The sequence below is a fragment of the Pogoniulus pusillus genome, chromosome 21, assembly GCF_015220805.1.
Source record: "Pogoniulus pusillus isolate bPogPus1 chromosome 21, bPogPus1.pri, whole genome shotgun sequence".
NCBI classification, from domain to species: domain Eukaryota; kingdom Metazoa; phylum Chordata; class Aves; order Piciformes; family Lybiidae; genus Pogoniulus; species Pogoniulus pusillus.
Window position 1 is genome coordinate 6,072,408 of NC_087284.1, and position 288,358 is coordinate 6,360,765.

At 45.1% G+C, this 288,358-nt stretch overlaps 1 long non-coding RNA gene across 1 annotated transcript; it reads right to left on the reverse strand.

The window, feature by feature from the left end:
* Window positions 1-612: 612 nt before the first annotated feature.
* LOC135184766 (uncharacterized) lies at window positions 613-126,174 on the reverse strand. The gene is made up of 5 exons (XR_010306156.1): window positions 125,984-126,174; window positions 120,042-120,237; window positions 79,562-79,640; window positions 62,962-63,026; window positions 613-745 (listed from the first exon to the last, which is right to left on the reverse strand). It is a non-coding gene; the product is annotated as an uncharacterized LOC135184766 (long non-coding RNA).
* Window positions 126,175-288,358: the final 162,184 nt, after the last annotated feature.

The following is a 288,358-nucleotide window of genomic DNA, read 5'->3' on the forward strand; positions in this document are numbered from 1 at the left end:
AGTCAATCAGAATACAGTTAGCCAACCCTGACCATATTAGGTGAAGCCATAAGCTTGCTTCACCCAAGTTTGGGCAAAGCCTTGCACAAGGCAGGCACAAGCTAAGCCTGTGTACCTTGTTTACCACAGGAGCAAAACAAGTCTGGGCAAGACAGAGTCCTTAGACTCAGTGGCTCCAGGTTCTTTGTCCTCTTTCCCACAGTTTCTTCTCCCCAAAACAGAAAGAGGGAGAGCAGAAAAACATGCCTGGGCAAGCCAGGACATGTGTAAGCCTATGTTTGGCCTCTCAGGCCTACCATGACAGGCTGCTATTAGGTCTCCTCAGAGCCTCCTCCTCGTCTCCAAGGCTGAACAGCCCCACCTTCCTCAGCCTGTCCTAGAAGCAGAGACACTCCAACCCCCTGAGCATTTTCTTGGCCCTCCTCTGGACCTGCTGCATCAGGTCCATGTCCTTTCTGCTTTGAGGGCTCCAGAGCTGGGTGTAGTACTCCAGGTGAGGTCTCACCACAGCAAAGTGACAGAACCACCTCTCTGGCTCTGCTGGCAATGCTGTTTTGGATGCAGCCCAGGCTGCCATTGCCCTTCTGTGCTGCAAGCTCACACTACCTGCTCATGTCCAGTTTCTCATCCATCAGCACTCCAAGTTCTTTTCCACAGGGCTGCTTTCTCTAACCTCATCCTGCAGTCTGTATTAGTAGTGATGGTTGTTCTGGCCTGGTTTTGACTTGTACTTCACCTGTTTACACTGAAAAGAGAGAGAATCTTTCAGAAAATTACTTTTCTAAGGCAATAACTACTAAACAAAAATGATACATGGACTTCCAAGTGCACCAGGTAAGATTTTAGGATAGCTAGAGAAGCTACATTTTTTATTAGGACAGAAATCATTAGCATTCATACTTAATGAGTAACATAGTGAAGAAGATCCTAATGAGCTCTATTTTCAGCAGGTACAAATGAGGTGGTTGCCTTACCTTTAGTGGAGCTGAGTGAATAAATGCCAGCTGAGGATTTGGGCTCAGAACAGTAATTTATCAGATGTTTTACAAAGAGAACAAAAAGCAAGACCATGCTTCCTTTTTGCATGTAATCCATCTTGATGCCCAGTCCAGGTTTGTTGTGCCTGCATTAACTAGCAGAAACTGCAGCATGGCTTTAATTTGAGGGGTTGTGTTTCTTTTCTTTCTTGTTCCAGTTTGCATTTAGTGTATAAGGAGGTAATGATCTTCTAAAATTCTTCCTCATGTTGAGGTGTGTGCTAGTTTGAAGCTAGCTAGAATGTTATGGTGAGAAGGATTAGATCACAGGCTGTGAAAGAGAAACAAGGGTGATGTCTGCTTCACTCATAGGCTTACTGAGAGGTATAAGAACAAGAATGCAAACATAGATAAGGGAGTCGCTGCTTCTGCTTGGGGCATTGCCTGAGCTGCACTTCTCTCTAGCCTCTCTGGTTAATCCACTTTGCTTCCTAACCCCTCGGCCAAACCTCTGTTCTTCCTTGGGACTGGGGTAAGGTAGAGAGGGGTGGGAGAAGGTGGAAGGGCAGTTGGGAGCCCTTCCTGGGGACTCAAGTTCCTGCAGGGCTGCTGTGTTTCTGTATTAACTTTAACCTTGGATATCTCTGTCTATAACTGTATCTACTGTAAATATCTGCTTGTATATTGAGCTAAGCTGTAAATATAAGTTTCATTCAATTTCCAGAGCTGGCTGAGTCTAGTCTGGGTGATTCCCAAAGTGTGGGGGGGTGAGTAACACCCACACCATCATAAGGTGGAACTTCCTGTGCTGTAGTTTATACCCCTCACTGCTTGTCCAATCACAGGGCATAACTGAGAAGAATTTGTCCCCTCTCTCTTGCCCCCCAGCCTTCAGATATTTATAAACATTGATTAGATCCCCTCTAAGTCTTCTCTTCAGCATGTGAAAGGTGAAAGACAAGCTCAACTCAAGTATAATGGGAGTCTTACTTGGGTCAAGAGCAGGCAGCCAGGCACAAGAAAATGAAGAGCCTTATGTGAAGTCCTGGAATGATCTATAGGAAAGCCAAGGTTTCTACCTCATTACTTTACCATAGTTCTGAGGGAATATTCATGGTCACCATCTCCTAACCCATAGAGGCTTTTACATGGACTGCATGCAGTCTTTGGATGGGCTGAGAAGGATATAATTACAGGATCACAGGATGTGGGAATGCAAAGTGAAGAAGGCTAATAACAGGCCAGATGCTGACCTTGGTTCCCACCAGCTGCTGGCTACCTTATCTCAGAAAGGATAGATACTGGACACCTCACTAATGAGGAAAACACGGCATGGTTTATGCTGATGGAGGGGGTTGTCCTTGACTAATTATGCTAATGTGTAGGTGTGTGCTGAGGGTATATATTGAGAGCCAAAATGACCAGTAAAGGTCTCTGGCATAATTCACACTGAATCGTCTGGAGTCCATGTGGCATCGCCTTGATCACACTGATCTGTGGGGCAAGCTAAACAGGTTCCTGCAACAGCAGGATGTTAAGATTTGGAAGGGACCTCCACACATCATAGAGTCCAACCTCTCTACCATAGAACCTAGCTCAGGTTGCACAAGAACACAGTTGGATTCAATCATCTTAGAGGTCTTTCCCAACCAAAACAATTCTACAATGCTAGAAATGAGAAGCTTCTGACAAAACTCAACCATCAGAAGAGGGGATTGGTCTCTTCTCCCAGGCACCCAGTGACAGAACAAGGGCAGATTTAGGCTGGATGTTAGGAAGAAGTTCTTCATAGAGAGACTGATTGGCATTGGAAGGGGCTGCCCGGGGAGGTGGTGGAGGCACCATCCCTGGAAGTGTTTAAAAGGAGACTGGATGAGGCACTTAGTGCAAGGGTTTAGTTGATTAGATGGTGTTGAGAGAGAAGTTGGACTTGATGATCTTGAAGGGTTTTTACAACACGATTATTTCTGTGATTTTTGTATGATGATTGCTCTTTGCCTTCACTAACTTCCCAAACAAGAGCTGACCCCATTAACCAGCTACAGTTCTCTCACTTTTCCTTTTGCCCTTCCACTGAACCTTTAAAAATGCCCCTTCTTTGTCTTCACATGGTACAATATGCTTGATTGTTAGAGAAGTTACAGGGAAATGCCTGTGAGATGTGTTTTATTCTCACAAAGCCACTCTGCTACAGCTTTGCTAGGGAATGTTTGTCCAAAATAAACCACTTTCAGTGGTGAAGCTAAAGAACAAAGAACATGCATAGAAGAGATTTCTTAGCACAGAAACATTGGCAACATTGAGGCATGAGTTACTGCTTTGTTAGCACCTGGAGCACCTTACCTAAAGCAGCAGAGGCTTCTGCTTGTTCAACAGGGTTAAACCATAGAAGAAAGCTTTCTGTTGAGCTGTGCATTCTGCAAATAAGGGCTGTAAAACTACATTAGGAAAGAGAGCAAAACAGTAACTCAACCAAGATGATCTTCCAAGCACTTCACAAATAGGAAGTAAAGAAACAGATTAAAAAGACAAATTTATTGTCAGAGACAATAAACCAGCAAGACTCTTGCCATTTCTCACTGGATGATACATTTCAGTACTCTCACCTTTAATATGATTTGTTTAACATAAATAGTGGAGAAGCTACACAGTAAATGAAAGGAAGAAGAAAATATATTGTGGATTCTGCAGTTTGCAGGGGATTTAATCTCTGAACTGACCATGATATAAAAACACAATCAAATTCCACCACAAATAAAAGATGCTGTTTTTCTTGCACTTCTGCTGGTTTGTTTTGGAGCTCTCCCCCCCCCCCATCCATCTGCTTTACATAAAGCACTGTTTTTGTTAAAGATATTGATTTATCTCCTTGTTTTTCAACTAAGCACTTTTAATTAAAAGAGAAAACAGGTTTTGTGGCATCTTCTCCAGTAGATTTTACTTCCTTTTGATGTTTTCTCCTCGTATGCCTTGATGCTCAGGCTGTAACATATGCCTGTGAATCATTTTAGAGCTAATTTGAATGGCAAAATAGAAAACAGCTTCTAGCTTGGGGGTTAAATTATTGCAAGCAGTGTAACTTGGGTTGTGATTATATTCAACATGATTGTGTAGGGTTTGCATCTTGTCCAAGATTTGGTTACATTAGACAAGGAATAGTAGCCTGTTTGAAACAGAAGCTTCCCTGTTCAACATGTTAGAAAAAAAACCCACAGCATAAGGAGTACTAAAATCCTTTGTGTTGATGTTGGTTTTCTCCTATCAAGTGGTGTAAACACATTTCTACTTAACAGAGGATTGTGAAATAGGACAAAAGAGTATTCAGAGAATTCTCAGGGTTGGAAGGGACCTCAAGAATTTACCCAGTTCCAACCCCTCCTGCCATCACAGAGTCATGGATTCACAGAGTCACAGAAACATCCAGGTTGGAAAAGCCCCTCAGGATCCAACCATTAACCCTACTCTGCAAGAATCACCTTAAACCATATCCCCAAGCACCACATCCAAACAACCTTTAAACACAATCCAGGGTAGGCAACTCCAACACCTCCCTAGGCAGCTTATTCCAGTGCCTGACCACTCTCTCCACAAAGAACTTTTTTCTAATGTCCAATCTAAACCTCCCTAATCTCAGCTTGAGGCCATTCCCCCTTGTTCTGCCTCCAATTACCTGCAAGAAGAGACCAGCAGCATCTTCTTCACAATGTCCCTTCAGGTAGTTGTAGAGAGCAATGAGATCTCTCCTCAGCCTTCTCTCTTTCAAACTTTCCACCCTTTCTGTTATCTCAGAATCTGTCTTAGGTGCAGGGTGAGCTGGAAAGGTCAGCAGAGGGGTGTTAAGAGCAGAATTAGTTGGGAAATGTGCAGGTTCAGGCAGAAGAGTTAATAGGGCAATAATCAGGCAGAGAGTGTGTTATCTGTACTTGTGCCCTTGTTTTCATAGGTCCCAGCAGAACGAATGGGTAATGTGGGCCTCACCTTATTCTCTTTTCACAGTCAATAATCTGATTTCTCTCCTTAAAATATTCCACTTAGCCTCAAACCAGCACAAGAATCCATAACACAAATAAATCTTTTCCAAACGTCTCAGAAACAAAACCACTGAAGAGAGCTTAGGATCAACTTTTTCTCTTTTTGCTTTCCCTCCTTTTTAGCTTTCATTCTTTCAGTTCAGTTTTTACTATTGTATGCAAAATTGTGTCTAGAATCATAGAATCAACCAGGTTGGAAGAGACCTCCAAGATCATCCAGTCCAACCTAGCACCCAGCCCTATCCAGTCAACTAGACCATGGCACCAAGTGCCTCATCCAGGCTTTGCTTGAAGACCTCCAGGGACAGTGACTCCACCAGCTCCCTGGGCAGCCCATTCCAATGCCAATCACTCTCTCTGCCAACAACTTCCTCCTAACATCCAGCCTATACTTCTAGATATAAAGAACAAAACAACAAGAAGCAGCAGCAGCTAATAGCTAAAACAGTGGTGTGTTTAGCAAGGGGTGAATTTGGCAAGACAGATTTGGTAAGAGGTGAATCCCCTCACCTTCTAGCTGGTGCTCAGAGATTAGAGGGGCTAGGAGTGGTTGGGTTCCTCTCTTAACAGCTACCCCTTTTGTTGCCATGGCTATAGGCCTGAGACCAGATGCACTCACAGCCTGTCTGCTGAAGGTCTGGCCACATTCAAGAGCAGCAGCTGGGTGCACAAACAGTGTGATTTATTTATATGCAGCACATACAGATCCTTTAAGACTGGCAGTGATAAATGCACTAAACTACAGACTAGCTCTGTAGCTCTAAAATATGATTGCAACCACAAATTTGATCTCCTGGGGAAGTGCTTGGCATAGCCAAGGTGACAAATTTTACCAAAAGGTGTCCCTCCAAGGGGGAGGTGAGGAGGACAAACCCATCAATCTCTCCCTGCTGTTTGGCATCGGACTTGAATTCCCTTCCAAATGAGATAGGAAATTGGAGTACCTTGTTATCTACTGCTGTGCAGAGCGTGTGGGTGGGACTGTAGTCAGGTCATGGTTCCTGGTGGTCAAACTGTTGTTCCTTTATCAGTGGCACAAAACATTTCTATTTTTGATCTCACTCCTCTGCTCAGCAGCGTTGCAGGTGATAAGGGGAAGAATGGAACAGTGGGGAACAGCCTTGCCTCTCCCTTCTCCCTGGTACCATGGCAACACAGACCATCAAATCTACGCCCAGCTTCTGTGCCTGCTCTGGTCACTCTGTGTTTATCAGCTTTTTAATTTTCCACTGGCTTCCAAAAACACAGGGAGGCTCACTTCAGGCTTTATTGCAGGAACAGAGCTCCTCAGACCTGGAGTATACAGCTAGATAATTTTAAAGTACCCTGGGAAAAGAAAAGGGAGAGAAGCTGGTAGTGTGTTTGGAAGTTGCTCCTTTCACGTGGGAAGCTGTGAAACATTGCTTAGCTTGTTTATAAATCACATCAGTGTCTCTTTGATCCACTTATGTTTCATTAAGACAATGCTAGAAGCAAAGCATGACCTCTTACCGTGTTTACCAGTCCTGTAAATCACTGAATTGCCAATCATATGCTCAAGGTTAAGAGCACTGTATATAGAAAGGAAACAAAAGAGTTAGTCTCCTGCTCTTTGAATTACAGCAATTAGGAGTTCATCCAACACCTAGAACAAACCTGACCCATGGACTGAGATTGCAGGTGAGGTTTTTAAGAAGAGCCTAAGGGAAGGCAGGGCTCAAACCTGCTGCTGTTCAATGAAGAGTTGGAAGCTCTTTGCCATTCCTGTCCCAGAGTAAAATATTTTATTGCTACTTTTGAAGTGCCCAAATTAGAATTCAGTCTGAGGTAGTTCTGTTATTAGCTTGGAGCTACATTATTGCACAGCAACACAAAAAAAACCCCCAAACCATAAAAACCCAACCCTGGCATATACCTCAGGAAGCAGAGGAAGATTTAGGCTTTTAGAAACATTCTGCTCTCTCTGTGCTGTTTTTTAATCCTATTTAGTATATAAACTAAAGCAACCCAAAAAAAAAAGCAAAGGAGTGGAGCATGGAAAAATAATGATGATAATAAGAATAATTATAATAACTATGGTCATAATAATTATGATGATAATAATGATTATAGTTATTGATAATGATGATAATAAAGATAATGATGATGATGATAACAATAATAGTAATGTGTTCCACTTTACTGTCTACAAGTACCTGAAGGGGCATTGTAGCCAGGTGGGGGGTGGCCTCTTCTCCCAGGCAACCAGCAATAGAACAAGGGGACACAGTCTCAAGTTGTGCCAGGGTAGATATAGGCTGGATATTAGGAAGAAGTTCTTCACAGAGAGAGTGATTGGCATTGGAATGGGCTGCCCAGGGAGGTGGTGGAGGCACCATCCCTGGGGGTCTTCAAGAAAAGACTGGATGAGGCACTTAGTGCCATGGTCTAGTTGATTGGTTAGGGCTGGGTGCTAGGTTGGACTGGATGATCTTGGAGGTCTCTTCCAACCTGGTTGATTCTATGATTCTATGATTAAAGAAGTGACCCTTCTGGTTGCAGAGCTGTCATATATGTGTGTGTACCTTCTGTTGGACCTGCCCTTTGGCTTTACTGATTGCCACTTGCAGTGTTCATTAAGCTTCCTGCCATCATCTTTTCAAGCATCAGGTCCCTCTGATATTGTTGCTTTTACCTGCTTGTCACTGTGCTTTCAGCTTTCTGGGGAAGACAGGCGATGTATGCACACCAGTGCTGTACTAGAGGGCTGCTACCTTGCTATGTGAATGATAGGTTCTTGCCCTTTTGTGATGAGGGATACCTTGCAGTCATGAGTGTGGCAGCTTCTAAAAGCACATGAGAATCAGCTAGAAGTTCACTGATCTTGGCTGGAAATGACATTATCTGGCATAATTTCACATAGCATGCAGATACCTGCTTGGCTTTGCAGGGTGTCTGATCTAACAAGCAGTTATTCACATGGATAACTTCACAGATGTGCCCGCTTGCTTTCAGCAGCGCTGCCTAGCTGTGTAAAGGATTATTGCATGGCATTCTGGGCTGCAGCAGGAGACGTGTAGCCAGCAGGGCCAGGGAGGTGATTCTCCCTCCCTACTCTGCTCTGCTGAGACTCCACCTGCAGTATTGCATCCAGTTCTGGAGCCAACATTACAAGAAGGATGTGGAGATGCTGGAGCATGTCCAGAGAAGGGCCAGGAGGATGCTCAGAGGCTGCAGTAGCTCTGCTGTGAGCACAGACTGAAAGAGTTGAGACTGTGCAGTCTGGAGAAGAGGAGGCTCCCAGGTGACCTTCCTGTGGCCTTCCAGCATCTGAAGGGGGCTACAAAAAAGCTGGGGAGGGACTTTTTAGGATATCAGAGAGTGCCAGGACTGGGGGGAATGAAGCAAAGCTGGAGGTGGGGAGATTCAGAGTGGAGGTGAGGAGGAAGTTGTTGAGCATGAGAGTGGTGAGAGGCTGGAATGGAATGGGTTGCCCAGGGAGGTGGTTGAGGCCCCATGGCTGGATAAGGCTGTGGCCAACCTGATCTAGGGTAGAGTGTCCCTGGGCATGGCAGGGAGGTTGGAACTAGATGCTCCTTATGGTCCCTTCCAACCCTGACTGATTCTGAGATTCTATATGGAAGATAAAGATCTGCATTATGTAGAATCACAGGACCATGGGCCTTTTTTGGGTTGGAAAAGACCTGTAAGATTATTGAGTCCAAGAAACCAACATATAGATTGGACTTGGTGATCCTGAAGATCTTTTTCAACCTGGATGTTTCTGTGATAACACCACCATGGTCATTAAACCGTGTCCCAAAGTGCCACATGCACACACCTCCAGGGATGGTGATTCCACCACCTTCCTGGGCAGCCTGTTCCAATGCCTGACCACTCTCTCAGGGAAGAAATTGTTCCTAATATCCAAACTAAAGTTCCTCTGGCAGACCTCACACATATAAGTCCTTACAATTTCAGATCTTACATATATCAGTCTGATTTCAGAAGTATTTGTTGCATGTACTTAAGATTGATTAACTGCATAGAAAACACAGCATTGTTGTCTGTGCAGCACTGTGGCGCAGCCTCTTGTTTATGCTCTTCATCAGATCCTTCTGAGTGGAAAAAGCTGCATATTTTCTGAGAACTTTCAAGCAGAATTGATGCATTTAGGTCTCTTCATTTAATCAGTCTTTCCCTAACCATTCCCGTGCACTGAACAGGAATAACTCTGCATGCTGTGAATGGTGCTTAATAATACTCCTTAGAATTGAGAGTGACTTTAGCTCTCTAATATTTACTCTGTGGCATCTTCTGTAAATTAGAATCGTGGAATCACAGAATCAAGCAGATTGGAAGAGACCTCCAAGATCATCCAGTCCAACCTAGCACCCAGCCCTGGCCAATCAACCAGACCATGGCACTAAGTGCCTCATCCAGGCTTTGATTCAACACCTCCAGGGATGGTGACTCCACCACCTCCCTGGGCAGCCCATTCCAATGCCAATCACTCTCTCTGACAACAACTTCCTCCTAACATCCAGCCTAGACCTCCCCTGGCACAGCTTGAGACTGTGTCCCCTTCTTCTGTTGCTGGTTGCTTGGAAGAAGAGACTGACCCTCATCTGGCTGCAGCCTCCCTTTAGGTAGCTGTAGACAGCAATGAGGTCTGCCCTGAGCCTCCTCTTCTGCAGGCAGATTGCAATGGTTTGGAAGGGACTCCCAAAGGTCATTTTTTCTACCCCCCTGCAGTCCACAGGGACACCTTCAACTAGTAGAGCAGGCTGCCTGGGGCCACATTAAGTCTGATCTTGAATGTCTTCAAGAGCAGGGCTTCAACCACATCCCTGTGCAACCTGTTCCATCATTTTACCACTTTCATTGTAAACAACTTTCTCCTGATGTCCAACCTAAATGTACTCTGCTCTAGTTTCAAACCTTTGCCCTTTTGAACAGTCCTTTCCCACCCTCTTCCAGTTTAAACCCATAACCCCTTGTCCTGTCATTACAAGAACCTGTAAATAGTCCCTCCCCAGCCTTCCTGTAGGTTCCCTTCAGATATTGAAATGTAGCAATAAGGTCTCCCTGGAGCCTTCTCTTCTCCAGACTGAACATCTCTAATTCATTCAGCCTGTATTCCCAGGAGAGATGCTACTTGTTTGTGCTTCTTGGAGCAGGTTCTTCTAGTCAAGGTGACCATTTCACCCTCATAGCTCTTTTCTCTGGTCCAGAATAGTTTTTCAGCTGATGCCTATGCCCAAGCATGTCAGTTCCAGTAAGTGCTTTAAAAAATCAGACACACAGCACATAGTTGGATATAGAAATGGATCCTTTCGTTAGTGAAGTTCCCTTTTATGCAGTGGAGGACTTGTTCTGAGGCATTATGCTCAAAAAAGTAATGTGCTGCATAAAGATAATTGAGGATATATCATTGGTACCTTCAACATGCACCATTAAAGCATGCTTTTGCTGAAATGTAACAGGCTCTTCTCTTTAAAATATCAGCTGGCAGCAAAAGAACACCAAGTAAAATTGTTTGCCCTTTTCTCTCTTCTTTTTTAGGTCCTAAATGCTTCCTTATGTTAGAGCCCCTTTCAGAACTCAGGTTGTGAAGTGTGCAAATGTGTAGCTTCCTACTGGATTAAAAATATCAGCTGTTGTGAACGTCATATGTCAAGAATCTATAGTGTGGGCAGACTGCTCAGTTTTGCAACAGTAGATGGCTTTGGAAATGAGGTTTCCTGTGTTCACTTGGCAAAACAATTCTTGTCTTTGCCTTGATGAGGGTTGAGTTTTCAGCTGTGAGTTATCCTCTTGAAGTAACTTTATCTTTTAATATGAAGGCTGCATCAGGTGTACTCCTTTCACTGTTTCGCTGTTCTTTTGGAAAGAGTTTGAGTTAAATGAGGACTTCAGGCAAGAATGGACAGAATAACAGGATGTCCAGAGTTGGAAGGGGCCCAAAGAGATTGTTGAGTCAGAGAATCATACAATCATAGAATCAACCAGGTTGGAAGAGACCTCCAAGATCATCCAGCCCAACCTAGCACCCAGCCCTGTCCAATCAAACATATCATGGCACTAAGTGCCTCATCCAGGCTTTTCCTGAACACCTCCAGGGATGGTGACTTCACCACCTCCCTGGGCAGCCCATTCCAATGCCAATCACTCTCTGGCAACAACTTCCTCCTAGCATCCAGCCTAGACCTTCCTCAGCACAACTTGAGACTGTGTCCCCTTCTTCTATTGCTGGTTGCCTGGGAGAAGAGTCCAACCCCACCTGGCTACAACCTCCCTTCAGGTAGTTGTAGACATCTTCTGGCTGAAAGCCCTGGTTTTACCTAATATGGTCAAGCTTGGCCATTCTGATTGGCTAATCTATGTCCAAAGCCACATTGTCTCAGGCTGTGTTGATAAAAAGGATGAGCAGGTAGCACAGTGTGCTGCTGCTGCTTCATGGCATCCTGAAGCTGCCTGTAAACACCACTGCCTTGAGTTTACAGGCGGTGGAGTCGCTGTCCCTGGAGGTGTTCAAGCAAAGCCTGGATGAGGCACTTAGTGCCATGGTCTGGTTGAGTGGCTAGGGCTGGGTGCTAGGTTGGACTGGCTGAGCTTGGAGGTCTCTTCCAACCTGCTTAATTCTATGCTTCTATGATTTACTTCTGCACTCCAGCTAACAGAACATTGGATGAGGAGGTTAGGAGCACTCACTGATCAACTTTGTTACCTCTACTCTAAGTCAGATAAGACTAATTAAGACCTTCATTATGTGGCCTTTTCTGACTGCACTAAGAGTTAAAGCTTATATCCTTGACTCCATTTCATTTATAATGAATCAGTGGAGCAAAAGAGAGAGGATCCTCTTAGGCCAATGGCCTCCTGGGGCTGCATCAAAAGCAGTATTGCCAGCAGATCCAGAGAGGTGAGACACTTTGCTCTGCTCTGGTAAGACCTCACCTGGAGTGCTGCATCCAGCTCTGGAGTCCTCAACACAGGAAGGACATGAACCTGATGGAGCATGTCTAGAGGAGGGCCACAAAAATGATCAGGGGGTTGGAGCAGCTCTGCTATGAGGACAGGCTGAGGGAGCTGGGGGTGTTCAACATGGAGAAGAGAAGGCTCTGAGGACATCTAATAACAGCCCTCCAGGACCTGAAGGGGACCTACAAGAAGGACAGAGAGAGACTGTTTACAAAGGCCTGCAGTGACAGGACTAGGGGCAATGGTTTCAAAGTAGAGAAGAACAGATTTAGATTGAATATTAAGAATAGATTCTGCACCATGAGGGTGCTGGAACACTGGAACAGGTTCCCCAGGGGGGTGGTACACAGTGGCTGTAAGTTGCAGCAAAAGAGGTTCTGCCTCAACACAAGGGGGAACTTCTTTACTGTGAGGGTCACAGAGCACTGGCACAGGCTGCCCATAGAGGTTGTGGAGTCTCCTTCTCTGGAGACTTTCAAGGCCTGTCTGGATGTGTTCCTCTGTGATCTGTGTTAGATAGGATTGTCCTGCTCTGGCAGGGGGGTTGGACTCGATGATCTCCTTGGGTCCCTTCCAACCCCTAACATCCTGTGTGCCTTTGGTACCCAAGTTGAGGCCCCATCCCTGGAGATATTCAAGGTGAGGCTGGACAGGGCTCTGGGTAAACTGATCTGATTGAAGATGTCTCTGCTGACTGCAGAGAAGGTTAGACTGGATGCCCTTAGGAGATTCCTTCCAACCCACAGCATTTTGTGACTCTGTGATCTTTTATACATCTGAGGAGGTCAGGAGAACATGTGTAAATTCCAGGTAGTACCACAGGTTTCTGAGTGCTTTCTGTGAAGCTGCATTGCTACTTAAGGAAAATAACTGGTGCTTTGGTTTTGGTTTTCATGGGGTTTGATTTTCATTGATGTTGTGCAGTAACGATTTCAGTGGCTTCAATCTACTCTTTAGTCAAACAACATCAAGAAGATGAATATATCTGAAGGGCTTTTCCAGGAGGAACACACAAAACTACAGTTGTATTGTTGGCATTACAATTATTGCAGTTACAGATCCAGAGCAAACAGAAGTAAATCTGTGTGATGGCTGAAGCCAATCTTGCTGCCTTCTGTACACAGTGAAATCCATATGTCTGGTGAAAGGTAGTATGAAGCCTAAAGCAATCTCATGCAGAGGAATCTGCTTTCAAATCACTCTTAAGGTAATTTTAGGTTTATTTTGATCAGTCTCTCACTTCTTTATTATAAAATCTATTTTTTACAGTGTGATCATAGAATCACAGAATGCCAGGGGCTGGAAAGGACCTCAAAAGCTCACCCCTCTGCCAGAGCAGGTTCACTTATAACAGATCACACAGGAATGCATCCAGGCAGGTCTTGACTATCTCCAGAGAGGGAGGCTCCACAACTCCCATGACTGGGGGACTTGAGCATCTCCCCTATGAAGCGAGACTGAGAGCCCTGAGGCTGTTTAGACTGGAGAAGGTTGAGAGGAGATGTGAGCAATGTCTATGAACATCTGAAAGATGGGTGTCAAGTGGCTGGGGCCAATCTCTTTTCAATGATCAGCAGCAAGAAGCCAAGAAGTAATGGTTACAAACTGGAACAGAGAACATGAGGAGAAACTTCTTTACAGTGAGGGTGCTGGAGCCCTGGAACAGGCTACCCAGAGAGGTTGTGGAGTCTCCTTCTCTGGAGACTTTCCAAACCCACCTGGATGCATTTCTGTGTGAACTAAGCCTAGGAGATCCTGCCTTGGCAGGGAGGTTGGTCTGGATGATCTCTGGAGGTCCTTTCCAAGCTCTAAAGTTCTGTGATTCTGTGATTCTTATTTTAAAATTTAAGATTAATTTCAAGGTCAGTTTAATTCTTAGGTCATTTAGACCTACATAGAATCACAGAATCAGTCAGGGTTGGAAGGGACCACAAGGATCATCCAGTTCCAACCTCCCTGCCATGGGCAGGGACACCTCACACTAGATCAGGCTGCCCACAGCCTCATCCAGCCTGGCCTTAAACATCTCCAGGGATGGGGCTTCCACTACCTCCCTTCCAAGTTCTCACCACCCTCATTCTGAGGAACTTCTTCCTAACACCCAGTCTGAATCTACCCTCCTTTATCTTGGTTCCATTCCCCTGGACCAGGCTGCCCAGAGAGGCTGTGGAGTCTCCTTCTCTGGAGACTTTCAAGGCCTGTCTGGATGTGTTCCTCTGTGATCTATGTTAGGCAGTATTGCCCTGCTCTAGCAGGGGGGTTGGACTGGATGATCTTCTTGGGTCCCTTCCAACCCCTAACATCCTGTGAGCCTATGAATGGAAAGATGTAGTTTCACAGAAGTGTTAAAAGTGAAAGGTATTAGTGGCATTACAGTCACTCAGGCATAACAGCAGTTAAGACATCTAATCTAACAGCAAGATTGTCTAGCCCATAAATAGTGTCTCTGAGTAACGTGTTACAAGCACCATTATGTGTTACCAGCATCCTGCCTTGGCAGGGAGGTTGGACTGGATGATATCTGGAGGTCCCTTCCAACATCTAAGGTTGCATGATTCTGTGATTATCTCACTTTGACAAGGCAGATTCATCTATACCTAAACCAATAACTGTTTACCAGAGGCATCAGCTCTGTTCTTTGTACAGTAGTTTCTGAAAATCTTAAAGCTAAAGCAGCCTTAATGCTATTTATTTCCATCAGTTAATCAGTTAGGAAGAAGTTCCTTACAGTGAGGGTGGTGAGACACTGGCATAGGTTGCCCAGGGATGTTGTGACTGTTCCCTCCGTAGAGGTGTCCAAGGTTAGATTGGACAAGGCTTTGAGCAACCTGTTCTAGTGGGAGGTGTGCCTGCCTATGGCAGGAGGTTAGAGCTGGCTGAGCTTTGAGATCCCTTCCATCCTAAACCATTCTGTGATTCTATGATCTGTACTTAAAACAATAACTGTTTCCCCTGTCATTGGCATTGGAATGGGCTGCCCAGGGAGGTGGTGGAGTCACCATCCCTGGAGGTGTTGAAGCAAAGCCTGGATGAGGCACTTAGTGCCGTGGTCTGGTTGACTGGACAGGACTGGGTGCTAGGTTGGACTGGGTGATCCTGGAGGTCTCTTCCAACCTGCTTGATTCTATGATTCTTGTTACAGTAGTTTATGAAAATGTTAAAGCTTAAGCAGCCTGAATGTTATTTCTTTTAGTCAGTTAGAAATGGCAAAATGTCTTTAGATACTCTCCCTTCTACCATCTCTACAGCTAAAACAGTTTAGACTTACTTTGCTTGCATCTTTGGCCTTGTGTTCCATCTCTACTTTTAATTCTACTTCAGTAGTTTCTTGTCAGTTGTAATCAAATCTGCCCCAGGGAAGCATGACAGATATTAGCTTATCTTTAGTGGCATTCCTGGTGAGTTTGTGTTGACTTCAGCAGCTTGTTTGCAGTGAATTTAGTGTTTGCCTTCAGCACGTTGGTTGCATTTGTCCAGTGGTTTACAATGCATCTGATACAGGCTTCCAGATCTCATGAATATTATCTGCTAAATTATTGATCTGCTTTTCTGCATCACTGTTGCCAACTGCTCAGTTTTGTAACTGAGTAAGTGCTCACCAAGCACCATCATTCGACAGCCAATAAGATGCAAACTGTCACCTAAGATCTGCTTTGGTGAAAACTCATTTGGTGCTCTGTGTCCACCTCTGGAGCCCACAGCATGGGAAAGACATAGAATCATAGAATAATAGAATCAAGCAGGCTGGAAGAGACCTCCAAGCTCATTCAGTCCAACCTAGCACCCAGCCCTAGCCAATCAACCAGACCATGGCACTAAGTGCCTCAAGTCTTTGCTTGAACACCTCCAGGGATGGTGACTCCACCACCTCCCAGGGTAGCTCATTCCAATGCCAATCACTCTCTCTGCCAACAACTTCCTCTTAACATCCAGCCTAGACCTCCCCTGGCACAACTTGAGACTGTGTCCCCTTGCTCTGTTGCTGCTTGCCTGGGAGAAGAGAGCAACCCCACCTGGCTACAACCTCCCTTCAGGTAGCTGTAGACAGCAATGAGGACACAGAAACACCACCACAGATCTCAGAGCTGCTCTGTGGAATTCACATTCCTTCTTACATAATTTAAAGTGCTCAGCCTTGAGCAAGATCCTGTGAAAATTCACCCTTGTTTTCTAGAGGGAGGGAAGGTAAAGAAGAGAACAACTTGCTGAGAAAGAATTGTGAGGCAAAACATTTGATAATCACAGAAAGTTAGGGGTCAGAAGAGACCTCAAAAGCTCATCCAGTCCAACCCCTTTGCCAGAGCAGGATCACCTAGAGCAGGTCACACAGAAACACATCTAGGTGGGTTTTTAATGACTCCACAACCTCTCTGGGCAGCCTATTCCAGGGCTCTGTCACCCACACAGTGAAAAAGTTTTTCCTCATGTTCACATGGAACCTCCTCTGCTCCAGCTTTCACTCATTGCCCCTTATCCTGTCTTTGGGCATCACTGAGCAGAGCCTGGCTCCATCCTTCTGACATTGCTCTGCACAACTTTATCAACATGAACAAGGGCACCTCTCAGTCTCCTCTTCTTCAAGCTAAAGAAGCTAAAGAACCCCAGCTCCCTCAGCCTGTCCTCAAAAGGAAGATGCTCCACTTCCTTCATCATTTATGTGCCTCTGTGCTGGACTCTTTGAAGCAGGTCCCTGATGTCCTTCTTAAACTGAGGGGCCCAGAACTGGACACAGTATTCCAGAAATGACCTTACCAGGGCAGAGTAGAGAGGAAGGAGAACTTTCTTCACAGTATCACAGTATCACAGTATCACCAAGGTTGGAAGAGACCTCACAGATCATCAAGTCCAACCCTTTACCACAGTGCCCAAGGCTAGACCATGGCACCAAGTGCCACATCCAACCTTGCCTTGAACTGCCCCAGGGACGACGACTCCACCACCTCCCCAGGCAGCCCATTCCAGTGCCTAATGACTCTCTCAGTGAAGAACTTTCTCCTCACCTCGAGCCTAAATTTCCCCTGGCGCAGCCTGAGGCTGTGTCCTCTTGTTCTGGAGCTGGCCACCTGAGAGAAGAGAGCAACCTCCTCCTGGCCACAACCACCCCTCAGGTAGTTGTAGACAGCAATAAGGTTACCCCTGAGCCTCCTCTTCTCCAGGCTAAACAACCCCAGCTCCCTAAGCCTCTCCTCGTAGGGCTGTGCTCAAGGCCTCTCACCAGCCTCGTCGCCCTTCTCTGGACACGCTCAAGCATCTCAGTGTCCTTCCTAAACTGGGGGGCCCAGAACTGAACGCAGTACTCGAGGTGTGGTCTGACCAGTGCAGAGTACAGGGGCAGAATGACCTCCCTGCTCCTGCTGACCACACCACTCCTGATACAAGCCAGGATGCCACTGGCTCTCTTGGCCACCTGGGCACACTGCTGGCTCATGTTCAGGCGGGTATCAATCAGTACCCCCAGATCCCTCTCTGTCTGGCTGCTCTCCAGCCACTCCGACCCCAGCCTGTATCTCTGCATGGGGTTGTTGTGGCCAAAGTGCAGCACCCTGCACTTTGAGCTATTGAACCCCATCCCATTGGCCTCTGCCCATCTGTGCAGGTGGTCAAGGTCCCGCTGCAGAGCCCTTCTGCCCTCCAGCTCAGTCACATCTGCCCCCAGCTTAGTGTCATCTGCAAACTTGCTAATCATTCTCCTTCTAATATACCCAAGGATGCTATTGGCCTTCTTGGCCCCAAGGACACATTGCTGGCTCATGATCATCCTTCTATCCACCAAGGTGGAGGTACAGGTCCCTCTCCTCTGTGCTTCTCTCCAACAGGTCAGTCTGCAACCTATACTGGTCCATGGGGTTGCTCTTTTCCAGATAATGCTTTCTTCTTCTAGTGGACTTAAAGAAGAATCAATCAGTGCTCTGTAGTATGCAAGAACAATCATAAATTCATAGAATCACAGAGTGGTTAAGGTTGGAAGGGACCTCAGAGATCATCCAGATCCAACCCCCTGCCAGAGGCAGGGTCACCTCACACTAGATCAGGCTGTCTACAGCCTCATCCAGCCTGGCCTTAAACATCTCCAGGAATGAGGCTTCCACCACCTCCTCTCTGGGTAACCCACTCCAGGATCTCACCACCCTCGTGCTGAAGAACTTCTTGCTAACATTCAATCTGAATCTACCCATTTCTAGCTGTGTTATTCCCCCCTAGTCCTATCACTACCTGACATCCTAAAGAGTCCCTCCTCAGCCCCCTGGCTTGGAAGGGAGCTCTAAGCTCATCCAGTTCCAACCCCCTGCCATAGGCAGGGACACCTCCCACTAGAACAGGTTGCTCAAGGCCTCATCCAACCTGGCCTTGAACACCTCCAGGGAGGGAGCAGCCACAACCTCCCTGGGCATCCTGTGCCAGTGTCTCATCACCCTCACAGGAAAGAACTTCTTCCTGCCATCCAGTTTAAATCTCCCCTCAGCCAATTTAAACCCATTACTCCTCATCCTGTCATTACAAGACCTTCTCAGTAGGCCCTCCCCAGCCCTCCTGTAGCTCACTTCAGATACTGGAAGTCTCTCTAGATACTTCAATATGTAATTTTATTAGCTCCCTATGAACTGTATTTTAAGGTTATAAAGTCCAGGGGAGAACTTTTACCTGAAAACCATGAAGATAGCAGTGTTAGCTGTGCTCAGAGCTTTCTTTTTTGCTTCTTTCTTTTTGTCTTTTTCTTGCAGTTCACTTTTACTTCTTTGTTGAATAATTGAAGAGAGGCCTTTGGGGTTTCGAAGTGATTATATGCAAATCTGTAGCTTTAGTCCTCCTGTTTTGGGTTTGTTAGATTTCCTGCTTGTCACAAGGCAGCTTGATCATTATTTTATATTGCCTTAATATGTTGCCACTTTACAATGCTAATCACCCAGCACCACAACCAGAATAATAGGTCAGGAGAGTTCTGCTTCTAAATCAGGGAAGTGGAAAATAAAGCTGACCTAAATCCTAGCAAATGCTAGGAAAAGAAAAACCCAAACATAAATTGAGTGCAAAACAAAAAAACCCAAAAGGGAGCTCATATGACACCAACTGACTATATGTTAGGGGGACAAACTTATGAATAGGAAGAGAAATATTAAGACTGCATTAAAACAAGAAGCAAAACCTAGAATCATAGAATGGTTTAGGTTGGAAAGGACCACAAAGCTCTTGCAGTTCCAATCTCCTGCCATAGGCAGGGACACCTCCCACTAGAACAGGTTGCTCAAGGCTTCATCCAACCTGGCCTTGAACAGCTCCAGGGATGGAGCAGCCACAACCTCCCTGGGCAACCTGTGCCAGTGTCTCACCACCCTCACTGCAGAGAACTTCTTTCTAACATCCAGTTTAAATCTACCCTCTTCCAGTTTAAACCCACTACTCCCCATCTTGTCATTACAAGACTTTGTCAGTAGTCCCTCCCCAGCCTTCCCTTAGGTCCCCTTCAGATACTGGAAGGCCACTCCAAGGTCTCCTGGAAGCCTTCTCTTCTGCAGGCTGCAAAGCCACAACTCTCTCAGCCTGTCCTCAGAGCAGAGCTGCTGCAGCCCTCTGAGCATCTTTGTGGCCTCCTCTAGACTCACTCCACCACTTCCCTCTGTCAGTTTAAACTCATTCCTCCTCATTCTGTCATTACAAGACCTTGTCAATGGTCTCTCCCCAGACTGCCTGTAGCCCTCTTCAGATACTGGAAGGCCATTCCAAGGTCTCCTCAAAGCCTACTGTGATACTGTGAGAAGAGAAGGCTTTGAGGAGACCTTGGAATGGCCTTCCAGTATCTGAAGTGGGCTACAGGCAGTCTGGGGAGAGACTGGCTGCAGAGCCCCAACTCTCATAGCCTGTCCTCATAGTAGAGCTGTTGCAGCCCTTTGAGCATCTTTGTAGCCTCCTTTGGACTCACTCCACCAGTTCCATGTCCTTCTTGTGTTGGGGGCTCCAGAACAACACACAGATGAATAAAAACCCCCAAAGATGTTGCTGTCCAGGGAAGAGAAAGAGCACAAATCATTCATCAAATTGAAATAGTCTGTTCATCTTCATCTCTTTTTTTTTTCCCCTTCCCCCTAATCATCCTTGCTGGGTTTAATGAAGGAAAACACCTTAATTTTAACACAGTTGGATCCCATCCCTTGTGTTTCACTCTAATTACGTTCTGTGTAGAAGCCACTCAGGAGACTTTAACAGTCTCGGAGAGGTAGTAGTGGAAGCAGCCAGATGGTGACATCTGCTCCAAACTGATACAAGACTTTCAGCAGGGGAAGCTGTTTTTAAACAATGCATAGACTTCATTTTGCCTGCAAGCTATGTGCAGCTTTGTACAAAATCAAAACATTCCTATCATGCCAGCTAAGGTCTGGAGTTTGGGTGTTAGCACTAACTGGCATTCTGTGTGTAACTAGGACAGAACTAAGCCACTCCTGAGGATGTAGTTGCCAGGTAGTTGTTAGTAAGAGGTAATGCTCCACTTTGTGGAGTAAAGACATAAAATAATGAGGAAATATAAAGCCATTGTTTCAACAACAGATGTAATTGCCTTTCTAGCCCATTAATGCTACTCCAGAATGAAAAAGGGAGCCCTTTGGAAACATCTGCACTTAGATACTGAATCCAAACCCCAGGATGAGTAGTAGATCACAGAATCACAGAGTGTTAGGGGTTGGAAGGGACCTCAGTATATTACCCAGTCCAGCCCCACTGTCAGAGCAGGATGATTTAGAGTAGATCACATAGGAATGCTTCCAGGTAGGTTTTGAGTGTCTCCTGAAAGGGAGACTCCAGAGAAGGGCAATTAAGCTGGTAAGGGGCCTGGAGCAGAGCCCTGTGAGGAGAGGCTGAGGGAGCTGGGGGTGTGCAAACTGCAGAAGAGAAGGCTCAGGGCAGAGCTCATTGCTGTCTACAGCTACCTGAAGGGAGGCTGTAACCAGGTGGGGTTGGGCTCTGCTGCCAAGCAACCAGCAACAGAAGAAGGGGACACAGCCTCAAGTTGTGCAGGAGAAGGTCTAGGCTGGATGTTAGGAGGAAGTTCTACACAGAGAGAGTGATTGGAATTGGCATTGGAATTGGCATCTTCATGCCCTCCTCTGGACTCACTCCAACAGTTCAATGACCTTGCATGGGGGAACAAGAGATAGTGCAGAATGTCAGATGATCTCCAAGGTTGGTGTGGTAGGGTGGTGAGACACACTAGAAAGGGCTGTCCAGAGAAGCTGTGGGCAGTGCACGCCTGTAGGATCAGGCTGGATGAAGCTTTGAACAATTTGGTCTAGTGGGAGGTGTCCCTGCTCATGCCAGGGGGTTGGAACTGGATGATCTTTAAGGTCCTTTCCAACTCAAGTCATTCAATGATTCTATGAGAAGAATGCACTTGAAACTTGATTACCCAATGTTCAGAGTGTCAAATGAACTTGCTTTCCATATTTTATAGGTGTTTACTTTGATGATGACTTATTCCCTCATTCAGCCTCTATCTTGTTTAATTCTTATTTTTGTTTTCTTTTAAAATGTGGTTTTTTTTTTTAATATATATATTTTATCTTTTCCCCATTGGCAAACTAATACAATTGCTTAGAAACAGTCCTAAAATCATAGCTTGATGGATTACATGTAAGGTGTCCAGATGGTAATCACTTTATATACTCTTTCCAGCTCCTCTGGAAAATGTAAGAGTGATTCAGGATGAAAAATAGATATATTTATATTCTTTTTTTCTTCCAGAAGCAACAGCCAGGCCATTTGTTTCAGTGGCTCTGAAGTACAGCACAAAATGCATTATGCAGCGTTTTGAGGATGGAAGTGTGAGGTTTAAACCATAACATTTAGTATTGGCTGAGGTCTAGTTGGGGTTGTTCAGTCTGGAGAAGAGAAGGCACCAAAGAGACCTTGTTATGGCCTTCCAATATTCAAAAGGGGCCTGCAAAGAGCCTGGTGAGGAATATTTTAAGGTGTCAGGTAGTAATAGGACTTCACAGGATCAAAGGCTCACAGGCTTACAGGATGTTAGAGGTTGGAAGGGACCCAAGGAGATCATCCAGTGCAATCCCCTGCCAGAGCAGGACAATCCTATCTAACACAGATCACAGAGGAACACATCCAGACAGGCCTTGAAAGGCTCCAGAGAAGGAGACTCCACAACCTCCCTGGGCAACCTGTGCCAGTGCTCTGTAACCCTCACAGTAAAGAAGTTCCCCCTTGTGTTGAGGTGGAACCTCCTGTGCTGCAGCTTACACCCATTGCTCCTTGTCCTATCCCAGGGAGCAGTGAGCAGAGCCTGTCCCCGTGCTCCTGGCAGACTTCAGATACTTATAAACATTTATCAAATCCCCTCTCAGTCTTCTCTTCTCCAGACTAAGCAGCCACAGGTCCCTCAGCCTCTCCCCATCAGCCATGCCCTCCAGTCCCCTCATCATCCTCCTAGCCCTCTGCTGGACCCTCTCCAGCAGATCCCTGTCCCTCTTCAACTGGGGAGCTCCAAACTGAACACAGTATTCAAGATGAGGTCTCAGCAGGGCAGAGTAGAGAGAGAGGAGAACCTCCCTTGATCTGCTGGACACACTGCTCCTAATACACCCCAGGTTTCCACTGGCCTTCTTGGCCACAAGGGCACATTGCTGTGACTTGAGGGAGTGGAGCAAAACTGGAAGTGAGTAGATTCAGACTGGATGCTAGGAAGAAGTTCTTTACCATGAGAACAATGTGAGACTGGAACAGGTTGCCCAGGGTGGAAGCCTCATCCCTGGGAAGTTTTTAAGGGTGCTCTGGATGTGTCTCTGAGCTTCCTGATGTAGCATGAGGTGTTCCTGCCCATGTCAGGGGAGTTGGATCTGGATGATCTCTGAGGTCCCTTCCAGCCCTGACAATTCTGTGATTTCCATGACAAACAAATAATTCTGTTCTTCCTGAATTTTGTGCACAGAAGGAAGTCTTTCCTTATTCCTTCCTACTGCAAGTACTCCTTTGAGTACAGCAGCCAGCTGATAACACTCATAATCACAGGAGAAGGTCTTGCAGCTTTCACCTGTTCCTCTCATTTCAGTCATGCACTGGTTCTTCTAGTAAGTTAAAATCATATCATCATCATAGAATCACAGAATCACCCAGGTTGGAAGAGACCTCCAAGCTCATCCACTCCAACCTATCACAGTATTATCAGGATTGGAAGAGACCTCACAGATCATCAAGTCCAACCCTTTACCACAGAGCTCAAGGCTAGACCATGGCACCAAGTGCCACGTCCAATCCTGCCTTGAACAGCTCCAGGGACGGCGACTCCACCACCTCCTCGGGCAGCCCATTCCAGTGCCCAATGACTCTCTCAGTGAAGAACTTTCTCCTCACCTCCAGCCTAAATTTCCCCTGGTGCAGCCTGAGGCTGTGTCCTCTTGTTCTGGTGCTGGCCACCTGAGAGAATAGAGCAACCTCCTCCTCAACCTAGCACCCAGCCCTAGCCAGTCAACCAGACCATGTCACCAAGTGCCTCATCCAGTCTGTTCTTGAACACCTCCAGGCACGGTGACTCCACCACCTCCCTGGGCAGCCCATTCCAATGGCAATAATAATAATAGAAGTCCTCCTGGCTGTAAGCTCAGGAGGCAGCTTGGCTTTATCCTGAAAAGAAAGCCTTGCTCCTGCTGTATTTGCAAGTTTTTCCCAGTCAGCTTGAATAGGATTAAAAAAGAGAACAAAGTCAAAAGAATGCAGTGCCTTATTTAGAAGCTTTCTGCCCTACAGATGTCAAAACAACAGCTTCTCTAATTTCACCTTCATCGTGAAATGTCTTAAGGCTCTTGCTGTGCAGTACCTTTGCTGCTGCCTCCACCACAGCCTCTGCTTCTGTGCTGTGGGTGTCTTAAGGCTGTGGTGGTCTGTAAATAATAGATACAGTTGTTAAGTGGTAAGCTGAGAAGTATTTCTGGGTATTGACAGCAAAGAGAGGCTTAAACACATCAGTTACCTTGGTTTTAGTTTGGGGGTTTGAAGTCTCGTTTTACCCAGTCATTTTATAAATTGTTAATCCTGTTCAACATCTGAGCAGAGCCTGCTCAGCAGATTTGCTGTTGCTACCGAACTGAGAGGCTTGGCTGAGGCACCTGAAGGCTGTGAGACTTGGGCAGGCTGAGAGCTGGGCAGAGAGGAACCTAAAGAGGCTCAACAAGGATCAGTGCAGAGTCCTGCACCAGGGAAGGAACAATAAAGTGCACCAGTACAGGCTGGGAGGTGATCTGCTGGAGAGCAGCCCTGTGGAGAAGGAACTGGGAGTGCTGGTGGACAGCAAGTTCTGCATGGCACAGCAATGTGCCCTTGTGGCCAAGAAGGGCAATGGGGTCCTGGGCTGCATTAAGAGGAGTGTGACCAGCAGACGGAGGGAGGTTCTTCCCCTCTTTAACTCTGCCCTGGTGAGACCTCATCTGGAGTATTATGTTCAGTTCTGGTCTTCCCATTTCAGGAGAGACAAGGATCTACTGGAGAGAGTCCAAAGGAGAGCTACAAGGATGCTGAAGGGATTGGAGCACTGTCCTATGAGGAGAGGCTGGGGGACCTGGGGCTTTTCAGTCTGGTGAAGAGAAGACTTAAGAGGGGAATCTAATCAGTGTTTATATCTGAGGGCTGGAGGTCAAGGGAGAGGGGACAAACTCTTCTCAGTTGTGCCCTAAGATAGGACAAGGGCCATTCGATGTAAAGTACAGCACAGGAAGTTCCACCTCGACATGAGGAAGAACTTCTTCACTGTAAGGATCACAGAGCACTGGAACAGGCTCCCCAGAGAGATTGTGGAGTCTCCTTCTCTGGAGATCTTCAAGCCCTGTCTGGATGTGTTCTTGTGTGACCTGAGCTAGATTCTATGGTCCTCTTCTGGCAGGGGGGCTGAACTTGATGACCTATGGAGGTCCCTTCAAACCCCTAACATCCTTTGATCCTGTGAATCCATCATGTGTGATGTTTTTCAAAGCTTCACATGCTCCTTTCTCAGAAAGCAGATCTCAATTGCAAACCTAACTCAACTTTTCCCCCCCAAAAATCAACTTAGATCAGTACTGATCAGAAATGGAGTTTGGGTTCTTATCTGTCTATGAAGGCTGCTTGCAGTGGAAGGAGTAAATTGCAAAAGGAGGATAGTGAGGGAAGGCTGAGGGGAAGATTTGTGCCTGCAGGACTTGACCATGGGATGCTGGACCAGCAGGTGACTGAATGAAGTGAACAAGGTCTCTGCAAACAGCTCCCTGGCTGTGAGCACAAACGGCAGGTTACTGTGGTTTGAGGGGTTCCAGGTTATCTCAGGCTCCCTAAAAAACTACAGATCCATCCCAGGGGATGAACTGGAAGGCCCTGGATATTGTAACTATAATAGTCAATCTCACAATCAGACAGGTTGGAAGAGACCTCCAAGCTCATCCAGCCCAACCTAGCACCCATCCCTGGCCAATCAACCAGACCACGGCACTAAGTGCCTCAGCCAGGCTTTGCTTCAACACCTCCAGGGACAGAGACTCCACCACCTCCCTGGGCAGCCCATTCCAATGCCAATCACTCTCTCTGCCAACAACTTCCTCCTAACATCCAGTCTAGATGTCCCCTGGCACAACTTGAGGCTGTGTCCCCTTCTTCTGTTGCTGCTTGCCTGGCAGAAGAGACCAACCCCACCTGGCTACAGCCTCCCTTCAGGTAGTTGTAGACAGCAATGACATCCCCCCTGAGCCTCCTCTTCTGCAGGCTGCACACCCCCAGCTCCCTCAGCCTCTCCTCACAGGGTTTATGTTCCAGGCCCCTCACCAGCTTTGTTGCCCTTCTCAGGACACCTTCCAGCATCTCAACATCTCTCTTGAACTGAGGAGCCCAGAACTGGACACAGCACTCAAGGCGTGGCCTGAGCAGTGCTGAGCACAGGGGCAGAAGAACCTCCCTTGTCCTGCTGGCCACACTGCTCCTGAGCCAGCCCAGGATGCCATTGGCTTTCCTGCCCACCTGGGCACACTGCTGCCTCATCTTCAGCTACTCTCTACTAGCACCTCCAGGTCCCTTTCTTCCTGGCTGCTCTCAGCCACTCTGTCCCCAGCCTGTAGTGCTGCTTGGGGTTGTTGTGGCCAAAGTGCAGAACCCTGCCCTTGGCCTTGTTCAATCATCCTGCAAACACTTTAACAAGCAAGCAGCAAGGTCAAGTTGTGCTCTTTCCTCTCTTCCTTTTTAGCTCTCCAGATGCATCCTTAGCTGGGTAGCTATGTGAGCAGTACTCTGCTGGTCGTGGCCATCAAGGTGGCAGGCTGCAGTGAACCTGGCCAGCTCAGACCCTAAGGGGATACAACAGGGGAGGAAGGTTTTGGGGGAGTTCTCATGTGTCCTGTATCTGTGTTAGGTGTTAAGGGTTCATCTAGGCCATGTCCTTTCCTGCACATTTTTAAATACAACCTTACTGTATTCGCCTCCAGTTCAGGGAGAGCCTTATTATTTTACTGCCCCTCTTTTCCCTTAGAAAAAAAAAAAGTAAAGGAAGATAATCTCAGTCTGTTGTGCTCTTAACCACAAACACTACGACACAGGTATTCCCAGGCTGTCCAATTTCTCCTCTGCCCCCAGGCTCTGTCCTCAAAAACAAGCTAGGGAATGAGGCAACTAGTGTAGAAACTAAAGAAAGGCAGACAACATGAGCCAGAAATACAGCAACAGCAGGGAGAAGAGATAGAAACAAAAGCCAGAGAAGGGACACAAGGTTGCTCAGAGGATTGGAGCAGCTCTGCTGTGAGGACAGACTGAAAGAGTTGGGGCTGTGGAGTCTGGAAAAGAGGAGGCTCTTGTGGCCTTCCAGGATCTGAAGTGGGCTACAAAAAAGCTGGGGAGGGACTTTTCAGGATGTCAGGGAGTGACAGGGCTGGGGGGAATGGAGCAAAGCTGGAGGTGGGGAGAGTCAGAGTGGAGGTGAGGAGGAAGTTGTTGAGCATGAGAGTGGTGAGAGGCTGGAATGGGTTGCCCAGGGAGGTGGTTGAGGCTCCATGGCTGGAGGTGTTTCAGGCCAGGCTGGCTGAGGCTGTGTGCAGCCTGCTCTAGGGTAGGGTGTCCCTGGGCATGACAGGGGGGTTGGAACTGGCTGCTCCTTGTGGTCCCTTCCAACCCTGACTGATTCTATGATTTTATGACTCTATTTTCCATTTGGTCACAAGAAGCTGGGAGGAGACACAGCCAAGACAGGCAGCTCAAGCTGGCAGTGGAGGATTTGATACCACACTGACATCACAGGCTCACAGGATGTTAGGGGCTGGAAGGGACCCAAGGAGATCATTCAGTCCAACCCCCCAGCCAGAGCAGGACAATCCTATCTAACACAGATCACAGAGGAACACATCCAGACAGGCCTTGAAAAGCTCCAGGGAAGGAGACTCCACAACCTCCCTGGGGAGCCTGTTCCAGTGCTCTGTGACCCTCACAGTAAAGAAGTTCCCCCTTGTGTTGAGGCAGAACCTCTTTTGCTGCAACTTACACCCATTGCTCCTTGTCCTTTCATGGGGAGCAGTGAGCAGAGCCTGTCCCCCCTCTCCTGGCAGCCTTCAGATACTTAGAAACATTTAATAAATCCCCTCTCAGTCTTCTCTTCTCCAGACTAAGCAGCCTCAGGTCCCTCAGCCTCTCCTCATCAGCCATGCCCTCCAGTCCCCTCATCATCCTCCTATCCCTCTGCTGGACCCTCTCCAGCAGATCCCTGTCCCTCTTCAACTGGGGAGCCCAAAACTGAAGGCAGTATTGAAGATGAGGTCTCAGAAGGGCAGAGTAGAGGTGGAGGAGAACCTCTCTTGATCTGCTGGACACACTCCTAATACATGCCAGGATAAGGCTGTCATGTAAGGGGAGAGCTGTTTGGGGCAAAAGAGTGCTTTGAGCAGGCACAAGTGGCTGCAGTGGGGCAGGGTTAGATGGACAGAGCAGGCCATGGGGGTCAGTACTGTGTTCTGTATCACTCACTTTATACACTGTTCAATTTGTGTTAGTGTAACTCCTGATTGCTTTTTATCTCTTCAGGCTCTTCTATTAAACTTTCCTTGTCTCAGCCTGTGGGATTTTGCCTTTTTCTCTTGATTTTCTCTCCCATCCCACCAGGATGGGGCTTGGCTGCCATCTGAGTCTGAAGCATGATTGTCTCTTTCATTTGAAGTAGACTAAAATGGGTATTGACTGCATCGGGTTTGGATGTGTCAAGTTTGGGTAGTGGAGTAGGGCCAGGAGGAGCGGTTCCTGTAAGAAGCTTCTAGAGACTTTCCTGATTCCAAGACTGGCATCTGGCCAAGACAATGTCAATCAGTGCCTCAGTGATGACATATCTGAAAGAGGAAAAACCTACTGTGGTGGAGTTTTTTTGTGTGGATCAGAGGAGTGGGGTGTGGGAGAAACAACTCTGCAGGCACCAAGGTCAGGGAAGAAAGAGGCAGAGAAGGGCTCCATGTGCAGAGGTTCTCCTGTAGCTCATGGTGAAGGCCATGGTAAGCCAGGCTGTCCCCTGCAGCCCATGGAGGTTAACAGTGGAGCAGACATGCTGTGAGAGGCCTTGAGCACAAGCCCTATGAGGAGAGGCTGAGGGAGCTGGGATTGGTTAGCCTGGAGAGGAGGAGACTCAGGGCAGACCTCATTGCTGTCTACAACTACCTGAGGGGAGGTTGTGGCCAGGAGGAGGTTGCTCTCTTCTCTCAGGTGGCCAGCACCAGAACAAGAGGACACAGCCTCAGGCTGTGCCAGGGGAAATTTAGGCTGGAGGTGAGGAGAAAGTTCTTCCCTGAGAGAGTCATTGGACACTGGAATGGGCTGCCCGGGGAGGTGGTGGAGTCGCCGTCCCTGGGGCAGTTCAAGGCAAGGTTGGACATGGCACTTGGTGCCATGGTCTGGCCTTGAGCTCTGTGGTAAAGGGTTGGACTTGATGATCTGTGAGGTCTCTTCCAACCCTGATGATACTGTGATACCTGCAGGCCAGTGGTGGAGCAGGTGGATGTCATGGAGGCAGGGAATTAACGTGGCCAAGTCAGGAATTATAACAACAGAACTATTTTCCTTTGCTGAAGACCCCACACCCAAACTATACACAAAACTAGTTTAGATTTATTTACAGGTTCTGATTGGATTGGGAAAATCTCCACAGGATGCTGTGGGCAAATTCAGAGACTTAGGAAGTCAGGAAATGGAAAAGGTTAAGGTACACAAACAGCTTTACCTCACTATCAATCAGGGCAGAGCAAAGAATTAAGGGCACTGCAGGCTTTAGTCACAGAGGTGAGATAGGTATTTGATGATGATCCCCTGATGGATTTCTCTGCTGCTCAGTTGCCTTCTGATGCTGCAAACAACATCCAATAGTCTGGATCCATGTGGCAGAAGTCCAAGCCAGGTGGAAAAACCACCAAAGTCAGAAATATCTTGAGATACAGCTTCCACAAGGCAGGGATAGCAGCCAGGAAAACCAAGGAAAATCCCCTTGCACCACTGGTGGGGAAGAAGTAGAGAAATAGGGCACAGATGTGAAGGCAGAGAGAAGGGAGGGGTGGCAGGAAGGTGTTTGGAAGATGTGGTTCATCTCTCATTAACCTGCTATGATTTCATGGGTAAATTGGTGATGCTGTCATTTGATTCATTCTTTTTCCCCCAGACTGTGCCTGTCTTTTGCCTGTGGCCATAACTGGTGAGTGAACCTTCCCCAGCCTTGCTTCAACCAGTCAGCCTTTTGTTTGATTTTCTCCTCCCCATCTTACCTAGGATGCTTGGAAGTGAAGAATATGATTGTGTGCTGTTCAGTTGCCATCTAGCTGAACCTAAACCACACCACCAAATGGAATCATAAGGTGGTCTGGGTAGGAGGGGACCTCCAAAGCTCATTCAGTCCAACCTCCTCTGCAGTCAGCAGGGACATCTTCAACTGGATCAGGTTGCTCAGAGCCCTGTCAAGTCTCACTTTGAATATCTCCAGGGATGGGGCCTCAACCACTTCCCTGGGTAACCTCTTCCAGTCTTCCACTACCCTCATGGTACAGAACTTGTTCCTAACATCCACTCTAAATCTGCTCTTCTCTATTTTGAAGCCATTGCCCCTTGCCCTATCACTACAGACTCTTTCCACCCTTCTTGTAGACCCTCTTCAGGTAGTGGAATATCATTATTTGGTCTCCCCAGAGCCTTCAATAATCTATGCAACCTAAATGTGCTGCTTCTGGTTAAGGAAAGTGCCACAACACTTTAAGAAGTGGAGAAAGCATCTGTAGAAGTGTGAGAATTATTTGTTGTTTGATGTTTTTACTGCTCATTTCCAGTTTCATAAGATGCTGGGTATAACAAATAAATGTTAATGTCTTTTTATAGAATTAATATTTCTCACTAACATACAGCACAATAAATCTCCAAAAAGGTCTTTTATCTGATCTGTCAGATTTTCTTCTCTTAATGTATAACCTTGCCAGAGGAGGACAGATGAAATATAGCCCTTTAAAAAGGATGATGTTCATATTACTCATGTAAACCAGTGATGTTAATGGTGCTGGCACAGTCCTTAAATCAGAGTATCATTCTGTTCCTGAGACCATCTGAAATAGTCATTGCCAAGATGAGTAACAATTACTCCTGATGCACTGGGAGGAAATTGGTGGCTGAAATAGAGAATACAAAGAACTAACATATGAAATGGAGGCAGAGTCTTCTGTTAGTGATGAGCTTGGTGCATAGGGGTCTCCACAGAATCAATAAAACCATGAGGTGAGAGCCCAGGCAGGAGAGAATGTACAGGGTAGCCCTGTGTGCTGTGAGGAAGAGATTTAGTTTGGCAGGCTGTGATTTCCATGGTTACAGAAGCGATGCTGCAGTCTGTGGCTTTGCAGGTGTCCCCTGGCAGGTGTGTAAAGAGGCAGTGGCAGAGTCTCGAAGGAATTCTCTCTGCCTGATGGAGAGTTTTGTTTAATTTCTAAAGGTGGTCTACCTATTAGGCAAAAAAAAACCCTTTCCACCTGTCTCCCACCTGCTTCCTGGAGAGCACAAATGTGTCTCCTAGTAATAGGAGGGCGTAGTGAGGTGGAGGTCGCTCTATTTTATCTTCTGATGAGGAGAGGCTGAAGGACCTGGGGCTGTTTAGTCTGGAGAAGAGAAGACTGGGAGGGGATCTAATAAATGTTCATAAGAATCTGAGGGATGGGGAGAAGGAAGAGGGGACAGGCTCTGCTCACTTGCTCCCAAGGATAGGACAAGGAGCAGTGGGTGTAAGCTGCAGCCCAGGAGATTCCACCTCAACACAAGGGGGGACTTTTTAAAGGGTCACAGAGCACTGAAACTGGCTCTCCAGAGGAGTTGGGAGTCTTCTTCTCTGGAGCCTTTCAAGGCCTGTCTGGATGTGTTCCTCTGTGACTTGAGATAGTTTGTATGGTCCTGCTCTGGCAGGGGGGTTGCACTTGATGATCTTTTTGGATGCCTTCCAACACCTGACATTCTGTGAGCCTGTGATCCTGGAACTGTTTCAGTTGGTAAAGATCTTTAAGATCATCATCAGTTAAACAAACCATAGCACTTTGCATGGTAGAAATGAAGGGGAGAAGGAATTACAATGAAGGGGAGGACGAATTGCAGTAAAGGGAAGAGAGAATTGTGAAGCTTGGTAGTGTTTTTGAATTGTTTTGAGTAATCATTGTGCTGTGACATGGAAATGGTGAATACAGTTCCAACAGGCACATTGGTGATGTATTTCTGCAGGGAAAGGAGAGTTTTGCTGCTGATGTAAAAAGCACTGCGGAGACCTCTGGAAGAGTGTTTAAAACTTTGGCCACTTCCCTTCAGGAGAGATCAATTTCAAGCTAAAAATGATGAATGAAATATCCACTAGAAACAAAATAAATAGAAACTCCTGCCATGGAAAAACACTGAAGGATCTTAGGTCGTTGGTCACAGGAAAACAAAAGAACTAAATGTAGGCAGGATTTATTTTTGTGCACTGGGGAAGAGATAAATACTGGAAAATAAAGAGGTTTTGAAGCTTATAGGGCAGAACTGACATAAAAACAACTTAATACTTAACAGGCCATAAGTAAATTTACTCAGTAAAGACCCTCCAGAGGGTTGAAAGGGTGCAAATATGCCTGGAAAATCAGATCTGGGTAGAAATTACCACCAACTGCTCACCAACACAGTGGAGGGAGGAATCCAGCGTGATTTGAGTTAAGATTATATGATTTGGTTGCCTGCAATTGCACAGGAGTTGTAGTCAGTGACCCAAGGAGCCTTTTACTCCTTTGTTCCTTATTAGCCAGGTGATATAAACTAGTATGAAGCCCCTGGAGCTTTTCTGTGCTAATTAACTGTGCTCCAATGCTGCACATCTTTCAGCAAATCTGCACTGCATTTGGGGTAATTCAGTTCAGCAAATCTCACTGCAGCGAGTGCCAGCAGCTGGAGGGCTTTTCCTTCTGACATTCTTATCATAGAATCACAGAATCAAGCAGGTTGGAAGAGACCTCCAAGATCATCCAGTCCAACCTAGCACCCAGCCCTAGCCAGTCAACCAGACCATGGCACTAAGTGCCTTATCCAGGCTTTGCTTGAACACCTCCAGGGTGCACCACCTCCCTGGGCAGCCCATTCCAATGCCAATCACTCTCTCTGCCAACAACTTCCTCCTAACATCCAGCTAGTTGAAGACAGCAATGAGGTCTGGCCTGAGCCTCCTCTTCTGCAGGCTGCACACCCCCAGCTCCCTCAGCCTGTCCTCATAGGGTTTGTGTTCCAGGACCCTCACCAGCTTTGTCTCCCTTCTCTGGACATGTTCCAGTATCTCAACATCTCTCTTGAATTGAGGGGCCCAGAACTGGACGCAGCACTCAAGGTGTGGCCTGAGCAGTGCTGAGTACAGGGGCAGAAGAACCTCCCTTGTCCTTCTGGCCACACTGTTCCTGAGCCAGCCCAGGATGCCATTGGCTCTCTTGGCCACCTGGGCACACTGCTGCCTCATCTTCAGCTACTATCCACCAGTACCCCCAGGTGCCTTTGTTCCTGGCTGCTCTCAGCCACTCTGGCCCCAGCCTGTAGCACTGCTTGGGGTTGTTGTGGCCAAAGTGTAGAACCCTGCACTTGGCCTTGTTCAATCTCATCCCATTGGCCTCTGCCCACCCATCCAGCCTGGCTAGGTCCCTCTGCAGGGCTCTCCTACCTTCCAACAGATCCACACCTGCTCCTAGCTTGGTGTCATCCTTGCCTCTACAATTGTAAAGCACTTTCAAAGAGCCATCTTTCTTCTTCAGGTATTCCCTCATATTGAAGAAAACAAGCATGTTTTCAGAGTGGCTGGCCCCTGAGTGTGACACAGGGGGCTGGGCAACCTGATCTAGTTGAGGCTGTCCCTGTTGACTGCAGAAGGGCTTGGACTGGATGAGCTTTGGATGTTCCTTTAAACTCAGACCATTCTATGATTCTGTGATCCTGTGATAGAAGTAATTAGACAGCCTGTCCAGTTCTGCCCACACCCCAGTTCAAGAGTGACATAGACCTGTTTGAGAGACTCCAGTGCAGCAGGGAGGTGGTGGAGTCACCATTCCTGGAGGTGATCAAGCAAAGCCTGGATGAGGCACTTAGTGCCATGGTCTAGTTGACTGGATAGGGCTGGGTGCTAGGTTGGACTGGATGATCTTGCAGGTCTCTTCCAACCTATTTGATTCTCTGATTCTGTGTTTCTATGATCTCTATTATGAGGAGAGCCTGAGGGAGCTAGGGCTCTGCTGCTTGGAGAAGGGGAGACTGAGAGGTGACATCATCAATGGTTATAAATATGTAAAGGGTGAGAGCCAGGCTCTTCTGGGTGATGCCCAGTGACAGGACAAGGGGCACTTGGTGGAAGCTGAGGCATGGGAAGTTCCATGGAAACATAAGAAGGAGTTTTTTTCCCCATGAGGGTGACAGAAGACTGGAACAGGCTGCCCAGGGAGGTTGTGCATTCTCCCTGTGATGGTTTGGGTATTCCCTGTCCCCCCCTACTTTGGAAATCACCCAGACTAGACTCAGCCAGCTCTGGAAATTGAATGAAGCTTACATTTACAGCTAGCACAATAGGCAAGCAGATATTTACAGAATACACAGTTATAGACAGAGATAAACAAGGTAAAAGGTAATACAGAAACACAACAGCCCTCCCAGAAACCTGAGTCCCCAGGAGGGGACTTCCCCCTACTGCTTTCAACCTTACCCCAGTCCCAAGGAAGAATGGAGGTTCTGCCAGGGAGTTAGGAAGCAAAGTGGATTAGTCCAAAATGAAGGGTGAGGTTAGAGAGTAAGATGCAGCTCAGCCAGCAGCCCCAGCGAGAGTGGTGCTGAGTGTCTTATCTATGTTTTGATTTATGTTTTTATACATCTCAGCAAGCCTATGAGGGAAGTAGACATCACCCTTGTTTTCCTTTCACAGCCTGCAATCTAGTTCTTCTCACCAAAACATTCTAGCCTGCTTCAAACTAGCACACTCCCTCTCTGCAGATACTCAAGACCTGCCTGGATGCATTCCTGTGTGATGTGCTCTAGGTGATCCTGCTCTGGCAGGAGGGGTTGGACTGGATGAGCTTTCAAGGTCCCTTCCAGCCCCTGACATTCAGTGCTTGTGTGCTGCTTTAATATCAGAGTAGAGGGTAAATGCCAGAAGTACTGTTCTCAGAAGTTTCATTGTGTACAGGGTGTATAAAGCATTTGGTCCCGTATTGATTGCAGACTCCACAAGCCTCTCTTCATCCTGGTTTGCTACATTTGCTTCACAATGGTACTTCTAATTGTGTTACAGGGTTATTTTTATTGCAGCTGTACCTGCCAAGGAGAATGTTTTAAGCTAATGTCACTTTCTTATTGTCAGAAATGCCAAATTGCCTTTCGAGCAGGGAGAAGGTTGGGTGCAGTTATCAGAGAGTACCAAAGGGAGCTAACACTGAAGCCAACAAGGAGGAGTTTTAATTGTGCTTCTTTTGGAAGTCCTGCCATAAAGCATTGCATGCACCTGGTTATCCTAGAGAGGAGAAGACTCTGGGGGGACCTTAGAGCTGCTTTCCAGTCCCTGGAGGAAGGGTGGAGAGGAACTTTTCACAGAAGCACAGAATTATTGAGGCTGGGATAGACCTCTGAGATGATCGAGTCCAGCCTATGACCTAACACCACCACATCAACTAGAACATGGCACTAAGTGTTACATCCAATCCTCCCTTAAACCCCTCCAGGGATGGCAACTCCACCACCTCCTTTTCATAATGGTGTCTAGAGACACTGCCTAGGGGCATTGTTTTAAGCTGAGGGAGAGTACTTTTAGACTGGATCTTAGGAAGTAGTTCTTCAGTATGAGGGTGGTGGTGAGACTCTGGTTGACCAGGAAGGTTGTGGATGCCCCCTCCCTGGGGCTGTCCAAGGCCAGATTAGATGAAGCCTTGAGCAGCTGAATCTAGTTGAGAGTCATCCCTGCCCATGGCCTCATCCTGCCCAGAGCCTCATCCAGCCTGGCCTTAAACACATCCAGGGATGAGGCTTTCACCACTTCCCTGGGCAACCCATTCTAGGGTCCCATCACCCTCATAGTGAAGAACTCCTTCCTAACATGCAGTCTGAATCTACTAATTTCTGGCTTTGTTCCGTTCCCCCTAGTCCTATCACTACCTGACAGCCTAAAGAGTCCTTCTCCAGCTTTCTTGTAGCCCCTTTAAGATAGTGAAGGCTCCCTTAAGATACTGATATCTGCTTGTACATGTAGCAGTGTTGTAAATATAGCTTTATCTTGCTTCCAAGCTGTCTGAGGTGGTCTGGCAAATTTCAGTAGTTGGGGAGGCAAGTTCCTTAACCCACCACAGAAGTCTCTTCCAGTCTGAGAGTGATTTGCCATTGGAATGGGCTGCCCAGGGAAGTGGTGGAGTCACCATCCCTGGAGGTGTTCAAGCAAAGCCTGGATGAGGCACTTGGTGCCATGGTCTGGTTGACTGGCTAGGGCTGGGTGCTAGGTTGGACTGGATGATCTTGGAGGTCTCTTCCAACCTGGCTGATTCTATGATTCCATGATTCTATGATGCCTGTATATCACAAGATGAACTTGGTCAGAGTGTGCTGAAATTCTGCTGCTCAGAACAGGAGGACAAATATTGGCAGCTGGTGGAAATTTATGAGTCTGAGGTTTTGGAGCCCAGTGCTGCTGAAGTTGCTGTTTTATCTTGGCATTAGAAACTGGAAACCTAACAAATGATTGTTTCACACAGGCATGGTTTGGGTCTGTTTATTTCTGGTGTCAGACAGAAGCAAGGCTGTGTCTCTGGGTCCTGCAGTGGACAAGACATTCTGATCCAGGCGACACGCTAGGTAAACAGTGCTTCAGCCTATTATTTTTGTTCTCCTGCTTTGGAGCACTGACTGCTCTCTTCTATTTCAGGCCCACTCAGAACAGTTAGTTCTGCACTCTGCTGTGGAGTAATTGGTGAACACTAAATAAAAATCCCAAGTTGTGAGGGTACTTCAGTGCACAGCACGAGGAAGAGCGCAGCAGCAAGCGCGGTGAGCCTGCAAGAGCAGACACCAAATGGAAAGCACTGTGTGATTGCCCAGCATGCATGCCTGGCACTGATATGCTGGAGAGCTCTTGATGAAGTAGCCAGCTTGAACACATGGAAAAGTAAAATCAGGTTACAAAGAAATAACTCTGAGATGTGGGTTTGCTCAGGCAGGAGGAAAAGCCTGCTGGGCTTCTAGAATGCTCTGATTCAATTGTAAACAGTGAAAATGCAAACACGAACAAATATTAAGAACTGGATCAGCACAATCCCAAGCACAGCTCCAGGTTGGGTGGGGAATGGCTGAGAGCACTGCTGAGGAAAAGGACCATGGGGGTCTGGGGTTATGAAAAGCTCAACAGGAGCCTGCAGTGTGAGTGCAGCCCAGACAGCAACCCTGGGCTGGGCTGCAGCAAGAGCAGTGTGGGCGGCAGGGCAAGGGAGAGGATTCTGCCCCTTTGCTCTGCTCTCCTCAGACCCCACCTGCAGTCCTGTGTGCAGTTCTGGAGCTCCCAGCACAAGAAGGATGTGGAAATATTGGAGTAAGTCCAAAGGAGGCCACGAAGATGCTCAGAGGGCTTCAGCAGCTCTGCTCTGAGGACAGGCTGAGGGCTCTGCAGCCTGGAGAAGAGAAGGCTTCCAGGAGACCTTGGAATGGCCTTGCAATATTTGTAGGAGGCAATAGAAGGGCTAGGGAGGGACTATTGGCAAGGTCTTGTAATGAGAGGATGAGGAGGAATGGGTTTAAAGTGGCAGAGGGGAGATTGAAAGTGTATGATAAGAAGAAGTTCTTCACAGTGGGGATGGTGAGACACTGGCACAGGTTGCCCAGGGAGGTTGTGGCTGCTCCCTTCCTGGAGGTGCTCAGGCCAGGCAGGATGAGGCCTTGAGCGACCTGTTCTAGTGGGAGGTGTCCCTGCCTGTGGTGGAAGGCTGGAACTGGATGAGCTTTGAGGTGCCTTCCAACATAAACCATTCTATGGTTCCATTATGATTCCCTCAAAATGCTCATCTCAGTGGAAGCAGGGCCTGAGCAAAACAATGTGTCTGTGGTTATCAGACAAAAGCAACCTTCAGAAATAGGGCAGCTTGACACATGGCTAAGTTAAACCAGGTTAGAAAGATACAGCTCTGATAGTAGGTTTGCTCAGGCAGGAGGAAGAGCCTGCTGGATTTGTGGAGTACTCTGATTCAGCTCTAAACCAGTGCAAATGCAGGTGTTAAGAACATTGTGCTTCCCTCAAAGTGCTCCTCCCAGCAGAAGCAGAGCCTGAGCAAAACAATGTGACTGTGGTTCTCAAACAAAAGCAGCCCTTAAAAATGGGCCAAACTTCTTGGGAAAGGCACACTGACAGCTTGTGCTAGTTTGAAGGCAGCTAGAATGTTTTGGTGAGAAGAATTAGATCACAGGCTGTGAAAGAGAAACAAGGGTGATGTCTGCTTCACTCATAGGCTTGCTGAAAGGTATAAGAACAAGAATGTAAATATAGATAAGACATTTGGTCACTGCGTGGGCTTTGAGCTGCATTTCTCTCTCTAACCTTAACCTGCCATCTCTCTGATTAATCCACCTGCTTCCTAACCCCCCTGGCTGACCCTCCAATCTTCCTTGGGGTCATAAGGCAAGGTGAGAGGTAAGGTAGAGAGGGGTGGGAGAAGGTGGAAGGGCAGTTGGGAGCCCCTCCTGGGGACTCAGGTTTCTGGGAGGGCTGTTGTGTTTCTATATTACCTTCTACCTTGCCTATCTCTGTCTGTAACTGTATCTACTGTAAATCTCTGCTTGGATATTGAGCTAAGCTGTAAATATAAGCTTCATTCAATTTCCAGAGCTGGCTGAGTCTAGTCTGGGTGGTTTCCAAAGTGTGGGGGGGGCTATGAAACCAAACCATCACACAGCTGCAGAAAGCCAGAGCTTGTGGCTTCAGTGATGTTAGTAGTGCTATTAAAATCAGTGTGGCTGATTGTGTGTGTGCCAGGTCCTCCACCCAGCTCATCACAACCCCATGGGAAACTACAGACTTGGAGGTCTGTGATTGGAAATCTGTGATGCAGAGAGGCACCTGGGGATGCTGGTTGACAGTCAATTAAAGGTGGATCAGCAGTGTCCAGGTGGCCAAGAAAGCAAATGGCATTCTGGCTTCTGTCAGAAATAGGGTGGGCAGCAGGGACAGGGAGGTGATCATCCCCTGTGCTCAGCACTGCTGAGGCCACACCTCGAGTGTTGTATTCAGTTCTGGGTCCCCCACTGCAGGAAGGACATTGAGGTGCTGGAGTGTGTCCAGAGAAGGACAATGAAGCTGGTGAAGGGCCTGGAGCAGCTGGGCTACAAGGGGCATCTGGAGTGTTCAGGCTGGAGAAGAGGAGGTTGAAGGGAGACCCCATTGCTTTCTACAGCTCCCTGAAGGCAGGCTGGAGCAAGGAGGGGGCAGCTTCTGCTCCTTAGTGGCAAGTGACAGGACCAGAGGAAATGATTCCAAGCTGCACCAGGGGTGGTTCAGGTTGGATGCTAGGGAATATTTATTTCCAGAGAGGGTTCTCAAACATTGGAATGGTCTGCCCAGGGCAGTGCTGGAGTCGCCATCCCTGGAGGTGCATAAGCAGTGCATGGACCTGGTGCTTAAGGATGTGTTTTAGGATTGACCCTAAACTGGGTTGAGAGTTGAACTGGATGGTCTTTGAGGTCTCTTCCAACTGGGTGTGTTCCATGATTCTGTGATTCTAAGTAGGGCAATCAAGACTGATCCTCATACCCCTGCTTTGCAAACACCAGTAGCACTGAAATTGATGCAATACTGACTGGGCAATGACATGTCTTAACATGTCATGTCTTTGCCCTTAGCAAAATGTGATCCTTTAAAATGGGAAACAAATGGTTCAGATGAAATGAGAGGAATTGGAAGCAGAGAGAAGAATCAATAAACCAGCAAACTATAAATGTTGTAGAAAGAGCTTATTTATGTTTTCTTGCTTGTGTAATTTATAGTTAGCAAACACAACAGCTTTGTGTGAGGGAAGGAAAGTAAATCTAGAGGGGGTTGTGATAAGCTGTCCTCACAAGGAATTATTTCTTTTATGAAACATTAGGTTTTCTTTATATATATGTATATATATATATATATATGTACATAGAATCACAGAATCAGTCAGGGTTGGAAGGGACCACAAGGAGCAGCCAGTTCCAATCCCCCTGCCATGGGCAGGGACACCCTACCCTAGAGCAGGCTGCACACAGCCTCAGCCAGCCTGGCCTTAAACACCTTCAGCCATGGGGCCTCAACCACCTCCCTGGGCAACCCATTCCAGCTTCTCACCACCCTCATGCTCAACAACTTCCTCCTCACCTCCACTCTGAGCCTAGTCACCTCCAGCTTTGCTCCAGATGTCTCCTCTCATTCATTGTTTTTATTCATATATAAGAGAATTGCTGTGTCCATCCGAGAAAGAAGTGAAAAGGATGGAAAGAGTTTGGTGTCAGAAAGTAGTAGAGTTGGATGAAATTCAACAAGGCCAAGTGTAAGGTCCTGCATCTTGCTCAGCACAATCCCAAGCACAAATCCAGGTTGGGTGGGGAATGGCTGAGAGCAGCCCTGAGGGAAAGGACCTGGGGGTCTGGGGTGATGAAAAGCTCAACAGGAGCCTGCAGTGTGAGCGCAGCCCAGACAGCAACCCTGGGCTGGGCTGCAGCAAGAGCAGTGTGGGCAGCAGGGCAAGGGAAGGGATTCTGCCCCTTGGCTCTGCTCTCCTCACACCCCACCTGCAGTCCTGTGTACAATTCTGGAGCCCCCAACACAAGCAGGACATGGAAGTGCTGGAGCCAGTCCAGAGGAGGCCACCAAGATGCTGAGAGGGCTGCAGCAGCTCTGCTCTGAGGACAGGCTGAGAGAGTTGGGGCTCTGCAGCCTGCAGAAGAGAAGGCTTCCAGGAGACCTTGGAGAGTCCTTCCAGGATCTGAAGGGGGCTACAAGCAGTCTGGGGAGGGACTATTGATAAGGTCTTGTAATGACAGGACAAGGAGTAATGGGTTCAATGTGGCAGAGAGGAGATTTACACTGGATGTTAGGAAGAAGTGAGACACTGGCACAGGTTGCCCAGGGAGGTTGTGGCTGGTCTCTCCCTGGAGCTGTTCAAGGCCAGGTTGGATGAGGCCTTGAGCAACCTGCTCTAGTGGGAGGTGTCCCTGCCTATGGCGGGGAGTTGGAACTAGATGAGCTTTGAGGTCCCTTCCAACTTAAACCATTCTATGATTGCATGATGAAAAACAAACCCAGCATTGCTTCCTCATTTGAGAACTGAATTCCAATGGTCTGGATTTCTTCCAGCTTCCTTCCTCCAGACAGGAGGAAATGCCTGTTTGAGGACAGGTTCATAGGAAGTCTGTGGGAGCTGGCACACAAGAGCAGCACAAAACAATTAATATCTGCAGACTGATGCAGGAAAGTTACTGGGAAGAAGGCAAGTGGTGGTGCCAGACCTGCTTACTGACTTGTGATTAGCAGTGAGGATGCTGGAGAGTGAGGGCATGAGGATCTGTGTGTGGTACTAAAGCATGGTCAGTGGGGTTGTCACAGGGAGAACGTGCTCCGGGCTGGCAACAGCTCATCCTGTCGTGCTTCTTTCTAACCACACAGCAAAGTGCTTCAGCCACAGCTACAGCACAGATATTTGCAGTCTCCAGGTCTGTTTTGTGGGAACCCTCCACAGTAAGGCTCTGGTGAAGTCTTGAAGGAGTAAAGATCTTAAAGTTCTTTTCCAGGTGAGACAACTCCATGATTCTGTGATCATATTCTATGATCACATTCTATGATCTCAAGTTGTGCCGGGGGAGGTCTAGGCTGGATGTTAGGAGGAAGTTGCTGGCAGAGAGAGTGATTGGCATTGGAATGGGCTGCCCAGGGAGGTGGTGGAGTCACCATCCCTGGAGGTGTTCAAGCAAAGCCTGGATGAGGCACTTAGTGCCATGGTCTGGTTGACTGGCCAGGGCTGGGTGCTAGGTTGGACTGGATGAGCTTAGAGGTCTCTTCCAACCTGCTTGATTCTATGATTCTATGACCTGCCAAAGCAAGATTAAGCATTCAGTGAACCTGCAGTGGAGCTCTACATTTGTGTTCTGAACCTGTTAATGGAGAGTTAGGAATAAGGTAACTGAATGAAAAATGTAATTATGTCAAGATGGAATGTCAGAGTAAGCTAATTAACTCATCATGGCAGAGGCTTTACTCTTAACAGGAGCAGGTAGGGGATTTCTTTTAAGTCTAAAGAAGCTGCACAGCATCACAAGAAGGAACTTCTGCAGCAAATTCAGCTCACTTCACCAAACACAAAGCATCTGGCAGCAGATCAAAGTCTTCTCATATTTATTCAGTTTGATGGTTATTGATTTTTTTTTTTTTGTTTGTTTTCTCTGTGGTTTAATTCCTTAGGATGGATGTAAAGAATTGTTTAAGGACAGGCAGGAAGAGATACTCATCTGGTAAGCTGAATGGAATCAATGAAGCCATGTCTCTGGGTGCTGTGTGAGGGCTTGAAGTAGCAAAAGACATTGCTATAAATTCTGAGCTTGTCTCAGCCTGAAGTAAAATGCAGTTGCCTCTGATGTAAGCATCTACATTATATTGAAAACCTGTGTTTTTAAATCCTGCCTTTCAAATGATGAACAGACAACTTGGCTGTGTAGGCAGTGGTGAAGCTGAAATCAGACAGGGGATAAAAACATAAGGAAAGAGCACATATCTGCAAATAATGAGCATTACATCATTGCACTGCCTGGTCTTCCTGAGGAAGACGCAAGCAGAGGTTGAGAGAGGTTCTCCTTCCCTTCTGCTCTGACCTAGTGAGGCCATATCTCAAATATTGTGTCTAGTTCTGGGCACTTCAGCTCAAGAAGGGCCTGAGGGAACTGCTTGAAAGAGGTCAAGAAGGACCTCAGGGAACTGCTTGAAAGAGTCCAGCACAGAGACACAAAGATGATGAAGTGGAAATCTTCCTGGTGAGGAGAGCCTGAGGGAGCTGTGGCTGTGCTGCTTGGAGAGGAGGAGCCTGAGGGGTGACCTCAGTCATGTTGATAAAGATGTGCAGGGTGAGTGCCAAGAGGCTGAGCCAGGCTCTGTTCAGTGATGCCCAGTGACAGGACAAGGGGCAATGGGTGGAAGTTGAGGCATAGGAAGTTCCATGGAAATGTGAGGAGGAATTTTTTTCCCTGTGAGGGTGACAGAACCCTGGAACAGGCTGCCCAGGGGGGCTGTGGAATCTCCCTCTGTGGAGATATTCAAAACCTGCCTGGATATGTTCCTGTGTGATCTGGTCTAGGTGCTCCTGCTCTGGCAGTGGGGTTGGACTGGCTGAGCTTTGGAGGCCCCTTCCAGCCCCTGACATTCTGTGATTCTGTGATAACAGTTGTGAAAACAGAAGTTCCTTTTACACAGTATCAGCACCAGAAGTGTTTAGACTAGGAAAAAAAAAAAAGATGAGTGCTTGTACAAATAAAAAGCTTTGCTTTTGTAGATGTGTTAACCTGGAAAGTAAATGGAATCTATGGAGTACAGGCAACTAAGAACATTTTACAGCTGAAGTCCTGACCCTACAGAATGGGAATTTTGCCATAGTTTAATTGGGGCTGACATTTTATCCAGTGCTTCATCACTAACAACTCAGGATCTGATCCACAAGTGATTGCACCACTTGGAATTTGCCCACTGCTTCCACCAGCCTTTGGCTCAGAGCCATGCTGCAGAGGCATCACTCTTCTGTCCATCCGAGAGGCAATTTCACACGTAATTGCCAGAGCTACCAGGAGAGCCTTAGGCAAGGCTGGGAAAGAAGCTCTACTTCTGGACAGAGAACATGAGATATGAGCAGGAAGACCATTTTAAAGACCACCACTATGAGTTTTTCTTGGTCTTAAGATACATTTAAATGTACTCCTTTATTGCCAGCTCTGGGAGAAAAAGCAAAACCTTTCCCCGTGCATTTATCCAGCTCATGCAGCAGATGCATCCCACATAAATCCTATGAGGATTAAATGTGGGGAATTCCTGCTTCCATGCAGGGTGTAGCTGCTATCTATGTGCAGGCAACTGTTTCCTAACAGTCACTGAGTTAGGCTCAGCTATTCAGTTAAACATGATGAGCATTAAGTGTCAGAATATTCCCTTGCTCTCTGGGAGGCTTTTCACCTGTGAACAGTTGTGTGGAGCTCAGGCATTTGGTGGGAGTAAGGCACCAGACAGAGGCTGGATGCTCAATCTAAACAAATGATAGGATCATAGAATGGTCTGGGTTGGAAGGGATCCCCAAAAGTCATCTAGTTCAACCCCCTCTGCAGTCAGCAAGGACATCCTCAACTAGAGCAGGTTGCCCAAAGCCTTGCCCAGTCTCACCTTAAACAACTGGGGTTGTGCAGCCTGCAGAAGAGGAGGTTCAGGGGGGATCTCAATGCTGTCTACAATTACCTGAAGGGAGGTTGTAGCCAGGTGGGGTTGGTCTCTTCTGCCAGGCAACCAGCAACAGAACAAGGGGACACAGTCTCAAGTTGTGCTGGGGGAAGTCTAGGCTGGATGTTAGGAGGAAGTTGTTGGCAGAGAGAGTGATTGGCATTGGAATGGGCTGCCCAGGGAGGTGGTGGAGTCACCATCCCTGGAGACATTCAAGCAAAGCCTGGATGAGGCACTTAGTGCCATGGTCTGGTTGATTGGCTAGAGCTGGGTGCTAGGTTGGCCTGTATGATCTTGGAGGTCTCTTCCAACCTGCTTGATTCTGTGCTGATTCTATTATTTTTTTCTGCTGTGACTTCAAACAGATGAAAGCTCCCAAACCAAGCTGCTTGTGTTTACGCAGCAGAGTGACTTTTAAAATTCATTAACTTTTGTTCTTTCCAGCAGAGCTTTCAGTGCAGTCACCTTGCAGTATTTAGCATCAGAATCTAATCCTGCTAGTGTCCTCTAAACAGATTATTTCACACAGATGACATCCAAACGCATCTTTTCAGCTGCTGCTGAGGAAACAATTAATTTAGTTCACTTTCTGGTGCCTCCAAATACCCATCTCTCTGTAATTGTATAGCATTATCACTTCTCACTATTCTATCTGTACTTGCAAAGAGAATTGAAACATCATTTGAGTTCCCTCTGAGGGTGGATTAACAAGATCTGCTGTGACATGACTTGATTAATTAATGAGACTAGAGTATTCTTGGGTTCTTACGTGCTGTTCTTGAACTTCTTAGATTGGGAAAATTCTAACCTTCAATATTTTAGAAGCCAACTGGGTAAAGCAAAACTCCTGCATGACCTTCACTGACAATAAAACTGCAAATCCATTATAGAATGTACCTGAGTAGTTCTACATATTCAGGGAGATTTAATATATAGGGGTTTTTTTTCCCATAGTTGAAGAATGAAAGTGCAGATGATCACAGTACAGAGCACAGAAAGAAGCCATGCAAACTGCTTAAAATGTAATTAGACAGCTCTCTGCTTTTCTTTCAGCAGTCTTCTACAAAGAGAAAGAGCACTTCTGAGCACACAGAATCACAGATACATCCAGGTTGGAAAAGCCCCTCAGGATCACCAAGTCCAACCCAGAGCCCTTCCCAACAAGACTCACCTTAAACCATATCCCTAAGCACTGCATCTAAATAACCCTTTGTGCTAGTTTGAGCCTAGCTGGGATATTTGGGTGAGAAGAATTAGACTATAGGCTGTGAAAAGGAAATGATGGTGGTGACTGCTGCACTCATAGGCTTGCTGAGATGGATAAGAACAAGAACATAAATATCAATAACGGAGTTGCTCTCTGTCTCCGGGGCTGCATGAATCATAGAATCAAGCAGGTTGGAAAAGACCTCCAAGATCATCCAGGCCAACCTAGCACCCAGCCCTGTCCAATCAACTAGACCATGGTGCCTATACTTCCCCCAGCACAACTTGAGACTGTGTCCCCTTCTTCTGTTGCTGCTTGCCTGGCAGAAGAGACCAACCCCACCTGGCTATAACCTCCCTTCAGATAGTTGTAGACAGCCATGAGGTCACCCCTGAGCCTCCTCTTCTCCAGGCTGCACACCCCCAGCTCCCTCAGCCTCTCCTCATAGGGCTTGTGTTCCAGGCCCCTCCCCAGCCTTGTTGCCCTTCTCTGGACACCTTCCAGCACCTCAGCATCTCTCTTGAATTGAGGAGCCCAGAACTCGACACAGCACTCCAGGTGTGGCCTGACCAGTGTGAAGTACAGGGGAAGAACAACCTCCCTCATCCTACTGGCCACACTGTTCCTGAGCCAGGCCAGGATGGCCTGTATCAGACAGTCTGGAAGCAGTATGAGGGAGAACTCCTCACTTGCACTGCTGGACAAGACAGAGGCAACCAAGAGGCAGCAAGCTGCTATGAACTACCAACCACCTGCATAATTACACCATGATAGCTGTCTACAGCTACCTGAAAGGATGTAGTGGAGAGGCTGCTGCTGGTTTCTTCTCAAAGGTAGTTAGTGATAAAACAAGAGGGAATGGACCCAAGCTGCCACTGAGAAGGTTTATGCTGGACATTAGGAAATGTTTTTTTCCCAGCAAGAGTGGTCAGACATTGGAATGGGCTGCTCAGGGAGGTGGTGGAGGCACCGTCCCTGGAGGTGTTCAAGAAAAGCCTGGATGAGGCACTTAGTGCCATGGTCTGGTTGATTGAACAGGGCTGGGTGCTAGGTTGGACTGGATGAGCTTGGAGTTCTCTTCCAACCTGGTTGATTCTATGAGTTCTATGAGATTCCAGTTTTTGCATGCTAGTGCTAAGGGCTGCAGACAGTGTTTCACCTTCTCTTCCATCCTTGTTCCTATCCAAGAAATCCTTTGAGAGCCTAAACTTGTGGGCCTTACTTAACCATCTGTAATCGTCCTGATAAACTGATTCTCTTTCTGAGAATGTAACTGCTACAAGTTTCTGACACAGTGAAAAGCAGAGCTGAAAATTAGATTTGTTAGCTAATCAAACAGAGATCAAAATGATTGCTGCTATTGTATACCAAGAAAAAAAAAAAGGCAGTAACTGCATGAGTACATTTCCTCCTTGGAGAGCTTTTGGAAAATAAATAATTTACACTATTAACATTGTGGATGTCAGCTGCTTTTGCTTTTGCAGATGCCAGACAGCATTAGCAACAAAGAACCAGATGCAAGTTCTCTAGCTAGAACCATTAGGCTGCTTTCCTCCTACATGCCAGCAGGGAGATTTGTTTTTATGAAATTAGACTCAAAAAGAAATATAATTTAATCTTTCCCTGACTTTCCAAAAAAGATGGTGTTGTGGTGAGTTTATTCTACTGGGGGAGGCATCCACTCTAACCTGGGAGAGCTCTCAAGTTCCTCTCCTTGGGGCTGCTCTCCAGCCATTCACTGCCCAGCCTGGATTTGTGCTTGGCATTGCCTCTATCCAGATGCCTGCACTTGGTCTTGTTGAACCTCCTGAAGTTGGCTTGTGCCCACCTCTGCAGCCTGTTCAGGTCCCTCTGGATGGATCCCTGCCCTCCAGGCTGTCTGCTGCACCACACAGCTTGGTATGGTCAGCAGACTTGCTGAGGCTGCACTCAGTGCCCCTGTCCATGGAACCAACAAAGATGTTGAACAAGACTGGTCCCAGGACTGATCCCTGAGGGACTCCACTTGTCACTGGCTTCCACTTGGCCACTCTTTGGGTGCAGCCATAAAATCAGTTGTTTATCCATCTAGTGGTCCACCCATCAAACCCATGTGTCACCAGCTTGGAGACCAGGATGTGGTGTGGGACAGTTCCAAAGGCTTTGATTCGAGAGTTTTGTGATAGCATTGAAAACCTGACATTGCCTTTGTCCACTTTCATCAAGCAGATTGAGGTAAGAAGGCTGTGGGAGAGTAAATCTGGTGATCAGGAAATCACTTTTAGACTCAGAGGACTTTGCTTCTGGACATAAGCAACACAGAGGAGGCAGACAGACCCATCTGGCAGTAAACTAGATCAGCTGAGAGAAGGTCAAAGCAGATTGAGGTAAGAAAGCTGCTGTTGTGTTGGTCTCCTCTCCCAGGCAACCAGCAACAGAACAAGGGGATTCAGCCTCAAGTTGTTCTTTGTGCTGTTCTGTTAAAACTCCTCTTGTCTCAGCCGCCAGGGTTTTGCATTTCACTCCCAGTTTTCCTTCCCATCCCAGTGGGGAGTGGAAGTGCAGTGTGTAAGCAGCTGCATGGCAGCCTGCTGCTGGCTGGGTGGAAACCAGTTCAAAAGACTTCAGTAGTTATCAGTACGGGAGGTGGTGGAGGCTCCATCCCTGGAGGTGTTCAAGAAAAGCCTGGATGAGGCACCTAGTGCCATGGTCCAGTTGACTGAATAGGGCTGGGGGATAGGTTGGACTGGGTGATCTTGGAGGTCTATTCTAACCTGGTTGATTCTATGATTCAGTAGTGTAAAGGACATTTGCAGGATTGAGTTCTGAAGGTGAATGAAATTCACCTGCACTGAAGTGGACAGCACAAAAGCTATGCATTATTTAACCCCTGTTGGACCATCTTAGCTTAGGTATGTGTGTTCCAGGGGAAAACAGCCCTCCTCACACAATTAACACCAAATTAGGACTGAAGCAATTTAGTGATTCATTAACTAAATGTAATTAACTGGCTAGCAGTGAACTAAATTTAGCTGCAGTGTCAGTAACAGCAGGTAAGTGATACTAGCAAAACGTTAATAAAGACCTTCAGGCTTCTAAGCATCTTTCTGAACTTTGAGATTAATTATAAGTCATTTCAGAACATTCTTCTCACAATTAAAAATGTGTGTTCCCTGCCTGCCTCCAAGCAAGTGTGTTACCAGCACACCACCTTTTGGGGGAGATGGTCTTTCTCATACAGAATTGCAGCATCACAAATTCAGCCAGGGTTGGAAGGGACCACAAGGATCATTTAGTTCCAACCCACCTGCAGGGACACCTCATGCTGGCCAGAGCCTCATTCAGCCTGGCCTTAGACACCTCCAGGGATGAGGTTTCCACCACCTCCCTGGGAAGCCTGTTCCAGAGTCTCATCACCCTCATGATGAACAACTTCTTTGTAACATCCAGTCTGAATCTACCCATTTATAGCTCTGCTCCATTCCCCCCAGTCCTGTCACTACCTGAGAGCTTAAAGAGGCCCTCTCCAGCTTTCTTGTAGCTCCCTTCAGACACTGAAAGGCCACAATAAGGTCACCTCAGAGCCTTCTCCTGTCCAGACTGAACAGCCTCAACTCCCTCAGTCTCTTCTCCCAGCACAGCAGCTCCAGCCCTCTGAGCATCCTTGTGGCCCTTCTCTGGACACCTGCCAGCACATCCATATCCCTCCTGTCCTAGGGGCTCCAGAACTGGATGCAGTACTCCAGGTAGGGTCTCACCAGTGTGGAGTAGAGGGGCAGGATCACTTCCTTTACCATGCTGGCCACACTGCTCTTGCTGCAGCCCAGGCTCTGATTGCTCTCTGGGCTGCCAGAGCACACTGACAGCTCATATTGAGCTTCTCATCCACCAGCACCCCCAAGCTCCTTTCCTCAGGGCTGCTCTCGAGCCAGTCACTGCCCAGCCTATATTGGTGCTGTGTCTCCTCCAGTAGTGTTTGGCTAAGAGAATGTGACCACACTCTTTACTTTTGAAAGCTGAATTAAGAACTGATCTGCAGAATATGCTCAGGGAGGTGGTTGAGTCACCATCCCTGGAGGCGTTCAAGAAAAGCCTGGATGAGGCACCTAGTGCTGTGGTTTAGACTGGACAGGACTGGGTGCTAGGTTGGACTGGATGACCTTGGAGGTCTCTCCCAACATGGTTGATTCTGTGATTCTATGAATATGGGATATCATTTATTTTTATTCACAGGATAATAATGGGCATGTCTGCAATGTAGTACTGCAAATAATAGAGTGAAGTTCTGCTACCCTGTTTGAGAAGCTCCTGATGTTTCTATAAGGATCCATTGAAGGGCCATGGGGATGAGCAGAGGATTGGAACACTTCTCCTATGAGGACAGGTTGAAAGAGTTGGGGTTGTTTAGTCTGGAGAGGAGAAGGCTCCAGGAGACCTTATTATCTGAAGGGGACTGACTAGAAAGCTGGGAAGGGACTTTTTAGGCTCACAGGATGTTAGGGGTTGGAAGAGACCCAAAGAGATCATCAAGTCTAACCCCCCTGTCAGAGTAGGACCACACAATCTAGTACAGATCACAAAGGAACACATCCAGACAGACCTTGAAAGACTCCAGAGAAGAAGACAGAGGAGAAGGGTGTCAGGTGGTGATAGGACCAAGGGGAATGGAGCAAAACTAGAAGTGAGTAGATTCAGATTGGGTGCTATGAAGAAATTCCTCACCATAAGGATGGTGAGGCACTGGCACAGGTTGCTCAGGGAGGTGGTGGAAACCTCATCCCCAGAAGTTTTTAAGGCCAGACTGGATGTGACTCTGGGCAATCTGATCTAGTGTCAGGTGTTCCTGCCCATGGCAGGGGGATTTGAGCTTGATGATCCTTGAGTCCTTTCCAGCCCTGACAATTCTGTGATTCCAAGATTCAAATCGAGCAGATCTTTTGACTGCATCACCCTCCTGTGGGTTATTTAGATGCTCCACCTCTGTGCATACCCTTGCTGCTTCCTATCACTTGGTGATGGACTTGCTAGTGAGGGAGCACCTCATGAGTGCCCACCCACACACCTGAGGTGCTTGTTCCCTGCTTGCAGTGCCCTAAATTAATGGCCCAGCCCCAGGCATGGATTTCAATGCCTTGGAGGTGGCTGCCAGCACTGTGCAACCAGGGACTGACTCCTGTGCTTTCCAGTCTAATATATCTTCCCTGTGTTGTAATTCCCACACTGCTTTTTCATACCCATCTTTTCAGGCTGGATCTTGTTTCAGGAGTCTCTTTGTAATTCCCATGTTGCTGTGATCCATGTGGTGGTTGGGTTCCTCTTTGATGTGCTTGGGTTTAGGTAAATGCCTGCTCAGATTGACTTTGTGTTTGACTCACCCATTCCACGTACAGTCCTGTTTTAACAAGTGTTATCTAGGTCATTTGCCAAAGGAGGACTAGGTGAAAACTCCCCCACATGTTTCTGAATTTCAGATTTACTGATCACTAAATGCATGTTAGTAGTCTAAGGCTCATCTTCTAAATTTGGAAGAAGATGGTTTGGCTTTTTAATCTGATTTTCATTTCCTCCCCATGCCCAAAGAGTCCTTATTATCCAGACAAGAGATTTCAAATAACTTTCCCAGACACAGCAACTAGGAAAAGTGAAATGAAAATCACAGAATGATAGAGTGCTAAGGGTTGGGAGGGACCTCCAGAGATCATTGAGTCCAATCACAGAATGGTAGAATTCTAAGGGTTGGGAAGGACCTCCAGAGATCATTGAGTCCAATCACAGAATGATAGAATTCTAAGGGTTGGGAAGGACCTCCAGAGATCATTGAGTCCAATCACAGAATGACAGAATTCTAAGGGTTGGGAAGGACCTCCAGAGATCATTGAGTCCAATCACAGAATGACGAATGCTAAGGGTTGGGAAGGACCTCCAGAGATCATTGAGTCCAATCACAGAATGACAGAATGCTAAGGGTTGGGAAGGACCTCCAGAGATCATTGAGTCCAATCACAGAATGACGAATGCTAAGGGTTGGGAAGGACCTCCAGAGATCATTGAGTCCAATCACAGAATGACAGAATGCTAAGGGTTGGGAAGGACCTCCAGAGATCATTGAGTCCAATCACAGAATGACGAATTCTAAGGGTTGGGAAGGACCTCCAGAGATCATTGAGTCCAATCACAGAATGACGAATGCTAAGGGTTGGGAAGGACCTCCAGAGATCATTGAGTCCAATCACAGAATGACAGAATGCTAAGGGTTGGGAAGGACCTCCAGAGATCATTGAGTCCAATCACAGAATGACAGAATGCTAAGGGTTGGGAAGGACCTCCAGAGATCATTGAGTCCAATCACAGAATGACAGAATGCTAAGGGTTGGGAAGGACCTCCAGAGATCATTGAGTCCAATCACAGAATGACAGAATGTTAAGGGTTGGGAAGGACCTCCAGAGATCATTGAGTCCAATCACAGAATGGTAGAATGTTAAGGGTTGGGAAGGACCTCCAGAGATCATTGAGTCCAATCACAGAATGACAGAATGCTAAGGGTTGGGAAGGACCTCCAGAGATCATTGAGTCCAATCACAGAATGACAGAATGCTAAGGGTTGGGAAGGACCTCCAGAGATCATTGAGTCCAATCACAGAATGACAGAATGTTAAGGGTTGGGAAGGACCTCCAGAGATCATTGAGTCCAATCACAGAATGGTAGAATGTTAAGGGTTGGGAAGGACCTCCAGAGATCATTGAGTCCAATCACAGAATGACAGAATGCTAAGGGTTGGGAAGGACCTCCAGAGATCATTGAGTCCAATCACAGAATGACAGAATGCTAAGGGTTGGGAAGGACCTCCAGAGATCATTGAGTCCAATCACAGAATGACAGAATGCTAAGGATTGGGAGGGACCTCCAGAGATCATTGAGTCCAACACCCACCCCCCTTCAAAACAGGTCTTCAGGATTAAAATAGGTGAGAGAGGAAAATGTCCAGGTGGCTTTTGAAGATCTCTAGAGAAGGTTGCCAAAGATAAGAGAGTCATAGAAACATCCAGGATGGAAAAGCCCTTTAGGATCACCAAGTCCAAACTATAACCCTACTCTGCAAGATTCATCTTAAACCATATTCCTAAGCACTGCAGCCAAACGACCCTTAAACACATCCACGGTTGGGGACTCCACCACCTCCCTGGGCAGCTCATTCCAGTCCCTGACCACTCTCTTCATGAAAACCTTTTCTCTAATATCTAATTTAAACCTCCCCAGCCTCAGCTTGAGGGCATTCCTTCTTGTTCTGTCTCCAATTCCCTGTGAGAAGAGCCCAGCAGCCTGTCCACAATGTCCCTTCAGGTAGCTGCAGACAGCAATGAGGTCTCCCTTTAGCCTCCTCTGTTTCACACTAACCATCCACAGCTTTCTCAGTTGCTCCTCGTAAGATTTATTCTCCAGGCCCTTCCCCAGCTTTGTTGCCCTCCTCTGGACCAACTCCAGCACTTCCACATCTCTCCTGCATTGCAGTGCCCAAAACTGAACACAGTACTCAAGGTGTGGACTCATCAAAGATGAGTCCAAGGGGACAATCACCTCCCTGCTCCTGCTGGCCACAGCATTTGTAACTCAAGCCAGGATGCCATTGGCCACCTGGGCACACTCCTATTCAACTCCTATCTATTACAACCCTCAGATCCCTCTCTGCCAGGCAGCTCTCCAGCCACACTGCCCCAAGCCTGTAGCATTGCATGGGGTAAGAAATTATGGAAGAGAATAGTTTGTGGGAGTTTTAAATAAAAAAGGCAATATCTTGGCCAGATAATTTTAACTTCTTAATATATTCTGATATTGAAATGGGTACTTGGGTTGCTGACCACTGCATGATTGAATCAGACTGCAGAAAGGATGACCTTAAATAGAGGCTGAGGTGCAACACAGTACTGTTTGTTGAAGCAAATACCACATTCACAGCTTGTATCAGTACCAGTCACTGTTAAAGGATACTTGATTTATTTAGCTGCCAGATCTTTCTCTATTCAGCCTCAGAATAGGTATTATCATCAGTAGATATTTAGGCCAGCCTTGCTCAAAACTGATGATAATGAAACATGCAAAGCCATTTGAGCAGTTACCATTACCAAATCAGCAAGAAAAGAAGAAAAAAGAAGAGCCATAATCACTCTTTTTATCCTTTGTCAGCACCTGCAGGATCATCAAGTGTAGGTTGCTCATTGTGATTGAAAGTCTGACTGCTAGGGAGTGAACTTTTCTCGTGTACTGGAAGGTGACATTGCCCTGTGGGCTTAGAGAGGGCTAAAATGGTTTGGATTTGCAGTTAAATTATGGAGTTTGGTCTGTGACTGCAGTGTTGCCCCCGATCTGCATGCTCCTGTGTGAACATGCATCTACAGTTCAAGTGCAGTGCAACAGCAAAATCTGTAAGCCTTGAAAAAAAAAAAAGATCTGAAGAGTCCCCCCTGGGTTATGGCACTCAGTCCTGAGACAAATCTTTCCCTTCCTTCCTTCCTGAAAGAGCTCTTTGGAGTGTCTCGTCTCACATCTTCAGGTCAGGAAGGCTGAGGAGGAAGCTAAGTTACTCTGTCTTGAGGTACTGTGTTCATTTCTGAGCCACTCACTCCAAGGAGGACATTGAGGGGCTGGAATGTGTGCAGAGAAGAGCAATGAGACTTGTGAAGGGCCTGGACTATGTGGCCTATGAGGAGCACCTGAGGGAGCTGAGATTGTTCAGTCTGGAGAAGAGGAGGCTGAGGGCAGACCTCATTGCTTTCTACAGCTCCCTGAAGGAACGGAGGTTGGAGCGAGGAGGGGGTAGCCTCTGCTCCATGGTGGCAAGAGACAGGACCAGAGGAAATGATTCCAAGCTGCACCAGGGGAGGCTCAGGCTGGATGCTAGGGAATATTTCTTCCCAGAAAGGGTTCTCAAACACTGGAATGGTCTGCCCAGGGCAGTGCTGGAGTCACTATCTCTGGAGGTATTTAAGCAGCCTGTGGAGCTGGCACTTAGGGACATGGTTTAGAATTGACCCTAAACTGGGTCGAGAGTTGAACTGGGTGGTCTTTGAGGTCTCTTCCAACTGGATGTGTTCTGTGAAGTCTCTATGGGAATGAGGAGATTAAAGCCTAAAATGAATGTCTTTTGTTGGATCTCCTCAAAGGCTCTTTGTGCAAAGTACTACAAGGAGAGAGAAGCGTCTGGGCAGTTGGGCATCAATGGCTACACACAGCAAGGAGAACTGAAGCCAGTCTGAAGCTAGAGCAGAGCTGGATAATGAAATTGAGAGAGTTGAGTGCTGCATGCACAGATGCAGGGATTTGCATTCAGCTTGGGAGAGCAGGTTTGCAGAAATCTACCATTCATTCAGCAGCACATTTCACTGCTCCTTGCTCTTTGCCAAAGAGATTTAGTCAAATCATTTCCAGAGGAATATTTTCCTTTCAGAAGGATTCTCTGAAGGAGAAAGAAACTTTTTGTCCTCATTTTGGAATTAGCCTACAAAAATCACATTTACTTCAGTGAGTGAATTTCCTGACATGTAACTAAACAAATCCTAAGTACAAGCCTTATGCTCTGTGTGATCAATTGATTGCAGAATGTTAGGGGTTGGAAGGGACCTCAAAAGATCATCCAGTCCAACCCCACGACTACTAGAGCAGGATCACCTAGATCAGGTCACACACAATCATAGTCTCATAGAATCAACCAGGTTGGAAGACACCTCCAAGATCATCCAGGCCAACCTAGCACCCAGCCCTAGCCAATCAAACAGACCATGGCACTAAGTGCCTCATCCAGGCTTTGTCATAGAACTTGTCATAGAATCAAGCAGGTTGGAAGAGACCTCCAAGATCATCCAGTCCAACCTAGCACCCAGCCCTAGCCAGTCAACCAGACCATGGCACTAAGTGCCTAACCCAGGCTTGCCTTGAACACCTCCAGGGATGATGACTCCACCACCTCCCTGGGCAGCCCATTCCAATGCCAATCACTCTCTCTGCCAACAACTTCCTCCTAACATCCAACCTAGACCTCCTCTGGCACAACGTGAGACCATGTGCCCTTGTTCTCAACAATCCTAGAGGTCTTTTCCAACCTGGTTAATTCTGTGATCCCATGAAGGCACTGGAAGCCAACCTGCACAGTTAAGTGAAGAGCAGCTTTGCTTTTTCCTGTGCAGCTTTAAAACACAGCGAGGTCTGAGACAGAGCCCACTGATGGGAGCTGAGGTTCTGTCATTGTCCTCCATGGTCCCTATCTCACTCTCCTCAATATTTTGACAATATGAGCAATTGTAGCTTTAACAGGTTTTGTGTTACTTGCATGTAGAAACCCATCCCTTGAGCAGTTGTCTTTTATACTGTAGAATAAAGGTGACTGGTGGCACAGCCATGAGGTGACTACCAATCTGACTGTATTATCCTGCAAATAAATAATAGCTGCAAGCTTTAAGACAGAAAAAAATGGCAATTATTGCTCAGCCCTGTGGGGTTAGCATTCATTATGTACAGCACTTCGGAGCAGCTGAATTCTATGGCTGGCAAAGTAGGGAGGGTAAATTACTGCTCAGAAAATTGTTTTATTTAAATGTGTTATCACTTTCATTTAAAATGCTTTCTTACAAGCAGTCTGCTCTTGGTGAGGGAAATCTCATGCCAAAGATAAATAGCTGGGTAAATGTTATGCAAATGACAGCAAAGAACTGTATTCCAGCTGTGATTTTTTTTTGTGTGTGTGAGTAGCTCCCTACTGATAGTGGAGGAATAGTTAGTTTTAGGGTTTCTTTAGCTGGCTTTTGCAGAGGTGACATAAACTCTATACTCTTTAGTTTTGGTGCTACACTGCAGACATAGAATCATAGAATCAAGCAGGTTGGAAGAGACTTCCAAGATCACCCAGTCAACATAGCACCCAGCCCTGTCCAATCAACCAGACCATGGCACTAAGTGCCTCATCCAGGCTTTGCTTCAATACCTCCAGGGACAGTGACTCCACCACCTCCCTGGGCAGCCCATTCCAATGCCAATCACTCTCTCTGCCAAAAACTTCCTCCTAACATCCAGCCTAGACCTCCCCTGGCACAACTTGAGACTGTGTCCCCTTGTTCTGTTGCTGGTTGCCTGGGAGAAGAGACCAACCCCACCTGGCTACAGCCTCCCTTTAGGTAGCTGTAGACAGCAATGAGGTCTGCCCTGAGCCTCCTCTTCTCCAGGCTGCACACTCCCAGCTCCCTCAGCCTCTCCTCATAGGGTTTGTGCTCCAGGCCCCTCCCCAGCCTTGCTGCCCTTCTCTGGACACCTTCCAGCACCTCAACATCTCTCTTGAATTGAAGAGCTCAGAACTGGACACAGTACTCAAGGTGTGGCCTGACCAGCACTGAGTACAGGGGTAGAAGGAATGGGAATGTGAATGGGGAAGTGATCGAGTCCCCATCTCTGCAGGTGTTTGAGAGAAGGCTGCATGGGGCACTTACCATGGTTTAGTCAATTAGAAGGGTTAGGTGATAGGTTGGACTTGAGGTCTTTTCCAATCCAGTTAATTCTGTGATTCTGTGAATGCTCTTGCAGGAGACACAGCACATGAGAAAGCAGAGCAGTAACTGCACACTAAAAACACTGCTCAATAAGAAGGATGTTTCCAAGTGTGTTTAAATAATTATGGTTTTGTTGACTTGGTTTGGTTCAGTTTGGTTATTTGGGGGTTTTATTTAATCCATATAAGCAAGGATAAATTATAAAACTGATAAATTTATACCATCTTCCCAGGGATAAAAGGGAACTATGTAGATAGTGATACATCTTCTGATAATGCTGGCAAAGTCATTAGTGCACTGTGATATCCATTATCTAGGACATCACCGTAGATGAAAGCTATTAAATGTGAAAATGATCCTGAGTTCTGTGTCTGTAAAGGAACAATGATTTATTACTCAGGCTGATCTGAGTAAAATGAAGGGTAAGCTGTACTCATGAAGCATAGTGAGCAAGTTCTGAAGCATAAGCCAGAAGTCTGGCAGGTGCCTCAATGACAGAGTGACTCTACCATCTGAAAGGCAGTTTCAGGCTGGGCATACTTACTGACAAAGGTTTGTGATGAACATGATACAACTACAGGGAATGGAGGAAGGGAAGTGATGAGAAATGCAACTGCACAAACAGCATCAACAACTGTCTGGTAGTAAAGAGCCTTAAAAATTGTCACTGTAGTACAGGAATTCAATTGTCACTGTTGTAAAACCAGAAACTTAGAAAGTTAGTTCAGCTTGACAATATCTCCTCTAATTGAGACAGAGTTTTTTTCCTCATTATCCTACTCTCTGGACTCTGGAATGATCTCTAATAATGTCAAATAACTGCTGGAACCAGTCCAAAAGAGGCCACAGAGATGCTCAGAGGGCTGCAGCAGCTCTGCTATGAGGACAGGCTGAGACTTGGGGCTCTGCAGCCTGGAGAAGACTTTGAGGACACCTTGGAGTGGCCTTCCAGTATCTAAAGGGGCCTACAGGAGGGCTGTGGAGAGACTACTGACAAAGTCTTGTAATGATGGGATGAGGAAGAATGGGTTTAAACTGGCAAAGGGGAGATTGAAACTGGATGTTTGCAGTGAGGGTGGTGAGACACTGGCCCAGGTTGCCCAGGGAGGTTGTGGCTGCTCCCTCCCAGGAGGTGTTGAAGGTCAGGTGGATGAGGCCTTGAGCGACCTGTTCTAGTGGGAGGTGTCCCTGCCTATGGGATCCTTGGGGCACACCACTGGTGACAGCTGCCAAGTGGATGCAGCACCATTCACCATGACTCTCTGGGCTTGGCCATCTAGCCAGATCTTGACCCAGCACAGCCCTCCCAGCAGGTATTTCCTGCCAGAGTCCTTAGACTTAGTGGCTCCAGGTTCTTTCGTCTTCTTTTCCATGGTTGCTACTCCCCATAACAGAAGGAGGCAGAGCAGAAAAACATGCCTGGGCATAAACCTATCTTGGACCTATCAGGCCTACCACGACAGACCTGATAAGTCCTAATTTAGTTTGTTGGGGTTTTAAAAGTTCTTTTCTTTTCTCTTTGAATTTCTCATCTAATTTCTTCTCTCTTTTCTCTTTTCTTCCTCTTTCCACTGTCTTTTAACATTAAAATTGTCCTTTGTGTCACTTGCTTCTTGTGGTCTGATAAATCCCAATGTATTTTGTTGGGGTTTTAAAGTTTCTTTTCTTTTCTCTTTTAATTTCTTCTCTCTTTTCTCTTTTCTTACTCTTCCCACCATCTTTTAACATTAAAATTGTCCTTTGTGTCACTTGCTTCTTGTGATCTGATAAATCCCAATTTAATTTCTTGGGGGTTTAAAATTTCTTTTCTCTTTTAATTTCTTTTCTCTTTTCTTCCTCTTTCACTTCTGAATACCTCTGAATTGTCTGGAGACCTTGATACAGGTATGCAAAGATCACAGGATCACAGTATCACACAGTATCATCAGGGTTGGAAGAGACCTCACAGATCATCAAGTCCAACCCTTTACCACAGAGCTCAAGGCTAGACCATGGCACCAAGTGCCACGTCCAATCCTGCCTTGAACAGCTCCAGGGACGGCGACTCCACCACCTCCCCGGGCAGCCCATCCCAGTGTCCAATGACTCTCTCAGTGAGGAACTTTCTCCTCACCTCCAGCCTAAATCTCCCCTGGCACAGCCTGAGGCTGTGTCCTCTCGTTCTGGTGCTGGCCACCTGAGAGAAGAGAGCAACCTCCTCCTGGCCACAACCCCCCCTCAGGTAGTTGTAGACAGCAATAAGGTCACCCCTGAGCCTCCTCTTCTCCAGGCTAACCAATCCCAGCTCCCTCAGCCTCTCCTCATAGGGCTGTGCTCAAGGCCTCTCACCAGCCTCGTCGCCCTTCTCATCTCTATGTTGGGAGGCTGTGCCTTGCTTGCTGCATGTGGCATTCTTTTTGACTATTCAGTTGTTTTATTTTCACCTTGCAGTGCCATGAGCCACAGCAGAAGTGTAAAGTCATCGTCAGCACTTTAAAAAGAGCCATTGAGGTTTTCTAATGGCTCATTGTCAGAGTGCTTAGCCTTCCTCTTTAATTGTGGAATTATTCCATTCCAAATATTCACAGCCAGAAGCTCCTCTAATGTTTTCTCCTCTTTAGCTCTCAAGGGTGTAAGCGGCATGGGCTTCTAGCTGTGCTTCTGTACTCTGCTGAAGCATTCTCCTCTTCTTACTAAAGCCACATTTCTGCCTTGGTTAACAGTTCTCTCCACTCTGTCAAACGCCTTCTTGTGAGCTTTTGATCGTTTTCCCATGCTGTTTCAGTGTGCACACGTTGTTTCAAAGACTCAGAGACCCTGACAGGGTGGGAGCAAAGCTGTTCTTAAATATCCTTCAGCAGCCTGTACATTCTCTGGCCTGGCCTTGCTTTAGAGGGCTCAGTATTCACAAATGGATTGATGTATATGACAGGACTGCAACCATGCACATGCAAATGCTACATGCATGTGCATACAGACAGACCTGATTCCATGTGCAAGGTGCTGCACTTGGGTGGAGGCAATGCCAAGCACCAATCCAGGCTGGGCAGTGAGTGGCTGGAGAGCAGCCCTGAGGAGAGGGACTTGGGGGTGCTGCTGGAGGAGAAGCTCAACAGGAGCCAGCAGTGTGCACTTGCAGCCCAGAAAGCCAAGCAGAGCCTGGGCTGCAGCAGCAGAAGTGTGGCCAGCAGGGCCAGGGAGGTGATTCTCCCCCTCTACTCCACTCTGGTGAGACCCCACTTGGAGTACTGCATCCAGTTCTGGAGCCCCCATTGCAAGAAGGATGTGGACATTCTGAAGCATGTTAGGTGATAGGCTGAACTCGATAATCTTGAAGGTCTTTTCCAACCTCATTGAATCTGTGATTCTGTGCCCCAGCATGGAGTCTGTGTCAAACCATGCCTAGCAGGGCACATGGCTTGGGGAAAAGGCTCTTGTGAGCTCACTGACACCCCTAGGAGCAGGAGGAGAGAAGAATGGAGCAAAGCTAGAAAAGGGTAGATTCAGACTGGATGTTCAGAAGAAGTTCTTCATCATGAGGGTGGTGAGAACCTGGAATAGGCTGCCCAGAGAGGTGGTGGAAGCCTCATTCCTGGAGGTGTTCAAGGCCAGGCTGGATGAGGCTCTGGACAGCCTGATCTAAGTGTCCTTGCCCGTGACAGAGGGGTTGGAACTGGATGATCCTTGTGGTCCTTTCCAACCCTGACTGATTCTGTGATTCTATAATTCTACACTAATAGACTAATGAAACAAGGATGATAGCAGAATTGTTCTGAGTCTTATTGTCCCCAGATTCCACTCTGTATATTTGCACAATGAGTTACCTGTGTTCTTAAACACTTCTGCACCTTTCTTGTGATTCAAACCAAAGCACAAACATTTCTTAACTCTTTTGTAGTGTTTATACAAGCAAAAGGAGTTGTATTGTCAAGGAGATTACTAAAATGAATGGTTCATTTGAAACTGGACTTTAAGATAGATAGAACTGGTTGGTATTTTAAGGGCTAGATTCCTGAATAAACCACTGGAAGCTTTGCTTTTGACTTTTGGCAGTGAGGTTTTGACTGAGAAAGCAGAAATTCCCTTTTGGTGATAAGATTAAAATATAGCTCAGGCAAGAAACAGACAGACAAACCACTAAAAAAATAAAACCCCAAAACCAAAAAAACCCCTCTGAATAAATTAAAGCTTCTTGGTTAAAGGAACCCAGTTCAAGAGTTAAGTCAACACAGATGGAGGCAATGTTCCATTTTCATTTGAAAGAGAAAAATCCCACTCTAAATAGCTGGTTTTTCATTATAATAACTGTAATAAATCATAGCTATATACTTTGCAGTGCCAGCAAGCAGGCTTTTTTTTTTTTTCTCACCAGATTCCATGTTTCCATCCTCACCTCCAAAAGAAGTTAACTGATTTAGTGGGAGGTGTCCCTGTCTACGGCAGGGAATTGGAACTAGATGATCTTTGAGGTCCCTTCCAACCTAAGCCATTCTATGATTCTATGATTTCTGTTCTATTTTTAGGTGCTTTGTCAATATTTGTAGGTAGAGTAAGATCACAGAATTACAGAATCAAGCAGGTTGGAAGAGACCTCCAAGATCATCCAGTCCAACCTAGCACCCAGCTCTGTCCAATCAAGCAGACCATGGCACCAAGTGCCTCATCCCGGCTTTGCTTGACCACCTCCAGGAACGACGACTCCACCACCTCCCTTGGGCAGCCCATTCCAATGCCAATCACTCTCTCTGACAACAACTTTCTCCTAACATCCAGCCTACACCTCCTCTGGCACCACTTATCATAGTATCATAGATTAAACCAGATTGGAAGAGACCTCCAAGATCATCCAGTCCAACCTATCACTGAGCACTGCCCAATCAACTAGACCATAGCATTAAGTGCCTCATCCAGTCCTTCTTTGAACACCTTCAGGGTGTTCAACTTGAGACTGTGTCCCCTTGTTCTGTTGCTGCTTACCTAGCAGAAGATACCAAACTCATCTGGCTACAACCTTCCTTCAGGTAGCTGTAGTCAGCAACAAGGTCACCCCTGAACCTTAAAGGTAAAACTCTTAGAGTTTTTAACTTGAAGCACAGAAGCATTTGGGGTTCAATGTGTATTTCTATCACAAAGTAAGGGAAGACTGGATAGGGCTGGGTGCTAGGTTGGACTGGATGATCTTGGAGGTTTCTTCCAACCTGATTGATTCTATGATTCTATAATATTCCTCTGGTCCTTAAATAATCCATGTAGATTTCTTTTCAGGCTGGAGCCTTTTATTAGCTGAGTAGAACACCGTCATGGCTTCAGGCAACTTGTATTATATATTCAGTGAGTGTAGTTTAAGCTAAAACATCAAGATTAAGGTCTCCGAAACAGCCCAAGGGATTTAACCTCATTACAATCAGAATGAAGAATTCCACGGGGATCTGGACTCCTGACTCCCTCAGGTGTGTTTAAAGTGTTAACCAAAATTCCCTTTTTATGAAAATAATATTTCAATTAGTAATAAAATACTTAAATTAAAAAAAGAGGTACCTTAGTGGTCTAAGCTGATTAACCTCCCAGGGAGGGAGCGGAGTTGCCATCCCTGGAGGCGTTTCAAGAAAGATTGTATGTGGCACTTGGTGCCATGGTCTGGTCAATGTGTTGCTGTTAGGTCATAGGCTGCACTGGATCACCTCAGAGGTCTGTGCCAGCCTCAATGGTTCTGTGAATCTGGAATTCTGTAACTTGCATTATCTGCTTTTGCTTTAATGCCTTCAAGTGGCCTTTCTTGATACCACTAGGAAATTATGTGCAATCAGGCATCCAACAGGTGCATTTCAGATTGAGAGAATTTTCATATCTGGGTTTGTATTTTATAGAGGTGATTCAGTTTAAACAATATTTTACAAGGGCTTGTAGTGATAGGACTACCTCTACTCTGCCCTGGTGAGACCACACCTGTGATACTCTTTTGGGCTCCCCAGTTCAAGAGAGACAGGGACCTGCTTGACAGAGTCCAGCAGAGAGCCACAAGAATGACAGGGGCACTTGAGGATCTCCACTATGAAGAGTGTCTGAGAGCCCTGGGGCTGTTTAATCTGGAGAAGAGAAGACTGAGAGGGGATCTGAACAATGTCTATCAATATCTGAGGGATGGGTGTCAAGTGGAGGGGCCAAGCTCTTTTCAGTGGTCAGCAGTAATAAGCCCAGAAGCAATGGATACAAAGTGGAACAGAGAAGTTTTGACATGAGGAGAAGCTTCTTTACAGTGAGGGTGCTGGAGCCCTGGAGCAGGCAGCCCTGAGAGGTTGTGGAGTCTCCTTCTCTGGAGACTTTCCAAACTCACCTGGATGCATTCCTGTGAGAACTACCCTGGGTGACCCTACCTTTGCAGGGAAGTTGTACTGGATGATCTCTGGAGGTCCCTTCCAGCCTCTAATGTTCTGTGACTCTGTGACAAGAGGGAATAGATTTAAAATTGAGGTGGGGAGATTTAGACTGGATATTAGAAAGCAATTCTTTACAGTAAGGGTAGTGAGACACTGGAACATGTTGCTCAGGGAGGCTGTGGATGTCCCCTCAGAGCCAGATTGGATGAGCCCTTGATCAACCTGGGCTAGGGGACGGTGGAAGATTCACAGCAATGCCCCATGGCAGGGGCATTGGAACTAGATAATCTTTAAGATTCCTTCCAACCCAAACCATTTCAGGACTCTTTCATTTTTGATGCAACATAGATTGTGTGCCAAGAAATGTAACACCCCTAAAAATTTGCAAAGCAGAAGAAAACAACTTAAGTAAGCACTCAATGAAATCTTTCTCAGGTTAGAACATCCAAGTGATGGAAAATGTTGACATTATTGTGGGATGGAAGATAAGGTATTAGCTATTAGATGCAGTTTAGGAATAATCAGTTAGGGCACCTCTTGCTGGAAAGATAAAATTTGGGTCACCAGATGCTCTGTCATTATATCTGATTCCTTTATTTTTTTTTTCTCCCACTGCTGCAATCAGTCTTGAAGATGTTCATACATAAATAAGCAGAGAGGCTTGAACTTTCAGATCTACCAGGTAGTTCTCTCGTGATCTGACAGAATAAAACACATTCAAAGCAAATGTAATTTGTCATCAAAGGCTCAGGTACCAAAGCAGGGTGTGCTGATACTGAAAATTTCCCTGGCTTGTATCACTAAAGCTAATTGTCAGAGAATTACACTTCGTTTAGTCTGGCTACTGGGGAAAAAAAAAGAGCTGTAGGAGACTTTTCATTTCCCACTGTATCCTTTTAGCAACAAGAGAACTCAGCTAACCTAACATCTCCCAAATGCTAATAAGTTTTCCAATTTGTCTGAATGAAAAAAAAAAGGAAATGTGATTAAGTTGTAATAAATGCAATTAGATCTCTGACTTACAAGCCATGCAATATGTGCTGAGGTCTAATTTGAAGCTTTGCCTTCACTTCTCTTTCCCTTTTAAGTCAAGCAGTGCTGTTTATTCTAGCTATGGAACATTGGCATTTGTCTAGAATAAAAATGTAATCAAATAAAACTTAATCAGAAGCACAAAATGAGGTCCCCTAACCCTTTTATTCTGTTCCAAATTAGGGAGATTTGCCCGTGTTGCCACTGACATGTCACTTGATCCTGGATGATATTCAGTTTGGAGAGGAGAAGGCTCTGAGGTGACCTTATTGTGACCTTTCAATATCTTAAGGGGGTTACAAGAAAGCTGGGGAAGGACTATTTAGGATGTCAGGAAATTATAGGATTAAGGGATAGGAACAAAGCTAGAAATGGGTAAAATCAGACTGGATATTAGGAAGAAGTTGTTCAGCATGTGGGTGGTGAAACCCTGGAAGGGGTTGCCCAAGGAGATGATAGATGCCCCATGCCTTGAAGTGTTTAAGGCCAGTCTGGATGAGGCTCTAGACAGCCTGATCTAGTGTGAGGTGTCCCTGCCCATGGCAGGGGGCTTGGAACTAGATGATCCTTGGGGTCCCTTTCAATCATGACTGATTCTGTGATTCTATGACCCTTAAACACATCCAGAGTTGGTGACTCCACCACCTCCCTGAGCAGCAAATTCCTGATGTGAAAAAATTTTTCCTCAGAATGATTCTATGATTCCAATATTTCTCTGTATTTTCATATAGAGAAGAAATAATTGTGGTGTTCTAAATGTAGGAACAGTCTTTATCAGAAAAGTGATGAGGCCACAGCTTGTATCCTCATGAAAGGATGATCTTCAAACAGTAACATTTCTAGTTTAATATTTCATCACTCTTAACATTGAAAGGGGTTGGAATGTTCAATGCTTCAGTATGGCTTTCTTAAAGCTCGGTTACCCACATGTCTCTCTATTTCTCTTCCCCTGTACTCAGCACTGCTCAGGCCACACCTTGAGTGCTGTGTCCAGCTCTGGGTCCCGCAATTCAAGAGAGATGTTGAGATGCTGGAAGGTGTGCAGAGAAGGGCAGCAAAGCTGGGGAGGGGCCTGGAACACAAACCCTATGAGGAGAGGCTGAGGGAGCTGGGGGTGTGCAGCCTGCAGAAGAGGAGGCTCAGGGCAGACCTCATTGCTGTCTACAACTACCTGAAGGGAGGCTGTAGCCAGGTGGGGTTGAGCTCTGCTGCCAGGCAACCAGCAACAGAACAAGGGGACACAGTCTCAAGTTGTGGTGGGGGAGGTCTAGGCTGGATGTTAGGAGGAAGCTGTTGTCAGAGAGAGTGATTGGCATTGGAATGGGCTGCCCAGGGAGGTGGTGGAGTCACCGTCCAAGAGGTGTTCAAGGCAAGCCTGGATGAGGCACTTAGTGCCATGGTCTGGTTGATTGGATGGGGCTGGGTGCTAGGTTGGACTGGATGAGCTTGGAGGTCTCTTCCAACCTGGTTGCTTCTATGATTCTAGGAAGACATGCACTACATTGACTCTCCAGCTAATGATCATAGAATCGTAGCATCATGGAATTGTCAGGGCTGCAAGGGACCTCAAGGATCATCAAGCTCCAACCGCTTGCCGAGGGCAGGGACACCTCATGCTAGATTTGGTTGCCCAGAGCCACATCCAGCCTGGACTTAAACACCTCCAGGGATGAGGTGCTAGGTTGGACTGGATGATCTTGGAGATCTCTTCCAACCTAGTTGATTCTATGATTCTCTCTCACCTGATTTTACAGTCTAGATCAGCCAGCAAAGCACTTTTCCAAGCTGAAATGCTGAAACATGAGTCGCTTCTTCTATGGTCATCTGTATGGATGTTTTTGTTTTGCCTCCTGGGTAATGGTTTAGCTGAATTGTCAAATATTTATGGTTATGCAATAATATAAAGGCTGGGCACATTCCTGTTGAGTTTTTCAGCTTTGCATGAAATAATTAAATATTCATTGGATCAGAAAGAGAATAAGAATGATTTTATTGCCCACTGCTTAGGGAGGAATAATAAGAATTGCACTCTAGCTCTTTGCTTCAATAATACCTGCAGATGAAATTCTTTAATATGAAGCCCATAAGACCTCACTGGAAGAACAAAATAAAAAAGCACAGTAACTCAGGTCTCTGCTCTTAGGAGGCCAGAGTAATTCTCATTACATCAGTCTATTTCTGATCCAATAAATATTTAATTCTATAGGCATACTTAAATTTTCAACAAGGCAGAACTAGTAAACCCATGCCTCAGCTTCCAAACACTCTGTAGTTTGTAAAGTGAGCACACAGACATTAGAGATTCAGGTGACTTATGCAGAAAAAAAATATTTGAGTTGTTTTCTCCACCTTCTCAGCATTGAATTTCAGGACTAAAATATAGCTTAGCAGATTTTCCTGGCCAGGTTTTGGTTTCTTTTTCATTCTGATCCTATAGCTGCTCCAGTTTACATGCAAAGCAAAATATAGAATCACAGAATGGTTTAGGTTGAAAGGGACCTCAAGGATCATCCAGCTCCAACACCCTGCCATAGGCAGGGACACCTCCCACTAGAGCAGGTCACTCAAGGCCTCCTCCAACCTGGCCTTGAACACCTCCAGGGAGAGAAGATCCACAACTTCCCTGGGCAACCTGAGACAGTGTCTCATCACCCTTACTGGAAAAAGCTTCATCCTAAAGTCTAGTTTAAATCTCCCCTCTGTCAGTTTAAACTCATCACTCCTCATTCTGTGATTACAAGACCTTGTCAATAGTCCCTCCTCAGACTCCTTGTAGCCCCCTTCAGATACTGGAAGGCTACTCCAAGGTTTCCTCAAAGCTTTCTCTTCTCCAGGCTGAAGAGCCCCAACTCTCATAGCCTGTCTTCATAGCAGAGCTGCCCCAACTTTCATAGCCTGTCTTCATAGCAGAGCTGCCCCAACTCTCATAGCCTGTCTTCACAGCAGAGCTGTCCCATCTCTCATAGCCTGTCTTCATAGCAGAGCTGCCCCAACTCTCATAGCCTGTCTTCACAGCAGAGCTGTCCCATCTCTCATAGCCTGTCTTCACAGCAGAGCTGCCCCAACTCTCATAGCCTGTCTTCACAGCAGAGCTGTCCCATCTCTCATAGCCTGTCTTCATAGCAGAGCTGCCCCAACTCTCATAGCCTGTCTTCACAGCAGAGCTGTCCCATCTCTCATAGCCTGTCTTCATAGCAGAGCTGCCCCAACTCTCATAGCCTGTCTTCATAGCAGAGCTGCCCCAACTCTCATAGCCTGTCTTCACAGCAGAGCTGTCCCATCTCTCATAGCCTGTCTTCATAGCAGAGCTGCCCCAACTCTCATAGCCTGTCTTCATAGCAGAGCTGCCCCAACTCTCATAGCCTGTCTTCACAGCAGAGCTGTCCCATCTCTCATAGCCTGTCTTCATAGCAGAGCTGTCCCATCTCTCATAGCCTGTCTTCATAGCAGAGCTGCCCCAACTCTCATTGCCTGTCTTCACTGCAGAGCTGCCCCAACTCTCATAGCCTGTCTTCACAGCAGAGCTGCTCCAACTCTCATTGCCTGTCTTCACAGCAAAGCTGCCTCAACTCTCATTGCCTGTCTTCACAGCAGAGCTGCCCCAACTCTCATTGCCTGTCTTCACAGCAGAGCTGCCCCAACTCTCATAGCCTGTCTTCATAGCAGAGCTGCCCCAACTCTCATTGCCTGTCTTCATAGCAGAGCTGCCCCAACTCTCATAGCCTGTCTTCACTGCAGAGCTGCCCCAACTCTCATAGCCTGTCTTCACAGCAGAGCTGCCCCAACTCTCATAGCCTGTCTTCACAGCAGAGCTGCCCCAACTCTCATAGCCTGTCTTCATAGCAGAGCTGCCCCAACTCTCATAGCCTGTCTTCACTGCAGCTGCCCCAACTCTCATAGCCTGTCTTCATAGCACAGCTGCCCCAATTCTCATTGCCTGTCTTCACAGCAGAGCTGCCCCAACTCTCATAGCCTGTCTTCATAGCAGAGCTGCCCCAACTCTCATAGCCTGTCTTCACTGCAGAGCTGCCCCAACTCTCATAGCCTGTCTTCACAGCAGAGCTGCCCCAACTCTCATAGCCTGTCTTCACAGCAGAGCTGCCCCAATTCTCAAAGCCTATCTTCATTGCAGAGGTGCTGCAGCCCTCTGAGCATCTTAGTGACCTCCTCTGGACTCGCTCTAACAGTTCCATGTCCTGCTTGCTTTGGGGGCTCCAGAACTGCACACAGCACTCCAGGTAAACTGCCAAGATACACAATCAGAAGAGAAGAATGCAAATTCCTCTATGAAGTGAAGTGCATTTCAGTCTCTCAAGCAGTCATCTTTCCTAACAGCTACATGGTTTGCTCCATTATCTTTAACCAGGCTATGCTTCCACTTGAAGTCAGACAAGAAATTAGCTACTTGGCTGAATCAGGACCATAAAGTTCAAAAGAAATTTAAGATGATTGTGATTGGTTAGGCAGTTGACTGTCATCCAACGAGCAGTAACTGTATTTTTTATGCTGATGGTGATGCACTTTATGCAGATAATTAAAGAAGAGCTTCAATTTTCATTACACACTTAACTATCTTCTCAATCCAGATTAGATGTAATGGGGCTATTTGCATGCACATCTGATTGATTTGGAGGTTTGGCATGCAAACAAATCGACATTGTTAAAGTTATTGACTGCCTTAGCCTGTATTTCCTCATTTTATTGACCTATTGAAGTATTGTCAGCAGTAGAACAAGCCTTTGAGCTAAGTGCTAAACTCCAATCAATAGGTCCATTACTGTGCTACTCATAGAATGGCTAAACAATGCAGATCTTCAGGGGCTGCCTCTGAAATTATGACTTAGTAGCACAAGGTTTTAAATGACAGATCACCGTGTAGATGTCAAAGCAAACAATCTACTCTTATCTAAAGAGATGAGTAAGGACAAACCAAACAAAAAAAAAAAAAAAAGGAAGTTAAAAAAGAAGGCAGTTTGTATTTACCAAAGTAAATTTTCTCCCTGCAGTTTATGATTGTCTCAGAAACAATTAGGCAAAGCTCATAGGAGAGAGGTTTAATGAGCTTTTCATCCATGTGGCAAGGCGGTGGCACAAGAAGGAGCACAACTCAGCTGTACAACAAAGTTTTGGCACTGGATTTCTTCTGGTGTATCACAGAATCACAGAAACATCCAGGATGGAAAAGCCCCTCAGGATTACTAAGTCTAACCTAGAGCCCTACTCTACAAGATTCATCTTAAACCATATTCCTAAGCACTGCAGCCAAACGACCCTTAAACACATCCAGGGTTGGGGACTCCACCACCTCTCTGGGCAGCTCATTCCAGTCCCTGACCACTCTCTTCATGAAAAACTTTTTCCTTATGTTCATTCTAAATCTCCCCAGTCTCACCTTCAGGTCATTCCCCCTTGTCCTGTCTCCAATTACCTGTGAGAAGAGACCAGCAACAGCCTCTCCACAATGTCCCTTCAGGTAGCTGCAGACAGCAATGAGGTCTCCCCTCAGCCTCCTCCTCCTCACACTAACCATCTACAGCTCTCTCAGTCACTCCTCATAAGATTTATTCTCCAGGCCCTTCCCCAGCTTCCTTGCCCTCCTCTGGAACCACTCCAGCACCTCCACATCTCTCTTGTATTGTGGTGCCCAAAACTGAACTCAATACTCAGGGTGTGGCCTCACCAAAGACAAGTCCAAGGGGACAATCTCCTCCCTGCTTCTGCTGGCCACAGCATTTTTGACCCAAGCCAGGATGCCATTGGCCTTCTTGGCCACTGGGGCACACTGCTGGCTCATATTCAACTCCTGTCTATTACAGCCCCCAGATCCCTTTCTGCAAGCAACTCTCCAGCCACACTGCCCCAAGTTCTTCCCAGAGAGAGTGATTTGCCATTGGAATGGGCTGCCCAGGGAGGTGGTGGAGTTGCTGTCCCTGGAGGTGTTCAAGAAAAAACTGGATGGAGCACTTAGTGCCATGGTCTATTTGATTGGCTAGGGCTGGGTGCTAGGTTGGACTGGATGATCTTGGAGATCTCTTCCAACCTGGGTGTTTCTATGATTCTAAGCCTGTAGTGTTGTTTGGGGTTATTGTGACCCAAGTGCAGGACCTGGCATTTGGCCTTGTTGAAACTCATCTCATTAATGTTGGCTCATTGATCTAGCCTATCCAAGTCCCTCTGAAGAGCCTCTCTACTCTCATTCAAATCAGCACTGTCACCTAATTTGGTGTCATCTGAAAAATGTGCACTGTCTGCTAGTGGACAATTTGGACTCTTGGTTTTTGAGACTTGTTTTATTTCTGTTTTAACACAGTAAAATAGCAATGGTGGAAAGGGAAACTTGGATGAACCCTGGGCAGGGGAATTGGCAAGTTTATCAGGGGAACTGAAATATTCAGTGCCCACTGCTGTCTCTGATGGACACGACTAACATTGCTTTAAGGATCTTGCACTTGTTGGTATTTGGGGTAGATTATTGCTGAGTGGCAACAAGGTGACAAAAGTGAGGTGGTTCAGACTAAAGGAAGTGAAAATGAAGTAGTGAGGTGCATAGTGTACTAGAGATAGATCTCACAAAGGCAATTCTATTAACTTTCAAACCTGAGCTGTACAATTTACTGAGAGTGATCCTTTCAGTTACCATTCTATAAAAGCTGCATTTATTTCTGCTGGACAGCAGCACTGTGGAGAAGGAGCTGAGAGTGCTGGTGGACAAGAAGCTACCCATGGCATAGCAATGTGCCCTGGTAGCCAAGAAGGCCAACAGGATCCTGGGGTGCATTAACTGGAGTGTGGCCAGCAGATCCAGAGAGGTTAACCTCCCCTTCCTACTCTACCCTCCTGAGACCTCACCTCGAATTTTATATTCAGATTTGGGCTCCCCAGTTCAGGAGGCACAAGGATCTATTGAAGAGTGCCCAATGGAAGACTATGAACATGATGAAGTGGTTAGGGGTGGTGAGATCTCTGAACAGCAAATATAATAAACAATACTCATTTTGGATAATATCATCTCACATGAATAAATTTCCTCTCCCCAACACAAGCTCTCAGTTGTAGGTAGACATTTTAATCCCCAGCCAGTAAGTGGAGCATAAAACCAGTGTCACAGCCTGCATTTAAAATGCTCTACCTTAAATCAAAGGTTGAAGAATCAGGCAAAGAGTTTTGTCTATGTCCATAGACCTTTCAGAGTAAATGATAGAACAGGGGACAAAAATTTGCATTGGCCACTTAGTGGGGAAACAGCTGGTGCAAAACCATCACAGAAGAGTACCTGTAGGCTTCTTGTCATCAAACATCACAAAGGCAAGGTGCTTGGACGCTGGCAAAATGATGTCATAAAATATGCAAAGGACAAAAAGCAAAATAGCTTTGGACTTTATTTTGGCAATGAGCTAATGACTTTTAGGTTGCCACTTCCATGGTCAGACCTGTGTGTGGGGTTGTTTTTTTTTTCATTCCTTCTTTTCTCCTAGATGATGTCATGAAAATGACATTTCTCATTATCTTTGTGATTTTTTATTCATAAGAAGGGTCTTTGAGGTTAGCTCATCTTGGTGGAGAGGGGAATAGAAGCTAATATAAAGAGATAATAAACTGGCTGCACCAATCTGTTTCCCTGCATAATAATAAGGGTTTTTTTTTCCCCTCCTCCCCCCCTTTTTGTGATGTATAGAGTGATGTATTGCCCTCCTATTTTAAGCCCTGGAAATGTTTCTTGGCTTAAGTTATCTGCTGCAGAAAGTAAGAGAGGAAAGACTCAAAAACCAATATTTATATTGTCTGAGTCATCTGGAAATCTTAATTAAAGGAAATCCATCAAGGCTACTTCAGTCTTCCAAAAGTGATTAAATACACTTTCCACTCTGATGATTAGACCAGTCAGACTTTTTAACTGATTAAAGCCCTTTCAAATACAAATTAGAGACAGATTTTACTGTGCTTTGGAGAAATATGGATTGCACTATCCTTGTCCAGGGTTCAGGGGGAATGGGATCCACCAGGTGAGGGTTGGTCTCTTCTCCCAGGCAAGCAGCAATAGAACAAGGGGACACAGTCTCAAGTTGTGCCAGGGCAGGTCTAGGATGGATGTTAGGGGGAAGTTGTCGGCAGAGAGAGTGATTGACATTGGAATGGGCTGCCCAGGGAGGTGGTGGAGAAGCCATCCCTGGAGGTGTTCAAGAAAGGACTGGATGAGGCACTTAGTGCCATGGTCTAGTTGACTGGATAGGGCTGGGTGCTAGGTTGGACTGGCTGATCCTGAAGGTCTCTTCCAACCTGCTTGATTCTATGATTCTATGATTCTATTTCTCTTTAGACATAGTTTTAGGTCTAGTTTGCATCAGTGCATTGCCATTTACTTTTTAATGCCTTTCACCTTATGCTTACAAGTTCTTGTAGGCCTCAAGAAACAGGTCACAGGGAAGAAGATGGCATGGAGCCTGAAGGAGATTATAGATTTATTTCAGGCTCTAATTAAGTCAATGAAAAGCATCTTAGTGACCACAGCAGACTTCGAATCAGTCCCTGAAGTAATTATGATCTACTGTCCATGAAGCATAAATTTTTAAACTCAATGTTGAAAAAAAAATAAGGTATGGAACATTGACCATCAGGGGGGCTTAATGTCTGCAAAAAAACCCCAAGATGCATTGTGAAAAGTACCTTACAGTGATATGTTTGCTGGCTTGTTGCTTAAACAACCTGTAACAGCCTCTATTAAAGTCAATAAAGGAAGGAAACTGAGCTCCTGGTACAAAGGATGTAATGAGAATGAGGCTTTAAGAAGCAGACAATAAAGGTCTGATCCAATTCTCATCAAAATCAATACCAAATGTATCTGTTATCTTATCATTTCCTTTGGTGAATAATGAGGGCTGCAGAGCTACAACAATGGGGTGTTGCTAATGATGCTGCAGAGGGGACTGTCAGTTAATGGCTCTGAAGATAGGAGCCATAGTCCGGTGCCAACAGCTGAGGCATAGCTTCAGAAATCTCTAGACAGACTTCCAAGGATGGAAAAACAAGAGATGAAAGAGAGCATTTCTGCTTCACAGGAAGCTGCTCAACGAATTCCACACTTTGAATGCCAATTAGTCAGCACTTTTTGTGCTAATTAATCGTCTGTTTGCCGCGCATCAGCTCTGTGGACTGACAGAGAAAATGGTTGTGTTTTCCACTCAAATTTGATTTGGGTTCCAGTGATAGGAAGAGGGGGAATGGTTTTAAATTGGAAGAGGGCAGATTTAGTTGGGAGATTGACCCCCAGGGATGCACCATCTCCCGGGGCAATCTGTTCCAGTCTCTCACCACCCTCATGGTGAAGAACTTCTTCGTAACGTCCAATCTGAATCTCTCCTCCTCCACCTTAGATCCATTCCCCCCAGTCCTATCACTACCTGACACCTAAAAAGTCAATCTCCATCTTTCCTGTAGCCCCCTTCAGAGCCTGGCAGGCCACAATAAGGTCTCCTAGGAGATGATGCAGGGCTAGATCTTATTTTTATGAACCGTGTTCCTAAGTGTAAGGAATTTCAGTAATGTCTTGAACTCCTGTTCTGCAGACAGAGAGCTAAATCTTCTGGAGAAACAAACCAACAGCACAGCTACTTGCAATTAGTTTTGCTGCCTTGTGCCTGCTAAAGCATCTTGCACAGCAGTGTAGCTTGAAACTTCTGCATTTGTCTTTAAGCTGCTTAAAAACATCAGCTTTATTTCCTCTCCTCTTGCTGTCTTTTGCTGTAGTTTTTCCTCCAAATATCTTTGCAGTTCTCTCTGCTGTCTCAGTGCACACCAATGCAGCATCAATTTGATGTTATTATCAAAGTCCTGGAAATGAAAGCTTGCAGCAAGCTGTTCACAGGAGATTTGATCTCTGACAAATAAGATTGTGTCAGTGCATCTGAAAAAAAAAACCCAACACCTGAGTCCATAGCTCTGTTTTCTTCCCAGTAGGGACTTGGCAGGGTTGCAATTAAAAACAAAAAAACCCAAACAAACAAAAGACAAAAGGAAGAAAACTGAAATCAATCTGTGCTTTGCTGTCTGCTTTCTGAAGAATGGTGCTGAGCTGCCAGGGCATGAAGATGTGGTATGGTAAATACAGAGAAGCCCTCCTGAATGCCACTTCCCTTGCTCGTCTCTAATTGAGTCTGATTTAGTAAAGCATTAGGCTGAGAGGGAGGAAAAGCTGAGAGAAGGAGCAGTGGATTTTTGAGTTGTTGTTGTTGTTGGGGCTTTTTTTCTAGCTGACTTCTGAGAATTCAAAGCATGTTGTGAATTGTTTTAAAAGTACATCATATAAAAAACACTTCCACCCACCAGGGATCACTTATTCTCCTGGTTTTATTCTTCTGTTTTCTGAAGGGCTGAACATCCATCACTAGGTAGAAGGCTTTAAGAGGTGTAGACTCTGTGGCAATCAAGTTGTGTATTTTAGAATCATAGAATCAGTCAGGGTTGGAAGGGACCACAAGGATCAGCCAGTTCCATCCCTCCTGCCATGCCCAGAGACACCCTACCCTAGATCAGACTGCACACAACCTCATCCAGCCTGGCCTTAAACACCCCCAAGGATGGGGCCTCAACCACCTCCCTGGGCAACCCATTCCAAGCTTTCACCACCCTCATGCTGAACAACTTCTTCTAACACTCAGTCCAAATTTACCCATTTCTAGCTTTGTTCCATTTCCCACAGTCTTATCACTGCCTGACATCCTAAAAAGTCCCTCCCCAGCTTTCTTGTAGGACCCTTAAGATACTGAAAGGTCACAATAAGGTCTCCTTGGAGCCTTCTCCTCTCCACACTGAACAGCCCAACTCTCTCAGTCTCTCTTCACAGGAGCGATGCTCCAGCCCTTCAGGTAGCTGCAGACAACAATGCAGTCTCCCATCAGCCTCCTCCTCCTCAAACTAACCATCCACAGATCTCTCAGTCACTCCTCATAAGATTTATTCTCCAGGCCCTTCCCCAGCTTCCTTGCCCTCCTCTGGAACCACTCCAGCACCTCCACATCTCTCTTGTATTGTGGTGCCTAAAACTGAACTCAATACTCAGGGTGTGGCCTCACCAAAGATGAGTCCAAGAGGACAATCTCCTCCCTGTTCCTGCCTGCCACAGCATTTTTGACCCAAGCCAGGATGCCATTGGCCTTCTTGGCCACTGGGGCACACTGCTGGCTCATATTCAGCTCCTGTCTATTACAATCCCCAGATCCCTTTCTGCCACGCAGCCCTCCAGCCACATTGCCCCAAGCCTGTAGCATTGCATGGGGTTATTGTAACCCAGGTGCAGGACCTGGCATTTGGCCTTGTTGAAACTCATCCCATTAGTGTTGGCTCGTTGATCTAGCCTATCCAAGTCATCCAAATCCCACAAGACTTTGGAAATGCAACAGCTACTGACCCATAACTCAGTGTTGGGGCTGCTTCTGCTGCAGCTCCCTTTGCACCTCTGGGTGCAGAACGAGGACTTTGCAATCTGGGCCCAGTTTTAGAAGTGCAAAGGAATGGCAGCATTTTGCTTAGCATGCTTACTGCTTTTCAAGTGGGCAATCATTTTGCGGTGTTTAGTGTTGCAAGAATCCCAGACAAAGCACACAGCTATTGTCCATCTTGCTTCTTTTCAATCTTGTTTTCTTTAACTGCCTTTTTCTTGCCTTGCCTTGCCCTGCCCTGCCCTGCCCTGCCTTGCCTTGCCTTGCCCTGCCTTTCCTTGACTTCCCTTTCCCTTTCCCTTTCCCTTTCCCTTTCCCTTTCCCTTTCCCTTTCCCTTTCCCTTTCCCTTTCCCTTTCCTTTTCCTTTTCTTTTCTTTTTAAATGAGATTTGCATAGTTCTGCTGAAGTATTATTATGTTGGCACAGATTCTTTGGAGTGAAATAATCAGAAAGGCCTGAAATCATCCCTGAGTGCCAAAGCTTGCCAAGTGAGAAATGTCATATGTCCTCCCAACCTTGAGCAAGCTCGTGAGGTTCCCTTCTTCCTCCTCAAGCTTCCCAGCTGGCAGAGGAGGGCTCATATGGTGTTTATCCTGTAGACACGTTGTAAACACGCACACATGCTTGTCTCTTCTCTAACATGTCTCCAATGTCCCTCTAATTAAGCATTTCCACACTTCAGTTTCTTACCGCACAAAGCATTTACCGTAAAGGTAGCATGCTCCAGGATCCTCCTAAATTCAACAGAGGTTTAAGTTCAGCTTTACTTATTTTCATTTGCACAGTTTAGATGTGGTGCAGCAGCTGGGCTAAATTAAAGAGGCAATCAAACAAGTAGATGATGTTAGGGCAGAGTGGCTGAAGTGTCTCTTCTTCCCTCCACCGAAACCACGGCATCTTGCTGCAGTGTGTAAACTTGCCAGGCACTGCCACTCACATCTAAATGCTTATTGAATTGGACATCTGGATATTTACTGTTGACTTTCCAGATTAAATCTTCACTTCTGACATGTCTTCAGTGCCTTCAAGATTTTTATTTCTTTTAAAGGCATTGTGATTAGATATATTTAGACACACACATATATACACGCACACAGTTTATCATAGCATATAGAATGGACTGGGCTGGAAAGAGCCTCCAAAGGTCATCCAGTCCAACCACAGGCTGATTACCATGGGCAATAGGGTAAGAGATGGGGAGAAAGCTTGATGCAAGCACATTGCATTCCAAACACGGGTTTCATAGAATCATAGAATAGAAACATAGTAACAATCAGGTTGGAAGAGACCTCCAAGATCAGCCAGTCCAACCTAGCACCCAGCCCTATCCAGTCACCTAGACCATGGCACTAAGTGCCTCATCCAGTCTGTTCTTGAACACCTCCAGGGATGGTGACTCCACCACCTCCCTGGGCAGCCCATTCCAATGCCAATCACTCTCTCTGACAACAACTTCCTCCTAACATCCAGCCTAGACCTCCCCTACCACAACTTGAGACTGTGCCCCCTTCTTCTGTTGCTGGGTGCCTGGCAAAAGAGACCAACCCCACCTGGCTACAGCCTCCATTCAGGGAGCTGTAGACAGCAATGAGATCTGCTCTGAGCCTCCTCTTCTGCAGGCTGCACACCCCCAGCTCCCTCAGCCTCTCCTCACAGGGCTGTGCTCCAGGTCTCTCACCAGCTTCGTTGCCCTTCTCTGGACACCTTCCAGCACCTCAACATCTCTCTTGAATTGAGGAGCCCTGAACTGGACACAGCACTCAAGGTGTGGCCTGACCAGTGCTGAGCACAGGGACAGAATAACCTCTCTCATCCTGCTGGCCACACTGTTCCTGATCCAGGCCAGGATGCCACTGGCTCTCCTGGCCACTTGGGCACACTGCTGCCTCATCTTCAGTTACTCTCTACCGGTATCCCCTGGTCCCTTTCTTCCTGGCTGATCTCAGCCACTCTACCCCCAGCCTGTAGCGCTGCTTGGGGTTGTTGTGGCCAAAGTGTAGAACCCTGCACTTGGCCTTGTTCAATCTCATCCCATTGGTCTCTGCCCACCCATCCAGCCTGTTTAGGTCCCTCTGCAGGGCTCTCCTACCTTCCAACAGCTCCACACCTGCTCCTAGCTTGGTGTCGTCTGCCATCTTACTGATGCTGGACTCAATGCCCTCATCCAGACCATCAATACAGATGTTGAAGATGTTGATATGATGGTAAGTGCTGTGGCAATGCTGCTTCTACTGTTGTTTTTCATCCACTGCAGCATGAAGTAGAAATACACTTTGGTAGGTGTTTGAGCTCACATATTTGTGAGCTACAGACTGCTCTGAAGTGGGCAAAATGTAAGATGTCAGCAGGAGCTGAACAACAAGGAGTGAAGTGATTGCATTCGATGTTTGGCAGCAGTCAGTGTGAAGCAATGGCTCTTGGTGCCTTTCTATCTATGTTGAAAGACTGATCCAGTTTAATGGGCAGGTATCTCAGGGGAAAAATGCACAGCAAGGAGGTAAAAATAATAATAACAATAAAAAGGAGTTGAAGTGATGACACTGATGCACTTCAGACAGGAAACAAGGACACGGAGGACTAATGAATGCTTACAACTGAGCATTACTGTGGACAAAAGGACTGAAAAAAAAGAAGATGGGGGAAAAAAGATATGATTGCAGTAGAGACATTCAAGGAGCTGGCAATAAATTGAAATGCATGGATGGTTTTCTCCCAGAAGTTTCAGTAGATGGGACAAAGATTGCTTTGAGAGGCATCACAAAGAAGCCGCAGCTGGTATCAGTGGCCTAGAGCAAATTGAAGCTGGCAAGAAGGAATAAAGTGAGGTGGCATAACAGAAGGCATGGCCTTGCTCTAATGTGCTGTTGTTTGGAATGGAAGTATTCATTTCTCACAATTCCTCTCAGTGCATTTGCTTGAGCTGTCTTAGGAGCATAGAATGGTCTGGGTTGGAAGGGACTTCTGAAGGTCATCCAGTCCAATGCCCTCAGGGGGTCAGCAGGGACATCTTCAACTACATCAGGTTGCCCAGGATGAATATCTCCAGGGATGGGGCCACAACCACCTTCCTGGGAAATCTGTTCCAGTGTTCTACCGCCCTCAGGATACAGAACCTGTCCCTAACATCCAATCTAAATCTTCTCTCCTCTAGTTTGAAGCCTTTGCCTTTTGTCCTGTCACTGCAGGCCTTTGCAAACAGTCTCTCTGCAGCCTTCTTGTAGCCCACTTCAGGTACTAGAAGGTTGCTATTAGGACACCCCAGAGCCTCCTCTTCCCCAGGCTGAACACCCCCAGCTCCCTTAGCCTGTCCTTGAGCAGAGCTGCTCCAATCCCCTGATCATTTTCATGGCCTCCTCTGGATCTGCTCCATCAGTTCTGTATCCTTCCTATATTGAGGTTTCCAGAGCTGGACACAGTACTCCAGGTGAGGTCTCACCAGAGCAGAGACAGAATCCCCTCTCTGGCTCTGCTGGCCACACTGCTTTGGATGCAGCCCAGGCTGCCATCAGCCTTCTGTGCTGCAAGCTCACACTGTCTGCTCACGTCCAGCTTCTCATCCATCAGCACTCCCAAATCCTTTTCCGAAGGGCTGCTTTCTCTCACCTCCTCCCCATGCATAAGTGTTTAAAGGGGAAGGGAACACTGTTGTCACCCAGTCTGGGCTGTCTAGAGCATCAGAGAGAATTCTTCTTTCATGTAGGAGATGAGAACAAACGCTCCCTGTTTTTGTAAGAAAAATTGTGCAAGAGCACCTCCTGCTTTATTGGACAATATTAATGTAGCTGCTCCTTCCCTTGAGGGAGATTTCCTCACTAATGAAACAGTTCTGTGTTTGAGCTGAGCCTGTCTGCCAACACAAAGCAAGATGTATGGAGGTTTGGTGTAAGCATCACATTTCCTAATACCAAACAATAGCTTACATCAAAGTGCTAACACTTCTCCCCAATAAAAATGCTAAATACTCTGGATGCTCATCTGGGCTTATTTCTTTGGTTCCAGACAGAGAATAAAGAGTAATCACTGAAGGTTAAAAGGCAAACTAGGAAGAAAGGAGATTATCTTGCCTTTGGAAGTTCCTGAATTTTCAAACTGTTTTAAAGTTACAGAATCTAATTAGTATCATTCATACCGCATAGACTCCTTTGTAGCTCCTTCAAAAGCTGTCTCACTTGTTGGATTTCCATGCCTTTGACAAACTTCTGCCTGTTCTGGTGGAGAGAAAAAAAAAGACTTCTGTTTATACATGGAGAAAGGGAAAAAAAATAATATAAAACCCAGGGAAAGACTATCAGGAACCAGCTAAAAGTCCGATGGTGATGATGATAAAATGAAAAATGAAGTTGGAATAATAAAGTTAAATAGGAAGGCATTAGGAGAAGCAATCAAAAGCAAATGGGTAGCCAAGAGAGCCAATGGCATCCTGGCCTGGATCAGGAACAGTGTGACCAGTAGGATAAGGGAGGTTATTCTGTCCCTGTGCTCAGCACTGGTCAGGCCACACCTTGAGTGCTGTGTCCAGTTCTGGGCTCCTCAATTCAAGAGAGATGTTGAGGTGCTGGAAGGTGTCCAGAGAAGGGCAGCAAGGCTGGGGAGGGGCCTGGAGCACAAACCCTATGAGGAGAGGCTGAGGGAGCTGGGGGTGTGCAGCCTGCAGAAGAGGAGGCTCAGGGCAGAGCTCATTGCTGTCTACAACTACCTGAAGGGAGGCTGTAGCCAGGTGGGGGTTGGCCTCTTCTGTCAGGCAAGCAGCAACAGAACAAGGGGACACAGTCTGAAGTTGTGGCAGGGGAGATCTAGGCTGGATGTTAGGAGGAAGTTGTTGGCAGAGAGAGTGATTGGCATTGGCATGGGCTGCCCAGGGAGGTGGTGGAGTCACTGCCCCTGGAGGTGTTCAAGAACAGACTGGATGAGGCATTTAGTGCCATGGTCTAGGTGACTGGATAGGGCTGAGTGCTAGGTTGGACTGGATGATGTTGGAGGTCTCTTCCAACCTGGTTGATGCTATGATTCTATGATATTAGCTGTTTGTATCTCCATGTAGAGTGAATCTCTCAGAATAAGAGCTGTAATATGACCACTTAGGAAATTCTACATTAGATCTGTTATTTCCCAAAAGCCTTTTAGTTCTTTTTTTTCTAAATGGTTTAAAGGCACTGGTTTCAAACTTAGTCTCAACATGCTGGAGCCCCCATGACAAGAAGGATGTGGACGTTCTGGAGTGTGTCCAGAGAAGGGCCAGGAGGATGCTCTGAGGGCTACAGCAGCTCTGCTGTGAGGACAGACTGAAAGAGTTGGGGCTGTGCAGTTTGTCTCCTTTTTGCTGCTTTTCTGTGATTCTGCCTTGCATTGCTCTCTTCTTTCTCTCCTGACCTTCCACAGGTTTATCACATCTGTGAGGTGCTTAGAAGAGAAGGAAAAGGGGGAAGGGGGAGCTGTTCCCATGTCCAGAGGGGTGGGGGAACAATTTGAAGTTTGGGGTTTTGTGTGTGTCTTATTTCTGAATTCTAAATAATTTTAAGTACATTTTCTGTGTCAGCAGCTAGAGGGAGGTTCTCCTTCCCCTCTACTCTGCCCTGCTGAGACCTCACATGAAATACTACACCAAATTTTGGCCTCCCCAGTTCAGTAGATCCCTGTTACTCCTGGAGAGAGTCCAAGGGAGGGCTACAAAGAGGCTGAAGTGCTGCCCTGTAAGGAGAGGCTGAGGGACCTGAGGCTTTTTGGTCTGGTGAAGAGAAGACTGAGAGGGGATTTGATCAAAGTTTATAAATAGCTGGGGGCTGGGAGTCAAGAGGGGGAAGACAAACTCTTCTCAGTTGTGCCCTGTGATAAGACAAGGGGCAGTGAATGGAAACTGCAGCACAGGAAGTTCCACTTGAAAATGAGGAAGTACTATGTGTATGGTTTTGCACAAAGGAATGTTGTTTTTTATGGTGTCTCTGCTTCTGGGAAGAAGCATGACTGCAACAGCACAGAATTAACCAGGTTGGAAAAGACCTTAAAGATCATTGAGGCCAACTTATCACCTAACACCTTCTAATTAACTAAACCATGGCACTAAGTGCCTCATCCAGTCTCTTTTAAATACCTCCAGGGATGGTGACCCCACCACCCCTCTTTTTTGTGAAGAACTTCTTCCTAATGTCCAGCCTAAACCTGCCCTGGCACAGCTTGAGACTCTGTTCTCTTGTTCTGTCCCTGGGTGCCTGGCAGAAGAGACCAACCCCACCTGGCTACAACCTCCCTTCAAGTAGCTGTAGACAGCAATGAGCTCTGCCCTGAGCCTCCTCTTCTGCAGGCTGCACACCCCCAGCTCCCTCAGCCTCTCCTCACAGGGCTGTGCTCCAGGTCCCTCTCCAGCCTTGCTGCCCTTCTCTGGACACCTTCCAGCAACTCAACCTCTTTCTTAAATTGAGAGGCCCAGAACTGGACACAGCGCTTAAGATGTGGCCTGAGCAGTGCTGAACACAGGGGCAGGACTTCCCTACTCCTACTGGCCACACTGTTGTTGATCCAGGCCAGGATACCATTTGTCTTCTTGGCCACCTGGGCACCCTGCTGACCCATATTCAGTCAGCTGTCAACCAGCAGCCCCAGGTCTCTCTCTGCCTGGCTGCTCTCCAGCCACTCTGTCCCCAGCCTGTAGCACTGCATGAATGTCTCATGACTTCTACATGAATTATGGATGAATGTAAGAAGAATTCTCCACATGGAATGAAATAGTTTGCAATGTCCAAAATTTGTTTCCTAAAGCCTTGCAGCTTAAACATCCCTCTGCCTGTTGAAAACAGCATCTTAAGAGAGCTCAGAATTGCTCAAGGCTTCCCAGCCTGCACAAGGAGATCAGACTCTTCATAAAGAAATCTGTTAGATGATCTACACCATATTCAGCAGATAAATGGAAAGTGTTTGCTCTCACCATTGATCTTCCTGACTGGCAGGTGATGTGTAAACAGAATGATTCTAGCCTGATGGCTGCTTATATATTTACATGAGGATGATCAAGAAGAAAGTTCCCTTTAATTAGACAGTAGAACTCTGGGGGGTCTCCTATACACTTGATTTCCCCTAGAGCAAGCAATTTAAGTCCTACAAAACTTTGAAGCTCAATAAGCCTTTTGGGCTTTGACAAGTGCTTCAGTGTCTCACAGAGGCTAAAGCAAATGTAGGTTGAATGTAGTTTCCACACACCCCCCCCCCCCCCCCCAGAAGAATAGATACAAGTGCTGTGCAGCTTTGCATCTACATTTCTAACTGCATTTTGCTACATTTAAGGGCCTGTAGATAAGATGTGTAGAGTAAATAGCTAAACTGGTGTAAAAAACAGCACTTTGGTGGCAATTATAATAACTTCTTGATGTGGCTCTTTAACATTCATTCAAATAGCTGCATACAAAAGTCATTCAAGATCTCTGGGCCATGGTATTTTCTCAGTTGTATTTTGAACATCATTATGTCAGTCCTACCCATGGAAACTTTCTCAGGACTTACACAAATACATCATCTGCCCTAGTGACAGGATGAGGGCAATGGCTTCAAACTAGGGAAGACTTAGACTGGATGTTAGGAACAAGTTCTGCACCATGAGGGGAGTGGAACACTGGTGGAGGGTGCCCAGGGAAGTGGTTGATGCCCTGTCCCTGGAGATATTCAAGATGAGGCTCACAGGGCAATTTGATCCAGTTGTGACTGCAGAGGGGGTTGGACTGGATGACCTTTAGAGGTCCCTTCCAACTCAGACAATTCTGCGACTCTCATTCTCTGACGCTATTATTGTTAACATTAAAGGATACAACTTCCTTTCCTTTCCCCTTTCCTTTTCCCCTTTCCTTTCCTTTCCTTTCCTTTCCTTTCCTTTCCTTTCCTTTCCTTTCCTTTCCTTTCCTTTCCTTTCCTTTCCTTTCCTTTCCTTTCCTTTCCTTTCCTTTCCTTTCCTTTCCTTTCCTTTCCTTTCCTTTCCTTTCCTTTCCTTTCCTTTCCTTTCCTTTCCTTTCCTTTCCCTTTCCCTTTCCCTTTCCCTTTCCCTTTCCCTTTCCCTTTCCCTTTCCCTTTCCCTTTCCCCTTTCCCCTTTCCCCTTTCCCCTTCCCTCCCCCTTTCCCCTTTCCCCTTTCCCCTTTCCTTTTTTTCTTCCCAACAGACTACATTCAGTAAAACCAATAACTCAGCTCTAGGGATCTAATGATTGAAAGACAGGTACAGTAGGACTCTCCAGCACACACAGTGCTCACAGTGTTGATGGGAAGCTCAATATGAGCCTGCAGTGTGAGTGCAGCCCAGACAGCAACCCTGTGCTGGGCTGCAGCAGGAGCAGCATTGCCAGCAGGGCAAGGGAGGGGATTCTGCCCCTTGGCTCTGCTCTCCTCAGACCCCACCTGGAGTCCTGTGTGCAGTTCTGGAGCTCCCAACACAAGGAGGACATGAAAGTGTTAGAGTGAGTCCAGAGGAGGCCACCAAGATGCTCAGAGGGCTGCAGCATCTCTGCTGTGAGGACAGGCTGAGAGAGGTGTGGCTCTGCAGCCTGGAGAAGAGAAGGCTTCAAGGAGACCTTGAAGTGGCCTCCCAATATCTGAAGTGGGCTACAGAAAGGCTGGGGAGGGACTATTGACAAGGTCTTGTAACAACAGGATGAGGAGGAATGGCTTTAAAGTGGCAGAGGGAAGATTGAAACTGGATGTTAGGAAGAAGTTGTTTGCAGTGAGGGTGGTGAGACACTGGCACAGGCTGCCAAGGGAGGTTGTGGCTGCTCCCTCCCTGGAGCTGTTCAAGGCCAGGTTGGATGAAGCCTTGAGCAACCTGTTCTAGTGGGAGGTGTCCCTGCCTGTGGCAGGAGGTTGGAACTGGCTGAGCTTTGAGGTCCCTTCCACCCATTCTCCGATTCTGTGTGAATTTTCACATTGGAAAGGACTCCAGCAGTTACTCAGCAGAGGCAACAGAAAGGTGAACAGCAAGCTGCACAATCTCTGCTGCTGAAGATCTCCCAGAATAGATCAAGTAAATGCCTCTCAGGCTCAATACAGGTGAAGTTGGGGCAGGAAAATGAAGTAGATTGCCTCTTGATATTTTGTCTAACCTTATTACTGCATCCTATATGTGATTTAAGCATTGCATACTCATAGCATTTGAGTAGAGAGAATCCATTAAGAATTGTACATGGACAAAGACAGAGTCTCAGACTATTAGATCTGAGTACCTACGCCTGGAACAGCGCTGGGGCTATTAGTGCCATTCATCTTAAGGACACATCACCCCTCAAACACAGTCACAGTTCCCCTTAAATTACCACAGGACTGTCTGCCCAAGAGCTTAGTTATTAGCCCATAGCTCACTAAAATATCATCCCCTTAGAATCTCAGAGTGGCTTGGCTTGGATATAATCCCCAACAGCATGAGAGCTGGAAATGCCTGGAGGTGGTAATGACAGCGGAAAAGAATGAAATGGGGAATTAAAACTTGGAGAGTCTAAATCTCCTTATTTCAAAGATACTGCAACAAATAATCAATGAACACTTTAGGAAGCAGAGATGCAAATGAAGGCCAATTTCACGTGGATACATTTCTCTAAGTTGATTTGTTATGCAGAGTTTGCCAGCGTCAGTGGGGAGCAAACTCGCAGTGGAACCTTTGCATAGAAGGGAGCGCTTCTAGGTCTTCCTTCCCTGCCTGTTTGACTGTTTTCATTAGACTTGTAGGGATTTACTTATCCAGAAAACTCATCTGAATTCAGAGGGGATCTGTAAGATGTAAGAGGCAGGCACACACACATGCTGATCCTGCGGTTGCTTCCCAATGACTCAGGCATGAAAACAAAGTAGGAGTTCCAGGATGCGCGGCTGTGCTTTTAACCGAGACGCGCAGTGGGCATTTCCTGAGGTGAACTGGCACATAAGGGGAGACCTCAGAGCAGCCTTCCAGTACCTGAAGGGAAACTGTAACAAAGCTGTGGAGGGACTTTTTAAAAGGACTTGTGGTGATAAGATGAGGGGAAATGGATTTAAGATGGAAGAGGGAAGATTTAGACTGGGTATTAGGAAGAAATTCTTCACAGTGAGGGTGGTGAGACACTGGAGCAGGTTGCCTGGGGAGGTTGGGATTCTCCCCACCCTGGAAATGTTCAAGGCCAGGTTACACATGACCTTCAGCAACCTGGTCTAGTGGAAGGTGTCACTGCCTACAGCACAGGGTTTGGAACTAAATGATCCCCAGTTTAAGAGGGACAGGGATCTCTGTCCTGTGGAAGGCTATGAGGATGATTAGGGGACTGGAACACTGCTTGATAAAGAGAGGCTGAGGGACCTGGGGCTGCTTAGTCTGCAGAAGACTGAGAGAGGATGTAATAAATGTTTATAAATATCTGAGGGCTGGGGGTCAAGAGGGAGGGGACAAACTAGTCTCAGTTGTGCCTTTTTATAGGACAAGGGGTAATGGGTATAAACTACAGCACAGGAAGTTTCACCTCAACATGAAGAACTTTACTGTAAGAGACAAAGAGCACTGGCACAGGCTGCCCAGAGAAGTTGTGGAGCCTCCTTCTCTGGAGTCTTTCCAGCCCTGTCTGGATGTGTTCCTGTCTGACCTGTGCTGGATTCTCTGGTCCTGCTCTGGCAAGGAGGTTGGAGTTGATGATCTATGGAGGTCCCTTCCAACCCCTAATATCCTGTGATCCTGTGATGATTCAAAGCTTTAGGAAAAGGCCATCTTTCTCAGTGCTTTCTCAGCAAAGACACACATGATTTCACACTAGCAGCTGCCTAAAGGATGGCAAAGTAATCTTGACGCAGAGTTGATATTCGTTACCATCTGAAACAACACCTATTCTAGGGCTGACTTTTGATTGCAGATCACAGCTGTTCTCTGTTTGAACAATGCTGAGCTTTGCACTAGCCTAAATCATCTTCTCCCTTACCTTCCTCAAGCATCTGCACCAGCAGCCATGCCATGGATTTGCCAGTGTGCTTACTGTGCCTACACGTGAGGAGCATCTGCTCACCCAGACGTGTTGAACGGGGGTCAGATTTCTGCACGCTCCTGCTTGCTGAAACAGGCTTGGCAGGAGACTCTAGACCTGGCCTGGAGCTCTTCAGCCATCTGGTGCTGGCTGGCTTGGCAATCCCACATCACGCATAGCTTTAGAACAAAAGCATTGCTAGTGCAGATAAAACCAATTGACAGAAGTGGCTCTTCCTTTGCAGAGGAATGCAGAAATCAGAGAGCGCAGCTTCTTTCTGCTGACAGCTACCTCCAGTCCCATCTGGCTTTCTCTGTGCTCTAATTGAACCCACATACTCTTAGAGGCAGTGACACATGCTAACAGTTGCTGTGGCTTGTGGTCCAAGTGCAGCTAGCAAGATCTTTCCTGAATAGTTAACTTTCTTCTGCTTGAAGGTCTTCTATTTATCCGACTGGATCTGAAAGCTCCTTCCCCCTCTGTGCTTTGAATACTTTCCTTGTCTTTTTTTTTTCCTTAAGCAATTGCATGATGAGCTTAATTACAACAGGCAGTTAAGCAGCAGCTTCAGCAGGACTGCAATTTGTAGGCTTTTAAAGTGAGTTACTTTGGACACTGCTTCATCATAGAATCATAGAATGGTTTAGGTTGGAAGGGACCTCAGAGTTCATGCAGTTCCAATCTCCTGCCATAGGCAGGGACACCTCCCACTAGAACAGGTTGATCAAGGCCTCATCCAACCTGGCCTTGAATACCTCCAGGGAGGTTATAAATCACAGAATATGAGCAAAGATCACATTCTGTGATTCTGTGCTCCACAACCTCCCTGGGCAACCTGTGCCAGTGTCTCACCACCCTCACTGCAAACAACTTCTGCCTAACATCCAGTTTCAATCTCTCCTCTGCCAGTTGAAACCCATTAGTTTTCATCCTGTCATTACAAGGCCTTGTTAATAGTCCTTCCCCAGTCTTCTTGTACCTCCTTCAGATACTGGAAGGCCATTACAAGGACTCCTCAAAGCCTTGTATTGAACTCCTATCAGCCCCTCCCCAGCCTTCCTGTATCCCCCTTCAGATACTGGAAGGCTACTCCATAGTCTCCTCAAAGCCTTCTCTTCTCCAGGCTGCAGAACCCCAACTCATATGTCCTCATAGCAGAGCTGCTGCAGCTCTCTGAGCATCTTCATGGCCTCCTCTGGACTCATTCTAACAGTTCCATGTCCTTTTAGAGTTGGGGACTCCAGAACTTCACACAGCACTTCAGGTGGGGTTTGAGGAGAGCAGAGCCAAGGGGCAGAATCTCCTCCCTTGTCCTGCTGACCATGCTGCTCTTGCTGCAGCCCTGCACAGGGTTGCTGTCTGGGCTGCACTCACCCTGCAGGCTCCTGTTGAGCTTTTCATCACCTCAGACCCCCAGGGCCTTTTCCTCACGGCTGCTCTCAGCCATTTGCCACCTAGCCTGGATTGGTGCTTGGAATTGCACTGACCCAAGTGCAGGACCTTGCACTTGGCCTTGTTGAATGTCATGAAGTTGGTCTGTGTGCACCTCTGGATTGATCCCTGTCCTCCAGTAAGTTGACTGTGCCACACAGCATATTACAGATAGTTCTGTTTTCTTTTAACTGTGCAAGTGAAGTGATTGTCCTCGCCCAGCTCCTGTTTCCTTTAACTGTGCAAGCAAAGTGACTGTCCTCACCCAGCTCCTGTTTCCTTTAACTGTGCAAGCAAAGTGACTGTCCTCACCCAGCTCCTGTTTGTGCAAGCAAAGTGACTGTCCCCACCCAGCTCCTGTTTCCTTTAACCGTGCAAGCAAAGTGACTGTCCTCACCCAGCTCCTGTTTCCTTTAACTGTGCAAGCAAAGTGACTGTCCTCGCCCAGCTCCTGTTTCCTTTAACTGTGCAAGCAAAGTGACTGTCCTCGCCCAGCTCCTGTTTCCTTTAACTGTGCAAGCAAAGTGACTGTCCTCGCCCAGCTCCTGTTTCCTTTAACTGTGCAAGCAAAGTGACTGTCCCCACCCAGCTCCTGTTTCCTTTAACTGTGCAAGCAAAGTGACTGTCCTCGCCCAGCTCCTGTTTCCTTTAACTGTGCAAGCAAAGTGACTGTCCTCGCCCAGCTCCTGTTTCCTTTAACTGTGCAAGCAAAGTGACTGTCCCCACCCAGCTCCTGTTTCCTTTAACTGTGCAAGCAAAGTGACTGTCCTCGCCCAGCTCCTGTTTCCTTTAACTGTGCAAGCAAAGTGACTGTCCTCGCCCAGCTCCTGTTTCCTTTAACTGTGCAAGTGAAGTGACTGTCCTCGCCCAGCTCCTGTTTCCTTTAACTGTGCAAGTGAAGTGACTGTCCTCACCCAGCTCCTGTTTCCTTTAACTGTGCAAGCAAAGTGACTGTCCTCGCCCAGCTCCTGTTTCCTTTAACTGTGCAAGTGAAGTGACTGTCCTCACCCACCTCCTGTTTCCTTTAACTGTGCAAGCAAAGTGACTGTCCTCACCCAGCTCCTGTTTGTGCAAGCAAAGTGACTGTCCCCACCCAGCTCCTGTTTCCTTTAACTGTGCAAGCAAAGTGACTGTCCTCACCCAGCTCCTGTTTCCTTTAACTGTGCAAGCAAAGTGACTGTCCTCGCCCAGCTCCTGTTTCCTTTAACTGTGCAAGTGAAGTGACTGTCCTCACCCAGCTCCTGTTTCCTTTAACTGTGCAAGCAAAGTGACTGTCCTCACCCAGCTCCTGTTTGTGCAAGCAAAGTGACTGTCCTCACCCAGCTCCTGTTTCCTTTAACTGTGCAAGCAAAGTGACTGTCCTCGCCCAGCTCCTGTTTCCTTTAACTGTGCAAGCAAAGTGACTGTCCTCACCCAGCTCCTGTTTCCTTTAACTGTGCAAGCAAAGTGACTGTCCTCGCCCAGCTCCTGTTTCCTTTAACTGTGCAAGCAAAGTGACTGTCCTCGCCCAGCTCCTGTTTGTGCAAGCAAAGTGACTGTCCCCACCCAGCTCCTGTTTCCTTTAACTGTGCAAGCAAAGTGACTGTCCTCGCCCAGCTCCTGTTTTTAACTGTGCAAGTGAAGTGACTGTCCTCACCCAGCCCCTGTTTTCTTTATTCCCCTAACCATTTAGATTACAGTTGTACAGATGTTTGCCAAAAATACCAACATCTTCATGCAGACTTCCTGGTTGATTCTATGATTCAAATACGTGACCTGGGTAAGAGATCAGTTTCATTTCTGCAGTGTTTATTCCATCCTGGGGAGAAAGCCAGACGTAATACAAATTCTTTGCAGGATAATCTATTATCTTGCAAGCTTCCTGATAGTAGTAAAGAAGGATTTTTATATTGCTGCTTGTATTCTACTTCCTGATGAGACCTAGATACACTGAAGATCCTGATGTGTGACTCCTACTTAGTATTAGCCTATTTGCTTCAGATGAGAAAGGGATGAAATTGCCTGACCTATTTTTATTAACTTACTTTCTCACTTAACTGTAAGTAACTTTTCTCCTTTCCTTTTTTTGCCTTCCCCTTCCCATTCCTCCCTATACAGCTATCAATTTACCACTGCTGTAGGGCCACTGTTTCTCAGAGTGTATAACAATGGGTGGCATTTAATCACAAAGCAAATAATAAAGGGAACAAAGGCTTCAAAAATCAAGCCTTCATGATGAAAGCCAGGTGAAAAAATCCATCAAAGGTAGGCCTTCTACAGTGGGGAAGTTCAATCAACATTACACAACGTCTCTTGCAGAGAGGACAGCTTCTCCTGCAGAGGTGGTGCTAACCCCAGGATCTGGCAGACCTGCATTCACATGCCTGTTTTGAACTTCTCTTCCATGACTGCTGGGAAGTTAGTTGTCCATTCTATTCCCTTGCTCTCTAGGAGAGTTTTGCAGGTTTTGTGGTTGTTGTTTCAAATGGAGAAGGAGTAAGTTGGAAAATTATGCCTTGGTCTTGCAGCAACAGCTTTTGTTGTTGCTTTGCCCTGTGCTGAACACTTCTCTGGCCTCTGACATTCCATTTCATCGGCTACGATGGACTTGATGTTTACAAACCCTATTCTTTTCCAAAGCCTTTAAAAACTCAGACAATTTAGTCAAACCAAAATATTCTTTAGCCAGCTAAAGCAAGATATCAGAAAGAAAAAGGCTAAACCAAGAGATAGAACCATAGAATCATAGAATCAAGCAGGTTGGGAGAGACCTCCAAGGTCATCCAGTCCAACCTAGCACCCAGCCCTAGCCAATCAACCAGACCATGGCACTAAGTGCCTCATCCAGGCTTGGCTTCAACACCTCCAGGGATGGTGACTCCACCACCTCCCTGGGCAGCCCATTCCAATGCCAATCACTCTCTCTGGGAAGAGGCTCCTCCTAACATCCAGCCTAGACCTCCCCCACCACAACTTGACCCTGTGTTCTGTTTTTCTATTGCTAGTTGCCTGGCAGAAGAGCCCAACTCCACCTGGCAACAGCCTCCATTCAGGGAGTTGTAGACAGCAATGAGCTCTGCCCTGAGCCTCAGCTTTGTCAGGCTGCACACCCCCAGCTCCCTCAGCCTCTCCTCATAGGGTTTGTGTTCCAGGCCCCTCACCAGCTTCATTGCCCTTCTCTGGACACCTTCCAGTATCTCAACATCTCTCTTGAATTGAGGAGCCCAGAACTAGACACAGTACTCAAGGTGTGGCCTGAGCAGTGCTGAGCACAGGGGCAGAATAACCTCCCTTGTCCTGCTGGCCACATTGTTCCTGATCCAGGCCAGGATGCCACTGGCTCTCTTGATGAGTCTGTCCCATACTGCAGTCTTTTCTGTTAGTCTTCTATAATTGCACCTTTACTCAAATACCTGTGGTTTGAAGTTGGGAAAGAGTCTTCACACAGTTGCCTTAATGTGTGTCTATTGGAGCTTGAGAAAAGTAAGTTTTTGAAGCAAGTTTTGACAATTTAGAAGAATGAGCACAGTGAGGTGATTGTGTTGATATTCATTTGTAGGGTTTTTAAGTATATAATAGAATCATAGAATCATTCAGGTTGGAAAAGACCCCTGGGGTCATCAAGTCCAACCACTGACCCTGCTCTACAAGGTTCACCTGTAAACCATATCCCCAAGCACCACATTCCAATGACCTATAAACACATCCAGGGTTGGTGACTTAATCACCTCCCTGGGCAGCACGTTCCAATCCCTGACCACTCTTGCTGGGAAAAGAATTTCCTGCTGTCCAGTCAAAACCTACCCTGCTGCAGTTTGAGGCCATCCCCTCTTACTCTGTCACTAATTTCCTGTGAGAAGAGATAAGCACCAATTTCTCTACAACATCCCTTCAGGTAATTGTAAAGAGTGATGAGGTCTCTCCTCTTCTTCAAACTAAACAGTCTCAGACCCTTCAGCTACTCCAAGAGGGGAGATTTAAACTAGATATTAGGAAGAAGTCCTTTACTGTGAGGGTGGTGAAGCACTGCAACAGGGAACTTGTGGCTGCTCCCTCCCTGGAGGTGTCCAAGGCTAGGTTGGTTAAGGTTTTGAGTGACCTATTCAGTGGGAGGTGTCCCTGCCTCTGTTTGGGAGTTTGAGCTGGATGATCTTTGAGGTCACTTCCAACCTGAACCAATCTATGATTTATTCTCCAGTAGAAGAGAACCAGCTCAGCCTTTATTTCTGGAGGTGACCTCTCAGATGAATGTAATTACTTCAGTGGAGGGAGCACCTTCTTCTGCAGGTGAACTCTAAGTCCAACTAGCACCAGGACGATAGAGGTAAGTTGAGATGTTTTAAGGTATGCTATGTGACAGCACTATATAAAGTGAGGCTTCACATCTGTGTCTCCTGTAACCTGTACATTTGCATTTCTCTTCAGTGCATTTAATCATTGCTCAGAACTCATCACTCCCAATTTAAGGGTACAACTGCCCAGCACGGAAGGATGTTCGAGACAGACTGCTGACAGATTTGCTGCCAAACTTCCAACAGCTCTGAACACCAATTGGCAAAGTTCAAGTGCTAAGGGAAGTGTTAGTCTGATGTTCCCTGCTAATGCTCCAGGATACAGAGGATGAATCATCTTCCTCTGAAAGCACTATGGTGATAACATTATCCTGCAGTAAAGTAAGAGCATGTTTTAACTTCTTGTCAGTTAACTAAGCTGATATCATAAGCTTCCTCCTCTGCGTTTGTTAGAGGAAAGTGATTTGATTTTCTTTTTCTCCCACAGACAATTGCATGGAGAAATGTGTTTGTGGAATAGCTCACAGTGTCCTTCAGACACAATGAACAGTTTCATTCAGCTTTCAAAATGCATGCAATAATACTGGCTGTGAATGTGAAGAGGTGAAAATGTATAAACTGCATTGATTTCTGTCTTTGCCTTGTTAAAATGTGGCATCTGAGATCTATTGCCTATCTTTTCTATGTCTAGCATAGAAAGCAGGTTGCTACCACATCCCATATTTCTATAGTGAAGGACATCTTTTGTTTGCAAGTTACCCTTTCTGTTTGCTGTATTATTAGCAACACAGATTACAATTTCCTCCTCAGACATCTAGAAATGAGGGAGACTTTGGATGTAGAGAAATACCTTAGTGTGCCCCAAGAAGAAAAATAACTATTGTGGTATTTTCTACTGTACATATCTGTGAAGACCTGATAGTTAGAATCATAGAATTGCCAGGACTGAAAGGCACCTCAAGGATCATCTAGTTCCAACCCCCCTACCATGGCCAGGGGCACATCACACTAGACCAGGTTGCTCAGAGCCACATCCAGCCTGGCCTTAAAGACCTCCAGGGATGAGGTTTCTACCACCTCCCTGGTCAACCTGTTCCAGTGTCTCACCGTTCTCATGGTGAAGAATCTCTTCCTGACATCCAGTCTGAATCTATCCACTTCTGGTTTTGCTCTTCCAGTACTTAAAAACTTCAGTTGCCTTCCAGTACTTAAAAACAGCCTACAGGAAAGATGAGGAGAGAATCTATATCAGGGCATGTAATGATAGGATGAGAGGAAACTGTTTCAGACTGAAAGAGGGGAGACTTAAATTAGATTTAAGGAAGAAATCCTTTACTGTAAGGATGGTGAGAGCCTGGAAGAGGGTATTCACAGAAGTTGTGAATGCCTCCTCCTTGGAAATGTTCAAGGGCAGATTGGATGGGGCTTTGAGCAACTTGATCTTGGAGGTCTCTTCCAATCTGGTTGATTCTATGACACCTGAAGTGCAAGTATCATTTAATAAACAGAATTTCCAACAGATCATCCAGTCCAACCTAGCACCCATCCCTATCCAGTCATCTAGACCATGGCACTAAGTGTCTCATGCAGGCTTTGCTTGAATACCTCCAAGGACAGTGACTCCACCACCTCCCTGGAATTCCAAGCAATACACTTTGAACCAACAGTGACATCAAGGCCTTGAGCAACCTGTTCTAATAGGAGGTGTCCCTGCCTATGGCAGGGAGTTGGAACTGGATGAGCTTTGAGGTCCCTTCTGTCCTAAACCATTCTATGATTTGGAATCCAAGTGCTAGCAGCATTTCAAGTCTGTGAGCCAAATTCTCTGCTTTGGCTAAGATGCACTCAAGCAATCTCTAGCACAGACAGTGGAGAAGATAGAAAATGTCATCTTTGATTTGATCTTTGTGAAATGCTAAACTCTTTCAGACACAAGCAAAGGCATCATAAGACACATTTGAACTTGGATTTATTCCCTGATGGAGCACCAGCAGGTGCAGAAAACTGGATAGCACAGAATTACCGGAGGCACAAGTATATAATCCAAGAACACACTAAATCCTCCAGCACTCAGATTAGGTGGAATGAGAAGGGTGGCCCGAGGATACTTTCTTTGTTTTACTTTAGGAGGCTGACAATTGAGACATTTAAAGTGATTTAGATTAAAATGCAATCTATGTCAGATGTTTGTGCTTCATTACCCCACATAGCGGAATAGAGTCAAATGTGACTGCGTGTCTTTAGCAAGGTTATAAACAGTCTTATGTAAGACACCTAAAAGGCTCTGGATAGAGCCAAAGTGAAATTAAAACTTCATTCTTACAAGAAACAACCACAGAATGTCAGAGGACAGGAAGGACCTCAAAAGCTCATCCAGTCCAACCTCCCTGCCAGAGCAGGATCACCTAGAGCACATCACACAGGAATGCATCCAGGCAGGTCTTGAATATCTCCAGAGAAGGAGACTCCACAAGCCCCCTGGGCAGCCTGTTCCAGTGTTCTGTCACCCTCACAGTGAAGAAACTCCTCCTCATGTTTCCATGCAACTTCCCATGCCTCAACTTCCTTGTCCTGGCATTGAGCATCACTGAGCAGAGCTTGGCTCGGCCTCTTGGCACTCACCCTGCATATCTTTATAAATATAAATAAGGTCACTTCTCAGGCTCCTCCTCTCTAAGCTGCAGACCCTCAGCTTCTTCAGTTTCTCCTCATAGAAAGAAGTTCATACAGTCATAGAATCAATCAGATTGAAAGAGACCTCCAAGATCATCCAGTCCAACCTAGCACCCAGCCCTAGACAATCAATCAGACTAAGTGCCTCAGCCAGGCTTTGCTTCAACACCTCCAGTGACAGCAACTACACCACCTCTCTGGGCAGCCTATTCCAATGCCAATCACTCTCTCTGGGAAGAGCCTCCTCCTAACATCTACAGACCTCCCCTGGTACAACTTGAGACTGTGTTCTGGTTTTCTGTTGCTGGTTGCCTGGCAGAAGAGACTAACCCCAGCTGGCTACAGCCTCCCTTCAGGTAGTTGTAGACAGCAATGAGGTCTGCACTGAGCCTCCTCTTTGCCAGGCTGCACACCCCCAGCTCCCTCAGCCTCTCCTCACAGGGCTGTGTTCCAGACCCCTCACCAGCTTCATTGCCCTTCTCTGGACACATTCCAACACTCCAACATCTCTCTTGAATTGAGGAGCCCTGAACTGGACACAGCACTCAAGGTGTGGCCTGACCACTGGGGAGATCATTCAGGCATTAAATGTATCCCTTAGCATACGCCTGAGAGAAGAAAATCACACAGTAGGTAAAAGCTCAGTGAGCAAAGCCTGAGAGAGAGTTTCAATGCAATCTTTTTGATGTGCTTTTAAAGAAACAATTAGCTTTCCATAAGCATACAATTTAATTTAATATCATGCAGCCAGGCAGTGCTGTTATGACATTTCCAACAGAAAACTGCTACATAAGGGATTCTGGAAGCCAAAAGAGACCTTTAGCTAATCTAGTCTGACCTCCTTACTATCACAGGCCATGAAAATTGTTAGCATTTTATGTTAGGGCAGAAGTATGGCCAGTTCAAAAGACAATAAAAAGTTCTACAGTAATGAACGATGAAGAAGGTCAATGACTGAAGTGGAAGAGTGGCTGTAAATATTAAACATTTAAAAACTACTATGCAGTCTAAAAATAAGGAGACTGAACATAGGCTAAGTCAGCTTCTATTCCTAGTGGCATCTGTCCCAATTTTAAACTCTTTCAAAGACAGCAAATTTCAATTTCACTGACTTCTTCAGCTTCTTTTCTACATCCCACAAATGCATTCCAAAAAGACACAGATTTCTGCAACGTTGCCATGTCTTTTGTTGCTGCTGTTGTTGTTTAGTGATTCTGTTTCAGGCAACAACATTAATCTCAGGAGAACTGTACTGTTCAAACTAAGGACTGATGGTTTATGTCTATGAAATAAAAAGGTTTAGCCTTAAGGAGGATTTGTTGGAGAGGGTCCAGAGGAAGGGCATAAAGATGATCAGAGGGCTGCAGCACCTCTCCTACAATGGGCTGGCCCAGGGAGGTGATGGAGTTGCTGTCCCTGGAGGTGTTCAAGAAAAGACTGGATGAGGCACCTGAAGGAAGGGTGTAGCCAGATGGGGTTGGTATCTTCTGCCAGGCAACCAGCAACAGACCAAGGGGACATAGTCTCGAGTTGAACACCCTGGAGGTGGTCAAAGAAGGACTGGATGAGGCACTTAGTGCCATGGTCTAGTTGACTGGTTAGGTGCTAGGTTGGACTGGATGAGCTTGGAGGTCTCTTCTAGTCTGGTTGATTCTATGATTCTCCTCATCCTGTCATTACAAGGCCTCATAAATAGTCCCTCCCCAGCCTTCTTGTAGACCCCTTCAGATACTGGAAGGCCACTCCAAGGTCTCCTCAAGGCCTTCTCTTCTCCAGGCTGAAGAGCCCCAACTCTTGCAGCCTGTCCTCATAGCAGAGCTGCTGCAGCCCTCTGATGAATCATCTTTTTGCATTCACCAACACAAGTGTTGTTGCTTGCTGGTTACCACTGTCAGAGCTCTGCAGCAGCTGGGTTCAAAGTGCCTCTGCTGCAGCACTGAGATAGTGATTAACAGCAGCTATCAACCTGAGCTCTCAAGGTAACATAAAACTGATGGCAATCAGTGTTTATCTAACCACTGAGGCACCACACATCAAAAACTGGGGGAAGTGTCAATGCATGCTGAGCATCATAGCAGATTAGAACTTGGAAAAGCATTTGTGGTACGTTGCATTTTGTGATGGGTTAATTACAGTGCTCCAAGCTCCTTCAGCAAGTCAATGGAGTGTTTTACACCACCCCCCATCCCCCCATATAAATGTGTAGCATTTATTAGCTTCACCTGTTGAAAGGGCGAATGGGGAAAAAAAACCCCACAGTTATTGACCATGGGAAACACTGAGAACATCATCAAAAAACTTCTCTTTCTCCACTCCACCTTCGTCATTTACTCCATTTAGTTTCACTTTTCACTATTTCTTTAGTCCATTTCTTTTCACTTTTCACTCTTTACTCCATTTATTTTCACTTTTCCCTTATTTGTTTACTCCATTTATCTTCAAATTTCACTGTTTCTTTATTCAAAGTATTTTCACTTTTTGCTATTTATTTCCTCCATTTATTTTCACTTCTCACTCTTTCTTTATTTTCACATTTTGCTCTTTATTTCCTCCATTTATTTTCACTTTCCAATAACCATTTATTTCCATTTTTCACTATTTATTTCATTTATTTTCAATTTGCACTATTTAGCTATTAATTCCATTTATTGTCATTTTTCACTATTTATTCCCTCCATTTACTCCTTTTTTTTTTTTTGCTATTTATTTATTCCATTTGTTTTCAATTTTGCTATTTATTTCCTCTCTTTGTTTTCATGTTTTGCTAGTTATTCCCTCCATTTATTTTCACTTTTTGCTCTTTATTTCCTCCATTTATTTTCACTTTTTACTTTTCTTTATTTTCACTTTTTGCTATTTATTTGCTCCATTTATTTTCACTTTCCAGTATTCATTTATCTTCATTTTTCACTATTTATTCCATTTATGTTCACTTTTCACTATTTATTCCCTCTTTTTTTTTGCTATTTCTTTATTCCATTTATTTTCACTTTTGCTATTTATTTCCTCCATTTATTTTCACTTTTCACAATTTATTCCCTCCATTTATTCTCATTCTTTTTGCTATTTATTTATTCCATTTATTTCCACTTTTGCTATTTATTTCCTCTCTTCATTTTCATGTTTTGCTATTTATTTCCTCCATTTATTTTCACTTTTCACAATGTATTCCCTCCATTTATTCTCCCTTTTTCCTAGTTATTGATTCCATTTATTTTCACTTTTGCTATTTATTTCCTCTCTTCATTTTCATGTTTTGCTATTTATTTCCTCCATTTATTTTCACTTTTCACAATGTATTCCCTCCATTTATTCTCCCTTTTTCCTAGTTATTGATTCCATTTATTTTCATTTTTTGCTATTTATTTCCACTCTTCAATACTTATTTCTTTATTCATTTTATTTCCTATTTGCACTATTGATTTAATCTATTTCTTTTCACTTTTAAAAACTTATTTGTTCCATTTATTTTTGTTTTTCAGTATTCCATTTATTTTTTTGCTTTTCACTATTTTTTATTCCATTTATTTTTTGTTTTCACTATTTTTCTGTTTATGTTTGTTTTTCACTATTTATATCTATTTCCTGTCTTTATTTATTCCATTTATTTTCACATTTCACTATATCCTCCTTTTATTTTCACTTGTCCTATTTTTCCTTTTTTTTTCACTATTTATTCCTGCATACTTTTGCTTTTCTGAGTTTATTCCATTTCTTTTCACATTTCACTGTTTATTTATTCCATTTATTTTCACTTTTCACTATTTAGTTCCTTCATTTCTTTTCACTACTTATTTATTTTCACTTTTTGCTATATATTTGATCAATTTTCCAACCCTGATGATACTGTGATAATTTATTTTGACTTTTCACTATGTATTTATTTTCACTTTTTCCTATTGATTTGATCAATTTATTTTGACTTTTCACTATTTATTTATTTTCACTTTTTCCTATTGATTTGATCAATTTATTTTGACTTTTCACTATTTATTTATTTTCACATTTTGCTATTTATTTGATCAATTTCTTTTGACTTTTAACTATTTATTTTCACTTTTTGCTATTGATTTGATCAATTTATTTTGACTTTTCACTATTTATTTATTTTCACTTTTTCCTATTGATTTGATCAATTTATTTTGACTTTTCACTATTTATTTATTTTCACTTTTTGCTATTGATTTGATCAATTTATTTTGACTTTTCACTATTTTTTTATTTTCAGTTTTTCCTATTGATTTGATCAATTTATTTTGACTTTTTACTATTTATTTATTTATTTTCACTTTTTGCTATTGATTTGATCAATTTATTTTGACTTTTTACTATTTGTTTATTTTCACTTTTTCCTATTGATTTGATCAATTTATTTTGACTTTTCACTATTTATTTATTTTCACTTTTTCCTATTGATTTGATCAATTTATTTTGACTTTTAACTATTTATTTTCACTTTTTGCTATTGATTTGATCAATTTGACTTTTCACTATTTATTTATTTTCACTTCTTGCTATTGATTTGATCAATTTATTTTGACTTTTCACTATTTACTGTATTTATTTTCACTTTTTGCTATTTATTTATCATAGAATAAATCATAGTATCATAGAATCAACCAGGATTGGTTTCACTTTTCACTATTTACAGGCTCACAGGGTGTTAGGGGTTGGAAGGGACCCAAGGAGATCATCGAGTCCAACCCCCCTGCCAGAGCAGGACAATCCTATCTAACACAGATCACAAAGGAACACATCCAGACAGGCATTGAAAGGCTCCAGAGAAGGAGACTCCACAGCCTCTCTGGGCAGCCTGTGCCAGTGCTCTGGGACCCTCACAGTAAAGAAGTTCCCCCTTGTGTTGAGCTGGAACCTCCTGTGCTGCAGCTTCCATCCATTGCTCCTTGTCCTATCCCAGGGAGCAGTAAGCAGAGCCTGTCCCCCCCCTCCTGGCAGCCTTCAGATACTTATAAACATTGAGTAAATCTCTCAGTCTTTTCCTCTCCAGACCAAGCAGCCTCGGGTCCCTCAGCCTCTCCCCATCAGCCATGCCCTCCAGTCCCCTCATCATCCTCCTAGCCCTCTGCTGGACTATTTCCAGCAGATCCCAGTCCCTCCTCAACTGGGGAGTTCACTTTTCACTGTTCATTTCCTCCATTCATTTTCACTTCTCACTATTTATTTCCTCCACTTATTTTCACGTTTCATTATTGTGGTGAATGGTCCCAAAGGGCACAAAAAGGGCTTGAGCATGTCCTGTCTTATTGACCTGCCTGTCTGCACTGCAGCCAGAGGCGGGGAAGCAGGGCAGAGGAGCCCAGGCAGCCCAGTCCGGCTCAATCCGGTCGCCTGAGAGGGGTTCCACGAGGCCCACGGCCCTGTGGCGGGCAGGGCTCATGCACCCCCATTGTGGCAGGCAGCAGCCTGTGGGTTCTGCACTGTGGGTGAGTGCCAGAGGTGAGTGGTGACTGTGTGGCCACTGAGACCACTGGCCTCGGCCTCTGTCCTATAGAAGGGGTGAACAGGGGAACAAGCTGCTGCCTGCGAGTTCGCTCTCACTTACCTGCCGCTCGCCTGCCTGTCGCCTCAGCTGCCTCAGCTGCCCCCAGCCGCCCCAAGCCGCCTCAAGCCGCCTCAAGCCGCTTCAGCCACCTCAGCTTCCTCCAGCCGCCTCAGCCACCTCCAGCCACCTCAGCCGCCTCAGCCACCTCCAGCCACCTCAGCCGCCTCAGCCACCTCCAGCCACCTCAGCCGCCTCAGCTACCTCAGCCACCTCAGCCGCCTCAGCTGCCTCAAACCGCCTCAAGCTGCCTCAGCTGCCTCAAGCCACGGCAATCTGCCTCAGCTGCCTCAGCTGCCTCAAGCCGCCCCAGCCAGCAGCTGATTCCACTTGGCAGCCCAGGTGGAATTGGCCACAGGACTCCTGTTGGCTGTTTCCCTGCCTGTGCCTCGGGCCGCAGCCAGCAGCAGCAGTGAGTGCTCTGAGCTCTCTGCTCAGGTTGCTAAAGGAGTTTGGTTAACCTCACAAGCGCTGAAGGAAGCCTCCAGACTCTACCAAAGACCTTTCCAAAACCTTTCAAATTCCACTGTGCAGAGACATTGTGTGAAACAGTTCTGCTAACCACACCCAAGAACTTGTGTGCAGAGCTGTAAATGAGTTTGGGGGGAATGATTTTGTGTACATTAATGAGTTACTTAATAACTTTTGGATCAGCCTCATTGCATTTCACCCCAAACTCAGATTTCAACTGGCCCCCTTCATAACAGCTATTGATTTCCTCCATTTACTTTCACATCTCGCTGTTTATTTCCTCCATTTATTTTCACTTCTCACTATTTCCTCCACTAATTTTCACTTTGCACTATTTATTTTCACTTTGCACTATTTATTTTCACTTTGCACTATTTATTCCATTTATTTTCACGTCCCACTATTTATTTCCTCCACTTATTTTCACTTTTCACTGTTTATTCCCTCCATTTATTTTCACTTCTCACAATTTATTTCCTCCATTCACTTTCACCTTTCATTGCCTATTTCCTCCATTCACTTTCACCTTTCATTGCCTATTTCCTCCCCTCATTTTCTCTTCTCACTATTTATTTCCTCCATTCATTTTCACCTTTCATTGCCTATTTCCTCCACTCATTTTCACTTCTCACTATTTATTTCCTCCATTCATTTTCACCTTTCACTGCTTATTTCCTCCACTTATTTTCCCTTTTCGCTGTTTATTTCCTCCATTCATTTTCACTTTTCACTGCTTATTTCCTCCATTCATTTTCCCTTTTCCCTGTTTATTTCCTCCATTCATTTTCACTTTTCCCTGTTTATTTCCTCCACTCATTTTCACTTCTCACTATTTCCTCCATTCATTTTCACTTTTCACTATTTATTTCCTCCATTCATTTTCCCTTTTCCCTGTTTATTTCCTCCAATCATTTTCACCTTTCACTGTTTATTTCCTCCACTTATTTTCCCTTTTCCCTGTTTATTTCCTCCACTCATTTTCCCTTTTCCCTGTTTATTTCCTCCATTCATTTCACTTCTCACTATTTATTTCCTCCACACATTTTCACTTCTCACTGCTTATTTCCTCCATTCATTTTCCCTTTTCCCTGTTTATTTCCTCCTTTTTCACCTTTCACTGCTTATTTCCTCCACTTATTTTCCCTTTCCCTGTTTATTTCCTCCACTTATTTTCACTTCTCACTATTTATTTCCTCCGTTCATTTTCACTTATCACTATTCATTCCATGTATTCTCATTTTTCACTCTTTATTCCTGTTTATTTTCTTTCTTCTCTCTTTATTTCCTCCATTTATTTCCACTCTTTTTGGCTATTTATTTCCTCCATTTATTTTCACTGCTACTCAGGTGTCAAGACTCATTTCCCCTCATGCTTGCAGGCAAACCTACCTGATTTCAATCCTAATGAAAGATAAGAAGGAATTACAAACAAATTAGCTGGCTTAACACTCAAGGCAAAGGGACTTTTTTCCTCCCCCTATGGATTCATAAGCTTAATTGCAAGCTTTATAAAATAAAACAGAGCCCCACATAAATACAACCAAAAAAATATCATCTGTAACTGCTGGGTTTGATTCCTCCACAAAACCAGATAAAGAATTCTCTGCAAAGTCTATCATCATTCAACTAAACCCATCAGATGTGCTAAAGAGCAGATGTGCTCTCGCTCTTTGCTCTGCTGGACTAACAACATTTGCACTCATTTTCCTGGGAACAGAAATGCTGCAGGAGCTGCACAGCCAATAAAATGTGTCCGAGGGCCAGCAAAACATTGAACTCCTCATTCGAGATAGAAACAGAAGAGCAGCAAAAGCATCAGCTGAGCACAATTGATAGCCCAGGAAGCAGGCCAAGTGTCTCTGTCCTTGCTTACAATACAGTCATACAATGGTTTAGGTTGGAAGGGACCTCAAAGATCATCCAGTTCCAACCCCTTGCCATAGGCAGGGACACCTCTCACTAGAACAGGTTGCTCAAGGTCTCATCCAACCTGGCCTTGAACACCTTCGGCGGGGGAGCAGCCACAACTTCCCTGGGTAACCTCTGCCAGTGTCTCACCACCCTCACTGCAAACAACTTCTTCCTAGCATCTAGTTTCAGTCTCCTCTCTGACAGTTTAAACTCATTACTCCTTGTCCTGTCATTGCAAGACCTTATCAGTAGTCCCTCCCCAGCCTTCCTGTGTCCCCCTTTAGATACTGGAAGGCCACTCCAAGGTCTCCTCAAAGCCTTCTCTTCTCCAGGCTGCAGAACTCCAGCTCTTTCAGCCTGTCCTCATAGCAGAGCTGCTGCAACCACCTAAGCATTTGCATGGCCTCCTCTGGACTGGCTCCAACATTTCCATGTCCTTCTTGTGTTGGGGGCTCCAGAACTGCACACAGGGCTCCAGGTGGGGTCTGAGGAGAGCAGAGTAAAGGGACAGAATCCCCTCCTTTGCCCTACTGCCCACACTGCGCTTGCTGCAGTCCAACACAGAGTTGCTGTCTGGGCTGCACTCACACTGCAGGCTCCTGTTGAGCTTTTCATCACCCCAGACCCCCAGGGCCTTTACCTCAGGGCTGCTCTCAGCCATTCCCCACCCAGCGTGGAGCTGTGCAATCTCTTTGTGCTGCTGTGCAGCAATAAGCCAAGGAGCAATGGATACAAACTGGACCAGAGAAGGTTTCACCTCAACATGAGGAGAAACTTCTTTCCAGTGTTGGTGACAGAGCCCTGGAGTAAGCTGCCAGAGAGGTTGTGGAGTCTCCTTCTTGGGAATTCTGTGCAAGATACATGGAAAGATTAAAATTCCTCTAGATTCAGCTGCAGGACTCTGATCTGAGGGCAATTTTGCCAGGAAACAATTTCCAGAATAAATGGAGATTTCCATATCTGAGGGATCAGTCCTATTGCTGCCATGGAAACAAAAGGCATAAATCTCATGCAGCTTTTAAAGTGGATTTTGGTGACAGCCAGGAAGAAAAAGAAACTTAGAACAAAACAAAGTATCGAGTACAAAAGATTTGAGCTTTATATGCAAAACATCACTGAGCCTCCCCCCTGCTTTTCTCACTCTTTAACTTATTAAGGCTTAATTAGCAAACTATGAGAGCCTTGCTCAGTTTAAGCACAGCAACTGCAGTGCTTCAGCTGCTTTGCTTTGCAGGTTTGCTGTTTCACGAGAGCAGTGTTGAGTATGGGTTAGTTTTTCAGAGACACATAACATAACCTGAACAACAGTGGTAAGAGCTAACGCTGTGAGCCACACTCGTAACACTGTTAGCATAGTTATCTGCCTAACAGCTATGGACCCACAAACTCCTGCCCCTAAGCAGTTGAGTTTTCCCCTCTATTTTTCAGCAGAGCTGCCTGTGGAGCAGAGTGGTCTCATACTGTCAGCTGCAGCAGCTGGACCCAGGTTCAGGACCCCTTTAGAGATTTTCCCTGCTAGCAGCAGTCAGTCTCTTCCCATTTAAGAGCAGTGATTCCTCTTTTTTTCCCTGCACCAGCAAGCATCCTTTTTCTCTGTCACTCTCTTTCTCCCCTCTTTAAGTGTCAGGCCAAAAAGGAAGACTCCTCAAGTATTGTACCCATTATTAGCAGAGTTGGGCTGCTGAGAGTCCTTGACACCTGTTAGAAACGCAGCAGGTAGCTTTTAGACACACAGAGCCATATCGACTGCCTCCTAGCAGCATAATTGGATCAGAAAGGAGCAAAACCAAAGCATCCTCCCAGTGGAGAAGTCATCACTTCTGCAGCTGGTAGAACCAACTCCCTGGCTTCTGCAGAGAGACTGTTTCAGAAGCAGGGTATGTGAGAGGGATGGGGGAACTGCAGCTTGAATGGGCAGGTCTTAAGTTTCTGGTGTGCATTAGCACTTCAGTGCCTTGTTACCTTGTCCTGAGGCTGATATTAACTGATGAAACAGAACAGTGAGAGGAAACTCCCTGATAGGTAATCAGTGCTGCTTGTGTCAAGCAGATCACAGGTGTGGGAGAGAAAGCACTGCTCTGGTGCACTCCCAAGGCAACACATCATCAGCACAGTAAAGGAAGTGAGGGCACTTCAAATGCCTTGCTGGTTTTGAAGTCAGATTTTCTTCCCTGGCTGCTCTCTTGTTCACTGATGCAAGGAACTGGTGACTTCACATAGTGACAGAGAATTATGCCTTCCCCTGTAGCAAACTGAAGATTCAATCACAGCCTACAAGTCAGTGCAGGGTGGGATGTGTAGATGTTAGAAAAGCTCCAAAGGAGCATTTGCATCTTGAAAGGTATTGCAGCAGAGGTCCATCTAACTATTAATGCTGAGCAGCAGGATTTCCTTTGTGTGCAGGTATGTTGCATTATTCTGGGCAAGAATAACACAAATCACACCTGTCTGAGGTTCAAGTGCAGGGTTCTGCATCTGGGTTGGGGCAATCCAAGGCATCAACATAGACTGGGCAGTACCTTTCCCTGAGGAAAAAGCTTTGAGGGTGCTGATGAATGAGAAGTTTAATATGAGCCACCAGTGTACCCTTGCAGCCCAGAAAGCCAACTGAATCCTGGGCTGCATGAAGAGGAGTGTGGCCAGCAGGGTGAAGGAGGGGATTCTCTTCCTCTACGCTCTCATGAGACCCTACCTGGAGTACTGTGTCTAGTTCTGGTTCCCTTGTTACAGGAAAGGTCAGGACATACTGAAACATGACCAGAGAAGGGCCATCAAGATGATCTCTGAAGCTCTTCTGCTATAAGAATAGACTGAGAGAGTTGGGGCTGTTCAGTCTGGAGAGGAGAAGGCCCTGAGGAGACCTTACTGTGGCCTTCCAATATCTGAAGGGGGACTACAAGAAAGCTGAGGAGGGACCTTTTAGGGTGTCAGATAGGGATAGGACCGGGGGGGTGGAGCAAAACTAGAAGTGTATATATTCAGATTGGATATTAGGAAGAAGTTCCCCACCATAAGGGTGGTGAGAGACTGGCACGAGTTGCCCAGGGAGGCAGTGGAAGCCTCATCTCTGGAAGCTTCTAAAGCCAGGCCAGATATGGCTCTGGACAGCCTGCTTAAGTGTGAGGTGTCCCTGCCCACGGCAGGGGGGTTGGAATTAGATGATTCTTGAGGTCCTTTCTCACCCTGGCAATTCTGTGACTCTGGCTCCATAGTCCATTATGCATTTCCACAATCTGAACACAAATTCGATGCATATCTCTACATTTCTATTATTCCTTGCTTGGCTTTTCATTCAGCTAAGCTATGTGGACCCTATACATATACCCTATACACAAGCCCTGTGAGGAGAGGCTGAGGGAGCTGAGGGTCTGCACCCTGCAGAAGAGGAGGCTCAGGGCAGAGCTCATTGCTGTCTACAACTATCTGAAGGGAGGCTGTAGCCAAGTGGGGTTGGTCTCTTCTGCCAGGCAACCAGCAACAGAAGAAGGGGACACAGTCCCAAGTTGTGGCAGGGGAGGTCTAGGCTGGATGTTAGGAGGATTTATGTTCCCAGAGAGAGTGATTGGCATTGGAATGGGCTGCCCAGGGAGGTGGCAGAGTCACCATCCCTGGAGGTGTTCAAGGCAAGCCTGGATGAGGCACTTAGTGCCATGGTCTGGTTGCTTGGACAGGGCTGGGTGCTAGGTTGGACTGGATGATCTTGGAGGTCTCTTCCAACCTGGATGATCCTATGATTCAGTTCTCTGTTGAAGTCATCTACTTCCCTCCCAGCCTGGGATTCCCAAGTCTGGATGCAGAGCTGTCCACAGTGACCACTATCTCACAAAGCTGAGTAGTAAAGCAGAGAGATTGTTTTCTGCTTTCACAGGAAATAACTCCCATGTTAATAAGTAAATCCCATCATCAAATGCTACCTATTTTACCTGTAGTCCTGGCATTGCCTTCTTACTGCCTTGTTCAGCTTTATGTCATACAGCAAGCTTCTGGTTCCTCCTCAGCAGTGCAACCAATTGTATTTACATTTGTATTGTAGATTTATAATTGCACAAGTATGTCTTTATATGATTATTTCCACCTCCATTCTCTTAAAGATGTCTGCTTTTGGCTAAATTACTTTGATTTTATTCTTGTCTAAAGGTCTCTCTCCTGTCTGTCTTGCACCTCATCTTCACCTGCTTAACTACCTCCTGCTGCCTGACTGATGACAGCTATACCTAGATTGCTTTCTCTGCTTCTCATATCAAACTGATGAGCAACGAGAACTTGCTAGGAAGCATTTATCCTTTATTTTGTTTTTCAGCAGCTGCCTTCACAGATAAATCTCCTTTAACAAGTGGAGAATTACTCAGGCAGCTTTAAGCTTTTTGAATGGTTTGAGACTGCTTGTCAGGGAAATATGAGTTGTATGTTTTAGTATGCAGGCTGGAAACATCCCTGTCTAGTAAATCTGCTAAATAAAAGTAAGTCATTTGTCTCAATACAGAGGCCTGCTGCCCTGAGGGAAGCAATGCTTTAAATTAATTACTTAATATTTTGAATACATGCCATATTTTATAAAGCCCCAAGGTGCATGAAATGCATCTTATTCCATACTTCCCTAACACAAATGGCATGGTTCATTAAATAGTGTAACAATAGAGTGAGCAGAATAAATAAGGTGTTTATTTATCTTAAGGTTGGCTCTGTAGCTATAAATCCTGCAGCTTCTGCTTCTTAATTGAGACTGCTACCCTGTGCTGGCAATCACTTCTTCAGCTGATTCCTGTTTCAAGTTTTATAGTACACCCCCAGCATACTGCCAGCTGTGCTGATGTTTGCTTTCAGGTATTAGCCAGGCTTTCTCCACTTCTGACTTCCTCTGCATATCAGGCTTCGGAGTGAAACATCACATCCTTGGTATACAAAGCGCTAAGTTTGGTTTGTTTGCTTGTTTTATTAACACTAGCCTTCCCAAATAGCTCACAGCAGGTCTAGGGAGGTTCTTCTTCCCCTCTACTCTGCCCTGGTGAGACCATACCTGCACTACTGTGCCCAGTTTTGGGCTCCCCAGTTCAGGAGAGACAAAGAATTCAGCAGAGAGACACAAGGATGATTGGGGGACTTGAGCATCTCCCCTGTGAAGAGAGCCTTGGAGCCCTGGGGCTGTTTAGTCTGGAGAATAGAAGAGGATCTGATCAATGTCTATAAATACCTGAGGGGTGGGTATAAAGTGGAGGGGGCCAAGCTCTTTTCAGTGGTCAGCAGTAATAAGCCAAGGAGCAATGGCTACAAACTGGAACACAGAAGGTTTGACATGATACTCATTTAAAAACTCAATTACAATTTAATGCAACAAACCTTCCCAAAACCTGCCTGCATCTGTTCCTCTGAAATCTGATGTAGGCAAACCTGCTTTGATAGGGGGTGTTGGACTAAATGATCTATAATGATAGGTGTTTAAGGCCAGGCTGGATCTGGATGAGGCTCTGGCCAGCCTGATCTAGGGTAAAGTGTCCTTGCTCATGGCAAGGAGGTTGGAACTGAATAATCCTTGTGGTGTCTTCCAACCCTGACTGATTCTATGACCTCCAGAGATCCCTTCCAACCTTTACCGTTCTATTATCAAGTAATAGTATTTCATACCAAAAATTAGGTACTTTTCACCTTTACCATTCTGTTATCAAGTAATAGCATTTCAAACCAAAAATTAGGTAGTTTTCACCTATCATTACTAAAATCTTGTATTCTGCAAGACCTCTGGACCTCACAGATTCTATGATCTCCAGAGATCACTTCCAAGGGGACACAGTCTCAAGTTGTGCCGGGGGAGGTATAGGCTGGATGTTAGGAGGGAGTTGTTGTCAGAGAGAGTGATTGGCATTGGAATGGGCTGCCCAGGGAGGTGGTGGAGTCACTGTCCCTGGAGGTGTTGAGGAAAAGCCTGGCTGAGGCACTTAGTGCCATGGTCTGGTTGATTGGCTAAGGCTGGGTGCCAGGTTGGACTGGATGATCTTGGAGGTCTCTTCCAGCCTGCTTGAGTCTATGATTCTATGATTCTATGATTCTATGATTCTATGATTCTATGATTCTATTATCAAGAAACAGCATTTCCTACCAATAATTAGGTAGTTTTCACATATCATTACTAAAATCTTGTATTCTGCAAGACCTCTGGACATCACAGATTAAAGGTAACACTATTTAATCTCTCTCACATTGAAAACTTAGCTTAATAAAACAAATTAACCTAAAATGAATTGTTGCAAAACACCTCAGGTTAAATAAATAAATAAATAAATAAATAAATAAAAACAACTAAACAGACAAACCAAAAACAAAATCAAAAAGTAGGGTAAAACAAATGAGCAGAATCAAAATGGTTTGTTGTAAAATTAGTCTTGCTACATGTAATGCAATAAAAGTTAGTGTAATGGAAAGAAACTTAGAAGCAAAGCTGAAAGAGAATGACAGAAAGTGACTGCAAGGGATTTTGTTCTGTTCTGCTTTCCTTTTCCCCTTTTATAAAGATTAGTGGTTGAATTTTGGTATCAGGTAAAATTTCTCTTAAAGGTCAGCCTGTTATTTAATAGTGCTCCTCTCAAAGCCAATAATTAAATCCTGTAGATTTGAATGTTCATTTGTGAGTCTATCTACAAGTGGAATGTTTGGACCAATCTGAAAGTAGATTCGAAGTACCAAGTTTCAAAGCAGCAGCTGGTTATGGATTGTGAGCTTTCTAAATGAGGCTTGATGCTATCCAAGGGATTTACTTGATCAGTCTTTAAAGTAGTAGTAGTAGCAGTAAGTGAAATTCTTTTCAGTTTTATCTAAATGGAATTGTAACAGCATTACAGGATCACAGAGTGTGAGAGGTTGGAAGGGACCTCCAGAGATCATCCAGTCCAACTGCCCTCCCAAAAACAGGATCACCCAGGGTAGTCCACACAGGAATGCATCTGGGTGGGGTTTGAAAGTCTCCAGAGAAGGAGACTCCACAGCTTCTCTGGGCAGCATGTTCCAGTGCTCTGTCATCCTCACTGTAAAGAAGTTTCTTCCTGTGTTGAGGTGAAATCTTCTCTGTTCCAATGAGTATCCATTGCTGCTTGGCTTATTACTACGCACCAGCAAGAACAGCTTGGTTCCCTCCACTTAACTATTTGGGGTTGTTTAGCCTGCAGAAGAGGAGGCTCAGGGGTGACCTCACTGCTGTCTACAACTACCTGAAGGGAGGCTGTAGCCAGGTGGGGTTGGGCTCTTCTCCCAGACAACCAGCAACAGAACAAGGGGACACAGTCTCAAGTTGTGGCAGGGGAGGTCTAGGCTGGATGTTAGGAGGAATTATGTTCCCAGAGAGAGTGATTGGCATTGGAATGGGCTGCCCAGGGAGGTGGTGGAGTCACCATCCCTGGAGGTGTTCAAGAAAAGCCATGGTCTGGTTGACAGGATAGGGCTGGGTGCTCAGTTGGACTGGATGATCTTGGAGGTCTCTTCCAACCTGCTTGATTCTGTGATTCTATGACATCCACCTCTCAGATATTGATAGACATTGCTCAGATCCCCTCTCAGTCTTCTCTTCTCCAGACTAAAGAGGCCCAGGGCTCTCAGTCCCTTTCTGTAGGGGAGATGCTCAAATCCCCCAGTCACCCTTGTGGCTCTCCTGAACTGGGGAGCCCAAAACTGGACACAGTATTGCAGGTGTGGTCTCACCAGGGCAGGGTAGAGGAGGAGAACAAGAACAGAACCTGGTTCATTATGCTTTTAAATACATTCAGCCTATCTGCTTTTCATTCTGAATGAGGATTAATATCTAAACCTGGGCATTTTATAAACTTAAGGGTCTTTTCATCTAGTGTTTGTACACCACATAAATGTGTCCACATGAGTGCATACTCATACATATTCAAGACAGAAATATTTAATTTACATTTGTTCACTGGAATATATATATAGAAACTGTTGTCTTGTACATGAGACTTGTAGTGTATAAGTGAAATTAATCACATAATAAGCACTGCAAAAATTAGTTTTGTGGGGGTTTTTTTCTTTACTTACCATAATATCTGTTTAATTTAAAGACTTATGCTGAAGTTTAATATCATATGGTTACTGTGGTTAAGAAACCACCTTCAAGTTCATAGAACCATAGAATGTCAGGGGCTGGAAGGGAACTCAAAAGATCATCTGGTCCAGCCCCTCTGCCAGAGCAGGATCACCTAGAGCAGATTACACTGGAAGGCAGGTCATGAATATCTTCAGAGAGAGGGAGACTCCACAACCTTCCTGGGCAGCCTGTTCCAGTGTTCTGTCAGCCTCACCAGGAAAAAGTTCTTCCTCAACTTCCACCCACTGGGACTCTGGTTGCCTTCCCACCAACACCTATCAGTGGACACTCTTGTACAAAGTCCCTCTCCAGGCTTCCCATAAGTTCCCTTCAGGTTGGAAGCACTCTTGCTGAAACAGAATCAAAAGATTCTGTTTGATATCTCCTGGTGCTTCCACAACAGATTCTAGTTAACAAGCACAAAAGGTGTTTTATTTCCTCTGTTCTCTGTTCCTCCTCATCTCTTGTCTGTTTTCTTGCTAAATTTACTTCCCTTTCTTGTCTTCTTGGGACACTTTTTATATTATCATAGAATCATAGAATCAAGCAGGATGGAAGAGACCTCCAAGATCATCCAGTCCAACCTAGCACCCAGCCCTAGCCAGTCAAGGAGACCATGGCACTAAGTGCCTCATCCAGTGATACCCCTAGGGATGGTGACTCCACCACCTCCCTGGGCAGCCCATTCCAATGGCAAGTCATTCTCTCTGTGAAGAACTCCCTCCTAACATCCAGCCTATTTGTACTTTTGAGTACAAGATGTGAAATCTTCTTCTTTTTTTTTTTTTTAATGATATTCAGTGAATATTGAATCTGAAATGTAAGACTTTCAAATTTGAATCTCTTTTGAGGTGTATTTTTTGACTAATAGTGGCTGAAGCCATATAATTTTCAGGCATACATGTTTTTATTGCTTCGTGGTACACCCTGAGATATGTCTTAAGTCAGCTTTATTCCAAGTTAAAGCAACATAAATATTAATAGAAGCTCTATATTTCCCTGTGTTTAATTTTTATCTCCTGCATATTTCATCAGAGCAGTATCAAAAACTTTTGGAATCTTATGGCCATTCTTTATTTGTTCTAGACAGAACCTTGAAATGAACTTTGCAGAGTGAGATGGAGGAAAAAAAAGTTCTAAACATCAAACTGTGCAGGCTTCTAAATATTACCCTAAGATTGTTTTCCAGTCTCATGATCATAGAACCACAGAATCATAGAATTAACCAGGTTGGGAGAGACCTCCAAGCTCATCCAGTCCAACCTAGCACCCAGCCCTAGCCAATCAACCAGACCATGGCACTAAGTGCCTCATCCAGGCTTTGCTTGAACACCTCCAGGGATGGTGACTCCACCACCTCCCTGGGCAGCCCATTCCAATGGCAAATCATTCTCTCTGGCAAGAACTTCCTCCTAACATATGTTCTGTGAAGGTGGATGTGTGCATGGGGATCCAAAGGTACTAAAACCTTGCATGTAGCAGACTGGGTTAATGCAAAACAGAACATTTATGTTTGTGTGTACAAGAGGGCAACCTGCAGACCTCTTAACTGTTGCTTTAACAAATCCCATCTTTTAAACAGGTAGTTAAATCTCCAGGAAGAAGCAGTTAAAGTGAAATGTCCTTCCACCAGCTGACAGTGTTCAGCAAGGAGGTGAGGAGGAAGTTGTTCAGCATGAGTGTGGTGAGAGCCTGGAATGGGTTCCCCAGGGAGGCAGTTGAGGCCCTGTCCATGGAGATGTTTAAAGCCAGGCTGGATGAGGCTCTGGACAGCCCAATCTAGGGTAAGGTGTCCTTGCCCATGGCAGTGGGCTTGGAACTAGATGCTCCTTGTGGTTCCTTCCAACCCTGACTGATTCTATGATTCTAAGTCTAATCAGCTGATGTACTAATGTGCTAATAGACATAATTATTTTCTTCTCCATATCACAATAGCTGTGTCCTACTCCAGAAATGTCAAGGCAACTTCTGCACTCCATTCCAGGTCTCTCCAAACCCCTGTCTGTGCAGTCATATAATAAACCTTGCCATTTCTAGCCTCTAACCTTCTGAAAAGCTTACGTCCCATTTCCTTGGTTTTCAGCACACTTATCCCCCTTTTTTTTACACTCATTTAACCTTTAACTAGCTCCAAGATACTCTGCTTAATTATGATCATGGTAGCAGGTGACCTGAGGCTTTTCTGTGTATAACAGGACTGACCTTTACTTGATTTGCCTCCATCTCCCTGTTTTTGACTATTGAGCTCTGCAGGGGAAGTGAAACAGCTTGTTTTGTTAGAGCAAGGAGGGAAGAGATAATAGTAATGGTAATAGTTAAAATAATAAAAGACATCTGTTTGGCAAAATGATTTCTTGCTGCTTTCACAGCCTTTGTCAGCTGTATTCACCCTTAATTACTCCCTGCAGGTTCACTGACTGAACAGCAGTAGTGTGAGAAACAGGCCACAAAGTGGAGGAAGGTTGGCATTTGTTTACCAACTATCAGGTATGTTGTGGCTGGAGAGCTCTGACAAGGTGAAGCTGCTCAGCAGCACCCAAGCTGCTCCAAGTCTGGTGGGTATGTTGACAAGTAACATTTAAAAAGCCTAAAGAAAGAAGTGTAACAAAAGAAAAGGATAGAGCAAATGGAAGAGGAAAAAAAGGTTACAAGCAGAGCCTGGAGCACAGCCCTGTGAGGAGAGGCTGAGGCAGCTGGGAGTGTGCAGCCTGCAGGAGGCTCAGGGGTGACTTCATTGCTCTCTACAACTACCTCGAGGGAGGCTGCAGCCAGGTGGGGTTGGTCTCTTCTGCCAGGCAAGCAGCAACAGAACAAGGGGACAGAGTCTCAAGTTGTGCTGGGGGAGGTCTAGCCTGGATGTTAGGAGGAAGTTCTGTCTTATTTTAGAAAGCCTTATTGGAAGAGCAGTGGAATTAGCATCAAAGTGTTTACACAGCACAGGAAAGGGAGAGATCTTCGCAGACATATAATTGCAGGCATCTTCAGAAGCTTTGAAACAGGCTTTTTTTTCAAAGCTGAGAATGTTCTTTAGAAGGAAACAGGAAGGCTGAATGCCAAGGGATAGTGTTTTACAGTCTTTTTTTTTCCCTTTTCTACACCAGAACATAAGATGCAATGGAGATTTTAGAGTGGTAGAAATGTGATTACATGAATAAAACCATATCTCTGTGCTAATTGTAGGAGGAGGTTCGGGTTAGATAAATAACCTCTTGCATTTAATATATTCATGTGTGATAACACTTGAACAAGAAGCAGGAAGCAGATAAGGGGCAAAACATACGGTACAAAGATCCTCAAGGGAAGCTGAAGGAGAATTTTTGTCTCCTCTAGGCAATATCTCTGGAAATCTGACCCAGAGTGAGGAGCCTGTCAACAGCAGTGCCAAGGCACTGGCACAAAATTGAATGATATCTAATCTCCATTCATAAATAGTAACTGCAAGAGTTATCTTCTGTTGAAAGCTGCTCTCTGTGCTCGCAATAGTTCTGATTCAATTTTAGATTCATTTCTCTCTGCCTACCACAAATGCTGCTTAAGAGAACGGAATTAGTGTGTTAGCATCAATCACAGGTGATCTAAACAGCAAACCTGAAGAACTGAGCCTGGAAATGATTCAGAAGTCATGAGGTTCTCTAAAATAATTCCTTGGAGAGCTTTATGAGGAGAAATGTGGGGAGCTGGGGCTCTGCTGTTTGCAGAGGAGGAGCCTGAGGGGTGACCTCATCCATGTTTATAAAGATGTAAAGGGCCAGAGGCCGGAGCCAGGTTCTGCTTGGTGATGCCCGATGACAGGACAAGGGGCAACGGGTGGGAGTTGAGGCATAGGAAACATGAGGAGAATTGTTTTTCCCCATGAGGGTGAGAGAACACTGGAACAGGCTGCCCAGAGGGACTGTGGAGTAGTGTCCCTCTCTGGACCCATCTGCATATGTTCCTGTGTGATCTGCTCTAGGTGATCCTGCTCTGGCAAGAGGAGTTGGACTGGATGAGCTTTGGAGGTCCCTTCCAGCCCCTGGCATTCTGTGATTCTGTGTTTCTGTGATTTTGTGACATGGGAATAACTTCCCAAGGGAAGCAGCATTGGGAGCATCCCCTACACTGGGAAGTTTTAAGACTCATCTTGACAGAGTGCTGGGCCACCTCATTTAAAGTGTGCTGTTACCTAAAAAGTTTGGGCCAGATGATCATCCTTAGGATGAGCTCTCAAGGTCCCTTCCAGCAGCTAACATTCTGGGAGTCTGTGATATTTACTTTTCTATGAGTTTGGTGTTTGTTTTTTACTGCTTTTAACTATTAAAGTAAGCTTTTGGATAGGAAAACTTCCAAAACCTCTACCAGATCAAGTCCTGTCTTTTAAACATGCACATAAGGATAAGATCCTAATATTTCCTCTCAGAATTCCACCTGCAGTGATTACTACTCTTCACATTTTAGGCAATATCCCTTCCTTCCCTTCCTTTTCCACACTCACCTACAGCATCAGCAGCACTTCTCTTTAAACCTTAGAGATTTAGTGTCTAGTCTGTACTCTCCATGCTCCCCTACCCCAGGGGAAAAAACAAGAGCCATTTTGCATGGCATCACAAATGGTTTGAGCGTAACTGAAAACACAAGCAGGTAGAATCATAGAATTGTTTAGGTTAGAAGGGACCTCAAAGATCATCCAGTACCAACTCTCTACCACAGACAGGGACACCTCCACTCAAGGCCTCATCAAATCTAGCCTTGAACACAACCTCCCTGGGCAACCTGTGCCAGTGTCTCACCACCCTCACTCTAAAGAACTTCTTCTTAACATCTAGTTTAAATCTCCCCCCTGCCAGTTTAAACCCATTACTCCTTGTTCTGCCATTACAAGACCTTGTCAATAGTCCCTCCTTAGCCCTCCTGCAGTCCCCTTCAGATACTGGAAGGCCACTCCAAGGTCTCCTCCAAGCCTTCTCTTCTCCAGGCTGCAGAGCCCCAACTCTCTCAGCCTGTCCTCATAGCAGAGCTGCTGCAGCACTCCGAGCATCTTCGTGACCCTCCTCTGGACTGGCTCCAACAGTTCCATGTCCTGCTTCTGTTGTGTAGTAACATTTCTTTTTTAGTATTTAATGGGAGCCAGTAGCCATGATAACAGCATTTTCAAGAGCTTTGAATCACCCTTTCATAACTGATTGATGAACATGAGCCTGATGGCAAATTGAACATGAGCCAGCAGGGTACTCAGGTGGCCAGTAGCATCCTGGCTTGCATGAGAAGTCGTGTGGCCAACAGCTCTAAGGATGTGATTGTCTCCTACTCAGTGTTGGTGAGGCCACACCTTGAATATTACATTCATTTTAGGGCCCCCTCTACAAGAAAGACATTGAGGTACATGTCCAAAGAAGAGCAGCTCAACTGGCCTGCAGAACAAGTCCTCTGAGGAAATGCTGAGGGAACTGGGGGTGCTTTGTCTGCAGAAGAGGAGGCTGAGGTGTGATCTCATTGCCCTCTGCAGCTATCTCAGAGGAGGGACATGGGGGACAGTTTCCACACCTGCAACAAGTGACAGAACAAGAGGAAACAGCCTCAAGTTGTGGCAGGGAAGGTTCAGCTTGGGTACTAGGAAACATTTCTTCACAGAAAGGCTGCTCGGGCACTGGAACAGGCTGCCCAGGGAGGTGGTGGAGCTGCTATCCCTGGAGGGATTTAAAAGATGCATGGATATGGTGCTGAAGGATGTGGTTTAGTGCCAGTAGCTAAGCAGTAATGTGGGATTGTGAGCTCTGTGCAATTGGCTTGTCTTGATGATCTCAAAGATCTGTTCCAACCTCAACAGTTCTAGAATTCTATGATTCTATGAGAAGAGACAATGAAACACTCCATACTGATTAGGCACTGCAGAAGTATAGTCTCAGATAAATAGGGAGGGCAATTTGCCATTGGAATGGGCTGCCCAGGGAGGTGGTGCAGTCGCTGCTCCTGGAGGTCTTCAAAAAAAGCCTGGATGAGGCACTTAGTGCCATGGTCTGGTTGAATGGACAGGGCTGGGTGCTGGGTTGGACTTGGAGGTCTCTTCCAACCTGGTTGATTCTATGATTCTATGAATCACAGAATCTTAGAGGTTGGAAAGTACCTCCAGAGATCATCCAGACCAACCTCCGTGCCAAAGCAGGATCCCCTAGAGTATTTCACACAGGAATGTATCCATGTGAGATTTAGAAGCCTCCAAAGAAGACTCCACAGCAGCTCTGGACAGCCTGTTCCAGGGCTCTGTTACCCTCACTGCAAAGAAGTTTCTCCTCATGTCGAGGTGAAACCTTCTGTATTCCAGTTTGTATCCATTGTTCCTTGTCATATTGCTGCTGACCAGTGAAAAGAGATTGGCCTCCACTTGACACCCACCCCCCAGACATTTGTATACATAAGAAAAAAGAAGGAACCTAATACAAGTATTTTGGGTACAACAGTTGGAAAGGCAAAAAAAAAAAAAAATCAAGAAATTAAAATTAGAAAGAGGGGAAAGAAAAAGAAAAGCAAGTCAGAAGCTAGAAGAAAGGTCAGATGTTGGGTTGCAGCAACCCCCCTCCAACACTTCTGCCAGCATTACAATAAAGTTAAATGATCTTGTTTTCACTGGAGTCCTTGGGAAAATCAAAGCCTGTCCAAGTGCCCCAGGCAGAGGCAAGTTTTCTGGAACAGTCTAAGCAGAGGGCAGATTAGGGCCAGAGGGAAGAGGAGAACAAGATTTATTCATAGCTTAGCTATGAAGCTGTCAGGGCCTGAATTAACATTACTTATGCTTTAGCACATTTTGATTTGCAAATAATAAATTTGTTTTGTGCAGTCAGAGCTCCTAATACTTGGAGTGATTTGTGGCAGTCCTTAAACACATGGCTGCTCGGAAACAGAAGCCTCTAAATAATCCCTAATTTAATTTGATGGTATTGATCTGCATTTTTTAATTGATTTGAACATCATTACAGAAGCAGCATTCTGTATTTTGCCATTTGAATTACTGTCTTGTTACTGTGCTGAAGTCTAGACACTGTCTCAGTTTCCAAAGGGCAAGGTTGTCTCTGATGATGTCTTCCTGCAGAACAGCCCCGATCCAATCAGTGCAGGAGAGGATGTTTTTGTCTGTTCCTTGCTGCTTCTTGGTTGATTTCATCTGCACACTCACCAGTTAAAAGATATCTGCTTTGATATTCTCCTACATGTACTAATGTTTTCATGCTGCTCTATCCTTGGAGATGGTTCAGATGGCATGACAAAAACAGTCTACTAGTAGAAGTGGCTTTGGAGAGTGGTGCCACTCTGCTTGCTGGCCAGCCCTAACCCAGGGAAGCCTCTGTGCAGCCCTAGCAGGGTATCTGTCTGCCCAAGGAGCCTTAGTCCCATCCATTTGTCCTGGACTGTGTTACAACCCTGTAACTGGATCAAAAGCTGTCTCACCTGACCAGCCAGGATGATGACATTTTGGCCTTCAGTCCAGTTCTGCCCACAGCTAGCACCCAGGGAACACACATGTTGGAGGGGAACAAAAAGTGAGGGGAACAAAAAGAGAAGAGAACAAAAAGCCACACAAGTGCTGTTTTTACAGGGATATGTATATTGTGGAATCACTCTTGGAGGCCAAAGTGTAACAGACCTGCCAGTTCTGAGGTGATTCAATGCTGCCCATGGAGATATTCAAGGTCAGGCTCAACAAGGCTCTGAGCAACCTGATCAAGTGGAGCATGTCCCTAATGACTGCAGGGGGGTTAGAGTATAGACCTTTGGAAGTTCCTTCCAATTCAAGCCATTCTGTGATTTTATGACTCTGTGATCTTATGATTCTATGATTCTGTGACTGATTCTATGATTCCGTGACTCTACAATTCTGTGATTCTCTGGATCTGTGATTCTCTGATTTTGTGATTCTGTAATTCTATGATTCTGTAATTCTATGATTCTGTGGTTCTATCACTCTGTGGTTCTATCACTCTGTGACCCTGTGATTCTCTGACTCTATGATTCTGTGGTTCTATCACTCTGTGACCCTGTGATTCTCTGTCTCTATGATTCTGTGATCCTATGATTCTGTGGTTCTATCACTCTGTGATTCTGTGGTTCTATGATTCTGTGGTTCTATGATTCTCTGATTCTGTGATTCTCTGATTCTGTGATTCTATGACTATGATTCTGTGATTCTGTGACTCAGTCAAGAACTTGTTGGTATGAAACTAATGATTGGACTTGATGACCTTGAAGGTCTTTTCCAGTCTAAGAAATTCTGTAATTCTGTGATTCTGTACCAATTTAAAGTTACACAGGCAGGAATCCTTCCTGTGCCAATTTAAAGTTACCTAATCTGGTGTGTTGTTGGGTTTTTTTTTTAAGTACATCTAACAAAATAGGGCAGCATGGTTCTAGATGTGATTTTTGTCAGGTGTGCAGCCTGCAGAAGAGGAGGCTCAGGGGTGACCTCATTGCTATCTACAACTACCTGAAGGGAGACTGTAGCCAGGTGGGATTGGGCTCCTCTGCCAGGCAACCAGCAACAGAACAGAACAAGGGGACACAGTCTCAAGTTGTGCCAGGGAAGGTCTAGGCTGGATGTTAGGAGGAAGTTGTTGTCAGAGAGAGTGATTGGCATTGGAATGGGCTGCCCAGGGAGGTGGTGGAGTCACCATCCCTGGAGCTGTTCAAGCAAATCCTGGATGAGGCACTTAGTGCCCTGGTCTGGTTGACTGGCCAGGGCTGGGTACTAGGTTGGGCTGGATGATCTTGGAGGGCACTTCCAACCTGGTTGATTCAATGATTCTAAGATGCTATGATTCTATTTCTCCTTTTGCACTTTTTCCTGTCAGATTTCTCTTTTTACACATTTTTTTTTTTTTTTTTTGTTTTAATGACAATTGGAGAAAAAAAAGAAGATAAAAAGAAGAAATATTTCCAGTCTTAATATGAGGTCTTAATATGAGATCAGGAGCAATTTTCTAGTCAACCTGGTTATAAAAGTGACCAAATTCCCAAGATATGTTTGTGTTACTAAGCCTGAAATCATTATTGCTCAGCCTCCTGCAGTGGTATAGAATAAATCATGGAATAAGAAGTAAAGATTTTAGTAAAACCTTAGTAAAGTGTTCTGCTATTTGCAACTATTTTATTTTCCATTCTTTTAAGGAGTTTTATAATCCCCTGCTCAATGTTTGTTAATAGAATCCTCCTTTATTCCAGATGCTGCATTGCTTTTCCTTTTTCTTTTACTCTGGACCTCACCCAAAGTTCTTTGAAATGAATAGAAATATTGTCCTTACCTTCCATGAGCTTTGCAAGTGATCCAATATCTGAATCACTCATTATTGACCTTTCATTATCTTCCTGCCATTCCTCATTTTCATCTTCTTATACCTCTTTTGTTTTTTCCAAGTTTATGTCTTCTCCAATTCTTCTGAGTGAGGAGGATTTCACACTTGAGAACCATGAGTATTATGCATATTAGAAAGGGCACATCTGAAACACAAAACAAGGAGTCTCTGTACTTCAGGAAGCCATCCAAACCTTCAAACTGAAATGAGCCACACATTTAATAATACTCTTGTTGGGTTTCCAATGACCTCAGGAAGAAAAGTGAAAAGTAGTAATTAATAGCCAGGGAGGGTTTCAAATCTAAATACCCTCTGGCATGATTTAAGTAGTTCTTTTTGTATTGATTCATATTCATGCATTTGCTAGAATTGTTATCTTCACAATGAGAACTGAGATTCCTTGGATAAGGAATTCATTTTGGCTTGCCTTGATTCATCAATCTTATTGTTCCTGTTCCCTTGTCTATCCCTCTTCCTCCTTATCCCTCTTCCCTTCCTTCTCTTCCCTTTTACCTTCCTTCTTTTCTCCTTTTCTCTTATGTTTTCATAGACTCATAGCATTGTCTGGGTTGGGAGACACCTCCAAAGGTCATCTAGCCCAGTTAGCAGATGCATCTGTAACTAGATCAGTTTGCCCCAAGCCCTGCTGAGCCTTACCCTATTTATTCATTTAAATCACAACTTTCTGATAAGCCATTTGAGGAAAAAAACCTCTATGCATGCAAAGAAAGAAAACCAACTAAAAAGAATCTGAAGACAGCAAAAGAAGGCATGGTAGGAGTAGCATCTGCCATACATCATCAACATTGGTGATGATACAAAACTGGGAGAGGTGGCTGACAGCCCATCAGGCTATGCTGCCATTCAATGAGACCTCTACAGGCTGGAGAGCTGGGTGAAAGAAACTTTATGAAGTTCAGTAAGGACAGGTGCAAGGTCCTCCATCTAGGGAGGAATAACAACGGGCACTAGTGTAGGTTGGGGCTGTCCTGCTGGAAGGTGGCTTCGTAGAGAAAGAGCTTGGAGTGCTGGTGGACAGCAAGTTCTGCCTGGGGCAGCGGTGTGCCCTTGTGGGCAAGAGAGCAAATGGCAACCTGGGTTGCATCAGGAAAAGTGTGGCCAGTAGGGCTAGAGAGGTTCTTCTCCACCTCTATTCTGCCCTACTGAGACCTCACCTGGAATAATGTGTCCAGTTTGGGGCTCCCCAGTTCAAGAGAGACAGGGACCTGCTGGAGAGAGTCCAGCAGAAAGATACAAGGATGATTGGAGGACAGACTGTGAAGACAGACTGAGAGCCCTGGGGCTGCTTAGTCTGGAGAACAGAAGACTGAGAGGTTGGTGACTCTACCACCCACCTGGGCAGCTCATTCCAGTGCCTGACCACCCTCTCCATGAAAAAAACTTTTTCCTAATGTCCAATCTAAACCTAGAAGAAGAGTAGCTGGAGAGAGCCTTGGTGGCAGAGGACATGGAATGGATAGGGCTGGTTGATAGGTTGGACTGGATGATTTTGCAGATCTCTTCCAACCTGGTTGATTCTATGATTCTTGATGCACCCCAGGATACCAGTGGTCCTCTTGTCCACAAGGATAGATTGATGTTCCATGCATAACTTGCTGTCCACTACAACTCCAAGGTTATTCTCCATTCACTGTAACATCTTCCTGCTTCAATGTACCAATTATGCCATCACATTTAGCTTGACAAGCTCTTCTCATTGCCATCACCTCTGGGAAATGTATTTCTGGAATAGGTGTAGAAAATCCTATTGGTGTCATTCATGGCTGTGACAGTCAATGAAAGAGTTTTGCATTCAGCTGATATCATTGCTCAGAAATGGAGGCAGACTGAGAGAGTTTAGAATCATAGAATCATAGAATCACAGAATCAACCAGGTTGGAAGAGACCTCCAAGATCATCCAGTCCAACCTAGCACCCAGCCCTGTCCAGTCAACCAGACCATGGCACTAAGTGCCTCATCCAGTCTTTTCTTGAAGACCCCCAGGGACAGCGCCTCCACCACCTCCCTGGGCAGCCCATTCCAATGGGAAATCACTCTCTCTGTGAAGAACTTCTTCCTAACATCCAGCCTATACCTACCCCGGCACAACTTGAGACTGTGTCCCCTTGTTCTATTGCTGGTTGCCTGGGAGAAGAGGCCACCCCCCACCTGGCTACAATGCCCCTTCAGGTAGTTGTAGACAGTAATAAGATCACCCCTGAGCCTCCTCTTCTCCAGGATAAACAGGCCCAGCTCCCTCAACCTCTCCTCATAGGATTTGTGCTCCAGGCCCCCCACCAGCTTTGTTGCTGGGTTATGCAGTCTGGAATTTGGGTTATGCAGTCTGGAGAACAGACCTTATTGTGGCCTTCCAATACATGAAGGGGGCCTACAAGAAAGCTAGGAAGGGACTTTTTAGGATGTCAGGTAGTGATAGGACCAGGCTGAACAGAGCAAAACTAGAAGTGGATAGATTCAGATTGGATGTTAGGAAGAAGTTCTTCCCCATGAGGGTGGTGAGAGCACTGGCACAGGTTGCCCACGGGGGTGGTGGAAGGCTCATCCCTGGAGGTCTTTAGGGCCAGACTGGATGTAGCTCTGAGCAACCTGATCTAGTGTGAGGTGTTCCTGCCCATGGCAGGGCAGCTGAAACTGGACGGTCTTTGATGTCCCTTCCAACCCTGACAATCCTGTGAAATGGAGCAGCTCCTTTTTCAGTTTCAGAATATCTATTTGCCTTTTTTTTCATTTGCCTTTAAGGGAGGGAGGAAGGAACAGTTCAGAAATATGTTACTGTGCATCTTTGTATAAGCCTTAAATCTGCCTTCTGGATAACTTGTTCTGACAATGGTATTTATATGCCCTGTTTACACTTTTAACTTTGCCTCAGTCTGTATAAATTACAAGACAGACTGTAAATGACTGAGTGCAAAGTGTAGAATGTTTTTTTTTTCCCCAAAGCTGGGTTAGTCTTTGAGTATCTTATTTTTTCTTCTTTGTCTCAGGGTAGTAGTGCTTATTAGAATATTAGGTCAATCTTCTTATAAACTTGCCTTGCCATTTAAACCTTGCTTTTTTCTTTGCCTTGTTGGAAGTCCCACTATTAACTCTTAGGAAGCCCTCATGTTGTTTTCTGTAGAGTAATTATTGTAGATGCATTAGCAAAGCCCAGTCTTGGATATTGCATGTAATACTTTGCTCTGGTGAGACCACACCTCGAGTACTGTGTGGTCTCTTTGGGGCACCTCATTACAAGAGGGATGTGGAGGCGCTGCAGAGAGTGCAGAAGAGGGCAAGGAAGCTGTGGAAGGGCCTGGAGAATAAACCTTATAAGGAGCAACTGAAGCATCTGGGAATGATTATTGTGAAACAGAGGAGGCTGAGGGGAGACCTCATTGCTGTCTGCAGCTACCTGGAAGGACATTGTGGGGAGGTTGGTGCTGGCCTCTTCTCACAGGTAATTAGTGATAGAACAAGAGGGACTGAAGCTGCAACTGGCTAGGTTTAGACTGGATATTGGGAAACAATTTTTTTTCCCAGCAATTCTATAGCCTCATTTAATAGTTCTGATTTTGGTTTCTTTATTTCAGGGAGGTGGTGGAGTCACCATCCATGGAGGTGCTCAAGAAAAGCCTGGATGAGGCACTTAGTGCCATGGTCTAGATGACTGGATAGGGCTGGGTGCTAGGTTGCACTGGATGATCTTGGAGGTCTCTTCCAACCTGCTTGATTCTATGATTCTATGATTACTTGTTGCAGTGGAATCATATTTTTGTGGGATTGCTGCCTTCATCTTTAGATACTTTTGATCTGAGAATGAAAAATTATTCTGGTGGTCAGGCATTGGAATGTGGTGCTCAGGAAGGTGGTAGAGATTCACCAACTCTGGATGTGTTTAAAGGTCTTTTGGTTGTGGTGCTTAGGGATATGGTTTAAGGTGAAACTTGTAGAGTAGGGTTCTAGGTTGGATTTTGTGATCCCAAGGGTCTTTTCCAATCTGTTTCCATGAATATGTCTGGTCAATGTTCTCCTTCCCCCAACTCACCAAATATGGGAAACTGTCCCATATAAGTACTGTACTGGAGAATTAACAGAAAGTAATTTGTATAGTTTATAACACAGAATTGATTTGATAATCAATTTATGACTTTGTTAAGGTCATCACCTTTTAGGTGCTCATTTGATTCTACCGCAAGGAATTTCCCTTAGCAACCATCTCTCACTTTTTTCACATCATCTACTTTTCCACCTCGCCTCATTTTTTCCCTCCAAATACCATCTTATCTAGGACCACTTTCTTAGAACAATTACTTGCTAAGCCTTCTGACACAGATCAGAGAAATCCAGCCCTTTGTTCTTGCCCCTGCAATCTCCAGGCGCCGTGTGTGGCTGAGATTTCATTCTCAGTGATGGGCAGGTCTTTGTTTCTCTGGGCTTTTGCAGTGATCTTTCCTCTAAGAAGTGGAAACTCTTGATCTATCCCTTTAATCTGAAATGCCATCCAAAAAGACATCCCCAGACAGAAGCAGGCAGCTGCTCCAGCCCACTGCACAATGTGTCCACGCTTGGGTTTTTAATAGTTGTTTGTATATCTTAGACTCAAGCCTTGCCCCGGATTTTGTCATATTTCAATAAAAGGTTTCAATAGTGGCCACACTTATTTGTTACCTTGTGTGGCATAAGGCATTGTAATAACAGTAATAACAGAAAGGCACCAAGGCTGCTGAGGGGGCTGGAGCAAAGCCCTACAAGCAGAGGCTGAGGGAGCTGGGGGTGTTCAGCCTGGAGAAGAGGGAGGAGGCTCAGCGCAGACCTTATTGCTTTCTAGAACTACCTGAAGGGAGGTTGTAGCCAGGTGGGGTTGGTCTCTTCTCACAGGCAAACAGCAATAGAATGAGAGGACACAGCCTCAAGCTGTGCCAGGAGAGGCTTGGGCTGGGTGTTAGGAAGAAGTTCTTGACAGAAAGAGTGGTTGGCATTGGTATGGGCTGCCCAGGTTGTTGGTGGAATCACCACCCCTGGAGGTATTTAAGAGGAGGCTGCATGAGTACCATGGTTTAGTTTATAAGAAAGGTTAGATGACAGATTGGACTCAATGATCACAGAATCATAGAATCAACCAGGATGGAAGAGACCTCCAAGCTCATCCAGTCCAACTTAGCAAGGAGCCCTAGCCAGTCAACCAGACCGTGGCACTAAGTGCCTCATCCAGGCTTTGATTCAACACCTCCAGGGACAGTGACTCCACCACCTCCCTGGGCAGCCCATTCCAATGCAAATCACTCTCTCTGACAACAACTTCCTCCTAACATCCAGCCCAGACCACCCTGGCACAGCTTGAGACTGTGTCCCCTTGTTCTGTTGCTGGTTGCCTGGGATCTTGCCTGGTTAATTCTGTGATACTAAATAATCTAAATAATTAGATTATTTAGTATCACAGAATTTATTATCCATTCTATGACTGGAACATATGGTAGAAGAAAACATTTGAAGTTTTATGAGGAGAGTCTCTATTTATTTTCTGTAGCTGATGTTTAGGTTCTAAACATACTGACATGTTTGTTAAGTTCAGTTATTACCTCACTTGCACTGCTCATGGAGCTTGACTGCATATTGCTCTCTGTCAGAGGTGCATGTTCTCATTGACATATTCCACATGGAAATTCATCTGTGTTTGATGACTCAGTGCTGTCAAATCACTCTCACAGAATCACAAAACCTTAGAGGCTGGAAGGGACCTCCAGAGATCATCCAGTCCAACTCCCTTGCCAAAGCAGGATCACCCAGGGTAGATCATACAGGAATGCATCCATGTGGGTTTCAAAGTCTCCAGAGAAGGAGACTCCACAACCTCTCTGGGCAGCTTATTGCAGTGCTCTGTCACACTCACCATAAATAAGTTTCTCCTTGTGTTGAGGTGAAACCTTCTCTGTTCCAGTTTGTATCCATTGCTCCTTGGCTTATTGCTGCTGACCAGTAAGAAGAGATTTGCCACATCCACTTTACAGCCACTCCTCAGATATTTCCATACACTGATGAGATCTCCTCTCAGTCTTCAATAAAATCATTTTCTCTAAATGAAATGACTGAATAAGAGAAAATACAGAAGGGGACAATCAGAAAACTTCATCCTGAACAGATTATGATGTCTTGAAAGTGTGGAAAATGGTGCCACAGTATAACCCTCCCCCCCCAAAGTGAACAGATTTAAGATGCTTAATCAGGTGATGACAAATACATTGGTAATCCTTTTTAATAAACATGAAAATCTACCTGTGAAGGGAAGATTAAAGCAAGGCCTAAAAGTAAAATTAAAAAGAAGTCACCAGCAGGTTGTTTTTTTCTTGGTAAGGAATTCTAAGTTCTGATATTATTGTGTATTGGGGATTATTTATAAACCTTATAGCCTATAGGTTATTATATACAGCTTTCTAATTGAATTTGCCCATGCTGAGGTGGAACTTCCTGTGCTGCAGTTGACATCCATTGCCTCTTGTTCTGTCACAGGGCACAAGTGAGCAGAGGCTGTCCCTGTCCCTTCCTTCCTGACACCCACTCCTCAGATATTTGTAGACATTGAATAGGTCTCTTCTCTGACTCCTCCTCTCCAGAATAACCAGCCCCAGGGCTCTCAGTCTTTCCTCATAAGACAGTGATCCAGTCCTTTTACCATTCTTGTAGCCCTCTGTTGGACTCTCTCGAGTAGATCCCTCTCCCTCTTGAACTATGGACCCCAGAACTGGATGTAATATTCCAGGTGGGGCCTCACAGGGGTAGAGCAGGAGGAGAACCTCCCTCAATCTGTTGGACACCTTTTCTTTAAGCACCTTGGCATCTTATTGGCCTTCTTGGCCACCAGGACACATTGCTGCCCTGTGCAGAACTTGGTGTCCACCAACACTCCCAGGTCCTTCTCCACAGGGCTGCCCTCTAGCAGATCACTTCTCAACCTGTGATCCTGTGAAGTCAGTGGAACCTGATCTAGTGTGAGGTTTCCCTGGCCATGGCAGGGGGGATTGGAGCTAGATGATCCTCAGGGTCCCTTGCAGCCCTGACAATTCTGTGACTCTATATGATTGTACATCACGAATCCTGATCTAGGGTAGGGTGTCCCTGCCCATGGCAGATGGGTTGGAACTAGATGATCCTTGTTGTCCCTTCCAACCCTGACTGAGTCCATGAAAAACATACTTGCAGAGTTTAGCCCATATCCCACCTCCTGAGGTTGCCACCAAGTTAAACAACTTTCTGCCCATTTGCATTCTGTTAAAGAAATGACCCAAAAGCTAAAATTTTGAATGCACTCTTCAAGAAAAACCTCCTCTTTTCCCCCAGAATCTGGAGAAATCAGATAGCAAAAGTGCTGCAGCACTTGCTGCAGCTCTCATATGTATAGGTGAGATGTTGTCATGGATCGATAGAGAAGGAACACATTTCTTCCTGCAATTTCTTTTTCACTCAGTAATCACTTTATAGCCAAGTGAACAGAAAAATATCCATTTCATATGGAAAGTACACTGCCTCCAGTCCTTGTCTTCCTTCCCAACCGGCTATGAAACAAGAATCTGTAATAAACCTGCTCAGCATTCCTCGTCGGTGCCAGAGGAGTCATGGAAAATAGCACTACTATGTCATACTAACACTAAATCTGAGGGTTGTGGCTTTCTAATTTCCCCTTTGACCTTCCAGAGACTCCTGTGGTACAAACTTGTTATTTTGTTAAGGGTGAATATTCACAGTTCACCTACACTCCTGCCTCACTCACTCAAATTACAGGGGGTCGCTCTGCTGACTGGAAGTAATCACAAAATTAAAGAGGTAGGGATTTGATTTCCCTCGCCAGCAATGGACACCCAGATATCTCCTGCCAGGTTGTGCAAGCCACTGCAGTTATGGGATGGAGCATGAGAGCTACAGGCTTTCAGTAAAAAGGAGACTGCAGAACACCATCGTTTACATATATACACATACATATACACACACACATGTATATATATATACACATACATATATATATATGTGTGTATACACACACATACATATTTATACACACATACACATGTATATATGTGTATATATATATACACACACATATATATATACATACACATATACATGTATATATATACACACACATACACATGTATATATGTGTATATATATATACACACATATATATACACACATGCACATATACATGTATATATATATACACACATACACATGTATATATGTGTGTATATATATACACACATATATATACACACACACATATACATGTATATATATATATACACACATACACATGTATATATGTGTGTATATATATGTACACACACAAACACACATATATATACACATATACAGACACATATATATACACATACACATATATATGTGTATATATATGTACACACACATACATACATATATACTGACACATATATATACACACATATACAAACACATATATATAGATACATACACATATATATGTGTATATGTATGTACACACACATACACACATATATATACACACATACACAGACACATATATATACACATACACATATATATGTGTATATATATGTACACACACATACATACATATATACTGACACATATACATGCATATATATATACACACACATACACAGACACATATATATACACATACACATATATATGTGTATATATATGTACACACACATACATACATATATACTGACACATATACATGCATATATATATATACACACATATACAGACACATATATATAGATACATACACATATATATCTGTATATGTATGTACACACACGTACATACATATATACTGACACATATACATGCATATATATATACACACATATACAGACACATATATATAGATTCATACACATATATATCTGTATATGTATGTACACACACATACATACATATATACAGACACATATATATACACACACATACACATATATATGTGTATATATATGTACACACACAAACATACACATATACAGACACATATATATACATATATATACAGACACATATACACACGTACACACATATATGTGCATATATATGTGTACACACACATACATACATATATACAGACACATATACATGCATATATATATACACACATATACAGACACATATATATAGATCCATACACATTATATCTGTATATATATGTACACACACATACATACATATATAGAGACACATATATACATATATATACAAGCACATACACATATATATGTGTATGTATATGTACACACACATACATACATATATAGAGACACATATACATATATATATACACGCACATACACATATATATGCGTATGTATATGTACACACACATACATACATATATAGAGACACATATACATATATATATATACACACACATACACATATCACAGTATCACAGTATCACAGTAGTATCAGAGTATCACCAAGGCTGGAAGAGACCTCACAGATCATCAAGTCCAACCCTTTACCACAGAGCTCAAGGCCAGACCATGGCACCAAGTGCCACGTCCAATCTTGCCTTGAACAGCTCCAGGGACGGCGACTCCACCACCTCCCCGGGCAGCCCATTCCAGTGTCCAATGACTCTCTCAGTGAAGAACTTTCTCCTCACCTCCAGCCTAAATTTCCCCTGGCATAGCTTGAGGCTGTGTCCTCTCGTTATATGTACACATACATACATATATATACAGATACATACACACACACACACACATATACATATACACACACATATATATACAGACATACACATACACACATATATATGTGTGTGTGTATATATATACACAGAGGTACATATATATATATATATATAAAAAATCATAGAATCACAGATTGGTTTAGGTTGGAAGAGACCTCAAAGATCATCCAGTTCCAACCTCCTGCCATAGGCAGGGACACCTCCCACTAGAACAGGTTGCTCAAGGCCTCATCCAACCTGGCCTTGAACAATTCCAGGGAGGGAGCAGCCACAACCTCCCTGGGCAACCTGTGCCAGTGTCTCACCAGCCTCACTGTAGAGAACTAACATCTAGTTTAAATCTCCCCCCTGCCAGTTTAAACCAATTACTCCTTGTTCTGCCATTACAAGACCTTGTCAATAGTCCCTCCCTAGGCCTCCTGTGTCCCCCTTCAGATACTGGATGACCACTCCAAGGTCTCCTGGAAGCCTTCTCTTCTCCAGGCTGCAGAGCCCAAATTCTCTCAGCCTGTCCTCATAGCAGAGCTGCTGCAGTCCTCTGAGCATCTTTGTGTCCTCCTCTGGATTGGCTTCAGCAGTTCCATGTCCTTCTTGTGTTGAGGGCTCCAGAACTGTACACAGCACTCCAGGCGGGGTGGTGTATAAATATATATATATATATATATATATATATATATATGTGTGTGTGTGGAAGAATTGTGTCTATATACTTGTATGTATGTATCTGTGCAAAATGGTTCTTATTTCAATAGTTTCAAATTACAGAATCACAGAAATGTATCTCTTTCAAGCCTTGCCTGATCACTTCTACTTGGGAATTAAAAACTGCTGTGCTCTATAGAAAATTAAGATCTCCCACCTTAGTTTTCACAGAATCAAAGAAACATCCAGGTTGGAAAAGTCCCTCAGGATCACCAAGTCCAACCCAGAACCCTCCTCTACAAGGTTCACCTCTGAATCATATCCCCAAGCACCACACCCAAACAACTCTTAAACACATCCAGGGTTGGTGACTCCACCATCTCACTGGGCAGCTCATTGCAATGCCTGACCACTAGAATAATTTTTCATTCTCAACTTCAAAAGCATCCAAAGATGAAGGCAGCAATCTCACAAAAAAAAATACAATTCCACTGCAACAAGTAATTAAGAAACTAAAATCAGAACTATTAAATGAGGCTATATAGTTGCAGGTAGAGAAATAGGTCAAGTGAAATGTGCACACATCCAGTGAGATAAAAAGGTATATGCTGATTTATAACATCTGACATTCCTAGCCAGGAATCCTCTTAGCTTTTGTAGATCCCCTTTCTACATCAAAGAAATGCTTCTGAAGGAGACTAAATAAGGGACAGGAACCAAAGGGAAATAATTTTCATGAACCATTTGAACTGGGAATCACAGGAACAGTGTGAAAATAATGCATATCCATGAAGCATGCCAGCAGGGCTGCACAGGACCTATTGCAAGGTATGTTTCAGGTTGCCAGTGTTTTGGAAAGCAGGTTTATCTGAAACAAATGAGGAAAACTATATTCCCAAAGTGGTAAAGAATATGCTAACTACAAAAAAAACCCAGGAACTGTTTCAGAAACAGAAATCTTTTTACATGCCTTTTAGCACAGGAGGTTCTCCTTCCCCTCTACTCTGCTCTGCTGAGACCTCATCTTCAATACTGCCCTCAAGTTTTGGTCTCCCCACTTTAAGAGGGATAAGGATCTGCTGGAGAGGGTCCAGTGGAGGGCTACAAGGATGATTAGGAGACTGGAGCACTGCCTGATGAGGAGAGGCTGAGGGACCTGGGGCTGCTTAGTCTGGAGAAGAGAAGACTGAGAGGGGATTTGATAAACATCTTATATAAACATTTTATAAACACCTGAGGGATGGGGGTCAGGAGGGGGGGACAGGCTCTGCTCACTGCTCCCTGGGATAGGACAAGGAGCAATGGGTGTAAGCTGCAGCAAAAGAGGTTCTGCCTCAACACAAGGGGGAACTTCTTTAAGGGTCACAGAGCACTGGAACAGGCTCCCCAGAGAGGTTGTGAAGTCTCCTTCCCTGAAGACTTTTAAGGCCTGTCTGGATGACTTCCTCTGTGATCTGTGCTAGACTGTGTGGTCCTGCTCTGGCAGGTGGGTTGGACTTGTTGATCCCCTTGGGTGCCTTCCAACCCCTAATATCCTGTGGCCCTGTGATCCTGTGAAAGGTGGGAAAGGTAAAAGAGATTGCCATCCTGCATGGGTATCAATAGATTGATTTATACATTAGTGTTGGAGCTTTAAGAAACAGAAATATTTCAAGCCTAAGAACCATCCTCTTCATTCCTCTGTCATAAGCTTTCCCAACTTCAAAGAAGCTGAGCATTAAGCCACATGTGGCTGTATGTGCCCCTGTGGGAAGTGTGGGAATGCAAATGGCTTTTGCAATGTACACTCCTCTTGCATGAACCCTCGTTCTGCAACCAGCACTGACAGCAAATGACTCTGTCTCCTTGTGGTCTTTGCAGAAAGCTTGTTGACAGTAGATCTCACAACAGAGAAATGGGAAATGCCCATGACCTGCTGGAAAGAGTCCAGAGTCCAGCCACGAGGATGACTGAGGGACTTGAACATCTTCCCTATGAAGAGAGACTGAGAGCCCTGGGGCTGTTTAGTCTGGAGAGGAGAAAACTGAGAGGAGATCTGATCCATGCACACAAATGTGTTCCTCTGTGATCTGTGTTAGATAGTGTTGTCCTGATCTGGCAGGGGGTTGAACTCAGTGATCTCCTTGGGTCTCTTTCAACCCCTAACATCCTGTGATCCTGTGTAAATACCTGAGGGATGGCTCAGGCTCTGTTAAAGCAAATAAAATGGGCTGCCCGGGGAGGTGGTGGAGTCGCCGTCCCTGGGGCAGTTCAGGGCAAGGTTGGACATGGCACTTGGTGCCATGGTCTAGCCTTGAGCTCTGTGGTAAAGGGTTGGACTTGATGATCTGTGAGGTCTCTTCCAACCCTGATGATACTGTGATACTGTGATACTGTAAAAGAAGTAGGACTGTAACACCATCCTAGGAGAGCAAAACATCTATGAGACAACTATTATATACCTATCCTTTGCCCATAACACTACAGAAAAACGTCTGAACACTCAGAGAATAGAATCAGACAGGTTGGAAGAGACCTCCAAGCTCAGCCAGTCCAACCTAGCACCCAGCCCTGTCCAGTCAACTAGACCATGGCACCAAGTGCCTCAGCCAGGCTTGCCTTGAACACCTCCAGGGATGGCGACTCCACCACCTCCCTGGGCAGCCCATTCCAATGCCAATCACTTCTCTCTGCCAACAACTTCCTCCTAACATCCAGCCTAGACCTGCCCTGGCACAACTTGAGACTATGTCCCCTTGTTCTATTGCTGGTTCCCTGGGATCTTAGAGGTCATTTTAACCTGGTTAATTCTGTGATACTAAATAATCTCTAAATAATTAAAGTTAAGCCTCCTACATTCTATGGCTGGAACACCTGGCTACAGCCTCCCTTCAGGTAGTTGTAGACAGTGACTCAGTGACTGTTGAAAAGGGTTGGACAGAAAGAAAAGCATTTTATTTCCTGTAGATTTATGAATTTCAGCAAGTCACATCTGCTTACCAAAAACTCTAAACATATTATTCAGAAAAAGGGATTTTTACTTGGTTTGTTGTTTTTTGGTTTTTTTTTCCTTATTATTATTCTCTAAGGTTATAACCTGAAAATGTTTTCCAACCTGTCCTCAGGGTTCATCTGCACATTTTCAAGCTACATTTTCCCAGCAAACTCTGATTACTGATGCCTGTGGGGGATTATCATTAAGCAGACAACCTCAGTTCCTCCTAATGCTCCTGTTAGGAGGAAATCAGTGCTTATGACCTTGCCATTACAGTGTGTTGGCCAGCAAGGAAGCAGCCTGGACATTAATGCTTATAGCAAGCTCTTGTTTTTAGCAGGGTAATAGCTGAAGTGGTCTAAGCTTTCGAACTTCCCAGTGTCAGCTGGAGAATCAGAGAATGTATATGAGGCTTTAATTAACTGTAAAATCTGAAGTGAACTGCATTGCAGGATACCTGGGGATTTCAGTCAAGAACCTACAGATGTTCTCTCTGCTAATTGAAGATGAGCTGCATTTTAAGGGATTACATCCCCTGAGGTCACAGAGCCGGAGAGAGCAGAGGCTAGGAGAAGAATTTTAAAGGCCTAAAGTAAAGTTGCTGTTAATGGGCTGCCCTTTGCAAGCAAAGTCTATTAACAGCTTCTCCTGAAGCTGATTTACTGCATGTTGTGTAAGTTTTATATGGGAATGAGACTGTGTCACCAAAAAAATAAGGAAGTTTACATTTTTAATTCCTAGCCATAAGTTAAAAGGCTTCTTAATACTGTGGCAAACATTAAACATTCATAGGGTCATAGAACCATGGAATGGTTTGGCGTGGAAAGGATCTTAGTCCATCCACTTCCAAACTCTCTGCTATGGGCAGGGACACCTTCCCCTAGACCAGACTGTTCAAGGCCTCATCCAGCCTGACCTTGAATACTTCCATAGATGGGGACATCATCAGTTCAAGAGAGATGTTGAGATACTGGAATGTGTCCAGAGAAGGGAGACAAAGCTGGTGAGGGGCCTGGAGCACAGCCCTGTGAGGAGAGGCTGAGGGAGCTGGGGGTGTGCAGCCTGCAGCAGAGGAGGCTCAGGCCAGATCTCATTGCTGCCTACAACTACCTGAAGGGAGGTTGTAGCCAGGTGGGGTTGGTCTCTTCTGCCAGGCAAGCAGCAACAGAACAAGGGGACAAAATCTCAAGTTGTGCCAGGGAAGGTCTAGGCTGGATGTTAGGAGGAATTATGTTCCCAGAGAGAGTGATTGGCATTGGAATGGGCTGCCCAGGGAGGTGGTGGAGTCACCATCCATGGAGGTGTTGAAGCAAAGCCTGGATGAGGCACTTAGTGCCATGGTCTGGTTGATTGGCCAGGACTGGGTGCTCGGTTGGACTGGATGAGCTTGGAGGTCTCTTCCAACCTAGCTGATTCTATGATCTACAGCCTCACTGGGCAGCATATTTCACTGTCTTACCACACTTTCTTTTTCATTAAGTACTGAGAAATTTTATTTTGTCTGCTTTTAAGAGGTTATAGAAGTAGACTAAATGTACAAGAAAGTAGTTCTGGCTATAAATTCAGCTAAAATGTAGTGGAGAATTAAACCACTCTAGTGGCAGGGTGGTATAGAATCATCTCTTTCAAAGATGTTCAAGAGCTAGAATCCTGCATGAGAATTAGCCCTTGCACCAGGAGGAAAAATAGAATCATAGAATGGCTTGGGTTGGAAGGAATCTCAAAGATTATCCACTTCAAACCCCCTGCCATAGGAGGGGCACCTCCCACTAGAACAGGTTGCTCAAGGCCGCATCCAGCCTGGTCTTCAACATCTCCAAGGAAGGAGCAGCCACAACCTTCCTGGGCAACCTGTGCCAGTGCCTCACCACCCTCACTGCAAAGAACTTCTTCCTAACATTCAGTTTCAACCTCCCCTCTACAAGTTTAAACCCATTCCTCCTCATCCTGTCATTGCAAGACCTTGTCAATAGTCCCTCTCCAGCTTTCCGTTAGCCCCCCTTCAGATACTGGAAGGCTACTCCAAGGTCTTCTCCAAGCCTTCTCTTCTCCAGGCTGAAGAGCCCCAACTCTTGTAGACATTGTCCTAAAAAGGGTCTTAAAGCCTTCAATTTTTAGTCAGAGATTCCATCCCTCTCCTCCTTTCTCCTGCTCACTAATGCCCTGTGCTTAGCCATTGGCTTTCTGGCAACCAGTTGGAGTAGTTTTCGCTATTAGCCTTTTTGCCATACATTAGAAGGCATCCACAGAAGCAAGGAGAACGAGTCTTGTTCATGGATGAAGTAAGGCTTTGCAGCTGCCCCACTTGCTGCTGCCTCTCTAGAACGAGCAGGAGGAGTAAAGAAAGAGTAGAACAGCAGCTGCCTGTGATCCTTTCCGCAGGGTAAGACAGACAGTGAAATGGTTGAGCAATCTGGCATCCTTCAGACCACACTATACAGGGACTTAACATTAAAAACAGGGAAGCAGCTGAAACATTGCAAACAAATGCTTCATTTCATTAATTTTGGGGTTGATGTACTATTGTGCCACTGCCTGAAAAGTGCTGGCAGGTTGAGAGGGGAAGATGAAAAGGGCAGTGGAAATTGCTTTTAGGTGTAACAGAGGAAGCAGAAGTGTTCAGAGTATTTATCATGGTTGAATTCCACCGAGGGGCTGTCCTGGCTTCGGCTAGAGTAGAACTAATCCTGTTCAGTGATTCACTTTCCAGCTCAGTCTGCTCTAAGTAGCTGCACTTTCTGGAATGAATGGCCTGGGTTTGCAGCCAGAATCTGCTAAACCAGACCCTTGGAAATAACAGAAACAAATACTGCAGCACAATCTAGAATAGTCAAGTGATGGCAAGAAAAGCAAGGATGCTGTTAAGATACAGTCACTTCCTATCTTATCTGCTATGTCACACAAAGGAAAGAGAAGAGAGGAGAAGAGATTCAAGGAGAGGAGTGAAGAAGAGAGGAGATTCAATGACATGAGATGAGAGGAGAGGAGATTCAAGGGGAGGGAGAGGATGGGAGGGGAGAGGAATTGGGAAAAGGGAATAGGGAAGAGGGAAGAAGGGTCTATGTTAACACATGAAATACTACATACAGAAACTGCTTACTTCTCCTTTGTATGAAACATATAAGCTCTTGAGACCTTGAGCAACCTGGTCTAATGGAAGGTGTCCCTACTCATGGCAAGGAGGGTTGGAACTAGACAATCTTTAAGGTCCTTTCCAACCTAAGCCATTCCATTATCCTATTAACCTCTGAGAAGGTTAATGAGCTGACTTCTATGAGCTTCAGCAATGCTATGCAAACACAAGATCTGGTACCCAACTAATGACTCACAATTATTTTGACTTACCTGTATTACACCTTTAATTCCAAACAAGAAAGAGAGAAAGAATATGTTGTGGACATTCAAAGTGAACTACACCTTACTGATCTAATAAAGAATGAAGAGACTGTCTGCAAAGGCATGCAGTGACAGGATGAGGGCAATGGCTTCAAACTAGAGCAGAGCAGATTTAGATTGGATGTTAGGAACAAGTCCTTTACCATGAGGGTGGTGGAACACTGGAACAGGTTGCCCAGGGAGGCAATTGATGTCCCATCTCTGGAGATATTCTAGGTGAGGTTGGACAGGGCTCTGGACAGCCTGATCTAGTTGAGGACATCCCTGATGACTGCTGAGGGATTTGGAATGGATGACCTTTAGAGGTCACTTCCAATCCAGCCTATCCTCTTCCAAGACTTTGTTATGGACATTGGACTTTTGATGTCATTCCTCTTTGCTCAGAATTGTCCTTTGCTGCTTTCTTACTGCTATTGCTACTTACTTTTTCACAGGCTCACAGGATGTTAGGAGTCGGAAGGGACCCAAGGAGATCATTGCGTCCAACCCCCCTGCCTGAGCAGGATCACACAATCCAGCACAGATCACAGAGGAACACATCCACACAGGCCTTGAAAGTCTCCAGAGAAGGAGACTCCACAACCTCTCTGAGGAGCCTGTTCCAGTGCTCTGGGACCCTTAAAGAAGTTCCCCTTTGTGTTGAGGTGAAACTTCTTGTGCTGCAACTTACACCCATAACATCCATGTGCCTCTGTAATGGTGGTTTGGCAGACAAATCCTGTGACAAGTAAACCTAACTGTTAGAATTTGAGGCTTTTCTCTTTGTAATTTTTATTTCCCATACAAATGACATCTGCTGGCCCTGTGCTTATCTCTTCCATTTGAGTATTTCATCTGAGATAGGCTCAAGTTTTTTGGAGCATGCCCAAAGAAGAGCAACTGATGGAAAACCTTGAACCACAAGTCTTAGGAGGAATAGCTGAGGGAATTAGGGTTGCTGAGTCTTCAGAAGAGGAGGTCTGTCCTCACTGCCTTCTACAACTACTTCAAAGGAGGCTGGAGCAAGGTGAGGGTAGTTCTCATCTCTCACGCAACAAGCGACAGGGCAACAGGAGACATCCTCAAGTTACCCTAAGGCACACCCAGGATGGATATTAAGAACAATTTCTTTACAGAAAGGATTAACTCCAGCCCAGGGAGGTGCTGGAGTCACCATGCCTGAGGGTATTTAAAAGATGTGTGGATGTTTTGCTTAGGGACATGGTTTAGTGACACTGGAACAGGCTGCCCAGAGGGGTTATGGAATCTCTCTCTCTGGAGAAATTCAAAACCCACCTGGGTGCATTCCTGTGTGAACTACTCTGGGTGATCCTGCCTTGGCAGTGAGGTTGGACTTGATGATTTCTAGAGGAGACTGGATGAGTTTTTGGGGTCCCTTCCAGCCCCTGAAATTCTGTGATTCTGTGGCAGAGGAACAACTTCCTAAGGGAAGTAGCATTGGGAGCATCCCTACACAGGGCAGTTTTAAGACTCATCCTGACAGAGTGCTGGGCCCCCTCATCTAAAGTGTGCTATTACCCAAAAAGGTTGGGCCAGATGATCTTTGGGGTCCATTCCAAGGTGGCATTCCATGGTCCTGCCTTTGAACCACTCACAGGAACTTCTCTACCCTTCTTACTTATGGACTAAATGTCTGAAAGCTTTCCAGTGCTGTGACTTGGGTGTGCAGCTTGCAGGGCCAGGAAAAGTAGGCACTGTGGCACTAGATGTGGAAGCCTGGCAGTTGCTGAACTTGGAAGCACTTTCAGTCTTTGCATCTCATTTGGGTTAGGGAGGATATCCTTGAGCATCGATGACTCTCAGAAAGCAGAGGCTTATTTGCATATCATTTGCATGCTGTAAACTGTCGTGTTCTCCTCATGAATCTTGCATAAAAGCTGAGTATCATCTGGCTCAGTGTGCCAAATGGAAACAAAACAAAAAGTTTTGCTTCAATTTTATTAAAACTGAGAGTTGGAATTGAATCTTGGCAAGCTAAGTGCTGGGCTACAATCAAAAATAAATGTGTTGGTCACAGAATCACAAAACAGACCTCTGAGATCATCCAGTCCAGCCTACACCTAACACCACCACACTGACCAAACCATGGCTGCATCCAAGCTTTCCTTAAACACCTCCAGGGATGGTGAATTCACCACCTCCCTGGGCAGTCTATTCCAGTTTCTAATTCCCCTTCCCATCAGGAAGTGCTTCCTAACATCCAACCTAAACCTTCCCTGGCACAGCTTCAGTCCATGTCCTCTGCTCTTGGCACAAGTTGCCTAGGAGCAGAATTTAACCCCCATCTTAGTGCAACTTCCCTTCAGGTAGCTGTAGAGTGTGCTAAAGTCTCCCCTGAGTCTCCTCTTCTCCAGGCTGAACACCTCCAGCTCCCATCAGCCTTCCACTCCAGCCCCTTCTCTAGTCTTGTTGCTCTCCTCTGGACCCACTTAGAATCATAAAATCAAGCAGGTTGGAAGAGATCTCCGAGATCATCCAGGCCAACCTAGCATCCAGTCCTAGACAATCAACCAGACCATGGCACTAAGTGCCTCATCCAGGCTTTGCTTCAACATCTCCAGGGACAGCAACTCCACCACCTCCCTGGGCAGCCCATTCCAATGCCAATCACTCTCTCTGCCAACAACTTCCTAACAACATCCAGCCTAGACCTCCCTCGGCACAGCTTGAGACTGTGTCCCCTTGTTCTGTTGCTGGTTGCCTGGCAGAAGAGACCAACCTCACCTGGCTACGACCTCCTTTCAGGTAGTTGTAGCCAGCAATGAGGTCACCTCTGAGCCTCCTCTTCTCTAGGCTGCACACTCCCAGCTCCCTCAGCCTCTCCTCACCAGTTTTCTTCAGCCAGAAAGAAAAAGGAGGAGCTGAATGAAGAGACTGGAATGAAATGATCTCATGATACTTTAACTCTTCTTTGAAAGACTGTGATTTCACTCCCATCATTTTTGGAAAGCACAGAGTCATACACTGTAAGGGTTTGGGTTTTTTTAAGGCAAGCATCTGCATAAAATCACAGAGGAACATCTGTGATTCTCTGAGGAAAACTGAGAGGCAACTGATTTCCACACTAATACAGAGAATATTCTGCTGTCTTCTGCACTCATGTTGAAGTTATGGAGTGGTTATAGCAAACAAAGACAGTTGCTAAATGCTTTCTTTTTAATTATTCATAGATTCATAGAATGTATTTGGGTCAGAGGAGACCTTACAGATCATCAAATCCCCCCTCCAAGGGCAGGGACACTTTCCACTAGAACAGGTTGCTCAAGGTTTCATCCAACCGGACTTTGAACGCTTCCAGGGAGAGGGCATCCACAACCTCCCTGGGAACCTGTGCCAGTGTCTCACCACCCTCACTGTAAAGAACTTCTTAGTGTTCAATCTAAACCAGGCTATGAGAGTTGGTGCTCTGCAGCCTGAAGAGAAGGCCCCCAGGAGACCTTAGAGTAGCCTTCCAGTATCTGAAGGGAGCCTACAGGAAGGCTGGAAAGGGGTTATTTACAAGGTCTTGTAATGACAAAATGAGGATTAATGGGTTTAAACTGGCAGAAGGGAGACTGAAACTAGATGTTAGGGAGTTCTTTACAGTGAGGGTGGCAAGACACTGGCACAGGTTGCTCAGTGAGGTTGTGGCTGCTCCCTGCCTGGGGTGTTCAAGACCAGGTTGGATGAGACCTTGAGCAACCTGTTCTAGTTGGAGGTGTCCCTGCTTATGGTGGGGGTCTGGAACTGGATGATCTTTGATCTTCCAACCTAAACCATTCTATGATTCTATAAATCTCCCTTCTTCTGGCTTAAAGCTATTACCGCTTCTCTTATCACTACAAGCTGCTATAAAAAGTCCCTCCCCAGCTTTCTTTTAGCCTCCTTCAGGTAGTGAAAGGCCACTGAAAGATCTCCCCAGAGACTTCTCTATGATCATAGAATCATACAATCAAGCAGGTTGGAAGAGACCTCCAAGATCAGCCAGTCCAATCTAGCACCCAGCCCTGTCCAGTCAACCAGACCATGGCACTAAGTGCCTCAGCCAGGCTTTGCTTGAACACCTCCAGGGATGGTGCCTCCACCACCTCCCTGGGCAGCCCATTCCAATGCCAATCACTCTCTCTGCCAACAACTTCCTCCTAACATCCAGCCTAGACCTCCCCTGGCACAACTTGAGACTGTGTCCCCTTCTTCTGTTGCTGGTTGTCTGGGAGAAGAGACCAATCCCCACCTGGCTACAACCTCCCTTCAAGTAGTTGTAGCCAGCAATGAGCTCTGCCCTGAGCCTCCTCTTCTCCAGGCTAAACACCCCCAGCTCCCTCAGTCTTTTTTCATAGGGTTTGTGTTCCAGGCCCTTCACCAGCCTTGCTGCCCTTCTCTGGACACCCTCCAGCACCTCAACATCTCTCTTGAATTGAGGGGCCCAGAACTGGACACAGCACTCAAGGTGTGGCCTGAGCAGTGCTGAGTACAGGGGCAGAATAACCTCCCTTGTCCTACTGGCCACACTGTTCCTGATGCAGGCCAGGAAGCCATTGGCTCTCTTGGCCACCTGGGCACACTGCTGGCTCATCTTCAGCCTACTCTCTATCAGTACCCTCAGGTCCCTTTCCTCTTGGCTGCTTTCCAGCCACTCAGTCCCCAGCCTGTAGCACTGCTTGGGGTTGTTGTGGCCAAAGTGCAGAACCCTGATGAACAACCCCAACTCTCAGTCTATCCCAATAAGGGAGGTGCTCCAGCCCTCTGATCATCTTCATGACCTCCTCTGGACCCACTCCAACATTTTGGTGTCCTCCTTCTGCTGGGAGCAAGAGATCTGAGCACAGTACTGCAGGCAGGGTTTCACGAGAGCATTGTAGAGGGTGAGAATTGTTCTTCCTCAATAAGCAGCAGCAAACACAGGTAAAGTGTGCTTGTGTTAGAGCTTTGAAATCAACCTTAGGCAGCACCAGCACTGAGCTCTGCTGCTACTGCTTACACCAGTGACAGGATGCTAGGTTCTCACAAAGCTATTTGTGAGATTTGTCATCAGCTGCACTTCACACTCATGCCCAAACATGTCTTTGGAAAGCAAGGTGGGGTTTCTTCTGCTCAGCCTGGCTTTTTGTATTCCTGTGATTCTCTGTATTCTGCAAGTACTGACAGCACACTTTGTTTCCTCTGTTTGCTCAGCTCTTAAGAGCAATCCACTCTCCACTAAGTACACAAAGGAAGTTTTCGTGCTGTTGGGATTCTCTCACTGAAGAAAAAAGTTATTCATATAAATCTGACAGGGAGCAAAAGCTTCTTCATTGTCCCTACAAAGCAGCTGATATTTGCCAAAATATTACAGCGCATGCTGATGATGTGCTGTGCTTTCATTTCACAGAAGCACAGAATTAGCCAGCTTAGAAAACACCTTTGAGATCATCAAGTCCAACCTATCACTTAACACCTTCTAAATAATTAAACCATGGCACTACGTGCTGCATCCAGGGTCTTTTTAAGCACCTCCAAGGTCAGTGACTCCACCACGTCCCTGGGCAGCCAATTCCAATGCCAATCACTCTCTCTGTCAGGACCTTATTACTAACATCCAGCCCAAACCTGCCCTGGCACAGCTTGAAGCTGTATCCTCTTGTTCTGTCATTGGTTGCCTGGGAGAAGAGGTCAACCTCCATCTGGATACAGCCTCCTTTCAGGTAGGTGTAGGGAGCAATAACTTTTCCCCTGAGACTCCAAAACAAAGAAATAAACCCCCTAGTAGTATCTAATGAAATCAGCAATGTCTTAGAACTACCTGAAGGAAGGCTGTAGCCAGGTGGGATTGGTCTCTCCTGCCAGGAAACCAGCAACAGAACAAGGGGACACAGTCTCGAGTTGTGCCAGGGGAGGTCTAGGCTGGATGTTAGGAGGAAGTTGTTGTCAGAGAGAGTGACTGGCATTGGAATGGGCTGCCCAGGGAGGTGGTGGAGTCACTGTCCCTGAAGGTGTTGAAGCAAAGCCTGTATGAGGCACTTAGTACCATGGTCTGGTTGATTGGCTAGGGCTGGGTGCTAGGTTGGACTGGATGACCTTGGAGGTCTCTTCCAACCTGGTTGAATCTGATTCTGTGAAATGAAAATGTAGCACATCATCAACATGGACTTATAGTTAGTTAACCTGGTTAATTCTGTGATTCTGTGATTTCTTTCACTCCTATGAGACAGGTTAAAGAGCTCTGTCTCACTCCTTGGACCAAGACAAAAACATACCCCAGTATTTCAGAGTGAAGACAACTTCACAAGCCCACTTTTCCCTATTGATGGAATAAAAACCTATTAATAAAACCCTCATGGGGATTTTTTTTTTTTTTGTTGGGGATAGCTTCTGGAGCTGACATGCAATGACAGTAGATAAAAAACAAGGCTAGCTGAAGTGGTCATGCCATGAAAATAAGCGAGTTTGCACTTGCGACGCGTGGATGACGACGCGCACGTGGCTAAAGAGCTGATTAGACTTCATCAGGCAGATCAACAGCCAGGATTTAAACACACGATTATATAAAGCTAGAAGGGAACATCTCTGTGATGAGGTCGTTAAAATGGCATGTGTAGTTTTATTTGTAACAACCAAAGCGAGCCCACAGTGCCACTACTGCATTTTAAGAAGGTTCCTCTCCTTTGTCCTTGAGGACTGGCTATGGGCTCCTCCCTCTGTTCGCATCTTTCACGGGCAAGTGCTGACCTTTCTCTGTCTCTCATCTTCCTCTCTTGGCATCCTACATTCCCTACAAGCTCCTCTCCTTCAGTAGACCTGCTTGCTTCATATGAAAAACAAATTTCTCCAAACTAGAGGTTCTTCCATGACAGTCACATAGTCAATGATGAGGGTGGCATGGATTTCTGGAGACTGCCTAATGCCTCAGGCTGCTGGGGAGTGGCTTTAGCTGAATGTCTCTATGGGTGGAGATTCCATAACCTCTCTGGTCTTGCGTCTACAGAACTGTTTGAGAGAGGCCAGCATAGAGCAGCAAAGATATGGATTGGTGCACAGTAGTAAGACAAGGAACAATGGATGCAAAACTGGAACAGAGAAGGTTTCACCTCAACATGAGGAGAACCTTCTTTACGGTGAGGGTGACAGAGCACTGGAACAGGCTGCCCAGAGTGGTTATGGAGTCTCCTTCTCTGGAGACTTTCAAAACCCACCTGGATGCCTTACTGTGCAAACCAGCCTGGGTGATCCTGCCTTGGCAGTGAGGTTGCACTGGATGATCACCTGTGATTCTGTGAGTTCTTTGAATATGCACAGGCAATCTCAGCTGTGCACATGCAGTTGGAAGTCACTGGTTTTGCAAAAGCTAATATCGAGCAGAGACAGATAAGAACTTGTTGCATCAGCTTTGGAGGCCTTTATATCTTTTCTATATGTAATAGAAATGTGACTTTAAGATGGGTCCAGGTGCGGGGCTCTGTTTTCAGCCATGATCAGCTGATTGCTCATCATCGTCTGTTGCAAGCCAGCTGTCAGCTCACAGGGAGAGCATTGAAGTCAGTTTGGCTGAGCAAACAGAGCTATTTCTGAACTGAATGTCAATTGGTTTCTGAAGCACTGAAAGTAATAAAAGTGGTGATGTCAGTCCCAGCAATCAAGCTGCACAGAGAAGCATTATTTCACTGCCCTAAATCATATTAAACCATGGCTTTGATTAATGGTGAGACAATTGCTGCTCCACAGGTTCAGGCATCTACTTACATATTGGGACAAAACTCTATTATGGGTACATCAGAGAGAGAAGGGAACTGGATTTAAGAAAGTCTGTTTAATGACTTCATTTGTCTGCTTTTATTGAGAAGAGAAAAATACATTACTGGATTAAATTCAATGTTTCAAATGTCCCTGGCCTTGCCTTGCCTTGCCTTGCCTTGACTTTCCTTGCCTTTCTCTTGCCTTGCCTTTCCTTGCCTTTCCCTTGTCTTGCCTTTCCCTTGCCTTCCCTTGCCTTGCCTTTCCCTTGCCTTGCCTTGCCTTGCCCTAGTGGTCTTTACAGTGGAGGCAAGGAGAGAGCTAAAATCTCTTTGTTTGGGAATATCTCTAGCAGATAGAGATGTGCAGTGGTGCATATGTGCCCTAAATTCTGATTCACTTGGACACAAATGCTTGCAGATTCTACTCATGAACTTTAGCTCCAGTGCTTTGTAAGATGCTGACCATACTACAAATGTACAGAGCAGCTCTTAGGTTGTCTTTTAATAGATAATTACATGAATCAGATTTGTATTTGTCATTTCAAGGGAAGCTGGAGAGTTGCTGTGCATTTCTCAGCTGCACAGTTGGAAATGCCAGATACTGCTATAAAAGCTCTTAAAATCTGTCTGGACAAAGCAGTGTGTTGAGAAAACTTCAACAGCCCTTCCAGTCATCAGTAACCATAAGTAACAATGAAAGAATTGTAGAATTGTCAGGGTTGGAAGAGACTTCAAGGATCATCCAGTTCCACCCCCGCTGCCATGGGCAGGCACACCTCACACTAGAACAGGTTGCTCAGAGCCACATCCAGTCTGGCTTTGAAAACATCCAGGGATGAGATTTCCACCCCCTCCCTTGGCAATCTGTTCCAGTCTCTCACCACCTTCATGTTGAAGAACTTCTTCCTAACACCCAGCCTGATTCTACACCATCTCTAGTTTTGTTCCATTCCCCCCAGTCCTATCACTACCTGATATCCTAAAAAGTCCCTCCCCAGCTTTCCTATAGACCCCCTACAGGTACTGGAAGGCAACAATAAGGTCTCCTTGGAACCTTCTCTTCTCCAGACCGAAAAACCCCAACTCTCTCAACCTGTCCTCGTAGGAAAGGTGCTCCAGCTCTTTGACCATCCTTGTGGCCCTTTTTTGGACACATTCCAGCATCTCCATATCCTTCCTGTAACAACAGAGGCTCCAGAGCTGGATGCAGTACTCAAGGTGGGATAAAGCAGCAGGTTCACAAAGTCACGAGCAACTTAAGTTTGAATGAAAACCGTGCAGGAAACCTGGGACTGTCTAAGGATTGAATTTCAGATTGAAAGTCATACAAAACTAAAGTCTTCATGGAAAAAACCCAAACAACCCACCATAATAAAACCCACACAACTCCCACCCCAAATAAACAACCAAATAAAACCAATCAAGCAACGACAGAATCACAAATACATCCAGGTTGGAAAAGCCCCTCAGGATCACTAAGTCCAACCTAGAACCCTACTTGACAAGATTCACCTCAAACCATATCCCAAAGCACCACATCCAAACCAACCAACAACAAAATTACAGGAACATCCAGGTTGGAAAAGCCCCTCAGGATCACTAAGTCCAACCTAGAATTCCACTTGACAAGGTTCACCTGAAACCATATCCCTAAGCACCACATCCAAACAACCCTTAAACATCCTTGGTGACTCCACCACCTCCCTGAGCAGCTCATTCCAGTGCCTGACCATTCTCCCTGTGAAAAACCTTTTCCTAATATCTAATCTAAAGCTCCCCAGTCTCAGTTTGAGGCCATTCCCCTTTGATCTGTTTCAACTGCCTCTGAGAGCAAACCATCAGCAGCCTCTCCACAAAGTTCCCTCAGATAGCTGTAGACAGCAATGAGGTCTCCCCTCAGCCTCCTCTTCCTCAAACTAACCATCCCCAGCTCTGTCAGTCAGTCCTTGTAAGATTTATTCTCCAGGCCCTTCCCCAGCTTTGTTGCCCTCCTCTGGACCTGCTCCAGCACCTCCACATCTCTCTTGTGTTGCGATGCCCAAAACTGAACATGATACTCAAGGTGTGGCCTCACCAAAATGAAATGCAAAGGGACAATCACCTCCCTACTCCTGCTGGCCACAGCATTTTTAATACAAACTAGGATGCCATTGCCAACAACAACAACAAAATAACCAACAAGAAATCAACCCACCGAAGAAAAACACAACAAAAGCGACAACAAAACGAATCAGTGATAATAATTAAAAATAAAATCCAACAAACTCTAAAAAAACTCAAAGTTAACAAATATTTAGAAACAATTCTTAAGCCTCTTTATTTTAAGGTCAACTTCATGATGCTGCAGGCAGGCAGAGTAATGTTTTCTTTCAAGCTATGTCACTGGTAGTTCTACCACTCTTGTGTGAGTTATAAGCTTCTATGTCAATGGAAACAGAACTTTTCTCATTCCCACATGCTCCTGGAGATGAACTTTGCTCATTAATGCACCAATATACTAATTTTTCCTCAGGACTGTCACCTCCCACCATAATTTCTAGAGTCAAAACAGGAAAAAAAAGAAAAGCATTTTCATGTCAGGCAGAAGCTGTAGAGAAATGGGCTGTAGAGAATAGGCAGAAGCTATAGAGAAACAAATACTAACCCTCCTCTGGGCCAGCAAGAATCCATCAACACCACTTGGCTATCAGCCAGGCTTTGGAACAGCACAACACACAAAACAAGTCAGCACTGCATGCTTTAACCACCCTCCTAATGTTTTTTTCAGTCACATCAAATAACCATCTGCTTCTCTTCTGCATCGCTTGACCCAGTTGCAAGGTGGCCATTTAGCATATGTTTCAAAGTGATATCCAGGTAGATGAGGTTACCAAGGAAAACAGCTGTTTCGTATCACAGAGAATAAACAGCTAAAGCAGGGGTGTACCCCTTGGATTTTCTATACCAAACTAAATCAAGGTGTCATTTCACTGAAGTTTCATGCTTCTGAGGAAGTTTATTTGCTTTCTGGCTACCGTTCAATCATCCCTACAGGATCCCTACAAGCAACTTAGCTGAAGCAAGTATTTTTCACCTGTCTACTATCGTGGAGAAAAGAAGAACTAGATTGGATGTTAAGAACATGTCCTTTGTCATGTGGGTAGTGGAACACTTCAACAGGTTGCCCAAGGAGGTGGTTGAGGCCCCATCCCTGGAGATAATCAGGGCTCTGGGCAGCCTGATCTAGTTGAGGATGTCCCTGCTGACTGCAGAAGGGGTTGGATTGGATGACCTTTGAAGGTCCCCTTCCAACCCAGACCATTCTATGACTCTGTGATTACAGGACTGTCAGTCAGCTCAAGGTCTCACTACCCCTTCTCTAGCTGATGGCTTTTTGTTCTGTACTTTACTAAGCAGTTTTGAAACCAGAGCTCTTCCTTTTAATTAGTTGCAGCAATAAATACAAAGTAGAAAACAAAGAATTCTTTTGGAACAGTAAAAAGGAATCCTTCCAGCTTATCAACTGTCTTGCCAATGACAAAATATCATCTTTGTTTTCAGTTTCTCCACTGAGTTTGGAACATTTAACAGGCAAACCACATAACTCTGGGTACCATTGCCCAACATCAGGTTCCAATTGTGTAACTAGAACCAATTGTTTCCTGCAGGGTTTTGGGTTGATGCTTTTCTGGTAGTTGTTGTGGGGTTTGATTTGGTATTTCTTTGGTGTTTGTTTCCTTGGGTTTTTAGTGTGGGACTTTTTTTTCTTTGGGGGGGGTGTGGTTTTGTTTTTGTTTGGTTTTGGTTTCTTTTTTGTTGTTGTTGTTGGGTTTTTTTACCTCTGGATTTGTTTTGTTTTGTTTATTGGTTATTTAAACATGAAAATGGCCAAAGAGTGAGCGACTCATGTAAAACAGAGGTGCTCCTGAAGCTGCTGCTGGAGGCCAGAGAACTGTACCACAGATTCAGGAATTAAGATGCTTCCAAAACTAAAGGCACATCTCATAGGTTCTACCCTTCCTAATGTTAGTGTGCAAAGAAAAAGGGTTGAGTTTTTTTCTTCTTGTTGTTGAACACTGACTATTTTACAGCTTAGGTGGCAAGCATATTGCACAAAGAGAAAAAGAGAACCTTTTGGGTTTTCCTCATCCAGTGACAATGTAGGGGAGAAAATGAGAACCTTTTGGGTTTTTCCACATTCAGTGTCAATACAGGGGAGAAAAGGAGAACCTCTTTTTTTTTTGACACACTCAGTGTCAGTGTAGGGGAGAAAAAGAGAACCTTTTGGGTTTTCCTCATCCAGTGACAATGTAGGGGAGAAAAAGAGAACCTTTTGGGTTTTCCCCCATTCAGTGTCAATACAGGGGAGAAAAAGAGAACCTTTTGGGTTTTCCCCATTCAGTGTCAATACAGGGGAGAAAAAGAGAACCTTTTGGGTTTTCCCCCATTCAGTGTCAATACAGGGGAGAAAAAGAGAACCTTTTGGGTTTTCCCCCATTCAGTGTCAATACAGGGGAGAAAAAGAGAACCTTTTGGGGTTTCCCCATTCAGTGTCAATACAGGGGAGAAAAAGAGAATCTTTTGTTTTTTTCCCCACCCAGTGTTAATATAGGGGAGAAAAAGAGAACCTTTTGTTTTTTTCCCCACCCAGTGTTAATATAGGGGAGAAAAAGAGAACCTTTTGCTTTTTCCCCATCCAGTGTCAATACAGGGGAGAAAAAGAGAACCTTTTGTTTTTTTCCACACTCAGTGTCAATATAGGGCAGAAAAAGAGAACCTTTTGTTTTTTTCCACATTCAGTGTCAATATAGGGCAGAAAAAGAGAACCTTGTGGTGTTCCCCCATCCAGTGTCAATATAGGTATGCTAGTTTGGGATATTTCAGTGAGAAGAATTAGATGCTAGGCTGTGAAAAGGAAACAATGCTGATGTCTGCTGCACTCACAGGCTCGCTGAGATGTATAAAAACAAGAACATAAACATAGATAACAGAGTTTTGCTCTCTGGCTTTTAGGCTGCACTTCTCTCTCTAATCTAACTTTCTGTCTGACTAATCCTTCTGCCTCCTAACCTCCCTGGCTAATCCTCCAAACTCACCTTGAGCACAAGGCAATGTCTGGGATAAGGTAGAGGGGTGGGAAGGAGGTGGAAGGGTGGTTGGAAGCCCCTCCTGGGGACTCAGGTTTCTGGGAGGGCTGCTGTGTTTCTGTATTAATTTTTAACTTGTCTATTGCTGTCTATAGCTGTAGATGCTGTAAATACCTGCTTGTATATTGTGCTAAGCTGTAAAATATAAAGCTTCATTCTTTCATTTCCAGCTCAGCTGAGTCTAGTCTGGGTGATTTTCACAGTGTGGGGGGGTGGATAACATCCAAAGCATCACAACAAGTAACTTCTATGGAGAAGATATAATGTTTCTTAAGAAGATTCACAGTTCCATGCTATTCAGGATGAAAAATGTCTATGCTTCAGTCTTGAAATTCTTTACATTGCCAGGAAATAAACAAGAGTTTATCTACTGGGACTAAAGAGAAGATTCTGCCTTATCTAGGTTTCCACTTTGCCTATTTCAGACGTTGTATTATTTACAAGTGGTACTCACCACTTCTCTACAAGCTGGAAACAAAAAGGAATGATGGAATGTTAGAGGCTGGAAGGGACCTCAAAGCTCATTCAGTCCAACCCTCCTGCCACAGCAGGATCAGCCTGACCAGATCACACAGGAATGCATCCAGACAGATCTTGAATATCTCCAGAGAGGGAGACTCCACAACCCCCCTGGGCAGCCTGTTCCAGTGCTCTGTCACCCTCACAGGGAAAAAAAAATCTCCTCATGTTTCCATTGAACATCTTATGCCTCAACTTCCACCCATTGCCCCTTGTCCTGGCATTGGGCATCACCAAGCAGAGCCTAACTCCATCCTCTTGGCACTCACCCTTTATGCATTTATAAACTTGGCTGAGGTCACCCCTCAGGCTCTCCTCTCAAGGAAGATGTTCCACTCCCTTAATCATCTCTGTGGCTTTTTGCTGGACTCTCTCTGGCAGGTGACTCACTGGTGTTTGGGCAGTGTATCCCCCTGAGAGGGCAGGTATGAGCCTTCCCATTCTATACTGCACCTGTGAGATACCAGCCTGCTGCTGCCATGGTTACAGTGCTGTTCACTGGCTCCATTCTTCTCAGCATTCTGTGCCTGCCTTTTGTACCACTAAGAGGACTGTTACTGTTGTGGTGCACAGTCATTGTGCTGCTACGTAAAGAACACTTCAAGTGTGTCTACTGCTGAAAAGAAAACATCTTAGTCATTCAATGCATAGGAAGCTCCTCATTTTTTCTGTCTTTGGAGACATCCTGCTCAATAAAGTCTATATTTCTACTCACTCTCCAGAATAAAGAATGTAGGTCTCCATACATCCTCTGGAGCAAAACTCAACACAAGATTTAGGTAGATTGTGCTCTGAACATGAAAAAAACTCCACTTTGGTGAACTTGTATAATTTTTACTGATCCTGACTGTGTCTTGGTAGGCTTGACCTAGGCTCTACAAAATCAAACTACTTCTGTGGTTATCAACAGACTCTGGAGCAATGTCAAAAATCAGCTAACCAGGAGTTTCTTATTCTGATTTGAATGGAGAGAGTTTTCCAGCAGCACATGGCCTTGTTAGTGCAGCCAACATGCCTGAACTCATGGGAGAAACATGCACTGACTCTGCAGTCCTACATACCAACAGAAGTCCTGTATAAGATCACACAATCATAGAATCAGTCAGGGCTGGAAGGCACCACAAGAATCATCTAGTTTCAACCCCCCTGCCATGCCCAGGGACACCTCACACTGCATCAGGCTGTCTAGAGCCTCCTCCAGCCTGGTCATAAACACCTCCAGGCATGGGGCTTCAACCACCTCTCTGGGCAACCCTTTCCAGGGTCTCACTACACTCAGGGTGATGAACTTCTTCCTAATATCCAGTATAAATCTACCCATATGTCCTGATATGAATTCTCAGACTATGAACAAACAGCTTGGTAACCTCACATCTTAGACACAGCATAATGAAGGGCAAAGTCTTAACATGTTAGAGAGCACAAAACTAAAGAACAAAGCTCATGTACCACAAACTGTTTAATATCTCAATCTAAATCTATAACATCTCGACCCATATCTCTCTGTATCTCTATATCTCTGTCTTGTATCTGTATCTATATCATCAAGATTTGTATTTAAATAGCACTAACTGGAAATGTACAACTAAATGTACAACTGGAAATGTACACCTAAAAAGGTGTATTTGGTCTACAAGATGTACAAACTCACACTTTCTACTGTATCTAATTTAACTCAGGGCTATGAAGATGCTGAAGGGGCTGGAGCACTGCCCTGTGAGGAGAGGCTGAGGGACCTGGGCCTTTTTGGTCTGGTGAAGAGAAGACTGGACAATTATTAGACTAGGCTGGATGTGGCTCTGAGCAACCTGATACAGTGTGAGGTGTCCCTGCCCATGGCAGAGGGGGTTGGAACTAGATGATCCTGGTGGTCCCTTCCAACCCTGTCTGATTCTATGATTCTGTGATTTGGCCTCCAGCAGCTGAGTCTAGTTAAGAGGTGCCCCTGTCTGTGGCAGGGAGGTTGGAGTAAATCATCTGTAAGGTCCCTTCCAATCTAAGCCATTCAATGATTCTTCCATTAATTTTATTTTCATGATTACAACAAACTAAATTCTCATCTCTACTTCTTCCCCTGTACTCAGCACTGCTCAGGCCACACCTTGAGTACTGTGTCCAGTTCTGGGCTCCTCAATTTAAGAGAGATGTTGAAGTGTTGGAAGGTGTCCAGAGAAGGGCAACAAGGCTGGTGAGGGGCCTGGAACACAAAGCCTATGAGGAGAGGCTGAGAGAGCTGGGGGTGTGCAGCCTGCAGAAAAGGAGGCTCAGGGCTGTCTACAACTACCTGAAAGGAGGCTGTAGCCAGGTGGGGTTGGGCTCTTCTGCCAGGCAACCAGCAACAGAAGAAGGGGACACAGTCTCAGATTGTGCCAGTGGAAGTGTAGGCTGGATGTTGTTAGGAAGTTGTTGGCAGAGAGAGTGATTGGCTTTGGAATGGGCTGCCCAGGGAGGTGGTGGAGTCACCGTCCCTGGAGGTGTTCAAGCAAAGGATGAGGCACTTTGTGCCATGGTCTGGTTGATTGGCTAGGGCTGGGTGCTAGGTTGGACTGGATGTTCTTGGAAGTCTCTTCCAATCTGGTTGATTCTATGATTCTTCCTTTTGGGCTGAGCAAGGGACTCACTTCCTTTCAGAGGCTGACTAGTACATTTTAAAGCACACATTTCCTTCCCTGAGTGCTTTATGCAGAAAAGCTGAGCCCGCAGGATCGGAACCAGATGGAAAACAAACAAACAAACAAACAAACAAGCAAAAAAAAAAAAACAAAAAAAAAAACCAGAAGAAGTTTGGTAAGCTGCTGCTGCCTTAACATTCAGTAGACATTCAGACAATTTTCTGATGAATTTGCAGAGCTATAGAGAACAAGATACATTATGATGTAAATGCCATCAGCATGACATGCGCTTGAAGTTTTGTGTGTACGTAAATAAAACACGCTGCAAAGCCTGCTGCTTACCCCAGCTGCTGGTTTCTCAGTAAATACCAGAGAAAAAGGAACAAAACAACCCAAAAAGCAGCCAAAAACTCAACCTCTTTCCTTCACAGCATTTTCATAGAATCACAGAATCAGTCAGGGTTGGAAGGGACCACAAAGAGTATCCAGTTCCAATCCCCCTGCCATGGGCAGGGACACCCTGCCCTAGAGCAGGTTGGCCACAGCCTCAGCCAGCCTGGCCTGAAACACCTCCAGCCATGGGGCCTCAACCATGTCCCTGGGCAACCCATTCCAGCCTCTCACCACTCTCATGCTCAACAACTTCCTCCTCCCCTCCTGCCTGAATGTACCCATCTCCAGCTTTGCTTTACAGAGCAAACTGGTGATCATGGATCAAGGACTCCCTAGCTGCATTCAGGTCAGGCGCCATGAAGTAATTTCTGGATTTCTGCTGGAAAAAGATGCAGGATTTTTTTGCACCAAACTGATAGGAAATGACATCTTTTGCAGGATGATATCCTGACTGGAAGAAGAAACACTTTGCTAATCATAGAATCATAGAATGATTTAGGTTGGAAAAGACTTCAAAGATCATCCAGTTGGAACTCTCTGCCACAGAATCATGGTGATGGAGTCACCTTCCCTGGAGCTGTTCAAGCAAAGCCTGGATGAGGCACTTAGTGCCATGGTCTGGTTGACTGGACAGGGCTGGGTGCTAGGTTGGCCTGGCTGATCTTGGAGGTCTCTTCCAACCTGTTTGATTCTATGATTCTATGATTTCCATTAGAGAATAAGACTATTGCCACTTCCCTGTGGTAACTACATGTACTATTTATAGACACATAAATTCAAAGAAAACTTGAAACTATCTCATCATTTCTTCATAAAGGAAAATAAATTGGATTACTTTTGTGTTAGGATGGCAACAGAGAGACTAATTTGGAGGCTGACATTTCAATCTTTCTGCAAATAAAGGACAAAAGAGCATCATTCCTGTCTGGATTTCAATTAGGGTGGCTGCTACATGGCATTTTAATGTGGAGTCTAACACACAATCAGGGTTTAGAGCCAGTTTGCCATTCAGACGGATGAATCACAGAATGTTAGGGGTTGGAAGGGGTCTCAAAAGGTCATCCAGTCCAACCCCACCTGCCAGAGCAGGATCACAAACCCTTGTTCTGGCACAAGAGAGAAAGGAAGTGCAAGAGGGACAGATTGCCCCTTTGGGCAGCAGTGCAAATTCATGCAAGGTTAAGCTGGGGAGTAGTCACTGACCTGTTTTTAGGCTACTGCTGGTAGTTGCTATTGGTGTCTCAGAGCAGCTTGCATCATTTTCTCTCGAATGATGACTGAAAAGAGCTTAGTGCTCACAAAAGCAATCCAAAGAAGGCTGATGTCAGTCACACTCAGCTATCAAGAGACCTCTCCCTATTCCAAGTTTCTACCTCTTGGGTCTACACATGAGCTGTAGCAAAAGCAAAGCTGGTATGAATCACAGAGTCATGGAATCATACGATCATAGAATGGTTTAGGTTGGAAGGGACCTCAAAGTTCTAACCACCTGCCTTGGCAGGGACACCACCCACTAGAACAGGTTGCTTAAGGCCTCATCCAACCTGACCTTGAACAGCTTCAGGGAGGGAGCAGCCACACCTCCTTGGGCAACCTGTGCCAGTGTCTCAACACCCTCACTATCAAAAACATCTTCCTAGCATATAGCTTGAATCTCCTCTCTGCCAGTTAAAACCCATTACTCTTTATGTCATTATAAGACCTTGTCAGTAGTCTCTCCCCAGCCTTCCTGTATCCCCCTTCAGATACTGGAAGGCCACTCCAAGGTCTCCTGGAAGCCTTCTCTCCTCCAGGCTGCAGAGCTCCAACTCTCTCAGCCTGTCCTCATAGCCCTCTGAGCATCTTGGTGGCCTCCACTGGACTGGCTCTAACATTTCCACATCCTTTTTGTGATGGAGGCTCCAGAACTGCACACAGTGCTCCAGGTGGGGTCTGAGGAGAGCAGAGGGGCAGAATCCCCTCCCTTGCCCTGCTGCCCACACTGCTCTTGCTGCAGCCCAGCACAGGGTTGCTGTCTGGGCTTCACGTGCAGTGCTCCAGGTGGACACTGTATGGATTCATATTAGGTCATTACAACTCCAAACCCTTCCTCAATTGTTGATGTTATAGGTACCGACTTATTTCCATCTTAGTCTAGAAGGAGACTTTTAAAGCTCTAAAACCTATGGCAGAGGTGGAATCTGTCAGCACTTCTGGAAGAGTGAAAAGAAAGTGAGAGCTTTGATGTCTCTGACAAGACACATCAGGTTCTCCCAGCTACTTGTAAACATTTGTGTGTTTCTTGCTCCTGGTTTACAAGCAGCTGCCATGTATTTTGTGAGCAGAAAATGTCAGTTGGTGACAAGGGTTTAATTCTTTGCCCCAAAGTGAGAGCACAAATCCAGGCTGGGCAGCGAGTGGCTGGAGAGCAGCCCTGAGGAGAGGGATTGAGGGGTGCTGGTGGATGAGAAGCTCAACAGGAGCCAGCAGTGTGCACTTGCAGCCCAGAAAGCCAACCAGAGCCTGGGCCACAGCAGGAGAAGCGTGGCCAGCAGGGCCAGGGAGGTGATTCTCCTCCTCTACTTCGCTCTGGTGAGACCCCACCTGGAGTACTGCATCCAGTTCTGGAGCCCCTGGGACAAGAAGGATGTGGAGATGCTGGAGCATGTCCAGAGAAGGGCCAGGAGGATGCTGAGAGGACTGCAGCAGCTCTGCTATGAGGGCAGACTGAAAGAGCTGGGGCTGTGCAATCTGGAGAAGAGGAGGCTCTGAGGTGACTTTATTGTGGCCTTCCAGTATCTGAAGTGGGCTACAAAAAAACTGGGGAGGGACTTTTTAGAATATTAGGTAGTGCCAGGACTAGGGGGAATGGAGCAAACCTGGAGGTGGGGAGAGTCAGCCTGGACATAAAGAGGAAGTTGTTCAGCATGAGAGTGGTGAGAGGCTGGACTGGGTTGCCCAGGGAGGTGCTTGAGGCCCCATCCCTGGAGGTGTTTAAGGCCGGGCTGGATGAGGCTGTGTTCAGTATGATCTAGGGTAGGGTGTCCCTGGGCATGTCAGGGGAGTTGGAGCTGGATGATCTTTGTTGTCCCTTCCAACCCTGACTGATTCTTTGATTCTATATTTCTATGTTGGGAGCAACAGAAATCTCAAAGCAAGTATTGCAAGGAAGAATAGTAAAATGCAAGCCTTAGTTAGAGAAAAAATCAGCAATGCAGGATGTTTTCTCTTAGAAAGCTTTGACAAATGCCTTGTAACCATAGAAATGATTTTAGAGACAGCAGGAGTAGCTAAAATAGATTAAATTAATATGCTAGGCTCGCTTTCTGCCAGCATGTTTCACTGTAATTGATTACACTATAGCCAAACTTAAATTACTGATATAATTGCATATAGAAGAAAATGAATATTTAATAAAATCCCTTTGTGCAGTTGGAATAAATTTACCTATTTAAATAAGCTATAATTTGTGATAAGCAGTTAAATATATATATATATATATATATATATATATATATATAAAACCTGAAACACTTTGTTGTGGAACCTATGAGCATGAAGTGATAAATCAAAGCAATTAGGTAAGAGAGGGAAAAGTAGAGTATTATGCAAATCTCTACTCATTATTTACTTATAAGGATTCAGTTCTATATTTGATTTGAAAAAATAGATGTCACCTGAGTAATACTCTAAGCTTGGTCTTGCAGCCACACAGGCTCTTTAAATAGATTGGTTTTAGGGGAAACAAATGACCAATCCAATACTCATTTGGTTTCAATTGTAAAACGAGGGAGAATTAGTCAATAAAAGCCTTTAATTGTGATGAATACCTATAGTTGCCCAGAAATCTATGCTTTTAGGGACTAGAGAGGATTTGATTTGCAGATAGTTTTAATAGAATAAATCCATATGTGTTCCATGCTATAATTAGAGTTTGAATAATCTATAATAGAAGCAAATCTTACAAGCTAGATCCGATTGTCTCATCCTGAAAGGCTAATTGGAACACAGTAGAGGGAAACCTGACTAGCTGAAAAATGTAGCTTGTCAAAGTAATGTGTTTTGACAGAGCATTCCAGCAGCAGGGATATTACTAGGAATATGAGTGATTGGCATTGGAATGGGCTGCCCAGGGAGGTGGTGGAGTCACCATCCCTGGAGGTGTTCAAGAAGAGACTGGATGGGGCACTTGGTGCCATGGTCTAGTTGACTGGATAGGGCTGGGTGCTAGGTTGGACTGGATGAGCATGGAGGTCTCTTCCAACCTGGTTGATTCTATGATTCTATGGAAAAATAAAGGAGTCACAGAATGTTAGGGGTTGGAAGGGATCTCCAGAGGTCATCCTATCAACCCTGCTGCCAAAAGCAGGATCACCCAGGGTAGTCCACACTGAAATGCATCCAGGGGGATTTGACAGCCTCCAGAGAAGGAGACTCCAAAACCTCCCTGGTCAGCCTGTTCCAGGGCTCTGTCACCCTCACTGTAAAGAAGTTTCTCCTTATGTTGAGCTGAAACCTTTTGTGTTCCCATTTGCATCCCTTGCTCCTTGGCTTACTGCTGTGCACTACTGAAGGAAAGGTAGCAGCTTCGTACCACCAAGAATATAGGTTGTTTGTTTCACTTCTCAGAAGCCAATTTCCTTTCTTTTACTTTTCTTTACTTAAATTTGATGTGATTTCCCTGTCCTCAGCCTTTGAGGATGATAACAGATTTGAAGTACTGATGGAACAAGAACAGTGACATGTAGGTTTAAAGGTTTCCAGTGAGTCGAGCAGCAGTACTGTGCACAAAGGCTCCTGGTGTAGTCAGGTATTCTGTATTGATTTCAAAAGGCTTGTTGGGGTTTCTTTTTCTTTTAAAAAAATATTAATAATAAAAACATTTAAAAAATTAAAACCTTACAGGAAATGTTCAGAGTGGAGGTGAGGAGGAAGTTGTTGAGCATGAGAGTAGTGAGAGCCTGGAGTGGGTTGCCCAGGGAGGTGGTTGAGGCCCCATGGCTGGAGGTGTTTAAGGCCAGGGTGAATGAGGCTGTGTGCAGCCTGCTCTAGGGTAGGGTGTCTCTGGGCATGGAAAGGGAGCTGGAATTAGATGATCCTTGTGGTCCCTTCCAACCTTGACTAATTCTATGATTCTATGAAATAGAGTTGCATGCAGAGAAGAACCCCTGTTGTACAAATTTAATTGGCTCCCATTAGCCAAATAAGCTAGATAATTTAGAAATCTGTTATCTGTGTGAAATTGTGAAGGCAGCTGAATTTTAGGCAGCTTTAAACTGAGGAAAACAGAGATAATTTATTTATGTTGAGAAAATCAGATCATATTTAATTAAATAAACTCCAAAATAACAGGGAACAGAATTTTCTCTTTGTCTTCTGAGAAGTGCTGCTCTAACAGTTTGTGTTATCATAGAATCATAGAATCAACTAGGTTGGAAGAGACCTCCAAGATCATCCAGTCCAACCTAGCATCTAGCCCTATCCAATCAACTAGACCATGGCACTAAGTGCCTCATCCAGGCTTTGCTTGAACACCTCCAGGGACATCAACTCCACCACCTCCCTGGGCAGCCCATTCCAATGGCAAATCACTCTCTCTGGCAAGAACTTCTTTCTAACATCCAGCCTAAACAGTCCTCCAAGGTTGCTTCTCAAATAAGATGTTGAAAAGAAGAGGCGGGGGGGGGGGGGGAAATAGAGGAAAATTCTAGGTAACAAAATTAACTCATGTTGGGAATAGTAATATTAAATGTAGCGATTACAGGGGCAGCCACCCTGGAAGGGGGACTGCAATCTCAGGGTTCTGGAGAAGTATTTAAGCTATAAATGAGCCAAGATCCACTAATTTGAGTCTCAAGAGGTAGTTTAGCCTATCTGGCTTGAGAGCAGCCCTGAAGAAAAGGACTTGATGGTGCTGGTAGATGAGAAGCTCAACATGAACCAGCAGTGTGCACTTGCAGCCTGGAGAGCCAATTATACACTGGGCTGCATCAAGAGAAGTGTGGCCAGCAGGGTGAGGAGGGGATTCTGCCCCTCTACAGTGCTCTCAATGAGACTCCACCTGGAGCACTGTGTCTAGTTCTGGAGCTGCTAACACATGCTGGAGCATGTGCAGAGAAGGGCCATGAGGATGGTCAGAGGGCTGGAGCCCCTCTGAAATGAGCACATGCTGAGAGAATTGAGGCTGATCAGGCTGGAGATGGCTCCAAGGAGCCTTCTAGTGACCTTCCAGTATCTGAAGGGGGCTACAGGAAAGCTGGAGATGGACGTTCTAGGGTGTCAGGTAGTGATGGGGCCAGGGGGAATGGATCCAAGCTAGAGGAGGGGATATTTAGATCAGACATTAGGAAGTCCTTCAGCATGAGGGTGGTGAGATACTGGAACATGTTGCCCAGGGAGCTGGTGGAAGTCTCATAGAATCACAGAATGTGAGGGGCTGGAAGGGACCTCGAAAGCTCATCCTGTCCAACTCCCCTGCCAGAGCAGGAGCACCTAGTGCAGATCACACAGGAATGTGTCCAGCTGGGTTTGAAATATCTCCAGAGAGAGAGACTCCAGACCTCTCCAAGGCAGCCTGTTCTAGGGTTCTGTCACCCTCACAGGGAAAAAAATCCTTCTCATGATTAAATGAAGCTTCCTATGCCTCAGCTTCCACCCAATGCCCCTCGTCCTGGCATTGGGTATCACCCAGCAGAGCCTGGCTCCAGCCTCCTGGCATTCACCCTGCACATCTTTACAAACATTGATGCAGTCACCCCTCAATCTCATCTTTTCCAAGCTGAAGAGTCCCAACTCCCTAAGGCTCTCCTTTTAACAGAGATGTTCCACTCCCTTCATCATCTTTGTGGCTCTGTGCTGGACTCTCTCAAGCAGTTCTTTGTCCTTCTTGAACTAGGGGGGCCAGAACTGGACACAGTACTCTAGATGTGGCTTCAGCAGGGCAGAGTAGAGGAGCAGGAGAACCTCTCATAGCCTACCAGCCACATCCCTTTAAATACACCCCAGAGTGGCATTGCCCCTCCAGGCCACCAGAGCACATTGCTGTCTCATGTTCAACCTCCCATCAACTGAGACCCCCAGACCCTTTTTCCCCTTCCTCATCCCTGGAAGATTTTAAGACTAGGCTGGATGTGGCTCTGAGTAACCTGATATGGTGTGAGGTGTCCCTGCCCATGGCAGGGGTGAGTTGGAGCTAGATAGTCCCTGAAGTTCCTTCCAACCCTGACAACTCTGTGCTTTCCTTAGGCAGAATCAGCAATTTAGATCCAAACACCTCATCTTTTACTTACATAAAAGCAAAGTGATTTACATTTGCACCTTTAACCTCTCTTATATTAACAGAAAGAGCCAAAGAGCAACGTAATAAAGGCTGGGCTGGAAATTTGAGCAAGAGGAAATTGCCACTGTTCCTGTAACTGCTGGAACAGAGAAGAGTTCAGTGATTTCTCATTTCACATTCATTTGCAGGCATGGGGACAATCTCTTTTGTTTCTGTGGTGTTTCTGTCACCTGGCAATATTGAAGGTGTTAGAGTCTGTCTTGACTGGTGACCGCCAACAGGTTCTGACAGTGTTTGGATGTGTGATTGTGAAGGCAGGGCTCCTAACCTTATTCTGTCAGTCATTGACCTGAAGTTTCAAGAAGCATTAGGCAAACACAGTGCTCTGTTATTAGGTGGTGAGCACCTTATTGTTTCAGGCAACCCTTTGTAGCATCGAAGATGCCACAAAGCTGCCATGGTTCCTGCTGTTTAAAGATTTACAGTGTTAGTATTTGTTTCTGCACAGGGTGAAAACTGAGTAGTTCATAATAACTCTCTAAGGAAATTAAAGGGAAAAAAAGTGGTAGGAATTTCAGAAAATCAAAACCAAAGAGATGTTTTGTTTTTGCTAGTTGGCAGTATGCTTAATTTCACTTATGATCACTGAATCAGAGAATCTCAGGGGCTGGAAGGGACCTCCAAAGCTCATCCAGTCCAACCCCCCTGCTAGAGCAGGATCACCTAGAGCAGACCACACAGGAACACATCCAGGTAGTTTTGAAAGTCTTCAGAGAAGGAGACTCCACAATCCCCCAGGGCAGCCTGTTCCAGGGCTCTGTCACCATCACTGCAAAGAAGTTTCTGCTTATGTTGACAAGAAACCTTCTCTGTTCCAGTTTGTATCCATTGCTCCTTGGCTAATTGCTGCTGACCATTGAAAAGAGCTTGGCCTCATCCACTTGACACCCACCCCTCACATATTGATAGACATTGCTCAGATCCCCTCTCAGCCTTCTCTTCTCCAGACTAAACAGCCCCAGAGCTCTCAGTCTCTCTTCATAGGGGAGATACTCAAGTCCCCCACTCATCCTTGTGGCTCTCCATTGGACTCTCTCCAGCAGGTCCCTGTCTCTCTTGAACTGGGGAGCCCAAAACTGGACACAATACTCTAGGTGTGGTCTCACCAGGGCAGAGTAGAGGGGGAGAAGAACCTACTTAGCCCTCCTGGACACACTTTTCTCAATGCACCCCAGAATCCCATTGGCCTCTTGACCACAAGGGCTCACTGCTGTCCCATGGAGGACTTGCTGTCCACTCCAACATTATTTATTTTAGATTAAAAAAAGCCAATCAAAGCAAGGGATGCAGGTTTACTACAAACAAAACACTGATATATTTTCACAAAGATTAGATCCAGTTCCATCAGAGACAAATACCATAAACACCAAACTTCAGTTACTGGAAAACTGAAGCACAAATGTAGCTTGCAGAAATTTCTCCTTGCAAAGTGTCACTGAAATTCCAGCATTCTGGATAAAATTCTTGAAGACAATGGCAACAAAATAAAGTTTCTGTCTTCACCACTGGGGTGAGCACTTCACTTCTGAATTTCTGTGCTGCCATATTACAGACTCTCAGGATCACTGCAGTGGGAAGGGATCTCTAGAGATTGTTTAGTACAACACTACTGGATCATGCTCAAGCAGTGTCAGGTACAGCAGGATGCCCAGGATCTTTTCATAGAATCATAGAATCAACCAGGTTAGAAGAGACCTCCAAGATCATCCAGTCCAACCTAGCACCCAGCCCTATCCAGTCAACCAGACCATGGCACTAAGTGCCTCAGCCAGGCTTTGCTTGAACACCTTCAGGGATGGTGACTCCACCACCCCCCTGGGCAGCCCATTCCAATGCCACCTTGAAGAGCATCTTCTAGTACCAACTCACCTGACATTGGCAGGGACACCTTCCACTAGACCAAGTTCCTCAAGACCTCATTCAACCTGGCCTTTAACACCTCCAGAGAGGGGAAATCCACAACCTCTCTGGGCAACCTGTTCCAGCAACTTACCACCCTCACTATAGAGCTCCATTGTCCTGGTCACTGACTTGCAATTCAGAAGACAATCCCTCAGACAACCAAGGAGTAGAAAACAAAGCACAGCTGCCTAAGCTGAGTTGTTTATGTAAGATCTGTACTCCATCTGTAGTGAGATTCCTAAAGAATGAGGGACTTTTAGCAGCTCAAATGAGTTCCAGTTTGCCCTGACCTAAAAGGCCTTTGAGAAGGCTTTTGATCTGCCTTCTCTCCTTAATCCTGTGTAAATACTGAAGGCCCACTGGGCTGTGTGGATTTCATAATGCCTTTAAAAGACTCAAAACGCTTTTGGAGGATGAATATTTTTTCCAATATTCATCATGTGCTATTATCTCTGTGCCATTTAGCTCTGTGTAAACCTTCCATAATTCATAGTCAGCTGTAGTTTCACCTGGGCAGTTAAGTAGAGTGAGATGCTCTGGCTGTGTCAAGTTGAAAAGTCAGGGAGGTGGAGAGGAGGAGGAGGAAAGAAAAAAAAGAAAGAAAAACTGAGTGACACAATTCTGCCACTTTGCTCTGGTAAAAACTCAGCTGGAGTATTGTGTCCACTCTGGAGCCCTCTCAATACAGGAAGGAGATGGACCTGATGGAGCAGTGCCAGAGGAGGACCACAAAAATGATCAGAAATTTGAAACACCTCTGCTATGAGGTCAGCTGAGGAGCTGGGGGTGTTCAGCCTAGAGAAGAGGAGGCTCTGGGGAGACCTAATAGCAGCCTGCCAGTACCTGAAGGGGGCTACAAGCAGGATGGAGAGACACAAAGGCCTGCAGTGATAGAACGAGGACATTGGTTTCAAATTAAAGCAGAGCAGATTTAGATTGGATGTTAGGAACAGGTTTTTACTATGAAGGTGGTGGAACACTGGAACAGGATGCCCAGGGAGGTGGTTAAGGCCCCACAGAATCAAGCATGTTGGAAGAGACCTCCAAGATCATCCAGTTCAACCTAGCACCCAGCCCTATCCAGTCAACCAGACCATGGCACTAAGTGCCTCATCCAGGCTTTGCTTCAATACCTCCAGGGATGGTGACTCCACCACCTCCCTGGGCAGCCCATTCCAATGCCAATCACTCTCTCTGGTAACAACTTCCCCCTAACATCCAGCCTAGACCTCTCCCATCCCTGGAGATATTCAAGGCAAGGCTCAACAGGTCTGTGGGCAAACTGATCTAGTTGAGGATGTCTCTGCTGACTGCAAAGGGGGCTGCACTGGATGACCCTTGGAGGTCACTCCCAACCCAAACCATTCTGTGATGGGAGACTGTGAGGTCTCAGCTCACTATGGGATTGGAAGACAGCTGGAGAGTGCAACAGCTGGAATTAGAGCTCAGAATTATTCTTGTGTTGTTTTTTTTACTGATATTAATACGTGGTTTAATATCCTTTCAATATTTTGAGCACAGAACATTTGTAACAGATAGGCTGACTGCCATTATGGTTTTCAGATATGTTTTCCTGTGTGCTAGCAATGATCAAAGAAGTGACTGTCTTCAAAACTGATAGAAAACAGTGCAGGCTTATAATGGAAAATTACTTCCTCTTAAGCTCTGCAGTGAATATTATTCATCAAGGACAGTTTATATAAATAAAGCAGTACTTCTGTAGCTTGACACATCTGGGTGATGATCTGCAACTAAATTTGAGTGGAAGTACCCTATCACAAGAAAGGTCTGCACTTTGAAGAGTAGATCTGTGTTGTTTCTGATGAAGGAGAGATGACTAAAAACAAAAGACAAGTGGTGACTGGGGGAAGGTACAGGATGTTCTCTGTACACTCTGAGCAGGAACCAGAAAGCACACAGCAGAAATGCTGCCTTTGGTAGCCAGCTGTCATAGAATCATAGAACCAACCAGGTAGGAAGAGACCTTCAAGATCAGCCAGGCCAACCTAGCACCCAGCCCTAGACAATCAACCAGACCATGGCACTAAGTGCCTCAGCCAGGCTTTGCTTGAACACCTCCAGGGACAGTGACTCCACCAGCTCCCTGGGCAGCCCATTCCAATGCCAATCACTCTCTCCAGGCTCTCATGAAAGTAAGGTTACCTAAAGGAACATTAGAACTGCTTCAGAGAGTCCAGTACAGAGGTACAAAGATGACTAAGGGAATGGCACATCTCTCTTATGAGGAGAGCCTGAGGGAGCTGGGGCTCTGCTGCTTGGAGAGGAGGAGACTGAGGAGTGCCCTCATCAGAGGTTATAAGTATGTGCAGGGTGAGTGGCAGGAGGCTGGAGCCAGGCTCTGCTGGGTGATGCCCAAAGCCAGCACAAGGGACAATGGGTGGAAGCTGAGACATAGGAAGTTCCATGGAAATACGAGGAGGATTTTTTTCCCTGTGAGGGTGACAGAACACTGGAACAGGCTGCTCAGGGGGTTTGTGGAGTCTCCCTCTCTGGAGGTATTCAAACCCTGCCTGGATGCATTTCTGTGCAATTTGGTGTAGACACTGCTGCTCTGGCAGGGGAGTTGAACTGTATGAGCTTTCAAGGTCCCTGCCAGCCCCTGGCATTCTGTGATTCTGCAATTACAGTCTATATTTCCACAAAGACCTACCTCTCCATTGCAGTTTAGGGTCCTAATTGTAAACAAAGTTGTCTAGAGAATTCAGAGAAGGTCCAGGAGGGGTGGACTCTACTCTCCAAGGGGCTGAACAAAACATAAGAGATCTGTTTATCCCATTTCATTGGTCTAAACTCTATATGTTGGGAGTTCAGAGTGCTCCTGCTCTCTTCCTTGCTTGTTTTCCCCCATCTCTCCCTCTGACTTTGTTTGCTTCTCTGCACTGATGATTGTTTGGGTTATTGGTAATAAAACTGACTTGGAATAGGGAGAGAGAGTTTCATATTAGCTGATAAGAAGCCCCTGGGCTTTGTCCAGAGGGATAGCTGGACTATTGTCTACTTGTGTCTGGATATAAGTATTTGCATATGTTTATCACCTTTTATATTTAGCCTACTGTTGTAAATAATCATTTCATTTTACATCCAAACTCTGACTAGTGTGATAATTTACTCTTTGAGGAGGTAAATCCCAAATTCTAACCACCACAACAAATCTTATTTCAAAAGGATGCCTACAAAGAAGGAAATTCAAATGCATCCTTTCAAGGAGGAAAAAAAAAGATAGAATTTAAATTTTAAAGGCATTTATTTAATGTTAAAGAAGTTTAAAATTCCATGAATACTGCTCTCTCTTGGAAGAAATCATTTTTACTCCTCAGCTGCAAGATTTGAAGTGTGCAGGCTGGATTAATTTTGCTACCTAAAGCTTTTGATTATGTGTAAATGAAGCTTCCATCAAGTTCTTGTACGTCAGGGTTTCCACCTCCATGCAAAGTTGATGTATGAAAGAAATGACAGAACATCTCTATTTTTACCTGTATACGTTTCATCTTAGTTTAGTTTATATCAATGGGATTTGATTTCCAGTAAATTAGAATCATAGAATCAACCAGGTTGGAAGAGACCTCCAAGCTCAGCCAGTCTAACCTAGCACCCAGCCCTAGCCAGTCAACCAGACCATGGCACTAAGTGCCTCATCCAGTCCTCTCTGGAAAACCTCCAGGGACAGAGACTCCACCACCTCCCTGGGCAGCTCATTCCAAATGCCAATCACTCTCTCTGCCAACAACTTCCTAACAACATCCAGCCTATACTTCCCCCTGCACAACTTGAGACTCTGTCTTCTTGTTCTGTTGCTGCTTGCCTGGCAGAAGAGACCAACCCCCACCAGGCTACAATCTCTCTTCAGGGAGTTGTAGACAGCAATGAGGTCACCCCTGAGCCTCCTCTTCTCCAGGCTAAACCACCCCAGCTCCCTCAGCCTCTCTTCATAGGCTTTGTGCTCCAGGCCCCTCACCAGCTTTGTTGCCCTTCTCTGGACACCTTCCAGTACCTCAACATCTCTCTTGAATTGAGGGGCCCAGAACTGGACACAGCACTCAAGGTGTGGCCTGACCAGTGCTGAGCACAGGGGCAGAAGAACCTCCCTTGTCCTGCTGCCCACACTGCTCCTGAGCCAGGCCAGGATGCCATTGGCTCTCTTGGCCACCTGAGCACACTGCTGCCTCATCTTCAGCTACTATCTACCAGCACCCCCAGGTCCAATTCCTTCTACTAAGCACCAACTCTCAATACATTATCTATATCTAAATCTATATCTATGTCTATATCTATGTCTACATCTATATCTATGTCTACCTCTATATCTGTCTATATATAATGACAAATGGAGTCCCTCAGAGATCAGCCCTGGGACCAATCTTGTTTAACATCTTTGTTGGCAACATGAGCAGTGACATTCAGGAACCCTCAGCAAGTTCACACCAAGCTGTGTTGTATGGCTGAAGAGCTGGAGGAAAGGATCCATCCAGAGAGACCCTCACAGGCTGGAGAGCTGAGCCCAAGCCAACCTCATGAAGTTCAACAAGATCAAGTTCAAGGTCCTGCCTCTGTGTCAAGGCATCCCAAGCACCAATATAGACTGGGCAGTGACTGGCTGGAGAGCAGCCCTGAGGAGAGGGACTTGGGGGTGCTGGTGGATGAGAAGCTCAATATGAGCTGTCAGTGTGCTCTGGCAGCCCAGAGAGCAACCAGAGAAGCGTTGGCACTACGTTAAGGGAAGTGATTCTCCTCCTCTGCTCTGCACTGGTGAGACCCCATCTGAAGTACTGCATCCAGTCACTGTGCCACTATTACAAGAGAGCTATAGATGTGCTGGAATGTGTCCAGAGAAGGGCCATGAGGATGATCAGATGGCTGGAGCTGCTCTGCTGTGAGGAGAGACTGAAAGAGTTGGGGCTGTTCAGTCTGGAGAAGAGAATGCTCTGAGGTGACCTTATTGTGGCCTTTCAGCATCTCAAGGGGGCTACAAGAAAGCTGAGGCAAGACTTTTTAGGCTGTCAGGTAGTGATAGGAAAAGAATTCTGTGAGTCTATGAAAATCAGGACTTTTAGCAACATTTCAGTCTGCCCTCATTTACCATGAGATGCAAACAGAATCTACCAAGCTGTGTCTCACAAAAAGGTAGCACTTGTGAAGCTCTATGGCATGAACAAAATTTACATTTCTGTTAATTTTCTTTTCAAAGGAAGTTTTGCCTTTGGCTTCCTTCCTGATATTCCAAACCATCAGGCATTTTCTGAATTCTTAGCTCAGATCATCAGTCATTCTGTACATCTCAGGACTTTATTCTTGTACCAGAGACAGTCAAAACCTTACCATACAGAGAAGAATGACCCAAAAGTGCAGAATTAGCTTTGCAGGGAAAATTTTACAACTGGAAGGTTAATTCTGCTTCAAATTGGAGTGGAAAAGATGAAATGTTAAGGTGTCCTGTTAAAAATAGAACAGTGACAGGTTGTTCAGCCTGGAAAAAAGGGAGGCTCTGGAGAGACTGAAGAATGAACTTCCAGCACCTGAAGTGGGCTACAAGAAGGATGGAGTGAGGCTGTTTACACAGGCTTGCAGGGATAGGACAAGGGGCAATGGCTTCAAACCAGAGCAGAGCAGTTTTAGATTGGATATTAGGAACAAGTTCTTTACTATGAGGGTAGTGGAAAACTGCAACAGGTTGCCCAGAGAGGTGGAGTCGCCGTCCCTGGAGCTGTTCAAGGCAGGATTGGACGTGGCACTTGGTGCCATGGTCTAGCCTCGAGCTCTGTGGTAAAGGGTTGGACTTGATGATCTGTGAGGTCTCTTCCAATCCTAATTATACTGTGATACTGTGATACCGTGGTTTGGGCCCCATCCTTGGAGATACTCAAGGTGAGGCTGGACAGGGCTCTGGGCAACCTGATCTAGTTGAGGATGTCCCTGCTGACTGCAGAGGGATTTGGACTGGATGACCTTTGGAGGTACCTTCCAACCCAGACCACTCTGTGATTCTGTGAACATTAGAGGGTGATGGAACACTGGAACAGGCTGCCCAGGGAGGTGGTTTGGGCCCCATCCCTGGAGATATTCAATATTATGCTCAACAGGGCTCTGGGCAACCTGATCTAGTTGAGGATGTCCCTGTTAACTGCAGAGGGGTTTGGACTGAATGACCTTTGGAGGTCCCTTCCAGACCATTCTATGATTCTATGAGATTAAAATGATTTCTTTACATATAGAAAATATAGTTGCTTAAATAAAATATTAATAACAGTGCAATGATTTTATATTAATATAATTTTAAAGTTTTTTTTTAATGATAAGAAGTGTATTTGATACCAGAAATTAAATTATAGCACATTATTAAACACATTAAAAGAACAATGATAGGATTTAAGGGGGGGAAAAAAAGTCTTCTGAAGTAGAAAATATAACACAAATTGAGTGGAAAACTGTCTAAAATTGCTCTGGTTTTCAAATAGGAGATTGATGCATCCCTATGATAGGAGGGAGAGAGAAACAAGCTTAAAGAAGATGAAGCCTTCTTTCCTGGCTATGCTTTTGGCTTCTGACCCAGCATTTCCTCAGACTCCAGTCCCTATGAGTGCCCTGACCTTACCCTTAAGCAAGAGCTGACACTGCAGATTACCCCAGCAGGTTATGAGGAGTAACCTGTTCAGACTTGCTTCATTTCAGCAACCTACTGAAGGCTTTTTGTTTTGTCTGCCAGTGAGCAAAAGAGACATGAAGCATTTTGCCCCAGAGTGCTCCCTCTTGGAATCCCCAAGGCCCCAACTAGGTGACTTCTCTTCCCCCAAAACATGACAGCAGTTTATATCACTTTCACCTCTCCTTTGTAGGCATCCTAGGAGAAAAGAGAGCTTAGCAGCATACAGCACAAGAAGAAAGCTGATGGATCCTGCTTTCATTTCTAAACCAAAGGGGAACTGTTTTTGCAAGAAGAGAGTAAATATGTCTCTCAGCACTTTTCACACAGCCCACCTAAGACACTGTATCAGAATGAGAGGAGGGGCAAAATAAATCCTAGCAGGCATTCTCTTTGTGGGAAGATACAAGAAGCCTGCACTTTTATCTACATTAGGGGTATGCTTTGAAAGGGACATGCAGGGATTTAGCTGGAGAACTTCCATTAGCATCACTGGGAGCCGAGAACCTTTTCCTTTGTGCTCTGCTTTGAAAACAGAGCTCTTTGTGGCACAGGCAGAGCCATTGTTATATAAATCACCTCTCTATTTCTCACTCACTCTTTATGATAATAATCCTTGCTAAACAAACAGGCTTTTGATCATGATTGGCAAGGAAAATTGAGCCAGTCCCATCAGGCAGGGTGAAATAACATACGACATTAAGTAGAGCCAGAGTGCCCAGCTTTTATAACAGCAGCTTTAAGAAAGGTACTGTAGAGAATAGCTTGAATTGTATACACTGCAAAAAAATCACTGCCAAAGAAAAGATAGGAACTTTAAAATGTGACTGCAAATAGTAGAACATGGAATATTTTAAGCATCCTGTCTCACCAAGCAATTTTCACTTAAATAGTCTTTCACAGATGTCTCACTGAAAGACATGGCAGATATTTTATGTGCATTGTCACAAGCCTTTGCTGCTTAGAAGCCTCCATGCCCCCATGAGTAAAGTTGTCCCTCACAGATACCAACATATCTGAGGCAAGACTCCTTGCCTCTTTCCTCACCTCACCCTCTTCTCCCAAGGAAAGTGGAATTATCCATGTAGCAAACCACAATGCCATGAGGTTTACTTTTTTCCAGCATACCCAACCTCTTCTTTCTGAACCACAGAATCACAGAACTAACCAGGTTGGAAAAAGACCTCTGAGATCATCAAGTCCAACCTATCACCTAACACCTTAGAATCATAGAATCATAGAAGCTACCAGGTTGGAAGAGACCTCCAAGATCATCCAGTCCAAACCACAACACTAAGTGCTTTGTCCAGTCTCCTTTTTACCATCTCATCCTAAAGATCTCATTGCAGTCTACAACTACCTGAAGGGGCATTGTGGAGTGGCTGCTGCTGGTCTCTTCTCACAGGTGACTGGAGACAGAACAAGGGGAGAACAAGCTGAGACTGGGTAGATTTAGAATGGGCATTAGGAAAAGGTTTTTCATGGAGAGCGTGGTCAGGCACTGGAATTAACTGCCCAGGGAAGTGGTGGAATCACCAACACTGGATGTGTTTAAGGCTGGTTTAGATGTGGTGTTTAGAGATATGGTTTAAGGTGAATCTTGTAGAGTAGGGTTGTAGGTTAGACTTGGTGATCCTGAGGGGCTTTTCCAACCTGGGTGTTTCTGTGTGATTCTGTGATCTCCAGGGATGGTGACTCCACTACTTCCCCAGACAGCCCATTCCAATGCCAACCACTCTCTCCCTGAAGAACTTCTTCCTAATGTCCAGCCTAAACCCCCTGGACACAGCCTGAGACTGTGTCCTTTTACTCTGTCACTGCTTCCTCACGACCAAAATAGATTCATAGAACACCAAGTTGGAAGGGACCTCATAGCCACTAGCCAAACAAGTATCTAACAAGCACTCAAAAGACTAAACACTTCAAATGCTAGGGGCAAAAAGTACTTAAGTTGTCTCATTAAAGCTCCATCATTGACATGTGACAAGGGTAAGTCACCTTCTAGCACCAACCAAGGGTTTCATTGCAAAATGCATTTACAGCCATCCAGAGATGCACTTGTTAAGGCTGAAACTTTTAGCCATATGCTTCAGCTGGGATTGTTTTTTGCAGCATGCAGGGACTGGTTTCAATTAACATTCAGTCCAGACTCTGAAACCTAGGAGGCTTTCAAAGCTCTTTAAAACAAACAAAGCCTTGTCAGCAGTTTTCAGATTTAGAACTTGCATGAATTTTATTCATTTGAAGTTGTGTGTGGGGAATGGTTCATAACATTTTCTGATTAGAATATCAGAACACTCTTACTTACTCTTTCCCACTCTTCCTAACTAATACATTCTCACCACTTAAGACTTTAAGGACTTAGGCTTCACTTCAAAGAAGAGACAGTGAATGTGCCCTTGAAAATGTTAAACCAAATTCAGTTGAAAGAGGGAGTGAAAAAGGCAAGTTCACAAGAAGGAGGAACTCAGAAAAATTGGGGAGCTTTTGGTAGTGCTCAGAGGAAGCACTAAGGTTTTCAATCACACAAATCAAACAAAGCATCCAGAATAAACAGCCTTTGCATATTAGCTTTTCCTCCAGAAGGCTTAACAGATTTGCTTCTGTTTAGCTCAAAACTCTGCTTGAGCTCCCAGCGTTTTCGTTCTGAATGGGGAAACCAGTCCCTAATGCAAGCCCTCCCTAAATGAGGCATCCATTTCTGGATGCAGCATATGAATGCAAATCTTAAGTTTTAAAAATATTAGCTCCTGCCTCACCAGCTCTTTGCTCCTATCATTTACTTAAGGCTCAAAAATCCTCTAGGTAGTAGCTTCTGCTGGAAAAATCATCTGGTGCCTGGGCGAATCAAGCCTGCTGCAGCATTTCCACAAACATGCAGTCTGCTGAGTGTGACACCCCAAGGGCTTACAGAGAGGAGAGGCTTCTGTTACAGGTATCTAAGGCTTCCTAAGCCTTCCTATTTCATAGAATCATAGAACTGACCAGGTTGGAAGAGACCTCCAAGATCATCTAGTCCAACCTGGCACCCAGCCCTATCCAGTCACATAGACCATGGCACTAAGTGCCTCATCCAGGCTTTTCTTCAACACCTCCAGGGACAGTGACTCCACCACCTCCCTGGGCAGCCCATTCCAATGCCAATCACTCTCTCTGCCAACAGCTTCCTCCTAACATCAAGCCTGTATTTCCTCTGGCACAACCTGAGGCTGTGTCCCCTTCTTCTGTTGCTGGTTGCCTGACAGAAGAGACCAACCCCACCTGGCTACAACCTCCCTTCAGGTAGTTGTAGACAGCAATGAGGTCACTCCTGAGCCTTCTCTTCTGCAGGCTGCACACCCCCAGCTCCCTCAGCCTCTCCTCACAGGGCTGTGCTCCAGGCCTTTCACCATTTAGACAAGGTCACCCAGGCCCCATCAAGCCTTACAGAATCACAGAATGTCTTAGATTGGAAAACCATTGGTTTCACACTGACAAGTCCTTGACTAAACCAGATCCCTCAGCACAACATCTCATCACTAGGAATTGCTATGCTTGGAAAGGACCACCAGGATCAGCCAGTCCAACCTTCATCCCAGCAGCCTTCATCACAAGACCATAGCCTCAAGTGCCACAGCCACTCTCCTTTTAAACACCTTCAAGGACGGCGACTCCACCACCTCCCTGGGCAGCCTGTTCCAGTGCCTGACCACCTGCTCAGGAAAGAACTTCCTCCCAACATCCAACCTAAACCTCCCCTGATGCAACTTGAGACCATTTCCTCTTGTTCTATCATTGTCCTTACTTTGAATGTCTCCAGGGAAGGGGCCTCAACCACCTCCCTGGGCAGCTTATTCCAATGCTCCACCTCCCTCATAGCAAAGAACATAGCAAAGAACATAGTAAAGAACCATCCCTGGAGGTGTTCAAGAAATGTGTGGACTGTGCACTTTGGGACACAGTTTAATGACCACAGTGGTGTTAGGTTGAAGGTTGGAACTGATGATCTTAGAGGTCTCTCCCAGTTGAATTAATTCTATGATTAGGTTGGAACTGATGATCTTAGAGGTCTCTCCCAGTTGAATTAATTCTATGATTAGGTTGGAACTGATGATCTTAGAGGTCTCTCCCAATTGAATGAATTCTATGATTAGGTTGGAACTGATGATCTTAGAGGTCTCTCTCAGCTGAATTAATTCTATGATTAGGTTGTAATTGATGATCTTAGAGGTCTCTTCCAATTGAATGAATTCTATGATTAGGCTGGAATTGATGATCTTAGAGGTCTCTCCCAATTGAATGAATTCTATGATTAGGCTGGAATTGATGATCTTAGAGATCTCTTCCAATTGAATGAATTCTATGATTCTGTGAAAAGAAAGTATCAGCTGCTGGGATAGCTGTAAGCTGTAGTGGAACAGCAGCCCAACTACATGTGTGCATTTTTGGTCTATAAAAACCTGGAGACCTCAACAACTCTCAGGGGAAGCAACAAGCCAGAGTGAAATGACTGCAGACTCTTGAGGAAATTTAATTTGTCCATGAAACAGAAGGTCCTACAAGAGCAGAGCATACACTAACCTGTCACAGAAATGTACTCAAGTTAGTGCAGGGACTTAGGAGAGGCAGCTCTTAGCTAGTAATTTACACAGTGCCACAGCCTGAGAAGTCTGGTTCACACCACTTTGTACAGCTCCAGGGTGAGGGACCCAAAGGAAAACCCATAAATACTTCAGTGTCTCTTGCTCTTCGGTCTGCTTCCATCACAGATTTGTTAGCTTGCATGCCAGTGAAAGATTTACAGATGGAAGCTTCAATTGCATAAAAAGTGCTTTATCCTGGTAGGAAAACTATTGATTAGGATGGAGATGTATGCAGGAGGAGTATTTACATCATCTTTAACAATATGTGTGACAGGCAACTGCAGCAGATCAATGGGGGACTCACTGCAGATGGCTAAAGGTCAGCATCTCTGGTTAGATTGTCCCTTAGGTACAGAACTTAGAATGTCATATTTATACTCTAATAACCGTATCAGACAGGGAGGCAGCTGTAAGGAGTGAATCTCCATTTGTTCCTTAATGGGTATTTTCACCTCTTTTTCTCACAAAAAGAAGGAAGTATTACTGAAATATTTAGCAAATAAAGGGGGAAAAGAGACAAAAAAAACCACAAACCAAAGAACACTGGGACTAGAAAACATAGAAACATAGAATCACAGAATCAACCAGGTTGGAAGAGACCTCCAAGCTCATCCAGTCCAACCTAGCACCCAGCCCTAACCAATCAACTAGACCATGGCACTAAGTGCCTCATCCAGGCTTTTCTTGAACACCTCCAGGGACGGTGCCTCCACCACCTCCCTGGGCAGCCCATTCCAATGCCAATCACTCTCTCTGTGAAGAACTTCCTCATATGTCCAGGAAAAGCTCTGGCTTGGTTTGTGCTGCAGAACTTTTCATTGGTTGATGAGGATTTTATTTTAGTAGATTTATTATTCACAGAATTACAGAATGTTAGGGGTTGGGAGGGGGATCCTGAGATCATCCAGTCCAGCCTCACCACCACAGCAGGATCACCTACACCAGATCACACAGGAATGCATCCAGGTAGGTCTTGAGTATCTCCAGAGAGGGAGACTCCACAACTCACCTGGGCAGCCTCTTCCAGTGTTCTGTCACCCTCACGGGGAAAACATTTTTTCTCATGTTTCCATGGAACTTTCTGTGCCTCAGCTTCCACCCATTGTCCCTTGTCCTGTCACTGGGCATCACCCAGCAGAGCCTGGCTCCAGCCTCTTCGCACTCACCCTGCACATCTTTATCAACATGACTGAGGTCAGCCCTCAGGCCCCTCCTCTTCGAGCAGCACAGCCCCAGCTCCCTCAGGCTCTCCTAATAAGGAAGATGTTCCACTGCCATTATCTTCTTTGTGGCTTTGCACAGGACTCTCTCAAGTAGTTCCCTGAGGTCCTTCATGAACTGAGTGGCCCAGAACTGGACACAATACTTGAGATGCTGCCTCACCAGGGTAGAGTAGAGAAGGAGGAGAAACTCTCTCAACCTACTAACCACAGCCCTTCTAATCCCCCCCAGAATGGCCTTCTTGGCCACAAGAGCACATTATTAACAGCAACTAAACTGTTTACCTAAAAGAGGAAGGCAGCAAACCCTGAACAAATAAAGCACCATAAACTGTTGTTTCAAACCAACAGCCAGAGCAGAAAAGTTTCCTGTATAACTTTAAATTGCTTTCTCCTTCACTTTTTTTTTGCAGCTGCTATGTGTTAGTATTCTGCAGGTTGGTAACTTTAACATCACACAATACATCCAGCTAATGAGACTGCAGGAACATTGTGCTCCTCCATCATTTTCTTATCAGTGACAGTCAGTCAGTTAAAAGCTGTAACCCTGAGAATTGAACTCCAGTCTCAAGCTTCTGCATTCTGGAAATGGTCTTCTCTAGACTGTTAATAGATAAGATGGATGCAACATTTTGTGACAGTTCAAGACACTCGGCCTCCAAGAGCTGTTCTGAAGCCAACACCACACCTATTAGCTCCTTATACAAAAGTCTGAAGCTAAATGCATTGTATGCTGCTGTTGCTGGAAGCTCCAGGCCTATCTTCCAGCGTTGAATCTATCCTCATGGATAGATCTTTGTCTTCTAAGCTCAAATGAGTTGCTTCAAAGCAAATTCAAATATTTTGGAGATTATTTTCTTCCTTTCTTGTTCTTTTTTCCCCTCCAGCCATCCAATAATTTACATAGAAACGTAGAATGGTTTAGGTTGAAAGGGACCTCAAAGATCATCCAATTCCAACTCCCCCACCATAGGCAGGGACATCTCCCACTAGAACAGGTCACTCAAGGCCTCATCCAACCTGGCCTTGAACACCTCCAGGGAGGGAGCAGCCACAACCTCCCTGGGTAACCTGTGCCAGTGTCTCACCACTCTCACTGCAAACAACTTCTTCCTGACATCCAGTTTCAATCTCCCCTCTGCCAGTTTAAACCCATTACTCTTCATCCTTCTCAATAGTCCCTCCTCAGCCTTCTAGTGTGCCCCCTTCTGATACTGAAAGGCTACTCCAAGCTTTCTCTTCTCCAGCTGCAGGGCCCCAACTCTTGTACCCTATCCTCACAGCAGAGCTGCTGCAGCCCTCTGAGCATCTTGGTGGCCTCTTCTGGACTCGCTCCAACAGTTCCATGTCCTGCTTGTGTTGGAGGCTCCAGAACTGTACACGGTAGCTCCAGTAGCTCGAGGTACCAAATGAGATCTTCATTCATAAACCCAGTGAAAGAACAAGGTCATATTTAATGCTGAAGGTTGTTGTACTGTCTTCACTAGAATAGAAACCCAGCAGGTAATTAGAATGTGGACCATATTCTGCTCTCTGTAAGCTTACTGTGTGTAATACTCTGGATTTGCATAACTGCATAGAAGCAGAATGTTACAACAAAGTCTCAAGCCAAGATCTGCTATTGATAATAAACACAGCCTATGAATACCGTTGGACCTGAGAACATATCTATATTGTGGAGATGAACAAGACAAAAAATTACTCTCTTCTGTGGTGAGTTGGTCTCTTCTCCTGAATTACTAATGACAGAACAAGAGGAAATGGCCTCAAGTTGCATCAGGGCAGGTTTAGGTTGGATGTTGGGAGGAGGTTCTTTACTGAGTGGTTGGTCAGGCACTGGAACAGGCTGCCCAGGGAAGTGGTGGAGTCACCATCCCTGGAGGTGTTTAAAAAGAGAGTGGCTGTGGTGCTTGAGGCTGTGGTCTTGTGACGAAGGCTGCTGGGATGAAGGTTGGACTGGCTGATCCTGGTGGTCCTTTCCAAGCATAGTGATTTCTAGTGATGAGATGTTGTGCTGAGGGATTTGGTTTAGTCAAGGACTTGTCAGTGTGAAACTAATGATTGTACTTGATGAGCTTGAAGGGTTTTTCCAATCTAAGACATTCTGTGAGTCTGTGAGTTGAGAAATCACCTCCCAGATAAAACTGAAACCACCAAACTAACTCAGAAGGTTTGGAAGTAAGATAAAGCTCTCTTTTACAGTAAGCTACACTTAGAAGCATATATACAAAATACATTGACACACCCCTGACATTCCATGATCCTGTGGTCTGATGAGTTTGCTTATGTTTCTTTAGACACATTTTTAATAACTCAGGAGAAAAGGGGACCACAGATACACATGGGTTTGGGTGTGTTTGGCACGAGAAGTACTGCATTAGAAATCCTTGGATTTAACCAATGGGTATAAATGATAAGATTAATGAATTATCATAGAATCATAGAATCAGTCAGGGTTGGAAGGGACCTCAAGGATCACCTAGTTCCAACTCCCCTGTCAATGGGCAGGGACACCTCACACTAGATCAAGCTGTCCAGATCCTCATCCAGTCTGGCTTTAAATACCTTCAGGGATGGGGCTTCTGCCACCTCCCTGAACAACCTGTTCCAGGGTCTCATCACCCTCATGTGAAAGAACTTCTTCCTAAAATCCATCCTGAATCTACCCATTTCCAGCTTTGTTCCCAGAATGTGATTGACATGACCACTGGGAAGGGAAATCAATTGGGAGCCTGGCTTGTCTGAGGTGTTATCAGTAAATACAAATACTGCCATTCCTCCAAGTCAAATTATTCCTCAACCAAGGAGTATGACCAGCTGTTGATTTGAAACAAAGCTTCTGCTTTGATATTCTGAAGGACCAGGTCTCCTTGTATATACTACCTCTATAGGAAAAGTAGAATCATAGAACTAACCAGGTTGGAAGAGACCTCCAAGATCATCCAGTCCAACCTAGCACCCAGCCCTAAAGTATCTTTGCTTACAATTAGTTTGGTAGAGTTTACCTATTTAAAAGTGAATATATTAGTGATGAATGCAATGAAAAGGCATCTTAAATATAGGTGCTGCATGATTTACACAGCAATCCATTAAAATCCAAGCCAAAAAGAAGTGTCACAAGTTATCATTAGATGCACCTGGAATTGACTGTCAGAGGGATATCAGTTAGAGTTTAAAAAACCAGACCAAAACAGTGGGAAGGAAGCTCCAGTGTATAGAATGAAAAGTAATGTATCGAGGGAAGAGAATCTTAAGTCATCTCTAAATAAAGCTGAAGTCAGAGCTGGCAACTGCAATTTAGGAAAGAGATCTTGGAGCTGTCATTAGCAATATTCTGAAGACTTTAGTGTGCTGTGGCAGGCAGGGAAGAAAAAAAGCTAGATAAAATCAGAAATGGTATTCAGAACAAAACTGAAAGTTTGAGGATGGGTTTTTTTTTGCTTCTGAATAAAACTGCTTTGCTCATCTCTTGAGTAGTGTGCAGAGCTCTGCTCCAAGAAGGATGTAGAGCAGTTTGAGATGTTTCAGGGAAAAATAATGGTATCCTGGGCTGTGTTAAGAACAGTGTGTCCAGCAGATCAAGAGAGGTGCTCCTCCCCCTCTACTCTGCCCCTGTGAGACCCCACCTGGAATATTGCATCCAGTTCTGGACACACCAGTTCAAAGAGGACTTGAGAGAGTCCACAGGAGGGCACAAGGATGATGACGGGGCTGGGGCACTGCCTGATGAGGAAAGGCTGAAAGACCTGGAGAGGAGGATGAGAGGAGATCTAATAAATGTCTATAAATATCTGAGGGCTGGGGTCCAGGAAGGAAGGGACAGGGACAGTCTCTGCTCTACTTGTGTCCTGGCAAAGGACAAGGGGCAAGGGATGGAAACTGCAGCACAGGAAGTTCCATATCAACAGGAGGAAGAACTTCTTTACTGTAAGGGTCACAGAGCACTGTCACAGACTGCCCAGAGAGGTTGTGGAGTCTCCATCTCTGAAACCTTTCCATCCCTGTCTGGATGTGTTCCTGTGTGACCTACACTAGATTCCATGGTCTTTCTCTGGCAGAGGGTTGAACTGGAAGATCTCCAGAGGTCCCATTCAACCCCTAACATCCTGTGATCCTGTGAACAACTGGAATGATCAAGGACATGAAGCAATTGCTTTACAAAGAGTGACTAAAAGGCTAAGAGAGTTTGGAAAGGAGAATGTTGAGGGGGATAGAATTAAGGTTTAAAAAAATACAAAGTGATTACCAGATAGAAAATTCAACAGTAAAACTGGGAGTCAATGGAGACTAATAGGAGATGGGTTTAAAGCACAAAAGTAAATATTCTCTGTAACAAAAAGTGGTCTTCTGCAACTTGTTTCACCAGTGAATTTTGGAGGTAGGCAGCATCAGCAGGTTCAGCGAGCATTTAATCAACTTTACTGAACAACAGAGCCATAGACAGGTTTTAAGAGGACAAGGCCTGTACCCTCTAATATTTATCATCCAACAACTGAGGATGATGTTTGATGGCAACAGGCTGCACAGAACCTCCAAGCTTGTATGCTCTCCTTGGTGACATGATTTGCCACTGGAATGGTCTGCCCAGGGAGGTGGTGGAGTCGCTGTCCCTGGAGGTGTTGAAGCAAAGCCTGGATGAGGCACTTAGTGTCGTGGTCTGGTTGATTGCCTAGGGCTGGGTGCTAGGTTGGACTGCCTGGTCTTTGAGGTCTCTTCCAACCTGGTTGATTCTATGATTCTATGATCTTTTTTGCCATCGTTAGAGACTGGATATTGACCTAAATGAAGCCCTTGTTTCAACCCAGTGAGGCTCAGTCAGAGGGCCAGAGCCAATTGCATGAAATTCAACAACTGTAAATACATGGTCTGTGTAGCTTCTGATGTAAGCATAAATCACAGAATCATAGAATCAGTCAGGGTTGGGAAGGACCACAAGGATCACCTAGTCCCAACCCCCCCCACCATGGGCAGGAACACCTCATACTAGATCAGGCTGTCCAGAGCCTCATCCAGCCTGGCCTTAAACACCTCCAGGGATGAAGCTTTTACCATCTTCCTAGGCAACCCATTCCAAGGTCTCACCACCCTCATGCTGAAGAACCTCTTCTTAACATCCAGTCTGAATCTACCCATTTCTAGCAATGTTCCATTCCCCCTAGTCCTATCACTACCTGACACCCTGAAAAGTCCCTCCCCAGCTTTCTTTTAGCCTCCTTAAGACATTGAAAGGTCGCAATAAGGTCACCTCAGAGCTTTCTCCTCTCCATACTGAACAGCCCCAACTCCCTCAGTCTCTCCTCATACGAGAGATGCTCACTGCCATTACTTTCTGGTTCTTAGATATATCTACAAATAATTCTTAATGCTGTAAATTAATCATTTCAACCTCACAAGAATATAAAGTAGCTCTGCACAGACAACTTCTTCACTGAAAGAGTTCTCCAACAATGGAATAGATTGCCCCAGGAGGTGGTTGAATCACCATCCACAGAGGTGTTTAAAAGATGGAGAGGTATGATGCTAAAGGACAGGGTTAGCAGCAGACATAGTAGAGTTAGATAACAGCTGGAATTGCTGATCTCAAAGGTCTTTCCAATCAAACTTAGGGGGAATGGAGCAAAGCTGGAGGTGAGTAGGTTCAAACTGGATGTGAGGAGGAAGTTCTTCAGCATGAAAGTGGTGAGAGCCTGGAATGGGTTGCCCAAGGAGGTGATTGCAGCCCCATCCTTGGAGGTGTTTAAGGCCAGGCTGACTGAGGCTGTGTGCAGCCTGCTCTAGGGTAGGGTGTCCCTGGGCATGGCAGGGAGGTTGGAACTGGCTGATCCTTGTGGTCCCTTCCAACCCTGACTGATTCTATTCTATGATTCCAAAATGATTTTATAAGTGGTCAAGATTCTCTGTATCTTCACCTAAGTTATCCTAAAGGAAAGTAGGAGAATAAGCTGCTTTCTGCCTTCCTATGGTGCTTTGTTTCATGCTACCCTCAGATGAACGCATTCGTTAGCACAAAAGAGTATCTCTCTGGGTCTCTTGAAGAACATAATAAAGGAAACACACACTTCTTATTCAAAGACTTCCCTTTAGCTGCCCACAAGAACAGAACACAGCCACAAACAAAACATTTCATTTAGAGCAGGCTTTGCCATGTGCTTCTGGAGGCAGTATATCAGGTCCTAGGATTATCACCTAGTGGGAGTAAGCACCTGAGGAAAAAAGATAATAAAGGTGGACTTAAAGAGAAAAAAGCTAGAAGCAGAAAGTTCTGGGAAAGCTTAAGGTAGGATTTATGTGTTGTGTTGTTTTTTTTCTTCCTCAAGATAAGGAAGCACAGTTTAAAAGCCATTGTGGCACGAGTAACGCAGTGCATGTGTTCTACGTTGATAATGTGGTGTCACCCACTTCAGGGGGTCCTGCTGAGATTTAGGTTTCTTCAGTGAGGAGCTATGAAACCAAGAAATAAACTCTGAACATTCCTCTACTGTCTTGCTCCTTTCACACTGTGGTGAGCACACATATATGTGGGCAGTATCAACATAGCTAAGGAGCTGCTCAGGCCGAGCACTGTGTGAAGTCTGCATGGAGCAATTAACTGGTGGTGGGTGGGACATGGCTCATTTTGACACAGCTTCCTTTTTGGTAGGATTGCATCAGACACAGGAGTTTTCATGGACTCCCTTGATATTATTAGGCCATAAATCTGAACTCATCAGAGAAGTCTAAGAGATCTAATCAATGTTTACAAATATATGAGGACTGGAGGTCAAGAGGGTGGGGACAAACTCTTCTCAGTTGTGACCTGGGACAGGACAAGGGGTAATGGGTATAAACTAAAGCACAGGGAGTTCCACCTCAACATGAGGAGAAATTTCTTGAGTGTAAGGGTCACAGAGCCCTGGCACAGGCTCCCCAGAGAAGTTATGGAGTTTCCTTCTCTGGAGACTTTCCAGCCCTATCTGGATGTGTTCCTGTGTGACCTGAGCTGGATCCTATGTTCTCTTCCAATCTGGTTGATTCTATTATTCCATGATTCTATGTTGAGATGAAATTTTCTCTGTTTCAGTTTGTAGCTGTTGATCTTTATCTTGTTGCTGTGGACCACCAAAAAGAGATTGGCCTCATCCATTTCACACCCACAAACAGACAGATTTGATATTGAGTGCATCTCTTACCTTGTTTTCCTCCCTACAACCATATCTTGCTTCAGAAATATTTTAAATGCAACAAAGTTTGCCAGCCTACAACTCAACAAGAATTTTATAACCATTGGCAATGTTAGGGTAATTAGCTAATTAATATGGTAATAATATTAGCAAAAAACATCAGATGGGGATTAATTAGTCACACTAAATATCTCATATTTCATGAGTTACTTTATGGCTCGAGAGAAAAGGAAAATTAAATGAAAGCTTAAAAGCCTGGTTAGTAAGTAGCTTTATTCCTTTCTTTTAAAGCTACCCATTAAGTCAGGATCCTCCTCTACAAAGAGCAGGGGGAAAGAAAGCTTTATAAACACACATTTGTTATTATTTATGGATGCATGCTAATAGAATAAAGCTACACATGGAAACAAACCTCTTTTGCAGTAAAATAACTGAGCCTGGTCATCCATCCTAGCACAAAAAGGAGTGACAATAACTGGCAACAAAGATGAGTATGTATCACTGATGAAAACATTTGTAGAGGGGGGAAAAAAGATTATCATGTCACTTCTGACACTGAAAGGTGTTTAAAGAGAATCAGTATTGTTGGGTGAGCACATGCTACAGAGCTTTCTGAAGTGCCTTTGGAAATCAAGAAAGATGTTGTGGTGCTTAAGCGTGTCCAGAGAAGGGCAGCGAGCCCGAAGAGGGGGCAGGAACACAGCCCCGTGAGGAGAGGCTGAGGGAGATGGGGGTGTGCAGCCTGCAGAAGAGGAGGATCAGGGCAGACCTTATTGCTGTCTACAATTACCTGAATGGAGGTTGTAGCCAGGTGGGGTTGGTCTCTTCTCCCAGGCACGCAGTGATAGAACAACACACACAGCCCCAAGCTGTGCCAGGGCAGGTTTAGACTGGATGTTAGGAAGAAGTCCTTCACAACAAGAGTGATTGGCATTGAAATGGGTTGTCCAGGGATGTGGTGGAGTCTTCGTCCCTGCAAGAGTTTAAAAGGAGACTGGATGAGGCACTTAGTGCCATGGTTTAGTTAATTAGAATGTGTTGGGTGATAGCTTGGACTTGATGATCTCCAAGGTCTTTTCCAATTGGCTTAATTCTGTGATTCTGTAATTAAAATCTAAATGGAACATCAGAGCTCTTTTATTTATCTCTGTGCTGGTTTGAGGCTAGATGGGATATTTTAATGAAAGAAATTAGATTATAGGCTGTGAAAAGGAAACAATGGTGATGTCTGTTTCACTCATAGGTTTACTGAGATGTATAAAAACAAGGACACAAACATAGATAGAACAGGGCATCTCTGTCTGTTGGACTATGTGTTTCTCTTCTGCTTGGATCTGTGTAACCCAACTAATCATTCTCCTTCTAATCCCCCTTGCCGATCCTCCAAACTCAACTTTGCACCTAAGGCAGCCTCTGGGATATGGTAGAGGGGCAGAAAGAAGGTGGAAGGGGGGTTAGGAGCCCACCCTGGGCACTCTGGTTTCTGGGAGAGATGGTGTGTTTCTGTATTACTTTTTACTTGTATGCTTCTGAATACAGCTGTATATATTTGTAATATATTGTAAATATCTGTTATATATATTGTGCTAAGATGTGAATATAAAGCTTCATTCCTTAACTTCCAGACAGCTGAGTGAACATAAAGCTTCATTCCTTAACTTCCAGCTGGCTGAGTGAATATAAAGCTTCATTCCTTAACTTCCAGACAGCTGAGTGAATATAAAGCTTCATTCCTTAACTTCTAGCTGGTTGAGTGAATATAAAGCTTCATTCCTTAAATTCCAGATAGCTAAGTGAATATAAAGCTTCATTCCTTAACTTCTAGCTGGCTGAGTGAATATAAAGCTTCATTCCTTAAATTCCAGATAGCTAAGTGAATATAAAGCTTCATTCCTTAACTTCTAGCTGGCTGAGTGAATATAAAGCTTCATTCCCTAACTTCTAGCTGGTTGAGTGAATGTAGACCTTCATTCCTTAACTTCCATCCAACTGAGTGAATATAAAGCTTCATTCCTTAACATCCAGACAGCTGAGTGAATATAAAGCTTCATTCCTTAACATCCAGACCGCTGAGTCTAGTCTGGATGACTTTGTAAGAGTATAGGGGGTGGGGGTGGGTAACTCCCAAACCATCACAATCTCAGTGTGTTTCGTGGTAAGGAAATATGTAAGGCCAAGCTCTGGCTCTCTGGCTGCTGCAGTTTCCTAGTGAGTCAATAGGGATAGCACAAGCAATGACACTTTCCTCTGAGTGCCTTACCTAGGATAACTACTTGCACAAACTACAGAGAGGGAAGGTGGTGCAAAATGGATTGTATGAAGATGCTAACCCTTCACATTTTAGCTTTTATTTGATGCAGTGATCTCACTCTTTTTGAATGGCAATATTTTACCAATTTCATGTAAGTCTAATAGAAGCATCTGTGGTGCTTTATTGTTTTGCCTGAGCTGAAATGCAAATCTTCCAGGGACAAGCTCAACCAATCATTTCAGCGTTAAATACCAGTTAACAGGATATAAACACATGAATTAGCTCTTTGGTGCATGCCCACCACTGCCCCTGATCTGTTTAGTTTTCACTTTGTGACAATTCTTGATCCCTGACTCGCAATGATCTCTGTCATCACCGAGATCATTGCAAGATCACAGCACAGAACTGCCAACCCTGCACCAGGATATTTGGGTTGTTGGCTTTGTTACATATCATCCAAAAATAATACTTAAGTTTCTCACAGCCTCAAAAATTGGTTTCACAAAGAGTAACACAGGAAGAAGAAGGAAAAAAAAAATGCTAGTTTTATATTTAATTCATGGAAGTTTGTGTGGATTGGAGTAGGGGAGGAATATCAGTTTCTTAAATCAGAACTCCAGTCTCTCTACCGAAATGCCAGAGGGAAGCACTCCAGGAATTTAGATTAAGATTTTTATCAGCCCTAAATGTCACACTGCTAATTTAAAGCCTATCCAATCAGTCCTTTAAGACCAGAAAGGTAAAGGACTATAGTCCAAGTCCTCAGGCAAAGCTGCGAGGAACAGTGATCACAAAGCCTAAAAGCAGGATTCCTGGGTAATGCTCTCTTCCCAGGCAGGCAAAGGCGTTATGCAAACTGGCAGCAAGTGAGAATGTGTGCGACTGGCAGCATCTGCATTGCAGAGTCCAGAATGTGAGCCAGCAGAGTGCTGAGGTAACCAAGGATGCTGTGTGTCAGGAGCAGTGTGACAAGTAGGACCAGAGAAGTGACTGTCCCCCTACACTCAGAACTGGGGAGGGCACACATTGAGGTTATTGAGGTTGTTGAGGACTGTGTTCCCTTTCAGGCCCTCACTACAAGAAGAATATTGAGGTACTGGAGAGCATCTGGAGAAGAGCAAAGCAGCTGGGGAAGGGTCTGGAGAACAGATCTTGTGAAGTGCAGCTTGAGGGACCTGGGGTTGTTTATTCCAGAGAAAAGGAGACTGAGGGAAGACCTCATGGCTCTCTGTACAATTGCACCAATGAAATTTATAGTGAGGTGCACATCAGTCTCTTCTTCCTCGTGAGAAGTGACAGGACAAGAGGAAATGGCCTCAAGTTGAATCATGAAAGGTTTAGGTTGGATACTAGAAGAAACTTCTTCACTGAAAGGGTTATCTAATACATTCCCCAGGAGTAAGTTCAGCATGGTTGAATCTCCATGCCTGCAGGTGTTTAGAAGATGCAGAGATGTGGTGCTGAGGGCCATGGCTTTGCACCAGACTGCGTGCAATTAAAGATTAGACTCAATGATCTTAAAGGTCCTTCCCAACTGACATCATTCTGTGGTTCTCTGATTCCAGGTCTTTGCCTCTAACAAAATATGTAAAAAACTTATTTTGCCATACAGCTTCCTACAAATTGAATCACAGAAGGTTAGGTACTGGAAGGGACCACAAAGATCATCCAGTCTAACCATGCTGAAGAGCAGGTTAGTATCCAGGGAAGATCTTTAATATTTCCAGAGAGGGAGACTCCATAACTCCCCTGGGCAGCCTGTTCCAGAGTTCTGTCACCCTCATAGCAATTTTTTTTCCCTCATGTTTCCATGGAACTTTCTATTCCTCAGCTTCCACTCATTGCCCCTTGTCCTGGCACTGGGCATTACCAAGCAGAGCCTGGCTCCAGCCTCTTGGCACTCACCCTTTATGTGTTTAAAGACATGAATGATGTAGAATTAGTTTTATTATTTCACATATAACATGATACAGCTGTAACCTCTAAATATGCTTCCTAGCAGAGAGTGGATTATCAGAAGTAGTCTGATATAAAATTCCATAGTCAATACTTAACTTTCAGTCAAAGGAAAGGGTGGCTTCACACAATGAGGAGCAAGAAAGGCATGTTCCTCTAGATACCCAGCAGCAGTATCTTGCTGACCTTCTAAAGGGAAGCAACAATTCTTTCCACTTTGCTCTGTTTAAAGCTTCTCCACTTGCTGTGATGGTTTGGGTGTTACCTACACCCACACACTTTGGAAAATCACCCAGACTACACTCAGTCAGCTCCGGAAATTGAATGAAGCTTATATCCACAGCTTAGCACAATATACAAACAGATATTTACAATCTATGCAGCTACATACAGAAATAGACAAGTTAAAAGGTAATACAGAAACACAGCAGCCCTCCCAGAAACCTGGGTCCCCAGGAGGGGCTCCCAACCACCCTTCCATCTTTCCTCCCACCCCTCAACCTTACCCAAGATCTTGCCTTATGTTTAAGGTAGTTTGGAGGGTCAGACACGGGGGTTAGGAAGCAGATGGATTAGCCACACAGATGGCAGGTTAGGTTAGAGAGAGAAGTTCAGCCCCAGAAAGAAAGAGAGGGACTCTGTTATCTGTGCTTGTGTTCTTGTTCTGATACATCTCAGCAAGCCTATGAGTGCAGTAGACATCACCATTGTTTCCTTTTCACAGCCTGTAATCTAATTCTTCTCACCAAAACATTCCAGCTAGGCTCAAACTAGCACACTTGTAAGGCAAGTATCAGTCGTGCTGGGGTGGAACAAGGTGCCTTCTAGCTGCCTGCTGCTGTGCTTAGCTTTCTTGCTGAGCAGGGCTGCCTCTTATCCTCTGCTGTTAATAAAATCATAAGAAAATAAAGGAACTCTGTACTCCTTAGGGGGAAAAAACCCTGCAGTGCTAACAAAATTACGTCACAAGACAGCAGTCTCTAAAGAAGTAAGCTGGGAGCAAAATTATTCTTCCTACCCTAGAGATCTCTTGCCCACATCAAAAAGTCCTTTGAGTGAAAAGTTTGTTTGGAGATCTCCAAAGCAAATTAATTCCACTAATAAGAGAGGGACTCTGGCAAGGCAAATGTTAACCTTTTTTCACAGCACATATGTACACATTATATGATTCTTAAAATTCACTTCAGACTCCAGCAGTATCTCTGGAGAGTTTATTACACTTGATTATTCCACTTAAGTATTCATAAATATTTATGCCCCAATTGATGTTCTCGATGTAATCTTTCAGTGGCTGGTACAAATATGTCAGTAAAAAAGAACAGTTGAGGGAATCTGCAATCAGCAATTAGTGATCCAAACCTATCCTGTGAAAAGTTGAACGTCTCCCTCGTATAAAATAAGCTGCTGCACTAAACAGATGGATTAGGTTAGTGTCCAAATGCAAGTCACCACCAAAGAGCTCAGCCTGTTCTCTGAAGACTGAGTTATGAAACTACCAGAACATAGAAAGGAATAAATGTTCAACTGAATTAGCTTACAAAAGCTTTGCTTACCCAAATAATATGCAAATTCTCCTTGACTGTTTCAGTCCTTATCTTTTTTTCTTTTGGTTCTGTCATTCTTTCTTCAGACACATTTAAGCTTCTCTTCATCAGTATAACACCAGCAGCCTTCTAGAGTATCCTTCTAGCTGCCTGCTGCTGTGCTTAGCTTGCTTTCTTGAATGTGTCCAGAGAAGGACACCAAGGCTGGGGAGGGAGCTGGAGCACAGCCCTGTGAGGAAAGGCTAGGGGAGCTGGAGTTGTTCAGCGTGGGGAAGAGGAGGCTCAGGGCAGACCTTATTGCTCTCTACAACTACCTGAAGGGAGGTTGTAAGCCAGGTGGGGGTTGCTACAACTACCTGAAGGGAGGTTGTAAGCCAGGTGGGATTGGTCTCTTCTCCCAGGCACCCAGAGACAGAAGAGGACACAGCCTCAAGCTGTGCCAGGGCAAGTTTAGGCTGGATGTTAGAAAGAAGTTATTCCCAGAGACAGTGATTGGCATTGGAATGGGCTGCCCAGGGAGGTGGTGGAGTCACCATCCCTGAAGGTGTTCAAGCAAAGCCTGGATGAGGCACTTAGTGCCATGGTCTGGTTGACTGGACAGGGCTGGGTGCTAGGTTGGACTGGATGATCTTAGAGGTCTCTTCCAACCTGGTTGATTCTCTGATTCTATGATTCTATTACCTTACACAAACTGTCCCAGTTTTGAGCCATGAGCTGCCCAGGGCAAAAGGACAGAAATGTACTTCACTCCCAAGGAGGGGAAATAAAGGCACTCCCATGCAATTGGAAATTAAATGGAAAAGATTATTTGACAAAAGTAACCCAAAATGTAAAAGATATAAAAGCATAAAATAAATATATAGGCAAATCAATCTGCCTCAGCCCAGTTCTTCACCAGGGCCTACCAGGCCAAAACCTTCCAGCCCCTTCCAAACTGGCACAGGCTGTCCAGAGAGGTTGTGGAGTCTCCTTCTCGGGAGACTGTCAAGACCTCTCTGGACATGTTCCCCCCAAACCTACCACTCCCCACAGGCCCAGTGGCGTAGCTATAAATGGTTCTGCTAGTTTGAGCCTAGCTGGAATAGTTTGGAGAGAAGAATTAGATGCTAGGCTGTGAAAAGGAAACAATGCTGATGTCTGCTGCACTCACAGGCTTGCTGAGATGGATAAAAACAAGAACACAAACATAGATAACAGAGTTGCTCTCTGGCTCTGGCTGCCTCCCTTCTCTCCCTAACTTGCTGTCTGTGAAACTAATCCTTCTGCTTCCTAACGCCCCGTCTGACCCTCCAAACTCACCTTGAGCGCAAGGCAAAGTCTGGGATAAGGTAGAAGGGTGGAAAGGAGGTGGAAGGGTGTGTGGGAGCCCCTCCTGGGGACTCTGGTTTCTGGGAGGGCTGTTCTGTTTCTGTATTGCTTTTTAACTTGTCTATTGCTGTCTATAGCTGTAGATACTGTAAATACCTGCTTGTATATTGTGCTAAGCTGTAAAATATAAAGCTTCATTCTTTAATTTCCAGCTCAGCTGACTCTAGTCTGGGTGATATCTTACGAGTGGAGGGGTGGGGAACACCCAAACCATCACAATTAAGTTGCCAGCCAAGGGGTGGAGAAGGCTTCTGTGCCCCACAAGCCAAGAGATAACATGAGAAGGGAGAAGAGAAAATTGGCTGTCAAGTTCCTTATATAGGGACACACAGGGAAATAGACTAGAATAACAGATTAAAACATCCTGGGCCCTCCTCTGGGACAGGCTGCCTTTTCCCCCGGACCACTCTGGTCCCTGAAGGACTTTCTTGATGGTTATACCTATTGACTCTTAATTTTCCTTAGCCTACAGCACATTCACCTGCCAACACAGTCTGCTTGCTTGATGTCAGATTTTATTGGAGCTTGTACATTTTGCCACAGAGGCAGTAATCAGACATCACCAAGGAGACCTTATTGTGGCCTTCCAGTATCTTCAGGGAGCCTACAAGAAAGCTGGGGAGGGACTTCTTAAGTTGTCAGGTAGTGATAGGATTAGGGGGAATGGAGCAAAACTGTGAGTGTGTAGATTCAAATTGGATGTTAGGAGATTTTTTTACCCCTCCCTAAAAAATAATTCACAGTATTTAATGTTCCTTTCACTTCAGTGGAAGCTTTGAGTTAACTACAAAACACAGTTCACACCTGTAGAATCATAGGATTGTTTTAGCTGAAAGAGACCTCTAAGATCAGCAAGTCCACCCAGCAACCCAACACCACCACGGCCATTAAACCACTTCCCCAGGAGCCATGTCCACACATTTCTTGAACACTTTGAGGGGCAGCAACTACACCATCACCCTGAGCAGCCTGCACCAGTGCTTGACCACACCCTTAGTAAAGAGAAATTTCCCAATATCCAGTCTAAACTTTCCCTGTCACAATTTCAGGTCATTTCCTCTTGTCCTATTTCCTGATATTAGGGAGAAGAGACGAACTCCTTTGTCACTCCAACTTCCTTTCAGGGAGGTGTAGAGAGCAATGAAATCCCCCCTCAGCCTCCTCTCCTCCAGGCTAAGCAAGATTTGCATGTGGAATTTCTTCCTCTCTTCAGCTAGACTTCACAAAACTGACCTATGTGACAGCTCTTTGCTGTCACATCCTGACATGCACAAAGGAACTGCTTATTTCATGGTTGATATTGTTACCCCTGGCAGCTGCCCATGACCTCTTTTAAATTGGAAGCTGAGCCACGAGAAGGTTGCCAAGAAAAAAAACCTCTCTCTGTGACTTAGTTTAGTGAGGTTCATCACCCTGCATATGCACTTAATTTACACACTTCATGTCCCAACTGTGACTTGTCCTTGACTAAACCCTAACCAAGTGGACCTGCCTTGCTACTATACCGTCCCAAATACACAGATCCACTTTAATGCCAGCTTTAGACACAGGCAAAAGATGTAGTAATTGATTCGAGCAAGCTGGATGTCACACACTGCAAAACAGGAGTTGCAAAAATGCTAATGCAAAAACTCTGGGAGTACCAAAACAAAAAAGTTGTTCTGTTACTGCTGTGGCTCCTGCTCCTCAGGGAAGTGCTGTGTGTCAGCCACTGTCTGCAGAGAGGCTTGATGCTCTGGCAGCTCTCACTGTGGGCTTGCTTTTCTCACCTACAGCAGCTGGCTGTCACCAGCACCACGTTGCTCACTCCCTGACTTTCAGAGTGAAGAAATGCAAAGAAACAGGCAATAGGGCAAACATACTCTGACCATTTATATTTAATTTTGTTTCATTTTGAGCCAAACACACCCCTCCCTCTCAGATATTACCACTAAAAGTGGTTTCTGGAGGCTTTAGGAAAAGCCTGGCTTCATCTAATAAACCTGTCTTTTGTTCAGGCAATTACACTCACACCAAGCTGCATCTTTAAACTAGAGAAGAGTAGATTCAGACTGGATGTTAGGAACAGGTTCTTTACCATGAAGGTGGTAGAACAATATAACAAATTGCTCAGGGAGGTGGGTGGGACCTGGAGATATTCAAGGTGAGGCTGGATGGGGCTCTGGGCAACCTGATCTAGTTGAGGATGTCCCTGCTGAGTGCAGAGGGGGTTGTACTGGATGACCTTTGGAGATCCCTTCCAACCCAGATCATGCTATGATTCTTCCTCTCTACTATATAAACAACTTCTGCCTCCAATCTACATTTTTTTTTTTACTGCAAAGAAAAACTATGTCTTTACAATGTTTGGAAGGTGGAAACCAATTCTTTAGGACATAGAAAACACATATTTTGTTGTGAAATGAAGATTGCCCAGGGAGGTGGCTGAGGCCCCATCCCTGGAGATGTTTAAGGCCAGGCTGGATGAGGCTGTGGATAGTCTGTTCCAGTGCTCTGTGACCCTCACAGTAAAGAAATTCTTCCTCCTGTTGAGGTGGAACTTCCTGTGCAGTAGTTTTTGCTTAGCATGATCATGACTCAGGAGGAAAGTTGAGTAGCTTATGCTCAGTTTGGGTCATCAGCATATCAAGGGCTGTTAACTTTAATGATATAAATCACAGTGAATTGGGTAAAGGCCTTCACTTGGGCACTCTGGCCTCCAAAATCTGCTTTGAAGTTGGCTATTTATGTTGCTGGAGCCCTGCTTCATCAGTTTTAGCCAAAGGCAACCAGTGACTAAGCATCCCCAGCTCCCTCAGTCGCTCCTCATAAGATCTATTTTCCAGGCCCTTCACCAGCTTTGTTGCCTTCCTCTACACTCCCTCTCCTCATTGTACAGGTAACAAACAAAAGAGAAAGCAGCCTTACTTGACCTTGTGTCCTTCCCACAACGAAACCCTACTTCAATGCTCAGAGAAACACTTTCCCCAGCTCTTTTTATACTTCCTTAGACACTGAGAAATAAATAGAATTTGAAAATCTCATCGGAGGAATTGTTCAGGAGGAGGGTTATTACTTCTGTTAATATGTTTTTGGATTGGATGTGTTAGCACATTTTCATTACGGTTGCATCACTGCTAGCTCCCCAACTCGCTCAGAGCTACAGGCAATGAAGCGATCGCAGCGACGACCGTTCGAGGCGGCAAACTCTGAGTCACAGAGGATTATTTGTATCTGCTAACTGAGTTCTTATTTTATGGGAACCAAAGTCTGATGTCACAACACGAGAGTGGGCCTTTTATATATGGCTGCTGTCTCTCATTTGCATGATGTGAGGCATAAGCAATGCAATATTTTACTGTGGATTTGAAGCGTAAGTGCCTCATCTATGAAATTAGACAAGTGAAGAGAGATCCTATATGCATCTTGCATCTAGGGCATAAGTAATTGACAGAGCTTCAGAAGACTCATATGTCAGTTGAATGTCATTTGGGGACATCAAGTTATGGCATCCTCTTTTGAGACTCACAGTCCCATTTCGGGTTTGGCATCCACATTAACCAACTTTTGCAAACCCTTCTGTCATCAGTGCAAGTACAAAATGACACTGCCTGGGAGAAAGGCAGTGAGCAAGGCTGGAAGTGATTTAACATGAGGTATAGTGCTGTTTAGCAGACAACTGACAGGTCAGTGAATGATAAAACTACCCAAGAATATACACCATAAACTGGAAGGAAAATCACCAGCATGCCACACATTTGGCTCTGGCCAACCTGATCTAGGGTAGGGTGTCCCTGCCCATGGTAGGAGGGATGGAACTAGCTGCTCGTTGTGGTCCCTTCCAACCCTGACTGATTCTATGATTTTATGATTCTGATTCTATGATTCTCTGCTTGAAAAGAAGGAAAAAAAGAAAAAAGAAGTAAAGAAAAAAAATTATTACCAAGAAAGATTTCTTAAAGTGCTAAAGATAAAATAGAGATTATCCAACTCAAAAATAGCAGACCTGCAAGCAGTTCTAAGTAAAGCAAGTTTATAGCTGAAAGGTGGCATTTAAATGTGAAGCCAGGATGAGTCATGGACTCCTTCCTTCTGAAAATTGAATCAAGAAGAAAAATAAGTGCTGCAGCTAGATGCTTTGGTTTGTTTTTTAAAGCATTGTCATAAGGGCAGAGGATATGCCCAGTTTATCAATCTAGGGAAAGCAAGCATTAGTGTTTTTGCACCCAGGATTGTGTAGCTGTCATAGAATGAAAAATATTTGGGTTTGAATGTGCAAAATGTGAACTTTGAAGAAGACCCTGGACATGGACACTCTGAAGGTACATGCACTTGGAACACTGTCAGTGTATTACAGAAATAGATATGGCACTTCAGTGTTTCATAGAATCACAGAATCAACTAGGTTGGGAGACACCTCCAAGATCATCCAGGCCAACCTAGCACCCAGCCCTATCCAATCAACCAGATCATGGCACCAAATGGCTCATCCAGGCTTTGTTTGAACACCTCCAGGGACAGTGACTCCACCACCTCCCTGGGCAGCCCATTCCAATGCCAATCACTCTCTCTGCCAACAACTTCCTCCTAGCATCCAGACTAGACCTTCCCCAGCACAACTTGAGACTGTGTCTACTTCTTCTGTTGCTGGTTGTCTGGCAGAAGAGACCAACCCCACCTGGCTACAGCCTCCCTTCAGGGAGTTGTAGACAGTAATGAGCTCTGCCCTGAGCCTCCTCTTCTGCAGGCTAAACAACCTCAGCTCCCTCAGCCTCTCCTCATAGGCTTTGTGTTCCAGGCCCCTCCCCAGCTTTGTCACCCTTCTCTGGACATGTTCCAGCATCTCAACATCTTTCTTGAATTGAAGGGCCAAACGTTCAACCTTTCCCACACAGAAACAAATTCAGCTTGAGGAAAGGATGCTATCTTATTAGGGTCGCAAAAATGATCAGGGGGTTGGAGCAGATCTGCTACAAGAACAAGCTGAGACTGTTGGGGGTGTTCAGCCTGGAGAAGAGGAGGCTCCAGGGAGACCTAAGAGCAGCCTGCCAGTACCTGAAGGGGGCTACACAAAGGCTGTAGAGAGACTGTTTGCAAAGGTCTGCAGTGACAGGATGGAGGCAATGACTTCAAATTAGAGCAGAGCAGATTTAGTTTGGATATTAGGAACAAGTTCTGCACCATCGGGGTGGTGGAACACTGGAACAGGTTTCCCAGGGATGTAGGCAACCTGATCTAGTTGAGGATGTTCCTGCTGACTGCAGAGGGGGTGAGGAGGATGTGGACATGGACAAGGAGCCATTGACAGCCACTCTTTGGATGAGGCCATCAAGCCAGTTCTTTGTCCATCTCATGGTCCACCCAGCAAACCCACGTGTTACCACCTTGGAGACCAGGATGTGGTGTGGGACAGCATCAAAGGCCCTGCTCAGATCCAGGCATATGACATCAGTTGCTTGCCCTTCATCTATTGGTGTTGGGACCTGTTCATAGAGGGTCACCAGATTTGTCAGGCAGGATTTTCCCTTGGTGAAGCCATGCTGATTATACCAAATCAGCTCTTCTCTAGTCTCCTGTCTCAGTAGTGCCTGCAGGAGGATCTGCTCCATGATCTTGCCAGGCACAGAGGTGAGACTGTCTGGCCTGGAGTTCCCCAGCTCTTCTTTCCTACGCTGTTTGAAAATGGGAGTTCTGTTTCCCCTTTCCCAGTCAGTGGGGACTGCACCAGACTGCCATGACTCTTAGAATAGAACAGAGAGGGGTTTAGCAACCTTATCTGCCAGTTCTCTCAGTATCTGTGGGTGTAACCCATCGGGTCCCACAGACTTGAACACTTTCAGGTTCTTCAGGGTTGGACTAGATGACCTTTGGAGGTCCCTTCCAGATGACCTTTGGAGGTCCCTTCCAGCCCAGCCCTTTCTATGATTCTATGTAAGGAAGGTGCTTTTCTGTCTCCTTTCACTAGATCAGGATCCAGAAAGATGCTACCTGACAGCACACAAAGTAAGTACAGAATAATCAATGCAATGATTTTTTTCCTGCCCTATTAACACGCTCAGTAAGGATTCAAACTTCTGGCTTTGCAGTACAAGGATAGAGCACTCTCAGCATAATGCACAGAGCAATGAAAAACTGATTGACAAGCTGATTTCCTGCATCTCTTTACCTGCTTCCATACCAAAGTAATCCCAGACTTGGTTTATGAGCTAATCCCACTGCTCCTTTGTGGTGCTGCCTTAGTGAGGTTTGATAACAAATCCTATCTGCCTCACTATTCCTTCCCCTAAGATAAACCTGCCCTTCATCAGCTATTATGAATCAGTTATTAGAGAACATGCAAGTTGCTGAAGTCACTTCAAAACCCACTCCTTACATTAACATGGAGTCATTTTTTTCTCTCCCTGCCTAAAAGAAAATTATGTTGCTGGTGTTGCCCACTTGGAAGATGCACTTAAATGTATCAGCAGTGCTTGAGATAACATCTGCTAAGTGCTTTCTGATTAAGTCTTATAATTACTCATTTTCACAAAGTGTGTGTCTGTTTGAAGGGCACCTCAGTTACTGAAGAGACTAATGGAAGCCTTTCACACTTCTGGATTTCTTACACTGATAGACATCTTGCTTAGATTGATGATAAGTGAGTGAGAAAAAGGTGTGGATGCTCCATGTGAATCCCACCCATGCCAAGATCCTCTGCATTTTAATACATAATCTAAACTGTGTCTCTGCATCTCAGCAGAAGTGATGGATGGATGCTAACTACTCAGCCTGGAAGCTCGTTGTGAGAGCTGCTGTACGTCAGGAAAGAGAAGAGACAGCACAAAACCCCCACTTTAAATTGAAATTTTTAAAGGGTATTGTGGTGGGTTTGAGAAATTAACCCCCAAGTCTGGTATAGGATCTTGCTCTGGCAGGGGCCCTGGACCAGATGATCTTTCAAGGTCACTTCCAGCTCCTGTCATTCTGTGATTCTGTGAGTCTATGAAACAAAATTTGCCAGACCAGCTCAGGTGGCTTGGAAGCAAGCATTAGGATCACACGATGATAGAGGTTGGAAAGCACTGCTGGAGATTACCAAGTCCAACCCTCTGCCACAGCAGAACCATAATCTAGAGTAGAAGATCACAAGGTCTGGCCTGTATCAGGAACAGTGTGGCCAGTAGGACAAGGGAGGTCCTTCCTCTGTACTCAGCACTGGTCAGGCCACACCTTGAGTGCTGTGTCCAGTTCTGGGCTCCTCAATTCAAGAGAGATGTTGAGGTGCTGGAAGGTGTCCAGAGAAGGGCAACGAAGCTGGTGAGGGGCCTGGAGCACAGCCCTGTGGGGAGAGGCTGAGGGAGTTGGTGGTGTGCAGCCTGGAGAAGAGGAGGCTTGGGGGTGACCTCATTGCTGTCTACAACTACCTGAAGGGAGGCTGTAGCCAGCTGGGGTTGGTCTGTTCTGCCAGACAACCAGCAACAGAACAAGGGGACAGAGGCTCAAGCTATGCCAGGGGAGGTCCTGGCTGGATGTTAGGAGGAAGTTGTTGGCAGAGAGAGTGATTGGCATTGGAATGGGCTGCCCAGGGAGGTGGTGGAGTCACCGTCCCTGGAGGTGTTCAAGAAAAGCCTGGATGAGGCACTTAGTGCCATGGTCTGGTTGATTGGCTAGGGCTGGGTGCTAGGTTGGACTGGATGGGCTTGGAGGTCTCTTCTAACCTGCTTGATTCTATAATTCTGTGATTCTAAAGCTCTGTTTCACAGCAAGCTAAATTTACAAGCATATGTACAATACATATTTGCATATGCTTACAACTACATACAGCTATTTACAATCTAGAAATAACACAGGTATCAAATCCTCCTCCCTGCACAAAGAAAACCCTGAAGGGGCCAATGCCAGCTTCTTCTCTCCTCTCAGATAGAAAACCAGCAAGGCCTCAGGTGTTACCTGTTCAGTCAAGGTTAGTATCCAGCCATGCACAGAGAGGAGTAGTGGAGGGGGTGGAAGGCAGGAGGCAAAGGGAGCAAAGGGTGAGAATTTATTTATATATATTATACCAATTAGCAAACCAATTAATGATGGAGACTTTTGCACTATTATTCTTTTACAACCAACACCCTGCTCATCCACTCTATATTCAGAAGAATGTCCAGAAAGTTCCTCTCTCATTTCTAATTTAGAACCAAAATAGAGCCTTAGCTCTTAAACTGTTACAGGTACTGCTTAATCCCTGAGCAGTGAAGCACTTTTAGGTGACTGCTGAGAGATCTGACGTCACTGGATAACACCTGAATCATTTCTGCAAACCTCCAGGAGTCTGGCATTTGAAAATACCAAGGATGCTTTCAAATCCTGCATGAAGTGTTTGAGGAAAGTGAATAATGCAGTGAGTAATACCAGCCAACTCTTGCCAGTCCATCAACTGGTCAGCTAATCCCACCAGATGTTGTTGATAATGAAGCTGCATGCCATGATTTTAAGAAGAGCCAGGCCAAGTGTGAGAGGATTCTCATCCTCCTTACAGAAAGGGAAGGAAGAGGAAAGAAGAAATTATATCTGGCACAGTCAGTCTTCAGAAAAAGCCTTTTACTGTGTTTGCTGTCCTTGTTGATGGTCCATTTCAGCAAATAACATCTATTGGGTTACTTTAAAAGCAATAAATATGTAAAGTCTGTCATAATAGAAAAACATAAATAGAAAAACAAAATAGAAAACAAGTGGGGGGGTAAGGAAATAATATTTGCTGCTAAGCAACAACTGAATCAGAGATATTACTTTAAGTAGAGTCTGTTGGCAGATGTCTGTAGAACGTCATCAATTACCATCTCAGGTAGTGAAATTTCTGTTCTCAAATCATTGATTTATCTTTACAAAACACCTTGCTGCCACTATGTACTCCAGGTGTTTATTGTAAGACACTGGAGCAAAGCTGGAGATGGGTAGGGTCAGGCTGGACATGAGGAGGAAGTTGTTGAGCATGAGAGTGGTGAGAGCCTGCAATGGGTTGCCCAGGAGGTGTTTGAGGCCCCATGGCTGGAAGTGTTTAAAGCCAGGCTGGATGGGGCTCTGGCCAGTCTGATCTAAGGCAAGGTGTCCCTGCCCATGGCAGGGGGGTTGGAACTGGATGATCCTTGTGGTCCCCTCCAACCCTGACTGACTCTATGATTCTATGACACCTTCCCTGATTGCTGTGTCTACACACAAATCTAGGCAGGAAAATCTGATGAGGATGTTCCTTAATCATAGAATGGTATGGCTGGGGCTCGAAGGGACCTCCAAAGATCATCTATTTCGATCCTCTCTGCAGTCAGAAGGGACATTCTCAACTAGAACAGGTTGCCCTGTCGAGACTCATCTTGAATCTCTCTAGGGCCTCATCTACCTCTCTGGGCAAGGTGTTCCAGTGTTCCACCACTTTCATAGTAAATAACTTGTTCCTAACATCCAATCTAAATCTGCTCTCTAATTTTAAACCATTGCCCCTAAGTCATATCACTGCAGGCCTTAGCAGTCTCCCTACTGTCTTCTTGTAGGTCTCCTTCATGTACTGGAAGGCTGCTATTAGGTCTCCCCTCAACCTTCACTTCTCCAGATGAACTAATACTAATTTAGGATCAAGTTCTTAACTGTGAGAGTAGTGGATCACTGGAACAGCTTTCCCAATCAGCTGGCTGAGGCCCTACCCCTGAAGATAGCTTTGGTAAGGCTTGGGGCAACCTGATCTACCTCAGGGCGCTTCTGCTTACTGCAGAGGGAGTTGGACTGGATGACCTTAAGAGGTCCCTTCCAACCCAAACCATTCTGTGACTCTAGGAATCATTTAATGTTATTTGTAAGGTTTGCAAGATATTAAAGTAACTCATATACTTAGTAGGTTTCCCATTAGGAAAATGAACTCTTTCCTCTGATTTCTGACTTTTTATTCAAGCCTTCCTATAGAAGCTGTTGCCTTTTATACCATCCTATGGTATAAAAACTGCTCTGCCCTGTTATCAGTGACACTCAAAGACAGATGATGGGCACTGAACCTGGCCACGTGCCAGATTTTGTTAATGAAACCTTGATGAACAATATCAAATGAATTGCAGCTGCTTGTGGCAGCTGCCATTTATTGTAAGGCACTGAAAAGAGTTTACCAGAAGCCATCCATTAGAGAGATATGTACTTTAGAAGCATCTAATGACAAGCTGGTTGGAATTTTTTGGCTTCAGATGAAGGAAAGAAGGGAGGAAAGAACAACTCCCAAAGAAAGAAATCTTGCCTTGACTTAGAGGAGCACAAGGCTATTCTTTTAGCATACATGTGGCTCAGGATTGTTAATTTTAATGACTTTTCTACTACATTTTCCTGGATCACAGGATGTTAGAGGTTGGAAGGGACCTCTGGAGATCATTGAGTCCAACTCCCCTGCCAGAGCAGGACCATAATCTAGAGCAGAAGATCACAAGGTCTGGCCTGTATCAGGAACAATGTGGCCAGCAGGACAAGAGAGGTTATTCTTCCCCTGTACTCAGCACTGGTCAGGCCACACCTTGAGTGCTGTGTCCAGTTCTGGGCTCCTCAATTCAAGAGAGATGTTGAGATACTGGAAGGTGTCCAGAGAAGGGCAACGAAGCTGGTGAGGGGCCTGGAGCACAGCCCTGTGAGGAGAGGCTGAGGGAGCTGGGGGTGTGCAGCCTGCAGAAGAGGAGGCTCAGGGCAGACCTCATTGCTCTCTACAACTACCTGAAGGGAGGCTGTAGCCAGGTGAGGTTGGTCTGTTCTGCCAGGCAACCAGCAACAGAATAAGGGAACACAGTCTCAAGCTGTGCCAGGGGAGGTCTAGGCTGGATGCTAGGAGGAAGTTGTTGGCAGAGAGAGTGATTGGCATTGGAATGGGCTGCCCAGGGAGGTGGTGGAGTCACCATCCCTGGAGGTGTTCAAACAAAGCCTGGATGAAGCACTTAGTGCCATGGTCTAGTTGATTGGCTAGGGCTGGGTGCTAGGTTGGACTGGATGATCTTGTAGGTCTCTTCCAACCTGCTTGATTTAATGATAAGATCACAGGATGCTAGGGGTTGAAAGGGCCCTCTGGAGATCTTTCAGTCCAATCCCCCTGCTAAAGAGCAATTTAACATTGCCCTGTACACACATGGCCTTGTATACCTTCCATGCCACAGAATTCTGCCAGCTCTGTATTGTCATGTGAAATTCTCTGACCTATTTACTTTAGCTGCACAGAATATTCCACTTGGCATAATTTGGTAAACCATTCTTGGGGCCCAAATCCTGAATTTCTTGGATGCCCATGACTTTCTGCAACTAATGTGTATCACAAGAGGTCAGCTTCCTGCTCGCTTTCACTCTAGTATCTTATATAAGTAGGGGCTCTCTCATACACTGCAAACCTGCAGCAAGGTGGGGAAGTGTGATTCATTTGAGCTGTGATTACAGAGGAATTAAGTACCTGCTGAGAGTGGGCCTTACAAAATCTTCATTGATTACCTGCCAGTTTTGTCCCTGAGCAGTGATAATAAACTCTTTTGCAGGAATGATTGCCTTAAGACAAAAATAATGTGGCATATGCCATGATGATGTGCACATTATCTCCCTGTCTGAATGGCTATACTTGACATTTCTTTGAGGATACTTCCCAAGAATCCATGGAATATTGAAAGTTTCTCTCAGCATCTAAAAGCATCTCCTCACAAAATATCTATCTCCTCAGGAAGCAGTGAATGCAAATGACACTGCTGCTTTTGGGGGAATAAATTTGCTGCAGGGTTTTTATTTCCAAGTAAAATGCTGTCCTTTCTAGAAGATATGCCTTCAGAAAGCTTGAATATTTTTAGTGAGGGGACAAAAAAAGTATAATCATCTGTGCAGGTATCCATGGAAAGAGCCCCAGATTATGGTCCAATTGCTCAGCACATAATGCTGATGCATGAAATCCTTGGCACCCAACTCTAAGGCATCTGTTTTCATCTAGCACCATTCTATCCCAAGTGTGTCCAAGCTCCCTACTGAGATGTAATATTTCCATATGAAGATATCTTAGTCTCCAGCAGATCCCCATTTCAGTGACTGTCTGCAGTCACACAGGTCATTGCTAAGTCTGCATGACTGGTTTGCACAATATCCACGCTGAGGGCAGTGGTCTGAATCTGACATGAGCCTCATGTACACCAGATCCTTCCTCTTGGTCTCTGCTGAGTGCTGAAACAAGGTGTAATAGGATATGTAGTAAAGACTTGAGTAAAAAGCCTGCTGGATTGGGCTATTTCCTAGTTAGATGTAGATGGATGATTACTTTAATGAAAGCTGTTATTTGTATAGAAATATTCTTATTTTGAAATCTGATATCATCATTGATAGATATCACAATATATAAAATCATAATATACAGAATCATAATATATAGAATCATAGAATCAAAGAATCAGTCAGGGTTGGAAAGGATCACGAGGATCATCCAGTTCCAACCCCCCCTGCCATGCCCAGAGACACCCTACCCTAGATCAGCTTGGCCACAGCCTCATCCAGCCTGGCCTGAAACACCTCCAGCCATGGGGCCTCAACCACCTCCCTGGGCAACCCATTCCAGGCTCTCACCACTCTCATGCTGAACAACTTCCTCCTCACCTCCACTCTGAATCTCCCCATCTCCAGCTGTGCTCCATTCCCCCTAGTCCTGTCACTCCCTGATATCCTGAAAAGTCCCTCCCCAACTCTTTTGTAAGCCCCCTTCAGATACTGGAGGCCACAAGAAGGTCACCTTCAAGTCCCTCTCTTCAGGGCTGCTCTCCAGCCAAGTCACTGCCCAGACAGGATTTGTGCTTGGGATTGCAAGCACATGATGATCTCTAACTGATCATTTTATCTTTACCTGTAGGAATTGGGAGTGTATCCTGGTTGCTGGGACCTGCTTTGGGGTGGGAGGAGTTCTTTATTGCTGCCTGGCTCAGTACCTGCCCTGGTTAAGGAAGGGACCAGGAGGATGCGGAGCATACTGTAGAGCAATCCCTGCCCTCAGATCAGCCATATCCATTATGAATTAGAGGAAGAGAAGGCAGTGGCACATAGCTAGCCACAGGCAGCACACAAAACCTTTGCTGGAGTCCTGGTGGCACCTGTATGCCCAACCTCCAGCCACCTCACAATGTTCTTCAGTTGTGAGCAGCCTATTTCAGTACAGGCATCTACACTTTCCGTTTTCTTTTCAACGTCTTTGCTCAGGATTTGGGTGAAAAAGGTGAAGTTAGTTATTAATTTCTTAATTTCACAGTTTCAGAAATGATTTTTTTTTCTGAACAAAGTGAACACTCATTCATTATTCAAAGCACTCAAAGTGCTTTCCCTCTCTGGTTGGTGGAAGTGGAAACGGTTGTACGCTGTTTAAGTATTTATCTGACTCCTGGGGCCCTGCCAACAGATGAGTCACCTGGTAAATTATCACCCAAAATGCAATGCAGGGAAAAAAAACCCAACACCAAATGAGAAATGCAAGACTGTTCAGCTGAAGAAATGTTACAAAAGCAATTCACTCTTGTTCTTATAGTAATCATAGTGCAAAGTATTAACCATCCTGGAGATGGTCTGAACCTGACTCCAGGCGCTTCTGACTCCTCCCTGGAGGTGGTCTGGACCTGACTCCAGGTGTAGTGGTTAGCCCACTCCACACTTCCTGTCTAGACACCCAGAATCATAGAATCATAGAATCAACCAGGTTGGAAGAGACCTCCAAGATCAGCCAGTCCACCCTAGCACCCAGCCCTAGCCAATCAACCAGACCATGGCACTAAGTGCCTCATCCAGGCTTTTCTTGAACACCTCCAGGGACAGTGACTCCACCACCTCCCTGGGCAGCCCATTCCAATGCCAACCACTCTCTCTGCCAACAACTTCCTCCTAACATCCAGCCTAGATGCAGCCATTTCAACTGTAAACTAAAAAGAGATTTAAAAAAAAAAGCACTGACTTCTAGAAAAAGGAGCAAGATTCTGCAGCAAAATAATATCAATCAAAAGTGTTTCTCCAGACGTTCTCTGGGCATTGTCAAATTTAGCAGCAATTGCAAGGGTGCACATTTCAAGGGCATACATCTGAATTTTAAAATACCTTTGAATATGTACAGATGTGTAAAAATACTAAACTGCACATTCACAGAACGATAGCTAATCCATCCCTCACAAGCTGCATCTTTGGGAGACTTTCATTTTTCACTTCTGAAAGTCACAGAACAGCAACTCTCACGGCTTACTGAAAGCTACAATTAAAGATCTTTCCTGAGTGCTCATAGGGTGGTGGGTTGGGTTTTTTTTTTTTTGCATCTGTTTTTATGGGCTATGTGGAATAATCATGAAGTTCACCAGTGCAGTGAGCAAGTTCTGTGCTATTACTGACATCCTGTGATTGACCCTTTGTACTCAGCTCTGGTGAGGCCACACCTCGAGTATTGTGTTCAGTTTTGGGCACCTCATTACAAGAGGGATGTGGGGGTGCAGAGGAGGGCAAGGAAGCTGGGGAAGGGCCTGGAGAATAAATCTTATGAGGAGAGACTGAAGGAGCTGGGGCTGGTTAGTATGAAAAGAGGAGTCTGAGAGGAGACCTCGTTGCTGTTGACAGCTACCTTAAAGGAGGTTGTGGAGCAGTTGGTGGTGGAGAGGTTGGTGTTGGTCTCTTCTCACAGGTAAACAGTGATAGAACAAGAGGGAATGGCCTCAAGCTGCAGTAGGGTAGGTTTAGACTGGACATTAGGAAACATTTTTCTCAGCTCAGGCATTGGAATGTGTTGCCCTTGGAGGTGGGGGAGTCACCAACCCTAGATATGTTTAAAAGTCATTTGTGGATGCAGTGCATGGGGATATGGTTTAGGGTGCACCTTGCAGAGTAGGGTTAATGGTTGGACTTGGTAATCCTAAGAGTCTTTTCCAACTTGTATGTTTCTGTGATTCTGTGAAGTACAGGAAATAGGAAGAGACTTGTGCAAGTCTCTCATTATTATAACCTCATGAAGTTCAATAAGGACAAGTGTAGCATCCTGCACCTGCAGAGAAATAACAACAGGCACCAGTACAGATTAGGAGTTATTCTGCTGGAAAGCAACTCCATAGAGAAAGACCTTGGAGTCCTGGTGGACAGTAAGTTCTCCATGGGACAGCAATGTGCCCCAGTGGTCATGAAGGTCAATGGTATCCTGGGATGCATTAGTAAAATCATGTCCAGAAGTTCTAGGGAGGTTGTCCTTCACCTCTACTCTGCCCTGTCCTTCCCCTCTACTCTGCCCTAGTGAGACCACACCTGAAATGCTGTGTCCAGTTTTGGGCTCCCCAGTTCAAGAGAGACAAAGATCTACTGGAGAGGGTCCAGAGAAGAGCTACAAGGATGATTAAGAGACTTAAACATCTCTCTTATGAAGAAAGATTGAGATAACTGGGACTGCTTAGTCCAGAGAAGAGAAGGCTGAGAAGGGATCTTACTGCCATCTATAAATATCTGAGGGGTGGGTGTGAAGAGGAAGGGGCCAGGCTCTTTCCAGTAGCACCTGGTAAAAGGACAAGGAATAATGGATATAAGCTAGAACACAGAATGTTCCACCTCAACATGAAGAGAAACTTCTTTACTGAGAGGGTGACAGATCACTGGAACAGGCTACCCAGAATGGTTGTGGAGTCTCCTTCTCTGGAGACTTTTAAAGCCAGCCTGGATGCGTTCACATATATCCTGCCTTAGGTGATCCTGCTTTGGAATGGGAGTGGACCTGAAGATCTCTGGAAGTCCTTTCCAACCTCTAATATTCTGTGATTCTATATGCAGCTTATTGAAAATCCAAAGAAATCGGAGGGAAAAGGTCACAGAAAGTGAAATTAGATGTGAATTTTTTTTCAGCAGTGGTGCCTGTCACGAAGAGAGACTCCAGTGGTTAAAAGAATTCATAGCAAAGGAACTGTTGCCATCTCTGCACACAGGCTCATCCCTAACACAGCAAACTGGCCCCCACAGCATATGCTGCTTGTTCTGCCCCAGTAGTGATGGCAGTATCCCCAGGAGCTGAAACATTCCCCATGGCCCCAGTGAAGCCATCCATCTCCTTCTGGGCACAGCGAATGCAAAACCAAAACTGCCTGAGCTCTGTCTCCTTGCTCTGGCTGTGATAAGAGCAGGGAGATTGAAAAGATTGCTTCCAGAACACTCAGGAAAGCTAAGTGGTCTGCACCACCCAGTTCAGAAGATATTCAAAGAAAACAGGTAGCCCCTGGGCACTTCTGAACCACGGAGGAGATCTTCTCCTGTTCACTGGAAGGCAGCCATTGGAATACTGATCATTCCCCATGCTAAACATGGTTGCTACGACAACCTATTGAATCTCCTCACATCTTTCATGCTTCATTTTGGCACTCTGGCCAGGGATGGAATTCACTTTTGTGAAGTTCGTTCAGTGTGAGAGTCACGTTTCAAAACAGGAGTGAGCTCTCCAGACTTTTAATGATCAGCCCTTTAAAATATCAGGCATGCTGCAGATATCATTCTCGAGTGCTGCTCTTTTTCTTCGCTGCAAGAGGTACTCCTATACATGTGTCCTCAAGATTTAACATTCAGGACACACTCCTTCTAAAGTAACTTAGTATTTCTGTGAGATGATAAATGGGTCAAAGTAGCCCATCTCGACAGAGAAAGATATCATCTTAATAATCTGATATTTTATGTTCTTTGTTATAATTACTTTTGCCTCAGATTAATGAGTTCCATTTACAGTAGCAAGCGAGCAAATGAAAACCGTTCAGCACGAGGATGAAACACAATGGAAAGATGAGATCGTCTGCTATGCAAGGCATACACTGAAGTATCGAAGAGTCACTCTTTACAACCACAAAAAAATTATCTTAAAGATATTTTCTTCGTAGTCTAAAGTTTATTAAAAAGAAAGCTCTCTCCCTCAGAAGAAATTAAAGACATTTACATCCCCCAAAACAATTACCAAAGCCGCGCAACTGACAAACGAAGCTTGAGGTTTCCTTCTCAAAACCACTCTCTTTGTTCCCACTTATTTTTCTGCATTGTGTTTTGTCCTTCCTATCTCTCTTTGTTCCATCTGAATTGCAATCTTTAAAAGGAAAAGAAAAAACCCCAAACATCCCACAGTGTTTTTAAAGCAAACTTCTGCTTCTGTAGGAATCCTTACACGTTTAGAAATGCATGGCCTCGTCTCCTGAGGAACGCACGTCCCTCTCAAACGCAGTCCCCTTGCAACAGCTGTTCTGCAGCCTCAAGCGGCTGAGTGCTGCTTAATAAAGCCATTACACTAACAAGTGAAATGGAATGGATCCATAAGCCAGAAAGGAGCAGTACCAAGCAGCCAGTGTGCAGGGCTCTGGGTGGCAATGCTGAAAGCAAAGGCATCAGCGGGAGGATCAAATGGCACAGGTGTAAGTGGCCAGGGAAGCCAGACATCTCTAGACTGACAGGCACTAAGTAACTGCAGCAATCAGAGCCTGGGACAGACAGGTTTCCAGCCAAGAGAAACCAGATAGCACCCTGACTGGGATTCAGCAGGCTCCAAAGCGGAGTAGCAAATGATAAAGGGAAATGGCCCTACTGCAGCAATTATCTTCAGTCTGGGAGTTTTACAGCTTCACAGACTGCAGCAGGTTGGAAGGGACCCTCAAAGGTCATCTCATCCAACCCCCCCGCAGTCAACAGGGACACCTCTAACTAGATCAGACTGTCCAGGGCTACATCAAATCACAGAATCAGAGAATCAACCTGGTTGGAAGAGACTTCCAAGCTCATCCAGTCCAACCTAGCACCCAGCCCTAGCCAATCAACCAGACCATGGCACTAAGTGCCTCATCCAGGCTTTGCTTCAACACCTCCAGGGATGGCAACTCCACCACCTCCCTGGGCAGCCCATTCCAATGCCAATCACTCTCCCTGGCAAGAACTTCCTCCTAATATAAGCCTATACCTCCCCCAGCACAACTTGAGGCTGTATCCTCTCTGATCTTAAACATCACCAGAGATGGGGCCTCAACCATATCCCTGGACAACCTGCTCCAGTATTTTACCACTCTCATTTTAAAGAGCTTCCTCCTGAAGTATCACAGAATCACAACACGTTATGGGCTGGAAGGGACCTCAAAAGCTCATCCAGTCCAGCCTTCCCTGCCAGAGCAGTATCATCTAGACCAGATCATACAGGGATGTGTCCAGGCAGGTTTTGAATACTTCCAGAGAAGGACACTCCACAACCACCCTGGGAAGTCTGTTCCAATCTTCTGAATATAACCTCAATCTACCTTTCTCCAGTTTCAAACTACTACCAAAACAAATTAGTTTCTCAAGAACCAATCAACAATGGTCAGACTGGCCAAAACATGGCTTATATGTAAAATCAAAGTCCTGAAATATCCTTCCAGACAGCAGTATCAGATTTGAAACTACATGAGAAGTATCTTAGTAGTACCTGGAGCCCTGATTTATATGATACTCTAGAGGCTGGGCCCCCAAAAGCTCCCCAAAACCCAACACCACCCCTCCTCACCATCTCCTAAAGAATCCAAACCATTGCAGGGAAAGACTACAGAAAATACCTTTATAATATTTCTTTACTGAAAAGGTGCTCAGGCATTGGAATTGGTTGCCCAGGGAGGTGGTGGAGTCTCTGTTCCTGGAGGTGCTCAAGCACCGTGTGGACATGGTACTTTGGAACATGGTTTAATGGCCGTGTTGGTGAAGGCAATGAAGGGGAAAAGGATCTGGGGGGTTCTAGTTGATGGGAAGTTGAACATGAGCCAGCAATGTTCTCTTGTGGCCAGGAGGTGCAATGCCACTCTGGGGTGTATTTAAAGGGATGTGGCTGGTAGGCTACGAGAGGTTCTTCTGCCCCTCTACTCTGCTCTGGTGAGGCCACATCTGGGGTATTGTGTCCAGTTCTGAGTCCCCCAGTTCAAGAAGGACATAGAACTGCCTGAGAGAGTCCAGCACAGAGCCACAAAGATGATGAAGGGAATGGAACATCTCTGTTACAAGGAGAAATTGAGGGAGCTGGGGCTGTGCTGCTTGGAAAAGAGCAGATTGAGGGGTGACTGCATCAATGTTTACAAAGATGTGCAGGGTGAGTGGCAGGAGGCTGGAGCCAGGCTCTGCTGGGTGATGCCCAATGCCAGGACAGGGGGCAATGGGTGGAAGTTGAGGGACAGGAAGTTCCATAGAAATATAAGGAAGATTTTTTTCCCTTTGAGGGTGACAGAGCACTGGAACAGGCTGCCCAGGGGGGTTGTGGAGTCTCCTTCTTGGGAGATATTCCAAACCTGCCTGGATAGGAATTTATGTGATCTGCTCTAGGCAATCCTGCTGTGGCAGGTGGGTTGGACTGGATGAGCTTTTGAGGTCACTTCCATCCCCTGACATTCTGTGATTCTGTGTTAGGCTGATGGTTGGACTCAGTGAACAACTGAAACAGTTCTATAATTGTATGGATATGTGATTGTATGAGTGGTTCTATGGTTGCATGAATTGTATGAGGCAGAGTGACAAAGACCAAAGGACAAACTGTCATGTATGTACATGTCAAAACTTCTATAGATACCAAGAACTCATGCTGGCATAGAATTTTACTGTAGCAACTGACATAAAACCTGTCAGGCTGTAAAAGGATCCAAATCAGACAATATACACACAGCAAATAATGACAGGGAACAGTGTGGAGTTACCCTGGGGCCATTAGAAAGCTCTGTTTTCCCAGAAATGTGTGCTCTCAGAACTACAAAATAATACATACTCTGATCCAAATAGCTGAATATGAAGAAGAAAACAGAATGTTCAGCATGGCAAAGCGAGAAAAGGAGCTCTGTGTCCCAGAGCTTAGCACGCACAGGTGAAAGAGAGCTCTCCAACATGCAGGACATCTTTTGTGTTTAATCCCCAACTGCTCCGTGTGCAATGATCCTGGGAGCTGTAACCAGAATTATAAGCACCAAGCCTGTCTCTGCTTCTCTGATATTTGCACTGCTGAAAGCTGTGATGTATAGGAGGTAAACCAGGGATGTGCACTCTTCATTTCCCCCTTTTCTTTAATGCATCTCAGCTTGCCATCTGGGAGTGTCTCCATTATTTCTGGGATACTGCAAACATTGTTTCTGCAAGCCTCTCTCGTTTTTTGTTTTTTTTTTTGGTGGGTCTTTTTTTGCTGTGAAGCAGAGGTACAAAGAAGGGAAGATTTCATTCCAGCATGCTGATGCTTTCTCTCCCTGTACAACTCGAACAGACCTTCCTACTTCCTTCGCATACCTGATTTTCTGAAGCATCTTTTCCATCCGTGGAAAACCAAAGGGGGGGAAAGCATATAATGGAAAAAAAAAAACTCAAACCAAACTCCAGACTTTAATAACCAGATGCTTAATTCACTGTTGCCTCCTCTGCATAGACGTTTGATAACATTTCATGCAACCTGACATCTGACACTTGCTTCTTTACAGCAGAAAATGCTGCCAGATTTATGTGCTACTGTAAAGTGCTATTTTGCTGGCATTTAAAGGAGAAGATTTAGCATATGGGAAACCTGTGAAAAGAGTAATTAACTGAATTGGCTTTGCGTGGCAATGTTTTGCTAGCAGGGGGGGCTACAGTACTGGCTTCTGTGGGGAGCTGCTAGTCTGGAAAAGCCAGCGCCAGGCAGCTCCAAGCCAGACCCAGCAGTGGCCAAGGCTGAGGCAACCAGCAGTGATGGCAGTGCCTCTGGGATAAGATATTTAAGAAGGGGGTGAGTGGGTGGGAAAGACACAACTGCAGCCATATATATGTGAAAGAAACAGCTCTGCAGACAGCAAGGTCAGAGAAGAAGGTGGAGGAAGAGGCATTGCAGGTGTCAGAGTAGAGACTACCCTGCAGCCCCTGGGGGAGCAGGCAGGACCCTACAACAGGAGGTGGAGGGACAGTGGCCAAAGTGGTTTATATGGATTCGTGCCTGCAGCCCATGGAGGTTGGTGGTGGTAGCAGATACCCACCTGCACCCCATGGAGGAACCTGCACTGGAGCAGGTGGATTCTCAAAGGAGGATGTGACCCCATGGGAAGGCTGTGCTGGAGCAGGCTTCTGGCAGCACCTGCAGAAGAACCCATCCTAGAGCAGTCTGCCCCTGAAGGACTATGCAGCATGGAAGAAACCCACACTGGAGTAGTTCACAAAGAACTGCAGCCTGTGGGAAGGACTCAGATTGGAGAAATTAATGGAGAACTGCCTCACACGGGAAAGGCTCTTTGCTGGAATAAGCAAACAGTGTGAGAAGACCTGAGGAGGAAAGAGCACTGTAAAAGCCATGTGATGAACTGATCACAACTCCCACTCCTCAGCTCTGCGCTGCCTCAAGGGAGGAGGGAGAAAAACTGGGAGTAAAGTTAAGCCTGGGAAAAGGTGGGGAGAAAGTGTTTAAAGATTTGGGTTTATTTCTCATTATCCTCCTCTGATCTGATTGATAATAAATCAAACTAATTCCCCCTCCCTCAGTCTGTTTCTCTCGTAACATTAATCAGTGAGCGATCTCCTCTTGTTCTTATCTCAACCCAGGAGACTTTGGTTCTATTTTCTCTCTCTTTTGCAGCTAAGGAAGTGACAGAGTGGCTTTGGTGGGCACCTGGCATTGAGCCAGAGTCAACTCACCACATTAACCAGGCATGATTTGAAAATCCTAGCAGATCACAGGTGATTTGGAGAGGGGCATGGTGAGTTGTGGTCATACTCCAACACAGTGGCTAAAGAGCAATCAGCCCTGTTCTTTAAAGTTCTAATATGCAAATTTCATCAGCAGTAACATAAGAAGTTGGACTACACAGAGGACAGAGGACTCTTTTTTTTTTTTTTTTTAATAAGATGTTCTTCAGGGCATATCTTTACTCCCAGCTTGCTTGGAAAGGAAAGGAGGAAAAGTGTTTTGGTGAGAAGAATTAGATTACAGGCTGTGAAAAGGAAATAATGGTGACATTTACTTCACTCATAGGCTTGCTGAGATGTATAAGAACAAGATTATAGACAAGAGAGTCACTCTCTGGGCTCTGTGGGCTGCACTTCTCTCTACCCTGACCTGCCATCTGTGTGACTAATCCATCTGCTTCCAAACCCCCCTGGCTAAGCCTCTAATCTTCCTTGGATGTAAGGCAACATCTTGGGTAAGGTGGAGGGGTGGGAGAAAGGTGGAAGGGTGGTGGAGAGCCCCTCCTGGGGACTCACGTTTCTGGGAGGGCTGTTGTATAAATAAGGATGTGATGGTTTGGATGTTCCCCACACTAAGAAAATCACCCAGACCAGATTAAGTGGCTCTGGAAATTGAATGAAGTTTTGTATTTACAGCTTAGCACAATAAAGAAGCAGATATTTACAGTATACACAGTTATAGACAGAAATAGACAAGTTAAAAAGTAATGCAGAAGCACAGCAGCCCTCCCAGAAACCTGAGTCCTCAGGAGGGGCTCTCAACCACCCTTCCACCCTCCTCCCACCTCTCTACCTTACCTAAGATGTTGCCTTACACCCAAGGAAGAATGGAAGGTCAGCCGGGGGGTTAGGAAGCAGGTGGATTAGTCACACAGACAGCAGGTTAGGTTAGAGAGAGAAGTGCAGCCCACAAAGCCCAGAGAGTGACTCTTATCATCTATATTTCTGTTCTTGCTCTTATACATCTCAGCAAGCCTATGAGTGCAGCAGACATCACCATTGTTTCCTTTTCACAGCCTGTTATCTAATTCTTCTCATCAAAACATTACAGCTAGCTTTAAACTAGCACAGAAAGCATTGGCGGCAGGAGACTGCAGCTCTTCAGGTTGTGACTTTTGTTTGTCACATTTCCTTTGGTAGGACTGTCAGAGGTTTATTGATTGAGCTTTCTCAAGATTACTAAATGTGTTTGTCAAGGGCACTGTAGCTTGGTATGGGCTCCTTTTTATGCAGCATTTATAAACCCAATGCTATTAACTTAGAGAATTTTGCAAGTCTCTGTTTCATCATCATCTAGTGACATGATCCAGTCAGTCTGGTGGTATTAGGTCATAGGCTGGACTTAGAACCAGGGAATCAGTCAGGGCTGGAAGGGACCTCAGGAATCATCTAGTTCCAATGCCCCTGCCATGGGCAGGGACACCTCCCACTAGAGCAGGCTGTCCAGAGCTACATCCAGCCTGGCTCTAACACCTCCAGGGATGGGGCTTCCACCACCTCTCTGGGCAACCCATTCCAGGGTCTCACCACTCTCATGCTGAAGAACTTCTTCCTAACGTCCAATCTGAATCTACTCATTCCTAGCTTTGCTCCATTCTCCCCAGTCCTATCAAAACCTGACATCCTAAAAAGTCTCGCCCCAGCTTTCTTGTAGGCACCCTTAAGACACTGACAGGCTACAATAAGGCCAGCCAGGAGCCTTCTCCCCTCCAGACTGAACAACCCCAATTTCCTCAGTCTCTCCTCATAGCAGAGCAGCTTCAACCCTCTGACCATCCTCGTGGCCCTTCTCTAGACACCTTCCAGCACCTCCACATGCCTCTTGTAATAGTGGCTCCTGTTGAAGATCTCAGAGGTCCATTCCAGCCTCAGTAACTCTGTGGTTCTGTCTAGTGATATGGCCTATCCAGTGTGGTGGTGTTAGGTTCTAGGGTGGCCTTTTGGATCTCAGAGGTGTATTCCAGCCTCAGTAACTCTGTGGTTCTGTTTAGTGATATGGCCTATCCAATGTGCTGGTGTTAGGTCATAGGGTGGCCTTTTGGATCTCAGAGTTCCATTCCAGCCCCAGTAGCTCTGTGATTCTGTGTAAATCCTGGGCTCTGTGTCACTACATGAGGCTCTCAGGATTCATTTTAAAAGCAGCATGAGTTTTGATCCTTGTAGGCCATGGAGAAAAGCACATTGTCTCTCTTGTGAAAAATAAACCCCACATTCTAATTACTTTTTTAAGATCATGTCTCCTAAGGAAAAGCTCCTCTGTTACGGCTGTCAAGATTGGACTGAATTTCTAGTCTAAAACTGCACTTAAACTATGTACCTATGCAAGTATCAGCTATTATAGTTTTGGTATGAACATACATTTCTGCTGTTGGCATTCAGTTAACAAGACTGATCAAAAGGAAAGGAGTTTGCATAATGTATTAGTGAAAAATCACTGCCACAGGAACTCACCGAGGCAAACACTGCAGTTACCATCTAAAGAAGAGTGGATAACTAATAGCATTGCTAAGAATCCATGCCTATGCAAGCTCAGATGATAATAAGGTAATCAGATTTCATGCTTGAGGGTGTCAGCTAACTGCCTGCAGAGGTTTGGCACTGCACCATTGGCTGAGTGCATCTTGTTTACTTTTATGCTTGCTCTGAGACATCAGTTATTCACTGCCACTGTCAACCGCTTACTGGACGAGATGAGCTAAATGGTTTGTTCCAGCATGATGAACTCTATGTCCTGTAATAAATGTTGCCATAAATAAAGCAGGACATCCATTTTTAAGGCATCAATAAAATGTACACAGTGGGTATGAGGATTGCTGCCCTCTGTTGACTTAGAACCACAGGCCAGTGAAGTGAGACTGAACTTTTGTGCTTTGGACTCCAGAGAAAAACTAAAGATGTTGCCTTTGTCATACAGGTGCTGGCTCGAGGCTGCTGGGCTTTAGCATGCATCAAGAGAAGAGCAGGAAAAGCTTTTAGATTCCCAAAGAGAAAAGGTTAATAAAGAAAAAAAAAAAATCACACCAGATCATAGAATCATAGAATCAACCTGTTTGGAAGAGACCTCCAAGATCATCCAGTCCTATTCAGTCAAATAGACCATGGCACTAAATGCCTTGGTCTTTTCTTGAGCATCTCCAGGGATGGTGACTCCTGGGCAGCCCATTCCAATGCCAATCACTCTCTCTGACAACAACTTCCTAACAAGATCCAGCCTAGACCTCCCCCAGCACAACTTGAGACTGTGTCCCCTGGCAGCAGAGCCCAACCCCACCTGGCTACAACCTACCTTCAGGTAGTTGTAGACAGCAATGAGGTCACCCCTGAGCCTCCTCTTCTCCAGGCTAAACAACCCCAGCTCCATCAGCCTCTCCTCACAGGGCTGTGTTCCAGGCCCCTCACCAGCTTTGTTGCCCTTCTCTGGACACATTCCACCACGTCACCATCTCTCTTGAATTGAGGGGCCCAGAACTGGACACAATACTCAAGGTGTGGCCTGAGCAGTGCTGAGTACAGGGGAAGAAGAACCTCCCTTGTCCTGCTGGCCACGCTCTTCCTGATACAGGCCAGGATGCCATTGACTTTCCATGGTTTAGGTATAAAGATGGAAATACTCCTTTATGACCATCTCATCACCTAGTCTTAAAAGCTGGTGGGAAAACTCCTGCTTTCTTGTCAACCATTTCCTCTAAATGCCAGAGAAATTGGACCCCTGCTGAATGGCACAGAGGGAGATGAGTTGTTCTTGCTCTTTGAAGCAGTCATATCTCCAAAGCTGAAAATCAAGATTACGGTGAAGGGGAAAATAGAAATGTGAAAGAGAAAAGAGAAATATGAAGGGCTTAAGAATGAAAGTTATTCAATTAAATGGCCATCATTTAAATAAATAAACCAATACATAATTGCACAAATAAAAAGGCTTCATTAAAAAAAATACACAACACTTTAATGACAGACAGGAAAAAATTCAAGCTATAAATAACTCTCTGTAAATGATGAGTGAAGAAAACCAGAAAATGCCCTGATTACTCAGTCTGCAGATTTCTAGTCTGTCCTGATGTGATGGTGCTCTTGTCATACCCAGGAGATGACCTACTGGAACAACATATTTCCCTTCTTGTTCTTGCACTTGCTCTAGCTCATGTCTGAGAATACAGTCTTAGAGCCCAAGGTAGCATAAAAAAGGAGCCCACCACCAATAATGCTTGTCCCATAGATAGCAACCCATCACTGATAGTGTTTGTTCCACAGATAACAGCCAGCAGCAACTACACCAGCCTAGAGATTCATATATTGTAAGGTCAAGACTGTTAGGTCCTTTCTAGACTAATAACACCTAACCAAATTTAGCAGCCTCATGTAACCATAGGCTGAGGGAACTGATGTTGTTCAGCCTAGAGAAGTGAAGGCTCTGGTGGCACCTTACAGCTGCCTTCCAACACAGAATCACAGTCAAGTCGTCAAGTCTTAAAAACATCCAGGGATGAAGCTTCTTCCACCACCTCCCTGCGCAACCTGTTACAGTTGTTTCATCACCTTTATGGTGAAGAAGATCTTCTAATTTCAATCTACCCTCCTCTAGTTTGGATCCTCCAGAAATCTTGGAGAGAGGTTTTTCATAAAGGTATCTAGCAGTAGGACCAGGGGGAAAGGTGTTAAGATGAGAGCGAGTAGGTTTAGACTGGATATCAACAAAAGGTTATTCAGTACAAGGGTGATGAGACTCCAAAATAGGCTGCCCAGGGAAGCTGCAGATACCTCCTCCTCGGGGTGTTCCAGTCCAGGTTGGAGGAAGCCTTGAGCAGACAATTGAAGTTGAAAAGCATCCTTGCCCATGGCAGGGAGAATCATAGAATCATAGAATGGTTTAGATTGGAGGGCGCCTCAAAGCTCATCCAATTCTAACCCCCCTCCCACTAGAACAGGTGACTCAAGGCTTCATCCAACCTAGCCTTGAATACCTCCAGGAAGGGAGCATCCACAACCCCCCTGGGCAACTTATTCCAGGGAGGATGGAGTAGATGATCTCTGAGGTCCATCCCAACCTAGGCCATTCTCTGATTCTGTGACTCTCATAGTCAGATTTGTACCTGATCAGCCATTGTGCATGAAAACTGGGCTTTGACTTCATCTCTTTAGATGTATTTATTGATCCATTTCCTTTTGTATGTATTTTTAATGTTATAAATTGGCATATGGTTTGCCTTGCCTTTTGTGCTGCTAACAGCTAGGTCACACAAACTAAACCTGCTCTCAGGCACAGAAATGGCACAAACAAAACTAAATGGTGGTGGGTTTTGTTATAGTCTTTGACACTTCACTTTTAACTCCGGTTATACTTCACTAGGTGGAAGGTGCTTTACTCCTCTAACAATGTCCATAAATATTTTAGTGATTTAATTGTATTCCAAGTCATTAAACAAAATGGCCCTCAATTACCATTAGGTAATAAGCAAAACACTATGCAACCAGGAACCCAGCTGGCTACAGACACTGGAGTGGTTTGTTTAACCTGCTGTGTGTTATTCATCAATTCTCACACAAAGTAAAAATGATATTATTGATTGAATAACATGACTGATTGGAAAGCCAGGGAGACCAAACAAGCTCCTGGAGTGCTGTGCATTCACAACCATTTTATTCTGTGGCCTCTGTGGAGGCCAATAGGATGAGATTTAACAAGGTCAAGTGCAGGGTTCTGCACTTTGGCCACAATAACCCCAGGCAGCGCTACAGGCTGGGGACAAAGTGGCTGAGAGCAGCCAGGAAGAAAGTCACATGGGGGTGCTGGTAGAGAGTAGCTGAAGATGAGGCAGCAGTGTGCCCAGGTGGCCAAGAGAGCCAATGGCTAGGGCTGGGTGCTAGGTTGGACTGGATGAGCTTGGAGGTCTCTTCCAACCTAGTTGATTCTATGGTTCTATGTTTCTATGGACAGCTGCAGAAAAGCTTCTTCACATTGGGCTTCTCTCATGTGGCAGAATATTAATTTTTAATTCAATCTACACCTAGTGCATTTAGATATTTTGCTTTGCCTGCTACTGATATTTTCCTGTCATTTAGGTGAGTTACAAAGCCCTTCATTATGTTATGCTGTCAGGTAAACTGTAGGAAAGAATATTAGCTGGTACCTACCATCTTGCCACCTGTTTGATCACACAACACTGTTGTCTTAAGTTCTATTTAAAGCACAGGTAATTCAGTTAGTCACGCCCCCAGAGCAGACCTGTGTTGTGCAAAGAGTCATAATGTAGGTGTAATTTGCCTCTTCTAAGACATATCTGAAGAATGCTCAAGTTGTTAAATTTCATTTCCACTGACACAAGAATGTGCAGTAAAAATGAAACCTGTGATTTCTATGCCCAAGTTTGCAAATTGTTGCCCTGCATTGTGTTAATGTTCACCATACTGTGTGCAGTTCTGGAGCCCCCACACAAGAAGGATACAAGTTGGACTGAGTCCAGAGGAGAGCCATGAAGATGCTCAGAGGGCTGCAGCAGCTCTGCTAAGAGAAAAGGCTACCAGAGTTGTGGCTCTGTAGCCTGGAGAAGAGAATGCTTCAAGGAGGCCTTGGAGTGGCCTTCCAGTATCTGAAGAGGGCTACAGGAAGGCTGGGGAAGGGACTATTGACAAGGTCTTGTAATGACAGTATGAGGAGCAATGGGTTTAAAGTGGCAGAGGGAAGATTCAGACTGGATGTTAGGAAGAAGTTCTTTGCAGTGAGGGTGGTGAGACACTGGCACAGGTTGCCCAGGGAGTTTGTGGCTGCTCCCTCCCTGAAGGTGTTCAAGGCCAGGTTGGGTGGGGACTTGAGCCATCTGTTCTAGTGGGAGATGTCATTGCCAAGGCAGGGGGCTGGAACTGGATGATCTTTGTGGTCCCTTCCAATCTAAACCACTCTACAATTTTATAATTTTATTACTAGTCTTCTATCCTGTGAAGTTGTGTTTACACCCAGTTACAGAAAGATGATCACTTTTAATGCTGGACTCTATAAATAAACATCTAAGGTATGACAAGCATGACAAAGTACTCATTTTTTGATATTAAGGCATGGCAAAGTACTCATTTTTGGATATTAGAGTAAATCATATTTTCAGTTGGAGTCAGAAGAAGAAGAGGCTTCAGTGATCCATCAGTTCAGGACTTCAGGTATACCTCAGGAACACAGCACATTCTTCCTTACAATAATAATAGAATCACAGAATCATAGAATCAACCAGGTTGGAAGAGACCTTCAAGGTCATCCAGTCCAACCTAGCACCCAGCCCTAGCCAATCAACCAGACCATGGCACTAAGTGCCTCATCCAGGCTTTGTTTGAACATCTCCAGGGACAGTGTCTTCACCACCTCCCTGGGCAGCCCATTCCAATGCCAATCACTCTCTCTGCCAACAACTTCCTCCTAACATCCAGCCTGGACTTCCTCTGGCACAGCTTGAGACTGTGTCCCCTTGTTCTGTTGCTGGTTGCCTGGCAGAAGAGACCAGCCCCACCTGACTACAGCCTCTCTTTCCATTGATGCCCAGCTAATTTGCATGTCTTTGCACACAGACTGTGTAGATGCAAGTGTATATATGCACATATTTAGCAAGAAGAAACTTCTTGTCCACCTTGCTGGGCAGACACAGCCTGTCTCACAGCTGGAGTAGCCTACTCACCACCAGCTGCTGCATGGAAAATGGATAATTTAACAACACAAAGCAGCTGCTTTTGACTGCTCTTCTGCTGCCACTTCTGATTGAAATTAGTGGAAGATGAAAGTCCCTGTGTGGCCAGGTTTGTCCCTTTGGGAATCCTACAGTGATGTAGCTACAGCACTGCAGACTCATTTGGGCCTCCCTGTGGGACAAAGCATTAGGACCAATGGACCAAAGTAGTCACACACATCTGCAAAGGCTTTTAATTCTGTTGTACTGGGCTATCAGCTAAGAAAAAGCAACAAAGTAAACGCCTGCACAAGGTTTGCTGTAAGATCTCTTTTCACAGGTAACTGGAGAGAGAACAAGAGGGAATGGCCTCAAGTGGAGATTGGGTAGGTTTACATTGGTCAGGCACTGGAATGAGGTGCCCAGGGAGGTGGTGAGTCACCCACCCTGGATGTGTTTAAGGGTCGTTTGGATGTTGTGCTGAGTAATAGAGTTTAAGGTGAATCTTGTAGCATAGGGTTCTAGGTTGGACTTGGTGATCCTGAGGGGCCTTTCCAATCTGGATGTTTCTGTGTTTCTGTGATATGAAGCTCCACCAGAGAGACAGCAGAAAGGTCTGATCCACTGCTCACATTCAGCTGGCTTCATCTGAGAGTGGTGTTGAAAGCACAAGAGGACTTGTGTCAACAGTGATAGCCACAAGTATCCAGAAAAGGTTCTCACTAACTGAACCTATCACCACTGTTTTGTTGTGCATTTGTTGCAGCTGTCTTAAGGCTGTAGTGCTTCTGAATGCAGTTAAGATTTAACAGTGATCTGTTAGTGATAATGTCTCTGAATTCCTCAGCTTGGACTGAGAAGCCTCAGCCAGACTGCTCTGCTGTAAGCTGTTCTCACTCTTTGCATGTTTCCAGGTGTATACTACTCCATTCCAAACCAGGCACCTCTTAGCACTGAGTCACAGAATCACAGGAACATTCAGGTTGGAAAAGACTCCCAGGATCATCAAGTCCAAACCACATCTCTACTCTACAAGGCTCACCCTAAACCACACCCAAATGACTTTTAAATACATCCAGGGTTGGTGACTCCACCACCTCCCTGGGCAGCTCATTCCAATACCTGACAACTCTTGCTGGGAGAAAAATGTCCCCTAACGTCCAGCCTAAACCAACTCAGTTGCAGATCGAGGTCATTCCCTCTTGTTCTATCAATATTTACCTGTGAGAAGAGACCAACAGCAACCTCTCCATAACATACATTCACGTAGCTGTAGAGAGCAATGAGGTCTCCTTTCAGCACCCCCTCTTCAAACTAAACAGCCCCATCTCCTCCTGCCACTTTGAATTCGTGGGGTTGAATTTTGCTCCTTATGTTAGAACCAAAATCGTAGAATCATCATAGAATCATAGAATCAATCAGGTTGGAAGAGACCTCCAAGATCATCCAGTCCAATCTAGCACCCAGCCCTATCCAGTCAACCAGACCATGTCACTAAGTGCCTCATCCAGGCTTTGCTTGAACACCTCCAGGGACAGTGACTCCGCCACCTCCCTGCCATTCCAATGCCAATCACTCTCTCTGCCAACAACTTCCTCCTAACATCCATCCTAGAACTCCCTTGGCACAACTTGAGACTGTTGCTGGTTGCCTGGGAGAAGAGACCAATCCCCACCTGGATACAGCCTCCCTTCAGGGAGTTGGAGACAGCAATGAGCTCTGCCCTGAGCCTCCTCTTCTCCAGGCTATACAACCCCAGCTCCCTCAGCCTCTTCTCATAGGGTTTGTGTTTCATGCCCTTCACCAGCCTTGTTGCCCTTCTCTGGACACATTCCAGCACCTCAACATCTCTCTTGAATTGAGGAGCCCAGAACTGGACACAGCACTCAAGGTGTGGCCTGAGCAGTGCTGAGCACAGGGGCAGAATAACCTCCCTTGTCCTGCTGGCCACACTGCTCCTGATGCAGGCCAGGATGCCATTGGCTCTGCTGCCCACCTGGGCACACTGCTGGTTTTTTTTCCAGAACTACTCTTCGGCTATAGTCTTCCAAAACATTTTAATTCCAACTCTTGCCAACCCGTCCTGCACAGACAGACATCTGCACCACAGCAGCCATCTTTCTTTCCTTGAAAGCTTCAGAACTCCATCTCTTTCACCTTAAAATATTCACTTTTTTTCAATCAAAGCCTGAAAGGATAATGATGGACCAGGCAGACAGACTTCACAAGATAAGGAGGCAGCCCAATAAAGCTGGGATATAGCTTTGCATACTTCACCCCTTACACACTTCACAAAAAAAAACTTACTCAGATTCGGGTCCAAATTCTCCAGCTTAATGCTTTTTTTCCCCTCCCCTGTTCCTTGACTTCAGAAGCCTCTTTTTTTAAACTTAAGAAACTTCTGCCGTGATAACAATGCTCCACCTAGTGGAAATAAAACTGCTCAAGCTATCTTAAGACTAGAAGAAACTTGGAGAACTCATCTCAAAGTGCCCAGGTAGCTTTTTCTGGAGGTAAGAAAAGGATGCCAGTGTGACTGTGACAGCACAGTGCCGATTTAAAACCACAGAACACTCTCATTTAAAACATAATAGTGAATAAATAAGAACAAATCTCACAAGGATCTGACATAATTAGGAATCTCTCACTGATTTGCTTCTGATAACTCCTTGATATAGATCATAGAATCATAGAATGTCAGGGGCTGGAAGAGACCTTGAAAGATCATCTGGTCCAGCTCCCCTGGACACAGCAGGATCACCCAGAGCAGATCACACTGGAATGCATCCAGAAGATCTTGAATATCTCTAGATATTCCTCCTGGGCAGCCTGTTCCACTGCTCTGTCACCCTCACAGGGAAAAAAATTCTTCTTCAGGTTCACATGGAACCTCCTATGCCTCAACGTCCACCCATTGCCCCTTGTCCTGTCACTGGCAGAGCCTGGCTCCAGCCTCCTGGCACTCACCCCTTACATATTTATAAGCATGAATGAGGTCACCCCTTAGCCTCCTCCTCTCCAAGCAGCAGAGCCCCAGCACCCCCAAGCTCTCCTCACAAGAAAGATGTTCAACTTCCTTCAGCATTTTCATGTCTCTGTGCTGGACCTCTCTCAAGCAGCTCCCTGTCCTTCTTGAACTGGAGGGCCCAAAACTGGACATAATACTCCAGATGAGGCCTTAGCAGGGCAGAGTACAGGGGCAAGAGAACCTCTCTCAATCTACTAACCACAGCCCTCCTAATACACCCCAGACAGGCACTGGCCCTCCTGGCCACAAGAGCACACTGCTGGCTCATGGACATCCTTCCATCCACAGGGACTGCCAAGTCCTTCTCCCCTTCACTGCTCTCCAGCAGGTCAGTCCACAACCTATACTGATCCATGGGATTGTTCTTTCCCAGGTGCACCACTCTACACTTGTCTCTGTTGAACTTCATCCAATTTCCCTCTGCCCAACTCTCTAGCCTAAGTCTCTCAGAATGGCAGCACAACTCTCCAGTGTGGCAGCCACTCCACCCAGGCAGTCTTAGAAGAGTTACCTTTAAAAAAGCATTTCTTACCCACTGATTTTTAAAGAGTAAGTAGAGAAGGTCTGTCAGGTCCTGGTGTCTAAAACTAATACAGTGCAGGGCAGTAAATTTCACCTTCTTGTCTCAGTAACTTTTGTTTTATTAAATCACCTTTGGTTCTGTTGTAGTGCCTGGAGACTTCAGCAGGAGATTGACATCCTGCTGTTCTTTTATGTTGGGAGCAAACTTAATGAAGAACTCATCTTCCCTTCCAAACGTTCGTAATGCGGTGGGCTTTGTTTCTCCTCACACACTGCATTCAGCAAACAGCAGAGTGAGGGTTTTTTCTCATTCCATAGGGAATTTCAGGTGAAGACAAGTATGGAATAGCCAGTCCTTAGGAGCCTGGGCTAGTTTGAGCCTAGCTGGGATATTTTAGTGAGAGGAATTAGATGCTAGGCTGTGAAAAGGAAACAATGCTGATGGCTACTAATGAGATGGATAAAAACAAGAACATTAAAACAGAGATAACAGAGTTTTGCTCTCTGGCTTTGGGCTGCACTTCTCTCTCTCTCTAACCTGCTGTCTGTGTGATTAATCCCTCTGCTTCTTAATCACCTTGGCTGATCCTCCAAACTCACTTTGAATGCAAGGCAAAGCCTGGGGTAAGGTAGAGGAGTGGGAAGATGGTAGAAGGGTGGTTGGGAGCCCCTCCTGGGGACTCTGGTTCCTGGGGGGCTCTATTACCTTTTTAACTTGGATATTATTTAATATCCAAGTTAAAATATTATTACCTCTTTAACTTGGATGCATATACAGTTCTATATAGAGCTGTATATATAGTGTAAATACCTCAGTAACTCCCCACTCGATTCAGATAAAGTCCAAGGGCAGCCTCAGCTCACCAAGAGCCTGATTTCTGAAGTTAATTCAGTGTCATAGAATCATAGAATCGACCATGTTGGAAGAGACCTCCAAGATCATCCAGTCCAACCTGGTTGGATATTGTGCTAAGCTGTAAATATAAAGCTTCATTCTTTAATTTCCAGCTTGGCTGAGTCTAGTCTGGGTGATTTTCTTACGTGCGTGTGTGGGGCAGGTAACACCTAAACCACCACAGAGCCTCTGAGGGTAGTGTGTGAGACAAGTCAGTGAAGAATCATTCATTGTGTTGCTCGTGGGCAAAAATCTGTAGCACATAAAGGCCTTGTTCCCTCTGAGAACTTGCACATACTCTAAAGGATCAATCTTACAGATCTTTTGATGAATTAAAACAGACAACCACAAAACCTTCCTTATTGCATTACTGCAGTGTCATGGAATTATAAAGGCTCATCAGTGTCAGGAGTTCTTATCAAGGTGTACAAATATCTGAGGGGTGAGTGTCAAGTGAAGGGGGGCAAGCTCTTTTCAATGGTCAGTAGCAATAAGCCAAGCAGCAATGGATACAAATTGGAACAGAGAAGGTTTTACCTCAATATGAGGAGAAGCTTCTTGGCAGTGACGATGACAGAGCCCTGGAACACGCTGCCCAGAGAGGTTGTGGAGTCTCCTTCTCTGCAGACTTTGAAAACTGCCTGGATGCATTCCTGTGTGAATCCTGCTGTGGCAGGGGAGCTTGGAGTTGGTGATCTCTGGAGGTGCCTTCCAACCTCTAAGGTTCTGTGAATCTGTGAAACAGGCAGCATGGGAAGCACACTGAATAGATTGCACAGCTCTATACATTGCAAAAGACTTTTAGTTATGGGGAAGGGTAAGACAGATCCCACTGGATCTAAGTGAGAACTGGTGGTGCTTTTCTCCTCTGAAAATCCTTCCTTTCCACATGTTCCTAGATTCTTACTGATACACAAAGAAAAGTGAGACCCATCAAAAACAAAAGCCAAGCCAAGCATCTGTAGATCATTACACATATGTTTATGTGCATCTACACATACATCAACACACCCCACAGTGCAAATCTTGGACAGATTGCTGTCTGGAGTTCGTTCTCATGCACTGACTTGTTTCCAAACAGCACTTACACAACCAGGAAATTCTGTGAATTCAAGAGGAATGAGATACAGAAACTGAAGCCTGCAGGGATATTCAAAACCTGTCCAAAATAACATGTTCATAGATCTTGATTGATTAAAAGCTCAACATGAGCCAGCACTGTGTGTGTGCAGCCCAGACAGCAACCGAGTGCTGGGCTGCAGCAAGAGCAGTGTGGGCAGCAGGGCAAGGGAGGGGATTCTGCCCCTTGGCTCTGCTCTCCTCAGACCCTACCTGGAGTACTGTGTGCAAGTCTGGAGCCTCCAACACAAGAAGCAAGTCCAGTGGAGGTCCACAAAGATGCTCAGAGGGCTGCAGCAGCTCTGCTCTGAGGACAGGCTACAAGAGTTGGGGGTCTCCAGCCTGGAGAAGAGAAGGCTTTGAGAAGACTTTCAAAGTAGCCTTCCAGTATCCGAAGGGGGCTACAGAAAGGCTGGAGAGGAACTATTTACAAGGCATTGTAATGAGAGGACAAGGAGTAATGGGTTTAAACTGGCAGAGGGGAGATTGAAACTTGATGTTAGGAAGAAATTCTTTGCAGTGAGGGTGGTGAGACACTGGCACAGGTTGCCCAGGGAGGCTGTGGCTGCTCCCTCCCTGGAGATGTTTAAGGCCAGGTTGGATGAGGCCTTAAGCAACCTGTTCTAGTGGGAGGTGTCCCTGCCTATGGCAAGGAGTTGGAACTGGTTGGAGCTTTGAGGTCTCTTCCAACCTAAACCATTCTAGGATTCTATGATTTTAATTAATTTAGGATCTGTTTTCTCCTTTCCCTTTCATGCTCCAATGCCTGTCCTCCATCTCCTCCAATATCATCTTCTTCAAGACCTTAAATCATTGCAGTTCACAGGTTGAGTGGAGGCAATATTTACAGAAAAAATATGACAAATGTTTTTGAGGCTACAGTTTCATTCTTATTAATGATATTTCTAGCCTAAGGTTCAGATTACATCTATCTCCTTCCATCAAGGTAACCTTCTTTAGTATCAGTCATTTAACTTACATTGAAGCTGACACAAGCCTGCTATGGAGCAGCATAGCAAGGAGGTAAGATTTGACTTTGCATACAAAAATAGGCAGGAAAAATTACCATGCAGAAAGGTAGGGTTGGAATTTAAAGAGCTCTGCTTTCTCTGCACTAAGTCTTCATGCATCTATGCTTAATCTAAAGGAAGGGTGAGGTAGCCCAAGACTTTCTGAACTGTCCCCACTGAGTCACACAAAGGCTCTTGAACAGTATGTCAGCTGAACATGAGACAGAAGTGTGCCCAGGTGGCCAGGAGAGCCAAAGGCATCCTGGCCTGGATCAAGAACAGTGAGGCCAGTAGGACACAGGAGGTTATTCTTCCTCTGTACTCAGCACTGGTCAGGCCACACCTTGAGTGCTGTGTCCAGTTCTGGGCACCTCAATTCAAGAGAGATGATGAGGTACTGGAATGTGTCCACAGGAGAGCAACAATGCTGGTGAGGGGCCTGGAGCACAAACCCTATGAGGAGAGGCTGAGGGAGCTGGGAGTGTGCAGCCTGGAGAAGAGGAGGCTCAGGGCAGACCTCATTGCTGTCTACAACTACCTGAAGGGAGGCTGTAGCCAAGTGGGGTTGGGCTCTTCTGCCAGGCAACCAGCAACAGAACAAGGGGACACAGTCTCAAGTTGTGCAGGGGGAGGTCTAGGCTGGATGTTAGGAGAAGGTTGTTGCCAGGGAGAGTAATTGGCATTGGAATGGGCTGCCCAGGGAGGTGGTGGAGTCACCATCCCCGGAGGTGTTCAAGCAAAGCCTGGCTGAGGCACTTAGTGCCATGGTCTGGTTGACTGGACAGGGCTGGGTGCTAGGTTGGACTGGATTATCTTGGAGGTCTCTTCCAACCTGAATGATTCTATGATTCTATGATATGATTCTGTGTGGTTAACAGTTCCTTTTGCTCTCAGCCTCATGGTGTGGAGTTCTATTTGTTCCAAAGAGAAATCTTGGTTACAAATCTACCCTGTCTCAATGCAAAGACTGTAAGAATGTTTTGATTTTCCCTCCCACAAAGTAGAGAATAAAGTTCAAGGGGAAAAAAAAATATTAATTTAATTTTTAATTGCATAGAATTTCACAGAGTCACAGAACTAACCAGGTTGGAAAAGACCTCTGACATCATCGAGTTCAACCTACCACTTAACCCTTCTAATTAAGCAAACCATAGCACTAAGCCCATGTCTCTTTGCAACACCTCCCTGGGCAGCCCATTCCAAAGCCAATCACTCTTTCTGTGAGGGACTTCTTCCTAACATCCAATCTAAACTTGCCCTGGCACAGCTTGAGGCTGTGTCCTCTTGTTCTGTCACTGGATGCCTAGAAAAAGAGAGCAACCTCCATCTGGCTACAACCTCCCTTCAGGTAGTTGCAGACAGCAATGAGGTCTGCCCTGATTCTTCTGTTCTCTGGATTGGATCTTCAGTAAGATTCAGAAATTAAGACAAAACTTGAACAAGCCACTTTGAGCATTTTATCCTGATAGAAATATGGTAAACATAGAAACAACCAGGTTGGAAGAGACCTCAAAGATCAACCAGTCCAACTTAGCACTCAGCCCTGAACTTGTTAATTCCCATGACAGTGTAATTTACCTTGTCTTGTCTCACAGAGTCTGAAGATTTAAAGGTTATATGCTTAACCTTCAGGAACAGATGCACAACAGAGATGAGATTTTGCCTTGTCAGAAACTGATCTTAAAGAAAGAAATTCTTGCCTCTTCTCTCAGTACTGGTGATTTCCACTGCACTGACCACTCTGTAGAATGAAACCATTTTATCACCTTTTATCCTCTCAGAAAAACTCTTCTTCTCTGAGAATCTAGGGACCTAAATTATTAAGCAGTCTACTTGGTGCAGTAGCACTTCCTAAAGCAAAAACACTGGTGTGAGAGTTGCAATTTTAATCCATCCTCTCAGCAAATGAAAGGCAATTCTTAAGGTAATTCCTCAGAATCCTTAAGTGTCTGGTTGAATGGACAGGGCTGGGTGCTAAGTTGGACTTGATGAGCTTGGAGGTCTCTTTCAGCCTGATTGATTCTATGATCCTACAGTCTACATTGACTCCTGTCAAGCAGTAGTTATTTAGCATCTTCATCAAAGAGCTTTTAAAACTTGCAGCTTCATTTTTCTTTAATATTGGTTTATTTTGTAGGGCTTTAATTGTCCTTTTTTTGTTGTTGTTGGTGGTGGTGGTGTTGCTGTTTATTTATTTTGGGTTTATTTAGGGTTGGACTTGGTGATCCTGAGGGTCTTTTCCAACCTGATTGTTTCTGTGAATCTGTGATTATTTCTACCCCTTTTTGTTTAACTCTAGCAGAACTGCACATTGTCTTCAAAAACATTCGGATGAAGACCAAGCAGAGAAAGTTAAAGTGGACATGAGGAGGAAGTTGTTGAGCATGAGAGTGGTGAGAGGCTGGAATGGGTTGCCCAGGGAGGTGCTTGAGGCCCCATCCCTTGAGGTGTTGAAGGCAAGGCTGGATGAGGCTGTGTGCAGCCTGCTCTAGGGCAGGGTGTCCCTGGGCATGGCAGGGGGCTTGGAACTGGCTGCTCCTTGTGGTCCCTTCCAACCCTGACTGATTCTATGATTCTATGCTTGCAAAGCTAGAAACAGAGAACAAGAGACACTTGAGAATCAGTCAACAACCAGAGAACACTACAGATAAGAAAAGTGAAGGAACAAGGCACAGATGGCAGTCTTGCAGGGTGATCGCTTGGGCACTCTGGCTATTTCAAAATCACTTGCTCTGAACATGCATCTCTGGGATGAAGTAAGTGCCATTTTGCCCCTGATTAATTTTAAGGGCTGAAAGGAAGTAACTGATTACAGTTACAACATTGATTTGTCTGCTGATATGGGTAATCATTTTAATTGTGCCTCTTTATGCTAAATACTTTTGACTAATTGGGCATCAAGTCTATAGGATCTGCAAAGTGCTTCGTTTGCTGCTGTTTTTCAGCTGAATGTTTTAGCTTCCTCTTCTTAAAGATTTAAGTGAATAAAAGCAAGACATTTAGTAAATAGAAAACTTCAAGAGGCTGAAGAAAATGGAAGCAATTTAAGAAGAGCAACTATCTGAAGTGGACATATACAATGATTTGAAAGCCAAAGGAAAGATAAATCCAGACCTCTAATTAAATCAGGAGAGGGGGAACGTGAAATAAAGACACTAAGAGTAAAAAACCAAAGCGGCAAGAGATTGGAGATAGCAGCAGTGATGATCAGTTTTGCTTCCTGTACTTGCTGCGTTGTCCTCTCACAGGACCACAGGATGCTATGGGTTGCACGTAAGACGAAGATACCACTGCCTTTTACCTGCCTAAATGGTGTTAGATCACCCATATTTCTCACAGAAAACTCAAACTTACAATCTTACTCATCAGAAAACACAGAAAATAGACCTCAAAGCTCATCCAGTCCAATCTTTGATCCACTTTAGGGTCAATCCTAAATCACGTCTCTAAACACTAGCTCCACAGGCTGCTGAAACACCTCTGGGGATGGTCACTCCACCGCTGCCTTGGGCGACCTGTTCTAATGTCTAAGAATCCTCTCTGGGAATAAATATTCCCTAGCATCCAGTTTGAACCTCCCCTGGTGCAGCTTGGAACCATTTCCTCTGATCCTGTCACTTGCCACCAATAAGCAGAGGCTGCCCCCTCCTCACTCCAACTTCCCTTCAGGTAGTTATGGAGAGCAATAAGGTCTCCCTTTAGCCTCCTCTTCTCCAGACTGAACACCTCCAGCTCCCTCAGCTGCTCCTCACAGGCCATGTTCTCCAATACCTTCATGAGCCCTTCTCTAGACATGTTCCAGCACCTCAATGTCCTTCTTAGAATCATAGAATCATAAAATCATAGAATCAACCAGGTCGGAAGAGACCTCCAAGGTCATCCAGTCCAACCTAGCACCCAGCCCTAGACAGTCAACCAGACCATGGCACCAAGTGCCTCAGCCAGGCTTTGCTTGAACACCTCCAGGGGAGGCATCTCCACCACCTCCCTGGGCAGCCCATTCCAATGCCAATCACTCTCTCTGCCAACAGCTTCCTCCTAACATCCAGCCTAGACCTCCCCTGGCACAACTTGAGACTGTGTCCTCTTCTTCTGTTGCTGGTTGCCTGGCAGAAGAGACCAACCCCACCTGGCTACAGCCTCCCTTCAGGGAGTTGTAGACAGCAATGAGGTCTGCCCTGAGCCTCCTCTTCTCCAGGCTGCACACCCCCAGCTCCCACAGCCTCTCCTCATAGGGTTTGTGTTCCAGGCCCCTCACCAGCATTGTTGCTCTCCTGTGGACACATTCCAGTACCTCAACATCTCTCTTGAATTGAGGTGCCCAGAACTGGACACAGCACTCAAGGTGTGGCCTGACCAGTGCTGAGTACAGGGGAAGAATAACCTCCCGTGTCCTGCTGGCCACACTGCTCCTGATTCAGAATTTACAGCCAAACTCCTTTACCAAAGACAGCAAAATGCTATGAATTTTCACCCTAGCAGAAAATAACTTTGCAACTGTGGGCATTGTTTTTGTTACTGATTGTAATTATTATCCTGCATTATTTATTTTCTTGTTACTGTTATTAACTTTGAGTAGCTATCTGCCACTATTCGCTCCATTTTATTAGGCCATCATATCCTTTATTACTTTACTGCTCTTTATTGCTACTGCCGTCACGCAAACGCCTTGCATGGCAAATGTCTTCATTACCAGTGCAAACTGCCAGGGAACAGAGAGCATTTTGGTCACTGTTTCCTGAAAAACCAAATAAAAATAAATCACAAACTGACCTTGATAGCTCTCTCTGTGATGAACTAAAAATTACCCAGAGCAAACAGCAAACTTTCAGCAAGATTAATCCTGCTACCTGCAGATACTCCATCTACAATGTCAAGCGGAGAATTAATAGTAAGCTGATTCCATCCCTTGAGACTGTGGTCTAATAAAAGAAAGTAATCACCCATCAAACTGTTATGCATTGCATATCTTTATTATATCCCTTTCTGCTCTTCTTTGGATCATTATAGCAATATATAGGCTATAATACAGGCTCAGGAGAAATCTCATCAACGTGTATAAATGCCTCACAGGGAGAGTGGAAGGCAGCACTGCTCTCTTCCCAGGGGTGCCCAGCGATAGAATAAGAAGGAATGGGCACAAATTGAAATGGAAGAAATTCCACTCAACCCAAGAAGCACTCATTTCTGCCTCTCCCTATTGAATCATACAATCTTAGAATCAACCAGGTTGGAGGAGACCTCCAAGATCAGCCAGTCCAACCTAGCACCCAGCCCTAGCCAATCAACCAGACCATGGCACTAAGTGCCTCAGCCAGGCTTTGCTTCAACACCTCCAGGGATGGTGACTCCACCACCTCCCTGGGCAGCCCATTCCAATGCCAATCACTCTTTCTATCAAGAACTTCTTTCTAACAACCAGCCTGAACTTGCTCTGACCCAGCTTGAGGCCATGTCTTCTTATTCTGTCACTGCATGCCTGGCAGAAGAGACCAACCTTCACCTGGCTACAACTTCCCTTCAAGTAGTTGTAGACAGCAATGAGATCTGCCCAGCGCCTCCTTTTCTCCAGGCTGCACACTCCCAGCTCCCTCAGCCTCTACTCATAGGGCTGTGCTCCATCCCCCTTCCCAGCCTTGCTGCCCTTCTCTGGACTTGTTCAAGCACCTCAAGATCTTTCTTAAATTGAGGGGCCCAGAACTGGACACAGTACTCAAGGTGTGGCCTAACCAGCACTGAGTACAGGGTCAGAAGGACTTCCCTGCTCCTGTTGGCCACACTGTTCCTGATCCAGACCAGGATGCAATTGGTCTTCTTGGCCACCTGAGCACACTGCTGGCTCATGTTCAGTTAGCTGTCGACCAGCACCCCTAGGTCCCTCTCTGCCTGGCTGCTTTAGCCCCAGCTGGTAGCGCTGCTAGGGGTTGTTGTGGCCAGAATAAAGAATCTGGCACTTGGACTTGTTAAAACTCATGGTGTTGAACCATGGAATTTCAGGGGATGGAAGGGACCTTGAAAGGTCATCCAGTCCAATCCCCCTGCAGGGCAGGATCACCTAGACCAGATCACACAGGAACATGTCCAGGCAGGTTTTGAATATCCCCAGAGAGAGAGACTCCACAACCCCCCTGAGCAGCCTGTTCCTGTGGTCTTTCACCCTCACAATGAAGAAATTCCTCCTTACATTTCCATGAAAATTTCCATGAAAATTACCATGCCTCATCTTCACCCTGCAGCTTTTTGTTATCACTTTATTATCTTTAAAATGTGCAGTGGCTTTAGAGTTAACCCTCAAGTTTCATCTGAAACTTTAAACAAAGGATTGTACTGGGCACAGAACAACACTGGATAAGTCTATATCGTTTTATTCATCTGCTGGACTTGTATATCATTTGTTGCAGCCTGTCCAACAATCATATGGTTTGCCCTGGAGGTATTCAAGGCCAGGTTGAATGAGGCCTTGAGCAATCTGGCCTAGAGGAAAATATCCCTGCCCAGAGCAGGGGGCATTGGAACTAGATGACCTTCAAGGTCCCTTCCAACCCCAAACTATGCTACAAATCTGTGAAAAGAGATCCCATGTTGAACACAAAGCACACAGTAAGTTAAGTCATGGATTTGTCTAAATTCAATTGATTTTTAGTATTTTAAGTCTCTAACAGGTTTTTTTTTTAATTCACAGTATCACAGTAGTATCACAGTATCACCAAGGTTGGAAGAGACCTCACAGATCATCAAGTCCAACCCTTTACCACAGAGCTCAAGGCTAGACCATGGCACCAAGTGCCACGTCCAGTCCTGCCTTGAACAGCTCCAGGGACGGCGACTCCACCACCTCCCCGGGCAGCCCATTCCAGTGCCCAATGACTCTCTCAGGGAAGAACTTTCTCCTCACCTCAAGCCTGTATTTCCCCTGGCACAGCCTGAGGCTGTGTCCTCTCGTTCTGGTGCTGGCCACCTGAGAGAAGAGAGCAACCTCCTCCTGGCCACAACCACCCCTCAGGTAGTTGTAGACAACAATAAGGTCTCCCCTGAGCCTCCTCTTCTCCAGGCTAACCAATCCCAGCTCCCTCAGCCTCTCCTCGTAGGGCTGTGCTCAAGGCCTCTCCCCAGCCTCGTCGCCCTTCTCTGGACATGCTCAAGCATCTCAATGTCCCTCCTAAACTGGGGGGCCCAGAACTGAACACAGGACTCAAGGTGTGGTCTAACCAGTGCAGAGCACAGGGGCAGAATGACCTCCCTGCTGACCACACCATTCCTGATGCAGGCCAGGATGCCACTGGCTCTCTTGGCCATCTGGGCACACTGCTGGCTTTATGAATTCCTTAAATCTTAGCTTGCTTAACATCTACAAATGATCAGGGGTTTGGAACCAACAGGTAAATCTTACATGAAACATCCCTGTCCAAAACATATTTTGAAGGGCTTCTTTGTTATCTCCTTTCTACTTATGCAGCTCAAAAGACAAAAAAAAAAAAAAAAAAAAAAAAGGCTGGGAAAAAGATATTAATTTCTTCCATGCTATTGCTTCTCTGGAGCAGTCCAAGTATTTGATGTCATATTTAAAACTTTTGAACAGAAAAAGCATGGAATTTGTACCACATAAAGCAATTTCAAACGAAGGAAGAGTGTTCTTTATCTTATCTAGGCGAGAGCTAATGGCCTTACACAATGAAGTAGGTATATCTCTTCTGGTTGAACACCTCTTTTACATTCCCCTAGCTAAATGCCTTCCTTCTTACTTCAAAGACCATTCTAGTGTGAAAATTTGAGTGATTTTTTTGTTGTTTTTAAAGACAGTAGACACAAAAAATGACCTCCTTTTGTTTTTTAAAGCCAAATCATAGAATTGTTAGGGTTGGAAGAGACCTTAAGGATCATCTAACCTCCCTGCCATGGGCAGGGACACCTCACACTACACCAAGTTGTTCAGAGCCACATCCAGTCTGGCCTTAAAAATATCCAGGGATGAGGCTTCCACCACCCTACCTGGGCAACTTGTTCCAGTCTCTCACCACCCTCATGCTGAAGAACTTCCTCCTAACATCCAATCTGAATCCACTCACTTCTAGTTTTGCTCCATTCCCCCTGCTCCTATCACTACCCAACACCCTAAAAAGTCCCTCCCTTGCTTTCTTATAGCCCACTTCAGAAACTGGAAGGCCACAATAAGGTCTCCTCAGAGCCTTCTCTTCTCCAGACTGCATAATCCCAACTCTCTCAGCCTTTCTCCATAGCAGAGCAGCCCCAACCCTCTGAGCATCCTTGTGGCCCTTCTCCAGGCACATTCCAGCATGTCCATATCCATCTTGTCACAAAAAGAAGACTAATCCTAAGAGAATGCATAACACTTCTCTGTGTTAGAGTGTTTAGTTCACCCACTTTGACAACGATGGAATTCACTTGTGGCATTTCATTTTGCAATGAGTATCATTATCTCAAAATGAATGTTAATGAAAATTTTATACCCTCCTACCACCTCTCCATCCATCCATCCTGACTAAACATTACTCACTATGCATCCCACTAAATGGATTAGTCTAGTAAATCATATAGGGAATACAGTACTCAGTACTGTAAGATCATTACCCACAGAAATAAAACTTACAACACTACCTTGTGTTATTTCCACACAGAAATAAAACTTACAACACTACCTTGTGTTATTTCCACACAGAGTATTTTTTTATTCTGGCTACTTTCAAATATTATTTAGCTAAATTTTATTTGCTTATTAAAACATTATTTGCTACTTCAGTACATATTTCTTTCAAGTTTGACTGGGATCCACTTCTGTAATTTATTGGCTCTCAGGAAGTACATTAAGGTACTTCTAAAGTACTAAATCTTACTCCCTGTCTCATTAAAGTTAAAAAGTTTCTGACAGCCACACAGTTGTCACTCAGAAGTGGAATGTAGGAGCTAACTTTCACTGTTACCACACTCTTCATCTATGCACATGATCATAGTATTATGCAATCATAGAACACCAGGGGTTGGAAGGGACCTCCAGAGATCATAGAATGGTTTAGGTTGGAAGAGACCTCAAAGATCATCCAGTTCCAACTCCTCACCATAGGCAGGGACACCTCCCACTAGAACAGGTCGCTCAAGGCCTCATCCAACCTGACCCTGAACACCTCCAGGGAGGGAGCAGCCACAACCTCCCTGGGCAACCTGTGCCAGTGTCTCACCACCCTCACTGGAAAGGACTTCTCCCTAACATCCAGTTTCAATCTCCCCTCTGCCAGTTTAAACCCATTACCCCTTGTCCTGCCATTACAAGACTCTGTAAATAGTCCCTCCCCAGCCTTTCTGTAGGCACCCTTTAGATATTGGAATGCCACTCCAAGGTCTCCTCAAAGCCTTCTCTTCTCCAGGCTGGAGACCCCCAAATCTTGTAGCCTGTCCTCATAGCAGAGCTGCTGCAGCCCTCTAAGCATGAAGTCCAAACCCCTATCACCCAGGAATGCATCCAGGTGGGTTTGAAAAGTCTCCAGAGGAGACTCCACTACTTCTTTGGTCAGCCTGTTCCAGTGCTCCATCACCTTCATGGTAAAAAAGTGTTTCCTCATGTTGAGGTGATACCTCCTGTGTTCCAGCTTTAATTCATGTAATAATTTATGCAAGGAGTACTTCATCTCTACCAAAGAAAAATACAACATTATCTGTATTATCTTTGTTTAGTACACTCAAGAGTTTGATGCAAAACCCACTGAAGGTGGTTATAAAGACTCCAGTTACTGCCAGTTGGCTTTAGAATTGGTCTCTTCTGTAATTGTTACTTTCTGTTTGTGGGGATGGTAACTGATACTCCTTTTGCTCACTGCTTGCTCAAGCCAGAGCAGATCTGGCATGCTGTTGGAATCCAGCCCATAGAGACTATCAGAATGAACTATTCTACTCATGTTCAAACTGCACTCAATATTAATATCACCAATTTAATTTTGCAGGCAGAAGATATTGCAACTGGAAGGCTCAAAAGTCACAAGCATCGTTTTCTATCTCATGCTCCATCTCAGCCATTTGTTTTTGCTGGCCATGAACTCATTAAGAACTGAATTACCAGAGTGGGAAAACAAATCTGATTGACTTCAATAATGATGATGTGGCAGCAGTCACCTGTAAAATACTGGCACCTGCACACAGTATTAAAACTGTAACCACTGGAGACTGTGTTTACCGAAGAGAATCATATTAACATAACATTTGACATTCATGCCACTGTGATGACTGCTAAAGAAGACAGAAAGATAAACACCATATTTGCTGTCTTTCTCTATGTGTGGTCAAATATAAAGACATTAACCATTTATTTCATCTTCTGATTGGGCCCAGAGGTGAATGATACTGCAATCATTCCAGCTTTACATTCTCATCTGTTTTCTACGTGGCTGGACAGAGTCATGAAGATCAGAGTGTTACAGGTGCCAAGGGTTGTGGCACAACTGTCTTGGAAGGCTACTAGGCCTATCAGATGTCCTGGCCTGGCTTGCCCCATCCTTCTGCTGATGGGGAAGCAAAGGCAGGAGGAAAACAAAGGCTTGGGCCTTTATGTCCCCTCCTAAAATGATAAACAGGTACCCACAGTTGTTTAGGTACTTGTTTGTGTTTTGCCCAAATAAAGGTGAGCAAGCTTGGTTTCTCCAAGCCATGGTCTAAGTTGACTGGATAGGGCTGGGTGCTAGGTTGGACTGGATGAGCTTGGAGGTCTCTTCCAGCCAGGTTGATTCTATGATTTTATGATCTTTGAAAAAACACAATAAATTCCTGAGATTTTTTTTAGTTTTCCCAACTAAAAGCTTTTATTTGCATCTATTATTTATGACTATTAAATGCCTTATTAACATTACAGTCCAATGTAAACCAGAGTATGTGGTTCATTTTTCTGCTAATTAAAGATTTAATGTTCTGTTTTTTTGAGGGAAGAAAGCAACACTAATGCCAATTGTTACAGAGCAAAGTGCTTTTAAATGGAGGTAGAATAAATGAGTGGGAAAGCCTTGCTGCCATAAAGAGAGTTGCCACCCAATTGTTTAATTAATTGACCACATAACTTAAAATCAGCTTGCTTCAATATTTACTGGCTACAGCTGGAGAAAACATTTCATCATGGAGTGTGCCTCTGCTTTCACCCTGAGAGCGAGATCTCAAGGTTGTATTTGTTGTTATCACCCAGACATCAAAGCCAGGAGCACAGGCACATGGAGCAAATAGAGTCCTCATGCCCTGGTACACGCTGTAGGATATCATCATAGAATCAGAGAATGCACTGGGTTGGAATGGCTCTTTAAAGGTTATGTTGTTCAACCTCCTCTGAAGTAAGCAGGAGCATCTTTAAGTAGACTGGGTTGCTCAGAGCTTCACTCAACCTGATCAGGAATATTTCCTGTGATGTGACCTCCACCCCTCTGGGCAACCCGTTCCAGCGTTCATATAATCATAGAATCAACCAGGTTGGAAGAGACCTCCAAGCTCAGCCAGTCCAACCTAGCACCCAGCCCTGTCCAGTCAACCAGACCATGGCACTAAGTGCCCCAGCCAGGATTTGTTTGAACACCTCCAGGGACGGTGACTCCACCACCTCCCTGGGCAGCCCATTCCAATGCCAATCACTCTCTCTGCCAACAATTTCCTCCTAACATCCAGCCTAGGCCTGCCCTGGCACAACTTGAGACTATGTCCCCTTCTTCTGTTGCTGGTTGCTTGAGAGAAGAGACCAACCCCACCTGGCTACAACCTCCCTTCGGGTAGTTGTAGACAGCAATGAGTTCATCCTTGAGCCTCCTCTTCTCCAGGCTAAAGAACTCCAGCTCCCTCAGCCTCTCCTCATAGATCATCTAGTCCAACCCTCCCTGCCAGAGCAGGATCACCTACAGCAGATCAGACTGGTTCACATCCAGGCTGGTCTTGAATATCTCCCAAGAGCGAGACTGAGATCTTTACATGTGGAAGGAGTATGCTAGGAATTGTATATGTCTGTGTCTATTCTTCAGGAAGCACAACAGCAGAGGAAAGATGAAGGCCTTGCTAGTCAAACCCCTATTTGCACAGTACTTTAACTTCAGTGAAGAATTCAGCCTTTTCTGTTCACTTCAGCTCCAATCAATGGAAAACACAAGTCCGTAAATGAAACGACGGCAAACCTGCATTCACGGTGGCATCACTAAAGCACAGCAAGAGCTAGATGAAAGAATAAATGCTAAATTATTCTTGGAAATGAGTGCAAACAGCCTTACTTTAAACAACAAACCACATGAATAAATAAATAACAGGAACCTGACAGCTTACATTATGTTGTGAAATTCCATGTGCTTATTCCGCTAACATAATCACTTTTTCATTCAGAACAGCCCCAAACACCACAAAGCCTTTTTAATAATTGCTGCTGTTTCTAATCATAAGTTCTCACAAGTGTAAGAGCTGCAGATTAAACCTAATATTCTGAGTTTTGTAGATGCCATATAGTCACTTGCCCTCCTTTTCCCAGCTCTTTCTGTGTGTTGATTTACCATGGTTGCTGCCTTGAACTGGTCACGTGTATGGACTTGCTCATGTAGCACTCAAAATGCCATTTTCACTGTTTGAGGAAGGATTTCTTGCTGACAGAGGACATGATTTGATAAACATGAGCAACCTGTGCTGCAAAGAGCCCATCTCAGAGGAGGGAACTAGAGCAGTGAAACAACCCCCACGTCCAGCTGCAAGGATCTGCTGCCCACAGGAGGCTGACCCTACAGATTGTTTATATAAGCCTTACCCTATCTGTGTCTTACACACAGCCTTAAGCCTATCTGTGTCTTCCAAATGTACTAATCCTAAGGCAAGTTAGCTGTGCACACCTCTTCCAAGTTAGCATAAAAGACACTGTATCACCACAAGAAAGCAAACACAACTTGAACTGCATTGGTACAGCATCGGGACTCTGGCTGCCTTCTCACCAACACTTCACAAACCCTCCCTTCTAGCATCATAGAATTATAGAATCACAGACTGGTTTAGGTAGGAAGGGACCTCAAAAATCACCTACTTCCAATCCCCTGCCATAAGTAGGGACACCTCCCACTACAACAGGTCACTCAAGGACACATCCAAAACCTTCAGGGAGGGAGCAGCCACAACCTCCCTGGGCAACCTGTGCCAGTGTCTCACCACTCTCACCCAAAATTGAGCACAGTACTCAAGATGAGGACTCAGCAAGGCAGAGGGGGAGGAGAATCCCCTCTGCTGGTCCCAGTCCTGTTCAACATCTTTATTAATGATCTGGACCAGGGGATTGAATCCAGCATCAGTAAGTTTGCAGATGACACCAAGCTAGGAGCAGGTGTGGAGCTGTTGGAAGGTACAAGAGCCCTGCACAGGGACCTAGACAGGCTGGATGGGTGGGCAGAGACCAGTGGGATGAGATTGAACAAGGCCAAGTGCGGGGTTCTACACTTTGGCCACAACAACCCCAAGCAGCACTACAGGCTGGGGACAGAGTGGCTGGAGAGCAGCCAGGAAGAAAGGGACCTGGGGGTACTGGTGGATAGTAGCTGAAGATGAGGCAGCAGTGTGCCCAGGTGGCCAAGAGAGCCAATGGCATCCTGGCCTGTATCAGGAACAGTGTGGCCAGCAGGACAAGTGAGGTTATTCTTCCCCTGTACTCAACACTGGTCAGGCCACACCTTGAGTGCTGTGTCCAGTTCTGGGCTCCTCAATTCAAAAGAGATGTTGAGGTGCTGGAAGGTGTCCAGAGAAGGGCGACAAAGCTGGTGAGGGGCCTGGAACACAAACCCTATGAGGAGAGACTGATTTGCTAGGGCTGGGTGCTAGGTTGGACTGGATGATCTTGGAGGTCTCTTCCAACCTGGTTGATTCTATGATTCTATGATTCTAACCTCCCTTGATCTGCTGGGCACACTCTTCTGAATACACCTCAGGATCTCATTGGCCTTCTTGGCCACAAGGGCACATTGCAGACCTCTCTTTTGAAGGTACCCTAAGGAAGCATTCTGCAAACAGTTAACATTTCACTTGCCTGTTTTCACAAACCCATGACCATATGACAGTAGAAAAAATGTTACTTTCATGGCTCATTAAAAAAAATTAATTTATACATACAAAAAATATTGCTAAGTAAAATGTCATACCCAAAGCTACAGCAAACATTCTCTTTTAAATTATTGTGATGGCTTAGTTATTCATCCCTGTTTCTTTTCAATATGTGCAGATAAACTGATACATACATAAAAAAAGAGCAATTTCCTACAAGGTGATTTGTTGTTACTGCATAAAAACTTCCATAAATGAGACTCTTAAAAAGAGATAAACTGGTTTAAAGCTTGGGTCTCACTTCTTTTGGACTTAAAGAAAACAAAACCAAACAAAACAACCAGTACACAAAACAACAAAACAGCTATTTGAAACTACTTAGATGAAAACTGATGGTTTCAAATGCACAGCCACAGAAGAACAGGAAAGTAATTTGAAATTGTAATGTCACAGAACCACAGAATGTCAGGGGATAGAATGGACTTTGAAAGCTCATCCAGTCCAACACCCCCTGCCACAGCTCCAAGCAGCACAGCCCCAGCTCACTCAGGGTCTCTCCCTTCATTATTTCTGTGTCTCTGCATTGGACTTACAAGCACTTCCCTGAGGTCCCTCTTGAACTGAGACGTCAGACTTGGACACAGTTTTCCAGATGTGGCCTCACCAGGACAGAGTAGAGAGGGAGGAGAACTTCTCTTGACCTACTAACCACAGTCCTAATCCATCCCAGAATGGTATTGACCCTCCTGGCCACAAGAGCACATTGCTGCTCACAGTCAACCTTCCATCCACTGGGACCTCCACATCTTTTTCCTCTTCACTGCTCTCCAGCAGCTCAATCTCCAATCTATACTGATCCATGGGGTTGTTCTTTCCCAGGTGCAAGACTCTCCCCTTGTCCTTCATGAATTTCATTCAACTTCTCCCTGCCATACCCTCCAGCCTATGTCTCACTGAATGGTGGTATCTGGTTAACATTGGTGCTTATAGGTGATTAGCCAATGATTTTTTACCTCTAGGTACTGCACCTTTTCTAGTTGTGATACCCTAATTAAGATTAAATTACTATAGTCATTAAGTAAAGCACATAACCACAGAATCATAGAATCATAGACTCACAGAATGGTTTAGGTTGGAAGGGACCACAAATCTCATCCAGTTCCAAATGCCCTGCCATAGGCAGGGACACCTCCCACTAGAACAGGTCACTCAAGGCCTCATCCAACCTGGCCTGTTTAAGAGACATTTTCATAATCTCAGCTCATTTAGATTGCTCAAGGTTGACACTGATATTATGGAAGTGTAGAACTTTGGAGATAGAATCATAGAATAGAATAATAGAATGGTTTAGGATTGAAGAGACCTCAAAGCTTATCCAGTTCCAAACCCCTGCCATAGTCAGGGACACCTCCCACTAGAACAGGTCACTTAAGGCTTCATCCAACCTGGCCTTGAACACCTCCAGGGAGGGAGCAGCCACAACATTCCTGGGCAACCTGTGCCAGTGCCTCACCACCTTCATTGCACAGAACTTCTTCCTAACATCTAGTTTGAATCTCCCCTCTGCCAGTTTAAACCCATTCCTCCTCATCCTGTCATTACAAGACCTTGTCAATAGTCCCTCCCCAGCCTTCCTGTAAGCACCCTCCAGATACTGGAAAGGCACTACAAGATCTCCTTGAAGCCTTCACTTCTCCAGGCTGAAAAGCCCCAGAATCACAGACTGTCAGGGACTGGAAGGGACCTCAAAAGGTCATCCATTCCAACACTCCCTGCCAGAACCACAGGATGTGAATACCAGAGCACACAAGAACGCATCCAAGCAGGTCTTGAATACCTCTAGAGAGGGAGACTCCACAACCCCCCTGGGCAGCCTGTTCCTGTGTTCATATGTAGATGGTAGATAGAACAAAGAAACACTTTTTGGTGACACTATTAGTATATTTTAACATTTCATTTCTGTTGTTTGTTGCATCAAAAAAAAATTCTTCTCACTGACTTGAGGCATGAAAATCTATTTCAGAGCCAAAAATATGGGTTTGTTGTTTTTTTCAGTTTAAGCTGCATTAATTTACAAGTCAGGAAGAGAAGGGAGATGTGAAACTGGAGGAAAATTCTCCATATGAAAAAAAAACAACATATGCATCTTTTTAAAAGTCATTAGTGGCAAAGATAATTTATGGTGAAAGAAAAAAATCACTTTATCTGTACATTGCACTGGGAGAAAAAGAAAACCTGCAAAGCAATGGATTCAGCTCAAATTTAATCATTTTAATAGATTCAGAATGGAGAAATATGAATCCCTCAGAAGTTATTGCAGCCATCTCAGTGGTGTTAAGTCAGGAAAAATATTTACTTTGGTCCTAAGGGTGGGGGGGGGACACGACAGTTTTATATCAAATAATGCTGCAAGACATTATTATTCTTACTTATGTAATTTAGTGCATTTGGCATAAACAATCTCAGTTTCCCTGGTACAGAAATGCAAATCACTTAATTCCTCTGACTGTGAAATGCTAATATATGCCTCCTCTTGGAAGATCATAGAATCATAGAATCAGTCAAGGTTGGAAGGGACCACAAGGAGCAGCCAGTTCCAACCCCTCTGCCATGCCCAGGGACACCCTACCCTAGAGCAGGCTGCACACAGCTTCAGCCAGCCTGGCCTCAAACACCTCCAGCCATGGGGCCTCAACCACCTCCACGGGCAACCCATTCCAGCCTCTCACCACTCTCCTGCTCAACAACTTCCTCCTCACCTCCACTCTGACCCTCCCCACCTCCAGCTTTGCTCCATTCGCCCCAGCCCTGTCACTCCCTGACAGCCTAAAAAGTCCTTCCCCAGCTTTTTTGTAGCCCCCTTCAGATCCTGGAAGGCCACAAGAAGGTCACCTGGGAGCCTCCTCTTCTCCAGACTGCACAGCCCCAACTCTTTCAGTCTGCCTTCACAGCAGAGCTGCTGCAGCCCTCTCAGCATCCTCATGGACCTTCTCTGGACACTCTCCAGCAAGTCTACATCCTCCTTGTAATGAAAGATGTAAGATGAACAGGTCTCCAAAAACTAAACAAGATGAGCCTTAGATTTTCATGTTCAATGTAGAACAAAAGTTATTTTTGAGGGTGTATTTCTGTTTGGTTGGGTTTGTAAATGTGTAAAATATTCTGTGAGTGCTGATGGATGAGAAGCTGGACATGAGCAGGCAGTGGGAACTTGAAGCACAGAAGGCCAATGGCAACCTGGGCTGCAACCAAAGCAGCATTGCCAGCAAAGCCAGGGAGGTGATTCTGCGACTTGACTCTGGTGAGACCTCACCTGGAGTATTGTGATCAGCTCTGGAACCCTCAACATAGGAAGGACATTCGATCAGGGGACTGGAACTCCTCTGCTAGGAGGACAGGCTGAGGGAGCTGGGACTGTTCAGCTTGGAAGAGGAGGCTCTGGGGAGACCTATTAGCAGCCTGCCATCACCTGAAGGGGACCCACAAAAAAGCTGCAGAGAGACTGTTTGCAAAGGCCTGCAATGGCAGGACAAGGGACAGTGGCTTCAGACTAGAGCAGAGCAGATTTAGATTGGATGTTAGGAACAAGTTCTTCACCATGAGGGTAGTACAACACTGGAACAGGTTGTCCAGGGAGGTGGTTGAGATCCCATCCCTGGAGATACTCAAGGTGAGGCTGGACAGGGCTGTGGGCAATTTGACCTAGTGAAGGGTGTCCCTGCTGCCTGCAGAGGGGGTTGGACTGGATGATCTTTGAAGGTCCTTTCAATCCAGGCCATTTTATGATTCTATGAAACACCCTGCACTATAGCATCCAACATCACTGCACAAAAACCCACCATAAGACATCTTTCATAACCATTATGGATTATTTTTCTTTGTTTGTTTTTTTTTTTAAGCCCAAAATGTATTCTAGTTGAAGTTTTGAAGACATATTTAACAAGTCAATAAATAAGCCAAGTGGGGCTTTAGTGTAAAATTCTGAGTTAAACCTTGGAAGTTTAATCAAAAGAGTTTCTTTATAGAAAATTCAAACCAGACAGATGATTGTCAACCCCAGGAGCTTTCTGGGAGCTTTAAGGTATTTATGAGCATCTCTTGTTTCCTTAGTGGGTGCTGGGAGACCTAATTCTTTGTGTTTCTCATGATCTAGTGCCAATTTAAGGAATGCCTCTGGATTAAATCCATTTCAGGCTGTAACAAAATGAAAACATCTATTTAGGATTTATTGTCCTTTATATTTCTTTTAACCTCATTCTTTCCTTCAGAATGCATTTTTATTTCCCTTAGCATTTGAACAGTTTCTAATAGGTCTCAAAAGAGACAAAGAACTGCTGGAGAGTCCAGCACAAAGCCACCAGGATGATTAGGGGACTTGGGCATTTCCTCTATGAAGAGAGACTGAGAGCCCTGGGGCTGCTTAGTCTGGAAAACTGAAGGCTGAGAGGCGATCTGATCAACGTCTATCAATATCTAGGGTTTATGTTCCAGGCCCTTCACCAGCTTTGTTGCCCTTCTCAGGACACCTTCCAGCACCTCAACATCTCTCTTGAATTAAGGGGCCCAGAACTGGACACAGCACTCAAGGTGTGGCCTGAGCAGTGCTGAGTACAGGGGAAGAATAACCTCCCTTGTCCTGCTGGCCACACTGTTCCTGGGCATTTTCTACCTCCTCTCACAACAGATCTTACACGAGTAGCCAGAGTTGCTAAATTCAAGAACTGAGCACAACACAACATTTTGCCTTTGTGGGGAGTGGGGCAAGGGTAGCAATCAGCCTGGTGTCAGTAGTGCCTTCTAAGTTGAGTTAAAACCTGCTCCTCAGAAGCCCTCTTGGGTAAAACGATAAGCCTTTCTATTTTTGCTGGACACTGATGAGAAAATCATGCTCAACACCTATTACACAAAGGGGTTTTAATACATTTAGAAAGCAAATGAGTCTTGGAAAAAGGTGACAGGGCATTTTGTGAACGTAGGAACAATCGACTGGGTCTGACCTCTTGATGAGTGGGTTTATTTCTTTCGCGGCACGCAGGAAGCTCATTTAAATGCAGTGGCAATTTGGGGAGTGCTGTGAAATGATAAAGGAGATTTTTGCAGTGCAGCTTGATGCTCTGCTTCTAGATCAGAAAGAAATACATGCATTTATGCATAAAACTACATACTGAAGCAGGCTACCTCTGGCAGATAGTCTTAATATTAGTGCACTTAAATATGACTATAATTATTTTTACCCGAGTATGAGTTGGTCATTATGGGGAGAATTCTGTAATGCTCTGTTGGTCCTTTACAGCTACTTAATAAGCATAATCGAGAGCATTTGTCAGGTTCATCTCTTTCTGGACAATCTTGGCTTTCCTTCCTGCCATTTCTGGTACTTCTCAACAGTAAATAAAGCAGTTTGGGATCGATTTAAAATCTGGCTTGTGGCAGCAGTAAGACAAGGAGCAGTGGCTACAAACTGAAACACAGAAGGTTTCACCTCATCGTGAGGAGAAACTTCTCTACAGTGAGGGGTGACAGAGCCCTGAAGCAAGCTGCTCACATAGTTTCTGGAGTCTCCTTCTCTGGAGACATTCAAAACCTGCCTGGATGCATTCCTGTGTGAACTACCCTGGGTGATTGTGCAAGTTTGAGGCTAATTGGAATATTTTAGTGAGAAAAATTAGATGATAAGCTGTGAAAAGGAAGACAATGGTGATGCCTACTTCACTCATAGGCTTGCTGAGATGCATAAAACCAAGAACATACAGATAAGACAGTGTGTGTCAGTGTCTCTGTCAGTGCCTGTGCTTTCTCCCTGGGCCTTTGCTGTTTAACTAATCCTTCTGCTTTCTGAATCCCTCTGCTGATCCTCACAGCTCACCTTGAACATAAGGCATGTCCTGGGATAAGGCAGAGGGGTGGCAAGAAGGTGGAAGGGCGATTGGGAGCCCCTCCTGGGGACTCTGGGAGGGCTGTTGTGTCTCTGCATTACTTTTAGTTAGCATATTTCTGTCTATAGCTGTATAGATTGTAAATATTTGCTTGGATATTGTGCTAGGCTGTAAATATAAAGCTTCATTCCTCAACTTTCTGTCTGGCTGAGTCTAATCTGGGTGATTTCATAAGAGTGGGGGGGCAGGTAACACCCAAACCATCACAGTTAACCTGCCTTGGCAGGGGGGTTGGACTCAAATGACCTCTGGAGGTCCCTTCCAACCTCTAAGGTTCTGTGATTCTGTATAAGTTGAGGTTTCCCACTTTTACATTTTGCCTCTTCAAACTTCTTAAGAAAAACATGTCTAAAAGCACATTATAAACTTAAAATACTGACACTTTAGCTTAATAAATTAACACACATGCATTTCTCATGATTACCATTTGGATCTGCTGCTTGGGGATACGGTTTAGGGTGAACCTTGCAAGACTAAGGTTATCAGCTGGACTCGGTGATCCTCAGGGTCATAGAATCACAGAATCCAATCAGGTTGGAAGAGACCTCCAAGGTCATCCAGGCCAACCTAGCACCCAGCCCTAGCCAATCAACCAGACCATGGCACTAAGTGCCTCATCCAGGCTTTGCTTGAACATCTCCAGGGACAGTGACTCCACCTGGGCAGCCCATTCCAATGCCAATCACTCTCTCTGCCAACAACTTCCTCCCAATATCCAGCCTATACCTTCCCTGGCACAACCTGAGACTGTGTCCTCTTCTTCTGTTGCTGGTTGCCTGGCAGAACAGACCAACCTCACCTGGCTATAGTCTCCCTTCAGGGAGTTGCAGACAGCAATGAGGTCTGCCCTGAGCCTCCTCTTCTCCAGGCTGCACACCCCCAGCTCCCTCAGCCTCTCCTCATAAGGGTTTGTGTTCCAGGCCCCTCACCAGCATTTTCGCCCTTCTATGGACACCTTCCAGCACCTCAACATCTCTCTTGAATTGAGGAGCCCAGAACTGGACACAGCACTCCAGGTGTGGCCTGACCAGTGCTGAATACAGGGGAAGAACAACCTCCCATGTCCTGCTGCCCACACTGTTCCTAATACAGGGTCGTTTCCAAGCTGAATATTTCTCTGATCCTGTGATTCTATTATCTTCAAATTACCTTGCTTTATATACTTAACTATAATTTAATCATTGACTTCTCCCTGCTTTTAGATTGCATTACAGGCCTTATGCTTATTTTATGAGCCTATTGCACACAACCTGCACACTAAATTAGTGTCGATTTTTTTAATGCTTTTTGATATTTTGTTTAGGATAATTTAATAACAGTTTAGGAGGGAATAATTTTTAAAGGGCATTAGAGTACTTTTAAGAGTGGTAGAGCTGTGTTTTATTTATACTTCCGTGAAATTCAGTGAAATTAGTAAAATTCTTAACTCTCTGGTAGAATGAGAAGCAGATAAACAATTGCTGCTGTACTAATAACACACAAGAATAAACGAATGATACAATTATGATTAAGAAATGTAATATCAGTTCAGGTAAGGATGCAAGAAATTAACAAGTATGAAACAGGCATGCATCTATTTCAGCATCAAACCAGAGCAGAGCACGAAAGAAGTTCACTTAAGATGAGGAATCACAGAATCATAGAATCAACCAGGTTGGAAGAGACCTCCAAGATCAGCCAGTCCAACCTAGCACCCAGCCCTGTCCAATCAACCAGACCATGGCATTTAGTGCCTCATCCAGTCCTCTCTTGAACACCTCCAGGACAGTGACTCCACCACCTCCCTGGGCAGCCCATTCCAATGCAAATCACCCTCTCTGGCAACAACTTCATCCTAATATCCAGCCTAGACCTACCCTGGCACAACTTGAGACTGTGTCCCCTTGTTCTGTTGCTGGTTGCTTAGCAGAAGAGACCAACCCCCACCTGGCTACAGCCTCCCTTCAGATAGTTGTATGAGGAAGAATGCACTGAGAATGTGGATGTGTTCCTGTGTGATCTACTTTAGGCTCTGGCAGGTAGGGCAGGGACACCCTATCCTCGATCAAGCCGGCCAAAGCCTTATTCAGCCTGGCCTTAAGCACCTAAAGACAGCTAAAGGTAGCTTAAAGATATTTGAGCTTAAGCATTCAGGGAGTTTCTGGCCCCAGATCTGCAAACTTCTAATCATGGAAATCTTGTAACCACAAACAAACCCACCAAAAAGCCCCAAAAGAAAGAGCACATTCATGAGTCTGGTGGCCTGTCCACCAAAACTGGTATTTTCTTTTCCCTCTCCTCCATTGTGTGGAAACTGTTTGCCAATGAAGTCTTAGAGAATGCTCAGTACATAGAATTGTGGAGTGCAGATTCCATGTACCTAGCTCAGAAAAAGGCATGGCATAACATAAATAATAAAAACCTAAATGGCAGTACCCAATTAAAACCAAACTAAATATACCCATGAGTGTCTCCTTGGAGAGGTAAAAATGCACTATTGCAAGAGAAATATTCTGTATTAATAGCTCTGCACTTGTAATCTTGACCTCAACGTAGAGCTTGCCTGAAAATCAATCTGTTTGGCATTTTTATTGCTATTGTGCAGATGGAAAGAGAGTAAATGAACCATTTTTTTGCCTTTACTTCCTGAGTAATGCTGCAGTTTGACATTTGAATGTGGTCTAACCTCCTTGTATTTTTCTCCCTTTTTCTTCTTTTTAAGTATGCAAATATTGAGCCAGACCTGCTCTGCTATTTCCACTTCTTACTTAACAGCCTGGGCTTGGAGCTGTGATACAATTTGTGCTAGTTTGAAGCTAGCTAGAGTGTTGAGAAGAACTAGATTACAGGCTGTGAAAAGGAAAATAGAATGATGTCTACTTCACTCATAGGTTTGCTGAGAGATATAAGAACAAGAATCTAAACATAGACAAGGGAGTCGCTTCTTCTTGGGGCATTGCCTGAGCTGCACTTCTCTCTAGCCTCTCTGCTGTCTCTCTGATTAATCCATCTGCTTCCTAACCCCCTGGACAAACCTCCTTGGGACTGGGGTAAGGTTGAGGGGGGTGGGAGAAGGTGGAAGGGTGGTTGGGAGCCCCTCCTGGGGACTCAGGTTTCTGGGAGGGCTGTTGGGTGTCTGTATCACCTTTTACCTTATCTATTTCTGTCTATAATTGTATGTACTGTAAATCTCTGCTTGTATATTGAGCTAAGCTGTAAATATAAGCTTTAATCAAATTTCCTAAGCTGGCTGAGTTAGGTCTGGGTGATTTCCAAAATATGGGGTGGTGGGCAACACCCAAACCATCACACCATATGTGTCTCATCAAAGATAAGCAGATGGGAATCATATTAGGGGTTGGAAGGGACCACCAGAGATTAGATAAAGTCCAACTGCCCTGCCAAAGTAGAATTACTTAGGGCAGGTTACACTGGAATGCGTCCAGACAGGTCACGACAGTCTTCAGAGAGACTTCACAACTTCTGTGGGTAGCCTGTTCCAGTGATTCATCACCCTCACAGTAAAGGAGTTTTTTCCCCAATGTTGAGATGGAACCTCCTGTGTTCTGGTTTCTATCTCCCATATACTGTGTTTTGGACACAGTATTCCAGGTGTGGCCTCACCTGAGAAAAGTAGAGGGAGAGAAGAACCTCTCTAGCCCTGCTGGCCACACTTTTCCTAATGCATCCCAGGCTGCCATTGGCTCTCTTGCCCACAAGGGCACATTGCTGGCCCATGCAGAACTTGCTGCCACCAGCACTCCAAGGTCTTTCTCCACGGAGCTGCTTTCCGGCAGGCCAGCCCCCAACCTGTGCTGGTGCCTATAGTACAGCAGGGTTTTACACCTAAAAGTACCAATATTTTGAGTCTACCAACTAATCAGAGAAGTCCAAGGGCAGCAGAGAGGCCTGGAGAAACAGCTGCAGTTTGCAGCAGAGAAGTGGAAGGGAGAAGGATTTTGTTAGTAAGAGCACGATGCCGAGCATGTTCCCCGTCAAGTAGATTACAGCAATCAAATTGCAATCACAACAGTGGTGCACTCTGATTTTTCTCAACATTGGATTTTAACATGCTTCATGGTTTGAAAAACAGTAGATTTGGTTTTAAAAAACCCACGTTATTCCTGGGTTCATTATGGATTGACTTCGTGGGTGTGCATTTGGTGGTGGTGGTTATTTGCTAAGGGTTTTGTGCAGAAAGAAAAATCTCCTCCCTTCCTGCTTGCTGCCCTGAAGCATTTCTTCACTCTGCACACTTTGATGTCTGTGGGGTTGGATGTTCCAGGCTTCATTTAGTCATCAGCCCTGAAAAGTTTAGAGTGGCTCTTAGAGCACTTCAGACACAGCAGAAAAAGATGATAGGTTTTATTTGCTCTTAAAAATAATGTTGTTCCCCATAACAGTAACATCTCTCACAGGAAGCAATTTATATCTCCTTATGCCATCAGGAAAGGTTTACAGCTGTAAGAAGTTTGCTTTCAGGCAGCAAAAAGCCTTGCTGGGTGACCACAATAATATGCCAATAAGCAAGAAATGCACTTCAGGAATTACACCCCTAAAAACAAAACCACCTCAAAATCCTCATTCCAAAAGACACCTGAAGCTAACTGCATATATCATCACAGACAGACTTTGAATGCAGAAGGAAAAGTTGTTTCAGAGAAACAGAAATTGTCAGTATGGGCTCTAACAGCTTAAAATAAAGCAACTGCTTTCTGAGGAGCCAACTATTTCTTACACAGATTAATTCTGTCTGAAAAATAGAGGCTTAGCTTTCACCTTAGGCAGAGTGGAAGTCTTGGAAGCACTGCAGACTTTAGCTTTCAGAAATCAAAAGAAGTTTTCCAAGCTGTGTTTTCTTATCCATGATTATGACCTCTGATCTGATTGCTTCAAAGGGGTAAGGTAATATGAATAACAGTTTATCAAATGGTTCAGGAATGCAAGAAATCCTCCCCAGAGCACCAGATATCTATGACAGCAAAGCTTATTAAGAAAGGAAAAGCACATCTAATGTTCAGGATGAAAATGGGCTGCTCAGGGAGGTGATCGAGTCAACATCCGTGGAGGTGTTCAAGAAAAGACTGGATGAGGCAGTTGGTGCCATGGTCTGGCTGACTGGCTAGGGCTGGGGGATAGGTTAGACTGGATGAGCTTGGAGGTCTCTTCTAACCTGGTTGATTGTATGATTCTATTCTGTGATTCAGTCCTATGAGCTGTAAGATGTGTGTAAGGACTGCATTGCGAATATGCTGCTGACTTCCAGCAGAGAACACAGAAAGAAGGGATATGAAATACACTTTATTCACCTGGACTTTAGGAAAGTATCTGATAGAGTTCCTTGCGAGAAATGAGAAGTTATATTAGGGGTTAGAAAATGCAATCTAGAATCATAGAATCAGTCAGGGTTGGAAGGGACCACAAGGAGCATCTAGTTCCAACCCCTCTGCCATGCCCAGGGACACCCTACCCTAGAGCAGGCTGCACACAGCCTCAGCCAGCCTGGCCTCAAACACCTCCAGCCATGGGGCCTCAACCACCTCCCTGGGCAACCCATTCCAGCCTCTCACCACTCTCATGCTCAACAACTTCCTCCTCACCTCCACTCTGACCCTCCCCACCTCCAGCTTTGCTCTATTCGCCCCAGTCCTGTCACTCCCTGACAGCCTAAAAAGTCCCTCCCCAGCTTTTTTGTAGCCCCCTTCAGATGCTGGAAGTCCACAAGGAGGTCACCTGGGAGCCTTCTCTTCTCCAGCCTGCACAGCCCCAACTCTTTCAGTCTGTGCTCACAGCAGAGCTGCTGCAGCCCTCTGAGCATCCTGCTGGCCCTTCTCTGGACACACTCCAGCTCCAATCTAAAATACAGAATTAGCTAGAGGGAGTCAGGTCATGGTGAAAGGATAATTGGCTGGCTGGCAGGAGGTGTCCAGGACAATTCCTTAAGTTTTGGAAGTGAAATTTATAATTTTTAGTACTTTCATTAACGGCCACGACAGAGGAAAAGAACCAGACTAGTGAAATACACAGACAGTATGAGGCTGGGGTGCCTCTTGCTGTGTTAAAGAGGATGACAATCATAGAATCACATAATTTTAGGGGTCAGAAGGGGCCTTCAGAGATTATGAAGTCCAAGCCTTCTGCCAAAGCAGGATCACCTAGAGAAGGCCACACAGGAGTGAATCTAGGAAGGTTTGGAAAGTCTCCAGAGAAGGAGATTCCACAACCTCTCTGGGCAGCCTGCTCCAGTGCTCTGTAACCCTCACTGTAAAGATGCTTCTCCTCACATTGAGGTGGAAGTTCCTGTGTTCCAGTGTGTACCTTCTGTTCCTTGTCCTGTCATTGGGCACCACCAAACAGAGCCTAGCACTTTTCTCTCAACACCCACCCCTCAGATATTTATAGATATGGATAAAGGATCACAGCATCACAGGATATTAGGGGTTGGAAGGGACCCAAGGAGATCACCCAGTCCAACTCCCCTGCCAGAGCAGGACAATTCTAACACAGGATGTGATGGTTTGGGTGCTCCCTGTGCCTGTCCCCCTAAGAAAATCACCCAGACTAGACCCAGTGGCTCTGGAAATTGAATGAAGCTTTATATTTACAGCTTAGCACTATATACAAACACGTATTTGCAATAGATACAGCTAGAGACAGAAATGTACAAGTTAAAAGGTAATACAGAAACACAACAGCCCTCCCAGAAACCTGATTCCCCAGGAGGGGCTCCCAACCGCCTTCCCACCTTCCTCCCACTCCTCTACCTTACCCCAGATGTTGCCTTATGTTTAAGGTAGTTTTGAGGGTCGGCCTGGGGGGTTAGGAAGCAGATGGATTAGTCACACAGACAGCAGGTTAGGTTAGAGAGAGAAGTTCAGCCCAAAGCCCAGACAGCAACTGTGTTATGTATACTTTGGTTCTTGTTCTTATACCTTTCAGCAAGCCTGCGAGTGCAGTAGACATCACTATTGTTTCCTTTTTCACAGCCTCTAATCTAGTTCTTCTCACCAAAACATTCTATCTAGGCTCATACTAGCACAGATCCCCCTCAGCCTTTTCTTCTCCAGACTAAACAGCCTCAGGCCTCTCAGTCTTTCTTCATAGGAAAGATGTTCAGGTGCCCAAATCATCCTTGTAGCTCACCATCTCTCTTGAACTGGGGATCCCAAAATTGAAGGCAGTTCTGTGGTCTGATACAGGCTGATAACATTTTGTTATAGTGATGCTCAAATACTAGCAGAAAAATAATTCAGAGTCTCAAGCATAGAGGGCAAAGTTAGTAAGCTCATCAGGGAATAAGGGAGCTATCGTATGAAAATTAGTAAGCAACAGAAAGATTAAATCTAATAAATAGATTGGGGCAATAAAACTCCAGGGAGAGAGAACTATTTAAACTAAAGAACAACATTAATACAGATCAAATGGGAATAAATTTGCCATGAGGAATTTAGGCTGATAATTGGAACATGTTTCAAGTCACAAGAGGAATGAATTCCTGCAACAGTGTTCCATCAGGAGAAATGGAAGCAAAAAAAACCCCACCACAAAGCACTTTGAAGTTGTAGTTTCATCAATGTATGGTGTAAATTATATGAAAAGGAAGTTTAGGGAGCAAGAGGCTAAACTTGACTTATCACAGAATCAAAGAGGTTGGAAGAGACCTTCAAGATCATCCAGTCCAACCTAGCACCCAGCCTTAGCCAATCAACCAGACCATGGCACTCAGTGCCTCATCCAGGCTTTTCTTGAACATCTCCAGGGACAGCGACTCCACCACCTCCCTGGGCAGCCCATTCCAATGCCAATCACTCTCTCTGCCAACAACTTCCTCCTAACATCCAGCCTAGACCTCCCCCAGCACAACTTGAGACTGTGTCCCCTTGTTCTATTGCTGGTTGCCTGGCAGAAGAGCCCAACCCCCATCAGACTACAATTTCCCTTCAGGTAGTTGTAGACAGCAATGAGCTCTGCCCTGAATCTCCTCTTCTGCAGGCTGCACACTCCCAGCTCCCTCAGCCTCTCCTCATAGGGCTGTGTCCCAGACCTCTCATCAGCACTCTAAGTTGTTTAGAGTTCATATCTCAAGGCTTGAGTGTTTGCTCATCTTTACCTAAAGTCTTAATACTAGGATCCAGGTATCCTGACTTTGCATTTCCAGACTTGCTGCTTAGTAGCAGTGTATCTGAATGAGTCTCTTTGAACTGTGGCTGTAATCCATGAAAACAGGCTTTGCAATGGAGTCTACCCAAGGCATTCTGGTTTTGTTCTAAGTTGATGCTGCTGGGAGCCAGCAGCTTCCCTCCCACATTCCTTCACTTTTAGACAACACCAAACTCACTTTACTCATCTACACTTCACTGGCTGGGAAGTAATTATTTAAGCAGGAGAAAAGTAAGCTCCATCTTCACTTTAACTCTTCGCCAAAAATTAGAAGATGGTGTCTACCAGTACTTGTGTAAGGACCATGACAATTAACATGCCCTAATTAGTAAGAATAAGTTGCCACTACAAAAACATTAATTTCACTAAAGACAGCATGGCTGGGAAAACTAAAGGAGTAGTTAAACTGGCTAGTCCTTTTTGCCTTTGTAGCACACTGCATCTTTCACAAAGGTGTGCCCATGTCATGAAACTCATAAGGTAACAGTTACAGACCATTGACCAACATCTGGAAAACAGATCCATTTTCGAGAGGACATTGATGTCATTTATCAGCCTCGCAGATGAGTAGCAACTCAGGGGCTTTGCTGCATGCCTTTTATTTCTGTATGCAGAACACTCTCCCCAGAGAAGTTGTGGAGTCTCCTTCTCTGGGGATTTTCCAGCCCCATCTGGATGCACTCCTGTGTGACCTGCGATAGGTTCTATGGTCCTGCTCTGGCAGATGATCTCTGGATGTCCCTTCCAACCCCTAACATCCTTTGATCCTGTGATCACATCACAGATGCAGCCTTGGGTACTGCTCCAGGCATACAGTGTGAACATTGCTCCAAGAAGCCTGTTCCACTGCAGACATCTTGTCTCGTGGAGCCATAGGATCATGGAATTGCAAGGGCTGGAAGAGATCCCAAGGATCGTCTAGTTCCAACCCCCTGCCATGGGCAGGGACACCTCACACTAGATCAGGTTGAACTCAGCAGTGACTACTAAGTCTGATGTCATATGCTTCAGTGCATATTCATCCTCATAAGTTTGGTTGTCCTTGCCATGGGCAGGGACACCTCACACAAGAGCATGCTGTCTAGAGCCACATCCAGCTTGGCCTTAAAAGCATCCAGGGATGTGGCTTCTACAACCTCCCTGGACAACTTGTTCAGGTGTCTCACCACCCTCATGATGAAGAATTTTCTCCTAACATCCAATCTGAATCTATCAACTTCTAGTTTTGCTCTATTCTCCCTAGTCCTATCACCACCTGACACTCTAAAAAGTCCCAGTTTTCTTGTAGGCTCCCTTTCAGATACTGGAAGGACACAACGAGGTTTCCTCAGACCCTTCTCTTCTCCAGACTGATCTGGGCACTCTGATTACTCATGACAGCAAATTTAACAACAGGGTCACATCCATTTTCTGCATCTGTATGTTTCAATTCAGGGTACTTTTGTGCTCTGAAGATCTCCAGATATTTGCTCAGGCCTTAAATATCCATAGAATCGTGGAACTCTGACTAATCTTATCTCTGCTTTTGATAAAAATATTTGGCTGTGATAAAGACAGACACGAAAACCTCTAGTTTTCTATGCGTGTAATTCTCCTCTCCAGTATAATTTAACAGCTGATCTTCAGAACAATTAAATTATACAGGAACTCAAGTCAGGTAGAGTGAGGTGAAAGAAGCTATTTGCATGCTTAGAAACACATATGCTGCTAAGAGAGAAGAGAATCAGAGAATCTCAGGGTTTGGAAGGGACCTCGAAAGTTCATCTGGTCCAGGCCCCCTGCCAGAGCAGGATCACCTATACCAGATCACACTGGAAGACATCCAGGCAGATCTTGAATATCTCCAGAGAAGGAGACTCCACTAACTCCCTGGGCAGCCTGTTCCAGTGCTCTGTCACCCTCACAGGCAAAAAAATCTTCCTCAAGTCTACATGGAAACTCCTATGCCTCCACTTCCACGCACTGCCCCTTCTCCTCTCACTGGGCATCACCGAGCAGAGCCTGGCTCCAACCTCCTGGCACTCACTCCATGAATGAGGCCGCTCCTCAGTCTCCTCCTCTCCAAGCTAAAAAGCCCCAGCTCCCTCAGGCTCTCTGCATAAGGAAGATGTTCTACTCCCTTCCCCCTTCCTGTGGCTCTGCACTGGACTCACTCAAGCAGCTCCCTGTCCTTCTTGAGCTGGGGGGGCCCAGAACTGCACAAAGTATTCCAGATGAGGCCTGTGGTGGAGAGTCCCAAAGGGCACAAAAAGGGCTTGAGCATGTCCTGTCTTGTCTGCCTGCCTGTCTGCACTGCAGCCAGAGGCGGGGAAGCAGGGCAGAGGAGCCCAGGCAGCCCAGTCTGGCCCAATCCGGTCGCCTGAGAGGGGTTCCACGAGGCCCACGGCCCTGTGGCGGGCAGCAGCCTGTGGCTTCTGCACTGTGGGTGAGTGCCAGAGGTGAGTGGTGACTGTGTGGCCACTGAGACCACTGGCCTCGGCCTCTGTCCTATAGAAGGGGTGAACAGGGGAACAAGCTGCTGCCTGCTCCTTCGCTCTCACTTACCTGCCGCTCGCCTGCCTGTCGCCTCAGCTGCCTCAGCTGCCTCAAGCCGCCCCAAGCCGCCTCAAACCGCCTCAAGCCGCCTCAGCCACCTCAGCTTCTTCAAGCCGCCTCAGCCACCTCCAGCCACGGCAAGCTACCTCAGCCACCTCAGCCGCCTCAGCTACCTCAGCTGCCTCAGCTGCCTCAAACCGCCTCAAGCTGCCTCAGCTGCCTCAAGCCCCCTCAGCTGCCTCAGCTGCCTCAGCTGCCTCAGCTGCCTCAAACCGCCTCAAGCTGCCTCAGCTGCCTCAAGCCCCCTCAGCTGCCTCAGCTGCCTCAGCTGCCTCAAGCCGCCCCAGCCAGCAGCTGATTCCACTTGGCAGCCCAGGTGGAATTGGCCACAGGACTCCTGTTGGCTGTTTCCCTGCCTGTGCCTCGGGCCGCAGCCATCAGCAGCAGTGAGTGCTCTGAACTCTCTGCTCAGGTTGCTAAAGGAGTTTGGTTAACCTCACAAGCGCTGAATGAAGCCTCCAGACTCTACCAAAGACCTTTCCAAAACCTTTCAAGTTCCACTGTGCAGAGACATTGTGTGAAACAGTTCTGCTAACCACACCCAAGAACTTGTGTGCAGAGTTGTAAATGAGTTTGGGGGGAATTATTTTGTGTACATTAATGAGTTACTTAATAACTTTTGGATCAGCCTCATTGAATTTCACCCCAAACTCAGATTTCAACTGGCCCCCTTCATAACAAGGCCTCATCAGGACAGAGCAGAGGGGCAGGAGAACCTCCCTTGACCTATTCACCACAGCCCTTCTAATACACCCCTAGAGTGGCATTGTCCTTCCTGGCCACAGGAGCACACTGCTGGCTCATGCCCATCCTTCCATCCACAGGGACTGCCAAGTCCTTCTCCCCTTCACTGCTCTCCAGCAGGTCACTCCACAACCTATACTGATCCATGGGATTGTTCTTTCTCAGGTGCACCACTCTACACTTGCCCTTGCTGAGCTTTGTTTGCTGAGTTCAAAATCTAACACAGAATCAGAGAATCATAGAATTAACCAGGTTGGAAGAGACCTCCAAGATCAGCCAGTCCAACCTATCCCCCATCTGTTTTTCTGCTCTATGCAGTGGGGCTGAAAGTCAGACATGAACTAAGACTTAGGCTGGATAACAAAACCAGATTCCAGGATCGCATTTCTCCCTCTGTTTTTAGTTCATTGCATTTCAGCACCTAATTAGATCTTTTTTTATATCATTTGCCTGGTGTTCAAACAGCAAAGTGAATTCCAGGTTTATAAGCAATCAGATTTCTTATGGGATTATGTCAAAAGCTGTGTCAGTTGAGCACACATATCTAAAAAGACATTTTTTGGGAGGGGGGTTGGGGTTTTGTGGATCTTATTTTTTTCTTCATAGAAAATTTGTCTATGGATTAAGTTGTGCTCTAGAATTAAGTTTCACAATGCTTTTCTTTTTAAACACTTGATAAAAAGAACACATTTACAACATGACCTAATTCATTTAGAAGCTGCTTGTGGAGAGAAGGAAGAAAAAAAAAACAACATAAAGGAAAATCTATAGCAGCAACAGATGGCAAGGAGGAAAAGAACAACAAAATCCTGCTTTGAGTTTCATCCAATCTGACAAAGACCCAGCTGCTCGAGTAAGTGGTGTCAACATCCAAAATGTACTTTAGAATGAAACTCATTTATAGCCCTTAAATGAGGAATGCTTTAAGCAAAATTCTTGGCTACTGAAGGTTGGTGGCATGGTTTTATTTCTACCCATGCTCCCAACTGATTTCTGGGTTAGCTGATGACTGCCAACGCTTGCCTTGGTAGTAAGGACAGAGAGATGGGAGACTGACCACAGCTGGATATTAGGTGGAAGTTGTTGGCAGAGAGAGTGATTGGCATTGGAATGGGCTGCCCAGGGAGGTGGTGGAGTTGCTGTGCCTGGAGATGTTCAAGAATGGACTGGATGAGGCACTGAGTGCCATGGTCTGGTTGATTGGCTAGGGCTGGGTGCTAGGTTGGACTGGATGAGCTTGGAGGTCTCTTCCAACCTGGTGGATTCTATGATTCAGCTCTGGAGCCCTCAACACAAGGATGTGGATCTGTTGGAGATGGTCCAGAAGAGGACCATAATGCTGATCAGAGGGCTGCAGCACCTCTTCTACATCAACAGACTGAATGAGGTGAGGCTGGAGAAGAGTAGGCTCCAAGGAGACCTGACAGTAGTCTTGTAGTACTGGAAGGGGACCTACAGGAAAGCTGAGGAGGGACTGATTATAAGGTCTTGTGATAACAGGACAAGGGGCAATGGTTTTGAGCTAGAGAAATGTAGATTCAGAGACATTATGAAGAAGTTCTTTGCTGTGATGGTGGTGATCCATTGGAAGGAGCTGCCCAGAGATGCTGTGGATGCCTTATCCCTGGAATGGTTTCAGACCAGTCTGGAAAAGGCTTTGAGCAACCTGGTCTAGTGGGAAGTGCCCCTGTCCATGGCAGGGAGGTTGGAACTAGATGACCTTTATGGTCCTTTCCAACTCAAGCCATTCTCTGCTTCTGTAATTCTATCATGTTGTGTTATCGGATAGAACTATTATTTTCATGAGGATGAATTAAAACACAGCTCATTGCTTTTGGCTTTACACTGGAGCCTGCTTTCCTCAGTAAAGCTGTTTGCTCACTTTGACATTCGTGGGTTCTGTCAGGATATTGAGAAGTCTGGCTAGAGGGAAATCACACTCAATTTAAAATCAAGAATTATGTTAAGCCCCTTAAAAGTACAGCCCTGTAGTGGGAGTTCTGTCCCAGAGGAAGCTCAGGAACCATAAAAGGCTTCTAAGAATAAAGCAAAAAAGAAAAGCTCTACCTATGCCTGGGAGAAAGATGTCATTGTTCTATATAGCAACCTGTCACGGGGCAGAAGTGGAGATTGCTGACAAATACACAAAGGTAGTCAAACTCCAAATACACTCTACAGGGAAGATCACAAATTCACACTGCAGGTCAGTGCCAGAGCTGGAAATACAAGACAGGTGTTTCGATTTTCAGCCCTAGGAACTATACAACAATGACTCTTTTATCCTTTCTTGCCTGTTCTGCAGAAGGCAGCGATGGGATTGCACAGGGTAAAAAGGATTCTCTGTTTCCCTCACACATGTGCTGCAGAGTGTGGGTTAGCCTGAATTTCTCTGCAGATTGACACCAGCAACCACACAAGGCTAAGCTTGTTTGCAGATCTCATTATCAGTCCTGGGAGTCAAACTGAAGATTTCAAGGTTAGATATCCAAAACTAGAACAAAAAATAGTTTGGGCTCCCCATCAAAAACTGAGAGAGAAACAAATCAGGCAGAACTACTCATATTGCAGAAACTGTACTGAGTCTGAAAAGAATGTAATAAAAACAAACAGAAAACAAACAAACAAAAAAACCCAAACAAAAACCCTCAACCAACCAAACAAAACAAACACTACCAAAAAAAAACCCCAAACAACAACAAAAGAAACCCAAGAAAAACAACACCAAACTCAACCCAAAACCTTAAAACTGTTAGGAAGTTATGAAATTAGAAGCTATCAGAAATGTTGGGAACTACATCAAAACTGCACCAAGAACATGCAAGAAGTAAAACTGTGAATGGTGTCTTTGGCAGGCAGACAGAAATAGTTTGATTTCCAAAGTCTAATTACCATGGAAAAGCTTTTAGCAGACTCATAGGATTGTGTAAGTTGGAAAAGTCCTCTAAGATCATAAAGTCCAACCATTAATTCACAGAGAGTGATTGGCATTGGAATGGGCTGCCCAGGGAGGTGGTGGACTTGCTGTCCCTGGAGGTGTTCAGGCAAAGCCTGGATGAGGCACTTAGTGCAGTGATCTGGTTGATTGGACAGGGCTGGGTGCTAGGTTGGACTGGATGTGCTTGGAGGTCTCTTCCAACCCAGCTGATTCTATGATTCTATGATTCTCTACTTCAGTGCTGAGAATTAATTGTGTCTACATTAAAAAAACAACCAACCACATCCATTTTGATTTCGACACTGAAAAAAAAAAGGTGAGTACAAGCTTTAACCAACTGATTCACAAAAAGTAAATGACTAATTATTATATTCTTTATAATTAATGTAGACCAAATTGCTTGCTGTGATGAATGCCAATAAATACCCTCTAATATGCAAAAAAAAACCCCACTTTTCACATTTGCATTTTAATGAGATTTGAAATGTTAATGAATGAAGGGAGTCTACTAATTACCTCAGTGAGCGTCTCCAATAAAAGTGAACTTTGTTAGATGAACTAATATTAGTCCCTCATTAGGATGCTCTGATAGCTAAAAATAATGAATGTTTTGGTTTATATGGTGAAAATAAATCTTTGTTTCACAGTCTGACAACTGTTTTTTTAATGATAAACAATGAGCTCATCGTTAAGATGTGCAAGCTTTCAAACGTGTGCCACATAGCACCCAAGGAACAAGATTCTTAACTCAACTTTTTAGTCTGATAATGATTCTCTGTTTGTTTTTTAGAATGACCTTTATATCTGTTTTCTATCCATTTGAGTGCTAGACAGACACTGAAATCAGCTTCAGTTAAAGCTCTGTTATAAGCCTCATAAGCTGTGATACCAGAAAGTTCAGTCTGGAGAAGAGGAGGCTCCCAGGTGACCTTATTGTGGCCATTCAGTATCCACAAAAAAGCTGGCGAGGGACTTTTCAGGGAGTTCCAGGACTAGGGGGAATGGTGCAAAGCTGGAGATGGGTAGGTTCAGGCTGGATGTGAGGAGGAAGTTGTTGAGCATGAGAGTGGTGAGAGGCTGGAATGGGTTGCCCAGGGAGGTGGTTGAGGACCCATCCCAGAAGGTGTTTAAGGCCAGGCTGGATGGGGCTCTGGTCATCGTGATCTAGGGTAAGGTGTCCCTGCCCATGACAGGGGGGATGCAACTAGATGATTCTTGTGGTCCCTTCCAACCCTGACTGATTCTATGATTCTAAAGTGGAATAGAATAACAGTATCACAACATCTTCAGCTACTCTCTACCAGTACCCCCAGGTCCCTTTCTTCCTGGCTGCTCTCCAGCCACTCTGGCCCCAGCCTGTAGTGCTGCTTGGGGTTGTTGTGGCCAAAGTGTAGAACCCTGCAGTTGGCCTTCTTCAATCTCATCCCATTGTCCTCTGCCCACCCATCCAGCCTGTTTAGGTCCCTGTGCAGGGCTCTCCTACCTTCCAACAGCTCCACACCTGCTCCTAGCTTGGTGTCATCTGCAAACTTACTGATGCTGGACTCAAGCCCCTCATCCAGGTCATCAATGAAGATGTTGAACAGATGTTGATATTTTGATGTTGAAAAGAGTGTTGTCAGAAAAATTAAAACCATGATGGGTTAGATTTGGAACAAGCTGCCCAGGGGTTTGTGGAAGCTCACTTTCTGGGGATATTCAAAACCCACCTGGACACATTCCTGTGTGATCTGGTAAAAGATGTCCTGCTCTGGCAGGGGGCTTGGACTGGATGAGCTTTCAAGGTCCCTTCCAGCCCCTGACATTCTGTGATTCTGTGAGTTTCTAAGACTGCACAAAAGATTGGGTTCCACCATAGGGGACAGATGGCACGGACACCACTCCTTCATGTCTCAGGAAGGATGTGGTAAAGGCCATGCAGATTCCAGGAGGACTGCTTCCCAAAGAAAGTTTAAAACCTAAAGGTCACATCCTGAATACAAAAAAAAATGCTAATTCACACATACATTCAGGCAAGAATATACACAATTTACTGCAATGCCAAGACAAAATTTATAGCTGCTGTTTTAACCATTTGTCTTGGCATAACGGCACATTTACAGCCAAGCTGCTTCAGATACAAACTGTCCTCCCTTCTCCCCCAGATGAATAAATACATGAAACATTCAACCTTCTACTGCAAGAACAGTTTCTTCCAACACCCTGCACACAGACTTCTCATAACTTCTTACTTAACAAGGTTGCTGGTCCTGAAAATGCAGCAACATGTGTAGCTCCAAGGAATGCACTGATAGGCATATTTGTCATGTTCAGCCTCTGATCCACGGGAAGTGGATCCAGTGGGCTGGGAAAGCTCCACACGCTCTGGAGCACTCAATCCCAGTGGCAGTTAACAAATAGTTCCTTCTAAAACAGTTGTATTGGAAGGTCAAAGTACACTTTTTTTTTCCCCCCTTTTTATTTTTTTGTTTGTTACCTTAACTTCATAACTTAGTTTGCTTCTGGGTAAGGGAACAAGGAATATATATCATGGTACCTGCCCATTCTTCAAACCTCAGCTTGATTAGATAGCTATGTATGTGTCCTGCACCCAGTTTGATTATCACATCTCATCTAAGGCACTCTCAAATTCTGCCTCTGTGCCCCCCTCACTGGATCCATAAATCACAGCTCTGACATTAAAACCTGCTTCCTCTAATGGGCCATGTCTCCAGTTGAGTATATAAAATGAGTCATACTAAGTTTGCTCTCTAAATTTGGCAAGGCAGCCCAAAAAATTCTAGCAATAGTTTCAGAAGGACATGCAAAGGGATATCTCTACTGACTGGGAAAGTATTTGAAGGTCACTTTGGTTCTTTTTTATCTTCTATTCCTGCACTGTGACTGTCAGAGTTCACAGAATGCCATGTCTGCTCTCCTCTTTCCAGGCAGTTGAAAGTACTCCAGGCTGGCTGCAATGAGTTGTCAAAGGACTGCCTATGTTTATCAGGCTTGGAAATTCTCAACAAGTTGCTTACCACAGGATCACAGGATCATAGGATCACGGGATCTTAGAGGTTGGAAGGGACCTCCAAAGATCATTGGACATTCTGGTTGATTGGACATTGCTGAGTGCTAGGTTGGACTGGATGATCTTGGAGGTCGCTTCGAACCTGCTTGATTCTATGATTGTATCGAGTCCAACCTGTCTGCCACAGCAGGACCATAGAATCTAGTGCAGGTCACACAGAAACACATCCAGACAGGGGAGATGGAACTAGATGATCCTGTGGTCCCTTCCAACCCTGACTGATTCTGTGATTCTAAAGTGAAATACAATAACAATATCACAACATCTTCAGCTACTCTCTACCAGTACCCCCATGTCCCTTTCTTCCTGGCTGCTCTCCAGCCACTCTGTCCCCAGCCTGTAGTGCTGCTTGGGGTTGTTGTGGCCAAAGTGTAGAACCCTGCACTTGCCCTTGTTCAATCTCATCCCATTGGCCTCTGCCCATCCATCCAGCCTGGCCAGGTCCCTCTGCAGGGCTCTCTTACCTTCCAACAGCTCCACTCACAGCTTGGTGTCATCTGCAAGATCTTCCTGCAGCCTCCACTTCTCCAGTCTGAACAATCCCAACTATATCAGCCTTTCTTCACAGGAGAGGTGTTCCAAACCTGTCATGATTTTTGTGGCCATCCTCTGTATCTTCAACAGGTTATTCTTGTGCTGAGGACTTCACAAAGCACTCCAGGTGAGATATCCACAGCAGAGCCTTTGGGGGGAAAAAAAAAAAAAAGGCCACTCAAAATCAAAATGTGAAAATTAAGCAATCTGTGGACAGCAGCCTGCAACCCCAGTTCTGGGTTTATTTGTAATTCATCATTTCTAAGTGACAAGTCAGCTTTTCTAATGGAAAACTCATTTGTAACCACTTCTCCAGCTAAACTCATCCCTATTGAACCAGAACTTGAAGGATGCAGCGATTTCAGATCCAAGAAACTTTAAAGAACAGTGCAGTACTGACATTTGGGTTTTCAATGGTGCATTGGTTCAGCCCTTGGGAGCAATATGCTTCCATACATGCTGCTGAAGTCCACAAGAGCCAAGACCATGCAGCATCTCACCTCAACCAGCACAAAGCAATGGGCTGCCCAGGGAAGTGGTGGAGTTGCCATCCCTGGAGGTGTTCAAGAACAGCCTGGCTGAGGCACTCAGTGCCATGGTCTAGTTGATTGGCCAGGGCTACCCTCTGCAGCAGATCCCTGTCCCTCTTCAACTGGGGACACCAAAACTGAACACAGTATTCAAAATGAGGTCTCAGCAGGGCAGAGTAGAGGGGGAGGAGAACCTCCTTTGATCTGCTGGACACACACTTCCTAATACACCCCAGGATCCCATTGGCTTTCTTAGCCACAAGGGCACACTGCTGTGCCCAGGTTGACTTGTTAGCCACCAGGATCCCCAGGTCCCTCCCCACAGGACTGCTTTCTAGTATTGAGAACCAAGAAGCTAACAGGTTGCAATGTAAATGGAATAATTATTTTTATTCAAATGTCCTCAGTCAGTTGTCAGCTTCCACCTCTAAATTTCAATTAATAGCTCCTAAGGCACTGACAACTCTCCAACAGGCAGCCATGATCGCTAAGGCTGAAACAGAAGTCATATCTCAGTTCTATTTTGAATTAGAGGGCTTTCAAGACTCTTCTTTCCTGATGAAATCTGCCTGAAGTATAACAAATGCTGGCTTAAATTCTTCACTTTAAAAAGAGGACACAAATGGTATTTGTTCAGAATTATTTATAAGGAGTTGTTCAGCTTTAGAGAGGAGAAAAAAATACATTGAGGGCTTCATTTATAATAAAAATTAGGCTCTACATTGGAAATGAATATTGATGGCAGTGAAAAGAAAACACTTGACTTGGAATATCCTAGATAGCATAATTCATTTCTAACTTTATCTGGTATTATAGAAGCCCATAAACAGTACAATTTGTTTATACTTCTCCTACAAATGAGATGTTTAATGAACCATTCTATTGAAAACCAGTTAATACATCAATTGTGGCAGTGTGTATTCAGTTAAGATCTCACCCTAGACTTTATGGGCATTTGTGGACTCCTACTGTCAGCTGTTCCACACTACTTTTCATAGTGCATGTAATGAAATCACACCAATAAATTTGTATTGAGAGAGTCCAGCGCAGAGCCACAAAGATGATTAAGGGAATGGAACATCTCTTTTACGAGGAGAGCCTGAGGCAGTTGGGGCTCTTTAGCTTGGAGAGGAGAGCACTGAGCAGTAACCTCAGTCATGGTGATATAGATGTAAAGAGTAAGTGCCAAAAGAATGGAGCCAGGCTCTGCTGGGTGATGTCCAATGACAGTACAAGGGGCAATGGGTGGAGGGTGAGGTATAGAAATGTTGATGTACACATGAGGAGGATTTTTTTCCCTGTGAGGGTGACAGAGCACTGGAAAAGGCTGCCCAAGGGGGTTGTTGAGTCTCCCTATATGGAGATATTCAAAACCTGCCTAAATGTGATCCTGTGTGATCTGCTCTGGATGATCCTGCTCTGGCAAGGGGGATGGACTGAATGAGCTTTCTAGGTTCCTTACAGCCCCTGACATTCTGTGATTCTGAGATTCTGTATAGATGGAACTGATAACTCAAGCTGGAGCCAAAAGATGTGCAGACTCCTACAATACAAATGGAGTTGCTGAAGCATGTCCAGAGAAAGACAGCAAAGCTGGTGAAGGGTCTAAAGAAAAGGTCATGTGAGGAGTGGTTGAGGGAACTGAGGTTGATTAGTTTGAGGAAAGGAAGACTGAGAAGATACCTCATTGCTCTCTACAACTACCTGAAAAGAGGTCATAGTGAGGTGGGGTTGAGTCTCTTCTCCCTTGTGTTAGGGGAAGATCAAGAGAATATGGCCTGAAATTATCCCTGGGGAGGTATAGGAAAAATTTCTTCACTGAAAGTATGAGGGACTTTAATGCAGAGTGGGGCCTGATAACCTGCTTAGGATGCAAGGCACTGCCAACAGGTGCTTTTCTGTCTCTTGTAACTCTGGATGCCTTCTACCATGTAAAGGTTAAAGTTGCATGAAGATTACATGACCATAAAGCTTCCCAAAGCATACCACTTCAGCTAGGTTTGGGTAAGGGTTTCTGAGGTTGTTTTCTAATGGAATAGTTTTCGGTACCTGAAAACTGAACTACTTTACAAGAACTACCTGAAAGGAGGTTGTAGTCAGGTGGAGGTTGGCCTCTTCTGCCAGGCAACCAGCAACAGAACAAGGGGACACAGTCTCAAGGTGTGCCGGGATGTTAGGAGGAAGTTGTTGGCAGAGAGAGTGATTGGCATTGGAATGGGCTGCCCAGGGAGGTGGTGGAGTCACCATCCTTGGAGGTGTTCAAGAAAAGACTGGATGAGGCATTTAGTGCCATGGTCTAGATGATGGGATAGGACTGGGTGCTAGGTTGGACTGGATGATCTTGAGGTCACTTCCAACCTCTAAATTTCTGTGATTCATAGAATCATATAATTAATCAGGTTGGAAGGGACCTCCAGTCCAACCCCTTCTGCAAACAGGATCATCTAGGGCAGTCCACACAGGAATGCATCCAGACAGATCATGAAAGTCTCCAGAGTAGACTCCACAACCTCTCTGGGCAGCTGTTCCAGTTCTCTGTCACCCTCACTGTAAAGAGGTTTCTCCTTATGTTGAAGGGAAACCATCTATATTCCAATTTGTATCAATTGTTCATTGTCTTATTGCTGTGCACCACCAAAAAGAGATTGGCCCCATCCACTTGACACCCACCCCTCAGGTATTGATAGACATCAATCAGATTGCCTCTCAGTCTTCTCTTCTCTAAACTAAACAGCCCCTGGGCTTTCAGTCTCTCTCCATAGGGAGATGTTCAAGTCCCCAAATCATGCATGTGGCTTTCTTTTGGACTCTCTCCATCAGGTCCCTGTCTCTCTTGAACTGGGGAGTCTAAAATTGGACACAGTATTAATTCCCCTCAATTACATTTCCATCTAGAAAGGCTTCTAAAAGCCAAAACAAAAATTCAGGACAAAATCAAGGTTAAATCCTACAAAACTCAACAGCATAGCAGTTGTCTGCAGTATGAGTGATACAGACTGAAACAAAATGCAAGGTAGATTGCTGCCAACCATGATTAACTATGTCTAGCCCTTTGGAATTGTTATTCTGAGGTACAGCATCCTTTAAAGTGTTTTCATACAGGCTCTTTGCTTTTAGACTGTTAGCAGCATGAATGAATCAAGCTCAAGTCCTTTTATTTCCCAAGCAGCCATTTTCTCCAGTATTTTATTGTAGTTCTTTTATAGTGAAGACATTACAGATACAAGCTCAGATCTAATTATGACAGCAGTTATCACCTTATAAAATCAATTTATTTATATAGACATTTAGGCTCCATCACTCTTGATTCCATAACTGGAGGAGCAGAAGTGAGAGAGAAGTGAGGTAATTGAGGGAGATTATGTATGGCTTAGCTTTTTCTTTCCTTGAATCAATACCTCATAATTTCTTCATTAGCACACAGAAATATGATCCCTTTCCCATAAGATAAAACCTGCACAAACAGCTTTTTCATTCCATGATGTAATGAATCCCTCGTTGATATAAAACAATCAAGGCACCAAGATGAGAGCTTTAAACGCTGCGATAAAACATTGATAATTGTGATTTAATATTCAAGCCTATGACCCAAATGAAGTAGTTTTATCTTCTGAATCCAGCCTTAAAGCTTTATAAAAGCTGTATATAAGCTTTTGTTAGCCTCATTGTATCAACCAATTATCTGCATAACGTTTTGTATTACAACTGCCAACAAACATTGCAGTCCAGGCTGCAATGAAGCATTCTGCTTAGATTAAGTAGCAAATATAATTAGTTAAATCAATGAGAACAGTTTTAAGCTATCCACAACAACAAAAAAAATTGGTTTAAAAAGCTTGAATTGGTGTTGTCCAGGGATTTTATTTCTCACATTTTTAGCCTGATTCTAATTTGTGTAAATGTGTCAGCACAATTAGAAGTGCTTACAAAGTAAATTTCTGGACAAACTTCAAGAAATGTGTATTGCACAATTAGTTCATCATGCAAGCTGTTAATTGTTCACTTAATTAGTTGGTTTAGTTCATGTAAATAGTACATTCCTGAAATTAAGCACTTAATATTAATTTCTACAGGGTTGTGCCATTCAGCAATGTAGAATCATAGAATCATAGAATCAAGCAGGTTGGAAGAGACCTCCAAGATCAGCCAGTCCAATCTAGCACCCAGCCCTATCCAGTCAACCAGACCATGGCACTAAGTGCCCCAGCCACACTTTTCTTGAACACCTCCGGGGATGGTGACTCCACCACCTCCCTGGGCAGCCCATTCCAATGCAAATCACTCTCTCTACCAACAACTTTTTCCTAACATCCAGCCTAGACTTCCCCCAGCACAACTTGAGGCTGTGTCCCCTTTTTCTTTTGCTGTCTGCCTGGCAGAAGAGACCAACTCCCAACTGGCTACAGACTCCTTTCAGGTAGTTGTAGACAGCAATGTGGTCTGCCCTGAGCCTCCTCTTCTCTAGGCTAAATGTATGCTGGATCAGTTTGGTCACAGAACTGTGCTCACGCAAAAGAAAAAGTGAGATTTATTTATTTATTTATTTGTTTGTTTAGGTAGTGCCAAAAATGTATTCTATACTAAACAGAGATCATCCATCATTTTAATTAACAACCAGAGGTGGGCTGAGGTCTCCCACTGAACTAAACAGTGACTGCCAAGTCTGATGTCATATGCTTTAGGGCATATTCATCTAAATGAGTCTGTTTTGAGAAAGTCTTTTGGATATGAAAATAGAAACAGAATCATAAAATCAGTCAGGGTTGGAAGGGACCACAAGGATCATCTAGTTCCAACCCCTCTGCCATGGGCAGGGACACTTCACACTAGATCAGGCTGTCTAGAGCCTCATTCAGCCTGGCCTTAAACACCTCCAGGGATGAGGCTTCCAGCACCTCCTGGAGCAACCTATTCCACCACCCTCATAGCACAGAACTTCTTCCAAACATCCAGTCTGAATCTACCCATTTCCAGCTATGTTCCATTCCCCACAGTCCTATCACTACCTGACAGCGTAAATAGTCCCTCCCCAGCTTTCTTGTATAGCTCCCAATCATTCTGCACCTGAAGCATGGCTTTATGAAGTGTAACATACTGATTAGTGAATGGGTATAAAAATGTTTAGTGATTTCACAGAATCCCAGAACTTTAGATCTTGGAAGAGGTTAGATCTCCAGAGATTATTGAGTCCAACCCCTCTGCCAAGGAAGGATCACCCAGGGTATTTCACACAGGAATGCATCCAGGTGGGTTTTGGAAGTCTCCAGAGAAAGAGACTCCACAACCCCTCTGGGCAGCCTGTTCCAGTGTTCTGTCACACTCACTGTAAAGAAGTTTCTTTTCACTTTGAGGTGAAACCTTCTATGTTCCAGTTTGCATCCATTGCTCCTTGGCTTATTACTGTGGACCACTTGGCCCCCTTCACTTGACACCCACCCCTCAGATATTTGTACACGTTGCTCAGATCTCCTCTCAGCCTTCTCTTCTCCAGAGTAAAACAGCCCCAGCGTTCTGAGGCTCTCTCTGTAGAGGAGATGCTCAAGTCCTCCAATCATCCTTGTGGCTCTCCACTGGATTCCTTCCAACAGATCCCTGTCTCTTTTGAACTGGGGAGCCCAGTTTTAAACTCTGGTTTTGTCACTGTGGATATCTATACACTAAGGCTTCAGGATGTTTTCAAAGCTGTGTGTAGGAACTGAGAAATAACCCATCTGAATGCCACTGTTTTAGAATCATAGAATCAATCAGGTCGGAAGAGACCTCCAAGATCATCCAGTCCAACCTAGCACCCAACCCTATCCAGTCAACTAGACCATGGCACTACTGACAGGATTTGAGTTCATGTATTTGCCTGCAGATTTAATTACACTTCTTTGCAAATTCAGATCAATTAGACAGCTTAAAACCCCTGCTCTCTGGGGAAATAACTGTCAGTTTCTCTCTTTCTTAGAGTGCCATAATTGCACCTGACAGTTTCCTCTTCCACTTTTTCAAGCTGGCTTTCATTTACATAGTATAAAAAAAAGCAATCAAATAAACAATAAATCACACCCATGTAAAAACCACAACCAAAAAACCCCAAGCAACAAGCAACAAAACCACACACACACACACACACACACAAACCCAAACAACTAACAAAACTATACATGCACAAAAAATAACCAAACAAATGAAAAGCCTCCCACAAAAAAGCCCAAAGGAAACAATGACCTACAGACACACACAAAAAAATCAAAACAAACAAAAAAACCCCAAACAAAAAACCCCAAGCAACAAGTACTGTGTCCAGTTCTCGGCTCCTCACCAAAACTTTCCAGATAGCTCAAACTAGCACACAGAGGGGGAAGACCAAGCAGAAAACCACAATGATTTAGCAATAATTTCCCAACTCCTCTTTTTCTTTTACCCCTTAAAAAAAAAAAGTGTTTTTTACTATCCACTCTTCTAAAACTCCTTATTCATTTTTCATGCACCCTCAGAAATAATGCCCAACAGTTCTGACACTGTTTTAACTGGTTCTTACAAAGGTTTAAAGCACATTTCATCAGGGGCAAAAAAGATTTGAGCAGCTTCATCTTTAGAGAGTATGCTCGAGCTTATTTTTCCTCTGTTTAGCAGGAAGAACTTGTCACTGACATCAGCTATGCCTGCAGCTGAGCATTTCAGGGAATGCTGACATAAAGACAAGGCAATTTTCCCTTCTTGATAGACCATTGCCAGCCCTGCCTTGCTCTTTCCTTAAATGTGCTTGCAGAATGATTTTTCAGCACTCTTGCATCTCACTTTCTCACTGTATTTTCTTGAGCTCTATCTGTTCTGGTGCTGTTCCTACCTATGTGAGCCATGTTTCTTATCTTTCCAAGTTTCAGTTTGACCTAGTTTCCATAGTCTGTATGATCCCTTTCTTGGTTTAGGCCATTTGATCTCTTCATATTCTTCCTGTTCTTCCCCAATTTGCACTTATGCCTTCAGTATTGGCTCATTAGGAATCAACTGGCTCTCCTCCACTCGTTTTTCACTGAATCATAACATCGTCGAATCACAGAGTCAACCAGGGTGGAAGAGACCTGCAAGGTCATCCAGTCCAACCTAGCACCCAGCCCTGCACAGTTAACCAGACCATGGCACTAAGTGCCTCAGCCAGGCTTTGCTTCAACACCTCCAGGGATGGTGACTCCACCACCTCCCTAGGCAGCCCATTCCAATGCCAATCACTCTCTCTGCCAACAACTTCCTCCTAACATCCAGCCTAGACTTGCGCTGGCACAACTTGAGACTGTGTCCCCTTCTTCTGTTGCTGGTTGCCTGGCAGAAGAGACCAACCCCACCTGGCTACAGCCTCTCTTCAGTAGTTGTAGGCAGCAATGAGCTCTGCCCTGAGCCTCCTCTTCTGCAGGCTGCACACCTCCTGTTCCCTCAGCCTCTCCTCGTAGGGTTTGTGCTCCAGGCCTCTCACCAGCTTCATCACCCTTCTCTGGACATGTTCCAGTATCTCAACATCTCTCTTGAATTGAGGAGCCCAGAACTGGACACAGCACTCAAGGTGTGGCCTGACTAGTTGCTGAGTACAGAGCAAGAATAACCTCCCTTGTCCTGCTGCCCACACTGTTCCTGAGCCAGGCCAGGATGCCATTGGCTCTCCTGGCCACCTGAGCACACTGCTGCCTCATCTTCAGCTACTACCTACCAGCACCCCCAGGTCCCCTTCTGCCTAGCTGCTCTCCAGCCACTCTGTCCCCAGCCTGTAGTGCTGCTTAGGGTAGTTCTGGCCAATTTGTTCCTAAGTGTCCTGAGTGTGCTAAAGTCCACTTTTTTGAAGTCTAATATATTTTGTTTTCCTTCTTCCTAAGCCATCTGAAAATTTATCACTTCCTACAGAATTACGGAATTAATCAGGTTGGAAAATACAGTGAGAAATATCATCAAGAGATGATCATCAAGATTTGAGATCATCAAGTCCAACCTATCACTTTACTTGGTAACATCAGGCATAGGAATTTTCATGGAAACATGAGGAGGAATTTCTTCACTGTGAGAGTAACAGAACACTGGAACAGGCTGCCCAAAGGGGTTGTGATGTCTCCCTCTCTGGAGATATTCCAAACCCACCAGGATGCCTTCCTGTGTGATCTGATGTATGTGATCCTGCTCTAACAAGGGAGTTGGACTTGGATGAGCTTTTGGGATCCTTTAGAGCTCCTGGCATTCTGTGATTCTGTGATTCTGTGGAATCTAAGAGTTTCACTTTGGACCTTTTTTCTCTTTTTCCTTTTTCTCTGTGTAAAAAAATTACCATTCATATATTCCAGGAACAAAATGATCACCCAGACACAAACAGAGCTTCTGTAAGAAGCTGATAGCCTAAGCACAGTTATAGTTCAGGCTATTACACTTTTCTTATCAGCAAGTCTAAAAGCTACAGCTTGAAACAACAATTCCTGCTCAGTTTTTCTATGGATTGGCTATATTTTTTGTCTTCTGATTTTGAATTAGTCATGGCAAGTGTCTATGAAATGATCAAGTCCTACATGTCAGTCAGAACTGTTGAGAAATTACCAACCACTTCCTAGACTCTGAGTGCACTGGAAGGAACTCTGCAAGTACTCTGCTATCCCACAGTCCTGGATGCCTACAAATAAAGTAGCAGCAAAGCCTTTTCTCATCATCATCATCACTCCTATGGGAATTGTCCATGCACTAATAACAAGTGTAGAGGCAGCAGCTCAGAATCTCTAATCTCAGATCAGAATGGTAACATTATATTAGCATGCTGCTCTAGAGTAGTTCGCTGCACAATTTGAAGAGCAGTGGTGGTTAGGAAGAAGCTCTTTACAGAGAGAGTGATTTGCCATTGGAATGGGCTGCCCAGGGAGATGGTGGAGATGCTGTGTTCAAGCACAGACTGGATGAGGCACTTAGTGCCGTGCTCTAGTTGATAGGATGGGGCTGGGTGATAGGTTGGACTGGATGATCTTGGAAGTCTCTTCCAACCTGATTGGTTCTGTGATTCTGGGTTGCAGAGCCTGGCTCCATCCTCTTGGCACTCATCCTACATGTCATCTCTCAGTGCCCTCTTCTCCAAGCAGCACAGCCCCAGCTCCTTCAGACTCTCCTCGTAATGAAGATGTTCCAATCCCTTCACTATTTTTGTAGTTCTGTGCTGGACTCTTTCAAGCAGCTGCCTGAAGTCCTTCTCAAAGCTTCTACTAAATCCAGTTATCCTACTTTAATGGGAATGCCCTAGCTATCATTCTAGAGAGCCTTTAAACATTTTAGACAACTTCCTGCCCCTCAGGGAAAGTGGAGGACTCAAAGACTCTTCTTGAAATATCAGTCATGTTGTTCTACAGAAAGGTGTGATGCATTTCTTTAAGTGCCTCTGTGTCCTGGGTTCAGCTAGGCTAGGATTATTTGTCTTCAGAGAAAGTGGAAAGGGGCCACACCCAGGAGATGCAGCTGAACCAGCCTGTGAGGCATTTCCTTCGATACAGCATCATGCTGGTGCAGGCAGCAGTAGTGGTTGACTTGTGAGGAGGTAAAATCGACATCATCTGGTGAGCACAGAAGTGAACTGTGTTATTACTTGGTTTATGTCTTGCTTTGTTACTATTGCTGTTCCTTAGAATCTTAGAATGGAATAGAATCAACCAGGTTGGAAGAGACCTCCAAGATCATCCAGTCCAACCTAGCACCCAGCCCTAGCCAATCAACAATATTTTCCTGTTATCCTCTTCAGTCACTCTCTGTATTGTTCCATTGAACTCTGCTTGTCTCACCTCATGGGGCTTTGTATTTTGCTCCTAACTTCTCCTTCTCACTTGTGAGTGGCTGCATGGGGCTCAGCTGTTGGCTAGGTCTAAATCCACATCAAAGTGGAAGAAAGGAATCAAGATGTGACAACTCCAAGGTACAGACATTGAGTATGAAAGCATCTTGAGCTTTGAATGAATTCTCAAGTCCTGCTTCTGCTTTGTCTGCATACATAGAACACTCTTACTCAGTTCTGCATCTGGAACAGGCTCCCCAGAGAGGTTGTGTGGTCTCCTTCTCTGGAGACTTTCAAGGCCTGTCTGGATGTCTTCCTCTGTGATCTGTGTTAGATAGTACTGTCCTGCTCTGGCAGGGAGGTTGGACTCCATGACCTCCTTGAGTCCCTTCCAACCCCTAATATCCTCTGATCCTGTGATCTCTGAATCTTTAGACTTGGAGACTGTCTCTGCACAAGTACTACCACAGCGATTCAATTAGGTAAACGCATTGAGTGTCCTAACTAGGCTTAGCATGCTCCATTTGGGATTAAGGTATAGTTAATCTGTTAATTAATATCAATTATTGAAACAGGCTTGAAGGTTAACGACTGCAGTCAGATTTATTTTACAAACAGACTGGAAGTTTAACAACTGCAGTCAGATTTATTTTACTAACAGACTGGAAGCTTAACAGCTGCAGTCAGATTCATTTTATGCACCCTTTGGCTTTTATCTGCAGTGTGGTTTAGGTTTTTGTTTTGCTCGTTGTCTGGCTTAGTTTTAGGCTGAAAAGTCCAACAGGATGCAGTTTGAACCATGCTGTGAGCTCAGAAATGCGTTCATGTGCTTGGTGCTCCCATGGCCTTTGTATATAGCTTGTGACAAGTCACTGAACATCCACTTTTCTCCCAACCAAGTGGAAATAGGAATCTATACTTCTGAGTCTTATAGCATATACATGAATATACTTTCCAACTTCCACAAAATAAATGAGCCTGTCTCATTTATTATTTCAGCTGAAAAGATACAGATGAGTTTTGATATTCCCCACATGCTCTGTGAATATCTGAACAGTATTTTTCTGCTCACAAGACATCTGTGTGCTCTGCCTAGCTGCATGAAAGCAAAATCCCAGGCTGGAGGAACTGACAGCGCTTAACAAAAGCAAAACAAGATAAGAGTATGGCAAGACGAGAACTGAGTGGCCAAGCTGAATATGTGTTACAACAAAGGTGAATTCTGTACCTTCAGCACTGTCAAAACGTTTCTCCTGTATCTTGTCTCCAGAGAAATATATGCCACTGGTGGAAAAAGTAACTGCTTTCCATCTTCTGATTAATGTGATGTCATTCACTAACTACAGATACCACATTTATCTGCTAACAGAAGTGTGGTTTGTAATATTTAAGTAGAGGAGCCACAAGAAGGCTACACTTACCCAAGGGTGGGCAACAAAATGCTCATTCGTCAGGTTTTTTTTCCTGGTTTCCTTTCATGGTGGGGTTAAAATTACCCCCCCAAAATAAAATCACCAGCTCAGAAGGCTTGGAAGTATTATTTGCTTTTAGATTTGGTTTTAACTTGCTGCAAATAGTACAATGCATATGGACAAAATACATTTACATGTATTTAACATTATTTGCAGTTTAGAAATAACACAGAAATCCTCTCTGGACAAAGCCTGGAAGGGGCCAACTGCCACCTTCTTCTCCCCCCCCCCCCTCCCCAGAGAAAAAATCATGGCCCAACTATTATCTACTCAATCCAAGGTTAGTGCAGCCATGCAAGATCAGACAGCGTGAGGGACAAGAAGAGGAAGAGGAGGCAGGAAGAGCAGAGCAAAGAACAGTTTGTGCACAAATTATATACTAGTCCAGCTAATGAATGAAATGATATAGACTTATCCAATGTTGTTCTGTATCCAATACAATCCTTTGGTTAAAGTTCTGTATGAAACTAGAGTGTTAGCTCTAAAACCACTGCACCTTTTCAAGGTAATGAAGTGATAATGAAAAGCTGCAAATGCATGGGTTGAAGTTGATGCATAATAAGTTCCATGGAAACAAGAAGAGGAACTTTTTCACTGTAAGGATGACAGAACACTGGAACAGGCTGCCCAGGGGAGTCGTGGAGTCTCCCTCTCTGGAGATATTCAAGACCTGCTTGGATGTGTTCCTGTGTGATCTGGTGTAGGGGATCCTGCTCTGGCAGGGAAGTGGAATAGACCTGCCTGGATGTGTTCCTGTGTGATATGGTGCAGGGGATCCTGCTCTGGCAGGGGAGTGGAACATCTGCCTTATAGGAAAGCCTGACCCATCTGAGTTTCTTTGGCTTGGAGAAGAGGAGACTGAGAAGTGACCTCATTTGTGTTAGTAAAGATGTGAAGGGCAAGTGTCAGGAGGACAAATACAGACTCTTGTCAGTGATGTCCAATGACAGGGTAAGTGGCAATGGGTGCAAGCTGGGGCAGAGGAGGTTCCACCTGAACATAAGGAAAGCCTTTTTCACTGTGAGGCTGACAGAGCCCCAGAGCAGGCTGCCCAGAGAGGTTGTGAAGTCTCCTTTTCTGGAGACTTCAAATCCCACTTAGACACATTCGTGTGTGACCTACTCTAGGTAATCCTGCTCTGGCTGGGAGGTTGGATTAGATGATATCTCAAGGTCACTGCCAAACCCTAACATTCTGGGATTCTGTGATGAGCCAAATTCTGGCCTCATTGCAACCTCCTTTCAAATCATGCTGTCATGATTTGCCCATGAAAAACCTTACCATTTGATTTTCCACTGTTCCTGTTTATTTACTTCCTTCCACTGATCGTTCTTCTATGCATCGTGTCATGCAGATTGCAAAAGCAATGCACTACATTAAATACATCATTGAAACAATAATTTGTATATGTTCTAGCTGTTTTGGATGTGGTTTTTCCACCCATGCACTTAGCAGAAATCAGCCAACACAACCACAGGCACTGAAATACCTTTCCTGGAGCCACAGCACTTGTGAGACTCTAATGCTAGAGTCTATAGTTTGTGATTGCTGATTAAAGATTACTCCCCTCTCTGGGACGTGATGTATTATTACTGCCTCCTGTTAAGGAGTAAACAAATTGCTTATTTGTAAGAGGTAGCAGCTGAGTTAATTTGCCTTCCTTGCTCAGTAAGCATATGCTTGGCTGACTCCAGTTTCTCACAGACAGCTGTGGAGCAGACTTAAAGTCCAGAACATTACACATTCAGAAGGGTTAGAACTCTTATCACTGCATCTACAACAGCAACACTTTGTGATTATAGAGACTTCAACACTATCCAGCTCTTGCATACATACATGAGTTATATCTTAAACCATATGTTCACAGCACTGAATTCACAGAGTCACAGAATTAAACAGGTTGGAAAAGACCTCCAGGATCATCGAGTCCAACCTATCACCTAACCCTTCTAATTAACTAAACCATGGCACTAAGTGCCTCATCCAGACTCCTCTTAAACACCTCCAGGGGTGGTGACTCCACCACCTCCCTGGGCAGCCCATTCCAATGCCAATCACTCTTGCTGGGAAGAACTTCTTTCTAACATCCAGCCTGAACCTGCCCTGGCACAGCTTGAGGCTCTGTCTTCTTGTTCTGTCTCTGGGTGCCTGGGAGAAGAGACCAACCTCACCTGGCCACAACCTCCTTCAGGTAATTGTAGACAGCAATAAGGTCTCCCCTTGAGCCTCTTCTTCTCCAGGCCAGATACCACCAGCTCCCTCAGCTGCTCCTCACACAGCTGTGCCTCAGCCCCAGTCCCCAGCTCCATTCCCCTTCTCTGAACTCATTCAAGCACCTCAACACCTTAAATTGAAGGGCCCAGAACTGGACACAACAATCTGCACAGCTAATACTGGAAACTGGACATAATAATCTGCACAATAATCTGTCCAGAACTGGACACAATAATTAGCCACAGTTTTGCAGCTAGAGACTGTTAAAGCTCTGCCATCACCTTTTTACCTGTGGTATTGAGAACCAAGAAGCTAACAGATTCTAATCTTACCTATTTTGATGTTCATGAGAATGTCTTAGTGCAAAAACATTTCTACAGCCTCCTATAGCTAACCAGCATACCTCCTTACCACACTTGTTGCTGTGGTCTCCCAGCATATCTCCTTACCAGGGAGCCCAGAGAATACATTTTATGAAGCAGCTGGGGCTGTGTAGTTTGAAAGAGGGGAGACCACATTGCTCTCTACAGCTACCTGAAAGGATGTTGTAGAGAGGTCGACACTGGTCCCTTCTCGTAGGTAATTAGTGACAGAAGAAGAGGCAATGGCCCCAAGATGAAAGAAAGTAGATTTAGACTGGACATTAGGAAACATTTTTTCCCAGCAAGAGTGGTCAGGCATTGGAATGAGCTGCCCAGGGAGGTGGTTGAGTCACCAAGCCTGGATGTGTTTAAAGGTCATTTGGATGTGGTGCTTGGGGATAAGGTTTAGGGTGAACCTTGCAGAGTAGGGATATGGGTTGGACTTGGCGATCCTGAGGGGCTTTGCCAAGTGGAATGTTTCTGTGATTCTCTGGCTTGCCTGATTTGCACAGCCCTGCTGTGGGAGGTGTAATTGTTTCAGCTTTGTGTGAACTGCTAGGTCCTACCATCTGCTAGCAAGGGAGCACCCTCCCAGTGCTCACACAGCAGCCAAGAGGACAGTGATACCTTGGAGCATCTATAATGTGCTGCAAACTGGTGGCCTATGGAATATAAAACACAGGTACACCACCACCTCCTTCTCACCAAACTGAAATAGCAGGAACTTGGAGGAGCAAAGGGAAGCATGTTAGAGACAGCAGGATCCTAACCTTTCCTTAACTTTTTTCTCCATGAAAGGCACTTCACTGTCAAATTTATAATTCTGTGTTGGTCCTGCTTTTGGAATTTGCATTAAATGACATTTTGATTATAGTATTCAAATGCCTGTGCCCTTAAATCTTTGCCATTTATTTTGTATGCAAAAATCTTCCAGCTAAATGTCCCCATTTCCATTTTGCTGTGGATTCCACCGGGACTGTACAGGAGAGGATAGCTAAGTCTCCCTTCTCCCAAAAAACACCTTGTCAGGTAAAAGAAATTCAAATTAAACAAACATAATATGTGCCAGCTGTTTGATTCTTAGCTCTAAATTACAGTGTTGAAACAAATAAGATGTTTTCCTTTAGATAAAATTAGATTATGATTATTATTATGCTATTTTAAAGCTATCTTTGTCTCTAATTATCCAGGGAAGCTCTAGGTTGACATACTCAACATAAAGCAAGAGTGTGTGTGCTGATTATGGAAATTCTCTGCCCATGCCTTTGAGCCATAACCTTTTGAAACCACTGGGAGTTTTGACCCAAACAATTAGATATGTTCAGTGAAGGAAATAAAATTACTAATGATATTAAAACAGCACCAGGGATAAGACCTGAGGAAGTTTTTAAGTCAGAATCTGCTTGCATCTGCACAAATGGGACCTGGGAAAACATTACTATGCAATTGCCCTGTCCCTTCTTCCCTCAGGCATCTACTACTGACCACTGGCAGTGATATGAAAGTTAGAATGATCATCAGTGTGAGCAGAATTGAGAATCAGAATCACAGAATTAACCAGGTTGGAAAAGACCTTCAAGATCATTGAGTCCAACCTATCACCCAATACCTTCTAATTAACTTAGCATGTGTTTCCATTATGCCTCACTATGTATCGTAGCATAGAATCATAGAAGCAATCAGATTGGAAGAGACCTCCAAGCTCATCCAGTCCAACCTAGCACCCAGCCCTAGACAATCAACCAGACCATTGTCCAGGGAGGGTGACCCCACCACCTCCCTGGGCAGCCCATTCCAATGCCAATCACTCTCTCTGCCAACAACTTCCTAACATCCAGCCTAGACCTCCCTGGCACAACTTGAGACTGTGTCCCCCTTGTTCTGTTGCTGGTTGCCTGGCAGAAGAAACCAACCCCCTGGCTACGACCTCCCTTCAGGTAGTTATAGACAGCAATGAGGTCACTCCTGAGCCTCCTCTTCTCCAGGTTAAACACCCTCAGCTCCCTCAGCCTCACCTCACAGGTTTGTGTTCCAGGCCCCTCACCAGCTTTGTTGCCCTTCTCTGGACACCTTCCAGCACCTCAACATCTCTCCTGAATTGAGGAGCCCAGAACTGGACACAGCACTCAAGGTGTGACCTGACCAGTGCTGAGTAGAGGGGAAGAAGAACCTCCCTTGTCCTGCTGGCCACACTGCTCCTGAGCCAGGTCAGGATGCCAGTGGCTCTCTTGGCCACCTGCCTGGGCACGCTGCTAGATGGAGTGTATATATATATGTATACCTAGGGGGAGAGAGGGAGAGAGGGAGAGAGGGAGAGAGAGAGAGATATTTTTCCCCACTAAAATTGCTCCTTGCTATTAGAATACAAGCTGAGGTCACAATATCTGAATTCAGATTTTGTAACATGTTTTGCATCTGCAGTCAGCTGGCAGATTCTTCACTCACATTCTTCAGCCAGCCACACGTTTTCCTCAATGCTCACTGTAGCAAACGAAAGCAAAATGCAGAACACAGCTCTGCCAAAGTCACAGCCAGCCCAAGGGGCACAGAAGAGGAAAATGAAGATTTAAAACTCCATCCAACATGCCTATTAACTTATAACATATACATTTTTCCCCCCTCAATTGAATATAAAAGCAGTGTTTGGAAAGCACACAGTGAATATTGTATTTAAAAATCAACTCAAATCGCTTGGCAACAAAGTGTTACCTCCAGCACAGAATATTAAAGGATTGGCTGCTGTAAAGTTGTGAGAGTTTTCCAGCTGCTGGAAGCCAAAGCAGCACAGAATGTAAACACAGATTTGGAAAATGAGAAAATCTATTGTCTTAGTCATCTGCCTAAACTCTTGTGTAGACCTAGGTTAGACTCTCTACTGTCTTTCAAACTCAAGTTCACAGAACCACAGAACCGTGGAGATTTGAAGGGCCCACCAGATGTCCATAGAATGTCCATAGAATCAACCAGGTTGGAAGAGACCTCCAATATCATCCAGTCCAACCTAGCACCCATCCCTAACCCATCAACTAGACCATGGCACTAAGTGCCTCATCCAGTCTTTTCTTGAAGACCCCCAGGGACAGTGCCTCCACCACCTCCCTGGGCAGCCCATTCCAATGCCAATCACTCTCTCTGTGAAGAACTTCTTCCTAACATCCAGCCTATACCTACCTCGGCACAACTTGAGACTGTGTCCCCTTGTTCTGTTGCAGAGATAGAATAGAACAGAATCCAGTAGATCATCCAGTCCAACCCCTCCTGCCAAAGCAGGATCCACTAGGGCAGTCTGCACAGGAATGCATCCAGATGGGTTTGGAAAGTCTCCAGAGAAGTAGACCCCACAACCTCTCTGGGCAGCCTGCTCCAGTTCTCTGTCACCCTCACTGTGAAGTTTCTCCTCATGTTGAGGTGAAACCTTCTCTGTTCCAATTTGTAGCCATTGCTCCTTGGCTTATTGCTGGGGACTACTGAAAAGAGCTTGTCTTCCTCCACTCAGATATCTGTACACATTGATCAGATCTCCTCTCAGTCTTCTCCAGAGTAAACAGCCCCAGGGCTCTCAATCTCTATTTGTAGGGTAGATGCTCAAGTCCCCCAGTCATCGTGGCTCTGCACTGGACTTTGCCCCAACAAGTCCCTGTCTCTCTTGAACTAGGGATTTGGATATACTCCCTCCCTGGAGATATTCAAGGACAGGTTGAGCAACCAAGTCTAGCTAAGAGGCATCACTGCCCGTGACAGAGAGGTTGGATCTCTAAGGTCCCTTCCATTGTCCTCTGAGTTGTGCAGAGAGCCACCTCTGTGCCTTCTCATAGCTCTGATAGGGAGACCTGAGTTTACCTTGGGTGCACCACAGAAAGTTAATGTTGCAAAACAGTGGAATCTGAAAGAAGGTACTACTAACAATAATGTAGAAGTACAGAGAAAGAAAATTCTCTAGAGATCCCTTCCAACCCCTAACTTTCTATGATTCTATGATCAGACTGATAAAAACAGTAACAGTTGTGTGCTTTGACAGGATAGAGTAAGGTGCTCAACTGAGGATGAGTGGTGCCATGTATGTCAATGAAATAAGATCAGGGTTTTGTTTTGGCTTTTATTTTATAGGGAATAAATAGTTCAACATTACACCACTGTCTGCCACACAACCTTGGAAGTGCTCAGATGAAGCAAGAGGTGGTGGAGTCACCATCCCTGGAGGTGTTCAAGCAAAGCCTGGATGAGGCACTTAGTGCCATGGTCTGGTTGATTGGATAAGGCTGGGTGCTAGGTTGGACTGGACAACCTTGGAAGCCTCTTCCAACCTGGTTAATTCTATGATTCTGTGATCACCTTCCAGTACCTACAGGAAGCCTACAAGAAGGATGGAGAGAGACTGTTTGCAAAGGCCTATCGTGACAGGACAAGAGACAATGACTTCAAATCAGAGAAGAACAGAGTTAGATTGGATGTTAGGAACAAGTTCTTTACTATGAGGGCAGTGGAACACTGGAACAGGTTGCTCAGGGAGGTGGTTGGGGCTCCATCCCTGGAAGATTTTAGGGCTAGGCTGGATGGGGCTCTGAGCAAGCTGATCTAGTGTGAGGTGTTTCTGCCATGGTCTAGTTGGTTGGCTAGGGCTGGGTGCTAGGTTGGACTGGACGATCTCAGAGGACTCTTCCAACCTGGTTGATTCTACGATTCTATGTTTGTAGCAATGAAATAAAAAAGATCAAGTTCTTCATTTTTAATTTTCCTTTTCATTTTATAGGGAATAAACAGTTCAACACCACACCACTGCCTGCCACACAGCCTTGGAAGTGCTCAGATGAAGCAGTTAAGTTTATTTTAGCAATGACTTTGCAAAACATTAAGATAAACCTTTCAGTACTAACCACCATCGTTCAAGTTTTTATCACACCTTTTATTGTCAATATTTTAAGTAGAGGTAATTTGGGATCCTTTATTTGTTTAGAAGAGAAGAAATTGTGGAAAATTTTGCTGGATGTGGTTTTAGGCTTAAGAGGCAGCTGAACTTTATGTGGATGCTCACTCATTTGCCTTAATTCTCTCGCTTTTCCAACACCCACATCCCAGAGGTAGGTTAAGTAGGAGAGTCAGGAGAGAAAAAAAGAATTGAAAGGAAAAAAAACAATATTGATAAAAGGTAAAACCCTGTGGGTTGTTGAGATAAGGACAGTGTAATACAAGAGAGAGAGAGAAGCAGTAGTAATAACAATCATACAAGAGAGAGAGAGAAGCAGTAGTAATATCAATCATACTAATTAATATATCCAGCAAGGGATCACAGGGTTACAGGATGTTAGGAGTTGAAGGAACCTCCAAAGATCATCGAATGCAACTCCTCTGCCAGAGCAGGACCATAGAATCTAAGGCAGGTTACACAGACATGCATCCACACAGGGCTGGAAAGTCTCCAGAGGAGACTCCACAACCAATCCAGGCAGCCTGTGCCAGTGCTCTGTGACCCTTACAGTAAAGAAGGTCTTCCTCATTTTGAGGTGGAACTTTCTGTGCTGTAGTTTACATCCCTTGCCTCTTGACCTATCACAGGGTGCAACTGAGAAGAGTTTGTCCCCTCCCTTTTGACCCCCCCAGTCCTCAGATATTTATAAACATTGATTAGATCCCCTCTAAGTCTACTCTTCACCAGACCAATTGTACAATGAAACTCACAGCCCAAGCTGTGTCTGCTTCCCCTGGCCAGCTCCCGTTTGTACACTCAGTGTGATGTCAGTATGGTAGCAAAAATCCCCTTGGCTGATTGGGTTGGGTTTGTCCTCCTGACTGTGCCCCTGCCAGCTTCTTGTCCAAATTACACCTATCCTAGCTGAACCCATGATATCTTGTATTGCAAATAATTTAAGCAGACTTCATTTACAGTGTTTAATTTGCTTAAAAGAAACTAAAATATGGGAAGTCCTGATTGAGATGAAGCTTACTATCAAATCAACCACATTATGTCAGAGCTGAACATCTCTGCAGAAGGATGAAAGCTAAAGATAATTAACATAAAGATGCTATTTTGTTAAAAGCTTTAATTAAGGCTTAAAATCTATTTTCCCCCCAACAATTCTATTCTAGTATTGCTAAAGACCTTCCTGTTAGAACTGTGTTGTGCTAGGAAGAAGCTGTAGAATTCAAAATAGAATTGTTACATATTTTTTCTTGTTGACAGAAATATTTTTGTTAGCATTAAGCTCCAAGAACATTAGATCAGATGTGCCTGTTTGTGTAGTCATAACCATCCAGAGTGCTACAAAAGCCCAAATCACATCCTGAAGTCATAAGCTATTGGATAGAAAGATGCTGATGTGCATGCTAAAGTATCTGGCTCAGTACATTCAAGTTTTCCACCACTGACAAGTGAAGATGTTAGGACTGGTCAATATTGTGCCTTGTCACACCACCCCATTCAGGCAGATGAAACAAGCCCAGATGTGACATATACCTGGAGTGGTACTGGCCTTCTGAGCCATTTTTCACCACTCCCTGACACACAGAATCATAGAATCACAGAATGATTTAGGTTGGAAGGGACCTCAAGGATCACCCAGTTCCAATCCCCAGACATAGGCACAGACACCTCCCACTAGAACAGGTCACTCAAGGCCTCATCCAACCTGGCCTTGAACACCTTCAGGGAGGGAGCAGCCACAGCCTCCCTGGGTAACCTGTGCCAGTGTCTCACCACCCTCATGGCAAAGAACTTCCTAACATCCAGTTTAAGCCTCTCCTCTGCCAGTTTAAATCCATTACTCCTCATCCTGTCATTACAAGACCTTGTCAATTGTCCCTCCTCAGCCTTCCTGTAGCCCCTACAGATATTGGAAGGCTATTCCAAGGTCTCCTGGAAGCCTTCTCTTCTGCAGGCTTCAGAGCCCCAACTCTCTCAGCCTGTCCTCAGAGCAGAGCTGCTGCAGCCCTCTGAGCATCTTTGTGGCCTCCTCTGGACTGGCTCCAGCACTTCCATGTCCTCCTTGTGTTGGGGGCTCCAGAACTGCACCCAGGACTGCAGGTGGGGTCTGAGGAGAGCAGAGCCAAGGGGCAGAATCCCTTCCCTTGCCCTGCTGCCCACACTGCTCTTGCTGCAGCCCAGCACAGGGTTGTGTCTGGGCTGCACTCACACTGCAGGCTCATGTGCAGCTTTTTGTCAACCCAGACCCCCAGGTCCTTGTACTCAGGGCTGCTCTCAGCCATTTGCCACTCAGCCTGCAGTTGTGCTTTCTCCTCCTTTTCATTCAGACATAAAATCTCTGGGAAAAAACCCACTGCACCACAAGCTGATATAATGCCTCCTCATGGGACTAGGGGGGGAATGGAACAAAGCTAAAAATGGGTAGATTCAGAAAGGATGTTAGGAAGAAGTTCTTCACCATGAGAGTGGTGAGAGCCTGGAAGGGGTTGCCCAGGGAGGTGGTGGAAGCCCCATCCATGGAGGTGTTTAAGGCAAGGATGGATGAGGCTCTGGATGTAGCATGAGGTGTTCCTGACCATGGCAAGGGGGTTGGAACTAGGTGATCCTTGTGGTCCTTTCCAACCCTGACTGATACTATGAATCTATGATTCGAAGACAGCCTACCAGGGTGCTGGGCTATTTAATTTCATCTATACTATCACTTGGAAAGGTTGGAGCAGAAGGTTCTTGGGGTGTCTTCCAACCTGGCATTCTGTCCTTCTGTTGAAGCAGCACTTTAAATTTGAGCATTCATACTTAAAACAGTCAGATATGTGATGAGCTTAGTACAGGTGACTCACATAGAGAAAAAAAAATGCCATAAAAAGAGTTAATATTTGAAGGTTTTGTTGTTGTTGTTGTTGGAGGATTCTTTGATTTTTCCTTCTGGGTTTTTGGGGGGAATTGAGGGGGGCTTGGGTGTTTTTTTGGTTGTTGGTTTGGTGTTGTATCATTGTTGTGGTTGTTTTTTGGAGGGTTTCATTTAATTGTTTGTTTGAGTTGGGTTTTTTTTTTGTTATTTTGGTTTTGGTTTGATTTGGTTTTAACTTAAGAGCCAAAATAGAAACCCAGCTTTCTTCTTATGTATGTAATTTGAGACCCCATTATAGGCACACCAGAATTTATTCTGCTGACTGACAGCCATGAAATTCTAAGTGACACTCTGAGAACTCTGTCATTTATTTCCTTGCCGTCCTGCTGCATTGAACTAACTGTCCTTCAATTGCTTGGTGTGAATACGTTCAGACATTAGCTAATGTGTCATTCTTGACATCTATTCACCTTCAGCAGTGTATTAAAACAAGGAAAAAAAAAAAGAGACAATAAATTTAAAGCAAGGTCAAGGGGCAGAGTTATCTGCTGCACAATAAAATACTCCAATGCCAACATCATGAAGTTGGTGTAAGGGTGAAAGTTGTACAACGCTTCCGAGTATTTACTCCCTTTCAAGCTGTAATATTAAGTTGCATCAAGGTTTATCCTTATGCTAAGGGCAGTGTTGCAGTACATTATGAGTCCATACATCATTACACACTCCAAAGCTTCTGAAAGTATATCCAATGTTCCTTTGGAGTAGACTCTACTCTACGTGCAGCCAGCAGAAATGTCTTTATTGTCACCACCTGCTCTAGATACAATTCTCTTCATGGTTAGGCAGTAAGTGCCTACATTTCCTCCAGTTTGCAAGATTTTCTGCTTATCCTACTTCAATATGCTAAGTATTAAACATCCTGAAAAACCTGAGGTTAGTGTACCTGTTGAGTATGCTAAGTACACATGTACAAGATGGAGAAGTCATAGGAAGAGTATCATTGGATGGAAATGTTTGCTTTATGCAGGTGCTGGGTTCCTCAAAGGCCATGCAGGAGACTGGAAAGACACAAGCTTATACCAATATGATACATAGGCTGAGGGGGCTGGGGCTGGTTATTTTAAAGAGGACACTGAGAGGAGACCTCATTGCTGTCTACAGCTACCTGAAAGGAGGTTGTGGAGAGGTTGCTGCTGGTCTGTTCTCACAGATAACTAGTGATACAACAAGAGGGAATGGCCTCAAGCTGTGACTGGGTGGGTTTAGACTGGACATTAGGAAACTTTTTTTCCCATCAGGAGTGGTCAGGCACTGGAATGAGCTGCCCAGGAAGGTGATTGAGTCACCAATCCTAGATGTGTTTAAAGGTTGTTTGGATGTGGTACTTGAGGACGTGGTTTAAAGATGAACTTTGTAGAGTAGGGATATTGGTTGGACTGGGTGACCCTGAGGGTCTTTTCCGACTGGATTGTTTCTGTGATGCTGTGATTTTGTCTTTCAGATATTTGTTATGGTTTGAGGCTGGGTGCCTTTAAGAACCATAATGTTGAAGGCCTCCAGAGGCTAGATATGTCCAGGAGGTGGACTTATCTGTGATTTATTCTACCCTCACCAGCCTCATTGCTCTTCTCTGGACAAACTCCAGGATCTCAATGTCTTCTGTATTCTCTGGTGCCCAGAACTGAACCCAGTACTCAAGCTGTGGCCTCACCAGGGCCGAGAAGAGGGGCACCATCACTGCCCTAATGTTAGAGGTGAGGCTAAGCAAAGTTTAACAAGGTGCTGTGTCATGCCAAAATGGAGAAGCCATTTAGCATGTTGTCTCACTAACCAGTATGGATTACATCTAGTGGTAGTTCAGTCAGAGAGGGTATTTAGTGTAACTGGTGACATGGGGCACGTTAATCAAATGAGAAACACTTTGATGCTCTTTGCTTTGTAAATCATAATAGATATCTGGCATTCCTACTTGCTATTTATCTACCTTCAAACTTTAATGAGTATTTCTTGTGCTAATTGCTGATTTTCTATATTTAGAGGGAACAGGCACATATGGAGATAATAGCACAATGTGATATTTATGAGGCACCAGTTCCCTTATAAATATAAAAATTGAGTAATTAGCACTAGAAATATTCATTGAAATTTCAATGCACACTCTGGGAATTGAAATTATATTGAGCTAAAGTTGATGATCCTTGTCAGAAATTAATATTTGGGGATTTGGAATGTAACTCACTAGAGGTATGTCTTCAACTAATGAATAATTTAAGTGTAAAATAATGCTGGACATAGACAGCACATCTGGTGAAAGGAAAGGCATCAAAGGTCAATTACAGCTCTTTGACAGTGTGGAACTGTTGCTATCTCAGTTTAAATGTTTCACTGACATAGGGTGAGTGTGAGCTGTTCTTTAAAACTACTGATAACCTTGTAAATAATATATACTATTATAAATAACAATTGCAATAATAACAATATCAACTAGAAGAAGAAAAAGAAGAAGAATGTTGAAATCAAGTTGCCTATGAAGACCTAAAACTGGTTTAAAAGCCAAAAGCAAAACCTAAACTTCTTAAATTCATTAATAACAACCCAATTTAGACCTAAACTTCTAAAATGCATTAATAATAACAACCCAATTCAGACCTAAACTTCTAAAATGCATTAATAATAACAACCCAATTTCGACCTAAACTTCTAAAATTCATTAATAATAACAACCCAATTTAGACCTAAACTTCTAAAATGCATTAATAACAACCCAATTTAGACCTAAACTTCTAATGTTCATTAATAATAACCCACTTTAGACTGAAGTGGTTGAAAAGAGGAACTACAAAATGTCTATACAATACTGATAGATTTTGGCACAAAGCATAGACAGTAACAAGCCTTCTAGAAGCATCTTTTTTGTGCTGGCATACCAAAGTAGATCCAGTGAAGGACCATGGTGATATTGAAAGGGTCTGAGCATCTGATACATTGGAAAAGGTTAGGAGAGCTTTGGACTGCTTAGCCTCAAGAAGAAAAAGTTTGAGAACACCTTGTTTATAATGTCAGGGAGGGGAGCAGAGAAATCAGAATCTCTTCATAGTGATGTCTAAGTGAAAGAGCAAGAGGTGATGGACACAAACTGAAACACAGAAAATTCCCTCCAACCATAAGAAAACATTTTTACTATTGTGGGGCACCCC